The sequence below is a fragment of the Haemorhous mexicanus genome, chromosome Z, assembly GCF_027477595.1.
Source record: "Haemorhous mexicanus isolate bHaeMex1 chromosome Z, bHaeMex1.pri, whole genome shotgun sequence".
Classification (NCBI taxonomy): domain Eukaryota; kingdom Metazoa; phylum Chordata; class Aves; order Passeriformes; family Fringillidae; genus Haemorhous; species Haemorhous mexicanus.
The window spans coordinates 4,354,057-4,588,398 of NC_082381.1; the positions used below are offsets into that span (position 1 = coordinate 4,354,057).

The 234,342-nt window shown below is 49.5% G+C and overlaps 5 protein-coding genes across 5 annotated transcripts; all 5 read right to left on the bottom strand.

The window, feature by feature from the left end:
* Window positions 1-10,607: 10,607 nt before the first annotated feature.
* LOC132342055 (uncharacterized) lies at window positions 10,608-58,352 on the bottom strand. The gene is made up of 18 exons (XM_059874245.1): window positions 58,320-58,352; window positions 56,427-56,558; window positions 53,070-53,207; window positions 52,875-52,988; window positions 48,735-48,847; window positions 47,958-48,075; window positions 47,183-47,282; window positions 46,586-46,782; window positions 45,103-45,240; window positions 23,386-23,517; window positions 20,440-20,574; window positions 19,830-20,162; window positions 15,690-15,802; window positions 14,913-15,030; window positions 14,138-14,237; window positions 13,541-13,737; window positions 12,058-12,195; window positions 10,608-10,688 (listed from the first exon to the last, which is right to left on the bottom strand). The coding sequence occupies exons 1-18, from the start codon at window positions 58,350-58,352 to the stop codon at window positions 10,608-10,610; spliced, it is 2,430 nt and encodes an 809-aa protein (XP_059730228.1).
* A 31,548-nt stretch (window positions 58,353-89,900) lies between these two features.
* On the bottom strand, window positions 89,901-119,208 carry LOC132342056 (serine/threonine-protein kinase PAK 2-like). Its single transcript, XM_059874246.1, has 13 exons — window positions 119,130-119,208; window positions 118,169-118,206; window positions 113,170-113,301; window positions 109,661-109,792; window positions 102,673-102,804; window positions 99,728-99,862; window positions 99,118-99,450; window positions 94,982-95,094; window positions 94,205-94,322; window positions 93,430-93,529; window positions 92,834-93,030; window positions 91,351-91,488; window positions 89,901-89,981 (listed from the first exon to the last, which is right to left on the bottom strand). Exons 1-13 carry the CDS (start codon window positions 119,206-119,208, stop codon window positions 89,901-89,903), a joined length of 1,728 nt encoding a protein of 575 aa, XP_059730229.1.
* Window positions 119,209-124,705: 5,497 nt separating this feature from the next.
* LOC132342058 (serine/threonine-protein kinase PAK 1-like) lies at window positions 124,706-139,413 on the bottom strand. Its single transcript, XM_059874249.1, has 10 exons — window positions 139,381-139,413; window positions 137,489-137,620; window positions 134,536-134,670; window positions 133,926-134,258; window positions 129,788-129,900; window positions 129,011-129,128; window positions 128,236-128,335; window positions 127,639-127,835; window positions 126,156-126,293; window positions 124,706-124,786 (listed from the first exon to the last, which is right to left on the bottom strand). Exons 1-10 carry the CDS (start codon window positions 139,411-139,413, stop codon window positions 124,706-124,708), a joined length of 1,380 nt encoding a protein of 459 aa, XP_059730232.1.
* Window positions 139,414-142,255: 2,842 nt separating this feature from the next.
* LOC132342059 (serine/threonine-protein kinase PAK 1-like) lies at window positions 142,256-162,926 on the bottom strand. The gene is made up of 9 exons (XM_059874250.1): window positions 162,794-162,926; window positions 162,733-162,746; window positions 159,341-159,453; window positions 158,566-158,683; window positions 157,791-157,890; window positions 157,195-157,391; window positions 155,712-155,849; window positions 142,737-142,868; window positions 142,256-142,315 (listed from the first exon to the last, which is right to left on the bottom strand). Exons 1-9 carry the CDS (start codon window positions 162,924-162,926, stop codon window positions 142,256-142,258), a joined length of 1,005 nt encoding a protein of 334 aa, XP_059730233.1.
* A 176-nt stretch (window positions 162,927-163,102) lies between these two features.
* LOC132342060 (serine/threonine-protein kinase PAK 3-like) lies at window positions 163,103-210,982 on the bottom strand. Its single transcript, XM_059874252.1, has 15 exons — window positions 210,950-210,982; window positions 209,058-209,189; window positions 205,550-205,681; window positions 202,130-202,267; window positions 201,935-202,048; window positions 197,797-197,909; window positions 197,020-197,137; window positions 196,245-196,344; window positions 195,648-195,844; window positions 194,165-194,302; window positions 170,594-170,725; window positions 167,086-167,217; window positions 163,674-163,811; window positions 163,479-163,592; window positions 163,103-163,120 (listed from the first exon to the last, which is right to left on the bottom strand). The coding sequence occupies exons 1-15, from the start codon at window positions 210,980-210,982 to the stop codon at window positions 163,103-163,105; spliced, it is 1,749 nt and encodes a 582-aa protein (XP_059730235.1).
* Between the last annotated feature and the right edge of the window lie 23,360 nt (window positions 210,983-234,342).

A 234,342-nucleotide genomic window follows, 5' to 3' on the forward strand; every position in this document is an offset into this window, starting at 1 on the left:
CCCACTGCTGCTGACACAGGCCACGATGCCCTTGGCCTTCTTGGCCACTGGGCCACAGTCTGCCTCATCCTCAGGTGACCTGCAACAGCAGTACCCCTGCCTACTTTTGACCCACACAGCTCCCCATCCACAATGTTGCTTGTTTGACTACAAATACAGCATCCACCATTTCAAGATGGCCTTCCTCTTCTGAGCAACACAAGACAGCTGTCAAGGACTTGCAGCTTCACCCCCTCTCCGGCCTCCAAGGCACATGCCAAAGCTGCAGACTTCAGCCCAAAAGTGATCAACAGAGAGTTGCCCCTTCTGCTGTTTGCCTAACAAGGAGGCTTCGCAGCTCCTCGGTTCCTTTCTTTGGCCACACACAAGATTGGCTCCCCTCAGCTTCATGGACAACACAAATATCTCCTTGAACCTGAGCAAAAGCCAGAAGGCAGCTGGGTCAACAAAGACTCTATGTGAGGAACCACTCAAGAAAACTGCAGAACACTTCCACAAGCCAAAGACACCTTTCCAAAACGAGGAAACAAAACCCAACAGAGCCTTTTGACCTCCAGCACTAACACGTGCGGCCTTGGCTATAACACTGCAGAAGCCCAGAGATGGAGCTTCCCTGAGCCAAGCAGCCAGAAGCTCAGCCGCAGCTCCAAGCTCTTCAGTGCCCTAGCACGACAGCTCATAGGCCAATTTCTTGTTGTCAGTGCCCACAGAAAATGGCTACGTCGTGCAGGACATCAGCACTCAGCATCCTCAGCCAGCAACAGCAAGTGCTGGCTGCTCAGAAAATTGCACCTCTGCCTTGTACTCAAGACAGCACCCTCAGAATGGGCACTTACTCTTTTGGTCCGAGCAGGCGGTGATGTGACCACAGCTGGACGCTTCAGTTTTTCTTGCTCATCTTCCTCCTCCTTGGCTTCTTCAGCAATTGGAGAGAGAGCCAGAGGAAAGGCAGCTCTTGGTCTTGTCACCTGTGGCAAGAGGGAATCATAGGGTTAAGCCGTTACCTAGGGCTTATAACTTGACTTCCTCTCGCATCTACAGCAATACCTGCTAAGGAGAACTCATCAGCTCTGTTGGCATAGGCATTCTAAGTCACTCCAACCAGATTGAAATTGGCAAATTCAACAGATGAGTACATCGCTAGGAATTCAATATTCCTTCCTGTCTGCTATAAGCAAGCAACATTGTCTATGCAAAACACAGCTTATAGTTCTTGAAAGCTCTGAAAAGTTGGAAAGAGACAGCAAGGCCTTTGCGACGGCAACGGCAGACATGGAAAACCAGAAAGGCTTCAGAATCGCTTTCATTGCATTGTAAGGGCCAGAAAATAGTGCAGAAGCATCCATGATTTCTGGAAAACTAGAAACTCAACAAGGGTTCTCCTCCTAGGAAAGCAACCAACAATAAGATGGAAGTGTCAGCTCTACATGTGTCTAAAACACTTGGATGCAGAGAGTGGATGTTTATAAGGGAAAAAGCCCTTGTGGTGAGCATGGCCAGGTAGGCATCTATGGAAGTCTGTTTGAATGTCCCTCATGAGCCTCCCCATTTCCTGGCTAAAGCTCCTTCAGTACCACCTCACAGGCCTTGTGCTCCACCTCCTTGCCTAGCTCTCGTGGCCTTCTCTGTGCATGCTCCGGCCCCTCTATCACTTTCTGCTTCCCAGGGGCCCACAGCTGCACACAGCACTCCAGCTGTGGCCGCAGTGCTGCCAAGCACAGGGTGACACTCACTGCCCTGCTCCTGCTGCCCCCACCGCTGCTGACACAGACCATGATGCCCTTGGCCTTCTTGGCCACTGGGCCACAGTCTGCTTCATCTGCAGCTTCTCCAGACCTGCAGCAACCCTGCCTCCTTCTGACCCACACAGCTCCTTATCTAAAAAGTTGCTTGTTTGACTTCAAATACAGCATCCACCATTTCAAGATGGCCTTCCTCTTCTGAGCAACACAAGACAGCTGTCAAGGACTTGCAGCTTCACCCCCTCTCCGGCCTCCAAGGCACATGCCAAAGCTGCAGACTTCAGCCCAAAAGTGATCAACAGAGAGTTGCCCCTTCTGCTGTTTGCCTAACAAGGAGGCTTCGCAACTCCTCGGTTCCTTTCTTTGGCCACACACAAGATTGGCTCCCCACAGCTTCATGGACAACACAAACATCTCCTTGAACCTGAGCAAAAGCCAGAAGGCAGCTGGGTCAACAAAGACTCTACAAGTGAGGAACCACTCAAGAAAACTGCAGAACACTTCCACAAGCCAAAGACACCTTTCCAAAACGAGGAAACAAAACCCAACAGAGCCTTTTGACCTCCAGCACTAACACGTGCGGCCTTGGCTATAACACTGCAGAAGCCCAGAGATGGAGCTTCCCTGAGCAAAGCAGCCAGAAGCTCAGCCGCAGCTCCAAGCTCTTCATTGCCCCAGCATGACAGGTCAAAGGCCAATTTCTTGCTGTCACTGCCTACAGGAAATGCCTACATCCTTCAGGACTCCAGCACTCAGCATCCTCAGTCAGCAACAGCAAGTGCTGGCTGCTCAGAAACTTGCACCTTTGCCTTGTACTCAAGACAGCAACCCCCAGAATGGGCACTTACTCTTTTGGTATGAGTAGGCGGTGATATGACCCTAGGTGGACACTTGTCCTGTTCTTCCTCATTTTCCTCCTCTCTGGCTTCTTCAGCAAGAGCAGAGAGAGCCAGAGGAGAGACAGTTCTTGGTCCTGTCACCTGTGGTAAGAGAGAAGCATGAGGGACAGGCCATTACCTCTCACTTATAACCCCATTTCTCCTTGGATCTACAACCACATCTTGAAAGGAGAACTCATACACTTTGTTAGCAATGGGATTCTAAGTCACACCAACCAAATTGAAATGGGCCAAATAAACAGAGCATTATCCTGCTAAGAATTTGATATTTCTTCTCTGTCTGCTATCAGCAAGGTAGGTCATCTCTGCAAATTTGAGCTTTCTATTGTTGAAAGCTTTTAAACGGAGAAGTAAGAAAGAACCACCAAGGTCTCTGTGACTGCTGCGGCAGACATGGAAAACCAGAAAGGGTTCAGAATCCCTTTCTGTGCTTTATAAGGGCCAAAAAAGTAGTGCAGAGGCATCTTTGCTGTCTGGAAAATGAGAAAATGACGATGGCTTGTCCTCCGAGGAAACCAACAGAAAACAAGATTGAAGTGTCAGCTACGCATATGTCTAAAACACTTGGATGCAGAGAGTGGTTGTTTGGATGGGAAACAGCCCTTGTGGTGAGCACTGTCATGTAGGCATCTATAGAAGTCTGCTTGAATGTCCCCCATGAGCCTCCCCTTGTCCAGGCTAAAGCTCCCTCAGCACCTCTTCACTGGCCTTGTGCTCCACACCCTTGCCAGCTCCCGAGGCCTTCTCTGCACATGCACCAGCTCCTCTATCACTTTCTGCTTCCCAGGGGCCCACAGCTGCACACAGCATTCCAGCTGTGGCCGCAGCGCTGCCCAGCACAGAGCGACGCTCACTGCCCTGCTCCTGCTGCCCCCCTGCTGCTGACACAGGCCACAATGCCCTTTGCCTTCTTGTCCACCGGGCCACAGTCTGCCTCATCTGCAGCTTCTCCAGACCTGCAGCAGCCTTGGCACCTTTTTGGCCCATGCAGCCATCCAGGCACAAAGCTGCCCATCTGACTTAAAATACAGCATCCACCATTTTAGGATGGCCTTGTTTTTCTACAGCGGCACCTTTTAAGGAGATGTTATTAAATAGATAGGAATAGAATTGTCAGTCACTCTGACTAAATTTTAATGGGCCTATTCTACTCTATGGGAAATTGCTCTCAGTTCAGTGTTCCCCCCTGGCTGCCGTCAGCAAGCAACATTCTCTCTGCAAAACTGAGTTGGCAGTTTTTCTGGGCTCTGAGATGCAAATTAGGAAATATCCACTTATGCCTTTGTTATTTTTGTTGAAGGCGTGAAAATGGATTTTCTTTTGGCCTCCCTAGCTGGCCCTCTACACTCTACTGGTACTGGCCCTGCTGACAGCTCGCTCTACGATTCTTAAAGACCAGGAACATGAAATTTCCCTTTCTCACTCACCTCACGATCAGCACCACTGAATACACGCTTCACGTGACCTGTAGTGGGCAAGGGAAAATGAACCAGATGCTGTGAGAAAACTGCTTGGGCTGCTGAATCGCACAGAAGAAGTCAACCCCAACAGAGATGATTTCCTGTTTCACAACTTCCCTCCAGGAGACACGTTTCATTCACACAGCCAGCAAGAGATTGGGACAGTATTCTTGGCTGTGCCTACACCTTGGCCTGTTTTGCCAGTAAATGAATACAAAGATGACCAAGAAAATGCAAAGTCTTCTTTAACACTCTATGCTCCTGTTCTACCAAAAACATAAAACATCTTCTAAAATCCTCTCCTTCAGGTACTTTTTTAAATTAATCAGTTGCATGCACTAATTCTCATTAACTTGCTGGAAACAGTTGCACAGAAAAGCTTCCCCAAGATCCCCTGGAGCTGTGGCAGTTCTATTGTGGAAGAGCGCAGCAGCAGCTCCAGGGTTAAGGAGCAGACACTCACTGCTTTGGAGTTTGCATTTCATTGCAAAGGGAAAATCACTATTGTTGCACTCAGTAAAGGATTACTTAGATAGTCAAATCCTTTCATGAGGAAATGTAGAACGAAAGAAGCTTTCCCTGAATGCTGGGAACATTTGCAGAGTTTTTAGAAGGCCCTTCAAGAACGTCTCCAGCAGTCTACATTTTCAAAGCTGTCTTGCTTGTCCCAGCAAACTGAGGAAATGACAGACTCTGCTGCCACAAACTCTCCTGTGGAGGGAACGGAAGCCCTGCAGGTTCCCTTGCAAATGCTGCCCTTGTGGCTACAGACACTCATTTTTCAGCTGAGTGTTTTGACAGGAGCTTTCCCAAACCAGTGGCATTCTAATGCTCTTTCTGTTTCTAAATCAACTCAGTCACTAAGAAAGAGCAGGAAGACATACCAAAGCCATCATTCTGGTTACACCCATGGAAAACCTCTACTTACGTGCCAGGTGAGTCACAAAATATACAGAATAAGTAACAGCATATGCTCCAAAAAGTGCAGGAGCAAGTTGCTCAATCATTGTAGCACTGCTCTGCAAGTTTGCAGGCTGTGCTCCAACAGTAGAAAAAGCAAGGCTCTTGTCAGTGCACAGGTGTTCACTGACAAATGCCTCACCCAGGAGAATGCTACTGCACTGAGCAAGCTCTAGGGCTGCTCTGACGCTCAGGCCTTCCATGCACTAAGGCAACCTTCTGATGTCACCACGACAAGGTGGCAACCATGCCCTGACATCACAAAGCAAACACTCTATGTTGGTCTGTGAATTTATGCCAGGAAATAACAACCTTCCCTACAGCAAACAGAAGACAGCCTGGGAAGTTCTCCTCCATCACAAAGCAGCACAAATTCCCCTCGTGGGCCAAAGCCTGTTGTTTCAAGGGATCCAAGAGTAACTCCAAGAGTGCACAAAGCACCTACAGCCTGTACCCCAACTGAGCACTCAGATGGGACACAAGCTAAGGAAACCAGACCAAGAAAATGGCCCACAGTATTGCACTTCTGAGAAACGACCCTTGTTTTTAACTTTTTAAAGGTTTCTTAAACCTTAACAAAGGACTGAATAAGGAAAGATTCCAGCACTGGGAGTCTCCATGACTAGCAGCCACATGCTCATCTACAAAAGGGATGCTCTGCCTTTAATACCCTTAGCCCCTCCCAAAGTTTTGTCTGTCAAATCTTTCTCTGCTGTCCTCTTACATCTTGATTGGAGGTCAGGTGTTATTAAGCCGTGCCTCGTGGTCACAAGCCAGCCCTCCCCAAAAGCCCTGACTACCAAGGCTATTACAAGGGGGATAAGAAAGAGGACTATGGGAGAACATTTTCTAATAACATCACTTCGCATTTGAACACCCACATAACATCTATCTCTTAACTGTGAGAGCCAACTATTTCATTACTCACCTAGAGTGCACAGAACCAGAAGAGAAGGCACTGTGGGCATAACAGATGAAATCATTCCTAACAAATCCTCCCACATATTTGCACATTTATTGGATATTACCCGGACACCTGTGAATGTATATCTCTGCCTTTCTTCCCCTTTGAAAGTAGTCCAACTGGCAACTTGTAGGGAAACCAAGGGCTTTGTGGGGGCTGCATTACTCTGCACACACCCTGGCCAACCATGGCAAGGAGCTTTGGTGCCTAAAAAGACCAACCAGAGGAAACAGCTGGAAAAGGTTGAAAGCTACCAAGCAGGGCCTGATGCCTGCTGCCAGCTCAGGGTTAGAAAGGAGGCATTACTTTATTTTAGCGCTGGGAGCATAGGGAATCCCTTCCCTAAGCCCTGCACACCCAGCAATAACACCTACTAGTTTGTATCCATGGAACTAAGACATATTCAATACTTTCCTGAAACTCCTAGGCTAAACATTACCCCAAATTTATTGACATATTTCAATGACTTCTCAGAATTTATCGACATCAGAGTAGGAGTGTTCTGTAGGTCCCTGGTGGTCGTTGCCACAGGTTCAGGAGGAGACCCATGCACAAAAGAACCTAAGACACAACTGGGGTTGTAAAGCAAATGTATTCCATTAGTTGCAGTAGCAAACAATACATACCAACTGTTGGGGTCTCTAGCTTGTCAGAGTGACCCCGAGAAAAGTTGCAAAGTCCCTTTTTCCAGCCTGGCGCTTGAAGAAGGAGTCAGGGCTCTTCATTTCTCAGTCTCGAGGTTGTTTATTGAATCTTATCTATAAAATTATTTCTCCTGTCCTGCCGAGGTCTGCTCAGCAAGACAGTCACAGGCATTCTGCCTGCCCCCGGGGCGGTGTTATGTCTTTATGCTAAAAACTATGCATACAATGTTTACAATTACTTTCCGATACCTATCACCTATGTTAGACAGTGAGCTTCTACTCTAAACCAATCTAAATGTGCCAACATCCCAGCAGAAGATGGAGGCCAGGAAGGAGAAAGGTAGGACATGCCCAGATCCCTCCATCTTGCCCCCTGAACCCCTATTCTAGAAACCCCAAAATCTACTGTTTCACCCCATGATAAATTCACTATCATTCTACTTAATTTACTGTGGCTTGCAGATATTCATCTATGGTTGGTAACTTGCTCCACGGGTCATAATCACAACCACAGGTATTTTTGGGCTCTGTGCCCGGGTCTCTGAGACCCCTGGCAGGGGTCTTGCCTGCTCAGGACAACCAGAGGGATGTCCTGGGTCCTGACAACCAACCCCTTGATTCCCAAAAATCTGCTGAGCAGGAGAAGGAGATGGAGCGTGGTGCTTGGTGGCAGGAGCAGGTAGGCAGTGCACTTGCAAGACATCCCCTGGATCAAAACCGTGTGAATCTCGTCCTTCTCATTCCTCTACCCCAGAACCAGGCTTGTATCTCCTGCGCAGGAGTGGAATTTTCCCAGTTACGGCATCAGTTCATACATGGCTGGCTGTGAGATGAGGCCATGATGACTCCATGACTCCCTGCCACCAAGGGCTCCATTAAACATTGTTCCCCTTTTTTCAAAGCTTGACTGCCCACCGATTGACCAACACATTGTTTCTCTTCCAAGGGTCAAGTTGCCACCTATTAAACAATACACTTTTTTCTTCATTGTCTTGTCAACCTGCTCAAACATGGATCAAATACGGCAGGGCCTCAGACACGACTCTGGTTCCTGACACAGTCGTTAGGGAAATATCCCATTCCTCAAATTCTCCTTTGGTGGTCAAGAGCCTCCTAAACACTTTCTTCCCTTTGAATGTTGAATGCATTCCAGCTACCTTCTTAGCAGGACCACTTTCTTTATTCTCAAGGCCAAGATAGCCACATGCACACAGTAAGCACTGCAGTGGGGGAATACAGGGTTCAGCACTGCCTGTTAAAGCTAAAGGAATTGACAAGATGAAACCCTATTTGTTACACTTATACGCCTCGCCCTCCTATTCTGGGAAGCAAACACAAGCATTTCATCAATACACCCTGCAAATGCTCTTGCTGAGAGAAGCCACATTGCTGTGTCAATAAAGCAGCTGGGACTCCGTTTGTTCATGCAGAGAAAGCCAATTCTTTATTCACATAACTCATTTTTATACCATTTTCACAGACCTCACGTTCAACTCCAACTGGCTGGTAGTTTTCTTGCCACACAATTCATTGCTTAGAAGGTGTTTTGGTGTGTACATGCTAAGACTCTCTCTTTTGAAGACTCACTCTTACTCAGGTGATTACATTTTTCCTTTGTGGACGTTCATGAGACAGAGTTCTTGTTTATTACAGATGCAAACAGATTTCTTAGCACAATAGCTTGTTGTGCTAGCTGCACTCATTCCTAGGACTTTCCCCATGGGAAGTTAACTGGCTGCACGTAGAAGACGTAACAGGCCAGCTGGGAAGTTAGCAGAGCAAGGCCTGATTTTAGAAGGCCTTTCTTTTCTAATACCCCTACCTGTGTGCAACACATTGTGACTTTCTTTCAGAAATTAATGAAGAAAACACAGATTGCTGTTATGAGGAGAAAAGTTGTCCATTGTTTTTAAAGGTTGCAGAGTTCACAAGTTAAACCAATTGCTGCCAAGTTGGAGTTGTAACTATTTGCTGTTAATAATTTCATGTTGTAATCACCTGTTGTTAATAGTTTTTCTTTAATTACCTGCTGTTGATGGTTAGAAATCCCCTTCGTCGAGTATCACCCTGCTGCTACCTGGAAAATGGCACCCGGGGTTGTGAGGAGGAGGTGACATCGGGCTGGTATGCAAATGAGGAAACCCCACACCAAACCTGGCAGGAAAAACCCCTAAAAAAAACAAGCCACCATGGAATTAAGAGATTGAAGTGATGTCTAGATGTGAGGAACAGAAACCAGTATCCGCTAAGACCCTTTTTACCTTTCACCCTAACCTAAAAGACATCGGCTAGATAGAGGACCTCGAATGTCAAACTGAAAAACTGGGCAATGTCCTGGTACTCCCCTGAGGATGGAAGCCCCAGCTCTGCCTGCAGACCAGCGGACAAAGCTGCACTTTTCCTCCTCCGTGCCACTGGGAGCAGTGGTGGCATGTGCGAGACCCGTGGGTTCTCCCCACCCAACCTGATTTTTAATAAAGGCATTAAAGAGGAGAAGGATCTCCTGCCTTATTTATTTCAACTGCCTACTGAAATTATTCCGCACTCCCTTCCAAATCAGTTCACTCCTCAAGCAAAACTCTCAGGCACATGCCCGATTCCCTCTCTCCCAGCAGCTCAGAGCGGCATTGCACAGCGCTTGCTGTGCGCCAGACAGCACAAAGCAGGCTGGCCTGGTGGCCCTGAATATTTCTGCAAAACACTCTGCATCTCACCCCTTTGCTCTGGCTCGGTGCAGAACTGCAGGATTGCAGGCGCTTCCTCCCAGAGCTGTGTGAGGCACTGGCTCCTGCAGATGTGACCTGCCAAGCTGTCACTGCCTCCCGCCGGCCTCGCTTCCCCTGGCAGAAGTGCCGTGCCTGAAGGAGGCTGCCCTGTGCTCCAGCCTGCCGAGCAGCCCGGCTCACTCCCCCGGTGCCCAGAGTGCTGCACACACTGCTGACCTTTCCCAGGAGTTACAGAGCAGGCGGCAGAAGAGGAGGAACCCTCAGCCAGCCCAGCGGCCCTGGGCTGCCCTTCGCCTTGCTCTGCTCCTGGGCACACTCCAGACCAATGCCTCCAGTCCGGGCTGTGCCCAGCACGGCTGCGCTTCCCCTCGGGAGCAGCCAGCTGCCAGCCGGGCTCTGAGAGCCGAGGATTCGCCCGCTCCCGGGAAGAGGCACCCAGGGCCCGGCTGCTGCCCTTTGCAGCTACCTGGGCCTCCTTCCAGCCTGCCTCTGCCGAGGCTCAGGCTGCTCCGGCCTCTGCCGGGGCTCTGCTGGGGCTCCGCAAGGCCGGGCCCGCTCGCACCTCACAGGCGCTGCTGACAGCTCTGCGCCACAGGAGACCTTCCCGAGCCCCCTCTCTGATCTTTCTGCTTTCTCACTTGAGTAAGGCTCTCCTTCTGCCAAAGACATTGCATTTAGGGATCCAATTCCAAGTGGCAGGAACCCAAATGCTCTCGAGTCACAGCTCAATGCCTGCATCTGCACAGGGTGTTTGGGTTGCCCCGCTCCTTTGGTTTTTTCCTGCAAATGCCATTGCCCTTTCTGCCTCAACTAGAAATACCAAAGTTAGGCAAAAACCAGCCAGCGGGCCATATTCCAAAGGCAGTATGGTCTGGAGAGAATGAATGAAGACGAGCCTTTTCCATTTACAAACCATACTAAAGAAGCCATTTGTGTGACTTAGCACCAGTAAAAAACAACTAGTAATTCAGAAGGAAGTTTTCTGAAGGGGTCAGAAGGAGAGGAAATCTTCCAAATGAGTTGAAGTTTCAGAAACTTTATTGAATTACTTTATTGAATTAATCCTAATATATAATCCTCTTCTATAATCCTAATCTATAATCCTAATGTACAAAACTCTTCAACAGTCCTACTCTAGAATTCTACTCTACAATGCTACTGTAAATTGCCTTTGGAGATAACATCTTGACATGAGTGTAACTTTCTCGTCTCCTAATTCTTCTTCCTCTTCTTGACTGAGTTGATCAGTTGTGACAGGATAGATGCTGGCTTGGCTGAAGTCACAAATGGATGCTGTCCATAGGAAAAAAACCAAAAAACCAAAACAACAAAGAACAGTGAACCAGGACTTTCCAAGCTCAGTGCTTCACAGACTCAATCAGGATTCCTCTGGGTCATAAAAAGACCCAGAAAGTAGAACAATGGGACCATCAGCTCTCCAGTTGTCATGTGCAGGACCTTGCCATCACAGGCAAACCTGGCCCAGAATGCCACCCATCTCTTTATTGTGATGGCTTCATCTCTCTGGGATTTTTGCCCTGCCAGTACTCTAGAAATGGTGCTTTCTGTCCCTGGGGTTTCTTCCTCTCAGGATACTCCAATGACTCACGTAGGCCCCTGCCTTTGAAAGACAGGCACCGTGCTGATTTCCACAGGGGGATAGAGCAGCGTCTACCTTTCCATGCCATGCCCCTCCTGTGCTGGATGGCACCTTCCTTCCCAGCAGGGCCAGCCCAGTGGCACTGGGTCCTGCAGTTCCCATTCTGCCAAAACCTGGCAGTGACCCTGGGGCAGTTCCCGTCTGCTTGAGCATGCCAGGCAGCAGATGGGGCTGGGACAAGTCCCTCCCAGCTGTCCCTGTTTGCGTGCCAGAAACCTCTAAGGGTGGGCTGGGGAGAACAAACCAGGGCCCCTCAGAGGCTCAGAGTGAGCCCCCCACAGCCCCTCCTGCCCACAGCCAAATCTCTGACTGCTAGGCCAGGACTGGCTTCCTTGGGTTCCTTCACCATCATTTCATGTCTCCTTACCCTCATTGCTCTACTTCAATTCTTTTGCCGTTAGATAAAACTGAACACCCAACCAAATTACAAAAGAGGGCAACAGAAACAGAGGACAGAGGACCTGTCCTTTCAGGAAATGCAGAGAGAGGTGGAGATATTCAGTTTTATGAAGAACAAGCCCAGGGAGACTTTTTTGCTACTTTCCAAGACTTCAGAGTGTCTTTGAAGAAAGTGGGGGACACCTTTTTTTACAGGTCCAGTTAGAATAGGATGTGGGCGAATATTTTTAAACACAAAGGAGATCTTATCAGAGCAGGTCTAAGGAAGAACTTGTCTACTCAGAGCATGGTGCCACCCTGGCACAGATGTCCCAAGAGCTTGTAGGTGCCCCCTCCCTGGAACCATTCCAGGTCAGGTGGCAAAGGGCTCTGAGCAACCTGATCTCTTTAAAGATGTCCCTGCTCATTGCAAGACACTTGGACCAGAGGACCTTTACAGGACCCTGCCAGCCCAGCCCAGTCTAGGATTCCTCACCATTTTCATTTGTAGAGCACCAAGAGTGGAGGTGAGAAGGAAGGGGGCTCATCTGATGCCTTGGACTTCAGTCGAGGAGGAGCCCATCCCTCAGACCCTGTTTCACCTGCAGCCCCTTCACACTTTACCTGCAGGAGCTCCATGGCAGACCAGCGCTCCTCCTCGTCTTTCTGAAGGCAGCAGCTCAGGAAGTCACGCAGCAAATCTGAGAGGAGCTTGGGATGTCGCAGCTTTGGGGTCCCTACTGTGGCTATAAGGCGTTGAGCCTGCAGAAGAAGGAAACACGAGGCTCGCCCTGCTGCTTTCACATCTCTAGGTGCTCTGCCACATGTCTTTGTTTAACCTCTCTTCTTCAGTGACAGTTTCTGCCCTGGCAGAGACCCAGAGATGACTTTCCTTTACCAACCAAAACCCCAAACCCCGATGCAACCACAGCTTTTCCACCGTCCCACAGATCTTGCCTTGGCAGCTGATTTCATTGACTGACCTAGGTAGTGGGAACTACATCAGCAAAAGCACATTTGCATCTCTGAGGATTCACACCAGCTTGAGAGGCTTTTTGGAAAAGGGACTTTGCTATGATAACTAATTTTCAAGGATTAGTAGATGAAAGGTATCTCTGCAGTGCTTGTTGGTCCCTTAAGCACTCGTGCCATAGAACTCATCAAGCTTTTTGTGTTGTTCTTGAAAACAATATTAATTGGAAGAAAGGAAATCCATCTGTTTATCCCCAGGTAAGGAAACAAACATTTGCAATCTCATATTCAACACAGAGTCATTAAGATGCCTGCGCAAATGTATTGGGATGAAAATGCCTGCTTGGGCACACAGGAGCCACCTGCAGCTCTGTCCCTCAGCAGTCTGAAAAATTCTGCTTCCCATTATGTGGAAAAGAAAAAATTGTCATGGTCAAAAGAAGAAAAGGTGCCATCCCTATGGTCACCCTCTGCTTATTTGGCTCCTCAAGTCAATATATTAATGATTGGCTCATCCCAGAAAGTGCCAGGAAACACTGGCAGGTTTTGGCAGGCTCTCCACATCCCCAGGCTCTGTCTGGGGATGTGGAGAGCTTGGTGACGTGGAGAACTTGGCTTGGGCTAGGAGAGAAACATGGTCTCTCAGTGTTTCAGCAGCACTGCACAAGAAGCAGAAGAGACCCTGTGGCCTTCACACCTTCATGCCCAGGTTTCAGGCATGTTTCCCAGTGAGAAGAAACTGCACCGTGGGTTATGTTCTTCTCTAAAAACCACAGTTTTGGAAACTTTCTTGGATTTGGGTTTCCTTCTTTCACTTCTGGAAAGATAATAGCAATTCTAAGATGCTTGTTTCCTGTTACTGGGGCCATCTCCACAGACAAAAGAAGTGGAACCACTTATAACCCAAAGGCAAGTGTTGCCTGAGAATGGAATTTGTTTGCATGTGGCAAGGCTTGAGTTCCCCCACCTGATGCAACCAAAACTACAGCAGATGCTGATGTGTTGCAGGGACATTCTTAGGAGGGGACCTTGGTGGAAGTAGTTCCAGCAGATGGCAATGGGGTTTTGTCCAATGGCACGCAGGACATGGGGCAGGTGAGAAAGACAGCGGGATCTGAGAGTATTTGCTCCTTACCGAGGCAGGACTTTGGTTGCAGTAAGGAGGTTCTCGTTCTACCATTTCAATTCCCACAATTCCAAAAGACCATATGTCCACTTTGGGGCCATATGGTTGACCTGTCACCACTTCAGGCGCCATCCACCAAGGAGTCCCGGCTAACGTGCACCGTCTATTCTGCTCAGGGGTGAGCTGAGTAGAGAGGCCAAAATCAGCTGAGGAGAAAGCAAAATACTGGTTTGATTTTAATTCTGTGCAATTAGGAAACCAACAAAAGAATTCCCCAGCAGAAGTTTGGAAATGTGCTGCTGAATGTCCTGGCATTGGCGACTTTAAAAAGCGCCCCGTTTTTTCACTGCTTCCAGCAGTGGCTTTTGTTCTTTGGAAGCTTTAGACTTGTAGTTCCCTCCCTCTGGAAGGGACGCTCACAGAGCAATGCCACTCTTGACTGCTGGTTCCTTGTCATACCTCTGTACATGTGTCAACCCTGTCACCAGCTCACAGCGAGTGCCCCTGTACTACCACCAGCTCCATTTCTGGGGAGCTGGCCATCACTCAAAGCAGCCTCACAGCCCCCATCCCTGGAACGCTGCACCTGACCAAGAACATACCGACCTAGCTTGACAGAGCCGTCTGTTCTGAGAAGGATGTTGTCGCTCTTCACATCTCGGTGGATGATGTGGTTCGAGTGAAGAAAATCCAGTCCTCGCAGGCACTGAGAGAGAAAACAGAGAGAGGAGGGCAAAAATTAGTGATGTCATTTCATCACACAGGAAAGGAAACAAAGAATCTAAAAGATTCCCTCTCCAGGGGAAAGGGGAGTAGTGGCAGAACACAGTGTCATTGAGAGGAAGAGCTTGCTGCTCCAGCACTTGAAGAGCAAGACCTTTCTAAGGAAAGGCATGTCAGCTTTTTAAAAGAGCAGCAGCACCTGCTCTAGTAGACTGTCCCCTGCAAACCAGCCAGGATGACTGCTGCTGCAGTGCATGTGCTCAGAAGCAAACAGCATTTTAGCTGCACTCCTTTTTAGCTGAGGACTGAGCAAAACGAGTCTCTCTTTTTTCTTTGCTGTTCGTTTCAAATCCTGCCACGAGCACCTTTGCTGTCACAGGCAAGGAATGCAGTGAAGACAGGCAAAAGTTTAGGAAGATGGAGAACAGCAAATACAAGAGGCAGAGCTAGAGTACAACAGCAGGAAATAAGAGTACAAGAACTGAGTACAGTGAGTGCAGTGGCACTGGCAGGCGTTTCACTTGAGATGCTTTTACTTGCCCATAGCATACCAGCCACACAGAAACAAAGTCTGGCACATGAAATCACTCCAGCTCTGAGCCCCTGTTTCCCAGACAATCCTGCCCAAGCCCTCGGAAGCACAGATGGGATTGCTGACCTCCCGACTGATGGCTGCCATCTGCTCTTCAGACAGGAAGGTCTCACTGATGACATCACTCAGGGCGCCTCCGTCCATGTACTCTAAAACCAGCCAGAGTTCCTCACCCAGAAGATAGCTGAAAGAAGGAAACAAGGGTGTGGAGATGAACATGCATGGCTACATTGATTTTTTACTTCCGGGTTTCTTGTTTCCAGGTCCCTTTGGGACTAGGACAGAATCAAAGGAATAGACATTCCCTCTCAGCTGTGCATTGTTTACAATCTGTGCAGTCTGGAGGAGAAAGGCACTGCTGTGAAAAAGGAGATGTCTTAGATGGGCAGCAAGTGAAAAGTGCAGTTTAGTAACAGCCCAGATAAAAAGCCTTTCACACCTGGTGTTTCTGGAAATAAGCACGTAGTCTTCCTGGCATGCATGACCATGGCAAAGAGGGGCAACGATCTAAGGGAAATCCACTTTAGGATGGTTCATTAGCATTTAAGAAACTTTAAAAAATCAATCCCAAAAAATGGGAAGGCAGCGAATTTTGAGGATGCTGACTTAAGAAGATACAGCTGATCCAGGTTCTGAATAATTTTGGAATAATTTTCAAGCGTTCCAGGGAAAACTCATGCAAACAAGATGCACTCTCTTCTAATCCATTGGAGATGAATAGAGAAATATTAATAAGTAATAATGAACAGCTCTACTTCCTGCCACTGACCAAAGTGGGTTTTTAACCTCTCATGTTTGCTGTATGTAAATGCACATCCATGGGATAAGACCATGACCTCTCACCTGTCTAAATAATTCACAACACTGGGACTCCTATTCCTCTTCATGATCATGATTTCATTAACTGTTAGTTGCTTCCTCTGCAGTCCTTGAAGATTTATTTTCTTTATGGCCACCTAAAATGACATTGAAAATCAGTAACCTGAGAAGCTGGTGGCACGAGACCACAACACACATGGAGCAAGTGATTTTGCAATGACACAGCTGAGCTGTGCCAAACTGCCTTGTGATTAGGCACTGCAGTAATTAGGAGCTGACATTCCAACAGCCCATTTCTCTGCTTCCTTGGGGGCAGTTCCAGAACACATGGGGCCACTGACATCTTGCCTTGTCCACTTGGAAACAGTGGTGTCTCAGCTATCACCCCCAAACCTCTGACCATACTCTCTGCTGCTTTGTATGGGATTCAGAAGAAGTAATCTATGCCTTAATACTCGGTGGATACATCTTGGGCTGTGGGCAGGGCTTAGGGCTTTTAGGGACACCTTGCAGATCTCTCCCTACGTGCAGTTCCCAAGTGCACACTGCAGGTGGCTAAGGAACTCCCAGTAACTTTCAGATGTATTTGCTGGCAGCCAGAAATGAGAATTCAGGACTCTGAAGCTGTAGCCCCAAAGAGCAGGGAGGTGCTCTAAGGCACCACCTTTATTTTGGCAACGAAGAGCGAGTGAGCGCCTCCTTCTCTGAAAGGAACCGCTGCCCTCCGTGCCTTTCTTCGGCAGCTGAGGAGGACAAAGTCCCAAACGTATTTCATGGGCTGGCACCAGTCTGTGCTTCTTGTGCCTTTTCAGCACAGCTCTACCCAAAGCTCCAGCCACAGCTCCCACCCCCCAGAGGGGAAGGCCCTCAAGAGCATCAGAGTCTGCAGGGGCTGTTGACATTTACCTCTCCTCCTGTGGCATTGTTGAGTGCTCTAACCACATGACCAAAACTCCTAGCAATGAAACAGAAGCAGAGAAAGGAGAAGCTGTTTAGCTCCTAGAGTGAAAGTTAGCCCATTTAGGAGATCTCTGCTGTAAATACCTAAAAGCTGCAGGATGCAGGAGGGCTCTGCCAGAAGGCAGATGATGTATGCTCTTCTCAAGTGCATGGGCACTGGGCCTGTTCATGAAGCGCTGGGGTTCAACTTCTAAAGGGAGTTTATTCTTTCCTCTTGCGTTTCACTTTCTAAATGGTGGGTTCCTATCCTGACCATAGAGTGTTTCCTTCCACAAACCAGGGGAAAGAAATGTTCCTGGGAACTGTTATCTCACAGCTTTGATAGGGGGTAGGTTGCTCTTTCTGGCAAGCAAGTTTCTTCTTTTTTCATTAGTGGGGCAGTATGATTTTGAGACATACAAAAATGCTAAAGAAATTAACACAGAGCTGTCCCACACTTGAGAGACAAGGATATCTTCCAGGTCCTGTTCCTTGATGCAGGCAAGACCTCGGCAGCATGGAGGTGTGTCTGACAATGCCTTCTGAGCACACACACAAATTCGGAGCAGCACCGAGAGATGGGAGAATCTGTCCCCAGTGTGTGAACATGTTTGCAGCTGGCCTGACTTCACGCTGGATAGACATTCCACCAGAAAAACACCTGGCCCATGGTTGTGCAGGAGTAACTGCGGTTGGACTCACCCACTGCCAATATGTTCCTTTTCAGTGTAGTTCATTGCAGGATTTTCCGTATTCACCATTCTCCCTGAGGGAAACAAAATGCAAGATGCTGACTTTAAAGCAGAGATCCCAGCTTCCAGGAGATACAAAGGGCAGCCCCACTGTCTGGTGCTCTGAGCCCTTTGTGGTCAGCTGGGTAACAACATCCAACGTCAATAGGACAGGCAGCCCTGCAGTGCAGACGGCTGGCACAGAGACTGATTTTGTACAATCCTTTGAAGAGTTCTCTTGACAGGAAACAAAGCACAGGGAGATGCATTTCCAGGAGAGAAGGACATCTTCTCCACCTTTCAGCAGTTTGCCAAAAGAATTCCTTTCCATTTGTAAACCAGAGCAGCTCATGCTATTACCAATCCCAACAAGGCTTTCAGCATCAGGACCCTCACCTGTTTATGAGCAGGCTGAGCTCAAAGGTGCCCCTCTCCCAGCTAAGGAAGGCTCCAGCCTCTGCAGTCCCACCAGCCCTCCGGGAGAGGGCAGCCAGCACAACAAGTCTGGCAAAGCCCAAGCATGAGCACTGACAAGCAGTGAGAAGAAGCCACAGCCAGCCTGAGCCCCATACAAGTTGTTGCCCCCATTCAGGACACAACAGGATGGGCTTTGAGATCAGCCACACTGAGGTGCAGATCAATGCCCTTTTTGTCCCAACAGGTGATGGTAGACACAGAATCCACGGGGCTCTGGTCTCAGCCCCACCAGGTCTTATCTGAGAGCACAGCACTGGCAGCTCTTACGGGCAAGAAGCAGACTCATTGGGTTGTGCTGCAGAATCACAAAGGACTTGATGTGTTTTCCTAGAGACTGATCTGAGCAGGACTTTGGCCAATGGGTAGGATTGCAACAGTCATGGGAAAGAGTGGGTATCAGGTATGACAAAGTGCCATGGATCTGAGGACTATACCGTGGGTGGGCTGGAGGCTCTCTCCTGAGAAATGCCTCCAGTTAATCTGATCACATCACTTAGATGTGTCTCTTGGACACATCTTGATAAGCATAAAACTAGAAGAATAAATACAGGTTGTTATAAAAGTATCTGTTTTTTTCTTTGGGGGCACATGGAAAACACCTCCTGCTCTCTATTTGTCCTGTAACCTGATGTTCTTTCAAAAGTAGTTCTTATTGACAAAAATACAGCATTCTCATGAAAATAAACTGCAGATGTAGTAGTGGTAACAGTAAGTCACAAAAATGGCATCAACAAGATGTGGGGAAGAAGGGCTCCTTCAGGATGGAGAAAAACCAACTCCAGCAAAAAAACCCACAAGTCAACAACAAAAAACCCCAAAACACCACAAAAAAACCTCACAAAAACAAAAAACAAAAGGCTCCCACAAAAAACAACACAAAAACACCCCACCAAAAAAAAAAAAAAAACCCAGCCAAAAAGACAAAAATCCAAAACCAGTCAATTTCTGTGAGGTTTTTTTGCTCTGATGACTGGTTGGAAGTCAGGAGTCTAAGGAGGATTTAGGAAGCTGAAAATTCCATTCAGTTTGGCCACTAACAGACAGGAATTGCCTGGATTATTTGCTAGGTCACAGCCTTCTGCTGATCCAAGAACAATCCCTGCTTCAGCCTTTAGCAGAGAGGGAAGCTCAACAAACCCAAGCCAGTCCCAGGTGCCCTCAGAGGCAGCAGGAACACCCAGAGCGCTCTCTCGCTGCCCTGGAGCACAGCACTTCCTCTGGGGAGTCTTTAATGGCCCTGTGACACCAAACTCAGGAGGAGCATTCGGTACAGCTGTGCTGACACCTGCACACAACACACTGTCCCTCAGACAAGAAACACACCAGACGTACCCAGCATCTCCAGGTACCCCTTCTCAGTCTGCTGTTTTGGAGAGACGAAGGAACTGCCCGAGCTCGAGTTCCCAGGTTTGACAGAAGGGCTTCCTCGAGGTAATGCTGATGCGGCAGCAGGTTCAGAGCCCATGATGTGCTGGTCCTGTAGCAATTCTGGTGGGCACTGTTCCTGTGCCTCATGCCAAACTTGGGGCCCTTCATTGCCAGACATTCGCTGGAAGTCTTTGCAGGCTGCCCGGTGAGGTGTCAACACTTGCACCTCAAATCAAACAGAACAAAGCAGTCAGGGACTACAGCTTGTCCCTGTCAGCCAGGAGTCACCGACTGCGAGGAAAGGGAAAGAACAGATTGACAGGGGATACAGACAGCTTGCTTCAATCCTCCATCTGGGTCACCATGTTCCCCTGTAAAAACACCTCAAGAAACAAGGAGAGCAGAACAGGCAAGCAGGAATCAATTTAGATGACTGCTGGCCAAAAGGCCAAAGGACAAGTCCAACCATCCAGGGCAGCAGTGGGGATTCAACACACCAGGAAATGTCCTTCAGAGTGACTGTAATACACACGACAGCAGGATGGCACTCAGAGGCATCACCCCACTCCCTGCTGCTCTGTACTAGAAAGGCAAGAAGGGCAGAAACCACCGGTTTGGTGACTGCAGTGGCTATCCCTCTTTCACTCACTTGCTTTTGTAGAGACTGAGAGAGGCGATTAGCTTTATCTCTGATGATTTTAATTTCTTCCTCCAGCCTCTTCTCCCTTACCTTGTTGCTAGCCTCCGAATCCTGCAGCTCTGCCTGCACATGGTCCTTGTTAGTCAGTAAACAAGAAGGGAGAGGATGTTTCATGGGTGGAGTGGCTGCCACTCTTTCACTCACCTGGTTCTGTTGATCGCCCCTCTGCTGATTGAGATTCTCCTCTTGAACTCTTCTCATGTCATCCTTGTTCTTTCTCTTCAATGCCATGATGTCACTCTGAGCTTCGGGCAGCTCTGCTTGTGGCTCTGCCTTGATGTTCTGTACACACAAGTGCAGAGCAAGTGACTGGGAGCTGCCATCAAGCTCAGCTTTCTCCTCTTGCAGCCTCAAAATCACATTTATTCAGCCACTTCTTTCTGCTTCCCTACCCACATCTGTTTCCAATGTAACCCTCCTGTCCCAGTGCTGTTCTCTGCAGATTCCAAGGCTCTGTGCTTCCAGTGCCTGTGGGACTCCTGGCCTCCTCAGTCCCAAGAGCTCCGTTTTATGCCCCTCTTCCTGCCCTTCCTGCTGTCACTTGGCCAGTCAGGCTTACCTGGCCATTCTCCTCTGGCTCTTCCACCTGCTGCCTGTGCTGCTCTTCCTGCTCTCGGGCTGGGAACAGCTCTCCCTGAGACGGGCGTGGCATCTCTGATGAAGCAGTTTGCTCCTGCTCTTTCTCTAGAAGGGCCTGCACAGAAAGCAAGAGAAGATGGGTTTCAACTTTCCATACAACCTTTGTGGGCCAAGACTCAAGGACTGATGGGCTCTCACGTTCCCAAAGCACTGTGCTGCTCTACTGGGTCATTCTCTGCCCGTGGGGAAGCACAGATTCCAAAGTGACCCTGGCCCTACAATCAGAGGCCACCTGGGACAGAAGCTCCAACAGCCTCTCAGGCAGCTGACAGGGAAGGTGTGGCATTACTCAAGGGTCTGGTGAGGGCCTCCCTCTTCTTCTGCCATGTCCTGTTTGTCTTTCAGTAGTGACTGTCAGCCCGCCCTGTCGCACAGCTCCATCCTGGCTCTGCAGGTGGTTTCCTGTGTGAGCTCACCCCTTGTGAGACACACTTCTGGAGTTCATGCTCTTTTCAGGCCTGCACCAGCATTCCTGCCTTTCTGACATCTACACTCTTGTTAGAAAACCTGGTCATTCACAAGATGAGGATGCATGCACAGATCTCTGATGGAGGTCAGAGAGCCTCGATGGCCACCTCAGTATATGGAAGAGAACCAAGGTGTTTCTTCTCCCTCTGCTGTCAACTGAGAATTCTGACCAGCAGTAAAAGAGACTCTGCTAAGGCCCCATTAACGAATGCACTTACACAGCCCTGGGGAGGCCAGTGAAGGAAACCATGTGTCATGTAATGCATGGCATGTATGACCAGAGTCACTGAACACCAGCTAAACGTGGAATTGTTCCACCTCTCTAGGACAGGCAGCAATCTAAAAAGTTAACTGGAGACTTCAGGGCAGAAGAGGCCAGAGGAGGAAAACAACTCTGAGGGGGGAAAAAAACATCCTATCTGGAGGGGGAAACATCTCTGCCTGCTCAGAATTGGTGGAGGGAATGTGTCTCTAATTCTCTCCTGAAAGGGATGCTTTAGGTGACCTTTGCACCTCCAACTGCCTTGGACCAGAGCCGGGAAGATTCAATTATGTAAATGTTACATAGATAGATAGATAGATAGATAGATAGATAGATAGATAGACAGACAGACAGATCTCTATACTATAATCTCTATTTTCTGACCTCTCTGTTGCTACACACATCAAAACTTGGTAGCCAGTGCCCCGCTCAGCAGCAATCCTGAGATTGCTCTCCAGTTGCTCAATAAAGCACACTCTTGGGGAATCTGGAATGTGCAGGTCCTTATGGAAAGTGATCAGACCCAGAGCATTGCACTGGGAAATGCACTCTTTGTGCATCTGTGCTTGAGCAAGTTCTTCTCTTGGACTCGACAATACTGATGGTGCTAAAGTGGCTGGAAGCAATAAAAAGAAATAAAGGCCAGCCCCTACCAGCTCCTCTGATCTCTGAGGAGCAGCTGGAATGCAAGGGCATTGATCTCCTGCTCAATTCCCAAAGAAAACACACATTGATTTCCTTGTCTACAGAAAGTCACAGGCACTCTTAAGTTCAAAGGGATGCTGGAAGGCCTGGAGCCACAAAAGCTTCTTCTGCACCAACATCCCTGTACCAAACGGTGTGTTCTCATGCAAAAATATACTGCATTCACGAGAAGTGACACTTTGGAATAAAAAATTGTAGCAGTCCGAGTACTGTAAAAGGGCAGGAAATAAAGAGGAAAAGCAGTTTAGTTGGGAGAAAAAGAAAATGAACAAGACACTTCCTCTAGGCAAAGCAAAAAAATCACAATAAAAAAAGGAGAAGAAAGCCAATTCCAAAAGTAGGTAAAATGTTTGAATGCACAGAGGAGATACTGAAGGTCCCTCACAAGGTTTCAGTGGTTAAGGCTAAAGCTCCCTCAGCTCCTCACTGGCCTTGTGCTCCACTAACTAACTTATCCTGTGGCCTTCTCTGCAAACTCTCCTGCCCCTCAAACACTTTCTGCTTCCCAGGGGCCCACAGCTGCACACAGCACTCCAGCTGTGGCCGCAGCGCTGCCCAGCACAGGGCGACGCTCACTGCCCTGCTCCTGCTGCCCCACTGCTGCTGACACAGGCCATGATGCCCTTGGCCTTCTTGGCAACCGGGCCACAGTCTGCTTCATCTGCAGCTTCTCCAGACCTGCAGCAACCCTGCCTCCTTCTGACCCACACAGCTCCCCATCCACAACGTTGCTTGTTTGACTTCAAATACAGCATCCACCATTTCAAGATGGCCTTCCTCTTCTGAGCAACACAAGACAGCTGTCAAGGACTTGCAGCTTCACCCCCACTGCAGGTACCAATGCAATTGCCAAAGCTGCAGACTTCAGCCCAAAAGTGATCAACAGAAACTTGCCCCTTCTGCTGTTTGCCTAACAAGGAGGCTTCGACACTGCGCGGTTCCTTTCTTTGGCTACACGCAACAAGAAAGGCCTGCCACAGCTTCAAGGACAGCAGAAACATTTCCTTGAACCTGAGCAAAACCCAAAAGGCAGCTGGGCCAACAGAGACTCTATACGTGAGGAACGACTCAAGAAAACTGCAGAACACTTCCACAAGCCAAAGACACCTTTCCAAAAAGGGAAAACAAACCAAAAGAGCCTTTTGACCTCCAGCACTACCACATTCGCCCTTGGCCATAACACCGCAGAAGCCCAGAGATGGAGCTTCTCTGAGCCAAACAGCCAGAAGCTCAGCTGCAACCCCGGGCTCTTCAGTGCCCCAGCATTACAGCTCATAGGCCAATTTCTTGCTGTCACTGCCTTCAGGAAATGCCTACATCCTGCAGGACTCCAGCAGTCAGCATCCTCAGTCAGCAACAGCAAGTGCTGGCTGCTCAGAAACTTGCACCTCTGCTTTTCTCTAAAGACAGCATCACAGAATGGGCACTTACTCTCTTGGAATGAACAGCCTGTGGTGTGACCACAGCTGGACGCTTCCATTTGACTTGCTCAACTTCCTCATCTTTGGCTTCTTCTCCAGGAGCAGAGGGAGGCAGGGGAGAGATGGTTCTTGGTCTTGTAACCTGTGGCAAGAGAGAAGCATGACGGACAGGCTATTACCCATCAATTATAACCCCACTTCTCCTTAGATCTATAACCACATCTGCTAAAAGGAAATCATCAGCTTTGTCGGCAATGTCATTCTAAGTCACTCCAACCAGATTGAAATGGGCCAATTCAACAGAATAGAATATGGCTATGTATTTGATATTCTTTCCTGGCTCTTTTAATGAGCAACATTGTCTCTGCAAATGCAGATTTTACTTCTTGAAAGCTCTAAAATAGAAAAGAAGAAACGAGCCAGCAAGACCTTTGCAACTCCTGCTGACACAATGGAAACCAGAAAGGGTTCAGAATCCCTTTCATTGCATGATAAGAGCCAGAAAAGTAGTACAGAGGCATCTTTGCTGGCTGGAAAAAGAGAAAATGAAGAGGGCTTCTCCTCCTAGGAAACCAACCAACAATAAGATCAAAGTGTCAGCTTTGCCTGTGTCTAAAACACTTGGATGCAGGGAGGGGACTTTTGGCAGGGGAACAGCCCTTGTGGTAAGCACTGTCATGTAGGCATCCAAGGAAGTCTTCTTGAAGGTCCTTCATGAGCCTCCCCTTGTCCAGGGTAAAGCTTCTCCAGCACCTCCTCACTGGCCTTGTGCTCCACACCCCAGCCCAGCTCCCGTGGAATTCTCTGCATACACTTCAGCCCCTAATCACTTTCTGCTTCCCAGGAGCCCACAGCTGCACACAGCACTCCAGCTGTGGCTGCAGTGCTGCCCAGCACAGGGCGACGCTCACTGCCCTGCTCCTGCTGCCCCACTGCTGCTGACACAGGCCACGATGACCTTGGCCTTCTTGGCCACCGGGCCACAGTCTGCCTCATCCTCAGGTGACCTGCAACAGCAGCACCCGTGCCTCCTTTTGACCCACACAGCTCCCCATCCACAACGTTGCTTGTTTGACTTCAAATACAGCATCCACCATTTCAAGATGGCCTTCCTCTTCTGAGCAACACAAGACAGCAGTCAAGGACTTGCAGCTTCACCCCCACTGCGGGCTCCAATGCAATTGCCAAAGCTGCAGACTTCTGGGCAAAACGGATCAACAGAAAGTTGCCCCTTCTGCTGTTTGCCTAACAAGGAGGCTTCGACACTGCGCGGTTCCTTTCTTTGGCCACCTGAGACAAGAATGGCTCCCCACAGCATCATGGACAGCACAATCATCTCCATGCAGCTTAGCAAAAGCCAAAAGACAGCTGGGCCAACAGACACTCTACAAGTGAGGAACGACTCAAGAAAACTTAAAAACATTTCCACAAGCCAAAGACACCTTTCCAAAAAGGGAAAACAAACCAAAAGAGCCCTTTGAACTCCAGCACTACAACTTGGCCCTTGGCCGTAACATCGCAGAAGCCCAGAGAAGCAGCTTTCCTGAGCAAAGCAGCCAGATGCTCATCTGCCGCCCCAAGATCTTCAGTGCCCCACCCAGCATGACAGGTCAAAGGCCAATTTCTTGCTGTCACTGCCTACAGGAAATGATTTTATCATACAGGACTCCAGCATTCAGCATCCTCAGCCAGCAACAGCAAGTGCTGGCTGCTCAGAAGCTTGCACCTCTGCCTTGTACTAAAGACAGCACCACACACAATGGGCACTAACTCTCTTGGAACGAGCAGGCGGTGATGTGACCACAGCTGCACGCTTCAGTTTTTCTTGCTCATCTTCCTCCTCCTTGGCTTCTTCAGCAATTGGAGGGAGAGCCAGAGGAAAGGCAGCTCTTGGTCTTGTCACCTGTGGCAAGAGGGAATCATAGGGATAAGCCATTACCTAGGGCTTATAACTTGATTCCCCCTCACATCTACAGCCACATCTGCTAAGAAGAACTCATCAACTTTGTTGGTAATGGCATCCTAAGTTACTCCCAGACTGAAACGGGCCAATTCAACAGATCATTATATATTGCTAAGAATTCATTACTCCTCCCTGTCTGCTTTCAGTGAGCAACGTTGTTTGTGCAAAATGCAGCTTTTTATTTCGTGAAAGCTCTGTAATGGAAAAGTAGGAAAGATCCAGCAAGGTTTTTGCAACTGCTGTGGCAGACATGGAAAACCAGAAAGGGTTCAGAATCCCTTTCATTGCATGATATAAGACGGAAAATAGTGCAGAAGCTTCCATGCTTGCTGGAAAACTCGAAAATGAACAGGGCTTCTCCTCCTAGGAAACCAACAAAATCCAAGATGAAAGTGTAATCTCTGCATGTGTCTAAAACACTTGGATGCAGAGAGTGGATGTTTATAAGGGAAAAAGCCCTTGTGGTGAGCAGTCTCATGAAGGCATCTATATAGTCCCCCATGAGCCTGCCCTTGTCCAGGCTAAAGCTCACTCAGCACCTCCTCACTGGCCTTGTGCTCCACTAACTTAGCCAGATCCTGTGGCCTTCTCTGCACACGTTCCAGCCCCTCTATCACTTTCTGCTTCCCAGGGGCCCACAGATGCACACAGCACTCCAGCTGTGGCCGCAGCGCTGCCCAGCACAGGGCGATGCTCACTGCCCTGCTCCTGCTGCCCCCACTGCTGCTGACACAGGCCATGATGCCCTTGGCCTTCTTGGCCACCGGGCCACAGTCTGCTTCATCTGCAGCTTCTCCAGACCTGCAGCACCCCTGCCTCCTTCGGACCGACACAGCTCCCCATCCACAAAGTTGCTTGTTTGACTTCAAGTACACCAGCCACCATTTCAAGATGGCCTTCCTCTTCTGAGCAACACAAGACAGCTGTCAAGGACTTGCAGCTTCACCCCCACTGCTGGTACCAATGCAATTGCCAAAGCTGCAGACTTCCGGGCAAAACGGATCAACAGATACTTGCCCCTTCTGCTGTTTGCCTCACAAGGAGGCTTCGCCACTGCGCGGTTCCTTTCTTTGGCCACATGCAACAAGAAAGGCCTGCCACAGCTTCATGGACTATACAAACATCTCCTTGCAGCTTATTGAAGCCAAAAGTCAGCTGGGACAAAAGAGACTCTATACGTGAGGAAGGACTCAAGAAAACTGCAGAACAATTCCACAAGCCAAAGACACCTTTCCAAAAGGGGAAAACAAACCAACAGAGCCTTTTGACCTCCAGCATTACCACATGCGCCCTTGTCCGTCACACTGCAGAAGCCCAGAGAAGCAGCGTCCTTAAGCCAAGCAGCCAGATGCTCAGCCGCAGACCCCAGCTCATCAGTGCCCCAGCATGACAGGTCAAAGGCCAATTTCTTGCTGTCACTGCCTTCAGGAAATGACTACATCCTTCAGGACTCCAGCACTCAGCATGCTCAGCCAGCAACCGCAACTGCTGGCTGCTCAGAAACTTGCACCTCAGCAGCCCAGAATGGGCACTTACTCTTTTGGTATGAGCAGGCGGCCATTTGACCACAGCTGGACGTTTTCGTTTTTCTTGCTCATCTTCCACCTCCTTGGCTTCTTCAGCAATTGGAGGGAGAGCCAGAGGATAGAGGACTCTTGGCCTTGGCACCTGTGGCAAGAGGTGGATCATGGATAAGCTGTTACCTAGGGCGTATAATTTCATTTCCTATCGCATCTACAGCAACAGCACCTAAGGAGAACTCATGAACTTTGTTGGCAATGGCATTCTTAGTCACTTCAACCAGATTGAAATGGGCCAGGTCAACAGATCTTTACATTGCTAAGAAATCTGCTAGAAGCAAGCAACGTTGTCTATGCAAAACACAGCTTTTAGGTCTTGAAAGATCTCAAATGGAAAAGTAGGAAAGAGACAGCAAGGCTTTTGAGACAGCTGCAGCAGACATGGAAAACCAGAAAGTGTTCAAAATCCCTTTCATTGCATGATAAGAGCTGGAAAATAGTGCAGAAGCATCCATGATTGCTGGAAAACTAGAAAATGAACAATGCATCTCCTCTTAGGAAACCAACAAACAAATAGATGGAAGTGTCATCGCTGCCTGTGTCTAAAACACATGGATGCAGAGAGAGGATGATGTGAAGGGAAAGAGCCCTTGTGGTGAACACTGTCATGTAGGCATCTAAGGAATTCTGCTTGAAGGTCCTTTATGTGCTTCCCCTGTCCAATCTAAAGCTCCCTCAGTCCCTCAGCACCTCCTCACTGGCCTTGTGCTCCACACCCAAGCCCAGCTCCCGTGGCCTACTCAGCACATGCACCAGCCCCTCAAACACTTTCTGCTTCCCAGGGGCCCACAGCTGCACACAGCATTCCAGCTGTGGCCGCAGTGGTGCCAGGCACAGTGCGACGCTGACGGCCCTGCTCCTGCTGCCCCCACTGCCATTGACACAGGCCACGATGCCCTTGGCCTTCTTGGCCACCAGGCCACGGTCTGCCTCATCTGCAGCTTCTCCTGACCTGAAGCACCCCTGCCTCCTTCTGACCCACACAGCTCCTTATCTAAAAAGTTGCTTGTTTGACTTCAAATACAGCATCCACCATTTCAAGATGGCCTTCCTCTTCTGAGCAACACAAGACAGCTGTCAAGGACTTGCAGCTTCACCCCCACTGCAGGTACCAATGCAATTGCCAAAGCTGCAGACTTCAGCCCAAAAGTGATCAACAGAAACTTGCCCCTTCTGCTGCTTGCCTCACAAGGAGGCTTCGACACTGCGCGGTTCCTTTCTTTGGCTACACTCAACCAGAAAGGCCAGCCACAGCTTCAAGGACAGCAGAAACATTTCCTTGAATCTGAGCAAAAGCCAAAAGGCAGCTGGGTCAACAGAGACTCTACCAGTGAAGAATGACTCAAAAAATCTGAAGAACAATTCCACAAGCCAAAGACACCTCTCCAAAAAGGGAAAACAAACCAAAAGAGCCCTCTGACCTCCAGCACTACCACATGTGCCCTTGGCTTAACATCGCAGAAGCCCAAAGGAGCACCTTCCCTAAGCCAAGCAGCCAGATGCTCAGCCGCCGCCCCCAGCTCTACAGTGCCCCAGCATGACAAGTCAAAGGCCAATTTCTTGCTGTCACTGCCACAGGAAATGCCTACATCCTGCAGGACTCCAGCACTCAGCATCCTCAGCCAGCAACAGCAAGTGCTGGATGCTCAGAAACTTGCACCTCTGCCTTGCACTCAAGACAGCACCCCCAGAATGGGCACTTACTCTTTTGGTCCGAGCAGGCGGTGATGTGACCACAGCTGGACGCTTCAGTTTTTCTTGCTCATCTTCCTCCTCCTTGGCTTCTTCAGCAATTGGAGAGAGAGCCAGAGGAAAGACAGCTCTTGGTCTTGTCACCTGTGGCAAGAGGGAATCATAGGGTTAAGCCGTTACCTAGGGCTTATAACTTGACTTCCTCTCGCATCTACAGCAACACCTGCTAAGGAGAACTCATCAGCTCTGTTGGCATAGGCATTCTAAGTCACTCCAACCAGATTGAAATTGGCAAATTCAACAGATGAGTACATCGCTAGGAATTCAATATTCCTTCCTGTCTGCTATAAGCAAGCAACATTGTCTATGCAAAACACAGCTTATAGTTCTTGAAAGCTCTGAAAAGTAGGAAAGAGACAGCAAGGCCTTTGCGACGGCAGCGGTAGACATGGAAAACCAGAAAGGGTTCAGAATCTCTTTCATTGCATTGTTAAGGGCCAGAAAATAGTGCAGAAGCGTCCATGATTGCTGGAAAACTAGAAACTCAAGAAGGGTTCTCCTCCTAGGAAAGCAACCAACAATAAGATGGAAGTGTCAGCTCTACATGTGTCTAAAACACTTGGATGCAGAGGGTGGATGTTTATAAGGGAAAAAGCCCTTGTGGTGAGCATGGCCAGGTAGGCATCTATGGAAGTCTGTTTGAATGTCCCTCATGAGCCTCCCCATTTCCTGGCTAAAGCTCCTTCAGCACCTCCTCACAGGCCTTGTGCTCCACCTCCTTGCCTAGCTCCCGTGGCCTTCTCTGCGCACGCTCCAGCCCCTCGATCATTTTCTGCTTCCAAGGGGCCCACAGCTGCACACAGCACTCCAGCTGTGGCCGCAGTGCTGCCAAGCACAGGGCGACGCTCACTGCCCTGCTCCTCCTGCCCCCACTGCTGCCGACACAGGCCACGATGCCCTTGGCCTTCTTGGCCACCGGGCCACAGTCTGCTTCATCTGCAGCTTCTCCAGACCTGCAGCAACCCTGCCTCCTTCTGACCCACACAGCTCCTTATCTAAAAAGTTGCTTGTTTGACTTCAAATACAGCATCCACCATTTCAAGATGGCCTTCCTCTTCTGAGCAACACAAGACAGCTGTCAAGGACTTGCAGCTTCACCCCCTCTCCGGCCTCCAAGGCACATGCCAAAGCTGCAGACTTCAGCCCAAAAGTGATCAACAGAGAGTTGCCCCTTCTGCTGTTTGCCTCACAAGGAGGCTTCGCAACTCCTTGGTTCCTTTCTTTGGCCACACACAAGATTGGCTCCCCACAGCTTCATGGACAACACAAACATCTCCTTGAACCTGAGCAAAAGCCAGAAGGCAGCTGGGTCAACAAAGACTCTACAAGTGAGGAACCACTCAAGAAAACTGCAGAACACTTCCACAAGCCAAAGACACCTTTCCAAAACGAGGAAACAAAACCCAACAGAGCCTTTTGACCTCCAGCACTAACACGTGCGGCCTTGGCTATAACACTGCAGAAGCCCAGAGATGGAGCTTCCCTGAGCCAAGCAGCCAGAAGCTCAGCCGCAGCTCCAAGCTCTTCCGTGCCCTAGCACGACAGCTCATAGGCCAATTTCTTGTTGTCACTGCCCACAGGAAATGGCTACGTCGTGCAGGACTCCAGCACTCAGCATCCTCAGCCAGCAACAGCAAGTGCTGGATGCTCAGAAACTTGCACCTCTGCCTTGCACTCAAGACAGCACCCCCAGAATGGGCACTTACTCTTTTGGTCCGAGCAGGCGGTGATGTGACCACAGCTGGACGCTTCAGTTTTTCTTGCTCATCTTCCTCCTCCTTGGCTTCTTCAGCAATTGGAGAGAGAGCCAGAGGAAAGACAGCTCTTGGTCTTGTCACCTGCGGCAAGAGGGAATCATAGGGTTAAGCCGTTACCTAGGGCTTATAACTTGACTTCCTCTCGCATCTACAGCAACACCTGCTAAGGAGAACTCATCAGCTCTGTTGGCATAGGCATTCTAAGTCACTCCAACCAGATTGAAATTGGCAAATTCAACAGATGAGTACATCGCTAGGAATTCAATATTCCTTCCTGTCTGCTATAAGCAAGCAACATTGTCTATGCAAAACACAGCTTATAGTTCTTGAAATCTCTGAAAAGTAGGAAAGAGACAGCAAGGACTTTGCGACGGCAGCAGTAGACGTGGAAAACCAGAAAGGGTTCAGATTCTCTTTCATTGCATTGTTAAGGGCCAGAAAATAGTGCAGAAGCGTCCATGATTGCTGGAAAACTAGAAACTCAAGAAGGGTTCTCCTCCTAGGAAAGCAACCAACAATAAGATGGAAGTGTCAGCTCTACATGTCTAAAACACTTGGATGCAGAGAGTGGATGTTTATAAGGGAAAAAGCCCTTGTGGTGAGCATGGCCAGGTAGGCATCTATGGAAGTCTGTTTGAATGTCCCTCATGAGCCTCCCCATTTCCTGGCTAAAGCTCCTTCAGCACCTCTTCACAGGCCTTGTGCTCCACCTCCTTGCCTAGCTCCCGTGGCCTTCTCTGCGCACGCTCCAGCCCCTCTATCACTTTCTGCTTCCCAGGGGCCCACAGCTGCACACAGCACTCCAGCTGTGGCCGCAGTGCTGCCAAGCACAGGGCGACGCTCACTGCCCTGCTCCTGCTGCCCCCACTGCTGCCGACACAGGCCACGATGCCCTTGGCCTTCTTGGCCACCGGGCCACAGTCTGCTTCATCTGCAGCTTCTCCAGACCTGCAGCAACCCTGCCTCCTTCTGACCCACACAGCTCCTTATCTAAAAAGTTGCTTGTTTGACTTCAAATACAGCATCCACCATTTCAAGATGGCCTTCCTCTTCTGAGCAACACAAGACAGCTGTCAAGGACTTGCAGCTTCACCCCCTCTCCGGCCTCCAAGGCACATGCCAAAGCTGCAGACTTCAGCCCAAAAGTGATCAACAGAGAGTTGCCCCTTCTGCTGTTTGCCTCACAAGGAGGCTTCGCAACTCCTTGGTTCCTTTCTTTGGCCACACACAAGATTGGCTCCCCACAGCTTCATGGACAACACAAACATCTCCTTGAACCTGAGCAAAAGCCAGAAGGCAGCTGGGTCAACAAAGACTCTACAAGTGAGGAACCACTCAAGAAAACTGCAGAACACTTCCACAAGCCAAAGACACCTTTCCAAAACGAGGAAACAAAACCCAACAGAGCCTTTTGACCTCCAGCACTAACACGTGCGGCCTTGGCTATAACACTGCAGAAGCCCAGAGATGGAGCTTCCCTGAGCCAAGCAGCCAGAAGCTCAGCCGCAGCTCCAAGCTCTTCAGTGCCCTAGCACGACAGCTCATAGGCCAATTTCTTGTTGTCACTGCCCACAGGAAATGGCTACGTCGTGCAGGACTCCAGCACTCAGCATCCTCAGCCAGCAACAGCAAGTGCTGGATGCTCAGAAACTTGCACCTCTGCCTTGCACTCAAGACAGCACCCCCAGAATGGGCACTTACTCTTTTGGTCCGAGCAGGCGGTGATGTGACCACAGCTGGACGCTTCAGTTTTTCTTGCTCATCTTCCTCCTCCTTGGCTTCTTCAGCAATTGGAGAGAGAGCCAGAGGAAAGACAGCTCTTGGTCTTGTCACCTGCGGCAAGAGGGAATCATAGGGTTAAGCCGTTACCTAGGGCTTATAACTTGACTTCCTCTCGCATCTACAGCAACACCTGCTAAGGAGAACTCATCTGCTCTGTTGGCATAGGCATTCTAAGTCACTCCAACCAGATTGAAATTGGCAAATTCAACAGATGAGTACATCGCTAGGAATTCAATATTCCTTCCTGTCTGCTATAAGCAAGCAACATGTCTATGCAAAACACAGCTTATAGTTCTTGAAAGCTCTGAAAAGTAGGAAAGAGACAGCAAGGCCTTTGCGACGGCAGCGGTAGACGTGGAAAACCAGAAAGGGTTCAGAATCTCTTTCATTGCATTGTTAAGGGCCAGAAAATAGTGCAGAAGCGTCCATGATTGCTGGAAAACTAGAAACTCAAGAAGGGTTCTCCTCCTAGGAAAGCAACCAACAATAAGATGGAAGAGTCAGCTCTACATGTGTCTAAAACACTTGGATGCAGAGAGTGGATGTTTATAAGGGAAAAAGCCCTTGTGGTGAGCATGGCCAGGTAGGCATCTATGGAAGTCTGTTTGAATGTCCCTCATGAGCCTCCCCATTTCCTGGCTAAACCTCCTTCAGCACCTCCTCACAGGCCTTGTGCTCCACCTCCTTGCCTAGCTCCCGTGGCCTTCTCTGCACACGCTCCAGCCCCTCTATCACTTTCTGCTTCCAAGGGGCCCACAGCTGCACACAGCACTCCAGCTGTGGCCGCAGTGCTGCCAAGCACAGGGCGACGCTCACTGCCCTGCTCCTGCTGCCCCCACTGCTGCCGACACAGGCCACGATGCCCTTGGCCTTCTTGGCCACCGGGCCACAGTCTGCTTCATCTGCAGCTTCTCCTGACCTGCAGCAACCCTGCCTCCTTTTGACCCACACAGCTCCCCATCCACAAAGTTGCTTGTTTGACTACAAATACAGCATCCACCATTTCAAGATGGCCTTCCTCTTCTGAGCAACACAAGACAGCTGTCAAGGACTTGCAGCTTCACCCCCACTGCGGGTACCAATGCAATTGCCAAAGCTGCAGACTTCAGCCCAAAAGTGATTAATAGAGAGTTGCCCCTTCTGCTGTTTGCCTCACAAGGAGGCTTCGACACTGCGCGGTTCCTTTCTTTGGCCACCTGAGACAAGAATGGCTCCCCACAGCTTCATGGACTATACAAACATCTCTTTGAACCTGAGCAAAAGCCAAAAGCTGGGCCAACAGAGACTCTACCAGTGAAGAACGACTCAAAAAATCGGAAGATCAATTCAACAAGCCAAAGACACCTTTCCAAAATCGGAAAACAAACCAAAAGAGCCTTTTGACCTCCAGCACTACCACGTGCGCCCTTGGCCATAACACTTCAGAAGCCCAGAGATGGAGCTTCCCTCAGCAAAGCTGCCAGAAGCTCAGTTACAGGCCCCAGCTCTTCAGTGCCGCAGCATGACAGGTCAAAGGCCAATTTCTTGTTGTCACTGCCTACAGGAAATGCCTACATCCTTCAGGACTCCAGCACTCAGCATCCTCAGTCAGCAACAGCAAGTGCTGGCTTCTCAGAAACTTGCAACTTTTCCTTGTACTCAAGACAGCAACCCCCAGAATGGGCACTTACTCTTTTGGTATGATTAGGCGGTGATATGACCCTAGGTGGACACTTGTCCTGTTCTTCCTCATTTTCCTCCTCTCTGGCTTCTTCACCAAGAGAAGAGGCAACAAGGGGAGCAACGGTTCTTGGTCCTGTCACCTGTGGCAAGAAAGAACATGAGGTGCAGGCCATTACCTGTAATATACAACCCCATTTCTCCTTGGATCTACAACCACATCTTGAAAGGAGAACTCATACACTTTGTTAGCAATGGGATTCTAAGTCACACCAACCAAATTGAAATGGGCCAAATAAACAGAGCATTATCCTGCTAAGAATTTGATATTTCTCTCTGTCGGCTATCAGCAAGTAAGGTCATCTCCGCAAATTTGAGCTTTTCTTTCTGGAGAGCATTTAAATGGACAAGTAGGAAAGAGCCACCAAGGCCTTTGTGACTGCTGTGGCAGACATGGAACACCAGAAAGGGTTCAGAATCCCTTTCTGTGCTTTATAAGGGCCAAAAAAGTAGTGCAGAGGCATCTTTGCTGTCTGGAAAATGAGAAAATGACGATGGCTTGTCCTCCGAGGAAACCAACAAAAAACAAGATTGAAGTGTCAGCTACGCATATATCTAAAACACTTGGATGCAGAGAGTGGTTGTTTTGATGGGAAACAGCCCTTGTGGTGAGCACTGTCATGTAGGCATCTATGGAAGTCTGCTTGAATGTCACTCACGAGCCTCCCCTTGTCCAGGCTAAAGCTCCCTCAGCACCTACCTCACTGGCCTTGTGCTCCACCTCCTTGCCAGCTCCCGAGGCCTTCTCTGCACATGCACCAGCTCCTCTATCACTTTCTGCTTCCAGAGGCCCACAGCTGCACACAGCATTCCAGCTGTGGCCACAGCGCTGCCCAGCACAGAGCGACGCTCACTGCCCTGCTAATGCTGCCCCACTGCTATTGACACAGGCCACGATGCCCTTTGCCTTCTTGGCTACCAGGCCACGGTCTGCTTCATCTGCAGCTTCTCCTGACCTGAAGCACCCCTGCCTCCTTTTGACCCACACAGCTCCCCATCCACAACGTTGCTTGTTTGACTACAAATACAGCATCCACCATTTCAAGATGGCCTTCCTCTTCTGAGCAACACAAGACAGCTGTCAAGGACTTGCAGCTTCACCCCCACTGCAGGTACCAATGCAATGTCCAAAGCTGCAGACTTCAGCCCAAAAGTGATCAACAGAAACTTGCCCCTTCTGCTGTTTGCCTAACAAGGAGGCTTCAACACTGCGCGGTTCCTTTCTTTGGCCACCTGAGACAAGAATGGCTTCCCACAGCTTCATGGACTATACAAACATCTCCTTGAACCTGAGCAAAAGCCAAAAGCTGGGCCAACAGAGACTCTACCAGTGAAGAACGACTCAAAAAATATGAAGAACAATTCCACAAGCCAAAGACACCTTTCCAAAATGGGAAAACAAACCAAAAGAGCCTTTTGACCTCCAGCACTACCATGTGCGCCCTTGGCCATAACACTGCAGAAGCCCAGAGATGGAGCTTCCCTCAGCAAAGCTGCCAGAAGCTCAGTTACAGGCCCCAGCTCTTCAGTGCCCCAGCATGACAGGTCAAAGGCCAATTTCTTGCTGTCACTGCCTACAGGAAATGCCTACATCCTTCAGGACTCCAGCACTCAGCATCCTCAGTCAGCAACAGCAAGTGCTGGCTGCTCAGAAACTTGCACCTTTGCCTTGTACTCAAGACAGCAACCCCCAGAATGGGCACTTACTCTTTTGGTATGAGTAGGCGGTGATATGACCCTAGGTGGACACTTGTCCTGTTCTTCCTCATTTTCCTCCTTTCTGGCTTCTTCAGCAAGAGCAGAGAGAGCCAGAGGAGAGACAGTTCTTGGTCCTGTCACCTGTGGTAAGAGAGAAGCATGAGGGACAGGCCGTTACCTCTCACTTATAACCCCATTTCTCCTTGGATCTACAACCACATCTTGAAAGGAGAACTCATACACTTTGTTAGCAATGGGATTCTAAGTCACACCAACCAAATTGAAATGGGCCAAATAAACAGAGCATTATCCTGCTAAGAATTTGATATTTCTTCTCTGTCTGCTATCAGCAAGGTAGGTCATCTCTGCAAATTTGAGCTTTCTATTGTTGAAAGCTTTTAAACGGAGAAGTAAGAAAGAACCACCAAAGTCTCTGTGACTGCTGCAGTAGACATGGAAAACCAGAAAGGGTTCAGAATCCCTTTCTGTGCTTTATAAGGGCCAAAAAAGTAGTGCAGAGGCATCTTTGCTGTCTGGAAAATGAGAAAATGACGATGGCTTGTCCTCCGAGGAAACCATCAAAAAAAAAGATTGAAGCGTCAGCTACGCGTATGTCTAAAACACTTGGATGCAGAGAGTGGTTGTTTGGATGGGAAACAGCCCTTGTGGTGAGCACTGTCATGTAGGCATCTATAGAAGTCTGCTTGAATGTCCCTCACGAGCCTCCCCTTGTCCAGGCTAAAGCTCCCTCAGCACCTCTTCACTGGCCTTGTGCTCCACACCCTTGCCAGCTCCCGAGGCCTTCTCTGCACATGCACCAGCTCCTCTATCACTTTCTGCTTCCCAGGGGCCCACAGCTGCACACAGCATTCCAGCTGTGGCCGCAGCGCTGCCCAGCAAAGAGCGACGCTCACTGCCCTGCTCCTGCTGCCCCACTGCTGCTGACACAGGCCACAATGCCCTTGGCCTTTCTGGCCACCGGGCCACAGTCTGCCTTATCTGCAGCTTCTCCAGACCTGCAGCAGCCTTGGCACCTTTTTGGCCCATGCAGCCATCCAGGCACAAAGCTGCCCATCTGACTTAAAATACAGCATCCACCATTTTAGGATGGCCTTGTTTTTCTACAGCGGCACCTTTTAAGGAGATGTTATTAAATAGATAGGAATAGAATTGTCAGTCACTCTGACTAAATTTTAATGGGCCTATTCTACTCTATGGGAAATTGCTCTCAGTTCAGTGTTCCCCCCTGGCTGCCGTCAGCAAGCAACATTCTCTCTGCAAAACTGAATTGGCAGTTTTTCTGGGCTCTGAGATGCAAATTCGGAAATATCCACTTATGCCTTTGTTATTTTCGTTGAAGGTGTGAAAATGGATTTTCTTTTGGCCTCCCTAGCTGGCCCTCTACACTCTACTGGTACTGGCCCTGCTGACAGCTCGCTCTACGATTCTTAAAGACCAGGAACATGAAATTTCCCTTTCTCACTCACCTCACGATCAGCACCACTGAATACACGCTTCACGTGACCTGTAGTGGGCAAGGGAAAATGAACCAGATGCTGTGAGAAAACTGCTTGGGCTGCTGAATCGCACAGAAGAAGTCAACCCCAACAGAGATGATTTCCTGTTTCACAACTTCCCTCCAGGAGACACGTTTCATTCACACAGCCAGCAAGAGATTGGGACAGTATTCTTGGCTGTGCCTACACCTTGGCCTGTTTTGCCAGTAAATGAATACAAAGATGACCAAGAAAATGCAAAGTCTTCTTTAACACTCTATGCTCCTGTTCTACCAAAAACATAAAACATCTTCTAAAATCCTCTCCTTCAGGTACTTTTTTAAATTAATCAGTTGCATGCACTAATTCTCATTAACTTGCTGGAAACAGTTGCACAGAAAAGCTTCCCCAAGATCCCCTGGAGCTGTGGCAGTTCTATTGTGGAAGAGCGCAGCAGCAGCTCCAGGGTTAAGGAGCAGACACTCACTGCTTTGGAGTTTGCATTTCATTGCAAAGGGAAAATCACTATTGTTGCACTCAGTAAAGGATTACTTAGATAGTCAAATCCTTTCATGAGGAAATGTAGAACGAAAGAAGCTTTCCCTGAATGCTGGGAACATTTGCAGAGTTTTTAGAAGGCCCTTCAAGAACGTCTCCAGCAGTCTACATTTTCAAAGCTGTCTTGCTTGTCCCAGCAAACTGAGGAAATGACAGACTCTGCTGCCACAAACTCTCCTGTGGAGGGAACGGAAGCCCTGCAGGTTCCCTTGCAAATGCTGCCCTTGTGGCTACAGACACTCATTTTTCAGCTGAGTGTTTTGACAGGAGCTTTCCCAAACCAGTGGCATTCTAATGCTCTTTCTGTTTCTAAATCAACTCAGTCACTAAGAAAGAGCAGGAAGACATACCAAAGCCATCATTCTGGTTACACCCATGGAAAACCTCTACTTACGTGCCAGGTGAGTCACAAAATATACAGAATAAGTAACAGCATATGCTCCAAAAAGTGCAGGAGCAAGTTGCTCAATCATTGTAGCACTGCTCTGCAAGTTTGCAGGCTGTGCTCCAACAGTAGAAAAAGCAAGGCTCTTGTCAGTGCACAGGTGTTCACTGACAAATGCCTCACCCAGGAGAATGCTACTGCACTGAGCAAGCTCTAGGGCTGCTCTGACGCTCAGGCCTTCCATGCACTAAGGCAACCTTCTGATGTCACCACGACAAGGTGGCAACCATGCCCTGACATCACAAAGCAAACACTCTATGTTGGTCTGTGAATTTATGCCAGGAAATAACAACCTTCCCTACAGCAAACAGAAGACAGCCTGGGAAGTTCTCCTCCATCACAAAGCAGCACAAATTCCCCTCGTGGGCCAAAGCCTGTTGTTTCAAGGGATCCAAGAGTAACTCCAAGAGTGCACAAAGCACCTACAGCCTGTACCCCAACTGAGCACTCAGATGGGACACAAGCTAAGGAAACCAGACCAAGAAAATGGCCCACAGTATTGCACTTCTGAGAAACGACCCTTGTTTTTAACTTTTTAAAGGTTTCTTAAACCTTAACAAAGGACTGAATAAGGAAAGATTCCAGCACTGGGAGTCTCCATGACTAGCAGCCACATGCTCATCTACAAAAGGGATGCTCTGCCTTTAATACCCTTAGCCCCTCCCAAAGTTTTGTCTGTCAAATCTTTCTCTGCTGTCCTCTTACATCTTGATTGGAGGTCAGGTGTTATTAAGCCGTGCCTCGTGGTCACAAGCCAGCCCTCCCCAAAAGCCCTGACTACCAAGGCTATTACAAGGGGGATAAGAAAGAGGACTATGGGAGAACATTTTCTAATAACATCACTTCGCATTTGAACACCCACATAACATCTATCTCTTAACTGTGAGAGCCAACTATTTCATTACTCACCTAGAGTGCACAGAACCAGAAGAGAAGGCACTGTGGGCATAACAGATGAAATCATTCCTAACAAATCCTCCCACATATTTGCACATTTATTGGATATTACCCGGACACCTGTGAATGTATATCTCTGCCTTTCTTCCCCTTTGAAAGTAGTCCAACTGGCAACTTGTAGGGAAACCAAGGGCTTTGTGGGGGCTGCATTACTCTGCACACACCCTGGCCAACCATGGCAAGGAGCTTTGGTGCCTAAAAAGACCAACCAGAGGAAACAGCTGGAAAAGGTTGAAAGCTACCAAGCAGGGCCTGATGCCTGCTGCCAGCTCAGGGTTAGAAAGGAGGCATTACTTTATTTTAGCGCTGGGAGCATAGGGAATCCCTTCCCTAAGCCCTGCACACCCAGCAATAACACCTACTAGTTTGTATCCATGGAACTAAGACATATTCAATACTTTCCTGAAACTCCTAGGCTAAACATTACCCCAAATTTATTGACATATTTCAATGACTTCTCAGAATTTATCGACATCAGAGTAGGAGTGTTCTGTAGGTCCCTGGTGGTCGTTGCCACAGGTTCAGGAGGAGACCCATGCACAAAAGAACCTAAGACACAACTGGGGTTGTAAAGCAAATGTATTCCATTAGTTGCAGTAGCAAACAATACATACCAACTGTTGGGGTCTCTAGCTTGTCAGAGTGACCCCGAGAAAAGTTGCAAAGTCCCTTTTTCCAGCCTGGCGCTTGAAGAAGGAGTCAGGGCTCTTCATTTCTCAGTCTCGAGGTTGTTTATTGAATCTTATCTATAAAATTATTTCTCCTGTCCTGCCGAGGTCTGCTCAGCAAGACAGTCACAGGCATTCTGCCTGCCCCCGGGGCGGTGTTATGTCTTTATGCTAAAAACTATGCATACAATGTTTACAATTACTTTCCGATACCTATCACCTATGTTAGACAGTGAGCTTCTACTCTAAACCAATCTAAATGTGCCAACATCCCAGCAGAAGATGGAGGCCAGGAAGGAGAAAGGTAGGACATGCCCAGATCCCTCCATCTTGCCCCCTGAACCCCTATTCTAGAAACCCCAAAATCTACTGTTTCACCCCATGATAAATTCACTATCATTCTACTTAATTTACTGTGGCTTGCAGATATTCATCTATGGTTGGTAACTTGCTCCACGGGTCATAATCACAACCACAGGTATTTTTGGGCTCTGTGCCCGGGTCTCTGAGACCCCTGGCAGGGGTCTTGCCTGCTCAGGACAACCAGAGGGATGTCCTGGGTCCTGACAACCAACCCCTTGATTCCCAAAAATCTGCTGAGCAGGAGAAGGAGATGGAGCGTGGTGCTTGGTGGCAGGAGCAGGTAGGCAGTGCACTTGCAAGACATCCCCTGGATCAAAACCGTGTGAATCTCGTCCTTCTCATTCCTCTACCCCAGAACCAGGCTTGTATCTCCTGCGCAGGAGTGGAATTTTCCCAGTTACGGCATCAGTTCATACATGGCTGGCTGTGAGATGAGGCCATGATGACTCCATGACTCCCTGCCACCAAGGGCTCCATTAAACATTGTTCCCCTTTTTTCAAAGCTTGACTGCCCACCGATTGACCAACACATTGTTTCTCTTCCAAGGGTCAAGTTGCCACCTATTAAACAATACACTTTTTTCTTCATTGTCTTGTCAACCTGCTCAAACATGGATCAAATACGGCAGGGCCTCAGACACGACTCTGGTTCCTGACACAGTCGTTAGGGAAATATCCCATTCCTCAAATTCTCCTTTGGTGGTCAAGAGCCTCCTAAACACTTTCTTCCCTTTGAATGTTGAATGCATTCCAGCTACCTTCTTAGCAGGACCACTTTCTTTATTCTCAAGGCCAAGATAGCCACATGCACACAGTAAGCACTGCAGTGGGGGAATACAGGGTTCAGCACTGCCTGTTAAAGCTAAAGGAATTGACAAGATGAAACCCTATTTGTTACACTTATACGCCTCGCCCTCCTATTCTGGGAAGCAAACACAAGCATTTCATCAATACACCCTGCAAATGCTCTTGCTGAGAGAAGCCACATTGCTGTGTCAATAAAGCAGCTGGGACTCCGTTTGTTCATGCAGAGAAAGCCAATTCTTTATTCACATAACTCATTTTTATACCATTTTCACAGACCTCACGTTCAACTCCAACTGGCTGGTAGTTTTCTTGCCACACAATTCATTGCTTAGAAGGTGTTTTGGTGTGTACATGCTAAGACTCTCTCTTTTGAAGACTCACTCTTACTCAGGTGATTACATTTTTCCTTTGTGGACGTTCATGAGACAGAGTTCTTGTTTATTACAGATGCAAACAGATTTCTTAGCACAATAGCTTGTTGTGCTAGCTGCACTCATTCCTAGGACTTTCCCCATGGGAAGTTAACTGGCTGCACGTAGAAGACGTAACAGGCCAGCTGGGAAGTTAGCAGAGCAAGGCCTGATTTTAGAAGGCCTTTCTTTTCTAATACCCCTACCTGTGTGCAACACATTGTGACTTTCTTTCAGAAATTAATGAAGAAAACACAGATTGCTGTTATGAGGAGAAAAGTTGTCCATTGTTTTTAAAGGTTGCAGAGTTCACAAGTTAAACCAATTGCTGCCAAGTTGGAGTTGTAACTATTTGCTGTTAATAATTTCATGTTGTAATCACCTGTTGTTAATAGTTTTTCTTTAATTACCTGCTGTTGATGGTTAGAAATCCCCTTCGTCGAGTATCACCCTGCTGCTACCTGGAAAATGGCACCCGGGGTTGTGAGGAGGAGGTGACATCGGGCTGGTATGCAAATGAGGAAACCCCACACCAAACCTGGCAGGAAAAACCCCTAAAAAAAACAAGCCACCATGGAATTAAGAGATTGAAGTGATGTCTAGATGTGAGGAACAGAAACCAGTATCCGCTAAGACCCTTTTTACCTTTCACCCTAACCTAAAAGACATCGGCTAGATAGAGGACCTCGAATGTCAAACTGAACAACTGGGCAATGTCCTGGTACTCCCCTGAGGATGGAAGCCCCAGCTCTGCCTGCAGACCAGCGGACAAAGCTGCACTTTTCCTCCTCCGTGCCACTGGGAGCAGTGGTGGCATGTGCGAGACCCGTGGGTTCTCCCCACCCAACCTGATTTTTAATAAAGGCATTAAAGAGGAGAAGGATCTCCTGCCTTATTTATTTCAACTGCCTACTGAAATTATTCCGCACTCCCTTCCAAATCAGTTCACTCCTCAAGCAAAACTCTCAGGCACATGCCCGATTCCCTCTCTCCCAGCAGCTCAGAGCGGCATTGCACAGCGCTTGCTGTGCGCCAGACAGCACAAAGCAGGCTGGCCTGGTGGCCCTGAATATTTCTGCAAAACACTCTGCATCTCACCCCTTTGCTCTGGCTCGGTGCAGAACTGCAGGATTGCAGGCGCTTCCTCCCAGAGCTGTGTGAGGCACTGGCTCCTGCAGATGTGACCTGCCAAGCTGTCACTGCCTCCCGCCGGCCTCGCTTCCCCTGGCAGAAGTGCCGTGCCTGAAGGAGGCTGCCCTGTGCTCCAGCCTGCCGAGCAGCCCGGCTCACTCCCCCGGTGCCCAGAGTGCTGCACACACTGCTGACCTTTCCCAGGAGTTACAGAGCAGGCGGCAGAAGAGGAGGAACCCTCAGCCAGCCCAGCGGCCCTGGGCTGCCCTTCGCCTTGCTCTGCTCCTGGGCACACTCCAGACCAATGCCTCCAGTCCGGGCTGTGCCCAGCACGGCTGCGCTTCCCCTCGGGAGCAGCCAGCTGCCAGCCGGGCTCTGAGAGCCGAGGATTCGCCCGCTCCCGGGAAGAGGCACCCAGGGCCCGGCTGCTGCCCTTTGCAGCTACCTGGGCCTCCTTCCAGCCTGCCTCTGCCGAGGCTCAGGCTGCTCCGGCCTCTGCCGGGGCTCTGCTGGGGCTCCGCAAGGCCGGGCCCGCTCGCACCTCACAGGCGCTGCTGACAGCTCTGCGCCACAGGAGACCTTCCCGAGCCCCCTCTCTGATCTTTCTGCTTTCTCACTTGAGTAAGGCTCTCCTTCTGCCAAAGACATTGCATTTAGGGATCCAATTCCAAGTGGCAGGAACCCAAATGCTCTCGAGTCACAGCTCAATGCCTGCATCTGCACAGGGTGTTTGGGCTGCCCCGCTCCTTTGGTTTTTTCCTGCAAATGCCATTGCCCTTTCTGCCTCAACTAGAAATACCAAAGTTAGGCAAAAACCAGCCAGCGGGCCATATTCCAAAGGCAGTATGGTCTGGAGAGAATGAATGAAGACGAGCCTTTTCCATTTACAAACCATACTAAAGAAGCCATTTGTGTGACTTAGCACCAGTAAAAAACAACTAGTAATTCAGAAGGAAGTTTTCTGAAGGGGTCAGAAGGAGAGGAAATCTTCCAAATGAGTTGAAGTTTCAGAAACTTTATTGAATTACTTTATTGAATTAATCCTTATATATAATCCTCTTCTATAATCCTAATCTATAATCCTAATGTACAAAACTCTTCAACAGTCCTACTCTAGAATTCTACTCTGCAATGCTACTGTAAATTGCCTTTGGAGATAACATCTTGACATGAGTGTAACTTTCTCGTCTCCTAATTCTTCTTCCTCTTCTTGACTGAGTTGATCAGTTGTGACAGGATAGATGCTGGCTTGGCTGAAGTCACAAATGGATGCTGTCCATAGGAAAAAAACCAAAAAACCAAAACAACAAAGAACAGTGAACCAGGACTTTCCAAGCTCAGTGCTTCACAGACTCAATCAGGATTCCTCTGGGTCATAAAAAGACCCAGAAAGTAGAACAATGGGACCATCAGCTCTCCAGTTGTCATGTGCAGGACCTTGCCATCACAGGCAAACCTGGCCCAGAATGCCACCCATCTCTTTATTGTGATGGCTTCATCTCTCTGGGATTTTTGCCCTGCCAGTACTCTAGAAATGGTGCTTTCTGTCCCTGGGGTTTCTTCCTCTCAGGATACTCCAATGACTCACGTAGGCCCCTGCCTTTGAAAGACAGGCACCGTGCTGATTTCCACAGGGGGATAGAGCAGCGTCTACCTTTCCATGCCATGCCCCTCCTGTGCTGGATGGCACCTTCCTTCCCAGCAGGGCCAGCCCAGTGGCACTGGGTCCTGCAGTTCCCATTCTGCCAAAACCTGGCAGTGACCCTGGGGCAGTTCCCGTCTGCTTGAGCATGCCAGGCAGCAGATGGGGCTGGGACAAGTCCCTCCCAGCTGTCCCTGTTTGCGTGCCAGAAACCTCTAAGGGTGGGCTGGGGAGAGCAAACCAGGGCCCCTCAGAGGCTCAGAGTGAGCCCCCCACAGCCCCTCCTGCCCACAGCCAAATCTCTGACTGCTAGGCCAGGACTGGCTTCCTTGGGTTCCTTCACCATCATTTCATGTCTCCTTACCCTCATTGCTCTACTTCAATTCTTTTGCCGTTAGATAAAACTGAACACCCAACCAAATTACAAAAGAGGGCAACAGAAACAGAGGACAGAGGACCTGTCCTTTCAGGAAATGCAGAGAGAGGTGGAGATATTCAGTTTTATGAAGAACAAGCCCAGGGAGACTTTTTTGCTACTTTCCAAGACTTCAGAGTGTCTTTGAAGAAAGTGGGGGACACCTTTTTTTACAGGTCCAGTTAGAATAGGATGTGGGCGAATATTTTTAAACACAAAGGAGATCTTATCAGAGCAGGTCTAAGGAAGAACTTGTCTACTCAGAGCATGGTGCCACCCTGGCACAGATGTCCCAAGAGCTTGTAGGTGCCCCCTCCCTGGAACCATTCCAGGTCAGGTGGCAAAGGGCTCTGAGCAACCTGATCTCTTTAAAGATGTCCCTGCTCATTGCAAGACACTTGGACCAGAGGACCTTTACAGGACCCTGCCAGCCCAGCCCAGTCTAGGATTCCTCACCATTTTCATTTGTAGAGCACCAAGAGTGGAGGTGAGAAGGAAGGGGGCTCATCTGATGCCTTGGACTTCAGTCGAGGAGGAGCCCATCCCTCAGACCCTGTTTCACCTGCAGCCCCTTCACACTTTACCTGCAGGAGCTCCATGGCAGACCAGCGCTCCTCCTCGTCTTTCTGAAGGCAGCAGCTCAGGAAGTCACGCAGCAAAGCTGAGAGGAGCTTGGGATGTCGCAGCTTTGGGGTCCCTACTGTGGCTATAAGGCGTTGAGCCTGCAGAAGAAGGAAACACGAGGCTCGCCCTGCTGCTTTCACATCTCTAGGTGCTCTGCCACATGTCTTTGTTTAACCTCTCTTCTTCAGTGACAGTTTCTGCCCTGGCAGAGACCCAGAGATGACTTTCCTTTACCAACCAAAACCCCAAATCCCGATGCAACCACAGCTTTTCCACCGTCCCACAGATCTTGCCTTGGCAGCTGATTTCATTGACTGACCTAGGTAGTGGGAACTACATCAGCAAAAGCACATTTGCATCTCTGAGGATTCACACCAGCTTGAGAGGCTTTTTGGAAAAGGGACTTTGCTATGATAACTAATTTTCAAGGATTAGTAGATGAAAGGTATCTCTGCAGTGCTTGTTGGTCCCTTAAGCACTCGTGCCATAGAACTCATCAAGCTTTTTGTGTTGTTCTTGAAAACAATATTAATTGGAAGAAAGGAAATCCATCTGTTTATCCCCAGGTAAGGAAACAAACATTTGCAATCTCATATTCAACACAGAGTCATTAAGATGCCTGCGCAAATGTATTGGGATGAAAATGCCTGCTTGGGCACACAGGAGCCACCTGCAACTCTGTCCCTCAGCAGTCTGAAAAATTCTGCTTCCCATTATGTGGAAAAGAAAAAATTGTCATGGTCAAAAGAAGAAAAGGTGCCATCCCTATGGTCACCCTCTGCTTATTTGGCTCCTCAAGTCAATATATTAATGATTGGCTCATCCCAGAAAGTGCCAGGAAACACTGGCAGGTTTTGGCAGGCTCTCCACATCCCCAGGCTCTGTCTGGGGATGTGGAGAGCTTGGCGACGTGGAGAACTTGGCTTGGGCTAGGAGAGAAACATGGTCTCTCAGTGTTTCAGCAGCACTGCACAAGAAGCAGAAGAGACCCTGTGGCCTTCACACCTTCATGCCCAGGTTTCAGGCATGTTTCCCAGTGAGAAGAAACTGCACCGTGGGTTATGTTCTTCTCTAAAAACCACAGTTTTGGAAACTTTCTTGGATTTGGGTTTCCTTCTTTCACTTCTGGAAAGATAATAGCAATTCTAAGATGCTTGTTTCCTGTTACTGGGGCCATCTCCACAGACAAAAGAAGTGGAACCACTTATAACCCAAAGGCAAGTGTTGCCTGAGAATGGAATTTGTTTGCATGTGGCAAGGCTTGAGTTCCCCCACCTGATGCAACCAAAACTACAGCAGATGCTGATGTGTTGCAGGGACATTCTTAGGAGGGGACCTTGGTGGAAGTAGTTCCAGCAGATGGCAATGGGGTTTTGTCCAATGGCACGCAGGACATGGGGCAGGTGAGAAAGACAGCGGGATCAGAGAGTATTTGCTCCTTACCGAGGCAGGACTTTGGTTGCAGTAAGGAGGTTCTCGTTCTACCATTTCAATTCCCACAATTCCAAAAGACCATATGTCCACTTTGGGGCCATATGGTTGACCTGTCACCACTTCAGGCGCCATCCACCAAGGAGTCCCGGCTAACGTGCACCGTCTATTCTGCTCAGGGGTGAGCTGAGTAGAGAGGCCAAAATCAGCTGAGGAGAAAGCAAAATACTGGTTTGATTTTAATTCTGTGCAATTAGGAAACCAACAAAAGAATTCCCCAGCAGAAGTTTGGAAATGTGCTGCTGAATGTCCTGGCATTGGCGACTTTAAAAAGCGCCCCGTTTTTTCACTGCTTCCAGCAGTGGCTTTTGTTCTTTGGAAGCTTTAGACTTGTAGTTCCCTCCCTCTGGAAGGGACGCTCACAGAGCAACGCCACTCTTGACTGCTGGTTCCTTGTCATACCTCTGTACATGTGTCAACCCTGTCACCAGCTCACAGCGAGTGCCCCTGTACTACCACCAGCTCCATTTCTGGGGAGCTGGCCATCACTCAAAGCAGCCTCACAGCCCCCATCCCTGGAACGCTGCACCTGACCAAGAACATACCGACCTAGCTTGACAGAGCCGTCTGTTCTGAGAAGGATGTTGTCGCTCTTCACATCTCGGTGGATGATGTGGTTCGAGTGAAGAAAATCCAGTCCTTGCAGGCACTGAGAGAGAAAACAGAGAGAGGAGGGCAAAAATTAGTGATGTCATTTCATCACACAGGAAAGGAAACAAAGAATCTAAAAGATTCCCTCTCCAGGGGAAAGGGGAGTAGTGGCAGAACACAGTGTCATTGAGAGGAAGAGCTTGCTGCTCCAGCACTTGAAGAGCAAGACCTTTCTAAGGAAAGGCATGTCAGCTTTTTAAAAGAGCAGCAGCACCTGCTCTAGTAGACTGTCCCCTGCAAACCAGCCAGGATGACTGCTGCTGCAGTGCATGTGCTCAGAAGCAAACAGCATTTTAGCTGCACTCCTTTTTAGCTGAGGACTGAGCAAAACGAGTCTCTCTTTTTTCTTTGCTGTTCGTTTCAAATCCTGCCACGAGCACCTTTGCTGTCACAGGCAAGGAATGCAGTGAAGACAGGCAAAAGTTTAGGAAGATGGAGAACAGCAAATACAAGAGGCAGAGCTAGAGTACAACAGCAGGAAATAAGAGTACAAGAACTGAGTACAGTGAGTGCAGTGGCACTGGCAGGCGTTTCACTTGAGATGCTTTTACTTGCCCATAGCATACCAGCCACACAGAAACAAAGTCTGGCACATGAAATCACTCCAGCTCTGAGCCCCTGTTTCCCAGACAATCCTGCCCAAGCCCTCGGAAGCACAGATGGGATTGCTGACCTCCCGACTGATGGCTGCCATCTGCTCTTCAGACAGGAAGGTCTCACTGATGACATCACTCAGGGCGCCTCCGTCCATGTACTCTAAAACCAGCCAGAGTTCCTCACCCAGAAGATAGCTGAAAGAAGGAAACAAGGGTGTGGAGATGAACATGCATGGCTACATTGATTTTTTACTTCCGGGTTTCTTGTTTCCAGGTCCCTTTGGGACTAGGACAGAATCAAAGGAATAGACATTCCCTCTCAGCTGTGCATTGTTTACAATCTGTGCAGTCTGGAGGAGAAAGGCACTGCTGTGAAAAAGGAGATGTCTTAGATGGGCAGCAAGTGAAAAGTGCAGTTTAGTAACAGCCCAGATAAAAAGCCTTTCACACCTGGTGTTTCTGGAAATAAGCACGTAGTCTTCCTGGCATGCATGACCATGGCAAAGAGGGGCAACGATCTAAGGGAAATCCACTTTAGGATGGTTCATTAGCATTTAAGAAACTTTAAAAAATCAATCCCAAAAAATGGGAAGGCAGCGAATTTTGAGGATGCTGACTTAAGAAGATACAGCTGATCCAGGTTCTGAATAATTTTGGAATAATTTTCAAGCGTTCCAGGGAAAACTCATGCAAACAAGATGCACTCTCTTCTAATCCATTGGAGATGAATAGAGAAATATTAATAAGTAATAATGAACAGCTCTACTTCCTGCCACTGACCAAAGTGGGTTTTTAACCTCTCATGTTTGCTGTATGTAAATGCACATCCATGGGATAAGACCATGACCTCTCACCTGTCTAAATAATTCACAACACTGGGACTCCTATTCCTCTTCATGATCATGATTTCATTAACTGTTAGTTGCTTCCTCTGCAGTCCTTGAAGATTTATTTTCTTTATGGCCACCTAAAATGACATTGAAAATCAGTAACCTGAGAAGCTGGTGGCACGAGACCACAACACACATGGAGCAAGTGATTTTGCAATGACACAGCTGAGCTGTGCCAAACTGCCTTGTGATTAGGCACTGCAGTAATTAGGAGCTGACATTCCAACAGCCCATTTCTCTGCTTCCTTGGGGGCAGTTCCAGAACACATGGGGCCACTGACATCTTGCCTTGTCCACTTGGAAACAGTGGTGTCTCAGCTATCACCCCCAAACCTCTGACCATACTCTCTGCTGCTTTGTATGGGATTCAGAAGAAGTAATCTATGCCTTAATACTCGGTGGATACATCTTGGGCTGTGGGCAGGGCTTAGGGCTTTTAGGGACACCTTGCAGATCTCTCCCTACGTGCAGTTCCCAAGTGCACACTGCAGGTGGCTAAGGAACTCCCAGTAACTTTCAGATGTATTTGCTGGCAGCCAGAAATGAGAATTCAGGACTCTGAAGCTGTAGCCCCAAAGAGCAGGGAGGTGCTCTAAGGCACCACCTTTATTTTGGCAACGAAGAGCGAGTGAGCGCCTCCTTCTCTGAAAGGAACCGCTGCCCTCCGTGCCTTTCTTCGGCAGCTGAGGAGGACAAAGTCCCAAACGTATTTCATGGGCTGGCACCAGTCTGTGCTTCTTGTGCCTTTTCAGCACAGCTCTACCCAAAGCTCCAGCCACAGCTCCCACCCCCCAGAGGGGAAGGCCCTCAAGAGCATCAGAGTCTGCAGGGGCTGTTGACATTTACCTCTCCTCCTGTGGCATTGTTGAGTGCTCTAACCACATGACCAAAACTCCTAGCAATGAAACAGAAGCAGAGAAAGGAGAAGCTGTTTAGCTCCTAGAGTGAAAGTTAGCCCATTTAGGAGATCTCTGCTGTAAATACCTAAAAGCTGCAGGATGCAGGAGGGCTCTGCCAGAAGGCAGATGATGTATGCTCTTCTCAAGTGCATGGGCACTGGGCCTGTTCATGAAGCGCTGGGGTTCAACTTCTAAAGGGAGTTTATTCTTTCCTCTTGCGTTTCACTTTCTAAATGGTGGGTTCCTATCCTGACCATAGACTGTTTCCTTCCACAAACCAGGGGAAAGAAATGTTCCTGGGAACTGTTATCTCACAGCTTTGATAGGGGGTAGGTTGCTCTTTCTGGCAAGCAAGTTTCTTCTTTTTTCATTAGTGGGGCAGTATGATTTTGAGACATACAAAAATGCTAAAGAAATTAACACAGAGCTGTCCCACACTTGAGAGACAAGGATATCTTCCAGGTCCTGTTCCTTGATGCAGGCAAGACCTCGGCAGCATGGAGGTGTGTCTGACAATGCCTTCTGAGCACACACACAAATTCGGAGCAGCACCGAGAGATGGGAGAATCTGTCCCCAGTGTGTGAACATGTTTGCAGCTGGCCTGACTTCACGCTGGATAGACATTCCACCAGAAAAACACCTGGCCCATGGTTGTGCAGGAGTAACTGCGGTTGGACTCACCCACTGCCAATATGTTCCTTTTCAGTGTAGTTCATTGCAGGATTTTCCGTATTCACCATTCTCCCTGAGGGAAACAAAATGCAAGATGCTGACTTTAAAGCAGAGATCCCAGCTTCCAGGAGATACAAAGGGCAGCCCCACTGTCTGGTGCTCTGAGCCCTTTGTGGTCAGCTGGGTAACAACATCCAACGTCAATAGGACAGGCAGCCCTGCAGTGCAGACGGCTGGCACAGAGACTGATTTTGTACAATCCTTTGAAGAGTTCTCTTGACAGGAAACAAAGCACAGGGAGATGCATTTCCAGGAGAGAAGGACATCTTCTCCACCTTTCAGCAGTTTGCCAAAAGAATTCCTTTCCATTTGTAAACCAGAGCAGCTCATGCTATTACCAATCCCAACAAGGCTTTCAGCATCAGGACCCTCACCTGTTTATGAGCAGGCTGAGCTCAAAGGTGCCCCTCTCCCAGCTAAGGAAGGCTCCAGCCTCTGCAGTCCCACCAGCCCTCCGGGAGAGGGCAGCCAGCACAACAAGTCTGGCAAAGCCCAAGCATGAGCACTGACAAGCAGTGAGAAGAAGCCACAGCCAGCCTGAGCCCCATACAAGTTGTTGCCCCCATTCAGGACACAACAGGATGGGCTTTGAGATCAGCCACACTGAGGTGCAGATCAATGCCCTTTTTGTCCCAACAGGTGATGGTAGACACAGAATCCACGGGGCTCTGGTCTCAGCCCCACCAGGTCTTATCTGAGAGCACAGCACTGGCAGCTCTTACGGGCAAGAAGCAGACTCATTGGGTTGTGCTGCAGAATCACAAAGGACTTGATGTGTTTTCCTAGAGACTGATCTGAGCAGGGCTTTGGCCAATGGGTAGGATTGCAACAGTCATGGGAAAGAGTGGGTATCAGGTATGACAAAGTGCCATGGATCTGAGGACTATACCGTGGGTGGGCTGGAGGCTCTCTCCTGAGAAATGCCTCCAGTTAATCTGATCACATCACTTAGATGTGTCTCTTGGACACATCTTGATAAGCATAAAACTAGAAGAATAAATACAGGTTGTTATAAAAGTATCTGTTTTTTTCTTTGGGGGCACATGGAAAACACCTCCTGCTCTCTATTTGTCCTGTAACCTGATGTTCTTTCAAAAGTAGTTCTTATTGACAAAAATACAGCATTCTCATGAAAATAAACTGCAGATGTAGTAGTGGTAACAGTAAGTCACAAAAATGGCATCAACAAGATGTGGGGAAGAAGGGCTCCTTCAGGATGGAGAAAAACCAACTCCAGCAAAAAAACCCACAAGTCAACAACAAAAAACCCCAAAACACCACAAAAAAACCTCACAAAAACAAAAAACAAAAGGCTCCCACAAAAAACAACACAAAAACACCCCACCAAAAAAAAAAAAAAAACCCAGCCAAAAAGACAAAAATCCAAAACCAGTCAATTTCTGTGAGGTTTTTTTGCTCTGATGACTGGTTGGAAGTCAGGAGTCTAAGGAGGATTTAGGAAGCTGAAAATTCCATTCAGTTTGGCCACTAACAGACAGGAATTGCCTGGATTATTTGCTAGGTCACAGCCTTCTGCTGATCCAAGAACAATCCCTGCTTCAGCCTTTAGCAGAGAGGGAAGCTCAACAAACCCAAGCCAGTCCCAGGTGCCCTCAGAGGCAGCAGGAACACCCAGAGCGCTCTCTCGCTGCCCTGGAGCACAGCACTTCCTCTGGGGAGTCTTAAATGGCCCTGTGACACCAAACTCAGGAGGAGCATTCGGTACAGCTGTGCTGACACCTGCACACAACACACTGTCCCTCAGACAAGAAACACACCAGACGTACCCAGCATCTCCAGGTACCCCTTCTCAGTCTGCTGTTTTGGAGAGACGAAGGAACTGCCCGAGCTCGAGTTCCCAGGTTTGACAGAAGGGCTTCCTCGAGGTAATGCTGATGCGGCAGCAGGTTCAGAGCCCATGATGTGCTGGTCCTGTAGCAATTCTGGTGGGCACTGTTCCTGTGCCTCATGCCAAACTTGGGGCCCTTCATTGCCAGACATTCGCTGGAAGTCTTTGCAGGCTGCCCGGTGAGGTGTCAACACTTGCACCTCAAATCAAACAGAACAAAGCAGTCAGGGACTACAGCTTGTCCCTGTCAGCCAGGAGTCACCGACTGCGAGGAAAGGGAAAGAACAGATTGACAGGGGATACAGACAGCTTGCTTCAATCCTCCATCTGGGTCACCATGTTCCCCTGTAAAAACACCTCAAGAAACAAGGAGAGCAGAACAGGCAAGCAGGAATCAATTTAGATGACTGCTGGCCAAAAGGCCAAAGGACAAGTCCAACCATCCAGGGCAGCAGTGGGGATTCAACACACCAGGAAATGTCCTTCAGAGTGACTGTAATACACACGACAGCAGGATGGCACTCAGAGGCATCACCCCACTCCCTGCTGCTCTGTACTAGAAAGGCAAGAAGGGCAGAAACCACCGGTTTGGTGACTGCAGTGGCTATCCCTCTTTCACTCACTTGCTTTTGTAGAGACTGAGAGAGGCGATTAGCTTTATCTCTGATGATTTTAATTTCTTCCTCCAGCCTCTTCTCCCTTACCTTGTTGCTAGCCTCCGAATCCTGCAGCTCTGCCTGCACATGGTCCTTGTTAGTCAGTAAACAAGAAGGGAGAGGATGTTTCATGGGTGGAGTGGCTGCCACTCTTTCACTCACCTGGTTCTGTTGATCGCCCCTCTGCTGATTGAGATTCTCCTCTTGAACTCTTCTCATGTCATCCTTGTTCTTTCTCTTCAATGCCATGATGTCACTCTGAGCTTCGGGCAGCTCTGCTTGTGGCTCTGCCTTGATGTTCTGTACACACAAGTGCAGAGCAAGTGACTGGGAGCTGCCATCAAGCTCAGCTTTCTCCTCTTGCAGCCTCAAAATCACATTTATTCAGCCACTTCTTTCTGCTTCCCTACCCACATCTGTTTCCAATGTAACCCTCCTGTCCCAGTGCTGTTCTCTGCAGATTCCAAGGCTCTGTGCTTCCAGTGCCTGTGGGACTCCTGGCCTCCTCAGTCCCAAGAGCTCCGTTTTATGCCCCTCTTCCTGCCCTTCCTGCTGTCACTTGGCCAGTCAGGCTTACCTGGCCATTCTCCTCTGGCTCTTCCACCTGCTGCCTGTGCTGCTCTTCCTGCTCTCGGGCTGGGAACAGCTCTCCCTGAGACGGGCGTGGCATCTCTGATGAAGCAGTTTGCTCCTGCTCTTTCTCTAGAAGGGCCTGCACAGAAAGCAAGAGAAGATGGGTTTCAACTTTCCATACAACCTTTGTGGGCCAAGACTCAAGGACTGATGGGCTCTCACGTTCCCAAAGCACTGTGCTGCTCTACTGGGTCATTCTCTGCCCGTGGGGAAGCACAGATTCCAAAGTGACCCTGGCCCTACAATCAGAGGCCACCTGGGACAGAAGCTCCAACAGCCTCTCAGGCAGCTGACAGGGAAGGTGTGGCATTACTCAAGGGTCTGGTGAGGGCCTCCCTCTTCTTCTGCCATGTCCTGTTTGTCTTTCAGTAGTGACTGTCAGCCCGCCCTGTCGCACAGCTCCATCCTGGCTCTGCAGGTGGTTTCCTGTGTGAGCTCACCCCTTGTGAGACACACTTCTGGAGTTCATGCTCTTTTCAGGCCTGCACCAGCATTCCTGCCTTTCTGACATCTACACTCTTGTTAGAAAACCTGGTCATTCACAAGATGAGGATGCATGCACAGATCTCTGATGGAGGTCAGAGAGCCTCGATGGCCACCTCAGTATATGGAAGAGAACCAAGGTGTTTCTTCTCCCTCTGCTGTCAACTGAGAATTCTGACCAGCAGTAAAAGAGACTCTGCTAAGGCCCCATTAACGAATGCACTTACACAGCCCTGGGGAGGCCAGTGAAGGAAACCATGTGTCATGTAATGCATGGCATGTATGACCAGAGTCACTGAACACCAGCTAAACGTGGAATTGTTCCACCTCTCTAGGACAGGCAGCAATCTAAAAAGTTAACTGGAGACTTCAGGGCAGAAGAGGCCAGAGGAGGAAAACAACTCTGAGGGGGGAAAAAAACATCCTATCTGGAGGGGGAAACATCTCTGCCTGCTCAGAATTGGTGGAGGGAATGTGTCTCTAATTCTCTCCTGAAAGGGATGCTTTAGGTGACCTTTGCACCTCCAACTGCCTTGGACCAGAGCCGGGAAGATTCAATTATGTAAATGTTACATAGATAGATAGATAGATAGATAGATAGATAGATAGACAGACAGACAGATCTCTATACTATAATCTCTATTTTCTGACCTCTCTGTTGCTACACACATCAAAACTTGGTAGCCAGTGCCCCGCTCAGCAGCAATCCTGAGATTGCTCTCCAGTTGCTCAATAAAGCACACTCTTGGGGAATCTGGAATGTGCAGGTCCTTATGGAAAGTGATCAGACCCAGAGCATTGCACTGGGAAATGCACTCTTTGTGCATCTGTGCTTGAGCAAGTTCTTCTCTTGGACTCGACAATACTGATGGTGCTAAAGTGGCTGGAAGCAATAAAAAGAAATAAAGGCCAGCCCCTACCAGCTCCTCTGATCTCTGAGGAGCAGCTGGAATGCAAGGGCATTGATCTCCTGCTCAATTCCCAAAGAAAACACACATTGATTTCCTTGTCTACAGAAAGTCACAGGCACTCTTAAGTTCAAAGGGATGCTGGAAGGCCTGGAGCCACAAAAGCTTCTTCTGCACCAACATCCCTGTACCAAACGGTGTGTTCTCATGCAAAAATATACTGCATTCACGAGAAGTGACACTTTGGAATAAAAAATTGTAGCAGTCCGAGTACTGTAAAAGGGCAGGAAATAAAGAGGAAAAGCAGTTTAGTTGGGAGAAAAAGAAAATGAACAAGACACTTCCTCTAGGCAAAGCAAAAAAATCACAATAAAAAAAGGAGAAGAAAGCCAATTCCAAAAGTAGGTAAAATGTTTGAATGCACAGAGGAGATACTGAAGGTCCCTCACAAGGTTTCAGTGGTTAAGGCTAAAGCTCCCTCAGCTCCTCACTGGCCTTGTGCTCCACTAACTAACTTATCCTGTGGCCTTCTCTGCAAACTCTCCTGCCCCTCAAACACTTTCTGCTTCCCAGGGGCCCACAGCTGCACACAGCACTCCAGCTGTGGCCGCAGCGCTGCCCAGCACAGGGCGACGCTCACTGCCCTGCTCCTGCTGCCCCACTGCTGCTGACACAGGCCATGATGCCCTTGGCCTTCTTGGCAACCGGGCCACAGTCTGCTTCATCTGCAGCTTCTCCAGACCTGCAGCAACCCTGCCTCCTTCTGACCCACACAGCTCCCCATCCACAACGTTGCTTGTTTGACTTCAAATACAGCATCCACCATTTCAAGATGGCCTTCCTCTTCTGAGCAACACAAGACAGCTGTCAAGGACTTGCAGCTTCACCCCCACTGCAGGTACCAATGCAATTGCCAAAGCTGCAGACTTCAGCCCAAAAGTGATCAACAGAAACTTGCCCCTTCTGCTGTTTGCCTAACAAGGAGGCTTCGACACTGCGCGGTTCCTTTCTTTGGCTACACGCAACAAGAAAGGCCTGCCACAGCTTCAAGGACAGCAGAAACATTTCCTTGAACCTGAGCAAAACCCAAAAGGCAGCTGGGCCAACAGAGACTCTATACGTGAGGAACGACTCAAGAAAACTGCAGAACACTTCCACAAGCCAAAGACACCTTTCCAAAAAGGGAAAACAAACCAAAAGAGCCTTTTGACCTCCAGCACTACCACATTCGCCCTTGGCCATAACACCGCAGAAGCCCAGAGATGGAGCTTCTCTGAGCCAAACAGCCAGAAGCTCAGCTGCAACCCCGGGCTCTTCAGTGCCCCAGCATGACAGGTCAAAGGCCAATTTCTTGCTGTCACTGCCTTCAGGAAATGCCTACATCCTGCAGGACTCCAGCAGTCAGCATCCTCAGTCAGCAACAGCAAGTGCTGGCTGCTCAGAAACTTGCACCTCTGCTTTGCTCTAAAGACAGCATCACAGAATGGGCACTTACTCTCTTGGAATGAACAGCCTGTGGTGTGACCACAGCTGGACGCTTCCATTTGACTTGCTCAACTTCCTCATCTTTGGCTTCTTCTCCAGGAGCAGAGGGAGGCAGGGGAGAGATGGTTCTTGGTCTTGTAACCTGTGGCAAGAGAGAAGCATGACGGACAGGCTATTACCCATCAATTATAACCCCACTTCTCCTTAGATCTATAACCACATCTGCTAAAAGGAAATCATCAGCTTTGTCGGCAATGTCATTCTAAGTCACTCCAACCAGATTGAAATGGGCCAATTCAACAGAATAGAATATGGCTATGTATTTGATATTCTTTCCTGGCTCTTTTAATGAGCAACATTGTCTCTGCAAATGCAGATTTTACTTCTTGAAAGCTCTAAAATAGAAAAGAAGAAACGAGCCAGCAAGACCTTTGCAACTCCTGCTGACACAATGAAAACCAGAAAGGGTTCAGAATCCCTTTCATTGCATGATAAGAGCCAGAAAAGTAGTACAGAGGCATCTTTGCTGGCTGGAAAAAGAGAAAATGAAGAGGGCTTCTCCTCCTAGGAAACCAACCAACAATAAGATCAAAGTGTCAGCTTTGCCTGTGTCTAAAACACTTGGATGCGGGGAGGGGACTTTTGGCAGGGGAACAGCCCTTGTGGTAAGCACTGTCATGTAGGCATCCAAGGAAGTCTTCTTGAAGGTCCTTCATGAGCCTCCCCTTGTCCAGGGTAAAGCTTCTCCAGCACCTCCTCACTGGCCTTGTGCTCCACACCCCAGCCCAGCTCCCGTGGAATTCTCTGCATACACTTCAGCCCCTAATCACTTTCTGCTTCCCAGGAGCCCACAGCTGCACACAGCACTCCAGCTGTGGCTGCAGCGCTGCCCAGCACAGGGCGACGCTCACTGCCCTGCTCCTGCTGCCCCACTGCTGCTGACACAGGCCACGATGACCTTGGCCTTCTTGGCCACCGGGCCACAGTCTGCCTCATCCTCAGGTGACCTGCAACAGCAGCACCCGTGCCTCCTTTTGACCCACACAGCTCCCCATCCACAACGTTGCTTGTTTGACTTCAAATACAGCATCCACCATTTCAAGATGGCCTTCCTCTTCTGAGCAACACAAGACAGCAGTCAAGGACTTGCAGCTTCACCCCCACTGCGGGCTCCAATGCAATTGCCAAAGCTGCAGACTTCTGGGCAAAACGGATCAACAGAAAGTTGCCCCTTCTGCTGTTTGCCTAACAAGGAGGCTTCGACACTGCGCGGTTCCTTTCTTTGGCCACCTGAGACAAGAATGGCTCCCCACAGCATCATGGACAGCACAATCATCTCCATGCAGCTTAGCAAAAGCCAAAAGACAGCTGGGCCAACAGACACTCTACAAGTGAGGAACGACTCAAGAAAACTTAAAAACATTTCCACAAGCCAAAGACACCTTTCCAAAAAGGGAAAACAAACCAAAAGAGCCCTTTAAACTCCAGCACTACAACTTAGCCCTTGGCCATAACATCGCAGAAGCCCAGAGAAGCAGCTTTCCTGAGCAAAGCAGCCAGATGCTCATCTGCCGCCCCAAGATCTTCAGTGCCCCACCCAGCATGACAGGTCAAAGGCCAATTTCTTGCTGTCACTGCCTACAGGAAATGATTTTATCATACAGGACTCCAGCATTCAGCATCCTCAGCCAGCAACAGCAAGTGCTGGCTGCTCAGAAGCTTGCACCTCTGCCTTGTACTAAAGACAGCACCACACACAATGGGCACTAACTCTCTTGGAACGAGCAGGCGGTGATGTGACCACAGCTGCACGCTTCAGTTTTTCTTGCTCATCTTCCTCCTCCTTGGCTTCTTCAGCAATTGGAGGGAGAGCCAGAGGAAAGGCAGCTCTTGGTCTTGTCACCTGTGGCAAGAGGGAATCATAGGGATAAGCCATTACCTAGGGCTTATAACTTGATTCCCCCTCACATCTACAGCCACATCTGCTAAGAAGAACTCATCAACTTTGTTGGTAATGGCATCCTAAGTTACTCCCAGACTGAAACGGGCCAATTCAACAGATCATTATATATTGCTAAGAATTCATTACTCCTCCCTGTCTGCTTTCAGTGAGCAACGTTGTTTGTGCAAAATGCAGCTTTTTATTTCGTGAAAGCTCTGTAATGGAAAAGTAGGAAAGATCCAGCAAGGTTTTTGCAACTGCTGTGGCAGACATGGAAAACCAGAAAGGGTTCAGAATCCCTTTCATTGCATGATATAAGACGGAAAATAGTGCAGAAGCTTCCATGCTTGCTGGAAAACTCGAAAATGAACAGGGCTTCTCCTCCTAGGAAACCAACAAAATCCAAGACGAAAGTGTAATCTCTGCATGTGTCTAAAACACTTGGATGCAGAGAGCAGACGTTTGGAAAGGGAAACAGCCCTTGTGGTGAGCAGTCTCATGAAGGCATCTATATAGTCCCCCATGAGCCTGCCCTTGTCCAGGCTAAAGCTCACTCAGCACCTCCTCACTGGCCTTGTGCTCCACTAACTTAGCCAGATCCTGTGGCCTTCTCTGCACACGTTCAAGCCCCTCTATCACTTTCTGCTTCCAAGGGGCCCACAGCTGCACACAGCACTCCAGCTGTGGCCGCAGCGCTGCCCAGCACAGGGCGATGCTCACTGCCCTGCTCCTGCTGCCCCCACTGCTGCTGACACAGGCCATGATGCCCTTGGCCTTCTTGGCCACCGGGCCACAGTCTGCTTCATCTGCAGCTTCTCCAGACCTGCAGCACCCCTGCCTCCTTCGGACCAACACAGCTCCCCATCCACAAAGTTGCTTGTTTGACTTCAAGTACACCAGCCACCATTTCAAGATGGCCTTCCTCTTCTGAGCAACACAAGACAGCTGTCAAGGACTTGCAGCTTCACCCCCACTGCGGGTACCAATGCAATTGCCAAAGCCGCAGACTTCTGGGCAAAACGGATCAACAGATACTTGCCCCTTCTGCTGTTTGCCTAACAAGGAGGCTTCGACACTGCGCGGTTCCTTTCTTTGGCCACATGCAACAAGAAAGGCCTGCCACAGCTTCATGGACTATACAAACATCTCCTTGCAGCTTATTGAAGCCAAAAGTCAGCTGGGACAAAAGAGACTCTATACGTGAGGAAGGACTCAAGAAAACTGCAGAACAATTCCACAAGCCAAAGACACCTTTCCAAAAGGGGAAAACAAACCAACAGAGCCTTTTGACCTCCAGCATTACCACATGCGCCCTTGTCCGTCACACTGCAGAAGCCCAGAGAAGCAGCGTCCTTAAGCCAAGCAGCCAGATGCTCAGCCGCAGACCCCAGCTCATCAGTGCCCCAGCATGACAGGTCAAAGGCCAATTTCTTGCTGTCACTGCCTTCAGGAAATGACTACATCCTGCCGGACTCCAGCACTCAGCATGCTCAGCCAGCAACCACAAGTGCTGGCTGCTCAGAAACTTGCACCTCAGCAGCCCAGAATGGGCACTTACTCTTTTGGTATGAGCAGGCGGCCATTTGACCACAGCTGGACGTTTTCGTTTTTCTTGCTCATCTTCCTCCTCCTTGGCTTCTTCAGCAATTGGAGGGAGAGCCAGAGGATAGAGGACTCTTGGCCTTGGCACCTGTGGCAAGAGGTGGATCATGGATAAGCTGTTACCTAGGGCGTATAATTTCATTTCCTATCGCATCTACAGCAACAGCACCTAAGGAGAACTCATGAACTTTGTTGGCAATGGCATTCTTAGTCACTTCAACCAGATTGAAATGGGCCAGGTCAACAGATCTTTACATTGCTAAGAAATCTGCTAGAAGCAAGCAACGTTGTCTATGCAAAACACAGCTTTTAGGTCTTGAAAGATCTCAAATGGAAAAGTAGGAAAGAGACAGCAAGGCTTTTGAGACAGCTGCAGCAGACATGGAAAACCAGAAAGTGTTCAAAATCCCTTTCATTGCATGATAAGAGCTGGAAAATAGTGCAGAAGCATCCATGATTGCTGGAAAACTAGAAAATGAACAATGCATCTCCTCTTAGGAAACCAACAAACAAATAGATGGAAGTGTCATCGCTGCCTGTGTCTAAAACACATGGATGCAGAGAGAGGATGATGTGAAGGGAAAGAGCCCTTGTGGTGAACACTGTCATGTAGGCATCTAAGGAATTCTGCTTGAAGGTCCTTTATGTGCCTCCCCTTGTCCAATCTAAAGCTCCCTCAGTCCCTCAGCACCTCCTCACTGGCCTTGTGCTCCACACCCAAGCCCAGCTCCCGTGGCCTACTCAGCACATGCACCAGCCCCTCAAACACTTCCTGCTTCCCAGGGGCCCACAGCTGCACACAGCATTCTAGCTGTGGCCGCAGTGGTGCCAGGCACAGAGCGACGCTGACGGCCCTGCTCCTGCTGCCCCCACTGCCATTGACACAGGCCACGATGCCCTTGGCCTTCTTGGCCACCAGGCCACGGTCTGCCTCATCTGCAGCTTCTCCTGACCTGCAGCAACCCTGCCTCCTTCTGACCCACACAGCTCCTTATCTAAAAAGTTGCTTGTTTGACTTCAAATACAGCATCCACCATTTCAAGATGGCCTTCCTCTTCTGAGCAACATAAGACAGCTGTCAAGGACTTGCAGCTTCACCCCCACTGCAGGTACCAATGCAATTGCCAAAGCTGCAGACTTCAGCCCAAAAGTGATCAACAGAAACTTGCCCCTTCTGCTGCTTGCCTCACAAGGAGGCTTCGACACTGCGCGGTTCCTTTCTTTGGCTACACGCAACCAGAAAGGCCAGCCACAGCTTCATGGACAACACAAACATCTCCTTGAACCTGAGCAAAAGCCAGAAGGCAGTTGGGTCAACAGAGACTCTACCAGTGAAGAACGACTCAAAAAATCTGAAGAACAATTCCACAAGCCAAAGACACCTCTCCAAAAAGGGAAAAAAAACCAAAAGAGCCCTCTGACCTCCAGCACTACCACATGTGCCCTTGGCCATAACATCGCAGAAGCCCAAAGGAGCACCTTCCCTAAGCCAAGCAGCCAGATGCTCAGCCGCCGCCCCCAGCTCTACAGTGCCCCAGCATGACAAGTCAAAGGCCAATTTCTTGCTGTCACTGCCACAGGAAATGCCTACATCCTGCAGGACTCCAGCACTCAGCATCCTCAGCCAGCAACAGCAAGTGCTGGCTGCTCAGAAACTTGCACCTCTGCCTTGCACTCAAGACAGCACCCCCAGAATGGGCACTTACTCTTTTGGTCCGAGCAGGCGGTGATGTGACCACAGCTGGACGCTTCAGTTTTTCTTGCTCATCTTCCTCCTCCTTGGCTTCTTCAGCAATTGGAGAGAGAGCCAGAGGAAAGACAGCTCTTGGTCTTGTCACCTGTGGCAAGAGGGAATCATAGGGTTAAGCCGTTACCTAGGGCTTATAACTTGACTTCCTCTCGCATCTACAGCAACACCTGCTAAGGAGAACTCATCTGCTCTGTTGGCATAGGCATTCTAAGTCACTCCAACCAGATTGAAATTGGCAAATTCAACAGATGAGTACATCGCTAGGAATTCAATATTCCTTCCTGTCTGCTATAAGCAAGCCACATTGCCTATGCAAAACACAGCTTATAGTACTTGAAAGCTCTGAAAAGTCGGAAAGAGACAGCAAGGCCTTTGCGACGGCAGCGGTAGACGTGGAAAACCAGAAAGGGTTCAGATTCTCTTTCATTGCATTGTTAAGGGCCAGAAAATAGTGCAGAAGCGTCCATGATTGCTGGAAAACTAGAAACTCAAGAAGGGTTCTCCTCCTAGGAAAGCAACCAACAATAAGATGGAAGTGTCAGCTCTACATGTGTCTAAAACACTTGGATGCAGAGAGTGGATGTTTATAAGGGAAAAAGCCCTTGTGGTGAGCATGGCCAGGTAGGCATCTATGGAAGTGTCAGCTCTACATGTGTCTAAAACACTTGGATGCAGAGAGTGGATGTTTATAAGGGAAAAAGCCCTTGTGGTGAGCATGGCCAGGTAGGCATCTATGGAAGTCTGTTTGAATGTCCCTCATGAGCCTCCCCATTTCCTGGCTAAAGCTCCTTCAGCACCTCCTCACAGGCCTTGTGCTCCACCTCCTTGCCTAGCTCCCGTGGCCTTCTCTGCGCACGCTCCAGCCCCTCTATCACTTTCTGCTTCCCAGGGGCCCACAGCTGCACACAGCACTCCAGCTGTGGCCGCAGTGCTGCCAAGCACAGGGCGACGCTCACTGCCCTGCTCCTGCTGCCCCCACTGCTGCCGACACAGGCCACGATGCCCTTGGCCTTCTTGGCCACCGGGCCACAGTCTGCTTCATCTGCAGCTTCTCCAGACCTGCAGCAACCCTGCCTCCTTCTGACCCACACAGCTCCTTATCTAAAAAGTTGCTTGTTTGACTTCAAATACAGCATCCACCATTTCAAGATGGCCTTCCTCTTCTGAGCAACACAAGACAGCTGTCAAGGACTTGCAGCTTCACCCCCTCTCCGGCCTCCAAGGCACATGCCAAAGCTGCAGACTTCAGCCCAAAAGTGATCAACAGAGAGTTGCCCCTTCTGCTGTTTGCCTCACAAGGAGGCTTCGCAACTCCTTGGTTCCTTTCTTTGGCCACACACAAGATTGGCTCCCCACAGCTTCATGGACAACACAAACATCTCCTTGAACCTGAGCAAAAGCCAGAAGGCAGCTGGGTCAACAAAGACTCTACAAGTGAGGAACCACTCAAGAAAACTGCAGAACACTTCCACAAGCCAAAGACACCTTTCCAAAACGAGGAAACAAAACCCAACAGAGCCTTTTGACCTCCAGCACTAACACGTGCGGCCTTGGCTATAACACTGCAGAAGCCCAGAGATGGAGCTTCCCTGAGCCAAGCAGCCAGAAGCTCAGCCGCAGCTCCAAGCTCTTCAGTGCCCTAGCACGACAGCTCATAGGCCAATTTCTTGTTGTCACTGCCCACAGGAAACGGCTACGTCGTGCAGGACTCCAGCACTCAGCATCCTCAGCCAGCAACAGCAAGTGCTGGCTGCTCAGAAACTTGCACCTCTGCCTTGCACTCAAGACAGCACCCCCAGAATGGGCACTTACTCTTTTGGTCCGAGCAGGCGGTGATGTGACCACAGCTGGACGCTTCAGTTTTTCTTGCTCATCTTCCTCCTCCTTGGCTTCTTCAGCAATTGGAGAGAGAGCCAGAGGAAAGACAGCTCTTGGTCTTGTCACCTGTGGCAAGAGGGAATCATAGGGTTAAGCCGTTACCTAGGGCTTATAACTTGACTTCCTCTCGCATCTACAGCAACACCTGCTAAGGAGAACTCATCTGCTCTGTTGGCATAGGCATTCTAAGTCACTCCAACCAGATTGAAATTGGCAAATTCAACAGATGAGTACATCGCTAGGAATTCAATATTCCTTCCTGTCTGCTATAAGCAAGCCACATTGCCTATGCAAAACACAGCTTATAGTACTTGAAAGCTCTGAAAAGTCGGAAAGAGACAGCAAGGCCTTTGCGACGGCAGCGGTAGACGTGGAAAACCAGAAAGGGTTCAGATTCTCTTTCATTGCATTGTTAAGGGCCAGAAAATAGTGCAGAAGCGTCCATGATTGCTGGAAAACTAGAAACTCAAGAAGGGTTCTCCTCCTAGGAAAGCAACCAACAATAAGATGGAAGTGTCAGCTCTACATGTGTCTAAAACACTTGGATGCAGAGAGTGGATGTTTATAAGGGAAAAAGCCCTTGTGGTGAGCATGGCCAGGTAGGCATCTATGGAAGTGTCAGCTCTACATGTGTCTAAAACACTTGGATGCAGAGAGTGGATGTTTATAAGGGAAAAAGCCCTTGTGGTGAGCATGGCCAGGTAGGCATCTATGGAAGTCTGTTTGAATGTCCCTCATGAGCCTCCCCATTTCCTGGCTAAAGCTCCTTCAGCACCTCCTCACAGGCCTTGTGCTCCACCTCCTTGCCTAGCTCCCGTGGCCTTCTCTGCGCACGCTCCAGCCCCTCTATCACTTTCTGCTTCCCAGGGGCCCACAGCTGCACACAGCACTCCAGCTGTGGCCGCAGTGCTGCCAAGCACAGGGCGACGCTCACTGCCCTGCTCCTGCTGCCCCCACTGCTGCCGACACAGGCCACGATGCCCTTGGCCTTCTTGGCCACCGGGCCACAGTCTGCTTCATCTGCAGCTTCTCCAGACCTGCAGCAACCCTGCCTCCTTCTGACCCACACAGCTCCTTATCTAAAAAGTTGCTTGTTTGACTTCAAATACAGCATCCACCATTTCAAGATGGCCTTCCTCTTCTGAGCAACACAAGACAGCTGTCAAGGACTTGCAGCTTCACCCCCTCTCCGGCCTCCAAGGCACATGCCAAAGCTGCAGACTTCAGCCCAAAAGTGATCAACAGAGAGTTGCCCCTTCTGCTGTTTGCCTCACAAGGAGGCTTCGCAACTCCTTGGTTCCTTTCTTTGGCCACACACAAGATTGGCTCCCCACAGCTTCATGGACAACACAAACATCTCCTTGAACCTGAGCAAAAGCCAGAAGGCAGCTGGGTCAACAAAGACTCTACAAGTGAGGAACCACTCAAGAAAACTGCAGAACACTTCCACAAGCCAAAGACACCTTTCCAAAACGAGGAAACAAAACCCAACAGAGCCTTTTGACCTCCAGCACTAACACGTGCGGCCTTGGCTATAACACTGCAGAAGCCCAGAGATGGAGCTTCCCTGAGCCAAGCAGCCAGAAGCTCAGCCGCAGCTCCAAGCTCTTCAGTGCCCTAGCACGACAGCTCATAGGCCAATTTCTTGTTGTCACTGCCCACAGGAAACGGCTACGTCGTGCAGGACTCCAGCACTCAGCATCCTCAGCCAGCAACAGCAAGTGCTGGCTGCTCAGAAACTTGCACCTCTGCCTTGCACTCAAGACAGCACCCCCAGAATGGGCACTTACTCTTTTGGTCCGAGCAGGCGGTGATGTGACCACAGCTGGACGCTTCAGTTTTTCTTGCTCATCTTCCTCCTCCTTGGCTTCTTCAGCAATTGGAGAGAGAGCCAGAGGAAAGACAGCTCTTGGTCTTGTCACCTGTGGCAAGAGGGAATCATAGGGTTAAGCCGTTACCTAGGGCTTATAACTTGACTTCCTCTCGCATCTACAGCAACACCTGCTAAGGAGAACTCATCTGCTCTGTTGGCATAGGCATTCTAAGTCACTCCAACCAGATTGAAATTGGCAAATTCAACAGATGAGTACATCGCTAGGAATTCAATATTCCTTCCTGTCTGCTATAAGCAAGCCACATTGCCTATGCAAAACACAGCTTATAGTACTTGAAAGCTCTGAAAAGTCGGAAAGAGACAGCAAGGCCTTTGCGACGGCAGCGGTAGACGTGGAAAACCAGAAAGGGTTCAGATTCTCTTTCATTGCATTGTTAAGGGCCAGAAAATAGTGCAGAAGCGTCCATGATTGCTGGAAAACTAGAAACTCAAGAAGGGTTCTCCTCCTAGGAAAGCAACCAACAATAAGATGGAAGTGTCAGCTCTACATGTGTCTAAAACACTTGGATGCAGAGAGTGGATGTTTATAAGGGAAAAAGCCCTTGTGGTGAGCATGGCCAGGTAGGCATCTATGGAAGTGTCAGCTCTACATGTGTCTAAAACACTTGGATGCAGAGAGTGGATGTTTATAAGGGAAAAAGCCCTTGTGGTGAGCATGGCCAGGTAGGCATCTATGGAAGTCTGTTTGAATGTCCCTCATGAGCCTCCCCATTTCCTGGCTAAAGCTCCTTCAGCACCTCCTCACAGGCCTTGTGCTCCACCTCCTTGCCTAGCTCCCGTGGCCTTCTCTGCGCACGCTCCAGCCCCTCTATCACTTTCTGCTTCCCAGGGGCCCACAGCTGCACACAGCACTCCAGCTGTGGCCGCAGTGCTGCCAAGCACAGGGCGACGCTCACTGCCCTGCTCCTGCTGCCCCCACTGCTGCCGACACAGGCCACGATGCCCTTGGCCTTCTTGGCCACCGGGCCACAGTCTGCTTCATCTGCAGCTTCTCCAGACCTGCAGCAACCCTGCCTCCTTCTGACCCACACAGCTCCTTATCTAAAAAGTTGCTTGTTTGACTTCAAATACAGCATCCACCATTTCAAGATGGCCTTCCTCTTCTGAGCAACACAAGACAGCTGTCAAGGACTTGCAGCTTCACCCCCTCTCCGGCCTCCAAGGCACATGCCAAAGCTGCAGACTTCAGCCCAAAAGTGATCAACAGAGAGTTGCCCCTTCTGCTGTTTGCCTCACAAGGAGGCTTCGCAACTCCTTGGTTCCTTTCTTTGGCCACACACAAGATTGGCTCCCCACAGCTTCATGGACAACACAAACATCTCCTTGAACCTGAGCAAAAGCCAGAAGGCAGCTGGGTCAACAAAGACTCTACAAGTGAGGAACCACTCAAGAAAACTGCAGAACACTTCCACAAGCCAAAGACACCTTTCCAAAACGAGGAAACAAAACCCAACAGAGCCTTTTGACCTCCAGCACTAACACGTGCGGCCTTGGCTATAACACTGCAGAAGCCCAGAGATGGAGCTTCCCTGAGCCAAGCAGCCAGAAGCTCAGCCGCAGCTCCAAGCTCTTCAGTGCCCTAGCACGACAGCTCATAGGCCAATTTCTTGTTGTCACTGCCCACAGGAAACGGCTACGTCGTGCAGGACTCCAGCACTCAGCATCCTCAGCCAGCAACAGCAAGTGCTGGCTGCTCAGAAACTTGCACCTCTGCCTTGCACTCAAGACAGCACCCCCAGAATGGGCACTTACTCTTTTGGTCCGAGCAGGCGGTGATGTGACCACAGCTGGACGCTTCAGTTTTTCTTGCTCATCTTCCTCCTCCTTGGCTTCTTCAGCAATTGGAGAGAGAGCCAGAGGAAAGACAGCTCTTGGTCTTGTCACCTGTGGCAAGAGGGAATCATAGGGTTAAGCCGTTACCTAGGGCTTATAACTTGACTTCCTCTCGCATCTACAGCAACACCTGCTAAGGAGAACTCATCTGCTCTGTTGGCATAGGCATTCTAAGTCACTCCAACCAGATTGAAATTGGCAAATTCAACAGATGAGTACATCGCTAGGAATTCAATATTCCTTCCTGTCTGCTATAAGCAAGCCACATTGCCTATGCAAAACACAGCTTATAGTACTTGAAAGCTCTGAAAAGTCGGAAAGAGACAGCAAGGCCTTTGCGACGGCAGCGGTAGACGTGGAAAACCAGAAAGGGTTCAGATTCTCTTTCATTGCATTGTTAAGGGCCAGAAAATAGTGCAGAAGCGTCCATGATTGCTGGAAAACTAGAAACTCAAGAAGGGTTCTCCTCCTAGGAAAGCAACCAACAATAAGATGGAAGTGTCAGCTCTACATGTGTCTAAAACACTTGGATGCAGAGAGTGGATGTTTATAAGGGAAAAAGCCCTTGTGGTGAGCATGGCCAGGTAGGCATCTATGGAAGTGTCAGCTCTACATGTGTCTAAAACACTTGGATGCAGAGAGTGGATGTTTATAAGGGAAAAAGCCCTTGTGGTGAGCATGGCCAGGTAGGCATCTATGGAAGTCTGTTTGAATGTCCCTCATGAGCCTCCCCATTTCCTGGCTAAAGCTCCTTCAGCACCTCCTCACAGGCCTTGTGCTCCACCTCCTTGCCTAGCTCCCGTGGCCTTCTCTGCGCACGCTCCAGCCCCTCTATCACTTTCTGCTTCCCAGGGGCCCACAGCTGCACACAGCACTCCAGCTGTGGCCGCAGTGCTGCCAAGCACAGGGCGACGCTCACTGCCCTGCTCCTGCTGCCCCCACTGCTGCCGACACAGGCCACGATGCCCTTGGCCTTCTTGGCCACCGGGCCACAGTCTGCTTCATCTGCAGCTTCTCCAGACCTGCAGCAACCCTGCCTCCTTCTGACCCACACAGCTCCTTATCTAAAAAGTTGCTTGTTTGACTTCAAATACAGCATCCACCATTTCAAGATGGCCTTCCTCTTCTGAGCAACACAAGACAGCTGTCAAGGACTTGCAGCTTCACCCCCTCTCCGGCCTCCAAGGCACATGCCAAAGCTGCAGACTTCAGCCCAAAAGTGATCAACAGAGAGTTGCCCCTTCTGCTGTTTGCCTCACAAGGAGGCTTCGCAACTCCTTGGTTCCTTTCTTTGGCCACACACAAGATTGGCTCCCCACAGCTTCATGGACAACACAAACATCTCCTTGAACCTGAGCAAAAGCCAGAAGGCAGCTGGGTCAACAAAGACTCTACAAGTGAGGAACCACTCAAGAAAACTGCAGAACACTTCCACAAGCCAAAGACACCTTTCCAAAACGAGGAAACAAAACCCAACAGAGCCTTTTGACCTCCAGCACTAACACGTGCGGCCTTGGCTATAACACTGCAGAAGCCCAGAGATGGAGCTTCCCTGAGCCAAGCAGCCAGAAGCTCAGCCGCAGCTCCAAGCTCTTCAGTGCCCTAGCACGACAGCTCATAGGCCAATTTCTTGTTGTCACTGCCCACAGGAAACGGCTACGTCGTGCAGGACTCCAGCACTCAGCATCCTCAGCCAGCAACAGCAAGTGCTGGCTGCTCAGAAACTTGCACCTCTGCCTTGCACTCAAGACAGCACCCCCAGAATGGGCACTTACTCTTTTGGTCCGAGCAGGCGGTGATGTGACCACAGCTGGACGCTTCAGTTTTTCTTGCTCATCTTCCTCCTCCTTGGCTTCTTCAGCAATTGGAGAGAGAGCCAGAGGAAAGACAGCTCTTGGTCTTGTCACCTGTGGCAAGAGGGAATCATAGGGTTAAGCCGTTACCTAGGGCTTATAACTTGACTTCCTCTCGCATCTACAGCAACACCTGCTAAGGAGAACTCATCTGCTCTGTTGGCATAGGCATTCTAAGTCACTCCAACCAGATTGAAATTGGCAAATTCAACAGATGAGTACATCGCTAGGAATTCAATATTCCTTCCTGTCTGCTATAAGCAAGCCACATTGCCTATGCAAAACACAGCTTATAGTACTTGAAAGCTCTGAAAAGTCGGAAAGAGACAGCAAGGCCTTTGCGACGGCAGCGGTAGACGTGGAAAACCAGAAAGGTTTCAGATTCTCTTTCATTGCATTGTTAAGGGCCAGAAAATAGTGCAGAAGCGTCCATGATTGCTGGAAAACTAGAAACTCAAGAAGGGTTCTCCTCCTAGGAAAGCAACCAACAATAAGATGGAAGTGTCAGCTCTACATGTGTCTAAAACACTTGGATGCAGAGAGTGGATGTTTATAAGGGAAAAAGCCCTTGTGGTGAGCATGGCCAGGTAGGCATCTATGGAAGTGTCAGCTCTACATGTGTCTAAAACACTTGGATGCAGAGAGTGGATGTTTATAAGGGAAAAAGCCCTTGTGGTGAGCATGGCCAGGTAGGCATCTATGGAAGTCTGTTTGAATGTCCCTCATGAGCCTCCCCATTTCCTGGCTAAAGCTCCTTCAGCACCTCCTCACAGGCCTTGTGCTCCACCTCCTTGCCTAGCTCCCGTGGCCTTCTCTGCGCACGCTCCAGCCCCTCTATCACTTTCTGCTTCCCAGGGGCCCACAGCTGCACACAGCACTCCAGCTGTGGCCGCAGTGCTGCCAAGCACAGGGCGACGCTCACTGCCCTGCTCCTGCTGCCCCCACTGCTGCCGACACAGGCCACGATGCCCTTGGCCTTCTTGGCCACCGGGCCACAGTCTGCTTCATCTGCAGCTTCTCCAGACCTGCAGCAACCCTGCCTCCTTCTGACCCACACAGCTCCTTATCTAAAAAGTTGCTTGTTTGACTTCAAATACAGCATCCACCATTTCAAGATGGCCTTCCTCTTCTGAGCAACACAAGACAGCTGTCAAGGACTTGCAGCTTCACCCCCTCTCCGGCCTCCAAGGCACATGCCAAAGCTGCAGACTTCAGCCCAAAAGTGATCAACAGAGAGTTGCCCCTTCTGCTGTTTGCCTCACAAGGAGGCTTCGCAACTCCTTGGTTCCTTTCTTTGGCCACACACAAGATTGGCTCCCCACAGCTTCATGGACAACACAAACATCTCCTTGAACCTGAGCAAAAGCCAGAAGGCAGCTGGGTCAACAAAGACTCTACAAGTGAGGAACCACTCAAGAAAACTGCAGAACACTTCCACAAGCCAAAGACACCTTTCCAAAACGAGGAAACAAAACCCAACAGAGCCTTTTGACCTCCAGCACTAACACGTGCGGCCTTGGCTATAACACTGCAGAAGCCCAGAGATGGAGCTTCCCTGAGCCAAGCAGCCAGAAGCTCAGCCGCAGCTCCAAGCTCTTCAGTGCCCTAGCACGACAGCTCATAGGCCAATTTCTTGTTGTCACTGCCCACAGGAAACGGCTACGTCGTGCAGGACTCCAGCACTCAGCATCCTCAGCCAGCAACAGCAAGTGCTGGCTGCTCAGAAACTTGCACCTCTGCCTTGCACTCAAGACAGCACCCCCAGAATGGGCACTTACTCTTTTGGTCCGAGCAGGCGGTGATGTGACCACAGCTGGACGCTTCAGTTTTTCTTGCTCATCTTCCTCCTCCTTGGCTTCTTCAGCAATTGGAGAGAGAGCCAGAGGAAAGACAGCTCTTGGTCTTGTCACCTGTGGCAAGAGGGAATCATAGGGTTAAGCCGTTACCTAGGGCTTATAACTTGACTTCCTCTCGCATCTACAGCAACACCTGCTAAGGAGAACTCATCTGCTCTGTTGGCATAGGCATTCTAAGTCACTCCAACCAGATTGAAATTGGCAAATTCAACAGATGAGTACATCGCTAGGAATTCAATATTCCTTCCTGTCTGCTATAAGCAAGCCACATTGCCTATGCAAAACACAGCTTATAGTACTTGAAAGCTCTGAAAAGTCGGAAAGAGACAGCAAGGCCTTTGCGACGGCAGCGGTAGACGTGGAAAACCAGAAAGGGTTCAGATTCTCTTTCATTGCATTGTTAAGGGCCAGAAAATAGTGCAGAAGCGTCCATGATTGCTGGAAAACTAGAAACTCAAGAAGGGTTCTCCTCCTAGGAAAGCAACCAACAATAAGATGGAAGTGTCAGCTCTACATGTGTCTAAAACACTTGGATGCAGAGAGTGGATGTTTATAAGGGAAAAAGCCCTTGTGGTGAGCATGGCCAGGTAGGCATCTATGGAAGTGTCAGCTCTACATGTGTCTAAAACACTTGGATGCAGAGAGTGGATGTTTATAAGGGAAAAAGCCCTTGTGGTGAGCATGGCCAGGTAGGCATCTATGGAAGTCTGTTTGAATGTCCCTCATGAGCCTCCCCATTTCCTGGCTAAAGCTCCTTCAGCACCTCCTCACAGGCCTTGTGCTCCACCTCCTTGCCTAGCTCCCGTGGCCTTCTCTGCGCACGCTCCAGCCCCTCTATCACTTTCTGCTTCCCAGGGGCCCACAGCTGCACACAGCACTCCAGCTGTGGCCGCAGTGCTGCCAAGCACAGGGCGACGCTCACTGCCCTGCTCCTGCTGCCCCCACTGCTGCCGACACAGGCCACGATGCCCTTGGCCTTCTTGGCCACCGGGCCACAGTCTGCTTCATCTGCAGCTTCTCCAGACCTGCAGCAACCCTGCCTCCTTCTGACCCACACAGCTCCTTATCTAAAAAGTTGCTTGTTTGACTTCAAATACAGCATCCACCATTTCAAGATGGCCTTCCTCTTCTGAGCAACACAAGACAGCTGTCAAGGACTTGCAGCTTCACCCCCTCTCCGGCCTCCAAGGCACATGCCAAAGCTGCAGACTTCAGCCCAAAAGTGATCAACAGAGAGTTGCCCCTTCTGCTGTTTGCCTCACAAGGAGGCTTCGCAACTCCTTGGTTCCTTTCTTTGGCCACACACAAGATTGGCTCCCCACAGCTTCATGGACAACACAAACATCTCCTTGAACCTGAGCAAAAGCCAGAAGGCAGCTGGGTCAACAAAGACTCTACAAGTGAGGAACCACTCAAGAAAACTGCAGAACACTTCCACAAGCCAAAGACACCTTTCCAAAACGAGGAAACAAAACCCAACAGAGCCTTTTGACCTCCAGCACTAACACGTGCGGCCTTGGCTATAACACTGCAGAAGCCCAGAGATGGAGCTTCCCTGAGCCAAGCAGCCAGAAGCTCAGCCGCAGCTCCAAGCTCTTCAGTGCCCTAGCACGACAGCTCATAGGCCAATTTCTTGTTGTCACTGCCCACAGGAAACGGCTACGTCGTGCAGGACTCCAGCACTCAGCATCCTCAGCCAGCAACAGCAAGTGCTGGCTGCTCAGAAACTTGCACCTCTGCCTTGCACTCAAGACAGCACCCCCAGAATGGGCACTTACTCTTTTGGTCCGAGCAGGCGGTGATGTGACCACAGCTGGACGCTTCAGTTTTTCTTGCTCATCTTCCTCCTCCTTGGCTTCTTCAGCAATTGGAGAGAGAGCCAGAGGAAAGACAGCTCTTGGTCTTGTCACCTGTGGCAAGAGGGAATCATAGGGTTAAGCCGTTACCTAGGGCTTATAACTTGACTTCCTCTCGCATCTACAGCAACACCTGCTAAGGAGAACTCATCTGCTCTGTTGGCATAGGCATTCTAAGTCACTCCAACCAGATTGAAATTGGCAAATTCAACAGATGAGTACATCGCTAGGAATTCAATATTCCTTCCTGTCTGCTATAAGCAAGCCACATTGCCTATGCAAAACACAGCTTATAGTACTTGAAAGCTCTGAAAAGTCGGAAAGAGACAGCAAGGCCTTTGCGACGGCAGCGGTAGACGTGGAAAACCAGAAAGGGTTCAGATTCTCTTTCATTGCATTGTTAAGGGCCAGAAAATAGTGCAGAAGCGTCCATGATTGCTGGAAAACTAGAAACTCAAGAAGGGTTCTCCTCCTAGGAAAGCAACCAACAATAAGATGGAAGTGTCAGCTCTACATGTGTCTAAAACACTTGGATGCAGAGAGTGGATGTTTATAAGGGAAAAAGCCCTTGTGGTGAGCATGGCCAGGTAGGCATCTATGGAAGTGTCAGCTCTACATGTGTCTAAAACACTTGGATGCAGAGAGTGGATGTTTATAAGGGAAAAAGCCCTTGTGGTGAGCATGGCCAGGTAGGCATCTATGGAAGTCTGTTTGAATGTCCCTCATGAGCCTCCCCATTTCCTGGCTAAAGCTCCTTCAGCACCTCCTCACAGGCCTTGTGCTCCACCTCCTTGCCTAGCTCCCGTGGCCTTCTCTGCGCACGCTCCAGCCCCTCTATCACTTTCTGCTTCCCAGGGGCCCACAGCTGCACACAGCACTCCAGCTGTGGCCGCAGTGCTGCCAAGCACAGGGCGACGCTCACTGCCCTGCTCCTGCTGCCCCCACTGCTGCCGACACAGGCCACGATGCCCTTGGCCTTCTTGGCCACCGGGCCACAGTCTGCTTCATCTGCAGCTTCTCCAGACCTGCAGCAACCCTGCCTCCTTCTGACCCACACAGCTCCTTATCTAAAAAGTTGCTTGTTTGACTTCAAATACAGCATCCACCATTTCAAGATGGCCTTCCTCTTCTGAGCAACACAAGACAGCTGTCAAGGACTTGCAGCTTCACCCCCTCTCCGGCCTCCAAGGCACATGCCAAAGCTGCAGACTTCAGCCCAAAAGTGATCAACAGAGAGTTGCCCCTTCTGCTGTTTGCCTCACAAGGAGGCTTCGCAACTCCTTGGTTCCTTTCTTTGGCCACACACAAGATTGGCTCCCCACAGCTTCATGGACAACACAAACATCTCCTTGAACCTGAGCAAAAGCCAGAAGGCAGCTGGGTCAACAAAGACTCTACAAGTGAGGAACCACTCAAGAAAACTGCAGAACACTTCCACAAGCCAAAGACACCTTTCCAAAACGAGGAAACAAAACCCAACAGAGCCTTTTGACCTCCAGCACTAACACGTGCGGCCTTGGCTATAACACTGCAGAAGCCCAGAGATGGAGCTTCCCTGAGCCAAGCAGCCAGAAGCTCAGCCGCAGCTCCAAGCTCTTCAGTGCCCTAGCACGACAGCTCATAGGCCAATTTCTTGTTGTCACTGCCCACAGGAAACGGCTACGTCGTGCAGGACTCCAGCACTCAGCACCCTCAGCCAGCAACAGCAAGTGCTGGCTGCTCAGAAACTTGCACCTCTGCCTTGCACTCAAGACAGCACCCCCAGAATGGGCACTTACTCTTTTGGTCCGAGCAGGCGGTGATGTGACCACAGCTGGACGCTTCAGTTTTTCTTGCTCATCTTCCTCCTCCTTGGCTTCTTCAGCAATTGGAGAGAGAGCCAGAGGAAAGACAGCTCTTGGTCTTGTCACCTGTGGCAAGAGGGAATCATAGGGTTAAGCCGTTACCTAGGGCTTATAACTTGACTTCCTCTCGCATCTACAGCAACACCTGCTAAGGAGAACTCATCTGCTCTGTTGGCATAGGCATTCTAAGTCACTCCAACCAGATTGAAATTGGCAAATTCAACAGATGAGTACATCGCTAGGAATTCAATATTCCTTCCTGTCTGCTATAAGCAAGCCACATTGCCTATGCAAAACACAGCTTATAGTACTTGAAAGCTCTGAAAAGTCGGAAAGAGACAGCAAGGCCTTTGCGACGGCAGCGGTAGACGTGGAAAACCAGAAAGGGTTCAGATTCTCTTTCATTGCATTGTTAAGGGCCAGAAAATAGTGCAGAAGCGTCCATGATTGCTGGAAAACTAGAAACTCAAGAAGGGTTCTCCTCCTAGGAAAGCAACCAACAATAAGATGGAAGTGTCAGCTCTACATGTGTCTAAAACACTTGGATGCAGAGAGTGGATGTTTATAAGGGAAAAAGCCCTTGTGGTGAGCATGGCCAGGTAGGCATCTATGGAAGTGTCAGCTCTACATGTGTCTAAAACACTTGGATGCAGAGAGTGGATGTTTATAAGGGAAAAAGCCCTTGTGGTGAGCATGGCCAGGTAGGCATCTATGGAAGTCTGTTTGAATGTCCCTCATGAGCCTCCCCATTTCCTGGCTAAAGCTCCTTCAGCACCTCCTCACAGGCCTTGTGCTCCACCTCCTTGCCTAGCTCCCGTGGCCTTCTCTGCGCACGCTCCAGCCCCTCTATCACTTTCTGCTTCCCAGGGGCCCACAGCTGCACACAGCACTCCAGCTGTGGCCGCAGTGCTGCCAAGCACAGGGCGACGCTCACTGCCCTGCTCCTGCTGCCCCCACTGCTGCCGACACAGGCCACGATGCCCTTGGCCTTCTTGGCCACCGGGCCACAGTCTGCTTCATCTGCAGCTTCTCCAGACCTGCAGCAACCCTGCCTCCTTCTGACCCACACAGCTCCTTATCTAAAAAGTTGCTTGTTTGACTTCAAATACAGCATCCACCATTTCAAGATGGCCTTCCTCTTCTGAGCAACACAAGACAGCTGTCAAGGACTTGCAGCTTCACCCCCTCTCCGGCCTCCAAGGCACATGCCAAAGCTGCAGACTTCAGCCCAAAAGTGATCAACAGAGAGTTGCCCCTTCTGCTGTTTGCCTCACAAGGAGGCTTCGCAACTCCTTGGTTCCTTTCTTTGGCCACACACAAGATTGGCTCCCCACAGCTTCATGGACAACACAAACATCTCCTTGAACCTGAGCAAAAGCCAGAAGGCAGCTGGGTCAACAAAGACTCTACAAGTGAGGAACCACTCAAGAAAACTGCAGAACACTTCCACAAGCCAAAGACACCTTTCCAAAACGAGGAAACAAAACCCAACAGAGCCTTTTGACCTCCAGCACTAACACGTGCGGCCTTGGCTATAACACTGCAGAAGCCCAGAGATGGAGCTTCCCTGAGCCAAGCAGCCAGAAGCTCAGCCGCAGCTCCAAGCTCTTCAGTGCCCTAGCACGACAGCTCATAGGCCAATTTCTTGTTGTCACTGCCCACAGGAAACGGCTACGTCGTGCAGGACTCCAGCACTCAGCATCCTCAGCCAGCAACAGCAAGTGCTGGCTGCTCAGAAACTTGCACCTCTGCCTTGCACTCAAGACAGCACCCCCAGAATGGGCACTTACTCTTTTGGTCCGAGCAGGCGGTGATGTGACCACAGCTGGACGCTTCAGTTTTTCTTGCTCATCTTCCTCCTCCTTGGCTTCTTCAGCAATTGGAGAGAGAGCCAGAGGAAAGACAGCTCTTGGTCTTGTCACCTGTGGCAAGAGGGAATCATAGGGTTAAGCCGTTACCTAGGGCTTATAACTTGACTTCCTCTCGCATCTACAGCAACACCTGCTAAGGAGAACTCATCTGCTCTGTTGGCATAGGCATTCTAAGTCACTCCAACCAGATTGAAATTGGCAAATTCAACAGATGAGTACATCGCTAGGAATTCAATATTCCTTCCTGTCTGCTATAAGCAAGCCACATTGCCTATGCAAAACACAGCTTATAGTACTTGAAAGCTCTGAAAAGTCGGAAAGAGACAGCAAGGCCTTTGCGACGGCAGCGGTAGACGTGGAAAACCAGAAAGGGTTCAGATTCTCTTTCATTGCATTGTTAAGGGCCAGAAAATAGTGCAGAAGCGTCCATGATTGCTGGAAAACTAGAAACTCAAGAAGGGTTCTCCTCCTAGGAAAGCAACCAACAATAAGATGGAAGTGTCAGCTCTACATGTGTCTAAAACACTTGGATGCAGAGAGTGGATGTTTATAAGGGAAAAAGCCCTTGTGGTGAGCATGGCCAGGTAGGCATCTATGGAAGTGTCAGCTCTACATGTGTCTAAAACACTTGGATGCAGAGAGTGGATGTTTATAAGGGAAAAAGCCCTTGTGGTGAGCATGGCCAGGTAGGCATCTATGGAAGTCTGTTTGAATGTCCCTCATGAGCCTCCCCATTTCCTGGCTAAAGCTCCTTCAGCACCTCCTCACAGGCCTTGTGCTCCACCTCCTTGCCTAGCTCCCGTGGCCTTCTCTGCGCACGCTCCAGCCCCTCTATCACTTTCTGCTTCCCAGGGGCCCACAGCTGCACACAGCACTCCAGCTGTGGCCGCAGTGCTGCCAAGCACAGGGCGACGCTCACTGCCCTGCTCCTGCTGCCCCCACTGCTGCCGACACAGGCCACGATGCCCTTGGCCTTCTTGGCCACCGGGCCACAGTCTGCTTCATCTGCAGCTTCTCCAGACCTGCAGCAACCCTGCCTCCTTCTGACCCACACAGCTCCTTATCTAAAAAGTTGCTTGTTTGACTTCAAATACAGCATCCACCATTTCAAGATGGCCTTCCTCTTCTGAGCAACACAAGACAGCTGTCAAGGACTTGCAGCTTCACCCCCTCTCCGGCCTCCAAGGCACATGCCAAAGCTGCAGACTTCAGCCCAAAAGTGATCAACAGAGAGTTGCCCCTTCTGCTGTTTGCCTCACAAGGAGGCTTCGCAACTCCTTGGTTCCTTTCTTTGGCCACACACAAGATTGGCTCCCCACAGCTTCATGGACAACACAAACATCTCCTTGAACCTGAGCAAAAGCCAGAAGGCAGCTGGGTCAACAAAGACTCTACAAGTGAGGAACCACTCAAGAAAACTGCAGAACACTTCCACAAGCCAAAGACACCTTTCCAAAACGAGGAAACAAAACCCAACAGAGCCTTTTGACCTCCAGCACTAACACGTGCGGCCTTGGCTATAACACTGCAGAAGCCCAGAGATGGAGCTTCCCTGAGCCAAGCAGCCAGAAGCTCAGCCGCAGCTCCAAGCTCTTCAGTGCCCTAGCACGACAGCTCATAGGCCAATTTCTTGTTGTCACTGCCCACAGGAAACGGCTACGTCGTGCAGGACTCCAGCACTCAGCATCCTCAGCCAGCAACAGCAAGTGCTGGCTGCTCAGAAACTTGCACCTCTGCCTTGCACTCAAGACAGCACCCCCAGAATGGGCACTTACTCTTTTGGTCCGAGCAGGCGGTGATGTGACCACAGCTGGACGCTTCAGTTTTTCTTGCTCATCTTCCTCCTCCTTGGCTTCTTCAGCAATTGGAGAGAGAGCCAGAGGAAAGACAGCTCTTGGTCTTGTCACCTGTGGCAAGAGGGAATCATAGGGTTAAGCCGTTACCTAGGGCTTATAACTTGACTTCCTCTCGCATCTACAGCAACACCTGCTAAGGAGAACTCATCTGCTCTGTTGGCATAGGCATTCTAAGTCACTCCAACCAGATTGAAATTGGCAAATTCAGCAGATGAGTACATCGCTAGGAATTCAATATTCCTTCCTGTCTGCTATAAGCAAGCCACATTGCCTATGCAAAACACAGCTTATAGTACTTGAAAGCTCTGAAAAGTCGGAAAGAGACAGCAAGGCCTTTGCGACGGCAGCGGTAGACGTGGAAAACCAGAAAGGGTTCAGATTCTCTTTCATTGCATTGTTAAGGGCCAGAAAATAGTGCAGAAGCGTCCATGATTGCTGGAAAACTAGAAACTCAAGAAGGGTTCTCCTCCTAGGAAAGCAACCAACAATAAGATGGAAGTGTCAGCTCTACATGTGTCTAAAACACTTGGATGCAGAGAGTGGATGTTTATAAGGGAAAAAGCCCTTGTGGTGAGCATGGCCAGGTAGGCATCTATGGAAGTCTGTTTGAATGTCCCTCATGAGCCTCCCCATTTCCTGGCTAAAGCTCCTTCAGCACCTCCTCACAGGCCTTGTGCTCCACCTCCTTGCCTAGCTCCCGTGGCCTTCTCTGCGCACGCTCCAGCCCCTCTATCACTTTCTGCTTCCCAGGGGCCCACAGCTGCACACAGCACTCCAGCTGTGGCCGCAGTGCTGCCAAGCACAGGGCGACGCTCACTGCCCTGCTCCTGCTGCCCCCACTGCTGCCGACACAGGCCACGATGCCCTTGGCCTTCTTGGCCACCGGGCCACAGTCTGCTTCATCTGCAGCTTCTCCAGACCTGCAGCAACCCTGCCTCCTTCTGACCCACACAGCTCCTTATCTAAAAAGTTGCTTGTTTGACTTCAAATACAGCATCCACCATTTCAAGATGGCCTTCCTCTTCTGAGCAACACAAGACAGCTGTCAAGGACTTGCAGCTTCACCCCCTCTCCGGCCTCCAAGGCACATGCCAAAGCTGCAGACTTCAGCCCAAAAGTGATCAACAGAGAGTTGCCCCTTCTGCTGTTTGCCTCACAAGGAGGCTTCGCAACTCCTTGGTTCCTTTCTTTGGCCACACACAAGATTGGCTCCCCACAGCTTCATGGACAACACAAACATCTCCTTGAACCTGAGCAAAAGCCAGAAGGCAGCTGGGTCAACAAAGACTCTACAAGTGAGGAACCACTCAAGAAAACTGCAGAACACTTCCACAAGCCAAAGACACCTTTCCAAAACGAGGAAACAAAACCCAACAGAGCCTTTTGACCTCCAGCACTAACACGTGCGGCCTTGGCTATAACACTGCAGAAGCCCAGAGATGGAGCTTCCCTGAGCCAAGCAGCCAGAAGCTCAGCCGCAGCTCCAAGCTCTTCAGTGCCCTAGCACGACAGCTCATAGGCCAATTTCTTGTTGTCACTGCCCACAGGAAACGGCTACGTCGTGCAGGACTCCAGCACTCAGCATCCTCAGCCAGCAACAGCAAGTGCTGGCTGCTCAGAAACTTGCACCTCTGCCTTGCACTCAAGACAGCACCCCCAGAATGGGCACTTACTCTTTTGGTCCGAGCAGGCGGTGATGTGACCACAGCTGGACGCTTCAGTTTTTCTTGCTCATCTTCCTCCTCCTTGGCTTCTTCAGCAATTGGAGAGAGAGCCAGAGGAAAGACAGCTCTTGGTCTTGTCACCTGTGGCAAGAGGGAATCATAGGGTTAAGCCGTTACCTAGGGCTTATAACTTGACTTCCTCTCGCATCTACAGCAACACCTGCTAAGGAGAACTCATCTGCTCTGTTGGCATAGGCATTCTAAGTCACTCCAACCAGATTGAAATTGGCAAATTCAACAGATGAGTACATCGCTAGGAATTCAATATTCCTTCCTGTCTGCTATAAGCAAGCAACATTGTCTATGCAAAACACAGCTTATAGTTCTTGAAAGCTCTGAAAAGTAGGAAAGAGACAGCAAGGCCTTTGCGACGGCAGCGGTAGACATGGAAAACCAGAAAGGGTTCAGAATCTCTTTCATTGCATTGTTAAGGGCCAGAAAATAGTGCAGAAGCGTCCATGATTGCTGGAAAACTAGAAACTCAAGAAGGGTTCTCCTCCTAGGAAAGCAACCAACAATAAGATGGAAGAGTCAGCTCTACATGTGTCTAAAACACTTGGATGCAGAGAGTGGATGTTTATAAGGGAAAAAGCCCTTGTGGTGAGCATGGCCAGGTAGGCATCTATGGAAGTCTGTTTGAATGTCCCTCATGAGCCTCCCCATTTCCTGGCTAAAGCTCCTTCAGCACCTCCTCACAGGCCTTGTGCTCCACCTCCTTGCCTAGCTCCCGTGGCCTTCTCTGCACACGCTCCAGCCCCTCTATCACTTTCTGCTTCCCAGGGGCCCACAGCTGCACACAGCACTCCAGCTGTGGCCCCAGTTCTGCCAAGCACAGGGCAACGCTCACTCGCTCACTGCCCTGCTCCTGCTGCCCCCACTGCTGCCGACACAGGCCACGATGCCCTTGGCCTTCTTGGCCACCGGGCCACAGTCTGCTTCATCTGCAGCTTCTCCTGACCTGCAGCACCCCTGCCTCCTTTTGACCCACACAGCTCCCCATCCACAACGTTGCTTGTTTGACTACAAATACAGCATCCACCATTTCAAGATGGCCTTCCTCTTCTGAGCAACACAAGACAGCTGTCAAGGACTTGCAGCTTCACCCCCACTGCAGGTACCAATGCAATGTCCAAAGCTGCAGACTTCAGCCCAAAAGTGATCAACAGAAACTTGCCCCTTCTGCTGTTTGCCTCACAAGGAGGCTTCAACACTGCGCGGTTCCTTTCTTTGGCCACCTGAGACAAGAATGGCTTCCCACAGCTTCATGGACTATACAAACATCTCCTTGAACCTGAGCAAAAGCCAAAAGCTGGGCCAACAGAGACTCTACCAGTGAAGAACGACTCAAAAAATCTGAAGAACAATTCCACAAGCCAAAGACACCTTTCCAAAAAGGGAAAACAAACCAAAAGAGGCTTTTGACCTCCAGCACTACCATGTGCGCCCTTGGCCATAACACTGCAGAAGCCCAGAGATGGAGCTTCCCTCAGCAAAGCTGCCAGAAGCTCAGTTACAGGCCCCAGCTCTTCAGTGCCCCAGCATGACAGGTCAAAGGCCAATTTCTTGCTGTCACTGCCTACAGGAAATGCCTACATCCTTCAGGTCTCCAGCAGTCAGCATCCTCAGTCAGCAACAGCAAGTGCTGGCTGCTCAGAAACTTGCACCTTTGCCTTGTACTCAAGACAGCAACCCCCAGAATGGGCACTTACTCTTTTGGTATGAGTAGGCGGTGATATGACCCTAGGTGGACACTTGTCCTGTTCTTCCTCATTTTCCTCCTCTCTGGCTTCTTCAGCAAGAGCAGAGAGAGCCAGAGGAGAGACAGTTCTTGGTCCTGTCACCTGTGGTAAGAGAGAAGCATGAGGGACAGGCCGTTACCTCTCATTTATAACCCCATTTCTCCTTGGATCTACAACCACATCTTGAAAGGAGAACTCATACACTTTGTTAGCAATGGGATTCTAAGTCACACCAACCAAATTGAAATGGGCCAAATAAACAGAGCATTATCCTGCTAAGAATTTGATATTTCTTCTCTGTCTGCTATCAGCAAGGTAGGTCATCTCTGCAAATTTGAGCTTTCTATTGTTGAAAGCTTTTAAACGGAGAAGTAAGAAAGAACCACCAAAGTCTCTGTGACTGCTGCAGTAGACATGGAAAACCAGAAAGGGTTCAGAATCCCTTTCTGTGCTTTATAAGGGCCAAAAAAGTAGTGCAGAGGCATCTTTGCTGTCTGGAAAATGAGAAAATGACGATGGCTTGTCCTCCGAGGAAACCATCAAAAAAAAAGATTGAAGCGTCAGCTACGCATATGTCTAAAACACTTGGATGCAGAGAGTGGTTGTTTGGATGGGAAACAGCCCTTGTGGTGAGCACTGTCATGTAGGCATCTATAGAAGTCTGCTTGAATGTCCCTCACGAGCCTCCCCTTGTCCAGGCTAAAGCTCCCTCAGCACCTCTTCACTGGCCTTGTGCTCCACACCCTTGCCAGCTCCCGAGGCCTTCTCTGCACATGCACCAGCTCCTCTATCACTTTCTGCTTCCCAGGGGCCCACAGCTGCACACAGCATTCCAGCTGTGGCCGCAGCGCTGCCCAGCAAAGAGCGACGCTCACTGCCCTGCTCCTGCTGCCCCACTGCTGCTGACACAGGCCACAATGCCCTTGGCCTTTCTGGCCACCGGGCCACAGTCTGCCTTATCTGCAGCTTCTCCAGACCTGCAGCAGCCTTGGCACCTTTTTGGCCCATGCAGCCATCCAGGCACAAAGCTGCCCATCTGACTTAAAATACAGCATCCACCATTTTAGGATGGCCTTGTTTTTCTACAGCGGCACCTTTTAAGGAGATGTTATTAAATAGATAGGAATAGAATTGTCAGTCACTCTGACTAAATTTTAATGGGCCTATTCTACTCTATGGGAAATTGCTCTCAGTTCAGTGTTCCCCCCTGGCTGCCGTCAGCAAGCAACATTCTCTCTGCAAAACTGAGTTGGCAGTTTTTCTGGGCTCTGAGATGCAAATTCGGAAATATCCACTTATGCCTTTGTTATTTTCGTTGAAGGTGTGAAAATGGATTTTCTTTTGGCCTCCCTAGCTGGCCCTCTACACTCTACTGGTACTGGCCCTGCTGACAGCTCGCTCTACGATTCTTAAAGACCAGGAACATGAAATTTCCCTTTCTCACTCACCTCACGATCAGCACCACTGAATACACGCTTCACGTGACCTGTAGTGGGCAAGGGAAAATGAACCAGATGCTGTGAGAAAACTGCTTGGGCTGCTGAATCGCACAGAAGAAGTCAACCCCAACAGAGATGATTTCCTGTTTCACAACTTCCCTCCAGGAGACACGTTTCATTCACACAGCCAGCAAGAGATTGGGACAGTATTCTTGGCTGTGCCTACACCTTGGCCTGTTTTGCCAGTAAATGAATACAAAGATGACCAAGAAAATGCAAAGTCTTCTTTAACACTCTATGCTCCTGTTCTACCAAAAACATAAAACATCTTCTAAAATCCTCTCCTTCAGGTACTTTTTTAAATTAATCAGTTGCATGCACTAATTCTCATTAACTTGCTGGAAACAGTTGCACAGAAAAGCTTCCCCAAGATCCCCTGGAGCTGTGGCAGTTCTATTGTGGAAGAGCGCAGCAGCAGCTCCAGGGTTAAGGAGCAGACACTCACTGCTTTGGAGTTTGCATTTCATTGCAAAGGGAAAATCACTATTGTTGCACTCAGTAAAGGATTACTTAGATAGTCAAATCCTTTCATGAGGAAATGTAGAACGAAAGAAGCTTTCCCTGAATGCTGGGAACATTTGCAGAGTTTTTAGAAGGCCCTTCAAGAACGTCTCCAGCAGTCTACATTTTCAAAGCTGTCTTGCTTGTCCCAGCAAACTGAGGAAATGACAGACTCTGCTGCCACAAACTCTCCTGTGGAGGGAACGGAAGCCCTGCAGGTTCCCTTGCAAATGCTGCCCTTGTGGCTACAGACACTCATTTTTCAGCTGAGTGTTTTGACAGGAGCTTTCCCAAACCAGTGGCATTCTAATGCTCTTTCTGTTTCTAAATCAACTCAGTCACTAAGAAAGAGCAGGAAGACATACCAAAGCCATCATTCTGGTTACACCCATGGAAAACCTCTACTTACGTGCCAGGTGAGTCACAAAATATACAGAATAAGTAACAGCATATGCTCCAAAAAGTGCAGGAGCAAGTTGCTCAATCATTGTAGCACTGCTCTGCAAGTTTGCAGGCTGTGCTCCAACAGTAGAAAAAGCAAGGCTCTTGTCAGTGCACAGGTGTTCACTGGCAAATGCCTCACCCAGGAGAATGCTACTGCACTGAGCAAGCTCTAGGGCTGCTCTGACGCTCAGGCCTTCCATGCACTAAGGCAACCTTCTGATGTCACCACGACAAGGTGGCAACCATGCCCTGACATCACAAAGCAAACACTCTATGTTGGTCTGTGAATTTATGCCAGGCAATAACAACCTTCCCTACAGCAAACAGAAGACAGCCTGGGAAGTTCTCCTCCATCACAAAGCAGCACAAATTCCCCTCGTGGGCCAAAGCCTGTTGTTTCAAGGGATCCAAGAGTAACTCCAAGAGTGCACAAAGCACCTACAGCCTGTACCCCAACTGAGCACTCAGATGGGACACAAGCTAAGGAAACCAGACCAAGAAAATGGCCCACAGTATTGCACTTCTGAGAAACGACCCTTGTTTTTAACTTTTTAAAGGTTTCTTAAACCTTAACAAAGGACTGAATAAGGAAAGATTCCAGCACTGGGAGTCTCCATGACTAGCAGCCACATGCTCATCTACAAAAGGGATGCTCTGCCTTTAATACCCTTAGCCCCTCCCAAAGTTTTGTCTGTCAAATCTTTCTCTGCTGTCCTCTTACATCTTGATTGGAGGTCAGGTGTTATTAAGCCGTGCCTCGTGGTCACAAGCCAGCCCTCCCCAAAAGCCCTGACTACCAAGGCTATTACAAGGGGGATAAGAAAGAGGACTATGGGAGAACATTTTCTAATAACATCACTTCGCATTTGAACACCCACATAACATCTATCTCTTAACTGTGAGAGCCAACTATTTCATTACTCACCTAGAGTGCACAGAACCAGAAGAGAAGGCACTGTGGGCATAACAGATGAAATCATTCCTAACAAATCCTCCCACATATTTGCACATTTATTGGATATTACCCGGACACCTGTGAATGTATATCTCTGCCTTTCTTCCCCTTTGAAAGTAGTCCAACTGGCAACTTGTAGGGAAACCAAGGGCTTTGTGGGGGCTGCATTACTCTGCACACACCCTGGCCAACCATGGCAAGGAGCTTTGGTGCCTAAAAAGACCAACCAGAGGAAACAGCTGGAAAAGGTTGAAAGCTACCAAGCAGGGCCTGATGCCTGCTGCCAGCTCAGGGTTAGAAAGGAGGCATTACTTTATTTTAGCGCTGGGAGCATAGGGAATCCCTTCCCTAAGCCCTGCACACCCAGCAATAACACCTACTAGTTTGTATCCATGGAACTAAGACATATTCAATACTTTCCTGAAACTCCTAGGCTAAACATTACCCCAAATTTATTGACATATTTCAATGACTTCTCAGAATTTATCGACATCAGAGTAGGAGTGTTCTGTAGGTCCCTGGTGGTCGTTGCCACAGGTTCAGGAGGAGACCCATGCACAAAAGAACCTAAGACACAACTGGGGTTGTAAAGCAAATGTATTCCATTAGTTGCAGTAGCAAACAATACATACCAACTGTTGGGGTCTCTAGCTTGTCAGAGTGACCCCGAGAAAAGTTGCAAAGTCCCTTTTTCCAGCCTGGCGCTTGAAGAAGGAGTCAGGGCTCTTCATTTCTCAGTCTCGAGGTTGTTTATTGAATCTTATCTATAAAATTATTTCTCCTGTCCTGCCGAGGTCTGCTCAGCAAGACAGTCACAGGCATTCTGCCTGCCCCCGGGGCGGTGTTATGTCTTTATGCTAAAAACTATGCATACAATGTTTACAATTACTTTCCGATACCTATCACCTATGTTAGACAGTGAGCTTCTACTCTAAACCAATCTAAATGTGCCAACATCCCAGCAGAAGATGGAGGCCAGGAAGGAGAAAGGTAGGACATGCCCAGATCCCTCCATCTTGCCCCCTGAACCCCTATTCTAGAAACCCCAAAATCTACTGTTTCACCCCATGATAAATTCACTATCATTCTACTTAATTTACTGTGGCTTGCAGATATTCATCTATGGTTGGTAATTTGCTCCACGGGTCATAATCACAACCACAGGTATTTTTGGGCTCTGTGCCCGGGTCTCTGAGACCCCTGGCAGGGGTCTTGCCTGCTCAGGACAACCAGAGGGATGTCCTGGGTCCTGACAACCAACCCCTTGATTCCCAAAAATCTGCTGAGCAGGAGAAGGAGATGGAGCGTGGTGCTTGGCGGCAGGAGCAGGTAGGCAGTGCACTTGCAAGACATCCCCTGGATCAAAACCGTGTGAATCTCGTCCTTCTCACTCCTCTACCCCAGAACCAGGCTTGTATCTCCTGCGCAGGAGTGGAATTTTCCCAGTTACGGCATCAGCTCATACATGGCTGGCTGTGAGATGAGGCCATGATGACCCCATGACTCCCTGCCACCAAGGGCTCCATTAAACATTGTTCCCCTTTTTTCAAAGCTTGACTGCCCACCGATTGACCAACACATTGTTTCTCTTCCAAGGGTCAAGTTGCCACCTATTAAACAATACACTTTTTTCTTCATTGTCTTGTCAACCTGCTCAAACATGGATCAAATACGGCAGGGCCTCAGACACGACTCTGGTTCCTGACACAGTCGTTAGGGAAATATCCCATTCCTCAAATTCTCCTTTGGTGGTCAAGAGCCTCCTAAACACTTTCTTCCCTTTGAATGTTGAATGCATTCCAGCTACCTTCTTAGCAGGACCACTTTCTTTATTCTCAAGGCCAAGATAGCCACATGCACACAGTAAGCACTGCAGTGGGGGAATACAGGGTTCAGCACTGCCTGTTAAAGCTGAAGGAATTGACAAGATGAAACCCTATTTGTTACACTTAACGCCTCGCCCTCCTATTCTGGGAAGCAAACACAAGCATTTCATCAATACACCCTGCAAATGCTCTTGCTGAGAGAAGCCACATTGCTGTGTCAATAAAGCAGCTGGGACTCCGTTTGTTCATGCAGAGAAAGCCAATTCTTTATTCACATAACTCATTTTTATACCATTTTCACAGACCTCACGTTCAACTCCAACTGGCTGGTAGTTTTCTTGCCACACAATTCATTGCTTAGAAGGTGTTTTGGTGTGTACATGCTAAGACTCTCTCTTTTGAAGACTCACTCTTACTCAGGTGATTACATTTTTCCTTTGTGGACATTCATGAGACAGAGTTCTTGTTTATTACAGATGCAAACAGATTTCTTAGCACAATAGCTTGTTGTGCTAGCTGCACTCATTCCTAGGACTTTCCCCATGGGAAGTTAACTGGCTGCACGTAGAAGACGTAACAGGCCAGCTGGGAAGTTAGCAGAGCAAGGCCTGATTTTAGAAGGCCTTTCTTTTCTAATACCCCTACCTGTGTGCAACACATTGTGACTTTCTTTCAGAAATTAATGAAGAAAACACAGATTGCTGTTATGAGGAGAAAAGTTGTCCATTGTTTTTAAAGGTTGCAGAGTTCACAAGTTAAACCAATTGCTGCCAAGTTGGAGTTGTAACTATTTGCTGTTAATAATTTCATGTTGTAATCACCTGTTGTTAATAGTTTTTCTTTAATTACCTGCTGTTGATGGTTAGAAATCCCCTTCGTCGAGTATCACCCTGCTGCTACCTGGAAAATGGCACCCGGGGTTGTGAGGAGGAGGTGACATCGGGCTGGTATGCAAATGAGGAAACCCCACACCAAACCTAGCAGGAAAAACCCCTAAAAAAAACGAGCCACCATGGAATTAAGAGATTGAAGTGATGTCTAGATGTGAGGAACAGAAACCAGTATCCGCTAAGACCCTTTTTACCTTTCACCCTAACCTAAAAGACATCGGCTAGAAAGAGGACCTCGAATGTCAAACTGAACAACTGGGCAATGTCCTGGTACTCCCCTGAGGATGGAAGCCCCAGCTCTGCCTGCAGACCAGCGGACAAAGCTGCACTTTTCCTCCTCCGTGCCACTGGGAGCAGTGGTGGCATGTGTGAGACCCGTGGGTTCTCCCCACCCAACCTGATTTTTAATAAAGGCATTAAAGAGGAGAAGGATCTCCTGCCTTATTTATTTCAACTGCCTACTGAAATTATTCCGCACTCCCTTCCAAATCAGTTCACTCCTCAAGCAAAACTCTCAGGCACATGCCCGATTCCCTCTCTCCCAGCAGCTCAGAGCGGCATTGCACAGCGCTTGCTGTGCGCCAGACAGCACAAAGCAGGCTGGCCTGGTGGCCCTGAATATTTCTGCAAAACACTCTGCATCTCACCCCTTTGCTCTGGCTCGGTGCAGAACTGCAGGATTGCAGGCGCTTCCTCCCAGAGCTGCGTGAGGCACTGGCTCCTGCAGATGTGACCTGCCAAGCTGTCACTGCCTCCCGCCGGCCTCGCTTCCCCTGGCAGAAGTGCCGGGCCTGAAGGAGGCTGCCCTGTGCTCCAGCCTGCCGAGCAGCCCGGCTCACTCCCCCGGTGCCCAGAGTGCTGCACACACTGCTGACCTTTCCCAGGAGTTACAGAGCAGGCGGCAGAAGAGGAGAAACCCTCAGCCAGCCCAGCGGCCCTGGGCTGCCCTTCGCCTTGCTCTGCTCCTGGGCACACTCCAGACCAATGCCTCCAGTCCGGGCTGTGCCCAGCACGGCTGCGCTTCCCCTCGGGAGCAGCCAGCTGCCAGCCGGGCTCTGAGAGCCGAGGATTCGCCCGCTCCCGGGAAGAGGCACCCAGGGCCCGGCTGCTGCCCTTTGCAGCTACCTGGGCCTCCTTCCAGCCTGCCTCTGCCGAGGCTCAGGCTGCTCCGGCCTCTGCCGGGGCTCTGCTGGGGCTCCGCAAGGCCGGGCCCGCTCGCACCTCACAGGCGCTGCTGACAGCTCTGCGCCACAGGAGACCTTCCCGAGCCCCCTCTCTGATCTTTCTGCTTTCTCACTTGAGTAAGGCTCTCCTTCTGCCAAAGACATTGCATTTAGGGATCCAATTCCAAGTGGCAGGAACCCAAATGCTCTCGAGTCACAGCTCAATGCCTGCATCTGCACAGGGTGTTTGGGTTGCCCCGCTCCTTTGGTTTTTTCCTGCAAATGCCATTGCCCTTTCTGCCTCAACTAGAAATACCAAAGTTAGGCAAAAACCAGCCAGCGGGCCATATTCCAAAGGCAGTATGGTCTGGAGAGAATGAATGAAGACGAGCCTTTTCCATTTACAAACCATACTAAAGAAGCCATTTGTGTGACTTAGCACCAGTAAAAAACAACTAGTAATTCAGAAGGAAGTTTTCTGAAGGGGTCAGAAGGAGAGGAAATCTTCCAAATGAGTTGAAGTTTCAGAAACTTTATTGAATTACTTTATTGAATTAATCCTTATATATAATCCTCTTCTGTAATCCTAATCTATAATCCTAATGTACAAAACTCTTCAACAGTCCTACTCTAGAATTCTACTCTGCAATGCTACTGTAAATTGCCTTTGGAGATAACATCTTGACATGAGTGTAACTTTCTCGTCTCCTAATTCTTCTTCCTCTTCTTGACTGAGTTGATCAGTTGTGACAGGATAGATGCTGGCTTGGCTGAAGTCACAAATGGATGCTGTCCATAGGGAAAAAACCAAAAAACCAAAACAACAAAGAACAGTGAACCAGGACTTTCCAAGCTCAGTGCTTCACAGACTCAATCAGGATTCCTCTGGGTCATAAAAAGACCCAGAAAGTAGAACAATGGGACCATCAGCTCTCCAGTTGTCATGTGCAGGACCTTGCCATCACAGGCAAACCTGGCCCAGAATGCCACCCATCTCTTTATTGTGATGGCTTCATCTCTCTGGGATTTTTGCCCTGCCAGTACTCTAGAAATGGTGCTTTCTGTCCCTGGGGTTTCTTCCTCTCAGGATACTCCAATGACTCACGTAGGCCCCTGCCTTTGAAAGACAGGCACCGTGCTGATTTCCACAGGGGGATAGAGCAGCGTCTACCTTTCCATGCCATGCCCCTCCTGTGCTGGATGGCACCTTCCTTCCCAGCAGGGCCAGCCCAGTGGCACTGGGTCCTGCAGTTCCCATTCTGCCAAAACCTGGCAGTGACCCTGGGGCAGTTCCCGTCTGCTTGAGCATGCCAGGCAGCAGATGGGGCTGGGACAAGTCCCTCCCAGCTGTCCCTGTTTGCGTGCCAGAAACCTCTAAGGGTGGGCTGGGGAGAGCAAACCAGGGCCCCTCAGAGGCTCAGAGTGAGCCCCCCACAGCCCCTCCTGCCCACAGCCAAATCTCTGACTGCTAGGCCAGGACTGGCTTCCTTGGGTTCCTTCACCATCATTTCATGTCTCCTTACCCTCATTGCTCTACTTCAATTCTTTTGCCGTTAGATAAAACTGAACACCCAACCAAATTACAAAAGAGGGCAACAGAAACAGAGGACAGAGGACCTGTCCTTTCAGGAAATGCAGAGAGAGGTGGAGATATTCAGTTTTATGAAGAACAAGCCCAGGGAGACTTTTTTGCTACTTTCCAAGACTTCAGAGTGTCTTTGAAGAAAGTGGGGGACACCTTTTTTTACAGGTCCAGTTAGAATAGGATGTGGGCGAATATTTTTAAACACAAAGGAGATCTTATCAGAGCAGGTCTAAGGAAGAACTTGTCTACTCAGAGCATGGTGCCACCCTGGCACAGATGTCCCAAGAGCTTGTAGGTGCCCCCTCCCTGGAACCATTCCAGGTCAGGTGGCAAAGGGCTCTGAGCAACCTGATCTCTTTAAAGATGTCCCTGCTCATTGCAAGACACTTGGACCAGAGGACCTTTACAGGACCCTGCCAGCCCAGCCCAGTCTAGGATTCCTCACCATTTTCATTTGTAGAGCACCAAGAGTGGAGGTGAGAAGGAAGGGGGCTCATCTGATGCCTTGGACTTCAGTCGAGGAGGAGCCCATCCCTCAGACCCTGTTTCACCTGCAGCCCCTTCACACTTTACCTGCAGGAGCTCCATGGCAGACCAGCGCTCCTCCTCGTCTTTCTGAAGGCAGCAGCTCAGGAAGTCACGCAGCAAAGCTGAGAGGAGCTTGGGATGTCGCAGCTTTGGGGTCCCTACTGTGGCTATAAGGCGTTGAGCCTGCAGAAGAAGGAAACACGAGGCTCGCCCTGCTGCTTTCACATCTCTAGGTGCTCTGCCACATGTCTTTGTTTAACCTCTCTTCTTCAGTGACAGTTTCTGCCCTGGCAGAGACCCAGAGATGACTTTCCTTTACCAACCAAAACCCCAAACCCCGATGCAACCACAGCTTTTCCACCGTCCCACAGATCTTGCCTTGGCAGCTGATTTCATTGACTGACCTAGGTAGTGGGAACTACATCAGCAAAAGCACATTTGCATCTCTGAGGATTCACACCAGCTTGAGAGGCTTTTTGGAAAAGGGACTTTGCTATGATAACTAATTTTCAAGGATTAGTAGATGAAAGGTATCTCTGCAGTGCTTGTTGGTCCCTTAAGCACTCGTGCCATAGAACTCATCAAGCTTTTTGTGTTGTTCTTGAAAACAATATTAATTGGAAGAAAGGAAATCCATCTGTTTATCCCCAGGTAAGGAAACAAACATTTACAATCTCATATTCAACACAGAGTCATTAAGATGCCTGCGCAAATGTATTGGGATGAAAATGCCTGCTTGGGCACACAGGAGCCACCTGCAGCTCTGTCCCTCAGCAGTCTGAAAAATTCTGCTTCCCATTATGTGGAAAAGAAAAAATTGTCATGGTCAAAAGAAGAAGAGGTGCCATCCCTATGGTCACCCTCTGCTTATTTGGCTCCTCAAGTCAATATATTAATGATTGGCTCATCCCAGAAAGTGCCAGGAAACACTGGCAGGTTTTGGCAGGCTCTCCACATCCCCAGGCTCTGTCTGGGGATGTGGAGAGCTTGGCGACGTGGAGAACTTGGCTTGGGCTAGGAGAGAAACATGGTCTCTCAGTGTTTCAGCAGCACTGCACAAGAAGCAGAAGAGACCCTGTGGCCTTCACACCTTCATGCCCAGGTTTCAGGCATGTTTCCCAGTGAGAAGAAACTGCACCGTGGGTTATGTTCTTCTCTAAAAACCACAGTTTTGGAAACTTTCTTGGATTTGGGTTTCCTTCTTTCACTTCTGGAAAGATAATAGCAATTCTAAGATGCTTGTTTCCTGTTACTGGGGCCATCTCCACAGACAAAAGAAGTGGAACCACTTATAACCCAAAGGCAAGTGTTGCCTGAGAATGGAGTTTGTTTGCATGTGGCAAGGCTTGAGTTCCCCCACCTGATGCAACCAAAACTACAGCAGATGCTGATGTGTTGCAGGGACATTCTTAGGAGGGGACCTTGGTGGAAGTAGTTCCAGCAGATGGCAATGGGGTTTTGTCCAATGGCACGCAGGACATGGGGCAGGTGAGAAAGACAGCGGGATCAGAGAGTATTTGCTCCTTACCGAGGCAGGACTTTGGTTGCAGTAAGGAGGTTCTCGTTCTACCATTTCAATTCCCACAATTCCAAAAGACCATATGTCCACTTTGGGGCCATATGGTTGACCTGTCACCACTTCAGGCGCCATCCACCAAGGAGTCCCGGCTAACGTGCACCGTCTATTCTGCTCAGGGGTGAGCTGAGTAGAGAGGCCAAAATCAGCTGAGGAGAAAGCAAAATACTGGTTTGATTTTAATCTGTGCAATTAGGAAACCAACAAAAGAATTCCCCAGCAGAAGTTTGGCAATGTGCTGCTGAATGTCCTGGCATTGGTGACTTTAAAAAGCGCCCCGTTTTTTCACTGCTTCCAGCAGTGGCTTTTGTTCTTTGGAAGCTTTAGACTTGTAGTTCCCTCCCTCTGGAAGGGACGCTCACAGAGCAACGCCACTCTTGACTGCTGGTTCCTTGTCATACCTCTGTACATGTGTCAACCCTGTCACCAGCTCACCGCGAGTGCCCCTGTACTACCACCAGCTCCATTTCTGGGGAGCTGGCCATCACTCAAAGCAGCCTCACAGCCCCCATCCCTGGAACGCTGCACCTGACCAAGAACATACCGACCTAGCTTGACAGAGCCGTCTGTTCTGAGAAGGATGTTGTCGCTCTTCACATCTCGGTGGATGATGTGGTTTGAGTGAAGAAAATCCAGTCCTCGCAGGCACTGAGAGAGAAAACAGAGAGAGGAGGGCAAAAATTAGTGATGTCATTTCATCACACAGGAAAGGAAACAAAGAATCTAAAAGATTCCCTCTCCAGGGGAAAGGGGAGTAGTGGCAGAACACAGTGTCATTGAGAGGAAGAGCTTGCTGCTCCAGCACTTGAAGAGCAAGACCTTTCTAAGGAAAGGCATGTCAGCTTTTTAAAAGAGCAGCAGCACCTGCTCTAGTAGACTGTCCCCTGCAAACCAGCCAGGATGACTGCTGCTGCAGTGCATGTGCTCAGAAGCAAACAGCATTTTAGCTGCACTCCTTTTTAGCTGAGGACTGAGCAAAACGAGTCTCTCTTTTTTCTTTGCTGTTCGTTTCAAATCCTGCCACGAGCACCTTTGCTGTCACAGGCAAGGAATGCAGTGAAGACAGGCAAAAGTTTAGGAAGATGGAGAACAGCAAATACAAGAGGCAGAGCTAGAGTACAACAGCAGGAAATAAGAGTACAAGAACTGAGTACAGTGAGTGCAGTGGCACTGGCAGGCGTTTCACTTGAGATGCTTTTACTTGCCCATAGCATACCAGCCACACAGAAACAAAGTCTGGCACATGAAATCACTCCAGCTCTGAGCCCCTGTTTCCCAGACAATCCTGCCCAAGCCCTCGGAAGCACAGATGGGATTGCTGACCTCCCGACTGATGGCTGCCATCTGCTCTTCAGACAGGAAGGTCTCACTGATGACATCACTCAGGGCGCCTCCGTCCATGTACTCTAAAACCAGCCAGAGTTCCTCACCCAGAAGATAGCTGAAAGAAGGAAACAAGGGTGTGGAGATGAACATGCATGGCTACATTGATTTTTTACTTCCGGGTTTCTTGTTTCCAGGTCCCTTTGGGACTAGGACAGAATCAAAGGAATAGACATTCCCTCTCAGCTGTGCATTGTTTACAATCTGTGCAGTCTGGAGGAGAAAGGCACTGCTGTGAAAAAGGAGATGTCTTAGATGGGCAGCAAGTGAAAAGTGCAGTTTAGTAACAGCCCAGATAAAAAGCCTTTCACACCTGGTGTTTCTGGAAATAAGCACGTAGTCTTCCTGGCATGCATGACCATGGCAAAGAGGGGCAACGATCTAAGGGAAATCCACTTTAGGATGGTTCATTAGCATTTAAGAAACTTTAAAAAATCAATCCCAAAAAATGGGAAGGCAGCGAATTTTGAGGATACTGACTTAAGAAGATACAGCTGATCCAGGTTCTGAATAATTTTGGAATAATTTTCAAGCGTTCCAGGGAAAACTCATGCAAACAAGATGCACTCTCTTCTAATCCATTGGAGATGAATAGAGAAATATTAATAAGTAATAATGAACAGCTCTACTTCCTGCCACTGACCAAAGTGGGTTTTTAACCTCTCATGTTTGCTGTATGTAAATGCACATCCATGGGATAAGACCATGACCTCTCACCTGTCTAAATAATTCACAACACTGGGACTCCTATTCCTCTTCATGATCATGATTTCATTAACTGTTAGTTGCTTCCTCTGCAGTCCTTGAAGATTTATTTTCTTTATGGCCACCTAAAATGACATTGAAAATCAGTAACCTGAGAAGCTGGTGGCACGAGACCACAACACACATGGAGCAAGTGATTTTGCAATGACACAGCTGAGCTGTGCCAAACTGCCTTGTGATTAGGCACTGCAGTAATTAGGAGCTGACATTCCAACAGCCCATTTCTCTGCTTCCTTGGGGGCAGTTCCAGAACACATGGGGCCACTGACATCTTGCCTTGTCCACTTGGAAACAGTGGTGTCTCAGCTATCACCCCCAAACCTCTGACCATACTCTCTGCTGCTTTGTATGGGATTCAGAAGAAGTAATCTATACCTTAATACTCGGTGGATACATCTTGGGCTGTGGGCAGGGCTTAGGGCTTTTAGGGACACCTTGCAGATCTCTCCCTACGTGCAGTTCCCAAGTGCACACTGCAGGTGGCTAAGGAACTCCCAGTAACTTTCAGATGTATTTGCTGGCAGCCAGAAATGAGAATTCAGGACTCTGAAGCTGTAGCCCCAAAGAGCAGGGAGGTGCTCTAAGGCACCACCTTTATTTTGGCAACGAAGAGCGAGTGAGCGCCTCCTTCTCTGAAAGGAACCGCTGCCCTCCGTGCCTTTCTTCGGCAGCTGAGGAGGACAAAGTCCCAAACGTATTTCATGGGCTGGCACCAGTCTGTGCTTCTTGTGCCTTTTCAGCACAGCTCTACCCAAAGCTCCAGCCACAGCTCCCACCCCCCAGAGGGGAAGGCCCTCAAGAGCATCAGAGTCTGCAGGGGCTGTTGACATTTACCTCTCCTCCTGTGGCATTGTTGAGTGCTCTAACCACATGACCAAAACTCCTAGCAATGAAACAGAAGCAGAGAAAGGAGAAGCTGTTTAGCTCCTAGAGTGAAAGTTAGCCCATTTAGGAGATCTCTGCTGTAAATACCTAAAAGCTGCAGGATGCAGGAGGGCTCTGCCAGAAGGCAGATGATGTATGTTCTTCTCAAGTGCATGGGCACTGGGCCTGTTCATGAAGCGCTGGGGTTCAACTTCTAAAGGGAGTTTATTCTTTCCTCTTGCGTTTCACTTTCTAAATGGTGGGTTCCTATCCTGACCATAGAGTGTTTCCTTCCACAAACCAGGGGAAAGAAATGTTCCTGGGAACTGTTATCTCACAGCTTTGATAGGGGGTAGGTTGCTCTTTCTGGCAAGCAAGTTTCTTCTTTTTTCATTAGTGGGGCAGTATGATTTTGAGACATACAAAAATGCTAAAGAAATTAACACAGAGCTGTCCCACACTTGAGAGACAAGGATATCTTCCAGGTCCTGTTCCTTGATGCAGGCAAGACCTCGGCAGCATGGAGGTGTGTCTGACAATGCCTTCTGAGCACACACACAAATTCGGAGCAGCACCGAGAGATGGGAGAATCTGTCCCCAGTGTGTGAACATGTTTGCAGCTGGCCTGACTTCACGCTGGATAGACATTCCACCAGAAAAACACCTGGCCCATGGTTGTGCAGGAGTAACTGCGGTTGGACTCACCCACTGCCAATATGTTCCTTTTCAGTGTAGTTCATTGCAGGATTTTCCGTATTCACCATTCTCCCTGAGGGAAACAAAATGCAAGATGCTGACTTTAAAGCAGAGATCCCAGCTTCCAGGAGATACAAAGGGCAGCCCCACTGTCTGGTGCTCTGAGCCCTTTGTGGTCAGCTGGGTAACAAAATCCAACGTCAATAGGACAGGCAGCCCTGCAGTGCAGACGGCTGGCACAGAGACTGATTTTGTACAATCCTTTGAAGAGTTCTCTTGACAGGAAACAAAGCACAGGGAGATGCATTTCCAGGAGAGAAGGACATCTTCTCCACCTTTCAGCAGTTTGCCAAAAGAATTCCTTTCCATTTGTAAACCAGAGCAGCTCATGCTATTACCAATCCCAACAAGGCTTTCAGCATCAGGACCCTCACCTGTTTATGAGCAGGCTGAGCTCAAAGGTGCCCCTCTCCCAGCTAAGGAAGGCTCCAGCCTCTGCAGTCCCACCAGCCCTCCGGGAGAGGGCAGCCAGCACAACAAGTCTGGCAAAGCCCAAGCATGAGCACTGACAAGCAGTGAGAAGAAGCCACAGCCAGCCTGAGCCCCATACAAGTTGTTGCCCCCATTCAGGACACAACAGGATGGGCTTTGAGATCAGCCACACTGAGGTGCAGATCAATGCCCTTTTTGTCCCAACAGGTGATGGTAGACACAGAATCCACGGGGCTCTGGTCTCAGCCCCACCAGGTCTTATCTGAGAGCACAGCACTGGCAGCTCTTACGGGCAAGAAGCAGACTCATTGGGTTGTGCTGCAGAATCACAAAGGACTTGATGTGTTTTCCTAGAGACTGATCTGAGCAGGACTTTGGCCAATGGGTAGGATTGCAACAGTCATGGGAAAGAGTGGGTATCAGGTATGACAAAGTGCCATGGATCTGAGGACTATACCGTGGGTGGGCTGGAGGCTCTCTCCTGAGAAATGCCTCCAGTTAATCTGATCACATCACTTAGATGTGTCTCTTGGACACATCTTGATAAGCATAAAACTAGAAGAATAAATACAGGTTGTTATAAAAGTATCTGTTTTTTTCTTTGGGGGCACATGGAAAACACCTCCTGCTCTCTATTTGTCCTGTAACCTGATGTTCTTTCAAAAGTAGTTCTTATTGACAAAAATACAGCATTCTCATGAAAATAAACTGCAGATGTAGTAGTGGTAACAGTAAGTCACAAAAATGGCATCAACAAGATGTGGGGAAGAAGGGCTCCTTCAGGATGGAGAAAAACCAACTCCAGCAAAAAAACCCACAAGTCAACAACAAAAAACCCCAAAACACCACAAAAAAACCTCACAAAAACAAAAAACAAAAGGCTCCCACAAAAAACAACACAAAAACACCCCACCAAAAAAAAAAACCCAGCCAAAAAGACAAAAATCCAAAACCAGTCAATTTCTGTGAGGTTTTTTTGCTCTGATGACTGGTTGGAAGTCAGGAGTCTAAGGAGGATTTAGGAAGCTGAAAATTCCATTCAGTTTGGCCACTAACAGACAGGAATTGCCTGGATTATTTGCTAGGTCACAGCCTTCTGCTGATCCAAGAACAATCCCTGCTTCAGCCTTTAGCAGAGAGGGAAGCTCAGACAAACCCAAGCCAGTCCCAGGTGCCCTCAGAGGCAGCAGGAACACCCAGAGCGCTCTCTCGCTGCCTCGGAGCACAGCACTTCCTCTGGGGAGTCCTAAATGGCCCTGTGACACCAAACTCAGGAGGAGCATTCGGTACAGCTGTGCTGACACCTGCACACAACACACTGTCCCTCAGACAAGAAACACACCAGACGTACCCAGCATCTCCAGGTACCCCTTCTCAGTCTGCTGTTTTGGAGAGACGAAGGAACTGCCCGAGCTCGAGTTCCCAGGTTTGACAGAAGGGCTTCCTCGAGGTAATGCTGATGCGGCAGCAGGTTCAGAGCCCATGATGTGCTGGTCCTGTAGCAATTCTGGTGGGCACTGTTCCTGTGCCTCATGCCAAACTTGGGGCCCTTCATTGCCAGACATTCGCTGGAAGTCTTTGCAGGCTGCCCGGTGAGGTGTCAACACTTGCACCTCAAATCAAACAGAACAAAGCAGTCAGAGACTACAGCTTGTCCCTGTCAGCCAGGAGTCACCGACTGTGAGGAAAGGGAAAGAACAGATTGACAGGGGATACAGACAGCTTGCTTCAATCCTCCATCTGGGTCACCATGTTCCCCTGTAAAAACACCTCAAGAAACAAGGAGAGCAGAACAGGCAAGCAGGAATCAATTTAGATGACTGCTGGCCAAAAGGCCAAAGGACAAGTCCAACCATCCAGGGCAGCAGTGGGGATTCAACACACCAGGAAATGTCCTTCAGAGTGACTGTAATACACACGACAGCAGGATGGCACTCAGAGGCATCACCCCACTCCCTGCTGCTCTGTACTAGAAAGGCAAGAAGGGCAGAAACCACCGGTTTGGTGACTGCAGTGGCTATCCCTCTTTCACTCACTTGCTTTTGTAGAGACTGAGAGAGGCGATTAGCTTTATCTCTGATGATTTTAATTTCTTCCTCCAGCCTCTTCTCCCTTACCTTGTTGCTAGCCTCCGAATCCTGCAGCTCTGCCTGCACATGGTCCTTGTTAGTCAGTAAACAAGAAGGGAGAGGATGTTTCATGAGTGGAGTGGCTGCCACTCTTTCACTCACCTGGTTCTGTTGATCGCCCCTCTGCTGATTGAGATTCTCCTCTTGAACTCTTCTCATGTCATCCTTGTTCTTTCTCTTCAATGCCATGATGTCACTCTGAGCTTCGGGCAGCTCTGCTTGTGGCTCTGCCTTGATGTTCTGTACACACAAGTGCAGAGCAAGTGACTGGGAGCTGCCATCAAGCTCAGCTTTCTCCTCTTGCAGCCTCAAAATCACATTTATTCAGCCACTTCTTTCTGCTTCCCTACCCACATCTGTTTCCAATGTAACCCTCCTGTCCCAGTGCTGTTCTCTGCAGATTCCAAGGCTCTGTGCTTCCAGTGCCTGTGGGACTCCTGGCCTCCTCAGTCCCAAGAGCTCCGTTTTATGCCCCTCTTCCTGCCCTTCCTGCTGTCACTTGGCCAGTCAGGCTTACCTGGCCATTCTCCTCTGGCTCTTCCACCTGCTGCCTGTGCTGCTCTTCCTGCTCTCGGGCTGGGAACAGCTCTCCATGAGACGGGCGTGGCATCTCTGATGAAGCAGTTTGCTCCTGCTCTTTCTCTAGAAGGGCCTGCACAGAAAGCAAGAGAAGATGGGTTTCAACTTTCCATACAACCTTTGTGAGCCAAGACTCAAGGACTGATGGGCTCTCACGTTCCCAAAGCACTGTGCTGCTCTACTGGGTCATTCTCTGCCCGTGGGGAAGCACAGATTCCAAAGTGACCCTGGCCCTACATTTAGAGGCCACCTGGGACAGAAGCTCCAACAGCCTCTCAGGCAGCTGACAGGGAAGGTGTGGCATTACTCAAGGGTCTGGTGAGGGCCTCCCTCTTCTTCAGCCATGTCCTGTTTGTCTTTCAGTAGTGACTGTCAGCCCGCCCTGTCGCACAGCTCCATCCTGGCTCTGCAGGTGGTTTCCTGTGTGAGCTCACCCCTTGTGAGACACACTTCTGGAGTTCATGCTCTTTTCAGGCCTGCACCAGCATTCCTGCCTTTCTGACATCTACACTCTTGTTAGAAAACCTGGTCATTCACAAGATGAGGATGCATGCACAGATCTCTGATGGAGGTCAGAGAGCCTCGATGGCCACCTCAGTATATGGAAGAGAACCAAGGTGTTTCTTCTCCCTCTGCTGTCAACTGAGAATTCTGACCAGCAGTAAAAGAGACTCTGTTAAGGCCCCATTAACGAATGCACTTAACACAGCCCTGGGGAGGCCAGTGAAGGAAACCATGTGTCATGTAATGCATGGCATGTATGACCAGAGTCACCGAACACCAGCTAAACGTGGAATTGTTCCACCTCTCTAGGACAGGCAGCAATCTAAAAAGTTAACTGGAGACTTCAGGGCAGAAGAGGCCAGAGGAGGAAAACAACTTTGAGGAGGGAAAAAAACATCCTATCTGGAGGGGGAAACATCTCTGCCTGCTCAGAATCGGTGGAGGGAATGTGTCTCTAATTCTCTCCTGAAAGGGATGCTTTAGGTGACCTTTGCACCTCCAACTGCCTTGGACCAGAGCCGGGAAGATTCAATTATGTAAATGTTACATAGATAGATAGATAGATAGATAGATAGATAGATAGACAGACAGACAGATCTCTATACTATAATCTCTATTTTCTGACCTCTCTGTTGCTACACACATCAAAACTTGGTAGCCAGTGCTCCGCTCAGCAGCAATCCTGAGATTGCTCTCCAGTTGCTCAATAAAGCACACTCTTGGGGAATCTGGAGTGTGCAGGTCCTTATGGAAAGTGATCAGACCCAGAGCATTGCACGGGGAAATGCACTCTTTGTGCATCTGTGCTTGAGCAAGTTCTTCTCTTGGACTCGACAATACTGATGGTGCTAAAGTGGCTGGAAGCAATAAAAAGAAATAAAGGCCAGCCCCTACCAGCTCCTCTGATCTCTGAGGAGCAGCTGGAATGCAAGGGCATTGATCTCCTGCTAAATTCCCAAAGAAAACACACATTGATTTCCTTGTCTACAGAAAGTCACAGGCACTCTTAAGTTCAAAGTGATGCTGGCAGGCCTGGAGCCACAAAAGCTTCTTCTGCACGAACATCCCTGTACCAAACGGTGTGTTCTCATGCAAAAATATACTGCATTCACGAGAAGTGACACTTTGGAATAAAAATTGTAGCAGTCCGAGTACTGTAAAATGGCAGGAAATAAAGAGGAAAAGCAGTTTAGTTGGGAGAAAAAGAAAATGAACAAGACACTTCCTCTAGGCAAAGAAAAAAAATCACAATAAAAAAAGGAGAAGAAAGCCAATTCCAAAAGTAGGTAAAATATTGCATGCACAGAGGAGATACTGAAGGTCCCTCACAAGGTTTCAGTGGTTAAGGCTAAAGCTCCCTCAGCTCCTCACTGGCCTTGTGCTCCACTAACTTAGCCAGATCCTGTGGCCTTCTCTGCAAACTCTCCTGCCCCTCAAACACTTTCTGCTTCCCAGGGGCCCACAGCTGCACACAGCACTCCACCTGTGGCCGCAGCGCTGCCCAGCACAGGGCGACGCTCACTGCCTTGCTCCTGCTGCCCCACTGCTGCTGACACAGGCCACAATGCCCTTGGCCTTCTTGGCCACTGGGCCACAGTCTGCTTCATCTGCAGCTTCTCCAGACCTGCAGCAACCCTGCCTCCTTCTGACCCACACAGCTCCCCATCCACAACGTTGCTTGTTTGACTTCAAGTACACCAGCCACCATTTCAAGATGGCCTTCCTCTTCTGAGCAACACAAGACAGCTGTCAAGGACTTGCAGCTTCACCCCCACTGCGGGCTCCAAGGCACTTGCCAAAGCTGCAGACTTCCGGGAAAAATGGATCAACAGAAAGTTGCCCCTTCTGCTGTTTGCCTCACAAGGAGGCTTCGACACTGCGCGGTTCCTTTCTTTGGCCACACACATGACAAGATCGGCCCCCCACAGCTTCATGGACTGTACAATCATCTCCTTGCAGCTTAGCAAAAGCCAAAAGGCAGCTGGGCTAACAGAGACTCTATACGTGAGGAACGACTCAAGAAAACTGCAGAACAATTCCACAAACCAAAGACACCTTTCCAAAAAGGGAAAACAAACCAAAAGAGCCTTTTGACCTCCAGCACTACCACATTCGCCCTTGGCCATAACACCGCAGAAGCCCAGAGATGGAGCTTCTGTGAGCCAAACAGCCAGAAGGTCAGCTGCAACCCCGGGCTCTTCAGTGCCCCAGCATGACAGGTCAAAGGCCAATTTCTTGCTGTCACTGCCTTCAGGAAATGCCTACATCCTGCAGGACTCCAGCAGTCAGCATCCTCAGTCAGCAACAGCAAGTGCTGGCTGCTCAGAAACTTGCACCTCTGCTTTGCTCTAAAGACAGCATCACAGAATGGGCACTTACTCTCTTGGAATGAACAGCCTGTGGTGTGACCACAGCTGGACGCTTCCATTTGACTTGCTCAACTTCCTCATCTTTGGCTTCTTCTCCAGGAGCAGAGGGAGGCAGGGGAGAGATGGTTCTTGGTCTTGTAACCTGTGGCAAGAGAGAAGCATGACGGACAGGCTATTACCCATCAATTATAACCCCATTTCTCCTTAGATCTATAACCACATCTGCTAAAAGGAAATCATCAGCTTTGTCGGCAATGTCATTCTAAGTCACTCCAACCAGATTGAAATGGGCCAATTCAACAGAATAGAATATGGCTATGTATTTGATATTCTTTCCTGGCTCTTTTAATGAGCAACATTGTCTCTGCAAATGCAGATTTTACTTCTTGAAAGCTCTAAAATAGAAAAGAAGAAACGAGCCAGCAAGACCTTTGCAACTCCTGCTGACACAATGAAAACCAGAAAGGGTTCAGAATCCCTTTCATTGCATGATAAGAGCCAGAAAAGTAGTACAGAGGCATCTTTGCTGGCTGGAAAAAGAGAAAATGAAGAGGGCTTCTCCTCCTAGGAAACCAACCAACAATAAGATCAAAGTGTCAGCTTTGCCTGTGTCTAAAACACTTGGATGCGGGGAGGGGACTTTTGGCAGGGGAACAGCCCTTGTGGTAAGCACTGTCATGTAGGCATCCAAGGAAGTCTTCTTGAAGGTCCTTCATGAGCCTCCCCTTGTCCAGGGTAAAGCTTCTCCAGCACCTCCTCACTGGCCTTGTGCTCCACACCCCAGCCCAGCTCCCGTGGAATTCTCTGCATACACTTCAGCCCCTAATCACTTTCTGCTTCCCAGGAGCCCACAGCTGCACACAGCACTCCAGCTGTGGCCACAGCGCTGCCCAGCACAGGGCGACGCTCACTGCCCTGCTCCTGCTGCCCCACTGCTGCTGACACAGGCCACGATGACCTTGGCCTTCTTGGCCACCGGGCCACAGTCTGCCTCATCCTCAGGTGACCTGCAACAGCAGCACCCTGCCTCCTTTTGACCCACACAGCTCCCCATCCACAACGTTGCTTGTTTGACTTCAAATACAGCATCCACCATTTCAAGATGGCCTTCCTCTTCTGAGCAACACAAGACAGCAGTCAAGGACTTGCAGCTTCACCCCCACTGCGGGCTCCAATGCAATTGCCAAAGCTGCAGACTTCCGGGCAAAACGGATCAACAGAGAGTTGCCCCTTCTGCTGTTTGCCTCACAAGGAGGCTTCGACACTGCGCGGTTCCTTTCTTTGGCCACCTGAGACAAGAATGGCTCCCCACAGCATCATGGACAGCACAATCATCTCCATGCAGCTTAGCAAAAGCCAAAAGACAGCTGGGCCAACAGACACTCTACAAGTGAGGAACGACTCAAGAAAACCTAAAAACATTTCCACAAGCCAAAGACACCTTTCCAAAAAGGGAAAACAAACCAAAAGAGCCCTTTGAGCTCCAGCACTACAACTTGGCCCTTGGCCATAACATCGCAGAAGCCCAGAGAAGCAGCTTTCCTGAGCAAAGCAGCCAGAAGCTCAGCTGCCGCCCCAAGATCTTCAGTGCCCCACCCAGCATGACAGGTCAAAGGCCAATTTCTTGCTGTCACTGCCTACAGGAAATGATTATATCATACAGGACTCCAGCATTCAGCATCCTCAGCCAGCAACAGCAAGTGCTGGCTGCTCAGAAACTTGCACCTCTGCCTTGTACTAAAGACAGCACCACACACAATAGGCACTTACTCTCTTGGAACGAGCAGGCGGTGATGTGACCACAGCTGCACGCTTCAGTTTTTCTTGCTCATCTTCCTCCTCCTTGGCTTCTTCAGCAATTGGAGGGAGAGCCAGAGGAAAGACAGCTCTTGGTCTTGTCACCTGTGGCAAGAGGGAATCATAGGGATAAGCCATTACCTAGGGCTTATAACTTGATTCCCCCTCACATCTACAGCCACATCTGCTAAGAAGAACTCATCAACTTTGTTGGTAATGGCATCCTAAGTTACTCCCAGACTGAAACGGGCCAATTCAACAGATCATTATATATTGCTAAGAATTCATTACTCCTCCCTGTCTGCTTTCAGTGAGCAACGTTGTTTGTGCAAAATGCAGCTTTTTATTTCGTGAAAGCTCTGTAATGGAAAAGTAGGAAAGATCCAGCAAGGCTTTTGCAACTGCTGTGGCAGACATGGAAAACCAGAAAGGGTTCAGAATCCCTTTCATTGCATGATATAAGACGGAAAATAGTGCAGAAGCTTCCATGCTTGCTGGAAAACTCGAAAATGAACAGGGCTTCTCCTCCTAGGAAACCAACAAAATCCAAGATGAAAGTGTAATCTCTGCATGTCTCTAAAACACTTGGATGCAGAGAGCAGACGTTTGGAAAGGGAAACAGCCCTTGTGGTGAGCAGTCTCATGAAGGCATCTATATAGTCCCCCATGAGCCTGCCCTTGTCCAGGCTAAAGCTCACTCACCACCTCCTCACTGGCCTTGTGCTCCACTAACTTAGCCAGATCCTGTGGCCTTCTCTGCACACGCAGCAGCCCCTCTATCACTTTCTGCTTCCCAGGGGCCCACAGCTGCACACAGCACTCCAGCTGTGGCCGCAGCGCTGCCCAGCACAGGGCGATGCTCACTGCCCTGCTCCTGCTGCCCCCACTGCTGCTGACACAGGCCACAATGCCCTTGGCCTTCTTGGCCACCGGGCCACAGTCTGCTTCATCTGCAGCTTCTCCAGACCTGCAGCACCCCTGCCTCCTTCGGAGCGACACAGCTCCCCATCCACAAAGTTGCTTGTTTGACTTCAAGTACACCAGCCACCATTTCAAGATGGCCTTCCTCTTCTGAGCAACACAAGACAGCAGTCAAGGACTTGCAGCTTCACCCCCACTGCGGGCTCCAATGCAATTGCCAAAGCTGCAGACTTCCGGGCAAAACGGATCAACAGATACTTGCCCCTTCTGCTGTTTGCCTCACAAGGAGGCTTCGACACTGCGCGGTTCCTTTCTTTGGCCACCTGAGACAAGAATGGCTCCCCACAGCATCATGGACAGCACAATCATCTCCATGCAGCTTAGCAAAAGCCAAAAGACAGCTGGGCCAACAGACACTCTACAAGTGAGGAACGACTCAAGAAAACCTAAAAACATTTCCACAAGCCAAAGACACCTTTCCAAAAAGGGAAAACAAACCAAAAGAGCCCTTTGAGCTCCAGCACTACAACTTGGCCCTTGGCCATAACATCGCAGAAGCCCAGAGAAGCAGCTTTCCTGAGCAAAGCAGCCAGAAGCTCAGCTGCCGCCCCAAGATCTTCAGTGCCCCACCCAGCATGACAGGTCAAAGGCCAATTTCTTGCTGTCACTGCCCACAGGAAATGATTATATCATACAGGACTCCAGCATTCAGCATCCTCAGCCAGCAACAGCAAGTGCTGGCTGCTCAGAAACTTGCACCTCTGCCTTGTACTAAAGACAGCACCACACACAATAGGCACTTACTCTCTTGGAACGAGCAGGCGGTGATGTGACCACAGCTGCACGCTTCAGTTTTTCTTGCTCATCTTCCTCCTCCTTGGCTTCTTCAGCAATTGGAGGGAGAGCCAGAGGAAAGACAGCTCTTGGTCTTGTCACCTGTGGCAAGAGGGAATCATAGGGATAAGCCATTACCTAGGGCTTATAACTTGATTCCCCCTCACATCTACAGCCACATCTGCTAAGAAGAACTCATCAACTTTGTTGGTAATGGCATCCTAAGTTACTCCCAGACTGAAACGGGCCAATTCAACAGATCATTATATATTGCTAAGAATTCATTACTCCTCCCTGTCTGCTTTCAGTGAGCAACGTTGTTTGTGCAAAATGCAGCTTTTTATTTCGTGAAAGCTCTGTAATGGAAAAGTAGGAAAGATCCAGCAAGGCTTTTGCAACTGCTGTGGCAGACATGGAAAACCAGAAAGGGTTCAGAATCCCTTTCATTGCATGATATAAGACGGAAAATAGTGCAGAAGCTTCCATGCTTGCTGGAAAACTCGAAAATGAACAGGGCTTCTCCTCCTAGGAAACCAACAAAATCCAAGATGAAAGTGTAATCTCTGCATGTCTCTAAAACACTTGGATGCAGAGAGCAGACATTTGGAAAGGGAAACAGCCCTTGTGGTGAGCAGTCTCATGAAGGCATCTATATAGTCCCCCAGGAGCCTGCCCTTGTCCAGGCTAAAGCTCACTCACCACCTCCTCACTGGCCTTGTGCTCCACTAACTTAGCCAGATCCTGTGGCCTTCTCTGCACACGCAGCAGCCCCTCTATCACTTTCTGCTTCCCAGGGGCCCACAGCTGCACACAGCACTCCACCTGTGGCCGCAGCGCTGCCCAGCACAGGGCGATGCTCACTGCCCTGCTCCTGCTGCCCCCACTGCTGCTGACACAGGCCACAATGCCCTTGGCCTTCTTGGCCACCGGGCCACAGTCTGCTTCATCTGCAGCTTCTCCTGACCTGCAGCACCCCTGCCTCCTTCGGAGCGACACAGCTCCCCATCCACAAAGTTGCTTGTTTGACTTCAAGTACACCAGCCACCATTTCAAGATGGCCTTCCTCTTCTGAGCAACACAAGACAGCAGTCAAGGACTTGCAGCTTCACCCCCACTGCGGGCTCCAAGGCACTTGCCAAAGCTGCAGACTTCCGGGCAAAACGGATCAACAGAGAGTTGCCCCTTCTGCTGTTTGCCTCACAAGGAGGCTTCGACACTGCGCGGTTCCTTTCTTTGGCCACATGCAACAAGAAAGGCCTGCCACAGCTTCATGGACTATACAAACATCTCCTTGCAGCTTATTGAAGCCAAAAGTCAGCTGGGACAAAAGAGACTATACGTGAGGAAGGACTCAAGAAAACTGCAGAACAATTCCACAAGCCAAAGACACCTTTCCAAAAGGGGAAAACAAACCAACAGAGCCTTTTGACCTCCAGCATTACTACATGCGCCCTTGTCCGTCACACTGCAGAAGCCCAGAGAAGCAGCGTCCTTAAGCCAAGCAGCCAGATGCTCAGCCGCAGACCCCAGCTCATCAGTGCCCCAGCATGACAGGTCAAAGGCCAATTTCTTGCTGTCACTGCCTACAGGAAATGCCTACATCCTGCAGGACTCCAGCACTCAGCATGCTCAGCCAGCAACCGCAAGTGCTGGCTGCTCAGAAACTTGCACCTCAGCAGCCCAGAATGGGCACTTACTCTTTTGGTATGAGCAGGCGGCCATTTGACCACAGCTGGACGTTTTCGTTTTTCTTGCTCATCTTCCTCCTCCTTGGCTTCTTCAGCAATTGGAGGGAGAGCCAGAGGATAGAGGACTCTTGGCCTTGGCACCTGTGGCAAGAGGTGGATCATGGATAAGCTGTTACCTAGGGCGTATAATTTCATTTCCTATCGCATCTACAGCAACAGCACCTAAGGAGAACTCATGAACTTTGTTGGCAATGGCATTCTTAGTCACTTCAACCAGATTGAAATGGGCCAGGTCAACAGATCTTTACATTGCTAAGAAATCTGCTAGAAGCAAGCAACGTTGTCTATGCAAAACACAGCTTTTAGGTCTAGAAAGATATCAAATGGAAAAGTAGGAAAGAGACAGCAAGGCTTTTGAGACTGCTGCAGCAGACATGGAAAACCAGAAAGTGTTCAGAATCCCTTTCATTGCATGATAAGAGCCGGAAAATAGTGCAGAAGCATCCATGATTGCTGGAAAACTAGAAAATGAACAATGCATCTCCTCTTAGGAAACCAACAAACAAATAGATGGAAGTGTCATCGCTGCCTGTGTCTAAAACACTTGGATGCAGAGAGTGGATGATGTGAAGAGAAAGAGCCCTTGTGGTGAGCACTGTCATGTAGGCATCTAAGGAATTCTGCTTGAAGGTCCTTTATGTGCCTCCCCTTGTCCAATCTAAAGCTCCCTCAGTCCCTCAGCACCTCCTCACTGGCCTTGTGCTCCACACCCAGGCCCAGCTCCCGTGGCCTACTCAGCACACGCACCAGCCCCTCAAACACTTCCTGCTTCCCAGGGGCCCCCAGCTGCACACGGCATTCCAGCTGTGGCCGCAGTGGTGCCAGGCACAGAGCGACGCTCACTGCCCTGCTCCTGCTGCCCCACTGCTATTGACACAGGCCACAATGCCCTTGGCCTTCTTGGCCACCAGGCCACGGTCTGCCTCATCTGCAGCTTCTCCTGACCTGAAGCACCCCTGCCTCCTTTTGACCCACACAGCTCCCCATCCACAACGTTGCTTGTTTGACTTCAAATACAGCATCCACCATTTCAAGATGGCCTTCCTCTTCTGAGCAACACAAGACAGCTGTCAAGGACTTGCAGCTTCACCCCCACTGCAGGTACCAATGCAATTGCCAAAGCTGCAGACTTCAGCCCAAAAGTGATCAACAGAAACTTGCCCCTTCTGCTGTTTGCCTAACAAGGAGGCTTCGACACTGTGCGGTTCCTTTCTTTGGCTACACGCAACAAGAAAGGCCTGCCACAGCTTCAAGGACAGCAGAAACATTTCCTTGAACCTGAGCAAAAACCAAAAGGCAGCTGGGCCAACAGAGACTCTACCAGTGAAGAACGACTCAAAAAATCTGAAGAACAATTCCACAAGCCAAAGACACCTTTCCAAAAAGGGAAAACAAACCAAAAGAGCCTTTTGACCACCAGCACTACCACATGTGTCCATGGCCATAACACCGCAGAAGTCCAGAGATGGAGCTTCTGTGAGCCAAACAGCCAGAAGGTCAGCTGCAACCCCGGGCTCTTCAGTGCCCCAGCATGACAGGTCAAAGGCCAATTTCTTGCTGTCACTGCCTTCAGGAAATGCCTACATCCTGCAGGACTCCAGCAGTCAGCATCCTCAGTCAGCAACAGCAAGTGCTGGCTGCTCAGAAACTTGCACCTCTGCTTTGCTCTAAAGACAGCATCACAGAATGGGCACTTACTCTCTTGGAATGAACAGCCTGTGGTGTGACCACAGCTGGACGCTTCCATTTGACTTGCTCAACTTCCTCATCTTTGGCTTCTTCTCCAGGAGCAGAGGGAGGCAGGGGAGAGATGGTTCTTGGTCTTGTAACCTGTGGCAAGAGAGAAGCATGACGGACAGGCTATTACCCATCAATTATAACCCCATTTCTCCTTAGATCTATAACCACATCTGCTAAAAGGAAATCATCAGCTTTGTCGGCAATGTCATTCTAAGTCACTCCAACCAGATTGAAATGGGCCAATTCAACAGAATAGAATATGGCTATGTATTTGATATTCTTTCCTGGCTCTTTTAATGAGCAACATTGTCTCTGCAAATGCAGATTTTACTTCTTGAAAGCTCTAAAATAGAAAAGAAGAAACGAGCCAGCAAGACCTTTGCAACTCCTGCTGACACAATGAAAACCAGAAAGGGTTCAGATTCCCTTTCATTGCATGATAAGAGCCAGAAAAGTAGTACAGAGGCATCTTTGCTGGCTGGAAAAAGAGAAAATGAAGAGGGCTTCTCCTCCTAGGAAACCAACCAACAATAAGATCAAAGTGTCAGCTTTGCCTGTGTCTAAAACACTTGGATGCGGGGAAGGGAATTTTGGCAGGGGAACAGCCCTTGTGGTGAGCACTGTCATGTAGGCATCTAAGGAAGTCTTCTTGAAGGTCCTTCATGAGCCTGCCCTTGTCCAGGGTAAAGCTTCTCCAGCACCTCCTCACTGGCCTTGTGCTCCACACCCCAGCCCAGCTCCCGTGGAATTCTCTGCATACACTTCAGCCCCTAATCACTTTCTGCTTCCCAGGAGCCCACAGCTGCACACAGCACTCCAGCTGTGGCCACAGCGCTGCCCAGCACAGGGCGACGCTCACTGCCCTGCTCCTGCTGCCCCACTGCTGCTGACACAGGCCACGATGACCTTGGCCTTCTTGGCCACCGGGCCACAGTCTGCCTCATCCTCAGGTGACCTGCAACAGCAGCACCCTGCCTCCTTTTGACCCACACAGCTCCCCATCCACAACGTTGCTTGTTTGACTTCAAATACAGCATCCACCATTTCAAGATGGCCTTCCTCTTCTGAGCAACACAAGACAGCAGTCAAGGACTTGCAGCTTCACCCCCACTGCGGGCTCCAATGCAATTGACAAAGCTGCAGACTTCCGGGCAAAATGGATCAATAGATACTTGCCCCTTCTGCTGTTTGCCTATCAAGGAGGCTTCGCAGCTCCTCGGTTCCTTTCTTTGGCCACACACAAGAATGGCTCCCCACAGCTTCATGGACAACACAAATATCTCCTTGAACCTGAGCAAAAGCCAGAAGGCAGCTGGGTCAACAAAGACTCTACAAGTGAGGAACCACTCAAGAAAACCGCAGAACACTTCCACAAGCCTAAGACACCTTTCCAAAACGAGGAAACAAAACCCAACAGAGCCTTTTGACCTCCAGCACTAACACGTGCGGCCTTGGCTATAACACTGCAGAAGCCCAGGGATGGAGCTTCCCTGAGCCAAGCAGCCAGAAGCTCAGCCGCAGCTCCAAGCTCTTCAGTGCCCTAGCACGACAGCTCATAGGCCAATTTCTTGTTGTCAGTGCCCACAGGAAATAGCTACGTCGTGCAGGACTCCAGCACTCAGCATCCTCAGCCAGCAACAGCAAGTGCTGGCTGCTCAGAAACTTGCACCTCTGCCTTGCACTCAAGACAGCACCCTCAGAATGGGCACTTACTCTTTTGGTCCGAGCAGGCGGTGATGTGACCACAGCTGGAGGCTTCAGTTTTTCTTGCTCATCTTCCTCCTCCTTGGCTTCTTCAGCAATTGGAGAGAGAGCCAGAGGAAAGACAGCTCTTGGTCTTGTCACCTGCGGCAAGAGGGAATCATAGGGTTAAGCCGTTACCTAGGGCTTATAACTTGACTTCCTCTCGCATCTACAGCAACACCTGCTAAGGAGAACTCATCAGCTCTGTTGGCATAGGCATTCTAAGTCACTCCAACCAGATTGAAATTGGCAAATTCAACAGATGAGTACATCGCTAGGAATTCAATATTCCTTCCTGTCTGCTATAAGCAAGCAACATTGTCTATGCAAAACACAGCTTATAGTACTTGAAAGCTCTGAAAAGTAGTAAAGAGACAGCAAGGCCTTTGCGACGGCAGCGGTAGACGTGGAAAACCAGAAAGGGTTCAGAATCTCTTTCATTGCATTGTTAAGGGCCAGAAAATAGTGCAGAAGCATCCATGATTGCTGGAAAACTAGAAACTCAAGAAGGGTTCTCCTCCTAGGAAAGCAACCAACAATAAGATGGAAGTGTCAGCTCTACATGTGTCTAAAACACTTGGATGCAGAGAGTGGATGTTTATAAGGTAAAAAGCCCTTGTGGTGAGCATGGCCAGGTAGGCATCTATGGAAGTCTGTTTGAATGTCCCTCATGAGCCTCCCCATTTCCTGGCTAAAGCTCCTTCAGCACCTCCTCACAGGCCTTGTGCTCCACCTCCTTGCCTAGCTCCCGTGGCCTTCTCTGTGCACGCTCCAGCCCCTCTATCACTTTCTGCTTCCCAGGGGCCCACAGCTGCACACAGCACTCCAGCTGTGGCCGCAGTGCTGCCAAACACAGGGCGATGCTCACTGCCCTGCTCCTGCTGCCCTCACTGCTGCCGACACAGGCCACGATGCCCTTGGCCTTCTTGGCCACCGGGCCACAGTCTGCTTCATCTGCAGCTTCTCCAGACCTGCAGCAACCCTGCCTCCTTCTGACCCACACAGCTCCTTATCTAAAAAGTTGCTTGTTTGACTTCAAATACAGCATCCACCATTTCAAGATGGCCTTCCTCTTCTGAGCAACACAAGACAGCTGTCAAGGACTTGCAGCTTCACCCCCTCTCCGGCCTCCAAGGCACATGCCAAAGCTGCAGACTTCAGCCCAAAAGTGATCAACAGAGAGTTGCCCCTTCTGCTGTTTGCCTAACAAGGAGGCTTCGCAACTCCTCGGTTCCTTTCTTTGGCCACACACAAGATTGGCTCCCCACAGCTTCATGGACAACACAAACATCTCCTTGAACCTGAGCAAAAGCCAGAAGGCAGCTGGGTCAACAAAGACTCTACAAGTGAGGAACCACTCAAGAAAACTGCAGAACACTTCCACAAGCCAAAGACACCTTTCCAAAACGAGGAAACAAAACCCAACAGAGCCTTTTGACCTCCAGCACTAACACGTGCGGCCTTGGCTATAACACTGCAGAAGCCCAGAGATGGAGCTTCCCTGAGCCAAGCAGCCAGAAGCTCAGCTGCAGCTCCAAGCTCTTCAGTGCCCTAGCACGACAGCTCATAGGCCAATTTTTTGTTGTCACTTCCCACAGAAAATAGCTACGTCATGCAGGACTCCAGCACTCAGCATCCTCAGCCAGCAACAGCAAGTGCTGGCTGCTCAGAAACTTGCATCTCTGCCTTGCACTCAAGACAGCACACCATGAATGGGCACTTACTCTTTTGGTACGAGCAACCTGTACTGTGACCACAGCTGGATGCTTGTGGAGGTCTACCTTTTTTTGCTGCTCTCTGGCTTCTTCAGCAAGAGCAGAGGCAACAAGGGCAGCAACGGTTCTTGGTCCTGTCACCTGTGGCAAGAAAGAAGCATGAGGTACAGGCCATTACCTGTAATATACAACCCCATTTCTCCTTGGATCTACAACCACATCTTGAAAGGAGAACTCATACACTTTGTTAGCAATGGGATTCTAAGTCACACCAACCAAATTGAAATGGGCCAAATAAACAGAGCATTATCCTGCTAAGAATTTGATATTTCTCTCTGTCTGCCATCAGCAAGTAAGGTCATCTCCGCAAATTTGAGCTTTTCTTTCTGGAGAGCATTTAAATGGACAAGTAGGAAAGAGCCACCAAGGCCTTTGTGACTGCTGTGGCAGACATGGAAAACCAGAAAGGGTTCAGAATCCCTTTCTGTGCTTTATAAGGGCCAAAAAAGTAGTGCAGAGGCATCTTTGCTGTCTGGAAAATGAGAAAATGACGATGGCTTGTCCTCCGAGGAAACCAACAAAAAACAAGATTGAAGTGTCAGCTACGCATATGTCTAAAACACTTGGATGCAGAGAGTGGTTGTTTGGATGGGAAACAGCCCTTGTGGTGAGCACTGTCATGTAGGCATCTATAGAAGTCTGCTTGAATGTCCCTCACGAGCCTCCCCTTGTCCAGGCTAAAGCTCCCTCAGCACCTCTTCACTGGCCTTGTGCTCCACCTCCTTGCCAGCTCCCGAGGCCTTCTCTGCACATGCACCAGCTCCTCTATCACTTTCTGCTTCCAGGGGCCCACAGCTGCACACAGCATTCCAGCTGTGGCCACAGCGCTGCCCAGGAAAGAGCGTCACGCTCTGCCCTGCTCCTGCTGCCCCACTGCTATTGACACAGGCCACGATGCCCTTTGCCTTCTTGGCCACCAGGCCACGGTCTGCCTCATCTGCAGCTTCTCCTGACCTGAAGCACCCCTGCCTCCTTTTGACCCACACAGCTTCCCATCCACAACGTTGCTTGTTTGACTTCAAATACAGCATCCACCATTTCAAGATGGCCTTCCTCTTCTGAGCAACACAAGACAGCTGTCAAGGACTTGCAGCTTCACCCCCACTGCGGGTACCAATACAATTGCCAAAGCTGCAGACTTCAGCCCAAAAGTGATTAATAGAGAGTTGCCCCTTTTGCTGTTTGCCTCACAAGGAGGCTTCGACACTGCGCGGTTCCTTTCTTTGGCCACCTGAGACAAGAATGGCTCCCCACAGCTTCATGGACTATACAAACATCTCCTTGAACCTGAGCAAAAGCCAAAAGGCAGCTGGGCTAACAGAGACTCTACCAGTGAAGAACGACTCAAAAAATCTGAAGAACAATTCCACAAGCCAAAGACACCTTTCCAAAAAGGGAAAACAAACCAAAAGAGCCTTTTGACCTCCAGCACTACCACGTGCGCCCTTGGCCATAACACTTCAGAAGCCCAGAGATGGAACTTCCCTCAGCAAAGCTGCCAGAAGCTCAGTTACAGGCCCATGCTCTTCAGTGCCCCAGCATGACAGGTCAAAGGCCAATTTCTTGCTGTCACTGCCTTCAGGAAATGCCTACATCCTTCAGGACTCCAGCACTCAGCATCCTCAGTCAGCAACAGCAAGTGCTGGCTGCTCAGAAACTTGCACCTTTGCCTTGTACTCAAGACAGCAACCCCCAGAATGGGCACTTACTCTTTTGGTATGAGTAGGCGGTGATATGACCCTAGGTGGACACTTGTCCTGTTCTTCCTCATTTTCCTCCTCTCTGGCTTCTTCAGCAAGAGCAGAGAGAGCCAGAGGAGAGACAGTTCTTGGTCCTGTCACCTGTGGTAAGAGAGAAGCATGAGGGACAGGCCATTACCTCTCACTTATAACCCCATTTCTCCTTGGATCTACAACCACATCTTGAAAGGAGAACCCATACACTTTGTTAGCAATGGGATTCTAAGTCACATCAACCAAATTGAAATGGGCCAAATAAACAGAGCATTATCCTGCTAAGAATTTGATATTTCTTCTCTGTCTGCTATCAGCAAGGTAGGTCATCTCTGCAAATTTGTGCTTTCTATTGTTGAAAGCTTTTAAACGGAGAAGTAAGAAAGAACCACCAAGGTCTCTGTGACTGCTGCGGCAGACATGGAAAACCAGAAAATGTTCAGAATCCCTTTCTGTGCTTTATAAGGGCCAAAAAAGTAGTGCAGAGGCATCTTTGCTGTCTGGAAAATGAGAAAATGACGATGGCTTGTCCTCCGAGGAAACCAACAAAAAACAAGATTGAAGTGTCAGCTACGCATATGTCTAAAACACTTGGATGCAGAGAGTGGTTGTTTGGATGGGAAACAGCCCTTGTGGTGAGCACTGTCATGTAGGCATCTATAGAAGTCTGCTTGAATGTCCCTCACGAGCCTCCCCTTGTCCAGGCTAAAGCTCCCTCAGCACCTCTTCACTGGCCTTGTGCTCCACCTCCTTGCCAGCTCCCGAGGCCTTCTCTGCACATGCACCAGCTCCTCTATCACTTTCTGCTTCCAGGGGCCCACAGCTGCACACAGCATTCCAGCTGTGGCCACAGCGCTGCCCAGCAAAGAGCGACACGCACTGCCCTGCTCCTGCTGCCCCACTGCTATTGACACAGGCCACGATGCCCTTTGCCTTCTTGGCCACCAGGCCACGGTCTGCCTCATCTGCAGCTTCTCCTGACCTGAAGCACCCCTGCCTCCTTTTGACCCACACAGCTCCCCATCCACAACGTTGCTTGTTTGACTTCAAATACAGCATCCACCATTTCAAGATGGCCTTCCTCTTCTGAGCAACACAAGACAGCTGTCAAGGACTTGCAGATTCACCCCCACTGCGGGTACCAATACAATTGCCAAAGCTGCAGACTTCAGCCCAAAAGTGATTAATAGAGAGTTGCCCCTTTTGCTGTTTGCCTCACAAGGAGGCTTCGACACTGCGCGGTTCCTTTCTTTGGCCACCTGAGACAAGAATGGCTCCCCACAGCTTCATGGACTATACAAACATCTCCTTGAACCTGAGCAAAAGCCAAAAGGCAGCTGGGCTAACAGAGACTCTACCAGTGAAGAACGACTCAAAAAATCTGAAGAACAATTCCACAAGCCAAAGACACCTTTCCAAAAAGGGAAAACAAACCAAAAGAGCCTTTTGACCTCCAGCACTACCACGTGCGCCCTTGGCCATAACACTTCAGAAGCCCAGAGATGGAACTTCCCTCAGCAAAGCTGCCAGAAGCTCAGTTACAGGCCCATGCTCTTCAGTGCCCCAGCATGACAGGTCAAAGGCCAATTTCTTGCTGTCACTGCCTTCAGGAAATGCCTACATCCTTCAGGACTCCAGCACTCAGCATCCTCAGTCAGCAACAGCAAGTGCTGGCTGCTCAGAAACTTGCACCTTTGCCTTGTACTCAAGACAGCAACCCCCAGAATGGGCACTTACTCTTTTGGTATGAGTAGGCGGTGATATGACCCTAGGTGGACACTTGTCCTGTTCTTTCTCATTTTCCTCCTTTCTGGCTTCTTCAGCAAGAGCAGAGAGAGCCAGAGGAGAGACAGTTCTTGGTCCTGTCACCTGTGGTAAGAGAGAAGCATGAGGGACAGGCCATTACCTCTCATTTATAACCCCATTTCTCCTTGGATCTACAACCACATCTTGAAAGGAGAACTCATACACTTTGTTAGCAATGGGATTCTAAGTCACATCAACCAAATTGAAATGGGCCAAATAAACAGAGCATTATCCTGCTAAGAATTTGATATTTCTTCTCTGTCTGCTATCAGCAAGGTAGGTCATCTCTGCAAATTTGAGCTTTCTATTGTTGAAAGCTTTTAAACGGAGAAGTAAGAAAGAACCACCAAGGTCTCTGTGACTGCTGCGGCAGACATGGAAAACCAGAAAGGGTTCAGAATCCCTTTCTGTGCTTTATAAGGGCCAAAAGAGTAGTGCAGAGGCATCTTTGCTGTCTGGAAAATGAGAAAATGACGATGGCTTGTCCTCCGAGGAAACCAACAAAAAACAAGATTGAAGTGTCAGCTACGCATATGTCTAAAACACTTGGATGCAGAGAGTGGTTGTTTGGATGGGAAACAGCCCTTGTGGTGAGCACTGTCATGTAGGCATCTATAGAAGTCTGCTTGAATGTCCCCCATGAGCCTCCCCTTGTCCAGGCTAAAGCTCCCTCAGCACCTCTTCACTGGCCTTGTGCTCCACACCCTTGCCAGCTCCCGAGGCCTTCTCTGCACATGCACCAGCTCCTCTATCACTTTCTGCTTCACAGGGGCCCAAAGCTGCACACAGCATTCCAGCTGTGGCCGCAGCGCTGCCCAGCACAGAGCGACGCTCACTGCCCTGCTCCTGCTGCCCCCCTGCTGCTGACACAGGCCACAATGCCCTTTGCCTTCTTGGCCACCGGGCCACAGTCTGCCTCATCTGCAGCTTCTCCAGACCTGCAGCAGCCTTGGCACCTTTTTGGCCCATGCAGCCATCCAGGCACAAAGCTGCCCATCTGACTTAAAATACAGCATCCACCATTTTAGGATGGCCTTGTTTTTCTACAGCGGCACCTTTTAAGGAGATGTTATTAAATAGATAGGAATAGAATTGTCAGTCACTCTGACTAAATTTTAATGGGCCTATTCTACTCTAGGGGAAATTGCTCTCAGTTCAGTGTTCCCCCCTGGCTGCCGTCAGCAAGCAACATTCTCTCTGCAAAACTGAGTTGGCAGTTTTTCTGGGCTCTGAGATGCAAATTAGGAAATATCCACTTATGCCTTTGTTATTTTCGTTGAAGGCGTGAAAATGGATTTTCTTTTGGCCTCCCTAGCTGGCCCTCTACACTCTACTGGTACTGGCCCTGCTGACAGCTCGCTCTACGATTCTTAAAGACCAGGAACATGAAATTTCCCTTTCTCACTCACCTCACGATCAGCACCACTGAATACACGCTTCACGTGACCTGTAGTGGGCAAGGGAAAATGAACCAGATGCTGTGAGAAAACTGCTTGGGCTGCTGAATCCCACAGAAGAAGTCAACCCCAACAGAGATGATTTCCTGTTTCACAACTTCCCTCCAGGAGACACGTTTCATTCACACAGCCAGCAAGAGATTGGGACAGTATTCTTGGCTGTGCCTACACCTTGGCCTGTTTTGCCAGTAAATGAATACAAAGATGACCAAGAAAATGCAAAGTCTTCTTTAACACTCTATGCTCCTGTTCTACCAAAAACATAAAACATCTTCTAAAATCCTCTCCTTCAGGTACTTTTTTAAATTAATCAGTTGCATGCACTAATTCTCATTAACTTGCTGGAAACAGTTGCACAAAAAAGCTTCCCCAAGATCCCCTGGAGCTGTGGCAGTTCTATTGTGGAAGAGCGCAGCAGCAGCTCCAGGGTTAAGGAGCAGACACTCACTGCTTTGGAGTTTGCATTTCATTGCAAAGGGAAAATCACTATTGTTGCACTCAGTAAAGGATTACTTAGAAAGTCAAATCCTTTCATGAGGAAATGTAGAACGAAAGAAGCTTTCCCTGAATGCTGGGAACATTTGCAGAGTTTTTAGAAGGCCCTTCAAGAACGTCTCCAGCAGTCTACATTTTCAAAGCTGTCTTGCTTGTCCCAGCAAACTGGGGAAATGACAGACTCTGCTGCCACAAACTCTCCTGTGGAGGGAACGGAAGCCCTGCAGGTTCCCTTGCAAATGCTGCCCTTGTGGCTACAGACACTCATTTTTCAGCTGAGTGTTTTGACAGGAGCTTTACCAAACCAGTGGCATTCTAATGCTCTTTCTGTTTCTAAATCAACTCAGTCACTAAGAAAGATCAGGAAGACATACCAAAGTCATCATTCTGGTTACACCCATGGAAAACCTCTACTTACGTGCCAGGTGAGTCACAAAATATACAGAATAAGTAACAGCATATGCTCCAAAAAGTGCAGGAGCAAGTTGCTCAATCATTGTAGCACTGCTCTGCAAGTTTGCAGGCTGTGCTCCAACAGTAGAAAAAGCAAGGCTCTTGTCAGTGCACAGGTGTTCACTGGCAAATGCCTCACCCAGGAGAATGCTACTGCACTGAGCAAGCTCTAGGGCTGCTCTGACGCTCAGGCCTTCCATGCACTAAGGCAACCTTCTGATGTCACCACGACAAGGTGGCAACCATGCCCTGACATCACAAAGCAAACACTCTATGTTGGTCTGTGAATTTATGCCAGGCAATAACAACCTTCCCTACAGCAAACAGAAGACAGCCTGGGAAGTTCTCCTCCATCACAAAGCAGCACAAATTCCCCTCGTGGGCCAAAGCCTGTTGTTTCAAGGGATCCAAGAGTAACTCCAAGAGTGCACAAAGCACCTACAGCCTGTACCCCAACTGAGCACTCAGATGGGACACAAGCTAAGGAAACCAGACCAAGAAAATGGCCCACAGTATTGCACTTCTGAGAAACGACCCTTGTTTTTAACTTTTTAAAGGTTTCTTAAACCTTAACAAAGGACTGAATAAGGAAAGATTCCAGCACTGGGAGTCTCCATGACTAGCAGCCACATGCTCATCTACAAAAGGGATGCTCTGCCTTTAATACCCTTAGCCCCTCCCAAAGTTTTGTCTGTCAAATCTTTCTCTGCTGTCCTCTTACATCTTGATTGGAGGTCAGGTGTTATTAAGCCGTGCCTCGTGGTCACAAGCCAGCCCTCCCCAAAAGCCCTGACTACCAAGGCTATTACAAGGGGGATAAGAAAGAGGACTATGGGAGAACATTTTCTAATAACATCACTTCGCATTTGAACACCCACATAACATCTATCTCTTAACTGTGAGAGCCAACTATTTCATTACTCACCTAGAGTGCACAGAACCAGAAGAGAAGGCACTGTGGGCATAACAGATGAAATCATTCCTAACAAATCCTCCCACATATTTGCACATTTATTGGATATTACCCGGACACCTGTGAATGTATATCTCTGCCTTTCTTCCCCTTTGAAAGTAGTCCAACTGGCAACTTGTAGGGAAACCAAGGGCTTTGTGGGGGCTGCATTACTCTGCACACACCCTGGCCAACCATGGCAAGGAGCTTTGGTGCCTAAAAAGACCAACCAGAGGAAACAGCTGGAAAAGGTTGAAAGCTACCAAGCAGGGCCTGATGCCTGCTGCCAGCTCAGGGTTAGAAAGGAGGCATTACTTTATTTTAGCGCTGGGAGCATAGGGAATCACTTCCCTAAGCCCTGCACACCCAGCAATAACACCTACTAGTTTGTATCCATGGAACTAAGACATATTCAATACTTTCCTGAAACTCCTAGGCTAAACATTACCCCAAATTTATTGACATATTTCAATGACTTCTCAGAATTTATCGACATCAGAGTAGGAGTGTTCTGTAGGTCCCTGGTGGTCGTTGCCACAGGTTCAGGAGGAGACCCATGCACAAAAGAACCTAAGACACAACTGGGGTTGTAAAGCAAATGTATTCCATTAGTTGCAGTAGCAAACAATACATACCAACTGTTGGGGTCTCTAGCTTGTCAGAGTGACCCCGAGAAAAGTTGCAAAGTCCCTTTTTCCAGCCTGGCGCTTGAAGAAGGAGTCAGGGCTCTTCATTTCTCAGTCTCGAGGTTGTTTATTGAATCTTATCTATAAAATTATTTCTCCTGTCCTGCCGAGGTCTGCTCAGCAAGACAGTCACAGGCATTCTGCCTGCCCCCGGGGCGGTGTTATGTCTTTATGCTAAAAACTATGCATACAATGTTTACAATTACTTTCCGATACCTATCACCTATGTTAGACAGTGAGCTTCTACTCTAAACCAATCTAAATGTGCCAACATCCCAGCAGAAGATGGAGGCCAGGAAGGAGAAAGGTAGGACATGCCCAGATCCCTCCATCTTGCCCCCTGAACCCCTATTCTAGAAACCCCAAAATCTACTGTTTCACCCCATGATAAATTCACTATCATTCTACTTAATTTACTGTGGCTTGCAGATATTCATCTATGGTTGGTAACTTGCTCCACGGGTCATAATCACAACCACAGGTATTTTTGGGCTCTGTGCCCGGGTCTCTGAGACCCCTGGCAGGGGTCTTGCCTGCTCAGGACAACCAGAGGGATGTCCTGGGTCCTGACAACCAACCCCTTGATTCCCAAAAATCTGCTGAGCAGGAGAAGGAGATGGAGCGTGGTGCTTGGTGGCAGGAGCAGGTAGGCAGTGCACTTGCAAGACATCCCCTGGATCAAAACCGTGTGAATCTCGTCCTTCTCACTCCTCTACCCCAGAACCAGGCTTGTATCTCCTGCGCAGGAGTGGAATTTTCCCAGTTACGGCATCAGCTCATACATGGCTGGCTGTGAGATGAGGCCATGATGACTCCATGACTCCCTGCCACCAAGGGCTCCATTAAACATTGTTCCCCTTTTTTCAAAGCTTGACTGCCCACCGATTGACCAACACATTGTTTCTCTTCCAAGGGTCAAGTTGCCACCTATTAAACAATACACTTTTCTTCATTGTCTTGTCAACCTGCTCAAACATGGATCAAATACGGCAGGGCCTCAGACACGACTCTGGTTCCTGACACAGTCGTTAGGGAAATATCCCATTCCTCAAATTCTCCTTTGGTGGTCAAGAGCCTCCTAAACACTTTCTTCCCTTTGAATGTTGAATGCATTCCAGCTACCTTCTTAGCAGGACCACTTTCTTTATTCTCAAGGCCAAGATAGCCACATGCACACAGTAAGCACTGCAGTGGGGGAATACAGGGTTCAGCACTGCCTGTTAAAGCTAAAGGAATTGACAAGATGAAACCCTATTTGTTACACTTATACGCCTCGCCCTCCTATTCTGGGAAGCAAACACAAGCATTTCATCAATACACCCTGCAAATGCTCTTGCTGAGAGAAGCCACATTGCTGTGTCAATAAAGCAGCTGGGACTCCGTTTGTTCATGCAGAGAAAGCCAATTCTTTATTCACATAACTCATTTTTATACCATTTTCACAGACCTCACGTTCAACTCCAACTGGCTGGTAGTTTTCTTGCCACACAATTCATTGCTTAGAAGGTGTTTTGGTGTGTACATGCTAAGACTCTCTCTTTTGAAGACTCACTCTTACTCAGGTGATTACATTTTTCCTTTGTGGACGTTCATGAGACAGAGTTCTTGTTTATTACAGATGCAAACAGATTTCTTAGCACAATAGCTTGTTGTGCTAGCTGCACTCATTCCTAGGACTTTCCCCATGGGAAGTTAACTGGCTGCACGTAGAAGACGTAACAGGCCAGCTGGGAAGTTAGCAGAGCAAGGCCTGATTTTAGAAGGCCTTTCTTTTCTAATACCCCTACCTGTGTGCAACACATTGTGACTTTCTTTCAGAAATTAATGAAGAAAACACAGATTGCTGTTATGAGGAGAAAAGTTGTCCATTGTTTTTAAAGGTTGCAGAGTTCACAAGTTAAACCAATTGCTGCCAAGTTGGAGTTGTAACTATTTGCTGTTAATAATTTCATGTTGTAATCACCTGTTGTTAATAGTTTTTCTTTAATTACCTGCTGTTGATGGTTAGAAATCCCCTTCGTCGAGTATCACCCTGCTGCTACCTGGAAAATGGCACCCGGGGTTGTGAGGAGGAGGTGACATCGGGCTGGTATGCAAATGAGGAAACCCCACACCAAACCTAGCAGGAAAAACCCCTAAAAAAAACGAGCCACCATGGAATTAAGAGATTGAAGTGATGTCTAGATGTGAGGAACAGAAACCAGTATCCGCTAAGACCCTTTTTACCTTTCACCCTAACCTAAAAGACATCGGCTAGAAAGAGGACCTCGAATGTCAAACTGAACAACTGGGCAATGTCCTGGTACTCCCCTGAGGATGGAAGCCCCAGCTCTGCCTGCAGACCAGCGGACAAAGCTGCACTTTTCCTCCTCCGTGCCACTGGGAGCAGTGGTGGCATGTGCGAGACCCGTGGGTTCTCCCCACCCAACCTGATTTTTAATAAAGGCATTAAAGAGGAGAAGGATCTCCTGCCTTATTTATTTCAACTGCCTACTGAAATTATTCCGCACTCCCTTCCAAATCAGTTCACTCCTCAAGCAAAACTCTCAGGCACATGCCCGATTCCCTCTCTCCCAGCAGCTCAGAGCAGCATTGCACAGCGCTTGCTGTGCGCCAGACAGCACAAAGCAGGCTGGCCTGGTGGCCCTCAATATTTCTGCAAAACACTCTGCATCTCACCCCTTTGCTCTGGCTCGGTGCAGAACTGCAGGATTGCAGGCGCTTCCTCCCAGAGCTGCGTGAGGCACTGGCTCCTGCAGATGTGACCTGCCAAGCTGTCACTGCCTCCCGCCGGCCTCGCTTCCCCTGGCAGAAGTGCCGTGCCTGAAGGAGGCTGCCCTGTGCTCCAGCCTGCCGAGCAGCCCGGCTCACTCCCCCGGTGCCCAGAGTGCTGCACACACTGCTGACCTTTCCCAGGAGTTACAGAGCAGGCGGCAGAAGAGGAGGAACCCTCAGCCAGCCCAGCGGCCCTGGGCTGCCCTTCGCCTTGCTCTGCTCCTGGGCACACTCCAGACCAATGCCTCCAGTCCGGGCTGTGCCCAGCACGGCTGCGCTTCCCCTCGGGAGCAGCCAGCTGCCAGCCGGGCTCTGAGAGCCGAGGATTCGCCCGCTCCCGGGAAGAGGCACCCAGGGCCCGGCTGCTGCCCTTTGCAGCTACCTGGGCCTCCTTCCAGCCTGCCTCTGCCGAGGCTCAGGCTGCTCCGGCCTCTGCCGGGGCTCTGCTGGGGCTCCGCAAGGCCGGGCCCGCTCGCACCTCACAGGCGCTGCTGACAGCTCTGCGCCACAGGAGACCTTCCCGAGCCCCCTCTCTGATCTTTCTGCTTTCTCACTTGAGTAAGGCTCTCCTTCTGCCAAAGACATTGCATTTAGGGATCCAATTCCAAGTGGCAGGAACCCAAATGCTCTCGAGTCACAGCTCAATGCCTGCATCTGCACAGGGTGTTTGGGCTGCCCCGCTCCTTTGGTTTTTTCCTGCAAATGCCATTGCCCTTTCTGCCTCAACTAGAAATACCAAAGTTAGGCAAAAACCAGCCAGCGGGCCATATTCCAAAGGCAGTATGGTCTGGAGAGAATGAATGAAGACGAGCCTTTTCCATTTACAAACCATACTAAAGAAGCCATTTGTGTGACTTAGCACCAGTAAAAAACAACTAGTAATTCAGAAGGAAGTTTTCTGAAGGGGTCAGAAGGAGAGGAAATCTTCCAAATGAGTTGAAGTTTCAGAAACTTTATTGAATTACTTTATTGAATTAATCCTTATATATAATCCTCTTCTATAATCCTAATCTATAATCCTAATGTACAAAACTCTTCAACAGTCCTACTCTAGAATTCTACTCTGCAATGCTACTGTAAATTGCCTTTGGAGATAACATCTTGACATGAGTGTAACTTTCTCGTCTCCTAATTCTTCTTCCTCTTCTTGACTGAGTTGATCAGTTGTGACAGGATAGATGCTGGCTTGGCTGAAGTCACAAATGGATGCTGTCCATAGGAAAAAAACCAAAAAACCAAAACAACAAAGAACAGTGAACCAGGACTTTCCAAGCTCAGTGCTTCACAGACTCAATCAGGATTCCTCTGGGTCATAAAAAGACCCAGAAAGTAGAACAATGGGACCATCAGCTCTCCAGTTGTCATGTGCAGGACCTTGCCATCACAGGCAAACCTGGCCCAGAATGCCACCCATCTCTTTATTGTGATGGCTTCATCTCTCTGGGATTTTTGCCCTGCCAGTACTCTAGAAATGGTGCTTTCTGTCCCTGGGGTTTCTTCCTCTCAGGATACTCCAATGACTCACGTAGGCCCCTGCCTTTGAAAGACAGGCACTGTGCTGATTTCCACAGGGGGATAGAGCAGCGTCTACCTTTCCATGCCATGCCCCTCCTGTGCTGGATGGCACCTTCCTTCCCAGCAGGGCCAGCCCAGTGGCACTGGGTCCTGCAGTTCCCATTCTGCCAAAACCTGGCAGTGACCCTGGGGCAGTTCCCGTCTGCTTGAGCATGCCAGGCAGCAGATGGGGCTGGGACAAGTCCCTCCCAGCTGTCCCTGTTTGCGTGCCAGAAACCTCTAAGGGTGGGCTGGGGAGAACAAACCAGGGCCCCTCAGAGGCTCAGAGTGAGCCCCCCACAGCCCCTCCTGCCCACAGCCAAATCTCTGACTGCTAGGCCAGGACTGGCTTCCTTGGGTTCCTTCACCATCATTTCATGTCTCCTTACCCTCATTGCTCTACTTCAATTCTTTTGCCGTTAGATAAAACTGAACACCCAACCAAATTACAAAAGAGGGCAACAGAAACAGAGGACAGAGGACCTGTCCTTTCAGGAAATGCAGAGAGAGGTGGAGATATTCAGTTTTATGAAGAACAAGCCCAGGGAGACTTTTTTGCTACTTTCCAAGACTTCAGAGTGTCTTTGAAGAAAGTGGGGGACACCTTTTTTTACAGGTCCAGTTAGAATAGGATGTGGGCGAATATTTTTAAACACAAAGGAGATCTTATCAGAGCAGGTCTAAGGAAGAACTTGTCTACTCAGAGCATGGTGCCACCCTGGCACAGATGTCCCAAGAGCTTGTAGGTGCCCCCTCCCTGGAACCATTCCAGGTCAGGTGGCAAAGGGCTCTGAGCAACCTGATCTCTTTAAAGATGTCCCTGCTCATTGCAAGACACTTGGACCAGAGGACCTTTACAGGACCCTGCCAGCCCAGCCCAGTCTAGGATTCCTCACCATTTTCATTTGTAGAGCACCAAGAGTGGAGGTGAGAAGGAAGGGGGCTCATCTGATGCCTTGGACTTCAGTCGAGGAGGAGCCCATCCCTCAGACCCTGTTTCACCTGCAGCCCCTTCACACTTTACCTGCAGGAGCTCCATGGCAGACCAGCGCTCCTCCTCATCTTTCTGAAGGCAGCAGCTCAGGAAGTCACGCAGCAAAGCTGAGAGGAGCTTGGGATGTCGCAGCTTTGGGGTCCCTACTGTGGCTATAAGGCGTTGAGCCTGCAGAAGAAGGAAACACGAGGCTCGCCCTGCTGCTTTCACATCTCTAGGTGCTCTGCCACATGTCTTTGTTTAACCTCTCTTCTTCAGTGACAGTTTCTGCCCTGGCAGAGACCCAGAGATGACTTTCCTTTACCAACCAAAACCCCAAATCCCGATGCAACCACAGCTTTTCCACCATCCCAAAGATCTTGCCTTGGCAGCTGATTTCATTGACTGACCTAGGTAGTGGGAACTACATCAGCAAAAGCACATTTGCATCTCTGAGGATTCACACCAGCTTGAGAGGCTTTTTGGAAAAGGGACTTTGCTATGATAACTAATTTTCAAGGATTAGTAGATGAAAGGTATCTCTGCAGTGCTTGTTGGTCCCTTAAGCACTCGTGCCATAGAACTCATCAAGCTTTTTGTGTTGTTCTTGAAAACAATATTAATTGGAAGAAAGGAAATCCATCTGTTTATCCCCAGGTAAGGAAACAAACATTTGCAATCTCATATTCAACACAGAGTCATTAAGATGCCTGCGCAAATGTATTGGGATGAAAATGCCTGCTTGGGCACACAGGAGCCACCTGCAGCTCTGTCCCTCAGCAGTCTGAAAAATTCTGCTTCCCATTATGTGGAAAAGAAAAAATTGTCATGGTCAAAAGAAGAAAAGGTGCCATCCCTATGGTCACCCTCTGCTTATTTGGCTCCTCAAGTCAATATATTAATGATTGGCTCATCCCAGAAAGTGCCAGGAAACACTGGCAGGTTTTGGCAGGCTCTCCACATCCCCAGGCTCTGTCTGGGGATGTGGAGAGCTTGGTGACGTGGAGAACTTGGCTTGGGCTAGGAGAGAAACATGGTCTCTCAGTGTTTCAGCAGCACTGCACAAGAAGCAGAAGAGACCCTGTGGCCTTCACACCTTCATGCCCAGGTTTCAGGCATGTTTCCCAGTGAGAAGAAACTGCACCGTGGGTTATGTTCTTCTCTAAAAACCACAGTTTTGGAAACTTTCTTGGATTTGGGTTTCCTTCTTTCACTTCTGGAAAGATAATAGCAATTCTAAGATGCTTGTTTCCTGTTACTGGGGCCATCTCCACAGACAAAAGAAGTGGAACCACTTATAACCCAAAGGCAAGTGTTGCCTGAGAATGGAATTTGTTTGCATGTGGCAAGGCTTGAGTTCCCCCACCTGATGCAACCAAAACTACAGCAGATGCTGATGTGTTGCAGGGACATTCTTAGGAGGGGACCTTGGTGGAAGTAGTTCCAGCAGATGGCAATGGGGTTTTGTCCAATGGCACGCAGGACATGGGGCAGGTGAGAAAGACAGCGGGATCAGAGAGTATTTGCTCCTTACCGAGGCAGGACTTTGGTTGCAGTAAGGAGGTTCTCGTTCTACCATTTCAATTCCCACAATTCCAAAAGACCATATGTCCACTTTGGGGCCATATGGTTGACCTGTCACCACTTCAGGCGCCATCCACCAAGGAGTCCCGGCTAACGTGCACCGTCTATTCTGCTCAGGGGTGAGCTGAGTAGAGAGGCCAAAATCAGCTGAGGAGAAAGCAAAATACTGGTTTGATTTTAATTCTGTGCAATTAGGAAACCAACAAAAGAATTCCCCAGCAGAAGTTTGGCAATGTGCTGCTGAATGTCCTGGCATTGGCGACTTTAAAAAGCGCCCCGTTTTTTCACTGCTTCCAGCAGTGGCTTTTGTTCTTTGGAAGCTTTAGACTTGTAGTTCCCTCCCTCTGGAAGGGACGCTCACAGAGCAACGCCACTCTTGACTGCTGGTTCCTTGTCATACCTCTGTACATGTGTCAACCCTGTCACCAGCTCACAGCGAGTGCCCCTGTACTACCACCAGCTCCATTTCTGGGGAGCTGGCCATCACTCAAAGCAGCCTCACAGCCCCCATCCCTGGAACGCTGCACCTGACCAAGAACATACCGACCTAGCTTGACAGAGCCGTCTGTTCTGAGAAGGATGTTGTCGCTCTTCACATCTCGGTGGATGATGTGGTTCGAGTGAAGAAAATCCAGTCCTCGCAGGCACTGAGAGAGAAAACAGAGAGAGGAGGGCAAAAATTAGTGATGTCATTTCATCACACAGGAAAGGAAACAAAGAATCTAAAAGATTCCCTCTCCAGGGGAAAGGGGAGTAGTGGCAGAACACAGTGTCATTGAGAGGAAGAGCTTGCTGCTCTAGCACTTGAAGAGCAAGACCTTTCTAAGGAAAGGCATGTCAGCTTTTTAAAAGAGCAGCAGCACCTGCTCTAGTAGACTGTCCCCTGCAAACCAGCCAGGATGACTGCTGCTGCAGTGCATGTGCTCAGAAGCAAACAGCATTTTAGCTGCACTCCTTTTTAGCTGAGGACTGAGCAAAACGAGTCTCTCTTTTTTCTTTGCTGTTCGTTTCAAATCCTGCCACGAGCACCTTTGCTGTCACAGGCAAGGAATGCAGTGAAGACAGGCAAAAGTTTAGGAAGATGGAGAACAGCAAATACAAGAGGCAGAGCTAGAGTACAACAGCAGGAAATTAGAGTACAAGAACTGAGTACAGTGAGTGCAGTGGCACTGGCAGGCGTTTCACTTGAGATGCTTTTACTTGCCCATAGCATACCAGCCACACAGAAACAAAGTCTGGCACATGAAATCACTCCAGCTCTGAGCCCCTGTTTCCCAGACAATCCTGCCCAAGCCCTCGGAAGCACAGATGGGATTGCTGACCTCCCGACTGATGGCTGCCATCTGCTCTTCAGACAGGAAGGTCTCACTGATGACATCACTCAGGGCGCCTCCGTCCATGTACTCTAAAACCAGCCAGAGTTCCTCACCCAGAAGATAGCTGAAAGAAGGAAACAAGGGTGTGGAGATGAACATGCATGGCTACATTGATTTTTTACTTCCGGGTTTCTTGTTTCCAGGTCCCTTTGGGACTAGGACAGAATCAAAGGAATAGACATTCCCTCTCAGCTGTGCATTGTTTACAATCTGTGCAGTCTGGAGGAGAAAGGCACTGCTGTGAAAAAGGAGATGTCTTAGATGGGCAGCAAGTGAAAAGTGCAGTTTAGTAACAGCCCAGATAAAAAGCCTTTCACACCTGGTGTTTCTGGAAATAAGCACGTAGTCTTCCTGGCATGCATGACAATGGCAAAGAGGGGCAATGATCTAAGGGAAATCCACTTTAGGATGGTTCATTAGCATTTAAGAAACTTTAAAAAATCAATCCCAAAAAATGGGAAGGCAGCGAATTTTGAGGATACTGACTTAAGAAGATACAGCTGATCCAGGTTCTGAATAATTTTGGAATAATTTTCAAGCGTTCCAGGGAAAACTCATGCAAACAAGATGCACTCTCTTCTAATCCATTGGAGATGAATAGAGAAATATTAATAAGTAATAATGAACAGCTCTACTTCCTGCCACTGACCAAAGTGGGTTTTTAACCTCTCATGTTTGCTGTATGTAAATGCACATCCATGGGATAAGACCATGACCTCTCACCTGTCTAAATAATTCACAACACTGGGACTCCTATTCCTCTTCATGATCATGATTTCATTAACTGTTAGTTGCTTCCTCTGCAGTCCTTGAAGATTTATTTTCTTTATGGCCACCTAAAATGACATTGAAAATCAGTAACCTGAGAAGCTGGTGGCACGAGACCACAACACACATGGAGCAAGTGATTTTGCAATGACACAGCTGAGCTGTGCCAAACTGCCTTGTGATTAGGCACTGCAGTAATTAGGAGCTGACATTCCAACAGCCCATTTCTCTGCTTCCTTGGGGGCAGTTCCAGAACACATGGGGCCACTGACATCTTGCCTTGTCCACTTGGAAACAGTGGTGTCTCAGCTATCACCCCCAAACCTCTGACCATACTCTCTGCTGCTTTGTATGGGATTCAGAAGAAGTAATCTATGCCTTAATACTCGGTGGATACATCTTGGGCTGTGGGCAGGGCTTAGGGCTTTTAGGGACACCTTGCAGATCTCTCCCTACGTGCAGTTCCCAAGTGCACACTGCAGGTGGCTAAGGAACTCCCAGTAACTTTCAGATGTATTTGCTGGCAGCCAGAAATGAGAATTCAGGACTCTGAAGCTGTAGCCCCAAAGAGCAGGGAGGTGCTCTAAGGCACCACCTTTATTTTGGCAACGAAGAGCGAGTGAGCGCCTCCTTCTCTGAAAGGAACCGCTGCCCTCCGTGCCTTTCTTCGGCAGCTGAGGAGGACAAAGTCCCAAACGTATTTCATGGGCTGGCACCAGTCTGTGCTTCTTGTGCCTTTTCAGCACAGCTCTACCCAAAGCTCCAGCCACAGCTCCCACCCCCCAGAGGGGAAGGCCCTCAAGAGCATCAGAGTCTGCAGGGGCTGTTGACATTTACCTCTCCTCCTGTGGCATTGTTGAGTGCTCTAACCACATGACCAAAACTCCTAGCAATGAAACAGAAGCAGAGAAAGGAGAAGCTGTTTAGCTCCTAGAGTGAAAGTTAGCCCATTTAGGAGATCTCTGCTGTAAATACCTAAAAGCTGCAGGATGCAGGAGGGCTCTGCCAGAAGGCAGATGATGTATGTTCTTCTCAAGTGCATGGGCACTGGGCCTGTTCATGAAGCGCTGGGGTTCAACTTCTAAAGGGAGTTTATTCTTTCCTCTTGCGTTTCACTTTCTAAATGGTGGGTTCCTATCCTGACCATAGAGTGTTTCCTTCCACAAACCAGGGGAAAGAAATGTTCCTGGGAACTGTTATCTCACAGCTTTGATAGGGGGTAGGTTGCTCTTTCTGGCAAGCAAGTTTCTTCTTTTTTCATTAGTGGGGCAGTATGATTTTGAGACATACAAAAATGCTAAAGAAATTAACACAGAGCTGTCCCACACTTGAGAGACAAGGATATCTTCCAGGTCCTGTTCCTTGATGCAGGCAAGACCTCGGCAGCATGGAGGTGTGTCTGACAATGCCTTCTGAGCACACACACAAATTCGGAGCAGCACCGAGAGATGGGAGAATCTGTCCCCAGTGTGTGAACATGTTTGCAGCTGGCCTGACTTCACGCTGGATAGACATTCCACCAGAAAAACACCTGGCCCATGGTTGTGCAGGAGTAACTGCGGTTGGACTCACCCACTGCCAATATGTTCCTTTTCAGTGTAGTTCATTGCAGGATTTTCCGTATTCACCATTCTCCCTGAGGGAAACAAAATGCAAGATGCTGACTTTAAAGCAGAGATCCCAGCTTCCAGGAGATACAAAGGGCAGCCCCACTGTCTGGTGCTCTGAGCCCTTTGTGGTCAGCTGGGTAACAAAATCCAACGTCAATAGGACAGGCAGCCCTGCAGTGCAGACGGCTGGCACAGAGACTGATTTTGTACAATCCTTTGAAGAGTTCTCTTGACAGGAAACAAAGCACAGGGAGATGCATTTCCAGGAGAGAAGGACATCTTCTCCACCTTTCAGCAGTTTGCCAAAAGAATTCCTTTCCATTTGTAAACCAGAGCAGCTCATGCTATTACCAATCCCAACAAGGCTTTCAGCATCAGGACCCTCACCTGTTTATGAGCAGGCTGAGCTCAAAGGCGCCCCTCTCCCAGCTAAGGAAGGCTCCAGCCTCTGCAGTCCCACCAGCCCTCCGGGAGAGGGCAGCCAGCACAACAAGTCTGGCAAAGCCCAAGCATGAGCACTGACAAGCAGTGAGAAGAAGCCACAGCCAGCCTGAGCCCCATACAAGTTGTTGCCCCCATTCAGGACACAACAGGATGGGCTTTGAGATCAGCCACACTGAGGTGCAGATCAATGCCCTTTTTGTCCCAACAGGTGATGGTAGACACAGAATCCACGGGGCTCTGGTCTCAGCCCCACCAGGTCTTATCTGAGAGCACAGCACTGGCAGCTCTTACGGGCAAGAAGCAGACTCATTGGGTTGTGCTGCAGAATCACAAAGGACTTGATGTGTTTTCTCAGAGACTGATCTGAGCAGGGCTTTGGCCAATGGGTAGGATTGCAACAGTCATGGGAAAGAGTGGGTATCAGGTATGACAAAGTGCCATGGATCTGAGGACTATACCGTGGGTGGGCTGGAGGCTCTCTCCTGAGAAATGCCTCCAGTTAATCTGATCACATCACTTAGATGTGTCTCTTGGACACATCTTGATAAGCATAAAACTAGAAGAATAAATACAGGTTGTTATAAAAGTGTCTGTTTTTTTCTTTGGGGGCACATGGAAAACACCTCCTGCTCTCTATTTGTCCTGTAACCTGATGTTCTTTCAAAAGTAGTTCTTATTGACAAAAATACAGCATTCTCATGAAAATAAACTGCAGATGTAGTAGTGGTAACAGTAAGTCACAAAATAGGCATCAACAAGATGTGGGGAAGAAGGGCTCCTTCAGGATGGAGAAAAACCAACTCCAGCAAAAAAACCCACAAGTCAACAACAAAAAACCCCAAAACACCACAAAAAAACCTCACAAAAACAAAAAACAAAAGGCTCCCACAAAAAACAACACAAAAACACCCCACCAAAAAAAAAAAAACCCAGCCAAAAAGACAAAAATCCAAAACCAGTCAATTTCTGTGAGGTTTTTTTGCTCTGATGACTGGTTGGAAGTCAGGAGTCTAAGGAGGATTTAGGAAGCTGAAAATTCCATTCAGTTTGGCCACTAACAGACAGGAATTGCCTGGATTATTTGCTAGGTCACAGCCTTCTGCTGATCCAAGAACAATCCCTGCTTCAGCCTTTAGCAGAGAGGGAAGCTCAGACAAACCCAAGCCAGTCCCAGGTGCCCTCAGAGGCAGCAGGAACACCCAGAGCGCTCTCTCGCTGCCTCGGAGCACAGCACTTCCTCTGGGGAGTCCTAAATGGCCCTGTGACACCAAACTCAGGAGGAGCATTCGGTACAGCTGTGCTGACACCTGCACACAACACACTGTCCCTCAGACAAGAAACACACCAGACGTACCCAGCATCTCCAGGTACCCCTTCTCAGTCTGCTGTTTTGGAGAGACGAAGGAACTGCCCGAGCTCGAGTTCCCAGGTTTGACAGAAGGGCTTCCTCGAGGTAATGCTGATGCGGCAGCAGGTTCAGAGCCCATGATGTGCTGGTCCTGTAGCAATTCTGGTGGGCACTGTTCCTGTGCCTCATGCCAAACTTGGGGCCCTTCATTGCCAGACATTCGCTGGAAGTCTTTGCAGGCTGCCCGGTGAGGTGTCAACACTTGCACCTCAAATCAAACAGAACAAAGCAGTCAGAGACTACAGCTTGTCCCTGTCAGCCAGGAGTCACCGACTGTGAGGAAAGGGAAAGAACAGATTGACAGGGGATACAGACAGCTTGCTTCAATCCTCCATCTGGGTCACCATGTTCCCCTGTAAAAACACCTCAAGAAACAAGGAGAGCAGAACAGGCAAGCAGGAATCAATTTAGATGACTGCTGGCCAAAAGGCCAAAGGACAAGTCCAACCATCCAGGGCAGCAGTGGGGATTCAACACACCAGGAAATGTCCTTCAGAGTGACTGTAATACACACGACAGCAGGATGGCACTCAGAGGCATCACCCCACTCCCTGCTGCTCTGTACTAGAAAGGCAAGAAGGGCAGAAACCACCGGTTTGGTGACTGCAGTGGCTATCCCTCTTTCACTCACTTGCTTTTGTAGAGACTGAGAGAGGCGATTAGCTTTATCTCTGATGATTTTAATTTCTTCCTCCAGCCTCTTCTCCCTTACCTTGTTGCTAGCCTCCGAATCCTGCAGCTCTGCCTGCACATGGTCCTTGTTAGTCAGTAAACAAGAAGGGAGAGGATGTTTCATGAGTGGAGTGGCTGCCACTCTTTCACTCACCTGGTTCTGTTGATCGCCCCTCTGCTGATTGAGATTCTCCTCTTGAACTCTTCTCATGTCATCCTTGTTCTTTCTCTTCAATGCCATGATGTCACTCTGAGCTTCGGGCAGCTCTGCTTGTGGCTCTGCCTTGATGTTCTGTACACACAAGTGCAGAGCAAGTGACTGGGAGCTGCCATCAAGCTCAGCTTTCTCCTCTTGCAGCCTCAAAATCACATTTATTCAGCCACTTCTTTCTGCTTCCCTACCCACATCTGTTTCCAATGTAACCCTCCTGTCCCAGTGCTGTTCTCTGCAGATTCCAAGGCTCTGTGCTTCCAGTGCCTGTGGGACTCCTGGCCTCCTCAGTCCCAAGAGCTCCGTTTTATGCCCCTCTTCCTGCCCTTCCTGCTGTCACTTGGCCAGTCAGGCTTACCTGGCCATTCTCCTCTGGCTCTTCCACCTGCTGCCTGTGCTGCTCTTCCTGCTCTCGGGCTGGGAACAGCTCTCCCTGAGACGGGCGTGGCATCTCTGATGAAGCAGTTTGCTCCTGCTCTTTCTCTAGAAGGGCCTGCACAGAAAGCAAGAGAAGATGGGTTTCAACTTTCCATACAACCTTTGTGGGCCAAGACTCAAGGACTGATGGGCTCTCACGTTCCCAAAGCACTGTGCTGCTCTACTGGGTCATTCTCTGCCCGTGGGGAAGCACAGATTCCAAAGTGACCTTGGCCCTACATTTAGAGGCCACCTGGGACAGAAGCTCCAACAGCCTCTCAGGCAGCTGACAGGGAAGGTGTGGCATTACTCAAGGGTCTGGTGAGGGCCTCCCTCTTCTTCTGCCATGTCCTGTTTGTCTTTCAGTAGTGACTGTCAGCCCGCCCTGTTGCACAGCTCCATCCTGGCTCTGCAGGTGGTTTCCTGTGTGAGCTCACCCCTTGTGAGACACACTTCTGGAGTTCATGCTCTTTTCAGGCCTGCACCAGCATTCCTGCCTTTCTGACATCTACACTCTTGTTAGAAAACCTGGTCATTCACAAGATGAGGATGCATGCACAGATCTCTGATGGAGGTCAGAGAGCCTCGATGGCCACCTCAGTATATGGAAGAGAACCAAGGTGTTTCTTCTCCCTCTGCTGTCAACTGAGAATTCTGACCAGCAGTAAAAGAGACTCTGCTAAGGCCCCATTAACGAATGCACTTACACAGCCCTGGGGAGGCCAGTGAAGGAAACCATGTGTCATGTAATGCATGGCATGTATGACCAGAGTCACTGAACACCAGCTAAACGTGGAATTGTTCCACCTCTCTAGGACAGGCAGCAATCTAAAAAGTTAACTGGAGACTTCAGGGCAGAAGAGGCCAGAGGAGGAAAACAACTCTGAGGGGGGAAAAAAACATCCTATCTGGAGGGGGAAACATCTCTGCCTGCTCAGAATTGGTGGAGGGAATGTGTCTCTAATTCTCTCCTGAAAGGGATGCTTTAGGTGACCTTTGCACCTCCAACTGCCTTGGACCAGAGCCGGGAAGATTCAATTATGTAAATGTTACATAGATAGATAGATAGATAGATAGATAGATAGATAGATAGATAGATAGACAGACAGATCTCTATACTATAATCTCTATTTTCTGACCTCTCTGTTGCTACACACATCAAAACTTGGTAGCCAGTGCCCCGCTCAGCAGCAATCCTGAGATTGCTCTCCAGTTGCTCAATAAAGCACACTCTTGGGGAATCTGGAGTGTGCAGGTCCTTATGGAAAGTGATCAGACCCAGAGCATTGCACTGGGAAATGCACTCTTTGTGCATCTGTGCTTGAGCAAGTTCTTCTCTTGGACTCGACAATACTGATGGTGCTAAAGTGGCTGGAAGCAATAAAAAGAAATAAAGGCCAGCCCCTACCAGCTCCTCTGATCTCTGAGGAGCAGCTGGAATGCAAGGGCATTGATCTCCTGCTCAATTCCCAAAGAAAACACACATTGATTTCCTTGTCTACAGAAAGTCACAGGCACTCTTAAGTTCAAAGTGATGCTGGCAGGCCTGGAGCCACAAAAGCTTCTTCTGCACCAACATCCCTGTACCAAACGGTGTGTTCTCATGCAAAAATATACTGCATTCACGAGAAGTGACACTTTGGAATAAAAAATTGTAGCAGTCCGAGTACTGTAAAAAGGCAGGAAATAAAGAGGAAAAGCAGTTTAGTTGGGAGAAAAAGAAAATGAACAAGACACTTCCTCTAGGCAAAGCAAAAAAATCACAATAAAAAAAGGAGAAGAAAGCCAATTCCAAAAGTAGGTAAAATATTGCATGCACAGAGGAGATACTGAAGGTCCCTCACAAGGTTTCAGTGGTTAAGGCTAAAGCTCCCTCAGCTCCTCACTGGCCTTGTGCTCCACTAACTTAGCCAGATCCTGTGGCCTTCTCTGCAAACTCTCCTGCCCCTCAAACACTTTCTGCTTCCCAGGGGCCCACAGCTGCACACAGCACTCCACCTGTGGCCACAGCGCTTCCAAGCACAGGGCGATGCTCACTGCCCTGCTCCTGCTGCCCCACTGCTGCTGACACAGGCCATGATGCCCTTGGCCTTCTTGGCCACTGGGCCACAGTCTGCTTCATCTGCAGCTTCTCCAGACCTGCAGCAATCCTGCCTCCTTCTGACCCACACAGCTCCTTATCTAAAAAGTTGCTTGTTTGACTTCAAGTACACCAGCCACCATTTCAAGATGGCCTTCCTCTTCTGAGCAACACAAGACAGCCGTCAAGGACTTGCAGCTTCACCCCCACTGCAGGCTCCAAGGCACTTGCCAAAGCTGCAGACTTCCGGGAAAAATGGATCAACAGAAACTTGCCCCTTCTGCTGTTTGCCTCACAAGGAGGCTTCGACACTGCGCGGTTCCTTTCTTTGGCCACACACATGACAAGATCGGCTCCCCACAGCTTCATGGACAGCACAATCATCTCCATGCAGCTTAGCAAAAGCCAAAAGGCAGCTGGGCCAACAGAGACTCTATACGTGAGGAACGACTCAAGAAAACTGCAGAACACTTCCACAAGCCAAAGACACCTTTCCAAAAGGGGAAAACAAACCAACAGAGCCTTTTGACCTCCAGCACTACCACATGTGTCCATGGCCATAACACCGCAGAAGCCCAGAGATGGAGCTTCTCTGAGCCAAACAGCCAGAAGCTCAGCTGCAACCCCGGGCTCTTCAGTGCCCCAGCATTACAGCTCATAGGCCAATTTCTTGCTGTCACTGCCTTCAGGAAATGCCTACATCCTGCAGGACTCCAGCAGTCAGCATCCTCAGTCAGCAACAGCAACTGCTGGCTGCTCAGAAACTTGCACCTCTGCTTTGCTCTAAAGACAGCATCACAGAATGGGCACTTACTCTCTTGGAATGAACAGCCTGTGGTGTGACCACAGCTGGACGCTTCCATTTGACTTGCTCAACTTCCTCATCTTTGGCTTCTTCTCCAGGAGCAGAGGGAGGCAGGGGAGAGATGGTTCTTGGTCTTGTAACCTGTGGCAAGAGAGAAGCATGACGGACAGGCTATTACCCATCAATTATAACCCCACTTCTCCTTAGATCTATAACCACATCTGCTAAAAGGAAATCATCAGCTTTGTCGGCAATGTCATTCTAAGTCACTCCAACCAGATTGAAATGGGCCAATTCAACAGAATAGAATATGGCTATGTATTTGATATTCTTTCCTGGCTCTTTTAATGAGCAACATTGTCTCTGCAAATGCAGATTTTACTTCTTGAAAGCTCTAAAATAGAAAAGAAGAAACGAGCCAGCAAGACCTTTGCAACTCCTGCTGACACAATGAAAACCAGAAAGGGTTCAGAATCCCTTTCATTGCATGATAAGAGCCAGAAAAGTAGTACAGAGGCATCTTTGCTGGCTGGAAAAAGAGAAAATGAAGAGGGCTTCTCCTCCTAGGAAACCAACCAACAATAAGATCAAAGTGTCAGCTTTGCCTGTGTCTAAAACACTTGGATGCGGGAAGGGAATTTTGGCAGGGGAACAGCCCTTGTGGTGAGCACTGTCATGTAGGCATCTAAGGAAGTCTTCTTGAAGGTCCTTCATGAGCCTCCCCTTGTCCAGGGTAAAGCTTCTCCAGCACCTCCTCACTGGCCTTGTGCTCCACACCCCAGCCCAGCTCCCGTGGAATTCTCTGCATACACTTCAGCCCCTAATCACTTTCTGCTTCCCAGGAGCCCACAGCTGCACACAGCATTCCAGCTGTGGCTGCAGAGGTGCCCAGCACAGGGCGACGCTCACTGCCCTGCTCCTGCTGCCCCACTGCTGCTGACACAGGCCATGATGACCTTGGCCTTCTTGGCCACCGGGCCACAGTCGGCCTCATCCTAAGGTGACCTGCAACAGCAGCACCCCTGCCTCCTTTTGACCCACACAGCTCCCCATCAACAATGTTGCTTGTTTGACTTCAAATACAGCATCCACCATTTCAAGATGGCCTTCCTCTTCTGAGCAACACAAGACAGCAGTCAAGGACTTGCAGCTTCACCCCCACTGCTGGCTCCAGTGCAATTGCCAAAGCTGCAGACTTCTGGGCAAAACGGATCAACAGAAAGTTGCCCCTTCTGCTGTTTGCCTCACAAGGAGGCTTCGACACTGCGCGGTTCCTTTCTTTGGCCACCTGAGACAAGAATGGCTCCCCACAGCATCATGGACAGCACAATCATCTCCATGCAGCTTAGCAAAAGCCAAAAGACAGCTGGGCCAACAGACACTCTACAAGTGAGGAACGACTCAAGAAAACCTAAAAACATTTCCACAAGCCAAAGACACCTTTCCAAAAAGGGAAAACAAACCAAAAGAGCCCTTTGAGCTCCAGCACTACAACTTGGCCCTTGGCCATAACATCGCAGAAGCCCAGAGATGGAGCTTTCCTGAGCAAAGCAGCCAGAAGCTCAGCTGCCGCCCCAAGATCTTCAGTGCCCCACCCAGCATGACAGGTCAAAGGCCAATTTCTTGCTGTCACTGCCTACAGGAAATGATTATATCATACAGGACTCCAGCATTCAGCATCCTCAGCCAGCAACAGCAAGTGCTGGATGCTCAGAAACTTGCACCTCTGCCTTGTACTAAAGACAGCACCACACACAATAGGCACTTACTCTCTTGGAACGAGCAGGCGGTGATGTGACCACAGCTGCACGCTTCAGTTTTTCTTGCTCATCTTCCTCCTCCTTGGCTTCTTCAGCAATTGGAGGGAGAGCCAGAGGAAAGACAGCTCTTGGTCTTGTCACCTGTGGCAAGAGGGAATCATAGGGATAAGCCATTACCTAGGGCTTATAACTTGATTCCCCCTCACATCTACAGCCACATCTGCTAAGAAGAACTCATCAACTTTGTTGGTAATGGCATCCTAAGTTACTCCCAGACTGAAACGGGCCAATTCAACAGATCATTATATATTGCTAAGAATTCATTACTCCTCCCTGTCTGCTTTCAGTGAGCAACGTTGTTTGTGCAAAATGCAGCTTTTTATTTCGTGAAAGCTCTGTAATGGAAAAGTAGGAAAGATCCAGCAAGGCTTTTGCAACTGCTGTGGCAGACATGGAAAACCAGAAAGGGTTCAGAATCCCTTTCATTGCATGATATAAGACGGAAAATAGTGCAGAAGCTTCCATGCTTGCTGGAAAACTCGAAAATGAACAGGGCTTCTCCTCCTAGGAAACCAACAAAATCCAAGATGAAAGTGTAATCTCTGCATGTCTCTTAAACACTTGGATGCAGAGAGCAGACATTTGGAAAGGGAAACAGCCCTTGTGGTGAGCAGTCTCATGAAGGCATCTAAGGGAGCCTGTTATATAGTCCCTCATGAGCCTGCCTTTGTCCAGGCTAAAGTTCACTGACCACCTCCTCGCTGGCCTTGTGCTCCACTAACTTAGCCAGATCCTGTGGCCTTCTCTGCACACGCAGCAGCCCCTAATCACTTTCTGCTTCCCAGGGGCCCACAGATGCACACAGCACTCCACCTGTGGCCGCAGTGCTGCCCAGCACAGGGCGATGCTCACTGCCCTGCTAATGCTGCCCCCACTGCTGCTGACACAGGCCACGATGCCCTTGGCCTTCTTGGCCACCGGGCCACAGTCTGCTTCATCTGCAGCTTCTCCAGACCTGCAGCAACCCTGCCTCCTTCGGACCGACACAGCTCCCCATCCACAAAGTTGCTTGTTTGACTTCAAGTACACCAGCCACCATTTCAAGATGGCCTTCCTCTTTTGAGCAACACAAGACAGCTGTCAAGGACTTGCAGCTTCACCCCCACTGCGGGTACTAATGCAATTGCCAAAGCCGCAGACTTCTGGGCAAAACGGATCAACAGATACTTGCCCCTTTTGCTGTTTGCCTCACAAGGAGGCTTCGACACTGCGCGGTTTTTTTCTTTGGCCACATGCAACAAGAAAGGCCTGCCACAGCTTCATGGACTATACAAACATCTCCTTGCAGCTTATTGAAGCCAAAAGTCAGCTGGGACAAAAGAGACTATACGTGAGGAAGGACTCAAGAAAACTGCAGAACAATTCCACAAGCCAAAGACACCTTTCCAAAAGGGGAAAACAAACCAACAGAGCCTTTTGACCTCCAGCATTACCACATGCGCCCTTGTCCGTCACACTGCAGAAGCCCAGAGAAGCAGAGTCCTTAAGCCAAACAGCCAGATGCTCAGCCGCAGACCCCAGCTCATCAGTGCCCCAGCATGACAGGTCAAAGGCCAATTTCTTGCTGTCACTGCCTACAGGAAATGACTACATCCTGCAGGACTCCAGCACTCAGCATGCTCAGCCAGCAACCGCAAGTGCTGGCTGCTCAGAAACTTGCACCTCAGCAGCCCAGAATGGGCACTTACTCTTTTGGTATGAGCAGGCGGCCATTTGACCACAGCTGGACGTTTTCGTTTTTCTTGCTCATCTTCCTCCTCCTTGGCTTCTTCAGCAATTGGAGGGAGAGCCAGAGGATAGAGGACTCTTGGCCTTGGCACCTGTGGCAAGAGGTGGATCATGGATAAGCTGTTACCTAGGGCGTATAATTTCATTTCCTATCGCATCTACAGCAACAGCACCTAAGGAGAACTCATGAACTTTGTTGGCAATGGCATTCAAAGTCACTTCAACCAGATTGAAATGGGCCAGGTCAACAGATCTTTACATTGCTAAAAAATCTGCTAGAAGCAAGCAACGTTGTCTATGCAAAACACAGCTTTTAGGTCTAGAAAGATATCAAATGGAAAAGTAGGAAAGAGACAGCAAGGCTTTTGAGACTGCTGCAGCAGACATGGAAAACCAGAAAGTGTTCAGAATCCCTTTCATTGCATGATAAGAGCCGGAAAATAGTGCAGAAGCATCCATGATTTCTGGAAAACTAGAAAATGAACAATGCATTTCCTCTTAGGAAACCAACAAACAAATAGATGGAAGTGTCATCGCTGCCTGTGTCTAAAACACTTGGATGCAGAGAGTGGATGATGTGAAGAGAAAGAGCCCTTGTGGTGAGCACTGTCATGTAGGCATCTAAGGAATTCTGCTTGAAGGTCCTTTATGTGCCTCCCCTTGTCCAATCTAAAGCTCCCTCAGTCCCTCAGCACCTCCTCACTGGCCTTGTGCTCCACACCCAGGCCCAGCTCCCGTGGCCTACTCAGCACACGCACCAGCCCCTCAAACACTTCCTGCTTCCCAGGGGCCACAGCTGCACACGGCATTCCAGCTGTGGCCGCAGTGGTGCCAGGCACAGAGCGACGCTCACTGCCCTGCTCCTGCTGCCCCACTGCTATTGACACAGGCCACAATGCCCTTGGCCTTCTTGGCCACCAGGCCACGGTCTGCCTCATCTGCAGCTTCTCCTGACCTGAAGCACCCCTGCCTCCTTTTGACCCACACAGCTCCCCATCCACAACGTTGCTTGTTTGACTTCAAATACAGCATCCACCATTTCAAGATGGCCTTCCTCTTCTGAGCAACACAAGACAGCTGTCAAGGACTTGCAGCTTCACCCCCACTGCAGGTACCAATGCAATTGCCAAAGCTGCAGACTTCAGCCCAAAAGTGATCAACAGAAACTTGCCCCTTCTGCTGTTTGCCTCACAAGGAGGCTTCGACACTGTGCGGTTCCTTTCTTTGGCTACACGCAACAAGAAAGGCCGGCCACAGCTTCAAGGACAGCAGAAACATTTCCTTGAACCTGAGCAAAAGCCAAAAGGCAGCTGGGCCAACAGAGACTCTATACGTGAGGAACGACTCAAGAAAACTGCAGAACACTTCCACAAGCCAAAGACACCTTTCCAAAAAGGGAAAACAAACCAAAAGAGCCTTTTGACCTCCAGCACTACCACATTCGCCCTTGGCCATAACACCGCAGAAGCCCAGAGATGGAGCTTATCTGAGCCAAACAGCCAGAAGCTCAGCTGCAACCCCGGGCTCTTCAGTGCCCCAGCATTACAGCTCATAGGCCAATTTCTTGCTGTCACTGCCTTCAGGAAATGCCTACATCCTGCAGGACTCCAGCAGTCAGCATCCTCAGTCAGCAACAGCAAGTGCTGGCTGCTCAGAAACTTGCAACTTTGCCTTGTACTCAAGACAGCCCCCCATGAATGGGCACTTACTCTCTTGGAATGAACAGCCTGTGGTGTGACCACAGCTGGACGCTTCCATTTGACTTGCTCAACTACCTCATCTTTGGCTTCTTCTCCAGGAGCAGAGGGTGGCAGGGGAGAGATGGTTCTTGGTCTTGTAACCTGTGGCAAGAGAGAAGCATGATGGACAGGCTATTACCCATCAATTATAACCCCATTTCTCCTTAGATCTATAACCACATCTGCTAAAAGGAAATCATCAGCTTTGTCGGCAATGTCATTCTAAGTCACTCCAACCAGATTGAAATGGGCCAATTCAACAGAATAGAATATGGCTATGTATTTGATATTCTTTCCTGGCTCTTTTAATGAGCAACATTGTCTCTGCAAATGCAGATTTTACTTCTTGAAAGCTCTAAAATAGAAAAGAAGAAACGAGCCAGCAAGACCTTTGCAACTCCTGCTGACACAATGAAAACCAGAAAGGGTTCAGAATCCCTTTCATTGCATGATAAGAGCCAGAAAAGTAGTACAGAGGCATCTTTGCTGGCTGGAAAAAGAGAAAATGAAGAGGGCTTCTCCTCCTAGGAAACCAACCAACAATAAGATCAAAGTGTCAGCTTTGCCTGTGTCTAAAACACTTGGATGCGGGGAAGGGAATTTTGGCAGGGGAACAGCCCTTGTGGTAAGCACTGTCATGTAGGCATCTAAGGAAGTCTTCTTGAAGGTCCTTCATGAGCCTCCCCTTGTCCAGGGTAAAGCTTCTCCAGCACCTCCTCACTGGCCTTGTGCTCCACACCCCAGCCCAGCTCTCGTGGAATTCTCTGCATACACTTCAGCCCCTAATCACTTTCTGCTTCCCAGGAGCCCACAGCTGCACACAGCACTCCAGCTGTGGCTGCAGAGGTGCCCAGCACAGGGCGACGCTCACTGCCCTGCTCCTGCTGCCCCACTGCTGCTGACACAGGCCACGATGCCCTTGGCCTTCTTGGCCACTGGGCCACAGTCTGCCTCATCCTCAGGTGACCTGCAACAGCAGTACCCCTGCCTACTTTTGACCCACACAGCACCCCATCCACAATGTTGCTTGTTTGACTACAAATACAGCATCCACCATTTCAAGATGGCCTTCCTCTTCTGAGCAACACAAGACAGCTGTCAAGGACTTGCAGCTTCACCCCCTCTCCGGCCTCCAAGGCACATGCCAAAGCTGCAGACTTCAGCCCAAAAGTGATCAACAGAGAGTTGCCCCTTCTGCTGTTTGCCTAACAAGGAGGCTTCGCAGCTCCTCGGTTCCTTTCTTTGGCCACACACAAGATTGGCTCCCCTCAGCTTCATGGACAACACAAATATCTCCTTGAACCTGAGCAAAAGCCAGAAGGCAGCTGGGTCAACAAAGACTCTACAAGTGAGGAACCACTCAAGAAAACTGCAGAACACTTCCACAAGCCAAAGACACCTTTCCAAAACGAGGAAACAAAACCCAACAGAGCCTTTTGACCTCCAGCACTAACACGTGCGGCCTTGGCTATAACACTGCAGAAGCCCAGAGATGGAGCTTCCCTGAGCCAAGCAGCCAGAAGCTCAGCCGCAGCTCCAAGCTCTTCAGTGCCCTAGCACGACAGCTCATAGGCCAATTTCTTGTTGTCAGTGCCCACAGAAAATGGCTACGTCGTGCAGGACATCAGCACTCAGCATCCTCAGCCAGCAACAGCAAGTGCTGGCTGCTCAGAAAATTGCACCTCTGCCTTGTACTCAAGACAGCACCCTCAGAATGGGCACTTACTCTTTTGGTCCGAGCAGGCGGTGATGTGACCACAGCTGGACGCTTCAGTTTTTCTTGCTCATCTTCCTCCTCCTTGGCTTCTTCAGCAATTGGAGAGAGAGCCAGAGGAAAGGCAGCTCTTGGTCTTGTCACCTGTGGCAAGAGGGAATCATAGGGTTAAGCCGTTACCTAGGGCTTATAACTTGACTTCCTCTCGCATCTACAGCAATACCTGCTAAGGAGAACTCATCAGCTCTGTTGGCATAGGCATTCTAAGTCACTCCAACCAGATTGAAATTGGCAAATTCAACAGATGAGTACATCGCTAGGAATTCAATATTCCTTCCTGTCTGCTATAAGCAAGCAACATTGTCTATGCAAAACACAGCTTATAGTTCTTGAAAGCTCTGAAAAGTTGGAAAGAGACAGCAAGGCCTTTGCGACGGCAACGGCAGACATGGAAAACCAGAAAGGCTTCAGAATCGCTTTCATTGCATTGTAAGGGCCAGAAAATAGTGCAGAAGCATCCATGATTGCTGGAAAACTAGAAACTCAAGAAGGGTTCTCCTCCTAGGAAAGCAACCAACAATAAGATGGAAGTGTCAGCTCTACATGTGTCTAAAACACTTGGATGCAGAGAGTGGATGTTTATAAGGGAAAAAGCCCTTGTGGTGAGCATGGCCAGGTAGGCATCTATGGAAGTCTGTTTAAATGTCCCTCATGAGCCTCCCCATTTCCTGGCTAAAGCTCCTTCAGTACCTCCTCACAGGCCTTGTGCTCCACCTCCTTGCCTAGCTCTCGTGGCCTTCTCTGTGCATGCTCCGGCCCCTCTATCACTTTCTGCTTCCCAGGGGCCCATAGCTGCACACAGCACTCCAGCTGTGGCCGCAGTGCTGCCAAGCACAGGGTGACACTCACTGCCCTGCTCCTGCTGCCCCCACCGCTGCTGACACAGACCATGATGCCCTTGGCCTTCTTGGCCACTGGGCCACAGTCTGCTTCATCTGCAGCTTCTCCAGACCTGCAGCAATCCTGCCTCCTTCTGACCCACACAGCTCCTTATCTAAAAAGTTGCTTGTTTGACTTCAAATACAGCATCCACCATTTCAAGATGGCCTTCCTCTTCTGAGCAACACAAGACAGCTGTCAAGGACTTGCAGCTTCACCCCCTCTCCGGCCTCCAAGGCACATGCCAAAGCTGCAGACTTCAGCCCAAAAGTGATCAACAGAGAGTTGCCCCTTCTGCTGTTTGCCTAACAAGGAGGCTTCGCAACTCCTCGGTTCCTTTCTTTGGCCACACACAAGATTGGCTCCCCACAGCTTCATGGACAACACAAACATCTCCTTGAACCTGAGCAAAAGCCAGAAGGCAGCTGGGTCAACAAAGACTCTACAAGTGAGGAACCACTCAAGAAAACTGCAGAACACTTCCACAAGCCAAAGTCACCTTTCCAAAACGAGGAAACAAAACCCAACAGAGCCTTTTGACCTCCAGCACTAACACGTGCGGCCTTGGCTATAACACTGCAGAAGCCCAGAGATGGAGCTTCCCTGAGCCAAGCAGCCAGAAGCTCAGCCGCAGCTCCAAGCTCTTCATTGCCCCAGCATGACAGGTCAAAGGCCAATTTCTTGCTGTCACTGCCTACAGGAAATGCCTACATCCTTCAGGACTCCAGCACTCAGCATCCTCAGTCAGCAACAGCAAGTGCTGGCTGCTCAGAAACTTGCACCTTTGCCTTGTACTCAAGACAGCAACCCCCAGAATGGGCACTTACTCTTTTGGTATGAGTAGGCGGTGATATGACCCTAGGTGGACACTTGTCCTGTTCTTCCTCATTTTCCTCCTCTCTGGCTTCTTCAGCAAGAGCAGAGAGAGCCAGAGGAGAGACAGTTCTTGGTCCTGTCACCTGTGGTAAGAGAGAAGCATGAGGGACAGGCCATTACCTCTCACTTATAACCCCATTTCTCCTTGGATCTACAACCACATCTTGAAAGGAGAACTCATACACTTTGTTAGCAATGGGATTCTAAGTCACACCAACCAAATTGAAATGGGCCAAATAAACAGAGCATTATCCTGCTAAGAATTTGATATTTCTTCTCTGTCTGCTATCAGCAAGGTAGGTCATCTCTGCAAATTTGAGCTTTCTATTGTTGAAAGCTTTTAAACGGAGAAGTAAGAAAGAACCACCAAGGTCTCTGTGACTGCTGCGGCAGACATGGAAAACCAGAAAGGGTTCAGAATCCCTTTCTGTGCTTTATAAGGGCCAAAAAAGTAGTGCAGAGGCATCTTTGCTGTCTGGAAAATGAGAAAATGACGATGGCTTGTCCTCCGAGGAAACCAACAGAAAACAAGATTGAAGTGTCAGCTACGCATATGTCTAAAACACTTGGATGCAGAGAGTGGTTGTTTGGATGGGAAACAGCCCTTGTGGTGAGCACTGTCATGTAGGCATCTATAGAAGTCTGCTTGAATGTCCCCCATGAGCCTCCCCTTGTCCAGGCTAAAGCTCCCTCAGCACCTCTTCACTGGCCTTGTGCTCCACACCCTTGCCAGCTCCCGAGGCCTTCTCTGCACATGCACCAGCTCCTCTATCACTTTCTGCTTCCCAGGGGCCCACAGCTGCACACAGCATTCCAGCTGTGGCCGCAGCGCTGCCCAGCACAGAGCGACGCTCACTGCCCTGCTCCTGCTGCCCCCCTGCTGCTGACACAGGCCACAATGCCCTTTGCCTTCTTGGCCACCGGGCCACAGTCTGCCTCATCTGCAGCTTCTCCAGACCTGCAGCAGCCTTGGCACCTTTTTGGCCCATGCAGCCATCCAGGCACAAAGCTGCCCATCTGACTTAAAATACAGCATCCACCATTTTAGGATGGCCTTGTTTTTCTACAGCGGCACCTTTTAAGGAGATGTTATTAAATAGATAGGAATAGAATTGTCAGTCACTCTGACTAAATTTTAATGGGCCTATTCTACTCTAGGGGAAATTGCTCTCAGTTCAGTGTTCCCCCCTGGCTGCCGTCAGCAAGCAACATTCTCTCTGCAAAACTGAGTTGGCAGTTTTTCTGGGCTCTGAGATGCAAATTAGGAAATATCCACTTATGCCTTTGTTATTTTTGTTGAAGGCGTGAAAATGGATTTTCTTTTGGCCTCCCTAGCTGGCCCTCTACACTCTACTGGTACTGGCCCTGCTGACAGCTCGCTCTACGATTCTTAAAGACCAGGAACATGAAATTTCCCTTTCTCACTCACCTCACGATCAGCACCACTGAATACACGCTTCACGTGACCTGTAGTGGGCAAGGGAAAATGAACCAGATGCTGTGAGAAAACTGCTTGGGCTGCTGAATCGCACAGAAGAAGTCAACCCCAACAGAGATGATTTCCTGTTTCACAACTTCCCTCCAGGAGACACGTTTCATTCACACAGCCAGCAAGAGATTGGGACAGTATTCTTGGCTGTGCCTACACCTTGGCCTGTTTTGCCAGTAAATGAATACAAAGATGACCAAGAAAATGCAAAGTCTTCTTTAACACTCTATGCTCCTGTTCTACCAAAAACATAAAACATCTTCTAAAATCCTCTCCTTCAGGTACTTTTTTAAATTAATCAGTTGCATGCACTAATTCTCATTAACTTGCTGGAAACAGTTGCACAGAAAAGCTTCCCCAAGATCCCCTGGAGCTGTGGCAGTTCTATTGTGGAAGAGCGCAGCAGCAGCTCCAGGGTTAAGGAGCAGACACTCACTGCTTTGGAGTTTGCATTTCATTGCAAAGGGAAAATCACTATTGTTGCACTCAGTAAAGGATTACTTAGATAGTCAAATCCTTTCATGAGGAAATGTAGAACGAAAGAAGCTTTCCCTGAATGCTGGGAACATTTGCAGAGTTTTTAGAAGGCCCTTCAAGAACGTCTCCAGCAGTCTACATTTTCAAAGCTGTCTTGCTTGTCCCAGCAAACTGAGGAAATGACAGACTCTGCTGCCACAAACTCTCCTGTGGAGGGAACGGAAGCCCTGCAGGTTCCCTTGCAAATGCTGCCCTTGTGGCTACAGACACTCATTTTTCAGCTGAGTGTTTTGACAGGAGCTTTCCCAAACCAGTGGCATTCTAATGCTCTTTCTGTTTCTAAATCAACTCAGTCACTAAGAAAGAGCAGGAAGACATACCAAAGCCATCATTCTGGTTACACCCATGGAAAACCTCTACTTACGTGCCAGGTGAGTCACAAAATATACAGAATAAGTAACAGCATATGCTCCAAAAAGTGCAGGAGCAAGTTGCTCAATCATTGTAGCACTGCTCTGCAAGTTTGCAGGCTGTGCTCCAACAGTAGAAAAAGCAAGGCTCTTGTCAGTGCACAGGTGTTCACTGACAAATGCCTCACCCAGGAGAATGCTACTGCACTGAGCAAGCTCTAGGGCTGCTCTGACGCTCAGGCCTTCCATGCACTAAGGCAACCTTCTGATGTCACCACGACAAGGTGGCAACCATGCCCTGACATCACAAAGCAAACACTCTATGTTGGTCTGTGAATTTATGCCAGGCAATAACAACCTTCCCTACAGCAAACAGAAGACAGCCTGGGAAGTTCTCCTCCATCACAAAGCAGCACAAATTCCCCTCGTGGGCCAAAGCCTGTTGTTTCAAGGGATCCAAGAGTAACTCCAAGAGTGCACAAAGCACCTACAGCCTGTACCCCAACTGAGCACTCAGATGGGACACAAGCTAAGGAAACCAGACCAAGAAAATGGCCCACAGTATTGCACTTCTGAGAAACGACCCTTGTTTTTAACTTTTTAAAGGTTTCTTAAACCTTAACAAAGGACTGAATAAGGAAAGATTCCAGCACTGGGAGTCTCCATGACTAGCAGCCACATGCTCATCTACAAAAGGGATGCTCTGCCTTTAATACCCTTAGCCCCTCCCAAAGTTTTGTCTGTCAAATCTTTCTCTGCTGTCCTCTTACATCTTGATTGGAGGTCAGGTGTTATTAAGCCGTGCCTCGTGGTCACAAGCCAGCCCTCCCCAAAAGCCCTGACTACCAAGGCTATTACAAGGGGGATAAGAAAGAGGACTATGGGAGAACATTTTCTAATAACATCACTTCGCATTTGAACACCCACATAACATCTATCTCTTAACTGTGAGAGCCAACTATTTCATTACTCACCTAGAGTGCACAGAACCAGAAGAGAAGGCACTGTGGGCATAACAGATGAAATCATTCCTAACAAATCCTCCCACATATTTGCACATTTATTGGATATTACCCGGACACCTGTGAATGTATATCTCTGCCTTTCTTCCCCTTTGAAAGTAGTCCAACTGGCAACTTGTAGGGAAACCAAGGGCTTTGTGGGGGCTGCATTACTCTGCACACACCCTGGCCAACCATGGCAAGGAGCTTTGGTGCCTAAAAAGACCAACCAGAGGAAACAGCTGGAAAAGGTTGAAAGCTACCAAGCAGGGCCTGATGCCTGCTGCCAGCTCAGGGTTAGAAAGGAGGCATTACTTTATTTTAGCGCTGGGAGCATAGGGAATCCCTTCCCTAAGCCCTGCACACCCAGCAATAACACCTACTAGTTTGTATCCATGGAACTAAGACATATTCAATACTTTCCTGAAACTCCTAGGCTAAACATTACCCCAAATTTATTGACATATTTCAATGACTTCTCAGAATTTATCGACATCAGAGTAGGAGTGTTCTGTAGGTCCCTGGTGGTCGTTGCCACAGGTTCAGGAGGAGACCCATGCACAAAAGAACCTAAGACACAACTGGGGTTGTAAAGCAAATGTATTCCATTAGTTGCAGTAGCAAACAATACATACCAACTGTTGGGGTCTCTAGCTTGTCAGAGTGACCCCGAGAAAAGTTGCAAAGTCCCTTTTTCCAGCCTGGCGCTTGAAGAAGGAGTCAGGGCTCTTCATTTCTCAGTCTCGAGGTTGTTTATTGAATCTTATCTATAAAATTATTTCTCCTGTCCTGCCGAGGTCTGCTCAGCAAGACAGTCACAGGCATTCTGCCTGCCCCCGGGGCGGTGTTATGTCTTTATGCTAAAAACTATGCATACAATGTTTACAATTACTTTCCGATACCTATCACCTATGTTAGACAGTGAGCTTCTACTCTAAACCAATCTAAATGTGCCAACATCCCAGCAGAAGATGGAGGCCAGGAAGGAGAAAGGTAGGACATGCCCAGATCCCTCCATCTTGCCCCCTGAACCCCTATTCTAGAAACCCCAAAATCTACTGTTTCACCCCATGATAAATTCACTATCATTCTACTTAATTTACTGTGGCTTGCAGATATTCATCTATGGTTGGTAACTTGCTCCACGGGTCATAATCACAACCACAGGTATTTTTGGGCTCTGTGCCCGGGTCTCTGAGACCCCTGGCAGGGGTCTTGCCTGCTCAGGACAACCAGAGGGATGTCCTGGGTCCTGACAACCAACCCCTTGATTCCCAAAAATCTGCTGAGCAGGAGAAGGAGATGGAGCATGGTGCTTGGTGGCAGGAGCAGGTAGGCAGTGCACTTGCAAGACATCCCCTGGATCAAAACCGTGTGAATCTCGTCCTTCTCACTCCTCTACCCCAGAACCAGGCTTGTATCTCCTGCGCAGGAGTGGAATTTTCCCAGTTACGGCATCAGTTCATACATGGCTGGCTGTGAGATGAGGCCATGATGACTCCATGACTCCCTGCCACCAAGGGCTCCATTAAACATTGTTCCCCTTTTTTCAAAGCTTGACTGCCCACCGATTGACCAACACATTGTTTCTCTTCCAAGGGTCAAGTTGCCACCTATTAAACAATACACTTTTCTTCATTGTCTTGTCAACCTGCTCAAACATGGATCAAATACGGCAGGGCCTCAGACACGACTCTGGTTCCTGACACAGTCGTTAGGGAAATATCCCATTCCTCAAATTCTCCTTTGGTGGTCAAGAGCCTCCTAAACACTTTCTTCCCTTTGAATGTTGAATGCATTCCAGCTACCTTCTTAGCAGGACCACTTTCTTTATTCTCAAGGCCAAGATAGCCACATGCACACAGTAAGCACTGCAGGGGGGGAATACAGGGTTCAGCACTGCCTGTTAAAGCTAAAGGAATTGACAAGATGAAACCCTATTTGTTACACTTATACGCCTCGCCCTCCTATTCTGGGAAGCAAACACAAGCATTTCATCAATACACCCTGCAAATGCTCTTGCTGAGAGAAGCCACATTGCTGTGTCAATAAAGCAGCTGGGACTCCGTTTGTTCATGCAGAGAAAGCCAATTCTTTATTCACATAACTCATTTTTATACCATTTTCACAGACCTCACGTTCAACTCCAACTGGCTGGTAGTTTTCTTGCCACACAATTCATTGCTTAGAAGGTGTTTTGGTGTGTACATGCTAAGACTCTCTCTTTTGAAGACTCACTCTTACTCAGGTGATTACATTTTTCCTTTGTGGACGTTCATGAGACAGAGTTCTTGTTTATTACAGATGCAAACAGATTTCTTAGCACAATAGCTTGTTGTGCTAGCTGCACTCATTCCTAGGACTTTCCCCATGGGAAGTTAACTGGCTGCACGTAGAAGACGTAACAGGCCAGCTGGGAAGTTAGCAGAGCAAGGCCTGATTTTAGAAGGCCTTTCTTTTCTAATACCCCTACCTGTGTGCAACACATTGTGACTTTCTTTCAGAAATTAATGAAGAAAACACAGATTGCTGTTATGAGGAGAAAAGTTGTCCATTGTTTTTAAAGGTTGCAGAGTTCACAAGTTAAACCAATTGCTGCCAAGTTGGAGTTGTAACTATTTGCTGTTAATAATTTCATGTTGTAATCACCTGTTGTTAATAGTTTTTCTTTAATTACCTGCTGTTGATGGTTAGAAATCCCCTTCGTCGAGTATCACCCTGCTGCTACCTGGAAAATGGCACCCGGGGTTGTGAGGAGGAGGTGACATCGGGCTGGTATGCAAATGAGGAAACCCCACACCAAACCTGGCAGGAAAAACCCCTAAAAAAAACAAGCCACCATGGAATTAAGAGATTGAAGTGATGTCTAGATGTGAGGAACAGAAACCAGTATCCGCTAAGACCCTTTTTACCTTTCACCCTAACCTAAAAGACATCGGCTAGAAAGAGGACCTCGAATGTCAAACTGAACAACTGGGCAATGTCCTGGTACTCCCCTGAGGATGGAAGCCCCAGCTCTGCCTGCAGACCAGCGGACAAAGCTGCACTTTTCCTCCTCTGTGCCACTGGGAGCAGTGGTGGCATGTGCGAGACCCGTGGGTTCTCCCCACCCAACCTGATTTTTAATAAAGGCATTAAAGAGGAGAAGGATCTCCTGCCTTATTTATTTCAACTGCCTACTGAAATTATTCCGCACTCCCTTCCAAATCAGTTCACTCCTCAAGCAAAACTCTCAGGCACATGCCCGATTCCCTCTCTCCCAGCAGCTCAGAGCAGCATTGCACAGTGCTTGCTGTGCGCCAGACAGCACAAAGCAGGCTGGCCTGGTGGCCCTCAATATTTCTGCAAAACACTCTGCATCTCACCCCTTTGCTCTGGCTCGGTGCAGAACTGCAGGATTGCAGGCGCTTCCTCCCAGAGCTGCGTGAGGCACTGGCTCCTGCAGATGTGACCTGCCAAGCTGTCACTGCCTCCCGCCGGCCTCGCTTCCCCTGGCAGAAGTGCCGTGCCTGAAGGAGGCTGCCCTGTGCTCCAGCCTGCCGAGCAGCCCGGCTCACTCCCCCGGTGCCCAGAGTGCTGCACACACTGCTGACCTTTCCCAGGAGTTACAGAGCAGGCGGCAGAAGAGGAGGAACCCTCAGCCAGCCCAGCGGCCCTGGGCTGCCCTTCGCCTTGCTCTGCTCCTGGGCACACTCCAGACCAATGCCTCCAGTCCGGGCTGTGCCCAGCACGGCTGCGCTTCCCCTCGGGAGCAGCCAGCTGCCAGCCGGGCTCTGAGAGCCGAGGATTCGCCCGCTCCTGGGAAGAGGCACCCAGGGCCCGGCTGCTGCCCTTTGCAGCTACCTGGGCCTCCTTCCAGCCTGCCTCTGCCGAGGCTCAGGCTGCTCCGGCCTCTGCCGGGGCTCTGCTGGGGCTCCGCAAGGCCGGGCCCGCTCGCACCTCACAGGCGCTGCTGACAGCTCTGCGCCACAGGAGACCTTCCCGAGCCCCCTCTCTGATCTTTCTGCTTTCTCACTTGAGTAAGGCTCTCCTTCTGCCAAAGACATTGCATTTAGGGATCCAATTCCAAGTGGCAGGAACCCAAATGCTCTCGAGTCACAGCTCAATGCCTGCATCTGCACAGGGTGTTTGGGTTGCCCCGCTCCTTTGGTTTTTTCCTGCAAATGCCATTGCCCTTTCTGCCTCAACTAGAAATACCAAAGTTAGGCAAAAACCAGCCAGCGGGCCATATTCCAAAGGCAGTATGGTCTGGAGAGAATGAATGAAGACGAGCCTTTTCCATTTACAAACCATACTAAAGAAGCCATTTGTGTGACTTAGCACCAGTAAAAAACAACTAGTAATTCAGAAGGAAGTTTTCTGAAGGGGTCAGAAGGAGAGGAAATCTTCCAAATGAGTTGAAGTTTCAGAAACTTTATTGAATTACTTTATTGAATTAATCCTAATATATAATCCTCTTCTATAATCCTAATCTATAATCCTAATGTACAAAACTCTTCAACAGTCCTACTCTAGAATTCTACTCTGCAATGCTACTGTAAATTGCCTTTGGAGATAACATCTTGACATGAGTGTAACTTTCTCGTCTCCTAATTCTTCTTCCTCTTCTTGACTGAGTTGATCAGTTGTGACAGGATAGATGCTGGCTTGGCTGAAGTCACAAATGGATGCTGTCCATAGGAAAAAAACCAAAAAACCAAAACAACAAAGAACAGTGAACCAGGACTTTCCAAGCTCAGTGCTTCACAGACTCAATCAGGATTCCTCTGGGTCATAAAAAGACCCAGAAAGTAGAACAATGGGACCATCAGCTCTCCAGTTGTCATGTGCAGGACCTTGCCATCACAGGCAAACCTGGCCCAGAATGCCACCCATCTCTTTATTGTGATGGCTTCATCTCTCTGGGATTTTTGCCCTGCCAGTACTCTAGAAATGGTGCTTTCTGTCCCTGGGGTTTCTTCCTCTCAGGATACTCCAATGACTCACGTAGGCCCCTGCCTTTGAAAGACAGGCACCGTGCTGATTTCCACAGGGGGATAGAGCAGCGTCTACCTTTCCATGCCATGCCCCTCCTGTGCTGGATGGCACCTTCCTTCCCAGCAGGGCCAGCCCAGTGGCACTGGGTCCTGCAGTTCCCATTCTGCCAAAACCTGGCAGTGACCCTGGGGCAGTTCCCGTCTGCTTGAGCATGCCAGGCAGCAGATGGGGCTGGGACAAGTCCCTCCCAGCTGTCCCTGTTTGCGTGCCAGAAACCTCTAAGGGTGGGCTGGGGAGAGCAAACCAGGGCCCCTCAGAGGCTCAGAGTGAGCCCCCCACAGCCCCTCCTGCCCACAGCCAAATCTCTGACTGCTAGGCCAGGACTGGCTTCCTTGGGTTCCTTCACCATCATTTCATGTCTCCTTACCCTCATTGCTCTACTTCAATTCTTTTGCCGTTAGATAAAACTGAACACCCAACCAAATTACAAAAGAGGGCAACAGAAACAGAGGACAGAGGACCTGTCCTTTCAGGAAATGCAGAGAGAGGTGGAGATATTCAGTTTTATGAAGAACAAGCCCAGGGAGACTTTTTTGCTACTTTCCAAGACTTCAGAGTGTCTTTGAAGAAAGTGGGGGACACCTTTTTTTACAGGTCCAGTTAGAATAGGATGTGGGCGAATATTTTTAAACACAAAGGAGATCTTATCAGAGCAGGTCTAAGGAAGAACTTGTCTACTCAGAGCATGGTGCCACCCTGGCACAGATGTCCCAAGAGCTTGTAGGTGCCCCCTCCCTGGAACCATTCCAGGTCAGGTGGCAAAGGGCTCTGAGCAACCTGATCTCTTTAAAGATGTCCCTGCTCATTGCAAGACACTTGGACCAGAGGACCTTTACAGGACCCTGCCAGCCCAGCCCAGTCTAGGATTCCTCACCATTTTCATTTGTAGAGCACCAAGAGTGGAGGTGAGAAGGAAGGGGGCTCATCTGATGCCTTGGACTTCAGTCGAGGAGGAGCCCATCCCTCAGACCCTGTTTCACCTGCAGCCCCTTCACACTTTACCTGCAGGAGCTCCATGGCAGACCAGCGCTCCTCCTCGTCTTTCTGAAGGCAGCAGCTCAGGAAGTCACGCAGCAAAGCTGAGAGGAGCTTGGGATGTCGCAGCTTTGGGGTCCCTACTGTGGCTATAAGGCGTTGAGCCTGCAGAAGAAGGAAACACGAGGCTCGCCCTGCTGCTTTCACATCTCTAGGTGCTCTGCCACATGTCTTTGTTTAACCTCTCTTCTTCAGTGACAGTTTCTGCCCTGGCAGAGACCCAGAGATGACTTTCCTTTACCAACCAAAACCCCAAACCCCGATGCAACCACAGCTTTTCCACCGTCCCACAGATCTTGCCTTGGCAGCTGATTTCATTGACTGACCTAGGTAGTGGGAACTACATCAGCAAAAGCACATTTGCATCTCTGAGGATTCACACCAGCTTGAGAGGCTTTTTGAAAAAGGGACTTTGCTATGATAACTAATTTTCAAGGATTAGTAGATGAAAGGTATCTCTGCAGTGCTTGTTGGTCCCTTAAGCACTCGTGCCATAGAACTCATCAAGCTTTTTGTGTTGTTCTTGAAAACAATATTAATTGGAAGAAAGGAAATCCATCTGTTTATCCCCAGGTAAGGAAACAAACATTTACAATCTCATATTCAACACAGAGTCATTAAGATGCCTGCGCAAATGTATTGGGATGAAAATGCCTGCTTGGGCACACAGGAGCCACCTGCAGCTCTGTCCCTCAGCAGTCTGAAAAATTCTGCTTCCCATTATGTGGAAAAGAAAAAATTGTCATGGTCAAAAGAAGAAGAGGTGTCATCCCTATGGTCACCCTCTGCTTATTTGGCTCCTCAAGTCAATATATTAATGATTGGCTCATCCCAGAAAGTGCCAGGAAACACTGGCAGGTTTTGGCAGGCTCTCCACATCCCCAGGCTCTGTCTGGGGATGTGGAGAGCTTGGCGACGTGGAGAACTTGGCTTGGGCTAGGAGAGAAACATGGTCTCTCAGTGTTTCAGCAGCACTGCACAAGAAGCAGAAGAGACCCTGTGGCCTTCACACCTTCATGCCCAGGTTTCAGGCATGTTTCCCAGTGAGAAGAAACTGCACCGTGGGTTATGTTCTTCTCTAAAAACCACAGTTTTGGAAACTTTCTTGGATTTGGGTTTCCTTCTTTCACTTCTGGAAAGATAATAGCAATTCTAAGATGCTTGTTTCCTGTTACTGGGGCCATCTCCACAGACAAAAGAAGTGGAACCACTTATAACCCAAAGGCAAGTGTTGCCTGAGAATGGAGTTTGTTTGCATGTGGCAAGGCTTGAGTTCCCCCACCTGATGCAACCAAAACTACAGCAGATGCTGATGTGTTGCAGGGACATTCTTAGGAGGGGACCTTGGTGGAAGTAGTTCCAGCAGATGGCAATGGGGTTTTGTCCAATGGCATGCAGGACATGGGGCAGGTGAGAAAGACAGCGGGATCAGAGAGTATTTGCTCCTTACCGAGGCAGGACTTTGGTTGCAGTAAGGAGGTTCTCGTTCTACCATTTCAATTCCCACAATTCCAAAAGACCATATGTCCACTTTGGGGCCATATGGTTGACCTGTCACCACTTCAGGCGCCATCCACCAAGGAGTCCCGGCTAACGTGCACCGTCTATTCTGCTCAGGGGTGAGCTGAGTAGAGAGGCCAAAATCAGCTGAGGAGAAAGCAAAATACTGGTTTGATTTTAATCTGTGCAATTAGGAAACCAACAAAAGAATTCCCCAGCAGAAGTTTGGAAATGTGCTGCTGAATGTCCTGGCATTGGTGACTTTAAAAAGCGCCCCGTTTTTTCACTGCTTCCAGCAGTGGCTTTTGTTCTTTGGAAGCTTTAGACTTGTAGTTCCCTCCCTCTGGAAGGGACGCTCACAGAGCAACGCCACTCTTGACTGCTGGTTCCTTGTCATACCTCTGTACATGTGTCAACCCTGTCACCAGCTCACCGCGAGTGCCCCTGTACTACCACCAGCTCCATTTCTGGGGAGCTGGCCATCACTCAAAGCAGCCTCACAGCCCCCATCCCTGGAACGCTGCACCTGACCAAGAACATACCGACCTAGCTTGACAGAGCCGTCTGTTCTGAGAAGGATGTTGTCGCTCTTCACATCTCGGTGGATGATGTGGTTCGAGTGAAGAAAATCCAGTCCTCGCAGGCACTGAGAGAGACAACAGAGAGACGAGGGCAAAAATTAGTGATGTCATTTCATCACACAGGAAAGGAAACAAAGAATCTAAAAGATTCCCTCTCCAGGGGAAAGGGGAGTAGTGGCAGAACACAGTGTCATTGAGAGGAAGAGCTTGCTGCTCCAGCACTTGAAGAGCAAGACCTTTCTAAGGAAAGGCATGTCAGCTTTTTAAAAGAGCAGCAGCACCTGCTCTAGTAGACTGTCCCCTGCAAACCAGCCAGGATGACTGCTGCTGCAGTGCATGTGCTCAGAAGCAAACAGCATTTTAGCTGCACTCCTTTTTAGCTGAGGACTGAGCAAAACGAGTCTCTCTTTTTTCTTTGCTGTTCGTTTCAAATCCTGCCACGAGCACCTTTGCTGTCACAGGCAAGGAATGCAGTGAAGACAGGCAAAAGTTTAGGAAGATGGAGAACAGCAAATACAAGAGGCAGAGCTAGAGTACAACAGCAGGAAATAAGAGTACAAGAACTGAGTACAGTGAGTGCAGTGGCACTGGCAGGCGTTTCACTTGAGATGCTTTTACTTGCCCATAGCATACCAGCCACACAGAAACAAAGTCTGGCACATGAAATCACTCCAGCTCTGAGCCCCTGTTTCCCAGACAATCCTGCCCAAGCCCTCGGAAGCACAGATGGGATTGCTGACCTCCCGACTGATGGCTGCCATCTGCTCTTCAGACAGGAAGGTCTCACTGATGACATCACTCAGGGCGCCTCCGTCCATGTACTCTAAAACCAGCCAGAGTTCCTCACCCAGAAGATAGCTGAAAGAAGGAAACAAGGGTGTGGAGATGAACATGCATGGCTACATTGATTTTTTACTTCCGGGTTTCTTGTTTCCAGGTCCCTTTGGGACTGGACAGAATCAAAGGAATAGACATTCCCTCTCAGCTGTGCATTGTTTACAATCTGTGCAGTCTGGAGGAGAAAGGCACTGCTGTGAAAAAGGAGATGTCTTAGATGGGCAGCAAGTGAAAAGTGCAGTTTAGTAACAGCCCAGATAAAAACCTGTCAGGCATGGTGTTCCTGGAAATAAGCAGGTAGTCTTCCTGGCATGCATGACAATGGCAAAGAGGGGCAACGATCTAAGGGAAATCCACTTTAGGATTGTTCATTAGCATTTAAGAAACTTTAAAAAATCAATCCCAAAAAATGGGAAGGCAGCAAATTTTGAGGATACTGACTTAAGAAGATACAGCTGATCCAGGTTCTGAATAATTTTGGAATAATTTTCAAGCGTTCCAGGGAAAACCCATGCAAACAAGATGCACTCTCTTCTAATCCATTGGAGATGAATAGAGAAATATTAATAAGTAATAATGAACAGCTCTACTTCCTGCCACTGACCAAAGTGGGTTTTTAACCTCTCATGTTTGCTGTATGTAAATGCACATCCATGGGATAAGACCATGACCTCTCACCTGTCTAAATAATTCACAACACTGGGACTCCTATTCCTCTTCATGATCATGATTTCATTAACTGTTAGTTGCTTCCTCTGCAGTCCTTGAAGATTTATTTTCTTTATGGCCACCTAAAATGACATTGAAAATCAGTAACCTGAGAAGCTGGTGGCACGAGACCACAACACACATGGAGCAAGTGATTTTGCAATGACACAGCTGAGCTGTGCCAAACTGCCTTGTGATTAGGCACTGCAGTAATTAGGAGCTGACATTCCAACAGCCCATTTCTCTGCTTCCTTGGGGGCAGTTCCAGAACACATGGGGCCACTGACATTTTGCCTTGTCCACTTGGAAACAGTGGTGTCTCAGCTATCACCCCCAAACCTCTGACCATACTCTCTGCTGCTTTGTATGGGATTCAGAAGAAGTAATCTATGCCTTAATACTCGGTGGATACATCTTGGGCTGTGGGCAGGGCTTAGGGCTTTTAGGGACACCTTGCAGATCTCTCCCTACGTGCAGTTCCCAAGTGCACACTGCAGGTGGCTAAGGAACTCCCAGTAACTTTCAGATGTATTTGCTGGCAGCCAGAAATGAGAATTCAGGACTCTGAAGCTGTAGCCCCAAAGAGCAGGGAGGTGCTCTAAGGCACCACCTTTATTTTGGCAACGAAGAGCGAGTGAGCGCCTCCTTCTCTGAAAGGAACCGCTGCCCTCCGTGCCTTTCTTCGGCAGCTGAGGAGGACAAAGTCCCAAACGTATTTCATGGGCTGGCACCAGTCTGTGCTTCTTGTGCCTTTTCAGCACAGCTCTACCCAAAGCTCCAGCCACAGCTCCCACCCCCCAGAGGGGAAGGCCCTCAAGAGCATCAGAGTCTGCAGGGGCTGTTGACATTTACCTCTCCTCCTGTGGCATTGTTGAGTGCTCTAACCACATGACCAAAACTCCTAGCAATGAAACAGAAGCAGAGAAAGGAGAAGCTGTTTAGCTCCTAGAGTGAAAGTTAGCCCATTTAGGAGATCTCTGCTGTAAATACCTAAAAGCTGCAGGATGCAGGAGGGCTCTGCCAGAAGGCAGATGATGTATGCTCTTCTCAAGTGCATGGGCACTGGGCCTGTTCATGAAGCGCTGGGGTTCAACTTCTAAAGGGAGTTTATTCTTTCCTCTTGCGTTTCACTTTCTAAATGGTGGGTTCCTATCCTGACCATAGAGTGTTTCCTTCCACAAACCAGGGGAAAGAAATGTTCCTGGGAACTGTTATCTCACAGCTTTGATAGGGGGTAGGTTGCTCTTTCTGGCAAGCAAGTTTCTTCTTTTTTCATTAGTGGGGCAGTATGATTTTGAGACATACAAAAATGCTAAAGAAATTAACACAGAGCTGTCCCACACTTGAGAGACAAGGATATCTTCCAGGTCCTGTTCCTTGATGCAGGCAAGACCTCGGCAGCATGGAGGTGTGTCTGACAATGCCTTCTGAGCACACACACAAATTCGGAGCAGCACCGAGAGATGGGAGAATCTGTCCCCAGTGTGTGAACATGTTTGCAGCTGGCCTGACTTCACGCTGGATAGACATTCCACCAGAAAAACACCTGGCCCATGGTTGTGCAGGAGTAACTGCGGTTGGACTCACCCACTGCCAATATGTTCCTTTTCAGTGTAGTTCATTGCAGGATTTTCCGTATTCACCATTCTCCCTGAGGGAAACAAAATGCAAGATGCTGACTTTAAAGCAGAGATCCCAGCTTCCAGGAGATACAAAGGGCAGCCCCACTGTCTGGTGCTCTGAGCCCTTTGTGGTCAGCTGGGTAACAACATCCAACGTCAATAGGACAGGCAGCCCTGCAGTGCAGACGGCTGGCACAGAGACTGATTTTGTACAATCCTTTGAAGAGTTCTCTTGACAGGAAACAAAGCACAGGGAGATGCATTTCCAGGAGAGAAGGACATCTTCTCCACCTTTCAGCAGTTTGCCAAAAGAATTCCTTTCCATTTGTAAACCAGAGCAGCTCATGCTATTACCAATCCCAACAAGGCTTTCAGCATCAGGACCCTCACCTGTTTATGAGCAGGCTGAGCTCAAAGGTGCCCCTCTCCCAGCTAAGGAAGGCTCCAGCCTCTGCAGTCCCACCAGCCCTCCGGGAGAGGGCAGCCAGCACAACAAGTCTGGCAAAGCCCAAGCATGAGCACTGACAAGCAGTGAGAAGAAGCCACAGCCAGCCTGAGCCCCATACAAGTTGTTGCCCCCATTCAGGACACAACAGGATGGGCTTTGAGATCAGCCACACTGAGGTGCAGATCAATGCCCTTTTTGTCCCAACAGGTGATGGTAGACACAGAATCCACGGGGCTCTGGTCTCAGCCCCACCAGGTCTTATCTGAGAGCACAGCACTGGCAGCTCTTACGGGCAAGAAGCAGACTCATTGGGTTGTGCTGCAGAATCACAAAGGACTTGATGTGTTTTCCTAGAGACTGATCTGAGCAGGACTTTGGCCAATGGGTAGGATTGCAACAGTCATGGGAAAGAGTGGGTATCAGGTATGACAAAGTGCCATGGATCTGAGGACTATACCGTGGGTGGGCTGGAGGCTCTCTCCTGAGAAATGCCTCCAGTTAATCTGATCACATCACTTAGATGTGTCTCTTGGACACATCTTGATAAGCATAAAACTAGAAGAATAAATACAGGTTGTTATAAAAGTATCTGTTTTTTTCTTTGGGGGCACATGGAAAACACCTCCTGCTCTCTATTTGTCCTGTAACCTGATGTTCTTTCAAAAGTAGTTCTTATTGACAAAAATACAGCATTCTCATGAAAATAAACTGCAGATGTAGTAGTGGTAACAGTAAGTCACAAAATAGGCATCAACAAGATGTGGGGAAGAAGGGCTCCTTCAGGATGGAGAAAAACCAACTCCAGCAAAAAAACCCACAAGTCAACAACAAAAAACCCCAAAACACCACAAAAAAACCTCACAAAAACAAAAAACAAAAGGCTCCCACAAAAAACAACACAAAAACACCCCACCAAAAAAAAAAAAAACCCAGCCAAAAAGACAAAAATCCAAAACCAGTCAATTTCTGTGAGGTTTTTTTGCTCTGATGACTGGTTGGAAGTCAGGAGTCTAAGGAGGATTTAGGAAGCTGAAAATTCCATTCAGTTTGGCCACTAACAGACAGGAATTGCCTGGATTATTTGCTAGGTCACAGCCTTCTGCTGATCCAAGAACAATCCCTGCTTCAGCCTTTAGCAGAGAGGGAAGCTCAACAAACCCAAGCCAGTCCCAGGTGCCCTCAGAGGCAGCAGGAACACCCAGAGCGCTCTCTCGCTGCCCTGGAGCACAGCACTTCCTCTGGGGAGTCTTAAATGGCCCTGTGACACCAAACTCAGGAGGAGCATTCGGTACAGCTGTGCTGACACCTGCACACAACACACTGTCCCTCAGACAAGAAACACACCAGACGTACCCAGCATCTCCAGGTACCCCTTCTCAGTCTGCTGTTTTGGAGAGACGAAGGAACTGCCCGAGCTCGAGTTCCCAGGTTTGACAGAAGGGCTTCCTCGAGGTAATGCTGATGCGGCAGCAGGTTCAGAGCCCATGATGTGCTGGTCCTGTAGCAATTCTGGTGGGCACTGTTCCTGTGCCTCATGCCAAACTTGGGGCCCTTCATTGCCAGACATTCGCTGGAAGTCTTTGCAGGCTGCCCGGTGAGGTGTCAACACTTGCACCTCAAATCAAACAGAACAAAGCAGTCAGAGACTACAGCTTGTCCCTGTCAGCCAGGAGTCACCGACTGTGAGGAAAGGGAAAGAACAGATTGACAGGGGATACAGACAGCTTGCTTCAATCCTCCATCTGGGTCACCATGTTCCCCTGTAAAAACACCTCAAGAAACAAGGAGAGCAGAACAGGCAAGCAGGAATCAATTTAGATGACTGCTGGCCAAAAGGCCAAAGGACAAGTCCAACCATCCAGGGCAGCAGTGGGGATTCAACACACCAGGAAATGTCCTTCAGAGTGACTGTAATACACACGACAGCAGGATGGCACTCAGAGGCATCACCCCACTCCCTGCTGCTCTGTACTAGAAAGGCAAGAAGGGCAGAAACCACCGGTTTGGTGACTGCAGTGGCTATCCCTCTTTCACTCACTTGCTTTTGTAGAGACTGAGAGAGGCGATTAGCTTTATCTCTGATGATTTTAATTTCTTCCTCCAGCCTCTTCTCCCTTACCTTGTTGCTAGCCTCCGAATCCTGCAGCTCTGCCTGCACATGGTCCTTGTTAGTCAGTAAACAAGAAGGGAGAGGATGTTTCATGAGTGGAGTGGCTGCCACTCTTTCACTCACCTGGTTCTGTTGATCGCCCCTCTGCTGATTGAGATTCTCCTCTTGAACTCTTCTCATGTCATCCTTGTTCTTTCTCTTCAATGCCATGATGTCACTCTGAGCTTCGGGCAGCTCTGCTTGTGGCTCTGCCTTGATGTTCTGTACACACAAGTGCAGAGCAAGTGACTGGGAGCTGCCATCAAGCTCAGCTTTCTCCTCTTGCAGCCTCAAAATCACATTTATTCAGCCACTTCTTTCTGCTTCCCTACCCACATCTGTTTCCAATGTAACCCTCCTGTCCCAGTGCTGTTCTCTGCAGATTCCAAGGCTCTGTGCTTCCAGTGCCTGTGGGACTCCTGGCCTCCTCAGTCCCAAGAGCTCCGTTTTATGCCCCTCTTCCTGCCCTTCCTGCTGTCACTTGGCCAGTCAGGCTTACCTGGCCATTCTCCTCTGGCTCTTCCACCTGCTGCCTGTGCTGCTCTTCCTGCTCTCGGGCTGGGAACAGCTCTCCCTGAGACGGGCGTGGCATCTCTGATGAAGCAGTTTGCTCCTGCTCTTTCTCTAGAAGGGCCTGCACAGAAAGCAAGAGAAGATGGGTTTCAACTTTCCATACATCCTTTGTGGGCCAAGACTCAAGGACTGATGGGCTCTCACGTTCCCAAAGCACTGTGCTGCTCTACTGGGTCATTCTCTGCCCGTGGGGAAGCACAGATTCCAAAGTGACCCTGGCCCTACATTTAGAGGCCACCCGGGACAGAAGCTCCAACAGCCTCTCAGGCAGCTGACAGGGAAGGTGTGGCATTACTCAAGGGTCTGGTGAGGGCCTCCCTCTTCTTCAGCCATGTCCTGTTTGTCTTTCAGTAGTGACTGTCAGCCCGCCCTGTCGCACAGCTCCATCCTGGCTCTGCAGGTGGTTTCCTGTGTGAGCTCACCCCTTGTGAGACACACTTCTGGAGTTCATGCTCTTTTCAGGCCTGCACCAGCATTCCTGCCTTTCTGACATCTACACTCTTGTTAGAAAACCTGGTCATTCACAAGATGAGGATGCATGCACAGATCTCTGATGGAGGTCAGAGAGCCTCGATGGCCACCTCAGTATATGGAAGAGAACCAAGGTGTTTCTTCTCCCTCTGCTGTCAACTGAGAATTCTGACCAGCAGTAAAAGAGACTCTGTTAAGGCCCCATTAACGAATGCACTTAACACAGCCCTGGGGAGGCCAGTGAAGGAAACCATGTGTCATGTAATGCATGGCATGTATGACCAGAGTCACCGAACACCAGCTAAACGTGGAATTGTTCCACCTCTCTAGGACAGGCAGCAATCTAAAAAGTTAACTGGAGACTTCAGGGCAGAAGAGGCCAGAGGAGGAAAACAACTCTGAGGGGGGAAAAAAACATCCTATCTGGAGGGGGAAACATCTCTGCCTGCTTAGAATCGGTGGAGGGAATGTGTCTCTAATTCTCTCCTGAAAGGGATGCTTTAGGTGACCTTTGCACCTCCAACTGCCTTGGACCAGAGCCGGGAAGATTCAATTATGTAAATGTTACATAGATAGATAGATAGATAGATAGATAGATAGATAGATAGACAGATAGATAGATAGATAGATAGATAGATAGATAGATAGATAGACAGACAGACAGACAGATCTCTATACTATAATCTCTATTTTCTGACCTCTCTGTTGCTACACACATCAAAACTTGGTAGCCAGTGCTCCGCTCAGCAGCAATCCTGAGATTGCTCTCCAGTTGCTCAATAAAGCACACTCTTGGGGAATCTGGAGTGTGCAGGTCCTTATGGAAAGTGATCAGACCCAGAGCATTGCACTGGGAAATGCACTCTTTGTGCATCTGTGCTTGAGCAAGTTCTTCTCTTGGACTCGACAATACTGATGGTGCTAAAGTGGCTGGAAGCAATAAAAAGAAATAAAGGCCAGCCCCTACCAGCTCTTCTGATCTCTGAGGAGCAGCTGGAATGCAAGGGCATTGATCTCCTGCTAAATTCCCAAAGAAAACACACATTGATTTCCTTGTCTACAGAAAGTCACAGGCACTCTTAAGTTCAAAGTGATGCTGGCAGGCCTGGAGCCACAAAAGCTTCTTCTGCACCAACATCCCTGTACCAAACGGTGTGTTCTCATGCAAAAATATACTGCATTCACGAGAAGTGACACTTTGGAATAAAAATTGTAGCAGTCCGAGTACTGTAAAAGGGCAGGAAATAAAGAGGAAAAGCAGTTTAGTTGGGAGAAAAAGAAAATGAACAAGACACTTCCTCTAGGCAAAGAAAAAAAATCACAATAAAAAAAGGAGAAGAAAGCCAATTCCAAAAGTAGGTAAAATATTGCATGCACAGAGGAGATACTGAAGGTCCCTCACAAGGTTTCAGTGGTTAAGGCTAAAGCTCCCTCAGCTCCTCACTGGCCTTGTGCTCCACTAACTTAGCCAGATCCTGTGGCCTTCTCTGCAAACTCTCCTGCCCCTCAAACACTTTCTGCTTCCAAGGGGCCCACAGCTGCACACAGCACTCCACCTATGGCCGCAGCGCTGCCCAGCACAGGGCGATGCTCACTGCCCTGCTCCTGCTGCCCCACTGCTGCTGACACAGGCCACGATGCCCTTGGCCTTCTTGGCCACTGGGCCACAGTCTGCTTCATCTGCAGCTTCTCCAGACCTGCAGCAACCCTGCCTCCTTCTGACCCACACAGCTCCCCATCCACAACGTTGCTTGTTTGACTTCAAGTACACCAGCCACCATTTCAAGATGGCCTTCCTCTTCTGAGCAACACAAGACAGCTGTCAAGGACTTGCAGCTTCACCCCCACTGCGGGCTCCAAGGCACTTGCCAAAGCTGCAGACTTCCGGGAAAAATGGATCAACAGAAAGTTGCCCCTTCTGCTGTTTGCCTCACAAGGAGGCTTCGACACTGCGCGGTTCCTTTCTTTGGCCACACACATGACAAGATCGGCTCCCCACAGCTTCATGGACTGTACAATCATCTCCTTGCAGCTTAGCAAAAGCCAAAAGGCAGCTGGGCTAACAGAGACTCTATACGTGAGGAACGACTCAAGAAAACTGCAGAACACTTCCACAAACCAAAGACACCTTTCCAAAAAGGGAAAACAAACCAAAAGAGCCTTTTGACCTCCAGCACTACCACATTCGCCCTTGGCCATAACACCGCAGAAGCCCAGAGATGGAGCTTCTCTGAGCCAAACAGCCAGAAGCTCAGCTGCAACCCCGGGCTCTTCAGTGCCCCAGCATTACAGCTCATAGGCCAATTTCTTGCTGTCACTGCCTTCAGGAAATGCCTACATCCTGCAGGACTCCAGCAGTCAGCATCCTCAGTCAGCAACAGCAAGTGCTGGCTGCTCAGAAACTTGCACCTCTGCTTTGCTCTAAAGACAGCATCACAGAATGGGCACTTACTCTCTTGGAATGAACAGCCTGTGGTGTCACCACAGCTGGACGCTTCCATTTGACTTGCTCAACTTCCTCATCTTTGGCTTCTTCTCCAGGAGCAGAGGGAGGCAGGGGAGAGATGGTTCTTGGTCTTGTAACCTGTGGCAAGAGAGAAGCATGACGGACAGGCTATTACCCATCAATTATAACCCCATTTCTCCTTAGATCTATAACCACATCTGCTAAAAGGAAATCATCAGCTTTGTCGGCAATGTCATTCTAAGTCACTCCAACCAGATTGAAATGGGCCAATTCAACAGAATAGAATATGGCTATGTATTTGATATTCTTTCCTGGCTCTTTTAATGAGCAACATTGTCTCTGCAAATGCAGATTTTACTTCTTGAAAGCTCTAAAATAGAAAAGAAGAAACGAGCCAGCAAGACCTTTGCAACTCCTGCTGACACAATGGAAACCAGAAAGGGTTCAGAATCCCTTTCATTGCATGATAAGAGCCAGAAAAGTAGTACAGAGGCATCTTTGCTGGCTGGAAAAAGAGAAAATGAAGAGGGCTTCTCCTCCTAGGAAACCAACCAACAATAAGATCAAAGTGTCAGCTTTGCCTGTGTCTAAAACACTTGGATGCGGGGAGGGGACTTTTGGCAGGGGAACAGCCCTTGTGGTAAGCACTGTCATGTAGGCATCCAAGGAAGTCTTCTTGAAGGTCCTTCATGAGCCTCCCCTTGTCCAGGGTAAAGCTTCTCCAGCACCTCCTCACTGGCCTTGTGCTCCACACCCCAGCCCAGCTCCCGTGGAATTCTCTGCATACACTTCAGCCCCTAATCACTTTCTGCTTCCCAGGAGCCCACAGCTGCACACAGCACTCCAGCTGTGGCTGCAGCGCTGCCCAGCACAGGGCGACGCTCACTGCCCTGCTCCTGCTGCCCCACTGCTGCTGACACAGGCCACGATGACCTCGGCCTTCTTGGCCACCGGGCCACAGTCTGCCTCATCCTCAGGTGACCTGCAACAGCAGCACCCTGCCTCCTTTTGACCCACACAGCTCCCCATCCACAACGGTACTTGTTTGACTTCAAATACAGCATCCACCATTTCAAGATGGCCTTCCTCTTCTGAGCAACACAAGACAGCAGTCAAGGACTTGCAGCTTCACCCCCACTGCGGGCTCCAATGCAATTGCCAAAGCTGCAGACTTCCGGGCAAAACGGATCAACAGATACTTGCCCCTTCTGCTGTTTGCCTCACAAGGAGGCTTCGACACTGCGCGGTTCCTTTCTTTGGCCACCTGAGACAAGAATGGCTCCCCACAGCATCATGGACAGCACAATCATCTCCATGCAGCTTAGCAAAAGCCAAAAGACAGCTGGGCCAACAGACACTCTACAAGTGAGGAACGACTCAAGAAAACCTAAAAACATTTCCACAAGCCAAAGACACCTTTCCAAAAAGGGAAAACAAACCAAAAGAGCCCTTTGAGCTCCAGCACTACAACTTGGCCCTTGGCCATAACATCGCAGAAGCCCAGAGAAGCAGCTTTCCTGAGCAAAGCAGCCAGAAGCTCAGCTGCCGCCCCAAGATCTTCAGTGCCCCACCCAGCATGACAGGTCAAAGGCCAATTTCTTGCTGTCACTGCCTACAGGAAATGATTATATCATACAGGACTCCAGCATTCAGCATCCTCAGCCAGCAACAGCAAGTGCTGGCTGCTCAGAAACTTGCACCTCTGCCTTGTACTAAAGACAGCACCACACACAATAGGCACTTACTCTCTTGGAACGAGCAGGCGGTGATGTGACCACAGCTGCACGCTTCAGTTTTTCTTGCTCATCTTCCTCCTCCTTGGCTTCTTCAGCAATTGGAGGGAGAGCCAGAGGAAAGACAGCTCTTGGTCTTGTCACCTGTGGCAAGAGGGAATCATAGGGATAAGCCATTACCTAGGGCTTATAACTTGATTCCCCCTCACATCTACAGCCACATCTGCTAAGAAGAACTCATCAACTTTGTTGGTAATGGCATCCTAAGTTACTCCCAGACTGAAACGGGCCAATTCAACAGATCATTATATATTGCTAAGAATTCATTACTCCTCCCTGTCTGCTTTCAGTGAGCAACGTTGTTTGTGCAAAATGCAGCTTTTTATTTCGTGAAAGCTCTGTAATGGAAAAGTAGGAAAGATCCAGCAAGGCTTTTGCAACTGCTGTGGCAGACATGGAAAACCAGAAAGGGTTCAGAATCCCTTTCATTGCATGATATAAGACGGAAAATAGTGCAGAAGCTTCCATGCTTGCTGGAAAACTCGAAAATGAACAGGGCTTCTCCTCCTAGGAAACCAACAAAATCCAAGATGAAAGTGTAATCTCTGCATGTCTCTAAAACACTTGGATGCAGAGAGCAGACGTTTGGAAAGGGAAACAGCCCTTGTGGTGAGCAGTCTCATGAAGGCATCTATATAGTCCCCCATGAGCCTGCCCTTGTCCAGGCTAAAGCTCACTCACCACCTCCTCACTGGCCTTGTGCTCCACTAACTTAGCCAGATCCTGTGGCCTTCTCTGCACACGCAGCAGCCCCTCTATCACTTTCTGCTTCCCAGGGGCCCACAGCTGCACACAGCACTCCACCTGTGGCCGCAGCGCTGCCCAGCACAGGGCGATGCTCACTGCCCTGCTCCTGCTGCCCCACTGCTGCTGACACAGGCCACGATGCCCTTGGCCTTCTTGGCCACTGGGCCACAGTCTGCTTCATCTGCAGCTTCTCCAGACCTGCAGCAACCCTGCCTCCTTCTGACCCACACAGCTCCCCATCCACAACGTTGCTTGTTTGACTTCAAGTACAGCAGCCACCATTTCAAGATGGCCTTCCTCTTCTGAGCAACACAAGACAGCTGTCAAGGACTTGCAGCTTCACCCCCACTGCGGGCTCCAAGGCACTTGCCAAAGCTGCAGACTTCCGGGAAAAATGGATCAACAGAAAGTTGCCCCTTCTGCTGTTTGCCTCACAAGGAGGCTTCGACACTGCGCGGTTCCTTTCTTTGGCCACACACATGACAAGATCGGCTCCCCACAGCTTCATGGACTGTACAATCATCTCCTTGCAGCTTAGCAAAAGCCAAAAGGCAGCTGGGCTAACAGAGACTCTATACGTGAGGAACGACTCAAGAAAACTGCAGAACACTTCCACAAACCAAAGACACCTTTCCAAAAAGGGAAAACAAACCAAAAGAGCCTTTTGACCTCCAGCACTACCACATTCGCCCTTGGCCATAACACCGCAGAAGCCCAGAGATGGAGCTTCTCTGAGCCAAACAGCCAGAAGCTCAGCTGCAACCCCGGGCTCTTCAGTGCCCCAGCATTACAGCTCATAGGCCAATTTCTTGCTGTCACTGCCTTCAGGAAATGCCTACATCCTGCAGGACTCCAGCAGTCAGCATCCTCAGTCAGCAACAGCAAGTGCTGGCTGCTCAGAAACTTGCACCTCTGCTTTGCTCTAAAGACAGCATCACAGAATGGGCACTTACTCTCTTGGAATGAACAGCCTGTGGTGTCACCACAGCTGGACGCTTCCATTTGACTTGCTCAACTTCCTCATCTTTGGCTTCTTCTCCAGGAGCAGAGGGAGGCAGGGGAGAGATGGTTCTTGGTCTTGTAACCTGTGGCAAGAGAGAAGCATGACGGACAGGCTATTACCCATCAATTATAACCCCATTTCTCCTTAGATCTATAACCACATCTGCTAAAAGGAAATCATCAGCTTTGTCGGCAATGTCATTCTAAGTCACTCCAACCAGATTGAAATGGGCCAATTCAACAGAATAGAATATGGCTATGTATTTGATATTCTTTCCTGGCTCTTTTAATGAGCAACATTGTCTCTGCAAATGCAGATTTTACTTCTTGAAAGCTCTAAAATAGAAAAGAAGAAACGAGCCAGCAAGACCTTTGCAACTCCTGCTGACACAATGGAAACCAGAAAGGGTTCAGAATCCCTTTCATTGCATGATAAGAGCCAGAAAAGTAGTACAGAGGCATCTTTGCTGGCTGGAAAAAGAGAAAATGAAGAGGGCTTCTCCTCCTAGGAAACCAACCAACAATAAGATCAAAGTGTCAGCTTTGCCTGTGTCTAAAACACTTGGATGCGGGGAGGGGACTTTTGGCAGGGGAACAGCCCTTGTGGTAAGCACTGTCATGTAGGCATCCAAGGAAGTCTTCTTGAAGGTCCTTCATGAGCCTCCCCTTGTCCAGGGTAAAGCTTCTCCAGCACCTCCTCACTGGCCTTGTGCTCCACACCCCAGCCCAGCTCCCGTGGAATTCTCTGCATACACTTCAGCCCCTAATCACTTTCTGCTTCCCAAGGGCCCACAGCTGCACACAGCACTCCAGCTGTGGCTGCAGCGCTGCCCAGCACAGGGCGACGCTCACTGCCCTGCTCCTGCTGCCCCACTGCTGCTGACACAGGCCACGATGACCTCGGCCTTCTTGGCCACCGGGCCACAGTCTGCCTCATCCTCAGGTGACCTGCAACAGCAGCACCCTGCCTCCTTTTGACCCACACAGCTCCCCATCCACAACGGTACTTGTTTGACTTCAAATACAGCATCCACCATTTCAAGATGGCCTTCCTCTTCTGAGCAACACAAGACAGCAGTCAAGGACTTGCAGCTTCACCCCCACTGCGGGCTCCAATGCAATTGCCAAAGCTGCAGACTTCCGGGCAAAACGGATCAACAGATACTTGCCCCTTCTGCTGTTTGCCTCACAAGGAGGCTTCGACACTGCGCGGTTCCTTTCTTTGGCCACCTGAGACAAGAATGGCTCCCCACAGCATCATGGACAGCACAATCATCTCCATGCAGCTTAGCAAAAGCCAAAAGACAGCTGGGCCAACAGACACTCTACAAGTGAGGAACGACTCAAGAAAACCTAAAAACATTTCCACAAGCCAAAGACACCTTTCCAAAAAGGGAAAACAAACCAAAAGAGCCCTTTGAGCTCCAGCACTACAACTTGGCCCTTGGCCATAACATCGCAGAAGCCCAGAGAAGCAGCTTTCCTGAGCAAAGCAGCCAGAAGCTCAGCTGCCGCCCCAAGATCTTCAGTGCCCCACCCAGCATGACAGGTCAAAGGCCAATTTCTTGCTGTCACTGCCTACAGGAAATGATTATATCATACAGGACTCCAGCATTCAGCATCCTCAGCCAGCAACAGCAAGTGCTGGCTGCTCAGAAACTTGCACCTCTGCCTTGTACTAAAGACAGCACCACACACAATAGGCACTTACTCTCTTGGAACGAGCAGGCGGTGATGTGACCACAGCTGCACGCTTCAGTTTTTCTTGCTCATCTTCCTCCTCCTTGGCTTCTTCAGCAATTGGAGGGAGAGCCAGAGGAAAGACAGCTCTTGGTCTTGTCACCTGTGGCAAGAGGGAATCATAGGGATAAGCCATTACCTAGGGCTTATAACTTGATTCCCCCTCACATCTACAGCCACATCTGCTAAGAAGAACTCATCAACTTTGTTGGTAATGGCATCCTAAGTTACTCCCAGACTGAAACGGGCCAATTCAACAGATCATTATATATTGCTAAGAATTCATTACTCCTCCCTGTCTGCTTTCAGTGAGCAACGTTGTTTGTGCAAAATGCAGCTTTTTATTTCGTGAAAGCTCTGTAATGGAAAAGTAGGAAAGATCCAGCAAGGCTTTTGCAACTGCTGTGGCAGACATGGAAAACCAGAAAGGGTTCAGAATCCCTTTCATTGCATGATATAAGACGGAAAATAGTGCAGAAGCTTCCATGCTTGCTGGAAAACTCGAAAATGAACAGGGCTTCTCCTCCTAGGAAACCAACAAAATCCAAGATGAAAGTGTAATCTCTGCATGTCTCTAAAACACTTGGATGCAGAGAGCAGACATTTGGAAAGGGAAACAGCCCTTGTGGTGAGCAGTCTCATGAAGGCATCTATATAGTCCCCCATGAGCCTGCCCTTGTCCAGGCTAAAGCTCACTCACCACCTCCTCACTGGCCTTGTGCTCCACTAACTTAGCCAGATCCTGTGGCCTTCTCTGCACACGCAGCAGCCCCTCTATCACTTTCTGCTTCCCAAGGGCCCACAGCTGCACACAGCACTCCACCTGTGGCCGCAGCGCTGCCCAGCACAGGGCGATGCTCACTGCCCTGCTCCTGCTGCCCCCACTGCTGCTGACACAGGCCACAATGCCCTTGGCCTTCTTGGCCACCGGGCCACAGTCTGCTTCATCTGCAGCTTCTCCAGACCTGCAGCACCCCTGCCTCCTTCGGACCGACACAGCTCCCCATCCACAAAGTTGCTTGTTTGACTTCAAGTACACCAGCCACCATTTCAAGATGGCCTTCCTCTTCTGAGCAACACAAGACAGCCGTCAAGGACTTGCAGCTTCACCCCCACTGCGGGTACCAATGCAATTGCCAAAGCCGCAGACTTCTGGGCAAAACGGATCAACAGATACTTGCCCCTTCTGCTGTTTGCCTAACAAGGAGGCTTCGACACTGCGCGGTTCCTTTCTTTGGCCACATGCAACAAGAAAGGCCTGCCACAGCTTCATGGACTATACAAACATCTCCTTGCAGCTTATTGAAGCCAAAAGTCAGCTGGGACAAAAGAGACTCTATACGTGAGGAAGGACTCAAGAAAACTGCAGAACAATTCCACAAGCCAAAGACACCTTTCCAAAAGGGGAAAACAAACCAACAGAGCCTTTTGACCTCCAGCATTACCACATGCGCCCTTGTCCGTCACACTGCAGAAGCCCAGAGAAGCAGCGTCCTTAAGCCAAGCAGCCAGATGCTCAGCCGCAGACCCCAGCTCATCAGTGCCCCAGCATGACAGGTCAAAGGCCAATTTCTTGCTGTCACTGCCTACAGGAAATGCCTACATCCTGCAGGACTCCAGCACTCAGCATGCTCAGCCAGCAACCGCAAGTGCTGGCTGCTCAGAAACTTGCACCTCAGCAGCCCAGAATGGGCACTTACTCTTTTGGTATGAGCAGGCGGCCATTTGACCACAGCTGGACGTTTTCGTTTTTCTTGCTCATCTTCCTCCTCCTTGGCTTCTTCAGCAATTGGAGGGAGAGCCAGAGGATAGAGGACTCTTGGCCTTGGCACCTGTGGCAAGAGGTGGATCATGGATAAGCTGTTACCTAGGGCGTATAATTTCATTTCCTATCGCATCTACAGCAACAGCACCTAAGGAGAACTCATGAACTTTGTTGGCAATGGCATTCTTAGTCACTTCAACCAGATTGAAATGGGCCAGGTCAACAGATCTTTACATTGCTAAGAAATCTGCTAGAAGCAAGCAACGTTGTCTATGCAAAACACAGCTTTTAGGTCTAGAAAGATATCAAATGGAAAAGTAGGAAAGAGACAGCAAGGCTTTTGAGACAGCTGCAGCAGACATGGAAAACCAGAAAGTGTTCAAAATCCCTTTCATTGCATGATAAGAGCTGGAAAATAGTGCAGAAGCATCCATGATTGCTGGAAAACTAGAAAATGAACAATGCATCTCCTCTTAGGAAACCAAAAAACAAATAGATGGAAGTGTCATCGCTGCCTGTGTCTAAAACACATGGATGCAGAGAGAGGATGATGTGAAGGGAAAGAGCCCTTGTGGTGAACACTGTCATGTAGGCATCTAAGGAATTCTGCTTGAAGGTCCTTTATGTGCCTCCCCTTGTCCAATCTAAAGCTCCCTCAGTCCCTAAGCACCTCCTCACTGGCCTTGTGCTCCACACCCAAGCCCAGCTCCCGTGGCCTACTCAGCACATGCACCAGCCCCTCAAACACTTCCTGCTTCCCAGGGGCCCACAGCTGCACACAGCACTCCAGCTGTGGCCGCAGTGGTGCCAGGCACAGAGCGACGCTGACGGCCCTGCTCCTGCTGCCCCCACTGCCATTGACACAGGCCACGATGCCCTTGGCCTTCTTGGCCACCAGGCCACGGTCTGCCTCATCTGCAGCTTCTCCTGACCTGCAGCAACCCTGCCTCCTTCTGACCCACACAGCTCCTTATCTAAAAAGTTGCTTGTTTGACTTCAAATACAGCATCCACCATTTCAAGATGGCCTTCCTCTTCTGAGCAACACAAGACAGCTGTCAAGGACTTGCAGCTTCACCCCCACTGCAGGTACCAATGCAATTGCCAAAGCTGCAGACTTCAGCCCAAAAGTGATCAACAGAAACTTGCCCCTTCTGCTGCTTGCCTCACAAGGAGGCTTCGACACTGCGCGGTTCCTTTCTTTGGCTACACGCAACCAGAAAGGCCAGCCACAGCTTCAAGGACAGCAGAAACATTTCCTTGAATCTGAGCAAAAGCCAAAAGGCAGCTGGGTCAACAGAGACTCTACCAGTGAAGAACGACTCAAAAAATCTGAAGAACAATTCCAAAAGCCAAAGACACCTCTCCAAAAAGGGAAAAAAAACCAAAAGAGCCCTCTGACCTCCAGCACTACCACATGTGCCCTTGGCCATAACATCGCAGAAGCCCAAAGGAGCACCTTCCCTAAGCCAAGCAGCCAGATGCTCAGCCGCCGCCCCCAGCTCTACAGTGCCCCAGCATGACAAGTCAAAGGCCAATTTCTTGCTGTCACTGCCACAGGAAATGCCTACATCCTGCAGGACTCCAGCACTCAGCATCCTCAGCCAGCAACAGCAAGTGCTGGCTGCTCAGAAACTTGCACCTCTGCCTTGCACTCAAGACAGCACCCCCAGAATGGGCACTTACTCTTTTGGTCCGAGCAGGCGGTGATGTGACCACAGCTGGACGCTTCAGTTTTTCTTGCTCATCTTCCTCCTCCTTGGCTTCTTCAGCAATTGGAGAGAGAGCCAGAGGAAAGACAGCTCTTGGTCTTGTCACCTGTGGCAAGAGGGAATCATAGGGTTAAGCCGTTACCTAGGGCTTATAACTTGACTTCCTCTCGCATCTACAGCAACACCTGCTAAGGAGAACTCATCTGCTCTGTTGGCATAGGCATTCTAAGTCACTCCAACCAGATTGAAATTGGCAAATTCAACAGATGAGTACATCGCTAGGAATTCAATATTCCTTCCTGTCTGCTATAAGCAAGCAACATTGTCTATGCAAAACACAGCTTATAGTTCTTGAAAGCTCTGAAAAGTAGGAAAGAGACAGCAAGGCCTTTGCGACGGCAGCAGTAGACGTGGAAAACCAGAAAGGGTTCAGATTCTCTTTCATTGCATTGTTAAGGGCCAGAAAATAGTGCAGGAGCGTCCATGATTGCTGGAAAACTAGAAACTCAACAAGGGTTCTCCTCCTAGGAAAGCAACCAACAATAAGATGGAAGTGTCAGCTCTACATGTCTAAAACACTTGGATGCAGAGAGTGGATGTTTATAAGGGAAAAAGCCCTTGTGGTGAGCATGGCCAGGTAGGCATCTATGGAAGTCTGTTTGAATGTCCCTCATGAGCCTCCCCATTTCCTGGCTAAAGCTCCTTCAGCACCTCCTCACAGGCCTTGTGCTCCACCTCCTTGCCTAGCTCCCGTGGCCTTCTCTGCGCACGCTCCAGCCCCTCTATCACTTTCTGCTTCCCAGGGGCCCACAGCTGCACACAGCACTCCAGCTGTGGCCGCAGTGCTGCCAAGCACAGGGCGACGCTCACTGCCCTGCTCCTGCTGCCCCCACTGCTGCCGACACAGGCCACGATGCCCTTGGCCTTCTTGGCCACCGGGCCACAGTCTGCTTCATCTGCAGCTTCTCCAGACCTGCAGCAACCCTGCCTCCTTCTGACCCACACAGCTCCTTATCTAAAAAGTTGCTTGTTTGACTTCAAATACAGCATCCACCATTTCAAGATGGCCTTCCTCTTCTGAGCAACACAAGACAGCTGTCAAGGACTTGCAGCTTCACCCCCTCTCCGGCCTCCAAGGCACATGCCAAAGCTGCAGACTTCAGCCCAAAAGTGATCAACAGAGAGTTGCCCCTTCTGCTGTTTGCCTCACAAGGAGGCTTCGCAACTCCTTGGTTCCTTTCTTTGGCCACACACAAGATTGGCTCCCCACAGCTTCATGGACAACACAAACATCTCCTTGAACCTGAGCAAAAGCCAGAAGGCAGCTGGGTCAACAAAGACTCTACAAGTGAGGAACCACTCAAGAAAACTGCAGAACACTTCCACAAGCCAAAGACACCTTTCCAAAACGAGGAAACAAAACCCAACAGAGCCTTTTGACCTCCAGCACTAACACGTGCGGCCTTGGCTATAACACTGCAGAAGCCCAGAGATGGAGCTTCCCTGAGCCAAGCAGCCAGAAGCTCAGCCGCAGCTCCAAGCTCTTCAGTGCCCTAGCACGACAGCTCATAGGCCAATTTCTTGTTGTCACTGCCCACAGGAAACGGCTACGTCGTGCAGGACTCCAGCACTCAGCATCCTCAGCCAGCAACAGCAAGTGCTGGCTGCTCAGAAACTTGCACCTCTGCCTTGCACTCAAGACAGCACCCCCAGAATGGGCACTTACTCTTTTGGTACGAGCAGGCGGTGATGTGACCACAGCTGGACGCTTCAGTTTTTCTTGCTCATCTTCCTCCTCCTTGGCTTCTTCAGCAATTGGAGAGAGAGCCAGAGGAAAGACAGCTCTTGGTCTTGTCACCTGCGGCAAGAGGGAATCATAGGGTTAAGCCGTTACCTAGGGCTTATAACTTGACTTCCTCTCGCATCTACAGCAACACCTGCTAAGGAGAACTCATCTGCTCTGTTGGCATAGGCATTCTAAGTCACTCCAACCAGATTGAAATTGGCAAATTCAACAGATGAGTACATCGCTAGGAATTCAATATTCCTTCCTGTCTGCTATAAGCAAGCAACATTGTCTATGCAAAACACAGCTTATAGTTCTTGAAATCTCTGAAAAGTAGGAAAGAGACAGCAAGGACTTTGCGACGGCAGCAGTAGACGTGGAAAACCAGAAAGGGTTCAGATTCTCTTTCATTGCATTGTTAAGGGCCAGAAAATAGTGCAGAAGCGTCCATGATTGCTGGAAAACTAGAAACTCAAGAAGGGTTCTCCTCCTAGGAAAGCAACCAACAATAAGATGGAAGTGTCAGCTCTACATGTCTAAAACACTTGGATGCAGAGAGTGGATGTTTATAAGGGAAAAAGCCCTTGTGGTGAGCATGGCCTGGTAGGCATCTATGGAAGTCTGTTTGAATGTCCCTCATGAGCCTCCCCATTTCCTGGCTAAAGCTCCTTCAGCACCTCTTCACAGGCCTTGTGCTCCACCTCCTTGCCTAGCTCCCGTGGCCTTCTCTGCGCACGCTCCAGCCCCTCTATCACTTTCTGCTTCCCAGGGGCCCACAGCTGCACACAGCACTCCAGCTGTGGCCGCAGTGCTGCCAAGCACAGGGCGACGCTCACTGCCCTGCTCCTGCTGCCCCCACTGCTGCCGACACAGGCCACGATGCCCTTGGCCTTCTTGGCCACCGGGCCACAGTCTGCTTCATCTGCAGCTTCTCCAGACCTGCAGCAACCCTGCCTCCTTCTGACCCACACAGCTCCTTATCTAAAAAGTTGCTTGTTTGACTTCAAATACAGCATCCACCATTTCAAGATGGCCTTCCTCTTCTGAGCAACACAAGACAGCTGTCAAGGACTTGCAGCTTCACCCCCTCTCCGGCCTCCAAGGCACATGCCAAAGCTGCAGACTTCAGCCCAAAAGTGATCAACAGAGAGTTGCCCCTTCTGCTGTTTGCCTCACAAGGAGGCTTCGCAACTCCTTGGTTCCTTTCTTTGGCCACACACAAGATTGGCTCCCCACAGCTTCATGGACAACACAAACATCTCCTTGAACCTGAGCAAAAGCCAGAAGGCAGCTGGGTCAACAAAGACTCTACAAGTGAGGAACCACTCAAGAAAACTGCAGAACACTTCCACAAGCCAAAGACACCTTTCCAAAACGAGGAAACAAAACCCAACAGAGCCTTTTGACCTCAAGCACTAACACGTGCGGCCTTGGCTATAACACTGCAGAAGCCCAGAGATGGAGCTTCCCTGAGCCAAGCAGCCAGAAGCTCAGCCGCAGCTCCAAGCTCTTCAGTGCCCTAGCACGACAGCTCATAGGCCAATTTCTTGTTGTCACTGCCCACAGGAAATGGCTACGTCGTGCAGGACTCCAGCACTCAGCATCCTCAGCCAGCAACAGCAAGTGCTGGATGCTCAGAAACTTGCACCTCTGCCTTGCACTCAAGACAGCACCCTCAGAATGGGCACTTACTCTTTTGGTCCGAGCAGGCGGTGATGTGACCACAGCTGGACGCTTCAGTTTTTCTTGCTCATCTTCCTCCTCCTTGGCTTCTTCAGCAATTGGAGAGAGAGCCAGAGGAAAGACAGCTCTTGGTCTTGTCACCTGTGGCAAGAGGGAATCATAGGGTTAAGCCGTTACCTAGGGCTTATAACTTGACTTCCTCTCGCATCTACAGCAACACCTGCTAAGGAGAACTCATCTGCTCTGTTGGCATAGGCATTCTAAGTCACTCCAACCAGATTGAAATTGGCAAATTCAACAGATGAGTACATCGCTAGGAATTCAATATTCCTTCCTGTCTGCTATAAGCAAGCCACATTGCCTATGCAAAACACAGCTTATAGTACTTGAAAGCTCTGAAAAGTAGGAAAGAGACAGCAAGGCCTTTGCGACGGCAGCGGTAGACGTGGAAAACCAGAAAGGGTTCAGATTCTCTTTCATTGCATTGTTAAGGGCCAGAAAATAGTGCAGAAGCGTCCATGATTGCTGGAAAACTAGAAACTCAAGAAGGGTTCTCCTCCTAGGAAAGCAACCAACAATAAGATGGAAGTGTCAGCTCTACATGTGTCTAAAACACTTGGATGCAGAGAGTGGATGTTTATAAGGGAAAAAGCCCTTGTGGTGAGCATGGCCAGGTAGGCATCTATGGAAGTGTCAGCTCTACATGTGTCTAAAACACTTGGATGCAGAGAGTGGATGTTTATAAGGGAAAAAGCCCTTGTGGTGAGCATGGCCAGGTAGGCATCTATGGAAGTCTGTTTGAATGTCCCTCATGAGCCTCCCCATTTCCTGGCTAAAGCTCCTTCAGCACCTCCTCACAGGCCTTGTGCTCCACCTCCTTGCCTAGCTCCCGTGGCCTTCTCTGCGCACGCTCCAGCCCCTCTATCACTTTCTGCTTCCCAGGGGCCCACAGCTGCACACAGCACTCCAGCTGTGGCCGCAGTGCTGCCAAGCACAGGGCGACGCTCACTGCCCTGCTCCTGCTGCCCCCACTGCTGCCGACACAGGCCACGATGCCCTTGGCCTTCTTGGCCACCGGGCCACAGTCTGCTTCATCTGCAGCTTCTCCAGACCTGCAGCAACCCTGCCTCCTTCTGACCCACACAGCTCCTTATCTAAAAAGTTGCTTGTTTGACTTCAAATACAGCATCCACCATTTCAAGATGGCCTTCCTCTTCTGAGCAACACAAGACAGCTGTCAAGGACTTGCAGCTTCACCCCCTCTCCGGCCTCCAAGGCACATGCCAAAGCTGCAGACTTCAGCCCAAAAGTGATCAACAGAGAGTTGCCTCTTCTGCTGTTTGCCTCACAAGGAGGCTTCGCAACTCCTTGGTTCCTTTCTTTGGCCACACACAAGAATGGCTCCCCACAGCTTCATGGACAACACAAACATCTCCTTGAACCTGAGCAAAAGCCAGAAGGCAGCTGGGTCAACAAAGACTCTACAAGTGAGGAACCACTCAAGAAAACTGCAGAACACTTCCACAAGCCAAAGACACCTTTCCAAAACGAGGAAACAAAACCCAACAGAGCCTTTTGACCTCCAGCACTAACACGTGCGGCCTTGGCTATAACACTGCAGAAGCCCAGAGATGGAGCTTCCCTGAGCCAAGCAGCCAGAAGCTCAGCCGCAGCTCCAAGCTCTTCAGTGCCCTAGCACGACAGCTCATAGGCCAATTTCTTGTTGTCACTGCCCACAGGAAATGGCTACGTCGTGCAGGACTCCAGCACTCAGCATCCTCAGCCAGCAACAGCAAGTGCTGGATGCTCAGAAACTTGCACCTCTGCCTTGCACTCAAGACAGCACCCCCAGAATGGGCACTTACTCTTTTGGTCCGAGCAGGCGGTGATGTGACCACAGCTGGACGCTTCAGTTTTTCTTGCTCATCTTCCTCCTCCTTGGCTTCTTCAGCAATTGGAGAGAGAGCCAGAGGAAAGACAGCTCTTGGTCTTGTCACCTGCGGCAAGAGGGAATCATAGGGTTAAGCCGTTACCTAGGGCTTATAACTTGACTTCCTCTCGCATCTACAGCAACACCTGCTATAGAGAACTCATCTGCTCTGTTGGCATAGGCATTCTAAGTCACTCCAACCAGATTGAAATTGGCAAATTCAACAGATGAGTACATCGCTAGGAATTCAATATTCCTTCCTGTCTGCTATAAGCAAGCAACATTGTCTATGCAAAACACAGCTTATAGTTCTTGAAAGCTCTGAAAAGTAGGAAAGAGACAGCAAGGCCTTTGCGACGGCAGCGGTAGACGTGGAAAACCAGAAAGGGTTCAGAATCTCTTTCATTGCATTGTTAAGGGCCAGAAGATAGTGCAGAAGCGTCCATGATTGCTGGAAAACTAGAAACTCAACAAGGGTTCTCCTCCTAGGAAAGCAACCAACAATAAGATGGAAGAGTCAGCTCTACATGTGTCTAAAACACTTGGATGCAGAGAGTGGATGTTTATAAGGGAAAAAGCCCTTGTGGTGAGCATGGCCTGGTAGGCATCTATGGAAGTCTGTTTGAATGTCCCTCATGAGCCTCCCCATTTCCTGGCTAAACCTCCTTCAGCACCTCCTCACAGGCCTTGTGCTCCACCTCCTTGCCTAGCTCACGTGGCCTTCTCTGCACACGCTCCAGCCCCTCTATCACTTTCTGCTTCCAAGGGGCCCACAGCTGCACACAGCACTCCAGCTGTGGCCGCAGTGCTGCCAAGCACAGGGCAACGCTCACTGCCCTGCTCCTGCTGCCCCCACTGCTGCCGACACAGGCCACGATGCCCTTGGCCTTCTTGGCCACCGGGCCACAGTCTGCTTCATCTGCAGCTTCTCCTGACCTGCAGCACCCCTGCCTCCTTTTGACCCACACAGCTCCCCATCCACAAAGTTGCTTGTTTGACTACAAATACAGCATCCACCATTTCAAGATGGCCTTCCTCTTCTGAGCAATACAAGACAGCTGTCAAGGACTTGCAGCTTCACCCCCACTGCGGGTACCAATGCAATTGCCAAAGCTGCAGACTTCAGCCCAAAAGTGATTAATAGAGAGTTGCCCCTTCTGCTGTTTGCCTCACAAGGAGGCTTCGACACCGCGCGGTTCCTTTCTTTGGCCACCTGAGACAAGAATGGCTCCCCACAGCTTCATGGACTATACAAACATCTCTTTGAACCTGAGCAAAAGCCAAAAGCTGGGCCAACAGAGACTCTACCAGTGAAGAACGACTCAAAAAATCGGAAGATCAATTCAACAAGCCAAAGACACCTTTCCAAAATCGGAAAACAAACCAAAAGAGCCTTTTGACCTCCAGCACTACCACGTGCGCCCTTGGCCATAACACTTCAGAAGCCCAGAGATGGAGCTTCCCTCAGCAAAGCTGCCAGAAGCTCAGTTACAGGCCCCAGCTCTTCAGTGCCGCAGCATGACAGGTCAAAGGCCAATTTCTTGTTGTCACTGCCTACAGGAAATGCCTACATCCTTCAGGACTCCAGCACTCAGCATCCTCAGTCAGCAACAGCAAGTGCTGGCTTCTCAGAAACTTGCAACTTTTCCTTGTACTCAAGACAGCAACCCCCAGAATGGGCACTTACTCTTTTGGTATGATTAGGCGGTGATATGACCCTAGGTGGACACTTGTCCTGTTCTTCCTCATTTTCCTCCTCTCTGGCTTCTTCACCAAGAGAAGAGGCAACAAGGGGAGCAACGGTTCTTGGTCCTGTCACCTGTGGCAAGAAAGAACATGAGGTGCAGGCCATTACCTGTAATATACAACCCCATTTCTCCTTGGATCTACAACCACATCTTGAAAGGAGAACTCATACACTTTGTTAGCAATGGGATTCTAAGTCACACCAACCAAATTGAAATGGGCCAAATAAACAGAGCATTATCCTGCTAAGAATTTGATATTTCTCTCTGTCGGCTATCAGCAAGTAAGGTCATCTCCGCAAATTTGAGCTTTTCTTTCTGGAGAGCATTTAAATGGACAAGTAGGAAAGAGCCACCAAGGCCTTTGTGACTGCTGTGGCAGACATGGAACACAAGAAAGGGTTCAGAATCCCTTTCTGTGCTTTATAAGGGCCAAAAAAGTAGTGCAGAGGCATCTTTGCTGTCTGGAAAATGAGAAAATGACGATGGCTTGTCCTCCGAGGAAACCAACAAAAAACAAGATTGAAGTGTCAGCTACGCATATGTCTAAAACACTTGGATGCAGAGAGTGGTTGTTTGGATGGGAAACAGCCCTTGTGGTGAGCACTGTCATGTAGGCATCTATGGAAGTCTGCTTGAATGTCACTCACGAGCCTCCCCTTGTCCAGGCTAAAGCTCCCTCAGCACCTACCTCACTGGCCTTGTGCTCCACCTCCTTGCCAGCTCCCGAGGCCTTCTCTGCACATGCACCAGCTCCTCTATCACTTTCTGCTTCCAGGGGCCCACAGCTGCACACAGCATTCCAGCTGTGGCCACAGCGCTGCCCAGCACAGAGCGACGCTCACTGCCCTGCTCCTGCTGCCCCACTGCTATTGACACAGGCCACGATGCCCTTTGCCTTCTTGGCTACCAGGCCACGGTCTGCTTCATCTGCAGCTTCTCCTGACCTGAAGCAACCCTGCCTCCTTTTGACCCACACAGCTCCCCATCCACAACGTTGCTTGTTTGACTACAAATACAGCATCCACCATTTCAAGATGGCCTTCCTCTTCTGAGCAACACAAGACAGCTGTCAAGGACTTGCAGCTTCACCCCCACTGCAGGTACCAATGCAATGTCCAAAGCTGCAGACTTCAGCCCAAAAGTGATCAACAGAAACTTGCCCCTTCTGCTGTTTGCCTAACAAGGAGGCTTCAACACTGCGCGGTTCCTTTCTTTGGCCACCTGAGACAAGAATGGCTTCCCACAGCTTCATGGACTATACAAACATCTCCTTGAACCTGAGCAAAAGCCAAAAGCTGGGCCAACAGAGACTCTACCAGTGAAGAACGACTCAAAAAATATGAAGAACAATTCCACAAGCCAAAGACACCTTTCCAAAATGGGAAAACAAACCAAAAGAGCCTTTTGACCTCCAGCACTACCATGTGCGCCCTTGGCCATAACACTGCAGAAGCCCAGAGATGGAGCTTCCCTCAGCAAAGCTGCCAGAAGCTCAGTTACAGGCCCCAGCTCTTCAGTGCCCCAGCATGACAGGTCAAAGGCCAATTTCTTGCTGTCACTGCCTACAGGAAATGCCTACATCCTTCAGGACTCCAGCACTCAGCATCCTCAGTCAGCAACAGCAAGTGCTGGCTGCTCAGAAACTTGCACCTTTGCCTTGTACTCAAGACAGCAACCCCCAGAATGGGCACTTACTCTTTTGGTATGAGTAGGCGGTGATATGACCCTAGGTGGACACTTGTCCTGTTCTTCCTCATTTTCCTCCTTTCTGGCTTCTTCAGCAAGAGCAGAGAGAGCCAGAGGAGAGACAGTTCTTGGTCCTGTCACCTGTGGCAAGAGAGAAGCATGAGGGACAGGCCATTACCTCTCACTTATAACCCCATTTCTCCTTGGATCTACAACCACATCTTGAAAGGAGAACTCATACACTTTGTTAGCAATGGGATTCTAAGTCACACCAACCAAATTGAAATGGGCCAAATAAACAGAGCATTATCCTGCTAAGAATTTGATATTTCTTCTCTGTCTGCTATCAGCAAGGTAGGTCATCTCTGCAAATTTGAGCTTTCCTTTGTTGAAAGCTTTTAAACGGAGAAGTAAGAAAGAGCCACCAAGGTCTCTGTGACTGCTGCGGCAGACATGGAAAACCAGAAAGGGTTCAGAATCCCTTTCTGTGCTTTATAAGGGTCAAAAAAGTAGTGCAGAGGCATCTTTGCTGTCTGGAAAATGAGAAAATGACGATGGCTTGTCCTCCGAGGAAACCAACAAAAAACAAGATTGAAGTGTCAGCTACGCATATGTCTAAAACACTTGGATGCAGAGAGTGGATGTTTGGATGGGAAACAGCCCTTGTGGTGAGCACTGTCATGTAGGCATCTATAGAAGTCTGCTATAATGTCCCTCACGAGCCTCCCCTTGTCCAGACTAAAGCTCCCTCAGCACCTCTTCACTGGCCTCGTGCTCCACCTCTTTGCCAGCTCCCGAAGCCTTCTCTGCACATGCACCAGCTCCTCTATCACTTTCTGCTTCCCAGGGGCCCACAGCTGCACACAGCACTCCAACTGTGGCCGCAGCGCTGCCCAGCACAGAGTGACGCTGACTGCCCTGCTCCTGCTGCCCCCCTGCTGCTGACACAGGCCACGATGCCCTTGTCCTTTCTGGCCACCGGGCCACAGTCTGCCTTATCTGCAGCTTCTCCAGACCTGCAGCAGCCTTGGCACCTTTTTGGCCCATGCAGCCATCCAGGCACAAAGTTGCCCATCTGACTTAAAATACAGCATCCACCATTTTAGGATGGCCTTGTTTTTCTACAGCGGCACCTTTTAAGGAGATGGTATTAAATAGATAGGAATAGAATTGTCAGTCACTCTGACTAAATTTTAATGGGCCTATTCTACTCTAGGGGAAATTGCTCTCAGTTCAGTGTTCCCCCCTGGCTGCCGTCAGCAAGCAACATTCTCTCTGCAAAACTGAGTTGGCAGTTTTTCTGGGCTCTGAGATGCAAATTAGGAAATATCCACTTATGCCTTTGTTATTTTCGTTGAAGGCGTGAAAATGGATTTTCTTTTGGCCTCCCTAGCTGGCCCTCTACACTCTACTGGTACTGGCCCTGCTGACAGCTCGCTCTACGATTCTTAAAGACCAGGAACATGAAATTTCCCTTTCTCACTCACCTCACGATCAGCACCACTGAATACACGCTTCACGTGACCTGTAGTGGGCAAGGGAAAATGAACCAGATGCTGTGAGAAAACTGCTTGGGCTGCTGAATCCCACAGAAGAAGTCAACCCCAACAGAGGTGATTTCCTGTTTCACAACTTCCCTCCAGGAGACACGTTTCATTCGCACAGCCAGCAAGAGATTGGGACAGTATTCTTGGCTGTGCCTACACCTTGGCCTGTTTTGCCAGTAAATGAATACAAAGATGACCAAGAAAATGCAAAGTCTTCTTTAACACTCTATGCTCCTGTTCTACCAAAAACATAAAACATCTTCTAAAATCCTCTCCTTCAGGTACTTTTTTAAATTAATCAGTTGCATGCACTAATTCTCATTAACTTGCTGGAAACAGTTGCACAGAAAAGCTTCCCCAAGATCCCCTGGAGCTGTGGCAGTTCTATTGTGGAAGAGCGCAGCAGCAGCTCCAGGGTTAAGGAGCAGACACTCACTGCTTTGGAGTTTGCATTTCATTGCAAAGGGAAAATCACTATTGTTGCACTCAGTAAAGGATTACTTAGTTAGTCAAATCCTTTCATGAGGAAATGTAGAACGAAAGAAGCTTTCCCTGAATGCTGGGAACATTTGCAGAGTTTTTAGAAGGCCCTTCAAGAACGTCTCCAGCAGTCTACATTTTCAAAGCTGTCTTGCTTGTCCCAGCAAACTGAGGAAATGACAGACTCTGCTGCCACAAACTCTCCTGTGGAGGGAACGGAAGCCCTGCAGGTTCCCTTGCAAATGCTGCCCTTGTGGCTACAGACACTCATTTTTCAGCTGAGTGTTTTGACAGGAGCTTTCCCAAACCAGTGGCATTCTAATGCTCTTTCTGTTTCTAAATCAACTCAGTCACTAAGAAAGAGCAGGAAGACATACCAAAGCCATCATTCTGGTTACACCCATGGAAAACCTCTACTTACGTGCCAGGTGAGTCACAAAATATACAGAATAAGTAACAGCATATGCTCCAAAAAGTGCAGGAGCAAGTTGCTCAATCATTGTAGCACTGCTCTGCAAGTTTGCAGGCTGTGCTCCAACAGTAGAAAAAGCAAGGCTCTTGTCAGTGCACAGGTGTTCACTGACAAATGCCTCACCCAGGAGAATGCTACTGCACTGAGCAAGCTCTAGGGCTGCTCTGACGCTCAGGCCTTCCATGCACTAAGGCAACCTTCTGATGTCACCACGACAAGGTGGCAACCATGCCCTGACATCACAAAGCAAACACTCTATGTTGGTCTGTGAATTTATGCCAGGAAATAACAACCTTCCCTACAGCAAACAGAAGACAGCCTGGGAAGTTCTCCTCCATCACAAAGCAGCACAAATTCCCCTCGTGGGCCAAAGCCTGTTGTTTCAAGGGATCCAAGAGTAACTCCAAGAGTGCACAAAGCACCTACAGCCTGTACCCCAACTGAGCACTCAGATGGGACACAAGCTAAGGAAACCAGACCAAGAAAATGGCCCACAGTATTGCACTTCTGAGAAACGACCCTTGTTTTTAACTTTTTAAAGGTTTCTTAAACCTTAACAAAGGACTGAATAAGGAAAGATTCCAGCACTGGGAGTCTCCATGACTAGCAGCCACATGCTCATCTACAAAAGGGATGCTCTGCCTTTAATACCCTTAGCCCCTCCCAAAGTTTTGTCTGTCAAATCTTTCTCTGCTGTCCTCTTACATCTTGATTGGAGGTCAGGTGTTATTAAGCCGTGCCTCGTGGTCACAAGCCAGCCCTCCCCAAAAGCCCTGACTACCAAGGCTATTACAAGGGGGATAAGAAAGAGGACTATGGGAGAACATTTTCTAATAACATCACTTCGCATTTGAACACCCACATAACATCTATCTCTTAACTGTGAGAGCCAACTATTTCATTACTCACCTAGAGTGCACAGAACCAGAAGAGAAGGCACTGTGGGCATAACAGATGAAATCATTCCTAACAAATCCTCCCACATATTTGCACATTTATTGGATATTACCCGGACACCTGTGAATGTATATCTCTGCCTTTCTTCCCCTTTGAAAGTAGTCCAACTGGCAACTTGTAGGGAAACCAAGGGCTTTGTGGGGGCTGCATTACTCTGCACACACCCTGGCCAACCATGGCAAGGAGCTTTGGTGCCTAAAAAGACCAACCAGAGGAAACAGCTGGAAAAGGTTGAAAGCTACCAAGCAGGGCCTGATGCCTGCTGCCAGCTCAGGGTTAGAAAGGAGGCATTACTTTATTTTAGCGCTGGGAGCATAGGGAATCACTTCCCTAAGCCCTGCACACCCAGCAATAACACCTACTAGTTTGTATCCATGGAACTAAGACATATTCAATACTTTCCTGAAACTCCTAGGCTAAACATTACCCCAAATTTATTGACATATTTCAATGACTTCTCAGAATTTATCGACATCAGAGTAGGAGTGTTCTGTAGGTCCCTGGTGGTCGTTGCCACAGGTTCAGGAGGAGACCCATGCACAAAAGAACCTAAGACACAACTGGGGTTGTAAAGCAAATGTATTCCATTAGTTGCAGTAGCAAACAATACATACCAACTGTTGGGGTCTCTAGCTTGTCAGAGTGACCCCGAGAAAAGTTGCAAAGTCCCTTTTTCCAGCCTGGCGCTTGAAGAAGGAGTCAGGGCTCTTCATTTCTCAGTCTCGAGGTTGTTTATTGAATCTTATCTATAAAATTATTTCTCCTGTCCTGCCGAGGTCTGCTCAGCAAGACAGTCACAGGCATTCTGCCTGCCCCCGGGGCGGTGTTATGTCTTTATGCTAAAAACTATGCATACAATGTTTACAATTACTTTCCGATACCTATCACCTATGTTAGACAGTGAGCTTCTACTCTAAACCAATCTAAATGTGCCAACATCCCAGCAGAAGATGGAGGCCAGGAAGGAGAAAGGTAGGACATGCCCAGATCCCTCCATCTTGCCCCCTGAACCCCTATTCTAGAAACCCCAAAATCTACTGTTTCACCCCATGATAAATTCACTATCATTCTACTTAATTTACTGTGGCTTGCAGATATTCATCTATGGTTGGTAACTTGCTCCACGGGTCATAATCACAACCACAGGTATTTTTGGGCTCTGTGCCCGGGTCTCTGAGACCCCTGGCAGGGGTCTTGCCTGCTCAGGACAACCAGAGGGATGTCCTGGGTCCTGACAACCAACCCCTTGATTCCCAAAAATCTGCTGAGCAGGAGAAGGAGATGGAGCGTGGTGCTTGGCGGCAGGAGCAGGTAGGCAGTGCACTTGCAAGACATCCCCTGGATCAAAACCGTGTGAATCTCGTCCTTCTCACTCCTCTACCCCAGAACCAGGCTTGTATCTCCTGCGCAGGAGTGGAATTTTCCCAGTTACGGCATCAGCTCATACATGGCTGGCTGTGAGATGAGGCCATGATGACTCCATGACTCCCTGCCACCAAGGGCTCCATTAAACATTGTTCCCCTTTTTTCAAAGCTTGACTGCCCACTGATTGACCAACACATTGTTTCTCTTCCAAGGGTCAAGTTGCCACCTATTAAACAATACACTTTTCTTCATTGTCTTGTCAACCTGCTCAAACATGGATCAAATACGGCAGGGCCTCAGACACGACTCTGGTTCCTGACACAGTCGTTAGGGAAATATCCCATTCCTCAAATTCTCCTTTGGTGGTCAAGAGCCTCCTAAACACTTTCTTCCCTTTGAATGTTGAATGCATTCCAGCTACCTTCTTAGCAGGACCACTTTCTTTATTCTCAAGGCCAAGATAGCCACATGCACACAGTAAGCACTGCAGTGGGGGAATACAGGGTTCAGCACTGCCTGTTAAAGCTGAAGGAATTGACAAGATGAAACCCTATTTGTTACACTTAACGCCTCGCCCTCCTATTCTGGGAAGCAAACACAAGCATTTCATCAATACACCCTGCAAATGCTCTTGCTGAGAGAAGCCACATTGCTGTGTCAATAAAGCAGCTGGGACTCCGTTTGTTCATGCAGAGAAAGCCAATTCTTTATTCACATAACTCATTTTTATACCATTTTCACAGACCTCACGTTCAACTCCAACTGGCTGGTAGTTTTCTTGCCACACAATTCATTGCTTAGAAGGTGTTTTGGTGTGTACATGCTAAGACTCTCTCTTTTGAAGACTCACTCTTACTCAGGTGATTACATTTTTCCTTTGTGGACGTTCATGAGACAGAGTTCTTGTTTATTACAGATGCCAACAGATTTCTTAGCACAATAGCTTGTTGTGCTAGCTGCACTCATTCCTAGGACTTTCCCCATGGGAAGTTAACTGGCTGCACGTAGAAGACGTAACAGGCCAGCTGGGAAGTTAGCAGAGCAAGGCCTGATTTTAGAAGGCCTTTCTTTTCTAATACCCCTACCTGTGTGCAACACATTGTGACTTTCTTTCAGAAATTAATGAAGAAAACACAGATTGCTGTTATGAGGAGAAAAGTTGTCCATTGTTTTTAAAGGTTGCAGAGTTCACAAGTTAAACCAATTGCTGCCAAGTTGGAGTTGTAACTATTTGCTGTTAATAATTTCATGTTGTAATCACCTGTTGTTAATAGTTTTTCTTTAATTACCTGCTGTTGATGGTTAGAAATCCCCTTCGTCGAGTATCACCCTGCTGCTACCTGGAAAATGGCACCCGGGGTTGTGAGGAGGAGGTGACATCGGGCTGGTATGCAAATGAGGAAACCCCACACCAAACCTAGCAGGAAAAACCCCTAAAAAAAACGAGCCACCATGGAATTAAGAGATTGAAGTGATGTCTAGATGTGAGGAACAGAAACCAGTATCCGCTAAGACCCTTTTTACCTTTCACCCTAACCTAAAAGACATCGGCTAGAAAGAGGACCTCGAATGTCAAACTGAAAAAATGGGCAATGTCCTGGTACTCCCCTGAGGATGGAAGCCCCAGCTCTGCCTGCAGACCAGCGGACAAAGCTGCACTTTTCCTCCTCCGTGCCACTGGGAGCAGTGGTGGCATGTGTGAGACCCGTGGGTTCTCCCCACCCAACCTGATTTTTAATAAAGGCATTAAAGAGGAGAAGGATCTCCTGCCTTATTTATTTCAACTGCCTACTGAAATTATTCCGCACTCCCTTCCAAATCAGTTCACTCCTCAAGCAAAACTCTTAGGCACATGCCCGATTCCCTCTCTCCCAGCAGCTCAGAGCGGCATTGCACAGCGCTTGCTGTGCGCCAGACAGCACAAAGCAGGCTGGCCTGGTGGCCCTCAATATTTCTGCAAAACACTCTGCATCTCACCCCTTTGCTCTGGCTCGGTGCAGAACTGCAGGATTGCAGGCGCTTCCTCCCAGAGCTGCGTGAGGCACTGGCTCCTGCAGATGTGACCTGCCAAGCTGTCACTGCCTCCCGCCGGCCTCGCTTCCCCTGGCAGAAGTGCCGTGCCTGAAGGAGGCTGCCCTGTGCTCCAGCCTGCCGAGCAGCCCGGCTCACTCCCCCGGTGCCCAGAGTGCTGCACACACTGCTGACCTTTCCCAGGAGTTACAGAGCAGGCGGCAGAAGAGGAGGAACCCTCAGCCAGCCCAGCGGCCCTGGGCTGCCCTTCGCCTTGCTCTGCTCCTGGGCACACTCCAGACCAATGCCTCCAGTCCGGGCTGTGCCCAGCACGGCTGCGCTTCCCCTCGGGAGCAGCCAGCTGCCAGCCGGGCTCTGAGAGCCGAGGATTCGCCCGCTCCCGGGAAGAGGCACCCAGGGCCCGGCTGCTGCCCTTTGCAGCTACCTGGGCCTCCTTCCAGCCTGCCTCTGCCGAGGCTCAGGCTGCTCCGGCCTCTGCCAGGGCTCTGCTGGGGCTCCGCAAGGCCGGGCCCGCTCGCACCTCACAGGCGCTGCTGACAGCTCTGCGCCACAGGAGACCTTCCCGAGCCCCCTCTCTGATCTTTCTGCTTTCTCACTTGAGTAAGGCTCTCCTTCTGCCAAAGACATTGCATTTAGGGATCCAATTCCAAGTGGCAGGAACCCAAATGCTCTCGAGTCACAGCTCAATGCCTGCATCTGCACAGGGTGTTTGGGCTGCCCCGCTCCTTTGGTTTTTTCCTGCAAATGCCATTGCCCTTTCTGCCTCAACTAGAAATACCAAAGTTAGGCAAAAACCAGCCAGCGGGCCATATTCCAAAGGCAGTATGGTCTGGAGAGAATGAATGAAGACGAGCCTTTTCCATTTACAAACCATACTAAAGAAGCCATTTGTGTGACTTAGCACCAGTAAAAAACAACTAGTAATTCAGAAGGAAGTTTTCTGAAGGGGTCAGAAGGAGAGGAAATCTTCCAAATGAGTTGAAGTTTCAGAAACTTTATTGAATTACTTTATTGAATTAATCCTAATATATAATCCTCTTCTATAATCCTAATCTATAATCCTAATGTACAAAACTCTTCAACAGTCCTACTCTAGAATTCTACTCTACAATGCTACTGTAAATTGCCTTTGGAGATAACATCTTGACATGAGTGTAACTTTCTCGTCTCCTAATTCTTCTTCCTCTTCTTGACTGAGTTGATCAGTTGTGACAGGATAGATGCTGGCTTGGCTGAAGTCACAAATGGATGCTGTCCATAGGGAAAAAACCAAAAAACCAAAACAACAAAGAACAGTGAACCAGGACTTTCCAAGCTCAGTGCTTCACAGACTCAATCAGGATTCCTCTGGGTCATAAAAAGACCCAGAAAGTAGAACAATGGGACCATCAGCTCTCCAGTTGTCATGTGCAGGACCTTGCCATCACAGGCAAACCTGGCCCAGAATGCCACCCATCTCTTTATTGTGATGGCTTCATCTCTCTGGGATTTTTGCCCTGCCAGTACTCTAGAAATGGTGCTTTCTGTCCCTGGGGTTTCTTCCTCTCAGGATACTCCAATGACTCACGTAGGCCCCTGCCTTTGAAAGACAGGCACCGTGCTGATTTCCACAGGGGGATAGAGCAGCGTCTACCTTTCCATGCCATGCCCCTCCTGTGCTGGATGGCACCTTCCTTCCCAGCAGGGCCAGCCCAGTGGCACTGGGTCCTGCAGTTCCCATTCTGCCAAAACCTGGCAGTGACCCTGGGGCAGTTCCCGTCTGCTTGAGCATGCCAGGCAGCAGATGGGGCTGGGACAAGTCCCTCCCAGCTGTCCCTGTTTGCGTGCCAGAAACCTCTAAGGGTGGGCTGGGGAGAACAAACCAGGGCCCCTCAGAGGCTCAGAGTGAGCCCCCCACAGCCCCTCCTGCCCACAGCCAAATCTCTGACTGCTAGGCCAGGACTGGCTTCCTTGGGTTCCTTCACCATCATTTCATGTCTCCTTACCCTCATTGCTCTACTTCAATTCTTTTGCCGTTAGATAAAACTGAACACCCAACCAAATTACAAAAGAGGGCAACAGAAACAGAGGACAGAGGACCTGTCCTTTCAGGAAATGCAGAGAGAGGTGGAGATATTCAGTTTTATGAAGAACAAGCCCAGGGAGACTTTTTTGCTACTTTCCAAGACTTCAGAGTGTCTTTGAAGAAAGTGGGGGACACCTTTTTTTACAGGTCCAGTTAGAATAGGATGTGGGCGAATATTTTTAAACACAAAGGAGATCTTATCAGAGCAGGTCTAAGGAAGAACTTGTCTACTCAGAGCATGGTGCCACCCTGGCACAGATGTCCCAAGAGCTTGTAGGTGCCCCCTCCCTGGAACCATTCCAGGTCAGGTGGCAAAGGGCTCTGAGCAACCTGATCTCTTTAAAGATGTCCCTGCTCATTGCAAGACACTTGGACCAGAGGACCTTTACAGGACCCTGCCAGCCCAGCCCAGTCTAGGATTCCTCACCATTTTCATTTGTAGAGCACCAAGAGTGGAGGTGAGAAGGAAGGGGGCTCATCTGATGCCTTGGACTTCAGTCGAGGAGGAGCCCATCCCTCAGACCCTGTTTCACCTGCAGCCCCTTCACACTTTACCTGCAGGAGCTCCATGGCAGACCAGCGCTCCTCCTCATCTTTCTGAAGGCAGCAGCTCAGGAAGTCACGCAGCAAAGCTGAGAGGAGCTTGGGATGTCGCAGCTTTGGGGTCCCTACTGTGGCTATAAGGCGTTGAGCCTGCAGAAGAAGGAAACACGAGGCTCGCCCTGCTGCTTTCACATCTCTAGGTGCTCTGCCACATGTCTTTGTTTAACCTCTCTTCTTCAGTGACAGTTTCTGCCCTGGCAGAGACCCAGAGATGACTTTCCTTTACCAACCAAAACCCCAAATCCCGATGCAACCACAGCTTTTCCACCATCCCACAGATCTTGCCTTGGCAGCTGATTTCATTGACTGACCTAGGTAGTGGGAACTACATCAGCAAAAGCACATTTGCATCTCTGAGGATTCACACCAGCTTGAGAGGCTTTTTGGAAAAGGGACTTTGCTATGATAACTAATTTTCAAGGATTAGTAGATGAAAGGTATCTCTGCAGTGCTTGTTGGTCCCTTAAGCACTCGTGCCATAGAACTCATCAAGCTTTTTGTGTTGTTCTTGAAAACAATATTAATTGGAAGAAAGGAAATCCATCTGTTTATCCCCAGGTAAGGAAACAAACATTTGCAATCTCATATTCAACACAGAGTCATTAAGATGCCTGCGCAAATGTATTGGGATGAAAATGCCTGCTTGGGCACACAGGAGCCACCTGCAGCTCTGTCCCTCAGCAGTCTGAAAAATTCTGCTTCCCATTATGTGGAAAAGAAAAAATTGTCATGGTCAAAAGAAGAAAAGGTGCCATCCCTATGGTCACCCTCTGCTTATTTGGCTCCTCAAGTCAATATATTAATGATTGGCTCATCCCAGAAAGTGCCAGGAAACACTGGCAGGTTTTGGCAGGCTCTCCACATCCCCAGGCTCTGTCTGGGGATGTGGAGAGCTTGGTGACGTGGAGAACTTGGCTTGGGCTAGGAGAGAAACATGGTCTCTCAGTGTTTCAGCAGCACTGCACAAGAAGCAGAAGAGACCCTGTGGCCTTCACACCTTCATGCCCAGGTTTCAGGCATGTTTCCCAGTGAGAAGAAACTGCACCGTGGGTTATGTTCTTCTCTAAAAACCACAGTTTTGGAAACTTTCTTGGATTTGGGTTTCCTTCTTTCACTTCTGGAAAGATAATAGCAATTCTAAGATGCTTGTTTCCTGTTACTGGGGCCATCTCCACAGACAAAAGAAGTGGAACCACTTATAACCCAAAGGCAAGTGTTGCCTGAGAATGGAGTTTGTTTGCATGTGGCAAGGCTTGAGTTCCCCCACCTGATGCAACCAAAACTACAGCAGATGCTGATGTGTTGCAGGGACATTCTTAGGAGGGGACCTTGGTGGAAGTAGTTCCAGCAGATGGCAATGGGGTTTTGTCCAATGGCACGCAGGACATGGGGCAGGTGAGAAAGACAGCGGGATCAGAGAGTATTTGCTCCTTACCGAGGCAGGACTTTGGTTGCAGTAAGGAGGTTCTCGTTCTACCATTTCAATTCCCACAATTCCAAAAGACCATATGTCCACTTTGGGGCCATATGGTTGACCTGTCACCACTTCAGGCGCCATCCACCAAGGAGTCCCGGCTAACGTGCACCGTCTATTCTGCTCAGGGGTGAGCTGAGTAGAGAGGCCAAAATCAGCTGAGGAGAAAGCAAAATACTGGTTTGATTTTAATTCTGTGCAATTAGGAAACCAACAAAAGAATTCCCCAGCAGAAGTTTGGAAATGTGCTGCTGAATGTCCTGGCATTGGCGACTTTAAAAAGCGCCCCGTTTTTTCACTGCTTCCAGCAGTGGCTTTTGTTCTTTGGAAGCTTTAGACTTGTAGTTCCCTCCCTCTGGAAGGGACGCTCACAGAGCAACGCCACTCTTGACTGCTGGTTCCTTGTCATACCTCTGTACATGTGTCAACCCTGTCACCAGCTCACAGCGAGTGCCCCTGTACTACCACCAGCTCCATTTCTGGGGAGCTGGCCATCACTCAAAGCAGCCTCACAGCCCCCATCCCTGGAACGCTGCACCTGACCAAGAACATACCGACCTAGCTTGACAGAGCCGTCTGTTCTGAGAAGGATGTTGTCGCTCTTCACATCTCGGTGGATGATGTGGTTCGAGTGAAGAAAATCCAGTCCTCGCAGGCACTGAGAGAGAAAACAGAGAGAGGAGGGCAAAAATTAGTGATGTCATTTCATCACACAGGAAAGGAAACAAAGAATCTAAAAGATTCCCTCTCCAGGGGAAAGGGGAGTAGTGGCAGAACACAGTGTCATTGAGAGGAAGAGCTTGCTGCTCCAGCACTTGAAGAGCAAGACCTTTCTAAGGAAAGGCATGTCAGCTTTTTAAAAGAGCAGCAGCACCTGCTCTAGTAGACTGTCCCCTGCAAACCAGCCAGGATGACTGCTGCTGCAGTGCATGTGCTCAGAAGCAAACAGCATTTTAGCTGCACTCTTTTTTAGCTGAGGACTGAGCAAAACGAGTCTCTCTTTTTTCTTTGCTGTTCGTTTCAAATCCTGCCACGAGCACCTTTGCTGTCACAGGCAAGGAATGCAGTGAAGACAGGCAAAAGTTTAGGAAGATGGAGAACAGCAAATACAAGAGGCAGAGCTAGAGTACAACAGCAGGAAATAAGAGTACAAGAACTGAGTACAGTGAGTGCAGTGGCACTGGCAGGCGTTTCACTTGAGATGCTTTTACTTGCCCATAGCATACCAGCCACACAGAAACAAAGTCTGGCACATGAAATCACTCCAGCTCTGAGCCCCTGTTTCCCAGACAATCCTGCCCAAGCCCTCGGAAGCACAGATGGGATTGCTGACCTCCCGACTGATGGGTGCCATCTGCTCTTCAGACAGGAAGGTCTCACTGATGACATCACTCAGGGCGCCTCCGTCCATGTACTCTAAAACCAGCCAGAGTTCCTCACCCAGAAGATAGCTGAAAGAAGGAAACAAGGGTGTGGAGATGAACATGCATGGCTACATTGATTTTTTACTTCCGGGTTTCTTGTTTCCAGGTCCCTTTGGGACTAGGACAGAATCAAAGGAATAGACATTCCCTCTCAGCTGTGCATTGTTTACAATCTTTGCAGTCTGGAGGAGAAAGGCACTGCTGTGAAAAAGGAGATGTCTTAGATGGGCAGCAAGTGAAAAGTGCAGTTTAGTAACAGCCCAGATAAAAAGCCTTTCACACCTGGTGTTTCTGGAAATAAGCACGTAGTCTTCCTGGCATGCATGACCATGGCAAAGAGGGGCAACGATCTAAGGGAAATCCACTTTAGGATGGTTCATTAGCATTTAAGAAACTTTAAAAAATCAATCCCAAAAAATGGGAAGGCAGCGAATTTTGAGGATACTGACTTAAGAAGATACAGCTGATCCAGGTTCTGAATAATTTTGGAATAATTTTCAAGCGTTCCAGGGAAAACTCATGCAAACAAGATGCACTCTCTTCTAATCCATTGGAGATGAATAGAGAAATATTAATAAGTAATAATGAACAGCTCTACTTCCTGCCACTGACCAAAGTGGGTTTTTAACCTCTCATGTTTGCTGTATGTAAATGCACATCCATGGGATAAGACCATGACCTCTCACCTGTCTAAATAATTCACAACACTGGGACTCCTATTCCTCTTCATGATCATGATTTCATTAACTGTTAGTTGCTTCCTCTGCAGTCCTTGAAGATTTATTTTCTTTATGGCCACCTAAAATGACATTGAAAATCAGTAACCTGAGAAGCTGGTGGCACGAGACCACAACACACATGGAGCAAGTGATTTTGCAATGACACAGCTGAGCTGTGCCAAACTGCCTTGTGATTAGGCACTGCAGTAATTAGGAGCTGACATTCCAACAGCCCATTTCTCTGCTTCCTTGGGGGCAGTTCCAGAACACATGGGGCCACTGACATCTTGCCTTGTCCACTTGGAAACAGTGGTGTCTCAGCTATCACCCCCAAACCTCTGACCATACTCTCTGCTGCTTTGTATGGGATTCAGAAGAAGTAATCTATGCCTTAATACTCGGTGGATACATCTTGGGCTGTGGGCAGGGCTTAGGGCTTTTAGGGACACCTTGCAGATCTCTCCCTACGTGCAGTTCCCAAGTGCACACTGCAGGTGGCTAAGGAACTACCAGTAACTTTCAGATGTATTTGCTGGCAGCCAGAAATGAGAATTCAGGACTCTGAAGCTGTAGCCCCAAAGAGCAGGGAGGTGCTCTAAGGCACCACCTTTATTTTGGCAACGAAGAGCGAGTGAGCGCCTCCTTCTCTGAAAGGAACCGCTGCCCTCCGTGCCTTTCTTCGGCAGCTGAGGAGGACAAAGTCCCAAACGTATTTCATGGGCTGGCACCAGTCTGTGCTTCTTGTGCCTTTTCAGCACAGCTCTACCCAAAGCTCCAGCCACAGCTCCCACCCCCCAGAGGGGAAGGCCCTCAAGAGCATCAGAGTCTGCAGGGGCTGTTGACATTTACCTCTCCTCCTGTGGCATTGTTGAGTGCTCTAACCACATGACCAAAACTCCTAGCAATGAAACAGAAGCAGAGAAAGGAGAAGCTGTTTAGCTCCTAGAGTGAAAGTTAGCCCATTTAGGAGATCTCTGCTGTAAATACCTAAAAGCTGCAGGATGCAGGAGGGCTCTGCCAGAAGGCAGATGATGTATGCTCTTCTCAAGTGCATGGGCACTGGGCCTGTTCATGAAGCGCTGGGGTTCAACTTCTAAAGGGAGTTTATTCTTTCCTCTTGCGTTTCACTTTCTAAATGGTGGGTTCCTATCCTGACCATAGAGTGTTTCCTTCCACAAACCAGGGGAAAGAAATGTTCCTGGGAACTGTTATCTCACAGCTTTGATAGGGGGTAGGTTGCTCTTTCTGGCAAGCAAGTTTCTTCTTTTTTCATTAGTGGGGCAGTATGATTTTGAGACATACAAAAATGCTAAAGAAATTAACACAGAGCTGTCCCACACTTGAGAGACAAGGATATCTTCCAGGTCCTGTTCCTTGATGCAGGCAAGACCTCGGCAGCATGGAGGTGTGTCTGACAATGCCTTCTGAGCACACACACAAATTCGGAGCAGCACCGAGAGATGGGAGAATCTGTCCCCAGTGTGTGAACATGTTTGCAGCTGGCCTGACTTCACGCTGGATAGACATTCCACCAGAAAAACACCTGGCCCATGGTTGTGCAGGAGTAACTGCGGTTGGACTCACCCACTGCCAATATGTTCCTTTTCAGTGTAGTTCATTGCAGGATTTTCCGTATTCACCATTCTCCCTGAGGGAAACAAAATGCAAGATGCTGACTTTAAAGCAGAGATCCCAGCTTCCAGGAGATACAAAGGGCAGCCCCACTGTCTGGTGCTCTGAGCCCTTTGTGGTCAGCTGGGTAACAACATCCAACGTCAATAGGACAGGCAGCCCTGCAGTGCAGACGGCTGGCACAGAGACTGATTTTGTACAATCCTTTGAAGAGTTCTCTTGACAGGAAACAAAGCACAGGGAGATGCATTTCCAGGAGAGAAGGACATCTTCTCCACCTTTCAGCAGTTTGCCAAAAGAATTCCTTTCCATTTGTAAACCAGAGCAGCTCATGCTATTACCAATCCCAACAAGGCTTTCAGCATCAGGACCCTCACCTGTTTATGAGCAGGCTGAGCTCAAAGGTGCCCCTCTCCCAGCTAAGGAAGGCTCCAGCCTCTGCAGTCCCACCAGCCCTCCGGGAGAGGGCAGCCAGCACAACAAGTCTGGCAAAGCCCAAGCATGAGCACTGACAAGCAGTGAGAAGAAGCCACAGCCAGCCTGAGCCCCATACAAGTTGTTGCCCCCATTCAGGACACAACAGGATGGGCTTTGAGATCAGCCACACTGAGGTGCAGATCAATGCCCTTTTTGTCCCAACAGGTGATGGTAGACACAGAATCCACGGGGCTCTGGTCTCAGCCCCACCAGGTCTTATCTGAGAGCACAGCACTGGCAGCTCTTACGGGCAAGAAGCAGACTCATTGGGTTGTGCTGCAGAATCACAAAGGACTTGATGTGTTTTCCTAGAGACTGATCTGAGCAGGACTTTGGCCAATGGGTAGGATTGCAACAGTCATGGGAAAGAGTGGGTATCAGGTATGACAAAGTGCCATGGATCTGAGGACTATACCGTGGGTGGGCTGGAGGCTCTCTCCTGAGAAATGCCTCCAGTTAATCTGATCACATCACTTAGATGTGTCTCTTGGACACATCTTGATAAGCATAAAACTAGAAGAATAAATACAGGTTGTTATAAAAGTATCTGTTTTTTTCTTTGGGGGCACATGGAAAACACCTCCTGCTCTCTATTTGTCCTGTAACCTGATGTTCTTTCAAAAGTAGTTCTTATTGACAAAAATACAGCATTCTCATGAAAATAAACTGCAGATGTAGTAGTGGTAACAGTAAGTCACAAAATAGGCATCAACAAGATGTGGGGAAGAAGGGCTCCTTCAGGATGGAGAAAAACCAACTCCAGCAAAAAAACCCACAAGTCAACAACAAAAAACCCCAAAACACCACAAAAAAACCTCACAAAAACAAAAAACAAAAGGCTCCCACAAAAAACAACACAAAAACACCCCACCAAAAAAAAAAAAAACCCAGCCAAAAAGACAAAAATCCAAAACCAGTCAATTTCTGTGAGGTTTTTTTGCTCTGATGACTGGTTGGAAGTCAGGAGTCTAAGGAGGATTTAGGAAGCTGAAAATTCCATTCAGTTTGGCCACTAACAGACAGGAATTGCCTGGATTATTTGCTAGGTCACAGCCTTCTGCTGATCCAAGAACAATCCCTGCTTCAGCCTTTAGCAGAGAGGGAAGCTCAACAAACCCAAGCCAGTCCCAGGTGCCCTCAGAGGCAGCAGGAACACCCAGAGCGCTCTCTCGCTGCCCTGGAGCACAGCACTTCCTCTGGGGAGTCTTAAATGGCCCTGTGACACCAAACTCAGGAGGAGCATTCGGTACAGCTGTGCTGACACCTGCACACAACACACTGTCCCTCAGACAAGAAACACACCAGACGTACCCAGCATCTCCAGGTACCCCTTCTCAGTCTGCTGTTTTGGAGAGACGAAGGAACTGCCCGAGCTCGAGTTCCCAGGTTTGACAGAAGGGCTTCCTCGAGGTAATGCTGATGCGGCAGCAGGTTCAGAGCCCATGATGTGCTGGTCCTGTAGCAATTCTGGTGGGCACTGTTCCTGTGCCTCATGCCAAACTTGGGGCCCTTCATTGCCAGACATTCGCTGGAAGTCTTTGCAGGCTGCCCGGTGAGGTGTCAACACTTGCACCTCAAATCAAAAAGAACAAAGCAGTCAGAGACTACAGCTTGTCCCTGTCAGCCAGGAGTCACCGACTGTGAGGAAAGGGAAAGAACAGATTGACAGGGGATACAGACAGCTTGCTTCAATCCTCCATCTGGGTCACCATGTTCCCCTGTAAAAACACCTCAAGAAACAAGGAGAGCAGAACAGGCAAGCAGGAATCAATTTAGATGACTGCTGGCCAAAAGGCCAAAGGACAAGTCCAACCATCCAGGGCAGCAGTGGGGATTCAACACACCAGGAAATGTCCTTCAGAGTGACTGTAATACACACGACAGCAGGATGGCACTCAGAGGCATCACCCCACTCCCTGCTGCTCTGTACTAGAAAGGCAAGAAGGGCAGAAACCACCGGTTTGGTGACTGCAGTGGCTATCCCTCTTTCACTCACTTGCTTTTGTAGAGACTGAGAGAGGCGATTAGCTTTATCTCTGATGATTTTAATTTCTTCCTCCAGCCTCTTCTCCCTTACCTTGTTGCTAGCCTCCGAATCCTGCAGCTCTGCCTGCACATGGTCCTTGTTAGTCAGTAAACAAGAAGGGAGAGGATGTTTCATGAGTGGAGTGGCTGCCACTCTTTCACTCACCTGGTTCTGTTGATCGCCCCTCTGCTGATTGAGATTCTCCTCTTGAACTCTTCTCATGTCATCCTTGTTCTTTCTCTTCAATGCCATGATGTCACTCTGAGCTTCGGGCAGCTCTGCTTGTGGCTCTGCCTTGATGTTCTGTACACACAAGTGCAGAGCAAGTGACTGGGAGCTGCCATCAAGCTCAGCTTTCTCCTCTTGCAGCCTCAAAATCACATTTATTCAGCCACTTCTTTCTGCTTCCCTACCCACATCTGTTTCCAATGTAACCCTCCTGTCCCAGTGCTGTTCTCTGCAGATTCCAAGGCTCTGTGCTTCCAGTGCCTGTGGGACTCCTGGCCTCCTCAGTCCCAAGAGCTCCGTTTTATGCCCCTCTTCCTGCCCTTCCTGCTGTCACTTGGCCAGTCAGGCTTACCTGGCCATTCTCCTCTGGCTCTTCCACCTGCTGCCTGTGCTGCTCTTCCTGCTCTCGGGCTGGGAACAGCTCTCCCTGAGACGGGCGTGGCATCTCTGATGAAGCAGTTTGCTCCTGCTCTTTCTCTAGAAGGGCCTGCACAGAAAGCAAGAGAAGATGGGTTTCAACTTTCCATACATCCTTTGTGGGCCAAGACTCAAGGACTGATGGGCTCTCACGTTCCCAAAGCACTGTGCTGCTCTACTGGGTCATTCTCTGCCCGTGGGGAAGCACAGATTCCAAAGTGACCCTGGCCCTACATTTAGAGGCCACCCGGGACAGAAGCTCCAACAGCCTCTCAGGCAGCTGACAGGGAAGGTGTGGCATTACTCAAGGGTCTGGTGAGGGCCTCCCTCTTCTTCAGCCATGTCCTGTTTGTCTTTCAGTAGTGACTGTCAGCCCGCCCTGTCGCACAGCTCCATCCTGGCTCTGCAGGTGGTTTCCTGTGTGAGCTCACCCCTTGTGAGACACACTTCTGGAGTTCATGCTCTTTTCAGGCCTGCACCAGCATTCCTGCCTTTCTGACATCTACACTCTTGTTAGAAAACCTGGTCATTCACAAGATGAGGATGCATGCACAGATCTCTGATGGAGGTCAGAGAGCCTCGATGGCCACCTCAGTATATGGAAGAGAACCAAGGTGTTTCTTCTCCCTCTGCTGTCAACTGAGAATTCTGACCAGCAGTAAAAGAGACTCTGTTAAGGCCCCATTAACGAATGCACTTAACACAGCCCTGGGGAGGCCAGTGAAGGAAACCATGTGTCATGTAATGCATGGCATGTATGACCAGAGTCACCGAACACCAGCTAAACGTGGAATTGTTCCACCTCTCTAGGACAGGCAGCAATCTAAAAAGTTAACTGGAGACTTCAGGGCAGAAGAGGCCAGAGGAGGAAAACAACTCTGAGGGGGGAAAAAAACATCCTATCTGGAGGGGGAAACATCTCTGCCTGCTTAGAATCGGTGGAGGGAATGTGTCTCTAATTCTCTCCTGAAAGGGATGCTTTAGGTGACCTTTGCACCTCCAACTGCCTTGGACCAGAGCCGGGAAGATTCAATTATGTAAATGTTACATAGATAGATAGATAGATAGATAGATAGATAGATAGATAGATAGACAGATAGATAGATAGATAGATAGATAGATAGATAGATAGATAGATAGACAGACAGACAGACAGATCTCTATACTATAATCTCTATTTTCTGACCTCTCTGTTGCTACACACATCAAAACTTGGTAGCCAGTGCTCCGCTCAGCAGCAATCCTGAGATTGCTCTCCAGTTGCTCAATAAAGCACACTCTTGGGGAATCTGGAGTGTGCAGGTCCTTATGGAAAGTGATCAGACCCAGAGCATTGCACTGGGAAATGCACTCTTTGTGCATCTGTGCTTGAGCAAGTTCTTCTCTTGGACTCGACAATACTGATGGTGCTAAAGTGGCTGGAAGCAATAAAAAGAAATAAAGGCCAGCCCCTACCAGCTCTTCTGATCTCTGAGGAGCAGCTGGAATGCAAGGGCATTGATCTCCTGCTAAATTCCCAAAGAAAACACACATTGATTTCCTTGTCTACAGAAAGTCACAGGCACTCTTAAGTTCAAAGTGATGCTGGCAGGCCTGGAGCCACAAAAGCTTCTTCTGCACCAACATCCCTGTACCAAACGGTGTGTTCTCATGCAAAAATATACTGCATTCACGAGAAGTGACACTTTGGAATAAAAATTGTAGCAGTCCGAGTACTGTAAAAGGGCAGGAAATAAAGAGGAAAAGCAGTTTAGTTGGGAGAAAAAGAAAATGAACAAGACACTTCCTCTAGGCAAAGAAAAAAAATCACAATAAAAAAAGGAGAAGAAAGCCAATTCCAAAAGTAGGTAAAATATTGCATGCACAGAGGAGATACTGAAGGTCCCTCACAAGGTTTCAGTGGTTAAGGCTAAAGCTCCCTCAGCTCCTCACTGGCCTTGTGCTCCACTAACTTAGCCAGATCCTGTGGCCTTCTCTGCAAACTCTCCTGCCCCTCAAACACTTTCTGCTTCCAAGGGGCCCACAGCTGCACACAGCACTCCACCTATGGCCGCAGCGCTGCCCAGCACAGGGCGATGCTCACTGCCCTGCTCCTGCTGCCCCACTGCTGCTGACACAGGCCACGATGCCCTTGGCCTTCTTGGCCACTGGGCCACAGTCTGCTTCATCTGCAGCTTCTCCAGACCTGCAGCAACCCTGCCTCCTTCTGACCCACACAGCTCCCCATCCACAACGTTGCTTGTTTGACTTCAAGTACAGCAGCCACCATTTCAAGATGGCCTTCCTCTTCTGAGCAACACAAGACAGCTGTCAAGGACTTGCAGCTTCACCCCCACTGCGGGCTCCAAGGCACTTGCCAAAGCTGCAGACTTCCGGGAAAAATGGATCAACAGAAAGTTGCCCCTTCTGCTGTTTGCCTCACAAGGAGGCTTCGACACTGCGCGGTTCCTTTCTTTGGCCACACACATGACAAGATCGGCTCCCCACAGCTTCATGGACTGTACAATCATCTCCTTGCAGCTTAGCAAAAGCCAAAAGGCAGCTGGGCTAACAGAGACTCTATACGTGAGGAACGACTCAAGAAAACTGCAGAACACTTCCACAAACCAAAGACACCTTTCCAAAAAGGGAAAACAAACCAAAAGAGCCTTTTGACCTCCAGCACTACCACATTCGCCCTTGGCCATAACACCGCAGAAGCCCAGAGATGGAGCTTCTCTGAGCCAAACAGCCAGAAGCTCAGCTGCAACCCCGGGCTCTTCAGTGCCCCAGCATTACAGCTCATAGGCCAATTTCTTGCTGTCACTGCCTTCAGGAAATGCCTACATCCTGCAGGACTCCAGCAGTCAGCATCCTCAGTCAGCAACAGCAAGTGCTGGCTGCTCAGAAACTTGCACCTCTGCTTTGCTCTAAAGACAGCATCACAGAATGGGCACTTACTCTCTTGGAATGAACAGCCTGTGGTGTGACCACAGCTGGACGCTTCCATTTGACTTGCTCAACTTCCTCATCTTTGGCTTCTTCTCCAGGAGCAGAGGGAGGCAGGGGAGAGATGGTTCTTGGTCTTGTAACCTGTGGCAAGAGAGAAGCATGACGGACAGGCTATTACCCATCAATTATAACCCCATTTCTCCTTAGATCTATAACCACATCTGCTAAAAGGAAATCATCAGCTTTGTCGGCAATGTCATTCTAAGTCACTCCAACCAGATTGAAATGGGCCAATTCAACAGAATAGAATATGGCTATGTATTTGATATTCTTTCCTGGCTCTTTTAATGAGCAACATTGTCTCTGCAAATGCAGATTTTACTTCTTGAAAGCTCTAAAATAGAAAAGAAGAAACGAGCCAGCAAGACCTTTGCAACTCCTGCTGACACAATGGAAACCAGAAAGGGTTCAGAATCCCTTTCATTGCATGATAAGAGCCAGAAAAGTAGTACAGAGGCATCTTTGCTGGCTGGAAAAAGAGAAAATGAAGAGGGCTTCTCCTCCTAGGAAACCAACCAACAATAAGATCAAAGTGTCAGCTTTGCCTGTGTCTAAAACACTTGGATGCGGGGAGGGGACTTTTGGCAGGGGAACAGCCCTTGTGGTAAGCACTGTCATGTAGGCATCCAAGGAAGTCTTCTTGAAGGTCCTTCATGAGCCTCCCCTTGTCCAGGGTAAAGCTTCTCCAGCACCTCCTCACTGGCCTTGTGCTCCACACCCCAGCCCAGCTCCCGTGGAATTCTCTGCATACACTTCAGCCCCTAATCACTTTCTGCTTCCCAGGAGCCCACAGCTGCACACAGCACTCCAGCTGTGGCTGCAGCGCTGCCCAGCACAGGGCGACGCTCACTGCCCTGCTCCTGCTGCCCCACTGCTGCTGACACAGGCCACGATGACCTCGGCCTTCTTGGCCACCGGGCCACAGTCTGCCTCATCCTCAGGTGACCTGCAACAGCAGCACCCTGCCTCCTTTTGACCCACACAGCTCCCCATCCACAACGGTACTTGTTTGACTTCAAATACAGCATCCACCATTTCAAGATGGCCTTCCTCTTCTGAGCAACACAAGACAGCAGTCAAGGACTTGAAGCTTCACCCCCACTGCGGGCTCCAATGCAATTGCCAAAGCTGCAGACTTCCGGGCAAAACGGATCAACAGATACTTGCCCCTTCTGCTGTTTGCCTCACAAGGAGGCTTCGACACTGCGCGGTTCCTTTCTTTGGCCACCTGAGACAAGAATGGCTCCCCACAGCATCATGGACAGCACAATCATCTCCATGCAGCTTAGCAAAAGCCAAAAGACAGCTGGGCCAACAGACACTCTACAAGTGAGGAACGACTCAAGAAAACCTAAAAACATTTCCACAAGCCAAAGACACCTTTCCAAAAAGGGAAAACAAACCAAAAGAGCCCTTTGAGCTCCAGCACTACAACTTGGCCCTTGGCCATAACATCGCAGAAGCCCAGAGAAGCAGCTTTCCTGAGCAAAGCAGCCAGAAGCTCAGCTGCCGCCCCAAGATCTTCAGTGCCCCACCCAGCATGACAGGTCAAAGGCCAATTTCTTGCTGTCACTGCCTACAGGAAATGATTATATCATACAGGACTCCAGCATTCAGCATCCTCAGCCAGCAACAGCAAGTGCTGGCTGCTCAGAAACTTGCACCTCTGCCTTGTACTAAAGACAGCACCACACACAATAGGCACTTACTCTCTTGGAACGAGCAGGCGGTGATGTGACCACAGCTGCACGCTTCAGTTTTTCTTGCTCATCTTCCTCCTCCTTGGCTTCTTCAGCAATTGGAGGGAGAGCCAGAGGAAAGACAGCTCTTGGTCTTGTCACCTGTGGCAAGAGGGAATCATAGGGATAAGCCATTACCTAGGGCTTATAACTTGATTCCCCCTCACATCTACAGCCACATCTGCTAAGAAGAACTCATCAACTTTGTTGGTAATGGCATCCTAAGTTACTCCCAGACTGAAACGGGCCAATTCAACAGATCATTATATATTGCTAAGAATTCATTACTCCTCCCTGTCTGCTTTCAGTGAGCAACGTTGTTTGTGCAAAATGCAGCTTTTTATTTCGTGAAAGCTCTGTAATGGAAAAGTAGGAAAGATCCAGCAAGGCTTTTGCAACTGCTGTGGCAGACATGGAAAACCAGAAAGGGTTCAGAATCCCTTTCATTGCATGATATAAGACGGAAAATAGTGCAGAAGCTTCCATGCTTGCTGGAAAACTCGAAAATGAACAGGGCTTCTCCTCCTAGGAAACCAACAAAATCCAAGATGAAAGTGTAATCTCTGCATGTCTCTAAAACACTTGGATGCAGAGAGCAGACGTTTGGAAAGGGAAACAGCCCTTGTGGTGAGCAGTCTCATGAAGGCATCTATATAGTCCCCCATGAGCCTGCCCTTGTCCAGGCTAAAGCTCACTCACCACCTCCTCACTGGCCTTGTGCTCCACTAACTTAGCCAGATCCTGTGGCCTTCTCTGCACACGCAGCAGCCCCTCTATCACTTTCTGCTTCCCAGGGGCCCACAGCTGCACACAGCACTCCACCTGTGGCCGCAGCGCTGCCCAGCACAGGGCGATGCTCACTGCCCTGCTCCTGCTGCCCCACTGCTGCTGACACAGGCCACAATGCCCTTGGCCTTCTTGGCCACTGGGCCACAGTCTGCTTCATCTGCAGCTTCTCCAGACCTGCAGCAACCCTGCCTCCTTCTGACCCACACAGCTCCCCATCCACAACGTTGCTTGTTTGACTTCAAGTACAGCAGCCACCATTTCAAGATGGCCTTCCTCTTCTGAGCAACACAAGACAGCTGTCAAGGACTTGCAGCTTCACCCCCACTGCGGGCTCCAAGGCACTTGCCAAAGCTGCAGACTTCCGGGAAAAATGGATCAACAGAAAGTTGCCCCTTCTGCTGTTTGCCTCACAAGGAGGCTTCGACACTGCGCGGTTCCTTTCTTTGGCCACACACATGACAAGATCGGCTCCCCACAGCTTCATGGACTGTACAATCATCTCCTTGCAGCTTAGCAAAAGCCAAAAGGCAGCTGGGCTAACAGAGACTCTATACGTGAGGAACGACTCAAGAAAACTGCAGAACACTTCCACAAACCAAAGACACCTTTCCAAAAAGGGAAAACAAACCAAAAGAGCCTTTTGACCTCCAGCACTACCACATTCGCCCTTGGCCATAACACCGCAGAAGCCCAGAGATGGAGCTTCTCTGAGCCAAACAGCCAGAAGCTCAGCTGCAACCCCGGGCTCTTCAGTGCCCCAGCATTACAGCTCATAGGCCAATTTCTTGCTGTCACTGCCTTCAGGAAATGCCTACATCCTGCAGGACTCCAGCAGTCAGCATCCTCAGTCAGCAACAGCAAGTGCTGGCTGCTCAGAAACTTGCACCTCTGCTTTGCTCTAAAGACAGCATCACAGAATGGGCACTTACTCTCTTGGAATGAACAGCCTGTGGTGTGACCACAGCTGGACGCTTCCATTTGACTTGCTCAACTTCCTCATCTTTGGCTTCTTCTCCAGGAGCAGAGGGAGGCAGGGGAGAGATGGTTCTTGGTCTTGTAACCTGTGGCAAGAGAGAAGCATGACGGACAGGCTATTACCCATCAATTATAACCCCATTTCTCCTTAGATCTATAACCACATCTGCTAAAAGGAAATCATCAGCTTTGTCGGCAATGTCATTCTAAGTCACTCCAACCAGATTGAAATGGGCCAATTCAACAGAATAGAATATGGCTATGTATTTGATATTCTTTCCTGGCTCTTTTAATGAGCAACATTGTCTCTGCAAATGCAGATTTTACTTCTTGAAAGCTCTAAAATAGAAAAGAAGAAACGAGCCAGCAAGACCTTTGCAACTCCTGCTGACACAATGGAAACCAGAAAGGGTTCAGAATCCCTTTCATTGCATGATAAGAGCCAGAAAAGTAGTACAGAGGCATCTTTGCTGGCTGGAAAAAGAGAAAATGAAGAGGGCTTCTCCTCCTAGGAAACCAACCAACAATAAGATCAAAGTGTCAGCTTTGCCTGTGTCTAAAACACTTGGATGCGGGGAGGGGACTTTTGGCAGGGGAACAGCCCTTGTGGTAAGCACTGTCATGTAGGCATCCAAGGAAGTCTTCTTGAAGGTCCTTCATGAGCCTCCCCTTGTCCAGGGTAAAGCTTCTCCAGCACCTCCTCACTGGCCTTGTGCTCCACACCCCAGCCCAGCTCCCGTGGAATTCTCTGCATACACTTCAGCCCCTAATCACTTTCTGCTTCCCAGGAGCCCACAGCTGCACACAGCACTCCAGCTGTGGCTGCAGCGCTGCCCAGCACAGGGCGACGCTCACTGCCCTGCTCCTGCTGCCCCACTGCTGCTGACACAGGCCACGATGACCTCGGCCTTCTTGGCCACCGGGCCACAGTCTGCCTCATCCTCAGGTGACCTGCAACAGCAGCACCCTGCCTCCTTTTGACCCACACAGCTCCCCATCCACAACGGTACTTGTTTGACTTCAAATACAGCATCCACCATTTCAAGATGGCCTTCCTCTTCTGAGCAACACAAGACAGCAGTCAAGGACTTGCAGCTTCACCCCCACTGCGGGCTCCAATGCAATTGCCAAAGCTGCAGACTTCCGGGCAAAACGGATCAACAGATACTTGCCCCTTCTGCTGTTTGCCTCACAAGGAGGCTTCGACACTGCGCGGTTCCTTTCTTTGGCCACCTGAGACAAGAATGGCTCCCCACAGCATCATGGACAGCACAATCATCTCCATGCAGCTTAGCAAAAGCCAAAAGACAGCTGGGCCAACAGACACTCTACAAGTGAGGAACGACTCAAGAAAACCTAAAAACATTTCCACAAGCCAAAGACACCTTTCCAAAAAGGGAAAACAAACCAAAAGAGCCCTTTGAGCTCCAGCACTACAACTTGGCCCTTGGCCATAACATCGCAGAAGCCCAGAGAAGCAGCTTTCCTGAGCAAAGCAGCCAGAAGCTCAGCTGCCGCCCCAAGATCTTCAGTGCCCCACCCAGCATGACAGGTCAAAGGCCAATTTCTTGCTGTCACTGCCTACAGGAAATGATTATATCATACAGGACTCCAGCATTCAGCATCCTCAGCCAGCAACAGCAAGTGCTGGCTGCTCAGAAACTTGCACCTCTGCCTTGTACTAAAGACAGCACCACACACAATAGGCACTTACTCTCTTGGAACGAGCAGGCGGTGATGTGACCACAGCTGCACGCTTCAGTTTTTCTTGCTCATCTTCCTCCTCCTTGGCTTCTTCAGCAATTGGAGGGAGAGCCAGAGGAAAGACAGCTCTTGGTCTTGTCACCTGTGGCAAGAGGGAATCATAGGGATAAGCCATTACCTAGGGCTTATAACTTGATTCCCCCTCACATCTACAGCCACATCTGCTAAGAAGAACTCATCAACTTTGTTGGTAATGGCATCCTAAGTTACTCCCAGACTGAAACGGGCCAATTCAACAGATCATTATATATTGCTAAGAATTCATTACTCCTCCCTGTCTGCTTTCAGTGAGCAACGTTGTTTGTGCAAAATGCAGCTTTTTATTTCGTGAAAGCTCTGTAATGGAAAAGTAGGAAAGATCCAGCAAGGCTTTTGCAACTGCTGTGGCAGACATGGAAAACCAGAAAGGGTTCAGAATCCCTTTCATTGCATGATATAAGACGGAAAATAGTGCAGAAGCTTCCATGCTTGCTGGAAAACTCGAAAATGAACAGGGCTTCTCCTCCTCGGAAACCAACAAAATCCAAGATGAAAGTGTAATCTCTGCATGTCTCTAAAACACTTGGATGCAGAGAGCAGACATTTGGAAAGGGAAACAGCCCTTGTGGTGAGCAGTCTCATGAAGGCATCTATATAGTCCCCCATGAGCCTGCCCTTGTCCAGGCTAAAGCTCACTCACCACCTCCTCACTGGCCTTGTGCTCCACTAACTTAGCCAGATCCTGTGGCCTTCTCTGCACACGCAGCAGCCCCTCTATCACTTTCTGCTTCCCAAGGGCCCACAGCTGCACACAGCACTCCACCTGTGGCCGCAGCGCTGCCCAGCACAGGGCGATGCTCACTGCCCTGCTCCTGCTGCCCCCACTGCTGCTGACACAGGCCACAATGCCCTTGGCCTTCTTGGCCACCGGGCCACAGTCTGCTTCATCTGCAGCTTCTCCAGACCTGCAGCACCCCTGCCTCCTTCGGACCGACACAGCTCCCCATCCACAAAGTTGCTTGTTTGACTTCAAGTACACCAGCCACCATTTCAAGATGGCCTTCCTCTTCTGAGCAACACAAGACAGCCGTCAAGGACTTGCAGCTTCACCCCCACTGCGGGTACCAATGCAATTGCCAAAGCCGCAGACTTCTGGGCAAAACGGATCAACAGATACTTGCCCCTTCTGCTGTTTGCCTAACAAGGAGGCTTCGACACTGCGCGGTTCCTTTCTTTGGCCACATGCAACAAGAAAGGCCTGCCACAGCTTCATGGACTATACAAACATCTCCTTGCAGCTTATTGAAGCCAAAAGTCAGCTGGGACAAAAGAGACTCTATACGTGAGGAAGGACTCAAGAAAACTGCAGAACAATTCCACAAGCCAAAGACACCTTTCCAAAAGGGGAAAACAAACCAACAGAGCCTTTTGACCTCCAGCATTACCACATGCGCCCTTGTGCGTCACACTGCAGAAGCCCAGAGAAGCAGCGTCCTTAAGCCAAGCAGCCAGATGCTCAGCCGCAGACCCCAGCTCATCAGTGCCCCAGCATGACAGGTCAAAGGCCAATTTCTTGCTGTCACTGCCTACAGGAAATGCCTACATCCTGCAGGACTCCAGCACTCAGCATGCTCAGCCAGCAACCGCAAGTGCTGGCTGCTCAGAAACTTGCACCTCAGCAGCCCAGAATGGGCACTTACTCTTTTGGTATGAGCAGGCGGCCATTTGACCACAGCTGGACGTTTTCGTTTTTCTTGCTCATCTTCCTCCTCCTTGGCTTCTTCAGCAATTGGAGGGAGAGCCAGAGGATAGAGGACTCTTGGCCTTGGCACCTGTGGCAAGAGGTGGATCATGGATAAGCTGTTACCTAGGGCGTATAATTTCATTTCCTATCGCATCTACAGCAACAGCACCTAAGGAGAACTCATGAACTTTGTTGGCAATGGCATTCTTAGTCACTTCAACCAGATTGAAATGGGCCAGGTCAACAGATCTTTACATTGCTAAGAAATCTGCTAGAAGCAAGCAACGTTGTCTATGCAAAACACAGCTTTTAGGTCTAGAAAGATATCAAATGGAAAAGTAGGAAAGAGACAGCAAGGCTTTTGAGACAGCTGCAGCAGACATGGAAAACCAGAAAGTGTTCAAAATCCCTTTCATTGCATGATAAGAGCTGGAAAATAGTGCAGAAGCATCCATGATTGCTGGAAAACTAGAAAATGAACAATGCATCTCCTCTTAGGAAACCAAAAAACAAATAGATGGAAGTGTCATCGCTGCCTGTGTCTAAAACACATGGATGCAGAGAGAGGATGATGTGAAGGGAAAGAGCCCTTGTGGTGAACACTGTCATGTAGGCATCTAAGGAATTCTGCTTGAAGGTCCTTTATGTGCCTCCCCTTGTCCAATCTAAAGCTCCCTCAGTCCCTAAGCACCTCCTCACTGGCCTTGTGCTCCACACCCAAGCCCAGCTCCCGTGGCCTACTCAGCACATGCACCAGCCCCTCAAACACTTCCTGCTTCCCAGGGGCCCACAGCTGCACACAGCACTCCAGCTGTGGCCGCAGTGGTGCCAGGCACAGAGCGACGCTGACGGCCCTGCTCCTGCTGCCCCCACTGCCATTGACACAGGCCACGATGCCCTTGGCCTTCTTGGCCACCAGGCCACGGTCTGCCTCATCTGCAGCTTCTCCTGACCTGCAGCAACCCTGCCTCCTTCTGACCCACACAGCTCCTTATCTAAAAAGTTGCTTGTTTGACTTCAAATACAGCATCCACCATTTCAAGATGGCCTTCCTCTTCTGAGCAACACAAGACAGCTGTCAAGGACTTGCAGCTTCACCCCCACTGCAGGTACCAATGCAATTGCCAAAGCTGCAGACTTCAGCCCAAAAGTGATCAACAGAAACTTGCCCCTTCTGCTGCTTGCCTCACAAGGAGGCTTCGACACTGCGCGGTTCCTTTCTTTGGCTACACGCAACCAGAAAGGCCAGCCACAGCTTCAAGGACAGCAGAAACATTTCCTTGAATCTGAGCAAAAGCCAAAAGGCAGCTGGGTCAACAGAGACTCTACCAGTGAAGAACGACTCAAAAAATCTGAAGAACAATTCCAAAAGCCAAAGACACCTCTCCAAAAAGGGAAAAAAAACCAAAAGAGCCCTCTGACCTCCAGCACTACCACATGTGCCCTTGGCCATAACATCGCAGAAGCCCAAAGGAGCACCTTCCCTAAGCCAAGCAGCCAGATGCTCAGCCGCCGCCCCCAGCTCTACAGTGCCCCAGCATGACAAGTCAAAGGCCAATTTCTTGCTGTCACTGCCACAGGAAATGCCTACATCCTGCAGGACTCCAGCACTCAGCATCCTCAGCCAGCAACAGCAAGTGCTGGCTGCTCAGAAACTTGCACCTCTGCCTTGCACTCAAGACAGCACCCCCAGAATGGGCACTTACTCTTTTGGTCCGAGCAGGCGGTGATGTGACCACAGCTGGACGCTTCAGTTTTTCTTGCTCATCTTCCTCCTCCTTGGCTTCTTCAGCAATTGGAGAGAGAGCCAGAGGAAAGACAGCTCTTGGTCTTGTCACCTGTGGCAAGAGGGAATCATAGGGTTAAGCCGTTACCTAGGGCTTATAACTTGACTTCCTCTCGCATCTACAGCAACACCTGCTAAGGAGAACTCATCTGCTCTGTTGGCATAGGCATTCTAAGTCACTCCAACCAGATTGAAATTGGCAAATTCAACAGATGAGTACATCGCTAGGAATTCAATATTCCTTCCTGTCTGCTATAAGCAAGCAACATTGTCTATGCAAAACACAGCTTATAGTTCTTGAAAGCTCTGAAAAGTAGGAAAGAGACAGCAAGGCCTTTGCGACGGCAGCAGTAGACGTGGAAAACCAGAAAGGGTTCAGATTCTCTTTCATTGCATTGTTAAGGGCCAGAAAATAGTGCAGAAGCGTCCATGATTGCTGGAAAACTAGAAACTCAACAAGGGTTCTCCTCCTAGGAAAGCAACCAACAATAAGATGGAAGTGTCAGCTCTACATGTCTAAAACACTTGGATGCAGAGAGTGGATGTTTATAAGGGAAAAAGCCCTTGTGGTGAGCATGGCCAGGTAGGCATCTATGGAAGTCTGTTTGAATGTCCCTCATGAGCCTCCCCATTTCCTGGCTAAAGCTCCTTCAGCACCTCCTCACAGGCCTTGTGCTCCACCTCCTTGCCTAGCTCCCGTGGCCTTCTCTGCGCACGCTCCAGCCCCTCTATCACTTTCTGCTTCCCAGGGGCCCACAGCTGCACACAGCACTCCAGCTGTGGCCGCAGTGCTGCCAAGCACAGGGCGACGCTCACTGCCCTGCTCCTGCTGCCCCCACTGCTGCCGACACAGGCCACGATGCCCTTGGCCTTCTTGGCCACCGGGCCACAGTCTGCTTCATCTGCAGCTTCTCCAGACCTGCAGCAACCCTGCCTCCTTCTGACCCACACAGCTCCTTATCTAAAAAGTTGCTTGTTTGACTTCAAATACAGCATCCACCATTTCAAGATGGCCTTCCTCTTCTGAGCAACACAAGACAGCTGTCAAGGACTTGCAGCTTCACCCCCTCTCCGGCCTCCAAGGCACATGCCAAAGCTGCAGACTTCAGCCCAAAAGTGATCAACAGAGAGTTGCCCCTTCTGCTGTTTGCCTCACAAGGAGGCTTCGCAACTCCTTGGTTCCTTTCTTTGGCCACACACAAGATTGGCTCCCCACAGCTTCATGGACAACACAAACATCTCCTTGAACCTGAGCAAAAGCCAGAAGGCAGCTGGGTCAACAAAGACTCTACAAGTGAGGAACCACTCAAGAAAACTGCAGAACACTTCCACAAGCCAAAGACACCTTTCCAAAACGAGGAAACAAAACCCAACAGAGCCTTTTGACCTCCAGCACTAACACGTGCGGCCTTGGCTATAACACTGCAGAAGCCCAGAGATGGAGCTTCCCTGAGCCAAGCAGCCAGAAGCTCAGCCGCAGCTCCAAGCTCTTCAGTGCCCTAGCACGACAGCTCATAGGCCAATTTCTTGTTGTCACTGCCCACAGGAAATGGCTACGTCGTGCAGGACTCCAGCACTCAGCATCCTCAGCCAGCAACAGCAAGTGCTGGATGCTCAGAAACTTGCACCTCTGCCTTGCACTCAAGACAGCACCCCCAGAATGGGCACTTACTCTTTTGGTCCGAGCAGGCGGTGATGTGACCACAGCTGGACGCTTCAGTTTTTCTTGCTCATCTTCCTCCTCCTTGGCTTCTTCAGCAATTGGAGAGAGAGCCAGAGGAAAGACAGCTCTTGGTCTTGTCACCTGTGGCAAGAGGGAATCATAGGGTTAAGCCGTTACCTAGGGCTTATAACTTGACTTCCTCTCGCATCTACAGCAACACCTGCTAAGGAGAACTCATCTGCTCTGTTGGCATAGGCATTCTAAGTCACTCCAACCAGATTGAAATTGGCAAATTCAGCAGATGAGTACATCGCTAGGAATTCAATATTCCTTCCTGTCTGCTATAAGCAAGCCACATTGCCTATGCAAAACACAGCTTATAGTACTTGAAAGCTCTGAAAAGTCGGAAAGAGACAGCAAGGCCTTTGCGACGGCAGCGGTAGACGTGGAAAACCAGAAAGGGTTCAGATTCTCTTTCATTGCATTGTTAAGGGCCAGAAAATAATGCAGAAGCGTCCATGATTGCTGGAAAACTAGAAACTCAAGAAGGGTTCTCCTCCTAGGAAAGCAACCAACAATAAGATGGAAGTGTCAGCTCTACATGTGTCTAAAACACTTGGATGCAGAGAGTGGATGTTTATAAGGGAAAAAGCCCTTGTGGTGAGCATGGCCAGGTAGGCATCTATGGAAGTGTCAGCTCTACATGTGTCTAAAACACTTGGATGCAGAGAGTGGATGTTTATAAGGGAAAAAGCCCTTGTGGTGAGCATGGCCAGGTAGGCATCTATGGAAGTCTGTTTGAATGTCCCTCATGAGCCTCCCCATTTCCTGGCTAAAGCTCCTTCAGCACCTCCTCACAGGCCTTGTGCTCCACCTCCTTGCCTAGCTCCCGTGGCCTTCTCTGCGCACGCTCCAGCCCCTCTATCACTTTCTGCTTCCCAGGGGCCCACAGCTGCACACAGCACTCCAGCTGTGGCCGCAGTGCTGCCAAGCACAGGGCGACGCTCACTGCCCTGCTCCTGCTGCCCCCACTGCTGCCGACACAGGCCACGATGCCCTTGGCCTTCTTGGCCACCGGGCCACAGTCTGCTTCATCTGCAGCTTCTCCAGACCTGCAGCAACCCTGCCTCCTTCTGACCCACACAGCTCCTTATCTAAAAAGTTGCTTGTTTGACTTCAAATACAGCATCCACCATTTCAAGATGGCCTTCCTCTTCTGAGCAACACAAGACAGCTGTCAAGGACTTGCAGCTTCACCCCCTCTCCGGCCTCCAAGGCACATGCCAAAGCTGCAGACTTCAGCCCAAAAGTGATCAACAGAGAGTTGCCCCTTCTGCTGTTTGCCTCACAAGGAGGCTTCGCAACTCCTTGGTTCCTTTCTTTGGCCACACACAAGATTGGCTCCCCACAGCTTCATGGACAACACAAACATCTCCTTGAACCTGAGCAAAAGCCAGAAGGCAGCTGGGTCAACAAAGACTCTACAAGTGAGGAACCACTCAAGAAAACTGCAGAACACTTCCACAAGCCAAAGACACCTTTCCAAAACGAGGAAACAAAACCCAACAGAGCCTTTTGACCTCCAGCACTAACACGTGCGGCCTTGGCTATAACACTGCAGAAGCCCAGAGATGGAGCTTCCCTGAGCCAAGCAGCCAGAAGCTCAGCCGCAGCTCCAAGCTCTTCAGTGCCCTAGCACGACAGCTCATAGGCCAATTTCTTGTTGTCACTGCCCACAGGAAACGGCTACGTCGTGCAGGACTCCAGCACTCAGCATCCTCAGCCAGCAACAGCAAGTGCTGGCTGCTCAGAAACTTGCACCTCTGCCTTGCACTCAAGACAGCACCCCCAGAATGGGCACTTACTCTTTTGGTCCGAGCAGGCGGTGATGTGACCACAGCTGGACGCTTCAGTTTTTCTTGCTCATCTTCCTCCTCCTTGGCTTCTTCAGCAATTGGAGAGAGAGCCAGAGGAAAGACAGCTCTTGGTCTTGTCACCTGTGGCAAGAGGGAATCATAGGGTTAAGCCGTTACCTAGGGCTTATAACTTGACTTCCTCTCGCATCTACAGCAACACCTGCTAAGGAGAACTCATCTGCTCTGTTGGCATAGGCATTCTAAGTCACTCCAACCAGATTGAAATTGGCAAATTCAACAGATGAGTACATCGCTAGGAATTCAATATTCCTTCCTGTCTGCTATAAGCAAGCCACATTGCCTATGCAAAACACAGCTTATAGTACTTGAAAGCTCTGAAAAGTCGGAAAGAGACAGCAAGGCCTTTGCGACGGCAGCGGTAGACGTGGAAAACCAGAAAGGTTTCAGATTCTCTTTCATTGCATTGTTAAGGGCCAGAAAATAGTGCAGAAGCGTCCATGATTGCTGGAAAACTAGAAACTCAAGAAGGGTTCTCCTCCTAGGAAAGCAACCAACAATAAGATGGAAGTGTCAGCTCTACATGTGTCTAAAACACTTGGATGCAGAGAGTGGATGTTTATAAGGGAAAAAGCCCTTGTGGTGAGCATGGCCAGGTAGGCATCTATGGAAGTGTCAGCTCTACATGTGTCTAAAACACTTGGATGCAGAGAGTGGATGTTTATAAGGGAAAAAGCCCTTGTGGTGAGCATGGCCAGGTAGGCATCTATGGAAGTCTGTTTGAATGTCCCTCATGAGCCTCCCCATTTCCTGGCTAAAGCTCCTTCAGCACCTCCTCACAGGCCTTGTGCTCCACCTCCTTGCGTAGCTCCCGTGGCCTTCTCTGCGCACGCTCCAGCCCCTCTATCACTTTCTGCTTCCCAGGGGCCCACAGCTGCACACAGCACTCCAGCTGTGGCCGCAGTGCTGCCAAGCACAGGGCGACGCTCACTGCCCTGCTCCTGCTGCCCCCACTGCTGCCGACACAGGCCACGATGCCCTTGGCCTTCTTGGCCACCGGGCCACAGTCTGCTTCATCTGCAGCTTCTCCAGACCTGCAGCAACCCTGCCTCCTTCTGACCCACACAGCTCCTTATCTAAAAAGTTGCTTGTTTGACTTCAAATACAGCATCCACCATTTCAAGATGGCCTTCCTCTTCTGAGCAACACAAGACAGCTGTCAAGGACTTGCAGCTTCACCCCCTCTCCGGCCTCCAAGGCACATGCCAAAGCTGCAGACTTCAGCCCAAAAGTGATCAACAGAGAGTTGCCCCTTCTGCTGTTTGCCTCACAAGGAGGCTTCGCAACTCCTTGGTTCCTTTCTTTGGCCACACACAAGATTGGCTCCCCACAGCTTCATGGACAACACAAACATCTCCTTGAACCTGAGCAAAAGCCAGAAGGCAGCTGGGTCAACAAAGACTCTACAAGTGAGGAACCACTCAAGAAAACTGCAGAACACTTCCACAAGCCAAAGACACCTTTCCAAAACGAGGAAACAAAACCCAACAGAGCCTTTTGACCTCCAGCACTAACACGTGCGGCCTTGGCTATAACACTGCAGAAGCCCAGAGATGGAGCTTCCCTGAGCCAAGCAGCCAGAAGCTCAGCCGCAGCTCCAAGCTCTTCAGTGCCCTAGCACGACAGCTCATAGGCCAATTTCTTGTTGTCACTGCCCACAGGAAACGGCTACGTCGTGCAGGACTCCAGCACTCAGCATCCTCAGCCAGCAACAGCAAGTGCTGGCTGCTCAGAAACTTGCACCTCTGCCTTGCACTCAAGACAGCACCCCCAGAATGGGCACTTACTCTTTTGGTCCGAGCAGGCGGTGATGTGACCACAGCTGGACGCTTCAGTTTTTCTTGCTCATCTTCCTCCTCCTTGGCTTCTTCAGCAATTGGAGAGAGAGCCAGAGGAAAGACAGCTCTTGGTCTTGTCACCTGTGGCAAGAGGGAATCATAGGGTTAAGCCGTTACCTAGGGCTTATAACTTGACTTCCTCTCGCATCTACAGCAACACCTGCTAAGGAGAACTCATCTGCTCTGTTGGCATAGGCATTCTAAGTCACTCCAACCAGATTGAAATTGGCAAATTCAGCAGATGAGTACATCGCTAGGAATTCAATATTCCTTCCTGTCTGCTATAAGCAAGCCACATTGCCTATGCAAAACACAGCTTATAGTACTTGAAAGCTCTGAAAAGTCGGAAAGAGACAGCAAGGCCTTTGCGACGGCAGCGGTAGACGTGGAAAACCAGAAAGGGTTCAGATTCTCTTTCATTGCATTGTTAAGGGCCAGAAAATAGTGCAGAAGCGTCCATGATTGCTGGAAAACTAGAAACTCAAGAAGGGTTCTCCTCCTAGGAAAGCAACCAACAATAAGATGGAAGTGTCAGCTCTACATGTGTCTAAAACACTTGGATGCAGAGAGTGGATGTTTATAAGGGAAAAAGCCCTTGTGGTGAGCATGGCCAGGTAGGCATCTATGGAAGTGTCAGCTCTACATGTGTCTAAAACACTTGGATGCAGAGAGTGGATGTTTATAAGGGAAAAAGCCCTTGTGGTGAGCATGGCCAGGTAGGCATCTATGGAAGTCTGTTTGAATGTCCCTCATGAGCCTCCCCATTTCCTGGCTAAAGCTCCTTCAGCACCTCCTCACAGGCCTTGTGCTCCACCTCCTTGCCTAGCTCCCGTGGCCTTCTCTGCGCACGCTCCAGCCCCTCTATCACTTTCTGCTTCCCAGGGGCCCACAGCTGCACACAGCACTCCAGCTGTGGCCGCAGTGCTGCCAAGCACAGGGCGACGCTCACTGCCCTGCTCCTGCTGCCCCCACTGCTGCCGACACAGGCCACGATGCCCTTGGCCTTCTTGGCCACCGGGCCACAGTCTGCTTCATCTGCAGCTTCTCCAGACCTGCAGCAACCCTGCCTCCTTCTGACCCACACAGCTCCTTATCTAAAAAGTTGCTTGTTTGACTTCAAATACAGCATCCACCATTTCAAGATGGCCTTCCTCTTCTGAGCAACACAAGACAGCTGTCAAGGACTTGCAGCTTCACCCCCTCTCCGGCCTCCAAGGCACATGCCAAAGCTGCAGACTTCAGCCCAAAAGTGATCAACAGAGAGTTGCCCCTTCTGCTGTTTGCCTCACAAGGAGGCTTCGCAACTCCTTGGTTCCTTTCTTTGGCCACACACAAGATTGGCTCCCCACAGCTTCATGGACAACACAAACATCTCCTTGAACCTGAGCAAAAGCCAGAAGGCAGCTGGGTCAACAAAGACTCTACAAGTGAGGAACCACTCAAGAAAACTGCAGAACACTTCCACAAGCCAAAGACACCTTTCCAAAACGAGGAAACAAAACCCAACAGAGCCTTTTGACCTCCAGCACTAACACGTGCGGCCTTGGCTATAACACTGCAGAAGCCCAGAGATGGAGCTTCCCTGAGCCAAGCAGCCAGAAGCTCAGCCGCAGCTCCAAGCTCTTCAGTGCCCTAGCACGACAGCTCATAGGCCAATTTCTTGTTGTCACTGCCCACAGGAAACGGCTACGTCGTGCAGGACTCCAGCACTCAGCATCCTCAGCCAGCAACAGCAAGTGCTGGCTGCTCAGAAACTTGCACCTCTGCCTTGCACTCAAGACAGCACCCCCAGAATGGGCACTTACTCTTTTGGTCCGAGCAGGCGGTGATGTGACCACAGCTGGACGCTTCAGTTTTTCTTGCTCATCTTCCTCCTCCTTGGCTTCTTCAGCAATTGGAGAGAGAGCCAGAGGAAAGACAGCTCTTGGTCTTGTCACCTGTGGCAAGAGGGAATCATAGGGTTAAGCCGTTACCTAGGGCTTATAACTTGACTTCCTCTCGCATCTACAGCAACACCTGCTAAGGAGAACTCATCTGCTCTGTTGGCATAGGCATTCTAAGTCACTCCAACCAGATTGAAATTGGCAAATTCAGCAGATGAGTACATCGCTAGGAATTCAATATTCCTTCCTGTCTGCTATAAGCAAGCCACATTGCCTATGCAAAACACAGCTTATAGTACTTGAAAGCTCTGAAAAGTCGGAAAGAGACAGCAAGGCCTTTGCGACGGCAGCGGTAGACGTGGAAAACCAGAAAGGGTTCAGATTCTCTTTCATTGCATTGTTAAGGGCCAGAAAATAGTGCAGAAGCGTCCATGATTGCTGGAAAACTAGAAACTCAAGAAGGGTTCTCCTCCTAGGAAAGCAACCAACAATAAGATGGAAGTGTCAGCTCTACATGTGTCTAAAACACTTGGATGCAGAGAGTGGATGTTTATAAGGGAAAAAGCCCTTGTGGTGAGCATGGCCAGGTAGGCATCTATGGAAGTGTCAGCTCTACATGTGTCTAAAACACTTGGATGCAGAGAGTGGATGTTTATAAGGGAAAAAGCCCTTGTGGTGAGCATGGCCAGGTAGGCATCTATGGAAGTCTGTTTGAATGTCCCTCATGAGCCTCCCCATTTCCTGGCTAAAGCTCCTTCAGCACCTCCTCACAGGCCTTGTGCTCCACCTCCTTGCCTAGCTCCCGTGGCCTTCTCTGCGCACGCTCCAGCCCCTCTATCACTTTCTGCTTCCCAGGGGCCCACAGCTGCACACAGCACTCCAGCTGTGGCCGCAGTGCTGCCAAGCACAGGGCGACGCTCACTGCCCTGCTCCTGCTGCCCCCACTGCTGCCGACACAGGCCACGATGCCCTTGGCCTTCTTGGCCACCGGGCCACAGTCTGCTTCATCTGCAGCTTCTCCAGACCTGCAGCAACCCTGCCTCCTTCTGACCCACACAGCTCCTTATCTAAAAAGTTGCTTGTTTGACTTCAAATACAGCATCCACCATTTCAAGATGGCCTTCCTCTTCTGAGCAACACAAGACAGCTGTCAAGGACTTGCAGCTTCACCCCCTCTCCGGCCTCCAAGGCACATGCCAAAGCTGCAGACTTCAGCCCAAAAGTGATCAACAGAGAGTTGCCCCTTCTGCTGTTTGCCTCACAAGGAGGCTTCGCAACTCCTTGGTTCCTTTCTTTGGCCACACACAAGATTGGCTCCCCACAGCTTCATGGACAACACAAACATCTCCTTGAACCTGAGCAAAAGCCAGAAGGCAGCTGGGTCAACAAAGACTCTACAAGTGAGGAACCACTCAAGAAAACTGCAGAACACTTCCACAAGCCAAAGACACCTTTCCAAAACGAGGAAACAAAACCCAACAGAGCCTTTTGACCTCCAGCACTAACACGTGCGGCCTTGGCTATAACACTGCAGAAGCCCAGAGATGGAGCTTCCCTGAGCCAAGCAGCCAGAAGCTCAGCCGCAGCTCCAAGCTCTTCAGTGCCCTAGCACGACAGCTCATAGGCCAATTTCTTGTTGTCACTGCCCACAGGAAACGGCTACGTCGTGCAGGACTCCAGCACTCAGCATCCTCAGCCAGCAACAGCAAGTGCTGGATGCTCAGAAACTTGCACCTCTGCCTTGCACTCAAGACAGCACCCCCAGAATGGGCACTTACTCTTTTGGTCCGAGCAGGCGGTGACGTGACCACAGCTGGACGCTTCAGTTTTTCTTGCTCATCTTCCTCCTCCTTGGCTTCTTCAGCAATTGGAGAGAGAGCCAGAGGAAAGACAGCTCTTGGTCTTGTCACCTGTGGCAAGAGGGAATCATAGGGTTAAGCCGTTACCTAGGGCTTATAACTTGACTTCCTCTCGCATCTACAGCAACACCTGCTAAGGAGAACTCATCTGCTCTGTTGGCATAGGCATTCTAAGTCACTCCAACCAGATTGAAATTGGCAAATTCAACAGATGAGTACATCGCTAGGAATTCAATATTCCTTCCTGTCTGCTATAAGCAAGCCACATTGCCTATGCAAAACACAGCTTATAGTACTTGAAAGCTCTGAAAAGTCGGAAAGAGACAGCAAGGCCTTTGCGACGGCAGCGGTAGACGTGGAAAACCAGAAAGGGTTCAGATTCTCTTTCATTGCATTGTTAAGGGCCAGAAGATAGTGCAGAAGCGTCCATGATTGCTGGAAAACTAGAAACTCAAGAAGGGTTCTCCTCCTAGGAAAGCAACCAACAATAAGATGGAAGTGTCAGCTCTACATGTGTCTAAAACACTTGGATGCAGAGAGTGGATGTTTATAAGGGAAAAAGCCCTTGTGGTGAGCATGGCCAGGTAGGCATCTATGGAAGTGTCAGCTCTACATGTGTCTAAAACACTTGGATGCAGAGAGTGGATGTTTATAAGGGAAAAAGCCCTTGTGGTGAGCATGGCCAGGTAGGCATCTATGGAAGTCTGTTTGAATGTCCCTCATGAGCCTCCCCATTTCCTGGCTAAAGCTCCTTCAGCACCTCCTCACAGGCCTTGTGCTCCACCTCCTTGCCTAGCTCCCGTGGCCTTCTCTGCGCACACTCCAGCCCCTCTATCACTTTCTGCTTCCCAGGGGCCCACAGCTGCACACAGCACTCCAGCTGTGGCCGCAGTGCTGCCAAGCACAGGGCGACGCTCACTGCCCTGCTCCTGCTGCCCCCACTGCTGCCGACACAGGCCACGATGCCCTTGGCCTTCTTGGCCACCGGGCCACAGTCTGCTTCATCTGCAGCTTCTCCAGACCTGCAGCAACCCTGCCTCCTTCTGACCCACACAGCTCCTTATCTAAAAAGTTGCTTGTTTGACTTCAAATACAGCATCCACCATTTCAAGATGGCCTTCCTCTTCTGAGCAACACAAGACAGCTGTCAAGGACTTGCAGCTTCACCCCCTCTCCGGCCTCCAAGGCACATGCCAAAGCTGCAGACTTCAGCCCAAAAGTGATCAACAGAGAGTTGCCCCTTCTGCTGTTTGCCTCACAAGGAGGCTTCGCAACTCCTTGGTTCCTTTCTTTGGCCACACACAAGATTGGCTCCCCACAGCTTCATGGACAACACAAACATCTCCTTGAACCTGAGCAAAAGCCAGAAGGCAGCTGGGTCAACAAAGACTCTACAAGTGAGGAACCACTCAAGAAAACTGCAGAACACTTCCACAAGCCAAAGACACCTTTCCAAAATGAGGAAACAAAACCCAACAGAGCCTTTTGACCTCCAGCACTAACACGTGCGGCCTTGGCTATAACACTGCAGAAGCCCAGAGATGGAGCTTCCCTGAGCCAAGCAGCCAGAAGCTCAGCCGCAGCTCCAAGCTCTTCAGTGCCCTAGCACGACAGCTCATAGGCCAATTTCTTGTTGTCACTGCCCACAGGAAACGGCTACGTCGTGCAGGACTCCAGCACTCAGCATCCTCAGCCAGCAACAGCAAGTGCTGGCTGCTCAGAAACTTGCACCTCTGCCTTGCACTCAAGACAGCACCCCCAGAATGGGCACTTACTCTTTTGGTCCGAGCAGGCGGTGATGTGACCACAGCTGGACGCTTCAGTTTTTCTTGCTCATCTTCCTCCTCCTTGGCTTCTTCAGCAATTGGAGAGAGAGCCAGAGGAAAGACAGCTCTTGGTCTTGTCACCTGTGGCAAGAGGGAATCATAGGGTTAAGCCGTTACCTAGGGCTTATAACTTGACTTCCTCTCGCATCTACAGCAACACCTGCTAAGGCGAACTCATCTGCTCTGTTGGCATAGGCATTCTAAGTCACTCCAACCAGATTGAAATTGGCAAATTCAGCAGATGAGTACATCGCTAGGAATTCAATATTCCTTCCTGTCTGCTATAAGCAAGCCACATTGCCTATGCAAAACACAGCTTATAGTACTTGAAAGCTCTGAAAAGTCGGAAAGAGACAGCAAGGCCTTTGCGACGGCAGCGGTAGACGTGGAAAACCAGAAAGGTTTCAGATTCTCTTTCATTGCATTGTTAAGGGCCAGAAAATAGTGCAGAAGCGTCCATGATTGCTGGAAAACTAGAAACTCAAGAAGGGTTCTCCTCCTAGGAAAGCAACCAACAATAAGATGGAAGTGTCAGCTCTACATGTGTCTAAAACACTTGGATGCAGAGAGTGGATGTTTATAAGGGAAAAAGCCCTTGTGGTGAGCATGGCCAGGTAGGCATCTATGGAAGTGTCAGCTCTACATGTGTCTAAAACACTTGGATGCAGAGAGTGGATGTTTATAAGGGAAAAAGCCCTTGTGGTGAGCATGGCCAGGTAGGCATCTATGGAAGTCTGTTTGAATGTCCCTCATGAGCCTCCCCATTTCCTGGCTAAAGCTCCTTCAGCACCTCCTCACAGGCCTTGTGCTCCACCTCCTTGCCTAGCTCCCGTGGCCTTCTCTGCGCACGCTCCAGCCCCTCTATCACTTTCTGCTTCCCAGGGGCCCACAGCTGCACACAGCACTCCAGCTGTGGCCGCAGTGCTGCCAAGCACAGGGCGACGCTCACTGCCCTGCTCCTGCTGCCCCCACTGCTGCCGACACAGGCCACGATGCCCTTGGCCTTCTTGGCCACCGGGCCACAGTCTGCTTCATCTGCAGCTTCTCCAGACCTGCAGCAACCCTGCCTCCTTCTGACCCACACAGCTCCTTATCTAAAAAGTTGCTTGTTTGACTTCAAATACAGCATCCACCATTTCAAGATGGCCTTCCTCTTCTGAGCAACACAAGACAGCTGTCAAGGACTTGCAGCTTCACCCCCTCTCCGGCCTCCAAGGCACATGCCAAAGCTGCAGACTTCAGCCCAAAAGTGATCAACAGAGAGTTGCCCCTTCTGCTGTTTGCCTCACAAGGAGGCTTCGCAACTCCTTGGTTCCTTTCTTTGGCCACACACAAGATTGGCTCCCCACAGCTTCATGGACAACACAAACATCTCCTTGAACCTGAGCAAAAGCCAGAAGGCAGCTGGGTCAACAAAGACTCTACAAGTGAGGAACCACTCAAGAAAACTGCAGAACACTTCCACAAGCCAAAGACACCTTTCCAAAACGAGGAAACAAAACCCAACAGAGCCTTTTGACCTCCAGCACTAACACGTGCGGCCTTGGCTATAACACTGCAGAAGCCCAGAGATGGAGCTTCCCTGAGCCAAGCAGCCAGAAGCTCAGCCGCAGCTCCAAGCTCTTCAGTGCCCTAGCACGACAGCTCATAGGCCAATTTCTTGTTGTCACTGCCCACAGGAAACGGCTACGTCGTGCAGGACTCCAGCACTCAGCATCCTCAGCCAGCAACAGCAAGTGCTGGCTGCTCAGAAACTTGCACCTCTGCCTTGCACTCAAGACAGCACCCCCAGAATGGGCACTTACTCTTTTGGTCCGAGCAGGCGGTGATGTGACCACAGCTGGACGCTTCAGTTTTTCTTGCTCATCTTCCTCCTCCTTGGCTTCTTCAGCAATTGGAGAGAGAGCCAGAGGAAAGACAGCTCTTGGTCTTGTCACCTGTGGCAAGAGGGAATCATAGGGTTAAGCCGTTACCTAGGGCTTATAACTTGACTTCCTCTCGCATCTACAGCAACACCTGCTAAGGCGAACTCATCTGCTCTGTTGGCATAGGCATTCTAAGTCACTCCAACCAGATTGAAATTGGCAAATTCAGCAGATGAGTACATCGCTAGGAATTCAATATTCCTTCCTGTCTGCTATAAGCAAGCCACATTGCCTATGCAAAACACAGCTTATAGTACTTGAAAGCTCTGAAAAGTCGGAAAGAGACAGCAAGGCCTTTGCGACGGCAGCGGTAGACGTGGAAAACCAGAAAGGGTTCAGATTCTCTTTCATTGCATTGTTAAGGGCCAGAAAATAGTGCAGAAGCGTCCATGATTGCTGGAAAACTAGAAACTCAAGAAGGGTTCTCCTCCTAGGAAAGCAACCAACAATAAGATGGAAGTGTCAGCTCTACATGTGTCTAAAACACTTGGATGCAGAGAGTGGATGTTTATAAGGGAAAAAGCCCTTGTGGTGAGCATGGCCAGGTAGGCATCTATGGAAGTGTCAGCTCTACATGTGTCTAAAACACTTGGATGCAGAGAGTGGATGTTTATAAGGGAAAAAGCCCTTGTGGTGAGCATGGCCAGGTAGGCATCTATGGAAGTCTGTTTGAATGTCCCTCATGAGCCTCCCCATTTCCTGGCTAAAGCTCCTTCAGCACCTCCTCACAGGCCTTGTGCTCCACCTCCTTGCCTAGCTCCCGTGGCCTTCTCTGCGCACGCTCCAGCCCCTCTATCACTTTCTGCTTCCCAGGGGCCCACAGCTGCACACAGCACTCCAGCTGTGGCCGCAGTGCTGCCAAGCACAGGGCGACGCTCACTGCCCTGCTCCTGCTGCCCCCACTGCTGCCGACACAGGCCACGATGCCCTTGGCCTTCTTGGCCACCGGGCCACAGTCTGCTTCATCTGCAGCTTCTCCAGACCTGCAGCAACCCTGCCTCCTTCTGACCCACACAGCTCCTTATCTAAAAAGTTGCTTGTTTGACTTCAAATACAGCATCCACCATTTCAAGATGGCCTTCCTCTTCTGAGCAACACAAGACAGCTGTCAAGGACTTGCAGCTTCACACCCTCTCCGGCCTCCAAGGCACATGCCAAAGCTGCAGACTTCAGCCCAAAAGTGATCAACAGAGAGTTGCCCCTTCTGCTGTTTGCCTCACAAGGAGGCTTCGCAACTCCTTGGTTCCTTTCTTTGGCCACACACAAGATTGGCTCCCCACAGCTTCATGGACAACACAAACATCTCCTTGAACCTGAGCAAAAGCCAGAAGGCAGCTGGGTCAACAAAGACTCTACAAGTGAGGAACCACTCAAGAAAACTGCAGAACACTTCCACAAGCCAAAGACACCTTTCCAAAACGAGGAAACAAAACCCAACAGAGCCTTTTGACCTCCAGCACTAACACGTGCGGCCTTGGCTATAACACTGCAGAAGCCCAGAGATGGAGCTTCCCTGAGCCAAGCAGCCAGAAGCTCAGCCGCAGCTCCAAGCTCTTCAGTGCCCTAGCACGACAGCTCATAGGCCAATTTCTTGTTGTCACTGCCCACAGGAAACGGCTACGTCGTGCAGGACTCCAGCACTCAGCATCCTCAGCCAGCAACAGCAAGTGCTGGATGCTCAGAAACTTGCACCTCTGCCTTGCACTCAAGACAGCACCCCCAGAATGGGCACTTACTCTTTTGGTCCGAGCAGGCGGTGACGTGACCACAGCTGGACGCTTCAGTTTTTCTTGCTCATCTTCCTCCTCCTTGGCTTCTTCAGCAATTGGAGAGAGAGCCAGAGGAAAGACAGCTCTTGGTCTTGTCACCTGTGGCAAGAGGGAATCATAGGGTTAAGCCGTTACCTAGGGCTTATAACTTGACTTCCTCTCGCATCTACAGCAACACCTGCTAAGGAGAACTCATCTGCTCTGTTGGCATAGGCATTCTAAGTCACTCCAACCAGATTGAAATTGGCAAATTCAACAGATGAGTACATCGCTAGGAATTCAATATTCCTTCCTGTCTGCTATAAGCAAGCCACATTGCCTATGCAAAACACAGCTTATAGTACTTGAAAGCTCTGAAAAGTCGGAAAGAGACAGCAAGGCCTTTGCGACGGCAGCGGTAGACGTGGAAAACCAGAAAGGGTTCAGATTCTCTTTCATTGCATTGTTAAGGGCCAGAAGATAGTGCAGAAGCGTCCATGATTGCTGGAAAACTAGAAACTCAAGAAGGGTTCTCCTCCTAGGAAAGCAACCAACAATAAGATGGAAGTGTCAGCTCTACATGTGTCTAAAACACTTGGATGCAGAGAGTGGATGTTTATAAGGGAAAAAGCCCTTGTGGTGAGCATGGCCAGGTAGGCATCTATGGAAGTGTCAGCTCTACATGTGTCTAAAACACTTGGATGCAGAGAGTGGATGTTTATAAGGGAAAAAGCCCTTGTGGTGAGCATGGCCAGGTAGGCATCTATGGAAGTCTGTTTGAATGTCCCTCATGAGCCTCCCCATTTCCTGGCTAAAGCTCCTTCAGCACCTCCTCACAGGCCTTGTGCTCCACCTCCTTGCCTAGCTCCCGTGGCCTTCTCTGCGCACACTCCAGCCCCTCTATCACTTTCTGCTTCCCAGGGGCCCACAGCTGCACACAGCACTCCAGCTGTGGCCGCAGTGCTGCCAAGCACAGGGCGACGCTCACTGCCCTGCTCCTGCTGCCCCCACTGCTGCCGACACAGGCCACGATGCCCTTGGCCTTCTTGGCCACCGGGCCACAGTCTGCTTCATCTGCAGCTTCTCCAGACCTGCAGCAACCCTGCCTCCTTCTGACCCACACAGCTCCTTATCTAAAAAGTTGCTTGTTTGACTTCAAATACAGCATCCACCATTTCAAGATGGCCTTCCTCTTCTGAGCAACACAAGACAGCTGTCAAGGACTTGCAGCTTCACCCCCTCTCCGGCCTCCAAGGCACATGCCAAAGCTGCAGACTTCAGCCCAAAAGTGATCAACAGAGAGTTGCCCCTTCTGCTGTTTGCCTCACAAGGAGGCTTCGCAACTCCTTGGTTCCTTTCTTTGGCCACACACAAGATTGGCTCCCCACAGCTTCATGGACAACACAAACATCTCCTTGAACCTGAGCAAAAGCCAGAAGGCAGCTGGGTCAACAAAGACTCTACAAGTGAGGAACCACTCAAGAAAACTGCAGAACACTTCCACAAGCCAAAGACACCTTTCCAAAATGAGGAAACAAAACCCAACAGAGCCTTTTGACCTCCAGCACTAACACGTGCGGCCTTGGCTATAACACTGCAGAAGCCCAGAGATGGAGCTTCCCTGAGCCAAGCAGCCAGAAGCTCAGCCGCAGCTCCAAGCTCTTCAGTGCCCTAGCACGACAGCTCATAGGCCAATTTCTTGTTGTCACTGCCCACAGGAAACGGCTACGTCGTGCAGGACTCCAGCACTCAGCATCCTCAGCCAGCAACAGCAAGTGCTGGCTGCTCAGAAACTTGCACCTCTGCCTTGCACTCAAGACAGCACCCCCAGAATGGGCACTTACTCTTTTGGTCCGAGCAGGCGGTGATGTGACCACAGCTGGACGCTTCAGTTTTTCTTGCTCATCTTCCTCCTCCTTGGCTTCTTCAGCAATTGGAGAGAGAGCCAGAGGAAAGACAGCTCTTGGTCTTGTCACCTGTGGCAAGAGGGAATCATAGGGTTAAGCCGTTACCTAGGGCTTATAACTTGACTTCCTCTCGCATCTACAGCAACACCTGCTAAGGCGAACTCATCTGCTCTGTTGGCATAGGCATTCTAAGTCACTCCAACCAGATTGAAATTGGCAAATTCAGCAGATGAGTACATCGCTAGGAATTCAATATTCCTTCCTGTCTGCTATAAGCAAGCCACATTGCCTATGCAAAACACAGCTTATAGTACTTGAAAGCTCTGAAAAGTCGGAAAGAGACAGCAAGGCCTTTGCGACGGCAGCGGTAGACGTGGAAAACCAGAAAGGGTTCAGATTCTCTTTCATTGCATTGTTAAGGGCCAGAAAATAGTGCAGAAGCGTCCATGATTGCTGGAAAACTAGAAACTCAAGAAGGGTTCTCCTCCTAGGAAAGCAACCAACAATAAGATGGAAGTGTCAGCTCTACATGTGTCTAAAACACTTGGATGCAGAGAGTGGATGTTTATAAGGGAAAAAGCCCTTGTGGTGAGCATGGCCAGGTAGGCATCTATGGAAGTGTCAGCTCTACATGTGTCTAAAACACTTGGATGCAGAGAGTGGATGTTTATAAGGGAAAAAGCCCTTGTGGTGAGCATGGCCAGGTAGGCATCTATGGAAGTCTGTTTGAATGTCCCTCATGAGCCTCCCCATTTCCTGGCTAAAGCTCCTTCAGCACCTCCTCACAGGCCTTGTGCTCCACCTCCTTGCCTAGCTCCCGTGGCCTTCTCTGCGCACGCTCCAGCCCCTCTATCACTTTCTGCTTCCCAGGGGCCCACAGCTGCACACAGCACTCCAGCTGTGGCCGCAGTGCTGCCAAGCACAGGGCGACGCTCACTGCCCTGCTCCTGCTGCCCCCACTGCTGCCGACACAGGCCACGATGCCCTTGGCCTTCTTGGCCACCGGGCCACAGTCTGCTTCATCTGCAGCTTCTCCAGACCTGCAGCAACCCTGCCTCCTTCTGACCCACACAGCTCCTTATCTAAAAAGTTGCTTGTTTGACTTCAAATACAGCATCCACCATTTCAAGATGGCCTTCCTCTTCTGAGCAACACAAGACAGCTGTCAAGGACTTGCAGCTTCACCCCCTCTCCGGCCTCCAAGGCACATGCCAAAGCTGCAGACTTCAGCCCAAAAGTGATCAACAGAGAGTTGCCCCTTCTGCTGTTTGCCTCACAAGGAGGCTTCGCAACTCCTTGGTTCCTTTCTTTGGCCACACACAAGATTGGCTCCCCACAGCTTCATGGACAACACAAACATCTCCTTGAACCTGAGCAAAAGCCAGAAGGCAGCTGGGTCAACAAAGACTCTACAAGTGAGGAACCACTCAAGAAAACTGCAGAACACTTCCACAAGCCAAAGACACCTTTCCAAAACGAGGAAACAAAACCCAACAGAGCCTTTTGACCTCCAGCACTAACACGTGCGGCCTTGGCTATAACACTGCAGAAGCCCAGAGATGGAGCTTCCCTGAGCCAAGCAGCCAGAAGCTCAGCCGCAGCTCCAAGCTCTTCAGTGCCCTAGCACGACAGCTCATAGGCCAATTTCTTGTTGTCACTGCCCACAGGAAACGGCTACGTCGTGCAGGACTCCAGCACTCAGCATCCTCAGCCAGCAACAGCAAGTGCTGGCTGCTCAGAAACTTGCACCTCTGCCTTGCACTCAAGACAGCACCCCCAGAATGGGCACTTACTCTTTTGGTCCGAGCAGGCGGTGATGTGACCACAGCTGGACGCTTCAGTTTTTCTTGCTCATCTTCCTCCTCCTTGGCTTCTTCAGCAATTGGAGAGAGAGCCAGAGGAAAGACAGCTCTTGGTCTTGTCACCTGTGGCAAGAGGGAATCATAGGGTTAAGCCGTTACCTAGGGCTTATAACTTGACTTCCTCTCGCATCTACAGCAACACCTGCTAAGGCGAACTCATCTGCTCTGTTGGCATAGGCATTCTAAGTCACTCCAACCAGATTGAAATTGGCAAATTCAGCAGATGAGTACATCGCTAGGAATTCAATATTCCTTCCTGTCTGCTATAAGCAAGCCACATTGCCTATGCAAAACACAGCTTATAGTACTTGAAAGCTCTGAAAAGTCGGAAAGAGACAGCAAGGCCTTTGCGACGGCAGCGGTAGACGTGGAAAACCAGAAAGGGTTCAGATTCTCTTTCATTGCATTGTTAAGGGCCAGAAAATAGTGCAGAAGCGTCCATGATTGCTGGAAAACTAGAAACTCAAGAAGGGTTCTCCTCCTAGGAAAGCAACCAACAATAAGATGGAAGTGTCAGCTCTACATGTGTCTAAAACACTTGGATGCAGAGAGTGGATGTTTATAAGGGAAAAAGCCCTTGTGGTGAGCATGGCCAGGTAGGCATCTATGGAAGTGTCAGCTCTACATGTGTCTAAAACACTTGGATGCAGAGAGTGGATGTTTATAAGGGAAAAAGCCCTTGTGGTGAGCATGGCCAGGTAGGCATCTATGGAAGTCTGTTTGAATGTCCCTCATGAGCCTCCCCATTTCCTGGCTAAAGCTCCTTCAGCACCTCCTCACAGGCCTTGTGCTCCACCTCCTTGCCTAGCTCCGTGGCCTTCTCTGCGCACGCTCCAGCCCTCTATCACTTTCTGCTTCCAGGGGCCCACAGCTGCACACAGCACTCAGCTGTGGCCGCAGTGCTGCCAAGCACAGGGCGACGCTCACTGCCCTGCTCCTGCTGCCCCCACTGCTGCCGACACAGGCACGATGCCCTTGGCCTTCTTGGCCACCGGGCACAGTCTGCTTCATCTTGCTGCTTCTCCAGACCTGCAGCAACCCTGCCTCCTTCTGACCACACAGCTCCTTATCTAAAAAGTTGCTTGTTTGACTTCAAATACAGCATCCACCATTTCAGATGGCCTTCCTCTTCTGAGCAACACAAGACAGCTGTCAAGGACTTGCAGCTTCACACTCTCCCGGCCTCCAAGGCACATGCCAAGCTGCAGACTTCAGCCAAAGTGATCAACAGAGAGTTGCCCCTTCTGCTGTTTGCCTCACAAGGAGGCTTCGCAACTCCTTGGTTCCTTTCTTTGGCCACACACAAGATTGGCTCCCCACAGCTTCATGGACAACACAAACATCTCCTTGAACCTGAGCAAAAGCAGAGGCAGCTGGGTCAACAAAGACTCTACAAGTGAGGAACCACTCAAGAAAACTGCAGAACACTTCCACAAGCCAAGACACCTTTCCAAAACGAGGAAACAAAACCCAACAGAGCCTTTTGACCTCCAGCACTAACACGTGCGGCCTTGGCTATAA

Coding starts and splice junctions, on each gene's coding strand:
- LOC132342055 (XM_059874245.1), bottom strand. CDS start 58,352: ATGGCTTATCCCTATGATTCCCTCTTGCCACAG. Junction 56,559..58,319: donor ATGATTCCCTCTTGCCACAG/GTGACAAGACCA, acceptor CTCTTGCCACAG/GTTACAAGACCAAGAACCAT. Junction 10,689..12,057: donor CTGCCATGGAGCTCCTGCAG/GTAAAGTGTGAA, acceptor TCCTATGGACAG/CATCCATTTGTGACTTCAGC.
- LOC132342056 (XM_059874246.1), bottom strand. CDS start 119,208: ATGATTGAGCAACTTGCTCCTGCACTTTTTGGAGCATATGCTGTTACT. Junction 93,031..93,429: donor AGACGGCTCTGTCAAGCTAG/GTCGGTATGTTC, acceptor CTTTCTCCTCAG/CTGATTTTGGCCTCTCTACT. Junction 89,982..91,350: donor CTGCCATGGAGCTCCTGCAG/GTAAAGTGTGAA, acceptor CCCTATGGACAG/CATCCATTTGTGACTTCAGC.
- LOC132342058 (XM_059874249.1), bottom strand. CDS start 139,413: ATGGCTTATCCCTATGATTCCCTCTTGCCACAG. Junction 128,336..129,010: donor TGGCAGCCATCAGTCGGGAG/GTCAGCAATCCC, acceptor TTTCTCTCTCAG/TGCCTGCGAGGACTGGATTT. Junction 127,836..128,235: donor AGACGGCTCTGTCAAGCTAG/GTCGGTATGTTC, acceptor CTTTCTCCTCAG/CTGATTTTGGCCTCTCTACT.
- LOC132342059 (XM_059874250.1), bottom strand. CDS start 162,926: ATGGGCTCTGAACCTGCTGCCGCATCAGCATTACCTCGAGGAAGCCCT. Junction 142,869..155,711: donor CTGCCATGGAGCTCCTGCAG/GTAAAGTGTGAA, acceptor CTCTTGCCACAG/GTTACAAGACCAAGAACCAT. Junction 142,316..142,736: donor AGGCTGTTCATTCCAAGAGA/GTAAGTGCCCAT, acceptor GCTTTTGCTCAG/GTTCAAGGAAATGTTTCTGC.
- LOC132342060 (XM_059874252.1), bottom strand. CDS start 210,982: ATGGCTTATCCCTATGATTCCCTCTTGCCACAG. Junction 197,910..201,934: donor CTCAGTCTCTACAAAAGCAA/GTGAGTGAAAGA, acceptor ATGTCATTTTAG/GTGGCCATAAAGAAAATAAA. Junction 194,303..195,647: donor GCAACCAAAGTCCTGCCTCG/GTAAGGAGCAAA, acceptor CTTCTTCTGCAG/GCTCAACGCCTTATAGCCAC.